Genomic DNA, 288,358 nt, shown 5'->3' on the forward strand with positions numbered 1-288,358 from the left:
TTGAAAATGAAACTTAAAGTCTATTTTCATAATGGGTTTTGGAACCCCTGCCAGTGCCACCATATGAATAGTCCTGGGCTAGTCTACTGGATAATCAGAATCAGATAGCTAAGGTACACTCATTGCTCCAGCTGACATACTGCAATGTAACCACTAGACCTCTGAGTGAGGTCCTCTGACACCAGCCAGTCCCAGATGACCTGCCAAATGACCAAAGACACATGAGCAAACCCAAATGAGATCGGACTCTAGCCCGAACCAGAAAGAGACCCACCCAATATTACTATCAAGTCATACAACGGCTAAGCCACTCATTGGTTTGGGGTGGTTCTAAACCAAAAGATCTGTGATACTCTATATAGCATGAAGTATATAACTAAATGATAGCCTATGATTGTCCTTTTATATTTTGTGTGGAAATTCTGAAACTCCAATGCTGAAAATTTAAATACCATTTCATGAGATAAAAGTACATAGATAAAATTTGAAGCTCAATCACTTTAAATCTGCAGGATTTGCCTTTTTTCTACTGTGCCCCCAACACTCATACCCAAACTCTATCTGAACATTCTCTAGTTTAATACAAATTTGACATGAGACCCCAGTATAATTAAGTTAATGGCTTTGCAGTCAACTTGTATAGTAACTATATTTAAATATTAGCATCTTTGCTTTAGGCGTCTTGTTCTCAGGACCATGCCCTTGGATAATACTGAGAAATATGCTGAGTTTCAGTATGAAACTAAGAAGAAACTGAGTATGCAACTCTTCCCTGAATGATGAATAAAGGAGTTCATTAGCAACTTTGATAGTTGCAAACATGTTTTTATCAAGTCCTGGTTTGAAAGCTGTATTGGTTGGGGCTGTTTGAATATTCAAATACAACAAATTTTATTGTTCACAGGAGTTTGCATTTGAAATAGGTAAACGTGATTTGCTTCTTCTGTGGATTTGGTACAACTTTGCTTACAAATGGTAGGATGTTATTTAATGTCCCAGCATTCCTCATGAAAAAGACCATCAAAATGGAACAGTCATCTGAAACACAATCTGTAAGGCGTGTGTTCAGACACAGGCATACTTCCTTTTATTACGCTTCCCTTTATTGTGCTTCACAGGTGTTGCATTTTTTACAAATGGAAGGAAAGACCCTCCACCAGCAAAAACATTATGACTCACTTTATTGAGGTGGTCTGGAACTGAACAAACCTGCAATATCCCTGAGGGATGCCTGTACTGTCTCCCAGGACTAATCACCTGGTAATTGGAATCCCAAACTCCTCACCTATTCCAGCCAACTACAAGTTCAGTACCTTCCCAAACAGGATACTGAGGCACCAAGAAATACCACCACCACCAATCCTATCATTCTCCCCTTCTTGGCTCTTTCCAACCTAGCCAAGCTACTTTGGAGATCCTTGGACGAGTGCCATAAAGCTTGGCTAATGCACACCTTGCCTGCGATCAAAGTTATTTTAAGAAGATTTGCTATGTGGAAAAACATCCAGAGGAATAAGGTTGAAGCATTTGAAATCTCACTTAGCTCCAAGTTGTAATCTACCTCATTAAAAAACAAAACAAAACAAAAAAACCCTCAAAAGCTAAAGGGAAATACCTTTGCCAAAATCAGTCTTATGAAATAATGCATTTTGGTACATGCTGAGGAATCACCAACAAGAACTGCAAAACAAACCCCTTTAAACATCTGCACCTATTTAAAGCCATTATTTTTTGCACTGGCTTGAGTGTAACTCACTCTAACGTTACTTTTATTGCTCAAAATTAAGGGCAGCGGCATCCGTTTTGTTTACGTGTAGCACCATGATTATCATTAAAGGAATATATTCGATTCTTTTACATTTACATTCCTAGGAGCAAGGCAAACTCAAACCAGAAGATGCTTTTTATGCACAAATGTAAGCATACAGGCTCACACCAGAAAACGAAACCTGAATCTTCTGTAACCATTGAAAATGCTAATTATGACTATTATACACCCTTATGTGAAATACTGGCTCGAGGGGTGATAGAGTTTTAACGTGTTCTTTGTGGAAGGAACGGGTTCTGAATATTGGTGGTTTTTCCTCCCTGACTGCCTTCTGAGAGAGGTACATCATCTAGTTAGTAACTAGAAAAATTAGATGCCCTTAATCAATTCTATCGTTTTAAATTGTTCCAAGACCTTTAAGATAAGAATGCCGTGGTTACCTCAGCAATAGGGGTGAGAGGTGGGTGGGAGGACAGATCACTGCAAAAGGACACAAGAGAGCTTTCTGCAGTGGCAGAAAAAAATTGTGTATCTTAATTGGGATGGTTACAAGGCTATGTGCATTTGTTAAAACTCATCAAACTGTGCAGTTAATATCTGTACATTTTATTTTAAAAAGACAAGAAAATAGTAATAAGGATGGGAAGCCAAATCAAGTAGGGCCTTATAGGCTGTGGGAAGGATTTGGATTTGACTGGGTGTGAGATCCACATTCATTGGAGGTTTGCTAGCGAGGGAGTAAAATGATCTCACTTACATTTTAAGAGGTGGACTCCGTCTGGGATATGGTTGATGTGCTGTAGCAGGACAGAACTTGAAGCTGGGAGACCATCGGGGCAATCCAATAGTTGAAGCATGACTCAGTGTTGGCTTGGCAGAGGTGGGCGCAGTGGAGGCAGCGAGCAGTGGGGGTACTCCTACCCCGGGCTTTGTGCAATGGCTGCCCAGATTATCCTCTCCACCGCACATGAAGGGTTTATGCCCCAGCTGCGGGGAAGGTTTGCTACCAGCATTTAGCCATCAGCCATCTTTGGGAATTATGTCTTCTAATGAGAGTCACCTGTTCCTTCCCTGGGGCAGCCTGAATACAATGATAGGTTGATGTAGGGCTACAAAAGCCTGGTTCTCTGGACTCCACGCAGGATACTCTAAAGCACCCTGCAGCCTTAGAGCTCCCTGCAGGGTTGGCTGAGGCCTTGAGACTGCACCACAACTTCCTCTCCACCAATCCTCCTTCTGTTCCTCCCCCCACACAGGTGTCCATCCGAAAAGCACTCCCTAAGAAATGCTAATCTCTGTCTTGGAATCTGCTTCCTGGAGAACCTAATCTGTGATGCTTTGCAATAGAATTGATTCCTTTTTTCATCTGTTTAAGATTGGAAGTTGTATTTCAGGAATCTCATCCTCTCATCTCCTGATAGATGGTGAGTCGTGATGGTCTGGAAGTATCAGGCAATGAGTCTCTCCCAGCCACTGTCCTTAACTGGCCATGGCACATCACAGAGTCTCTTCTCTGGTTTTCAGTTCCATCTTCTGTAAAATAAGGAGAAACTTAATCAAATGTGATATTGCAGAAGAAAATATTTACAACTCTATGATAAAGTTTGGTTAAAAGTAACTGAAAACCAGTATATCATTTTGATGATACTCAAGATCTTATCTTCCTTTGATTCACTCCCTGGTTATTAGCCGTTTCTCAATGTTCATGTATGTCTCTGAAACATACACAGGAGACATGAAAGAAGATTAGACTAAACCTCGTGAATTCTGCAAACTGTTTGCAAATCTGACAAGACTTAATTGGACAAGATTGTTTCGAATAATTACTGAACTCAATTTCTTCTTTTTTTGGGGGGCAGGGGGTGGTGGGGGATGAATATTCAATCCCTACCCAAGTGATTCTTAAGTATCTCCAAGTCACTGCCTGACTTGATTGAGCTATCCTAAGTCTTGATCTTCTCCCATGCTATTTGTTTAAGACAAGCATGTTTCAGCCTCAAGATCTTTACACACTGTCCCTCTGCCTGAAACACTCTTAAATGGTAGCACATTTCACTCCCACTCATGTTTTTGGTCTCAGCTGAAAAGTTATGTCTTCAAGGAATTTTTTCCTAACCACCAATAATGCCTGCTATCTACCTGCTTGGAACATTCCCACAGGCTCATTCCACACTGGGGGAGATTTCTAGGAACTACATGTAACTCCACATATGAGTGACAGTGACATTGAACTTAACTATTTTTAAAAATCAGAAAGTTATTTGAAAAATCACTTTAATTACTATTAGCAGCATATTACCTGTAACATACTTCAAAACAATTAACATATACCAGTCAGCTGCTATACCAAACAAAATTTTGTATCTTTGCTTTAAAGAACTCCATAGAGTATAGATTGCACCATATGCATTTTGATTTTGTAAGTTTAACTATCCTTTGAAGGGTTTTTTCATCTTGGGGGGCAGGGAAGGAAGTAATAATCACTTGTTCAGCCACTCTTGATGTACTAGCAAAGGAAGAAATACTTACATGCATTTCTACAACATCTTTCTATGGTAGATTTAGGATATCTGGGTGCAAATTCCTTGACACTCTCCTTGAGAAGTAGAGCCTATGTCCTCTTCATTTGAATCTGGGCAGGCTTTGTGACTTCTTTGACCAATAGAATATGACAGAAAGGGCACTGGCAATTTTCAGTCTTAGGCCTTAAGAAATAGTTTCTTCTTCCTGTTTCTGGGAGCCCTGAGCTGCCAAGTGGGGAGTTCAAATACCCTGAGCCTTCCGTACTGGAGCAGATATGTTTAGATGCTCCAGGTGACTTTCCTAGCTAAGCCCAGCCTTCCAGACCTTTTCTCTAAAGAGGCAGACATGAGAATGAAGCCATCTTAGACCCACTAGACCGGCCCATCCCCAGCTGAACAGCACCATTGATAGCATGTGAAACAAGAGAGTCATCCAGCTGAGTCCAACCCAAATTCCTGACACACACACACACACACACACACACACACAATTGTGAGAGATAATAAAGGAGTTGTGGCTTCACTAAGGTTGTGGTAGTTTGCTTCACAGTGAAGGACCACCAGAACATCCACATGGTATATTTTCTTCTGTGTTTTATTTTGCATTTTCTCACACTGCCAGTGTATCTTCTTGCAATGCTCCCATACCACCAAACAACACAAATGTCTTTTCTTTGTTCCCCAAATGCTCTCCTTTTCAAAGAGTTAACAAGAAGTTTAATTGACAATGAGACTATCCACCGTTTGTTGGTAAAGTATAAAGTGTTAACGAACAAACGAACAACTTGCTTCTAAAGGAAGATTTACAGTAAATACCATGTTTTAAAGGAGCATTCACTTTGAATGTAACTTCCTCCACCTCACTCTTTCTTTCTCCCTAATATTGAAGTAAATCTCATCTTAAAGTTTCATAGTGTCCATTATATACAACAATCGTGATTTTTTTGTGTCACATATTTGCAATAGTTGACATGTAGCATGGAGTAGAATGCTCAACTGGTCCCTCTCTGATTCACACACCGTTCCTGACCCTCTATCGTTATTTGTTTATGCTCCCATTTTGCTGTGATAATCAAGGGCTTCTCAAAATGTAGCTTGCAATCTATATGCACCAAAATCACCTATACAGCTTGCCAAAAATGCACATTTCCTTGGCTCCATTAACCTCACGGATTAGTTTTGCGGGGAGTGGGCTCAGTAATCTACATTTAAAACAAGCATTTTGCTGTCTTTTACTTTTAGCCCCTCCCCATTATGGCATTTCAGTTATGATCCTTTTAACATTGTTTAATAGTTTTAATCTGTTGTGGATTCTAATTTATGTCTTCTCTCCCTTCATTTCCTGGGTTCCTTTCTGTGTTCTGTCATGTTAGGTCCTCTTAGCTTATTGTTTGACTAACTAACAAAAGGGCTCTCAATATAATTCTTATACTTACAGGTTTCTTTTTTGTTTCTTTTTAGACATTATTACGTAGAAGGGACAAACTTCCTCTTCTGATCTCTATTTAACTAAACATTTTCATTATACTTAGATTACCACATTATTCTTGATTCCAATTGTTTTATTCAACTGGAAAAAGTGCTGCCTGACACTATTTTGTCCTTCCTCTGAATATTTTGATACTATTTGTATTATCCATCTTTCAGAACACACCTGTGTCTTTTTCACACAATCTGGTAAATATTATAATATTTAAGCATCACAAGGGCATTGATGCGTAACTGAACCCTCGACTGGCCAATCAAGGCTCACAAGGAGTGGGTTTCAGGAAACCAAGATGATGTGTCCTCAGCCACCTGAAAAAATATGCAGAGACTCAGGTTACATCTGGAATTCATTCGGTGTTTTCTCCGTCCATTCCCGATCAGTTTCTCACTACCCTCCCCATGAAAATTAGGCGATCTGGGTGAGTTCATTCTCATGCTCTGGTTCAGTTTCTCAAGGAGCATGTATTGATCACTGCCATAGTTCAAAGCAGGGCCTTGAGTGGTGAGGTGGGAGTGGGGGTCTTTCAAAGCAGAAGAAAAAGAAGGGAGGAGCCCACTTGGCAGCTGGGATTCTTGAACTCCCAGGTAATGCAGAGAATGCACTGATTTATGAAGTGTACTGCACTAAGCTACAGTAAAACTGTATGGTACAATTTAGGGCATACTGTATTTCTCCAAACACAGTGATTTCATTTCGACCTTAACAGTTATTCTGCAGTCTATAAAATATTTACATTGCCTTTCTAAATGTATACATTATTTATTGTACAGTCTGTAAAATATTTATGTGATTTTCTCTAAAGATACTGTATATGGTGTATTATTTTTATTCACTTTTTTCCTCCTTCCTAGAGACAAGCATACAGTGAACTGGGTCATTTTTGGGAAATCAAGACAAAGTGGCAGTAAAGCAGGAGACACAATGGAATAGAGAGAAGAGACTGCATCTTTGTTCTTGAAGGTCTTTCTCTCACCTGCTTATATGCTATAGACCTATGTTGGCTGAGAGAACAAGTGACCAAGAGGAGCAGATGACAGTCAGCTATCAGATGCTTTGGGTTCAATAAGAAACGCTGAAACAGAAATTCAATATTCATCCAAATTTCAAAAAAAGAAAGGAAAGACAACATACACACACACACACACACACACACACACTCCTAAGACATAAAACATAAATCATTCATCTGGCTTGATTGCCTGGAGTACTGTATAGACTTTATATTCCCTACTTGATCAAACGATTGCTATCTTCTCACCACACTTGGTTTAGTTCCACAGACATTTTCCATAAAATGAAGCTGAAAATGTGAATGGGAAAACTGAGGCATTGATTGAGAAAATTTGGGCTGATAAATACCATCACCATCCCCAATTTATGATTGAATTGAACCAAACATCAAATTTCTCAAATAATTGTTAAACTCGTCACATCATTTGGAATAGTTTTACATAGAGGATATGTCTATGGGTTGCTAAATATCTAGCTAAAAAGTTAGAAAAAATGCAGTCAACCACTAAAATGTTTTGTATTCATGATAGTAATTTGTTTTGAAGTTCCCACTTGGTTCCCATTCACTGGAATGCAGAGTATCATTAGTTCCCCATATTATAGAGAAACTGGATTCCTTTTCTAGAAACTCAGAATGGAGGGGGATGGTGTAGAGCTCATTAAAAACCATTTAACACGAAGCTAAATAAATGTCAGCATACTTTGAAAGAGGCCTATTAGTTAATGTATACAAGAAGTTATCAGCACTTGTGATAAGCCAAAGAAACCAAACAGTGAAACCCATTAGATGGTACTTGTAAGACAGTTGAGCTTTAAGAAATGATTTAGATAAATTAGATTGGGATTGACAGAAAAAAAAAAAATAGCTCTTACAGGGAAGAATTTTTATGTAGAGCCCTTTACCTGGAGCCAAAAATCCTGAGTTTTGTCTGACCCTAAATGATTAACATGTCTACAATGAACTGGCGACTGCGCGGGGACAGAGAGGACACAACTACATTACAAAGTTCTAGTGTTTTTTCTTTTTGTCTCTTTGTGGAATGAAGGCTATAATAGACAAGATCCCCACAGACACACAAATAATATTATTGCATCCAAAGACTGTAATTCAAAACCTCCCTACACAGTGTAATCTGATGGCATTATAGTGAAAAAGCAATTCTGGTACATAGTTCTGATAATCTGGCTAGATATAATAATATTATTTAGAACCTTTAGAGTAATATTAGTCTCTTGAATGGGCCTGCAGAAAATACAAGGCTGTAATCTCTGGCAAGAATATTCTATGGTGACAACTGAGAGGAGAACCATATGATATGACAGTCTGTTGGGGAGGGCAGGAGCCCATTAAAACATTTAGAAGAGGGAAATGGATAAGGAAAATTAATGAGCTTACTCCCAAATCAGTCTACAGAGGGGATTATCACTTGGTATTAAAGGAATATTTATAGAAAGGCTCAACATTTTTATGAAAGGATAACAACTGAGACTATAGTTATATGCCACACTATTTTATCATAATACATTTTAGATGCAAAATTTTAACATATATATGATTACCAGCTACCACCAATGGAAAAAAAATCAGTGATACATATGCCTATATCAAATTTTCATTCGTTTAGATATTTGTGAAGCCTCTATGATTAACTAACTGAAAACCGTGCCTTTGGGTAATTGAGTGATTTGACCCTATATAAAATGTTTGGATAAAAGCCAAATAAGTGCCAGAGAATAATTTTAAAGCTGATAATTTTGGTTTTAGTATACTTAATCTCAAGTTATTCTTTCTGCTAATAATTAGATAGCAGAACCTGTTTTGTCTAGTAATGCTACTTTTAGTGCATAGCAGCAAAAACATGTCATTGGCATAGAGCAGAATCCTAATCATTTTGCTCCTCAATAGCAGGAAGTATTCACTTAGCTCATCCAAAAGTCAAATAAAATTATCAAGATAAGAGTTAAAGGAAAGGGAACCAAACTAAAAGTATTCAATTTTTATCTCTTTTTCTTTGTTTGATTTTTAAAGAGGACTTTCAGCTAAGTTCTCGTAGCATAATAGTAGCTAAACATTTTATGAATTCTAACCATTTGTCAAACACTATTCTACATTATCTACAGTATACATTTATTTAATCTCCCCCAAAATCCTATGAGGTAGGTACTGTTGTGAACCCCATTTTACAGATATGAAAACTGAGACATAAAGCTGATACCTTGCCCAATGACATATATTAAATAAATGGGAGAGTCATCTTGGTTTAACCCAAATGCCCTAATGACATAGGCCTTAGATGGTCCTAGATCAAAACTTTTCTTTACCAAAAATAAATATTTATTCTATTTTATTTATTTCTGAATAAATACTTATTCAGAAATACTTACTAATTTTGATGTTTTAGTAGCTTATAAAGGAAAATAATCACATTATATGAATACTGAAATAATTAGAAGAGCATAAGGGAGCAAAAGAAAGTACGTGTATAGTTGGGGTGAGGGTGGTGTTTGGTGATAGCGGTAAGAAAGACATACAAAAACATGTAAAGAAAGAAACTGCTTCCTCCTAGTGAGTTAGGATTACACATAAAACATATTATCTTCAGAAGATAGCTCCAAGTACAGGGAAAAGGACACAAGTTAAGGAACGGTGGAGCGGTGAATTATGCCCTATTGGTTCTAAGTCTTGACAACTGGCACGGTGCCTTTTCTCCTGTGAGGAGCCCACTGAAACATTCACAGTGACATTGCTTTGATATGTATGGATCAACCCTTAGCCTCTTGGCATTTGCTATTGGGTCCTGTTTGTTAGGAGAACAGTTTGTGAGTGGCTATTACAGACACCACATTATGAAGTAGATAAGACAATAGGACCAATTTTTCTCTGGTTCAAAATAGAGATTGTTTTGTGGACTTTTGGAGACGTTATTAAATTTATTGTAAGGATAGCTGAGTTTAAATTTTGGGCTTTCCATTGATTACATATCTGATTTTCTGGAAGATCCCCAAACATTTCTCCAGTTTTCTTTCTAGATTGCTTTTAAAAATTATAATGAAGGCTTAGTTTTCATTATCGTTCCATAATTTTAGTTTTAGTGTGAGCATGGCAAATCAGTAGTTGCCATTTGCCTCTATTTAGTAGATGTTAAAAAGGTAGGTCATCATCTTTTTCTCTCATTCACGAATGCTATGATTACCTTACAATGACTGCACAGGTCAAGTTCCCAAACATCTGCTTTACATACCCTAAAAATTTGTAGGATATCAAAAAGGAGAAAATAAATACCATACAACAAAGCTATGGTTCATTAAATATGTCATATTACTTCAAAATCTAATACTTTATAGTATATTTAGACAAAATGTGTACATATTTAAAATCATCAAAAGTCCAAAATTACCCTATTCCAAGGACAGTGGATTTTAGATCAGTTACTACAATAATTTGAAGGCCAGCTCACCTACTACTGGTACTTCAAATTAAGGCTGGTTTGACTTCAAGGAACCTTTTAGTTCTGTACCAAGTCAAAAAGAGATTCTACGGTATGGCAAGTTTCCAAGCACAGGAATTAAAGAATAGCTGGCTCTTCTGTAAACTGGAAGTAGGTGGATGTCAGAAACAGAATCAGTTCTCCTAAGGATCACCAATGCCTTTACTGCATCTTTCAGGATCTCTGTGTTTTATTTCAGCTCTAGTTATCTTGATACGATCTGTCTAATCTTTCACTAGACTGGCTTCCATGGCTTACATCTGGTCCAACATGGTGACTCCAAGTGTATTGGATATTATAGACCTAATATTCCCATTTGTCAGCTACAGCCCTGATTCTTAACTGAGAAGCATATCTACTCCAGATGAAGTGTGAGTATTTAAATCTTTAGTTAGAAGAGGAGGGGCATGAACAGTTTAAATATCCTTCTTTCATATTTTACTATGAATGCTATATATTTTGAAAAGTTAATGAACAATCAGTGTTTCATTGTATAAATTATGAAAATAAAAGCTCCACCAAATTTTCCTAGGGAATGAGAAAAGATGTTACAATTTAGAGGCACACTTGGCTGCCGCGTCTGTTTCTGTGTCTTTTAGTTCAAACTCAAGAGACAGTGTGAATTGCCATGACTGATTCTAGCCAGCCAAGGAGGCAGGTTTTCCACCTCTGATCTAGTCCATTGTGGCTGGAAAAACAAATAACAGGGAACAAACTTGACCTATCCCTTCAGTGGAGGACATGGGTGACATAATCCCCTGAGAAGAGCATTATGGATGTTTAGTTCCCCCACCTCTCAATCTGTTAACTATACAGCTGCAATGATCAAGCTTCAAAAAGAGGCAAGTCTTGGATTCCAATTTGAAGGGATATAACTTAAATAAATCAAGTATTGAGAAGGGTGTATTATGGATAGGAGATATTTCAAAAGCAATAGTATCCCAAATACAGTTTCTGCAATATATTAATATTTTGAAGATAATGGATATGCTAATGGATCTGTATCAGACCAACTCTTGAGGTAGGGCCCAAAGCAGTTTCATAACCAAAATCACAAACATATTTGCTCTCAGAACCACACTCTCTGCTGCCAATGAACATTTCTGTTGGGAAAGGATTCTTGGTTAAAAGCTGCCAAGTTTACTAAATATGTTTACCAGTAGGAAGGAGTAGCTAGAACCTGCTAGAAAGGAAGAAGGTATTGGTCCACCCATGCTCTCAGCAGATTTTCTTCCAAACATGGTTTTCCAACTTGAAGTAGAGAACAGATTTTCACCTATCTCTAAAAGGTTGGGGTTCATGTCTTTAAAGTCCACCTTTCCCCAACCAAAAAAAAAGTGTTTAGATAGGCCTTTCCTTCTTTCCTTTTCCAAGGAAGTAACTTTTCCTTGGAACCAAGGAAGGCAATTGGAACCAAAAAGAGGAAGTGTGTGTATGACTGGAGTGGGGGAGGACAGGATAGGCAAGAAGGCAGGAGGTGATGGAGGACACTAAAGGCTAGCTTTTCTTTAGAATTTTATCTCCCAGGGCCATTCCATGTGACCTCTTTCTAACATATCTTAGATAGGAGGTAAAGAAAGATGGCATGAGGGGCTCCCACATTCAAGGGAGAGAAAGAGGGAATTATTAACCAGTAAAGCAGGATGCTTCAGAAAACCACTGAGTTCCTCTTGTAGGGAAAGAGATTGCTCTGTAGATTTTTTTTTTTAAGGCTGACATCCTCATGCAATATTTACATGCTATATTACAATAGGTGACCCAAATAGGATTATGCGGAGCCTTTTAATGGTCCTCATTCATTTCTCCTATTAAGTGGAGAAATGGACGGTCTTTGTCACATATGAATTTGAGAGGGGGCTGGATTTTTCTCAGCCTAGGCCTGCTGAGACAGCTCCTGGTATGCCTATTTTGACTTCTCTCTCTGTCCTGTCTTCCTGGCCCAGTTGTCAGTTTATTTTGCCTTCAGGCTGAACAGGGCCTCTCCCTTCCTGTTAGTGCTTTGTCACTGCTCAGTCAGCAAGTTATCAGCCTTCCTCTCTGCAGCAATTTCTCCTCTTCCCACCTAGCTTTCAAAAACACATCCAGGGTTGTCCAGGAGTGTCCCATCTGTCCTCTGGGACTTGAGGAAGAGTTCTCTAACTGTCATGTAGGCTGTCCGGCACCAGGCTTTCCCAGGCCTCTGTGAGGGAGAAGAGTTGATTCTCAGGGCCTTTACAGACCAGAAGTCATTGGCTTTGTGAAAGCTGTTACTTTGTTTTAAGAACCGGCATGAGTCTGTTATTGTTGGGTAGTCCAGAAGCTAATCACTCAGAGGGAGTTTGATCCTGTCTGGTCTCAGAGAGAACACTGCAGAGGCTTCGTTTCCTTGCTGCCTGCCTACCAACACAGGCCTATCTCTGGCCTGGGCCTTCTCACCGTTCCCTGGCTCACCCTCCCTGGAGCCTGAGCAAAACCTTCACGCCACCGACTCACAGAGGTGGAAAGGCAAGGGGACTTGCAAAATTTTGAAAGAAATGTAACAGACTCTCACAAATCACAATAGTATTATGGCTTTAGGTCAGTTTGTTTTCTGTTTCTCTGTATTCATGAACGTCTTGCTATCCATGATTTTTTTTTTTCATTCCTCTATTGTGAAATACAACATGCATTTAGAAAAAGTACATAAAACATATTGGTCAGGTTAATGAAATATTATAAAGCAAACAGCTATTTACCTACCACTGTATTATTTAAAATGCTACTTTTTTTTTCAGGCCAAAAAAAAAAAAAAAGTCCTTTAAAACTTGGTCCCCTTTGACTTATGGAAAATAGTTAGGACTATATATGAAAATAATGATTTGGTTTTTAATAGCTCAGTGATACAATAATTATTTTATGTACATATATCTTGCTAAGCAATAGGCTCAATTATTTATCTTCATAGTTATTGGAGACAAAATCTTTATTCTAGGTTACCTCCCCTTATTAAACTGCTGTATTCAAGGACTTTCTCCTTCTTCTGCAAGGCTTACAAGATAAACAAATTGATCAGTATATTAGGGTAGGCAAAACACAGTTCTTTGTACTTACAAAGTGAAACAACTGCAAAATGTCTTCGTGAGTCTAAATATCCTATATGAATTACCTTTGGAGAATTCAAAGTTTAAAATTATTCTTCCCATTCCCATAAATAACTCTACAGAGCTAACGTAGCCTTTTCACATCAATATTTAATATGTGCTTACTACGTATATACTAGGCATTGTTCTAGATGTTTGAGCTATAAGAGTGAAGAAACAAAGATCCTTGCTTTTTTGGGGCTTACATGATAGCAGTGAAGAAAGAGGCTACAACAATAAACATAATATATAAATAACTTATACAGTATGATAGAAGGTGATGAGTGCTATTGAAAAAAGAAAACAGAGCAGGGTCAGAGAATTGGGAGAACAGGGTGGGGTGGGTAGGCAGAGTGCTGTGTGAAGTAGGGTTGTCAGGATAAGTCTTTTTGAAAAGGTAAGATGTGATCAAAGGCTTGAAAAAGGTGGGGGAGTTAGCCATACAGATATCTGGGGGAAGAACATTCCAGACGGGTGGAGGAAACAGCTTTTGCAAAGGCCATCAGATGGTAGCGTGCCAAGTGTATCTGAGAAAGAGCAAGCAGGCGAGGGCTGAGCAGCTGCAGCAGGGGAAGTCGGGAATGGAGGAGCTGGAGGTAAGGTTGGAGATCTGGGGACCACTTCATATAGGGTGTGGGGCACAGTGAGGACTTCGGCTTTTACTCTAATAAAATCGTGAGCCCTTGTAAGATTTTCAGGAAAAAAAAAAAAGAGGAAGAAAAGGGGGCATGATCTGATTCACTTTTTAAATGAGTGTGCCAGTTATTAAGCTATTGTCTGTCCACTGCAAACTCATCCTTCTTGTACTTGCCTTCGTGACGCTGGGGCCAGGACTCTGCAAACCACGTTTCTGCTTTGCCAGCTGCACACTTTTCGACTCTGCTAATAGGCAGTCATAGAGGGGGCTGCCAAAGTAGAGGGGGAGAAAGGATTCGCTCCTTCCTGTTTGCTTCCTGTCTGCTTCCCGTTCCTAGCAATGCCTCTTCGATCCAGCTGTAACACTAGCCCCTTCCCTTAGCAGCAGTTTGCAGCTTCCAAGCATTCACAGAACTAGCCTCATCACACTCCCTCAGAAGCACCAACACCTTCCAGTCAGAGCCTCTCCTTAGAGGCCTCAACTACTTAAGTATTAATATTTGCAACCTTTTCCCTCTATTGACCAGCCATGGTTACTGCTTCCTGTGCTTTCTACCTCCATTATACCGCTTTTTGCCTTTTCAGTTACTCAGTTAACAACTTAATATTCAGTTAACAATCATTATATTACATTCTATCTGTTAACATAACTGGTATGAGCCCAGGTTACATCAACCAAGGTGAGGAAAGTTGTAGGAGCAGATTTGGGGGGAAAATACCAAAACTCCAGCTTTGGACATGTAACTTGGACAAATAGAGATGTCAAGTTGGCAGATAGATGTTAGCACAGAGCTAATTTTCATTCTTTTCTATATGGGCCTTGGGCCATGATCACACCTTTTGCTACACTAAAAATATTCACTGAATGTTTTATGTTCTTGAATTTAAATTATTTTCAGGAATTTTAATCATTCAAGAACATGGATGTTGGAATTAGATAGAACTAGGTTTGAATCCTGGCTCTTTGGTTGATCTGTGACATTGCAAAAGATATATAACCATTCTAAGCCTCAATTTCATCAACTATAAAAATAGGAGTAATATTACCAAAGTTTAACAGTGATTGAAAAGTGGAAATTAAAAAAATATATATACCATGGTGAGAACATAGTAACCTTTAAGCGTAAAATGTCCTCCTCAGTTATCTATAAAATGGGAGTAATATATATTTTATAGCCTTCTTTTGAGTATTACACCAGAACAAGACTTGTAAATCACTGAACACAGAGTCCTCTATACAACAGGCACTCGAGAAATCTGAGTTTCCCTCTTAGCATACTATTTCATTGAACCCTCATAACATCTCTCATATTTGCAAATTTAACAGCATTTTTCAAAATCTGTTCTATAAAGCATTAATTCCAGGGGGTTAATAAAGTCATAAACATATCTTTAAGAGTAACCAGCATGGTCAACTATGTAGATTTTGATCAACACGAAACTGTATTTTTATCCCTTATCCACTCTCTACACTTAATGTACTGGGGGTGACCTTTTTTTTCCCTCTGGATTGGGCACTTTGACAGGCTGGTAACTTGTCTCCTCACTCTTAGCAATAGGCAGGCCGTACCACAGCCATTTGAAGTCATTAAGTATATCTTGATTCAGATGCAGCAGCTCCTCAAATAATGTCGTTTTAGTCAACATTATTTTGTTATAATATTGATGAGGAAAAAAAATTTTGATACCAGCCTGCAACCACTGTGCACAGTTTGCACGTTCTCCCCATGTTTCCGTGGGTTTTCTCTAGGTATTCCGGTTTCCTCCCACATCCCAAAGATGTGCACGTGAGGCGAACAGACGTGACTAATTGTCCCAGTCTGCGAGAGTGTAGGTGGAGTGCGCCTGGAGACAGAAGGGCACCTGTCCAGGGTGGGTTCTCATCTTGTGCCCTGCGGTGCGGTGCCAGGAGAGACTCCAGCCACGCACTCCCCTGAACTGGAGGAAGTGGGTTGGAAAAAACTATCTTACTTGTTTTTATTAATCTTTCTTAACTGTATGTATAGCTCACATCTACTTCAATGTAGAAGTTTGGTGATGTTTTTGTGACCAGAAATATGCTGTAGGAACTTAACTCTTGTATATGTCAATTAACCTATGGTAAAATTGGTTTTGTTATACTTTCACTTAAAGTCACAGTTTCCAAGAACCTATTGACAACATTAAATTACTGTATGTCCAGGCCCAAAGAGGTGACAGCCGGGTGAATACCATGGCTGGTCTGTAGCTGTAGGTGACTCTGTACTCTATGGATCTTTTTGGATCATCTGAAGGGTCTCAGAGAATGACAGCATATTTTCCAAGGGACTACTCTGCTGTCCACAATTAAGTCAGGGAAACAAATTTATTGTCTATGATCAAACCCAATTAATTACCTCCTCTTTACTAGTCTAGATCCCTGGAACCCAGAGATGATGGTACCTTGCTACCAAGGAGCATTGTAATAGGTATCAGAGAAGAAGTAATTTGCTTCTAGGTAGTGATGTTTCTGAGAGAATATAGTATTCGGATTAAGGACATAGACTCTGTACCCCAACCCTAGTTCTACTTCTTGCTGGTTGTGATTTTAAACAAGTTACTTAACCTCTCCGAGTCTATTTTTCAACTCTAAAATGGACACTGATAGAGTTGTGTGAGGATTAGGGAGCTGACACATGTAAAACACTCAAATTGGAGGCCAATACATTACAGACACTTGGTGTTGGCTGTTCATATTGGAGAATTTATGATTCGGTTAGAAGAAAATAAAAAATAACCCAACGGTTAGTGTTATGCTGCATGTTATTGCTAAGATGTGAAACAAGGCTTGAAAAACTAGTAGTATGTGTCCCAGAAGTCAAGAGGGTATTACAAAAGAGGAAAGAATGGATCTGAGCCTTAGATGATGGAGAGGAAATTTGTGCTACTTCTGCTTTTATTCTTTTGTTGTTGTTTTGGGAATGAAGGCAAGGAGAGTCAGAGATTACAGTAGTAGAAAAGGGGAAATATTGAAATAGAGACAGTAAATTTATGTTTCTATTTTTCTGGAGGTCCATGTTATTACCTTCTGATTGGAAAACTGGCTTCAGTCTATTGCTGGGTGGATGGGATGTTTTCTTCTCATTACAGCACTTTAACTATAGATCTTTCGTTCATCATCCTAATTTAAATTTTTTCAGTGTTTTACAAAGAAGGTAGGCATAACTCCCCTTTCTTTAGTTGGCTTTTATCTCACTAGCATTATTATATAATGTAGCTTTTGAAATAATTTCAATTTGGATCAAGTTAATATTTCCTTAGAGCTATTAATCTCCAAGACCGTAACTGCAATACCAATTGGCATATAGTTTAGGGGCCATCATAGAATGCAAAAGAAAGTATCAGATATTTAACCTACAGTATCCCTAAAAGATGACTGTAATTACTTCTTTCTTAGAAAAAAGAGATGACTAGGAACTTGGATGAGACATTTTTCAGGGCAGATGATCAATGAGATAAACAAAAATCACTCATTGGAGAGGAACATTACTTATCACTCATACTTTGAAAAATGAGAGGAAGCATTCCAGTTCTGCGGATTTACTTCTCCTGTAATTCACTGCATTTTAAAATGAGCAGCTTGGCAACATAGAAATTTAGACTCATATTTCTATCTATAAATCACCAGTTGGTCCCTTATGTTGACAGTTTCTGTACAAAATCAGAGGACTTCAAAGTGTTCCAGCAACAAAATGTAAGAAATTGTAGAACACATAAATTTCAAGTGTTTTCTACCTACGTCAGCAACATCATTTTAGCAAAATACCGACAGGATATTCAAGTTCCAAGATGGAAAATAAAAGAAAATAAGGTAAATAACAAAACAGAATTCAAAATAAGGGGCAATCCCCCAAAAAAATAAATAAATAAATCTGTTGAAGAACAAAATAAGGGGCAATCGTGGAAAACCAAACAAATTATTGGGAGATGCCATTCTGGCTTCATAAGCTGCTTGTTAGTTTCCTAATGAAGACAAGTTAAGTTGGAATATAAAGGAGAAGTACTAAGTTGAAAGAAAAGTACTGTTTTGAGCAAATGTTATATCTTTGATTTGTCAACTACTACTAAGCAATTACAAAATGGGCCAAACACCTTGTGAATCATTAGGATAAAACACAATATACAGGAACTTAGCTCCTGCCTTCAAGGAGCTTATACTGTAGTCATTTTGTGATTAGAAACGCAAAAACAACTGTTTAAAAGTGTAAGATTCAATAAAGCTGTAGATCATGTAATAGGAGACTATGGGACCACCAGCCTAACCATCTCCAGTATCTAAGAAGAAATATTCTTCCCACCATTTTCCTAACAAATTTAACAAGAGTATCTGTTAAGCTCTTGGTGACCCTTAAAATGAGCAAGCCAACTTTTTCATGAATAGCCTATTCACACACAGAGATCTGGACCTTTATATTGACTTTTACCATTTCTAATTATTTTTTACAAGTGATACAAAAGTGGGGGGTGAAAAAGAAAAAAAAAACCTTTTAAAATCAACTCCTTAAAAATGACATAGTTTCACTTCTCCTTTTCATTTAGTTTAAGTGCCTTGGCTATTGCCTTTATATTGTACTTATTTGTAACGATCAGTTAAATTGATGAATGGCAGAAATAGTAAGTTTAATAGATTGTGCTGAATATTTTGCTCTTGAGCTAATGTTCTAAATTAGTTAGGTTTAAATGATTATGTCTTCCTTTACAACTGCCTCAAATTCTAAAAATGTTGTACCTAAATTAAGGACATTGAAAGGAAATGTACCAGGAGGAACGGGCTGAGTGTTATGGAAGTAATATCTTAATGCATTGTTATTGCTTTATTGATTGGAATCGATCTTGCTTCTTGTTCATTTACATAGGTGCTCCATTGTGACAGCAATTGTGAAAACTGCAAACTATTTCTACTCACAGAGTTCTGTATTTTAACAGCAATCTCAAATCTTGCTACAAAATGTTTTATACCAAATATGAATTGTTTTTGAAGGAGCTGGTAATAATTTCTTTGGCTTCCCTGTAGTCTTTCTGGCTTACTGAATTTAAATGCTTATGGTTGGAAGTGTATACAGTAAGTTCTCACTTAACATCACTGACAGGTTCTTGGAAACTGTGACTTTAAGCGAAATGAAATATAATGAAACCAATTTTACCAGAGGCTAATTGACATAAACAAGAGTTAAGTTCCTGCAGTATATTTCTGGTCACAAAAGTATCACCAAGCTTCTACATAAAGACTCACAACACTTTTAATATTCAACATTGAAGTAAATGTGATCTATACATACAGTTAAGAAAGATTAATAAAAACAAGTCAGATAGTTTTTTCTAACCTGCTTCTTCCAGTTCAGGGGAGTGCGTGGCTGGAGTCTCTCATGGCACCTCAGGGCACAAGGTGAGAACCCACCCTGGACAGGACACCCTTCTATCTCCAGGCGCACACCACCTACACTCTCGCAGACTGGGACAATTAGTCATATCACCTGCACATCTTTAGGTTGTGGGAGGAAATCGGAATACCTGGAGAAAACCCACGGAGATATGGGGAGAACATGCCAACTCTACACAAACAGTGCCCAGGTTCTCATGAAGTTGTAATGAAATGACATTGAATGAAATTACATTATTTATTGGAGGAGGTGCTGTATGCATACATACCTTAAATATATATAGTCTGTGGTGCAAATGACTAGGGATTTCTGTTGAGAACAATTGAACAAACCTGTCATTTAAAAGATCACGATAATGACAACGTACATTAAAAACTATGTAGCGGGCTTCAGAACACAGGCAAGAGGGCATCTAATGAAGGAAAGAACATTTCTAGGCATTACACTCAGTTAAAATAGCAAGAAAGGAAAGGTGGAAACTGTGGTTTGTGGGCAAAATTAACAATAGTATTTCCACATTGTTCTCCTTCTGAATCCATGCTTTTCTTTCAGAAAAACACCAGGGCTTTATTTATCTGTTGGCTCTGTCTGTGGTTTGCAGAGGTGTCATTGTTCTTAGGCACATCCTGTTTTCCCTTAGATGGCCACTTAGGTTCAGTGGAAGTAACCAGAGGGTCAGCTTTGTTGTCGTTTATGATGCAGAAAAACACTGTGTTGTTCAGGAAAACTGAAACCCAACTTGAAACTGTTCCTTTTAGTTCTCGATGTGGAAAATAAACTTTATTTCCCAATAACAAGAATTACTGTAAAAACTCATGGACACTCGACTGGTGGATGGCATTTTCAAATCTAGAAGGAGGCAGAATTATTTGTGGTCTGTAGCAGTCCTTTCTCTCTCTTTTTAAAGTACATATCAGTTTACTCTTTCCCTGTAATGGTGACCTGCCTAAAATACATTGTGCCAAGGAGAGTTGTCTTATTTCTGCCAGACGGTTAGACTTTCTTCCTGCCTCCTCACTCAGCTGAGGGGTCCTGTGCCAGGAACCCCTGTGGAGAATTGCTGCTAGCTCTCAGAAGACCTCAGAAAAAGTGTGTGAGCATCCCTGAGCTGAGTCTCTTTACTCTACAGCGCATCCTTGCTTCCTCTCACCACTCTAGAAAATGATCTTAGACATTACAGCATGAGTGCTGGTATGTTAAATCATAGGGTAGAAGACAGGTGATTATCCTCATGGTTCAAACCAGACCCACCCAGTTACAGCCTTTCCAGTCTGTTGGCATCCTCTCCCGGGTGTATCTAAACCTCTCAGTGCTGCCTCAGGTCTATGACTTCTTGTCTACCACAAGGAAACTCCCACCCAATGCACAGCCTTGGCCTGGCGCCCCCTCTAGCTTGCTCTCACCCTAGCACATTTCCCCAAATCAGAGTTAAGTATTCAGTGGGCGTTGCCACTCCAAGGTCCAATTGAAGAGCTAAAGTGGCTACTAACCCTACACACACACACCCCAAAAACTAAAGGGTAGCTCTCCACAAGTGAGAGTTTTAGATGTGTCTTTTATTCTTTTCAATGTCTAACAAGCACGTTTGGGTCAAACTCATATTGCTCAAGGGCCAACATTAATTTACAGATTTTGAAATCTAAATCCTTAAATGAATTTTCTTTTACTTGTCCTATAATCTGCAAGTTCTCATATTATTATATCCAATTCTTTTTTTTATTCCTTGCAACCCAAGTCTCCTGTGAATACAAAATAAAGAACAAAGTAAACTCCAAACACCCCTCAATGGCTCCTCCTCTGGCTACCTGAAGACTCAGCCAAAGTTTGGAAATTACTTCCCTAGTTTCTGATTGGGTGGATAGGATTACACGTGTTCCTTTTTTTCAGTTATATTTGCAAAGAAAACTGATGGTGAATTTGGACAGTTTATGACAGATTAGTTCCTGTTTGCTTCATGAAGTATGGACAGAGTATCAAGTTTAAATGAGAAGACTTGCATAAAAATCCAGCTTAACTGTTTACTTGCTATTTGATTTCACATAGTTTTGTTAAGTCCTTAGTAATGCCGTTTCTTTTTATATAAAATGTGACTGATAGTGCTCATCCCAGGGATAGATTAAGATGAAATGAAATAATTTAAATGAGAACAGTTAGCATAACTCCCGGGACGTGATTAGAGTTCAATAAATGTTGAATAGTAAATCTATATCTGGTTTTGCTGCATAAGGATAGAAGATTGTTAACAACCTTATTAATATACAACCAGACTTTAAATGAAATTGTTAATGATTTGCAATATTGACTATATTTTCACTGTCTCCCTAATTTTGTAATGCCATGTTGAATTAGAGCCTTTAGTCTTCCATGCAATTATTTTTCTTTGGAATTTCACTAACAATACTAATTGATGGATACTAATCAATTATAGCTCATAGGCAGATATTAGGTTATGATCATTTCTCTTGAACTTTTATGTAGGAACTATTCTGGGAACACATTATTCATTTTCTTCATTTGTTATTTATAATGACAGGAATCGTCCTCATTTATTGAGCCAATAAATAATCGTGGCTATGTGGCTGGAAGATTAAGTGCCTCATATATATTATCTCATTTAATCCCCACTTCAACTCTATGATGTTGAGAAGATTAACATCTTTTCACAGGCTGGGAATCTGATGCTAAGAGAAATTAAATAGCTTGCCCAAATTTTAGCAGCTAGTAAGTGGGAGTGCTGTATGTGAAGCCAGTTCTGATTCCTATGCTTGAGCTTGCAATAACTATACTCACTAAACATATCTTAGGCTATCTTGATAATTTCCTCTGACAATATTATCTTCACATAACAAGGGATTCTGCTTTATCACAACCCAGCCCTGTTAACTCCCTCATTTATCCTCACCCATGCAGGGCATTCCCAAGTGGTAATCAGCTTTGCTTCTGTACTTTCCTAAAGGGAGACCTCCTTACCCAGTGCTTCCAATCTCTGTACCTGAGTCTTTTACTCCATTTTAAGTCCTGCATTACAGTGTCAGAATTCCCCTCTGTTTATAGAAGCCTGGGGACCTCTTGGTTATTTCGCTTGACCATGTCCTCAATGAGTGGATTATATTATCACATAAAGATCCCTAAGCCAGTCTGGTCACAATTCCTCCAGCTATAATGTAATTTAAACTTGAAAGACACAACTGAAAAAAATGGAACATTTATCCCATTGGTGATAGGACAGTCCTTTATAAACATTTAGGCAAATTAGTGAAAAGACAAATAGATTCAACGATATAAAAACTTAAGCTTTCGGGTATAATAATAGCAACAACAAAATAATCATAAACAGAATACTTAGGCAACTTTGAATATACAAGGTTTAACAACTTAATGAGAAAAACACAAGTGGAGATGAAAAAGTAATCAAAGAACACGAAGAGGCAATGAACCAAAAACTGGACACTACATATATGAAAAATGTTTAACTCTATTAGAAATTATGCAAATAAAAATATTTCACTGCTTATAATAAAAGTGTATATAAATTTATAAATCCCATGTATATCTTTGAGGGCAGAGACATATGGGCACTCACCCTGCTGGTGAGAATGACTTTGGTACACCTTTTCTGAATGCCATTTTGCATATAGGTTTCTAAATCCCTACATATGTTCTTGCCACTTGGTAATTCTACTTCTAAAAAACTATCCTAAGAAAAGAATCAGCACAAAGATTCGTGTAAAAAATATAAATTGCAGACCTTATTATAATAACAAAGGTTTGAAAATAATGTGCGCAGATGAAAAAGTTATAAAAGAAATTATGTACGTATATATATAAAAGGAATGTTCTGCAGAAATTTAAAACCCATTTAGTGATGTAGGATCGTATTCACTTTGAGTTGCTAAGTGAGAAAAGATGTCACAGAGTCGTATGTGCACTATGATGCTAATTGAAGGAAATCATAAATACGTCTATGAAGATGCACAAAAAAGAAACAAAAAAATACTCCAAAATATTAATAACAAGGAATATTTAGTGGATATTGGGATTTCGTATTTTGTTTTGGTGATACTATTTTTCATCAGCAGCCATATACGACTTTGAAAAAGATGAATATATTTTTAAAATATACGCTATGGAAATGACTAGTATATAAAGTACTTTAGATTATTTTCCTTACTTGCTATCCAGATATTTCATTACATTTCTAGTCATAACTCTATTCTTTTGTATCCAGAATATGCTCCTAAATATGTATTTTTCATTCAGAACTCAGAAAAAATAAAAGGCAGTCAGTACCCTTTTTCTTTATACATAAGCTGCAGAATCTATTTTTAATGGTTCTGTTTTAAATCCCTGTTGTTAGAAGCATTTATTTAACCTCCTAACTCTGCTCTACTAAGATATTTTTGTTTACATCGGGCTAGACCTTGACCTTCACAACCTCACACTCAGGGGAAATTTGTTGTTGTTGTGCTTTTAAAAAGATTTGTTTGAAATTGGTTTGGCTGATTCTTTTAGGTTTGGAAATAGCCAAAAGCAATTCTACTTTGGACTGTTTGGGGAGACTTTATTTTTCCCTCCTCGGGTTTAAGAAGACTTCGTTATGAAAGTGAAATTATACAGACAGTGAATAAAGAATGTGTCACAACTTCCTCCCCCCGAGCTTGAGTGGTAAAAATTATCTGTTGCCATTGCTTGCAATTTGTCAATTCTCTCCTGTTGCCTTGAGGGCATAGTGGCACAGAGTGGAGCTTCAGACAGCGTCTTCATTGTCCTCCAGACAATCTGATAGGACGAGGCTTAGTACCTAGTTTTAGGCAACCAGCTGGTAGTCTCTGATAAAGACACACTTAAATACTTCTAGAGGATTTGGGAGGCAATGTAAAAACCTTTACTCCATTTTCTAGAGAACACCAGGAGTAGGTACCGATCTTTGTTAGTCATTCCATGGAAAGTGAGAACATTGTAGATAGAGGAAGAGTGTTTAGATATGTGTGGGGAAAAGTGGAAGAAGGAAGAATGAGTCCAAATAATTTCCATTTGCCTCTATATCCCCCTTCAACCCTCAGACTCTGAGAATATATTCTGAAGGTTTCCACTACATCTACAGATTTCTCATGTATCACAGACCACACACTCGGCCACAAGAGAATAACAGAGGCCACAATGGCCACTCCGATCCCCACTCACTGTGGTGGGATCTCTTTACCAATTATTACTAAGAACGTTTCATATGTACTCAGGAATACAGTCCTCTCACTGACCACATGGTGCTAATATAATTATATATTAGTATATAACTATATATATATTAGTTATATATAATTACATATATGTGTACATATACATATATATGTATATAGATATATATGTTCATATGTGTATGTGTGTGTGTGTGTGTGTGTGTGTGTTTTCCCCGCTCTCTTTAATTCTGGCTCCTGTGGCAATCTTTGAATAAGCCTTTGATGACTTGAAGCCATACTGAATGCCAGTGTCAGTTCAGTGATTACTGCACCACTGAGCTATTTGCCATCACGTTAAATGCTCAAGCTTTGGACTTAGACAACCAAGGCTCCTCAGTTTACTAGGTGGGTAACCTTAGATAAATACTCTCTTTGGCAGAGATTGCTAGCTGCCTCCCGCATCAATAGAATTCTTCACTAACAGTTCAGAGCAATGTACCCAGCGAAAACATGACATTCACCAAGTTCCTGGGCAGCTGAGTGAGGCCAGGCAACAATTTGGGGCATGTTAGAAGTGATGTTTTGGATTTTTGGGGAAGGCTAACTAAGGGGACAGAGATGAATGACCTTGATTTCCTTGCCTCTAACTGGAAAGGCAAAGGTGAGGCTGGAGCTCCAGTGGCAATCTTGCATCATGAACTGACTTTAGGATTGGAAATCACCTATGAAAGATTGCAGAGTAGAAAGAAACCATGGGGCGCCATGATGTGCCCTGACCTGCATAGTTTTAGGCGTCTTTTAGATGGGAGAGAAATACACTTCACATTTTTATAAGCTACTGTCATTTTGGTCTTTCCTGTTATACACAGTCAAACTGAATTCTAACTAATATGTCAATTTATTTATATAGAAAAGGGGGATAATAGCAGTACCTAAATCATACGGTTATTGCAAGAATATAGCGAAATAATACGGGTAAAATTTTATGTGCTCAATAAAAAGTTAGATACTATCACTAAATGAAAGCTTATTTTCTACTTAACATTAAGTAAGATATTATAACCTGGTATTGTAAAAGCTTGGATTCCATGAGTCCAGTCTTGAAATGGAATTGTATGTGAAAAACATGGTCTGTTCACAAAAAGAATTAAAGCTAATTAAATTTTTCCAATTATTCTTTCTTTTTTTGAATAAAAGCAATTTCAATTTTAATTGATGTTACTAAAAACATCAAAGGGGATCCAATGTGAAACCCAGAGACACTGTATTTTAAATGGAGAAGATTCTTGTTCTTTGTTGTTTCTTTTGGAAAAATAAAATCAAACTTACAAAAATTTGCCAGAATAGTACAGAACACTTCTGTATCCTTTTTACCCCAAATTGTTAATATGCTATTAACAACTCCCAAAATGTTAATATGCTATTGTGTTGCCACAGTCACTTATATACCCATTATCATTAGTTTTTTTCTTAAACTTTTTAAAAGAAAAGTGTAAAATGATACCCCATGACCCTAAAACACTCTAGAGCATGCTTGCCAAGCCAGGATGCACTGCTAAATAACCAGCACACAACTCCAAATCAGGAAACTACCTACATTGATACAACACTACCATCAATTCATGGATCCATTCAAATTTCAGCAAATGACCCAATAATATCTTATTTTCCTTTCTGTTTCAGGCTCTTATCCGGAAATACTTGCATATTTAGTTATCATGTATCTTCAGATAACTGCAGTCTGAAACAACTCTTCAGTCTTTCCCTGTTCGTTTTTTTGTTTGTTTTGTTTTTGTTTTTTAATGCCCCTGACAATTTTAAAGAATACAGATCTTTGATTTTATATCTTGACCCTCAACCTGGGTTTATCTGATATTCCCTCATGACCAGACTCAGATTACGCCTTCTTGACAGGAAGTCATGGAAGTGATGCTGTGCTCTCCTAGTATATCAAAACAGGAAACATAACATATCAACATATCCATCACTGGAGGTAGTAATGCTGATCACCTGATTATACTGGTGTCTGTCAACTTTCTCCAACTTAAAGTAACAAAATTTCCCCTTATAAATTGATTAATATGTTATAGGGAGGTATCATGAGATTACAACAATAATGTACACCTCATCAAATCTCTACCCATCAGCTTTAGCATACTGTAAAGACTCCTGTCTGAATCAACTACCTCTGTGAAGTGTGCCAAGAGGTAATTCTCTGTTTATATCATTCCTTTTACTTTTATTCACTGGTATTTTGCACCAAGGAAGAGCATTCTCTTTTCCCCCATTGATTTATTTATGTATTTACATCTTTTAGATCCTTAGTTAGGCACCCATATCCTTCTGATACGGGCCCATCATTCATTAAACATTCCCTTACTTTTTGGAAAAACATGTTCTAGGCTCATTTATTTTCTCTTTTATTTGAGTCCATAGATTTCCTTTTTCTTTTCCAGATTCATTTCATACTTTTCTTGTCCCAATCCTGGAAATTACAATTTCTTAAAGAAGCCCTAGTTTGTTAGTGGAGGTAGATATTTAGAAACTAGAATCTAGGTGCTTAGTGCTCCCATTGCTACTGTGGTGACATTTCTTCCAGACCCTCTCAGTGAATTGAGCTAGGAAATAGATGTGTACATATGTACATAGAAATGGAAATATATATACATATATATTATATAAATACCCCCTCATATTCATTCTTAACTATGTCCATATCTATCTGTGTGTACATTTTTCATAAATAAGCATATGTTTGTGTATGTGTATATAAATAAATATAAATGTAAATATAAATACAAATACAAATATAAATATACATATATACTGGGGGTGCCTAAAAGATATACACAATGGGACACTTTGGTCAACGTTGCTAAAGCAGTAGTTGGCCGTAATCATAAGTGTCTGGATGCTGATGGTAACCACTTTGAGCACCTCTTGTAGTTGCAGTCAAACGTGACTTGCATTCATCTTTTGTTATCAGTATATATTGAGTATTACAATTTTAATAGTTTTCCTTTCTTAAAATGTGTATACATGTTTTGCAACCTCTGTATGTATATCTCTATATATCTCTATATCTACATCATTTATATCTATATCTATATCATATTGATACCTCCAATTCCAGTTCAATACCTCAGGCTTCTCTCTTTTTTTTTTCACCTTTCCCTAAGTATCTTCTTAGGCAGTAAGAAAATTGGTTCCTATTATCCTCAATATATTGAATCGCTTGCTTAGTTTATTTACTTAATCTCAATGTAACCAGTCCTCCAACCACAATAGTCACTTCCTCAACCTGACATCTCTGCTCCTCCCTGCCACAGCCTGTACACTTGGCTTACTGACCTGTGCCTCAGAGAAGGAAAAAGAAGAAAAATGGAGAGAGAAACGACCGCAACACATTTTAATCTTAATTTTCTCATTCCGTTTGCTCACAGTATTTCTCACACCCTCCACCTTCCTAAAGGAGTGACATCCCAATCTGAAGCACACTATCATTTATTAATACAGATTTTCTTGCACGCTTTGCAAAGTTATGGTCATCCAAGATAGTTGTACTTTAGAAAAACATAAAGAAAAGCCAACAAAGTCCTGAATCCTTCTATATACCCATCCCCAACCTCCATAATCCCCCAACATTTTGCATTTAAAGTCAAATATAACAGCTGTAAACAACAGAACAAGACTTCATTTTACATTAAAATATATAGAAAATAATTTAGTGCTAGAAAAACTTGACCTTGCCTGCAAAGCTCTTCAACTTCCATGGGAGTTAAGCGTATGATGGTAAATGCAGGCTTTTGCATTCACTCTTCAGACAAAGTCACAGGGTGTGTGTGTGTGTGTGTGTGTGTGTGTGTGTGTGTGTGTGTGTGTTTGCTGTATTTCTGCTATCTGCATATTCTACTGTTTGAAAATTTCACAAAAATGCTGAAAAAGCATATTGTCAAGAAAAGACTGTGACATTGTGTTTTCTAAACTAGAATGGATAGACCTTTTTCTTGAGAATAAAAAAGCCCACTCTTTCATTGTGCAAATTCTCATCAAAAACTTTGATGTACAACATGCTTTAATTCTAACAATTGCTGACCTGTAATATTTCTTTTTTTTACTGGGCACAGAACTTGACTACATTTCCCAGCCGCCCTTGTAGTTACACAAGGCCAAAGGAGTGTTGGGGAAGAGTGATGTACACCAACCACCTCCAAGCCCAGCCCATAAAAGCCTTGGTGCAATGCTCCCTGTTCTCTGTCTTTCCTCAAATGCTGGCCAGATGCATAGCAACCAGTGGAGTACACTCAAGCCTTAAGGCAGAGCCACTAGATGAAAGAACCTGGTTCCTACTTGGAGCAGAGCCCCTACCTCCTACAGCCCAACCTGTATAGGACTGGAAAGTGAGCGAGCAATGGACCTTGGTGGCTGAGATTTGGTCTTATTTGTTATAATACTTAGCCTACTCTGATTAATCAAATCTCCAAAACAAACTGCCATATGGGTTCCTACTAGGAACAAATCACAATCAACATTCACTGATGGAGTGATTTCCTGAGCGGGAGTGTACAGCAGACCTCGGGTGACTAAGCAAAACATTATTTTACTTCATGAGGGAAGATTCCTTCAATTTCAGCAATTAATGTTGCAATATATTTTAAGGCTCTCAAGTTTTGTAATCACAGTTCCAAACAAGGCACTCAGACATGCCCAACTTTAGTGGCTCTTCTGGAGATTGTGATTTGAGACTCCAGTGGAAAATGCAAAGTGAAAACAGTGGTGGTGCCTTATGTGAGCCAGTATGTTAATTCATGGAGCTATGTTAGGTCTGGTCAAGTACAAATAACAATTAATGTTACTGTAAAATTTATCTTTGAGTGGCATATGGGTTAGTATTCTTCCCTGCATGTCTGGTTTATTTGCAAGAGTGACTAAATAACAGGGAGGAATGAACTCAATATCACCGAGGCGCTTCCTTTACTCAGGAAGAGCTTCTAGCCGTGAAAGGTGGATTTATTTGCATTTGTACTACTGTCCAAGAAATGAGGAAAATGACCAAGACATCAGCTCTCTGGATGCATGAGTCCTTTGTGCTGCTCTGCGCTGTTGGGATGCGCCTAGTTGCGTTTTAATCCCAGGTCCCTTTGCTTCTTGGAATAGGCCCTGGGGCATTCTCTGTGGAGGGCTCTTGATACTGGAAATTCCTTCTTTTGGTTGATCAAAGCTGGTGCGGCCTGACCCCACCCCAGGAAGTGGTGGCAGGCACATCTGTTCAGTCTGGCTTCCTGCCAACAGGGGATTTACTCTCCAGTGAGTGGGGGGAGAAGGACTTTTATGTCGGGAGGGGATTTATTGTTGGCTGATGGGGTGTGGCGAGAATGAAGGGTGGGAACCACTTCAGCTCCCTGGCTGGATTGTCTGACTTTTTGTGTAGCAGGGTTTAATCTTTGTATGTGGGTTCCAAGACTTTTGTGAAGGGTAAGTGCTGAATCGTTGAACTTTAATGATAAACTGAGAAACTTGGGGGGAGTAAAGTATAGATTTGCAAAAGCAAGAAGATGAAAGTAAAGGTTTGCTGACTACACACAGTAAGACACTATTTAGAACCAAACAACTGAAGATATAATTCTGACAGTCCTCACTGGTGAGCTAGCATAGCCCCCCTGATCAAGGGGAAGAAGGGAAATAGAGGCTGTGCCACTCTGTGTTCTAAAATTCTGGCATTCACTTAAGGGAAGTCACTGGATCGCTTTATATCTCAGTGTCTTCATAGCAATAATTGTAATAAAACTAAAATTACACATTGAATTCTTTATACCATTTCCTATTTTGTGAAATTGTTATATGAGTTCTGACAATTAAGCTCGCCAACTCATCCTAGAAAAAGTGCTACGTACTCATTGCTGAATATCACTACAGTGGTCACCTTCGAAATACTCCCCTTGGGAAGCTATGTACTTATGCCAGTGCCTAGTCCACCCTTCAAAGCAATTTTGGAACTCTTTTTCTGGAATGGCCATCAGAGCTGTTATCGTATTGCCCTTGATGTCCTGAATGTCATCAAAATGTCTTCCTCTCAATATTTCCTTTATCATTGGGTAAAGAAAGAAGTCATTGGGGGCCAGATCAGGTGAGTAGGGAGGGTTTTCCAATACAGTTATTTGTTTACTGGCTAAAAACTCCCTCACAGACAGTGCCGTGTGAGCTGGTGCATTGTCGTGATGCAAGAGCCATGAATTGTTGGTGAAAAGTTCAGGTCGTTTTCGTCTAACTTTTTCACACAGCATATTCAGCACTTCCAAATAGTAAACTTGGTTAACTGTTTGTCCAGTTGGTACAAATTCATAGTGAATAATCCCTCTGATATCAAAAAAGGTGAGCAACATTGTTTCATCAAGTTTGCGATCTTCATTGAATATTTAGAAAGGAGGAGTACAGCATTATGTGGTACTGGTCCAGGAATAGTCAATGCCTGGAGTACTCAAGTTATCTGATAAAATACCAGAGTATGGCCCGAGCACAATACTGTATCAAAGATTCAGTATGTGAATAGGAAAAGAAATGTCATTTGCACTTTAGAAAAACCTTTACCTCTCTTGCCTCCATATTACTTTCTAAGACCACCAGGGCCAGAGATTTTTCCTAGATGTGAATGTCATAGATTTTATCTAGCAAATACTTGTAGAGTAGCTTCTATGCCCACTTCTGGGCCATATGATGAGATCTATGAAAAAGAAATATAAATTGTAATACCTACTCTCCATATAGCAGGAACTCCTGTTTAAAGCTTCAATCTAAGAATCCAGGCATAGCCACAAACCATCTGCAAATCAGAAAAAGATCCTCTCTTAGGCAGACAGAGTCACGATTGTGTATTTGGTGAGTGTTGTGTGGACTCAGCCCTCAGTCGTCCTTCAGTCTTTGCCCTGCATGTCTTTGTGTGCTTTGGATGCCATCATATCTCATGGAGCTGAAGGATACATCTGTTAGGAATCTTAGTTGCATGAGGAACCAAAAAAACCTTGTGGTAAATAAATCATCCTAAAGAAAGAGCAACTGAAAGCAGACAACAGTATTACAAGAACAACACATCACAGTAGAATCGTCTGGGAGATTCCTAAGGCAGCATGGTGTCTGTCCCTAGACTGTTGGCTACTCTGTGAGTAGCCAACTGAAAGAGCTGTTTCAACAACAACAACAAAAGTTTGGTTGGGAGAACATTGGGAGAACAAAGGAGATGTCTCTGGGTCTTCCAATTAGAATATAGAACAGAGCTAGGTGACGGTGTGGTGTGATGGGTGGTGTTAGCACCTCAGCAAGTTTGATCCAATAGCCCAAGAAGTTTCAGTACAGATCAGCTACAGAAGACAGAGGCTTGAAATGACCTCAGAGTGGCTGAGTGACAACTTCTCTGGCATTAGATCAGTGAGACAGAATGGGAAACATCAACTCTATACATTGGCATACATGCACTCCTTGGAGAATTCCAGAAATACCTAGGAGAGGGGACTGAAGTCCTGAAATTAAGCATTGAGGAAGAGTCATAGTAATATTATTTGTTGCTGTTATTGTGACTTATTTTTATCCCAATCCAGAATAGTAACATATGAATATGAAAGTATAAAGGAAGGATGCATACCACTCTAGGATAACTTTTCCTTACCTCAGGGTGTGGAGTACAAGATGGTAAATGATCACAAAATGCAAGTAACCCTATTTGTACACACAATTGTGTTGGGTTTCGTTTGTTAGGGATGATATAGAATACAGGTTGGTGACTAACTTCTAATAATTAATAATTGGGAGTTCCTGGATAATACTCTTAAATTTCTATTTTAGTAAAGAGATGGAGAGAAGGGGAGGACAGGAAAAGGGAAGAGAGGACTGAGGAGGGGAAAAGAAGCAACCAGCGTGTACAATATGAGTGGGAGTGGAAGGAGTGTGAAGGGGAATATATCCTAAATCAGGGACTAGGACTTCTGGGTTCTCCATCTTGTTTTGTTCCAGTTAGCAAAGTGGGCGTGGGAAAATCATTTATTTAATCTGAGCTTTGATTTTCTCTGTAAAATGAATGAGCTGAACTGATTGACGTTTAGATTTCCTCCTTGAGTCAGATGCTCACATTTGTCTTTAAATATAACAATTGTTGAAAATGGAAGTTTGCCTACACACCCTGTGAACTTTGTGGTTTATTCTAGAATGGTAGAACTGCAACACAATTACAATGTAAAAGAGTTAGCTTTCTGATGACAGCTTTTTGGTCAGTGACTGATTCAAGTTGAGGCTCTACAAATTCACATAAAGCAATATTTCTGCACCACTGAGCATACGTGTTTTATGTCTCCCACCTTTTTCTTTCCTCTCTTTCTTCCTACATATCAAGTTTCTATTTCCTTCTTGGTCAATGTATAAATGTGTAGGTCTTCTCCTAACCCTGTCACATTGTCTGGGCATTTAGTCTGTGTGTGCACAACCTGCCAAAATAAGCTTGGTCATTTACCTCTGTTTATTTTCCCTTTCCAGACATCAGGTATTGTCTGCATTCCAGAGACCACACAAAAGTATTATCTCCCCAATCAAGGCTGCAGTGTCTCTGACTGTTGCTATGTTTTTTGTTTGGTGGACTTGGAGTCAGACCAACAAGAGGCACCCATCAAACAGCAGCCAGTGGCATTTGATTTCTCTAAGAGTTTTCAAATTCTCTGCAACAGCAATTCAGATGACATTTTAAATAAACAATCTTATGAAAAAGGGGGAGAGGCAAGAGGAAGGGACAAGAGGAAGGAAGAGGAGACACGAGAGAAGAGACCAAACTACAAGGGAAGGAATCCAAAGAAGACTTGACACCTAACCACATTTCTTTCCATCACATAAACTAGTGTTGACTTTTGAGAACATATCAACCCCCTTTTTGATTAAACTCCAATTTCAACATTAAAAAAGTTAATTTTAGGTTGATTCTAGTCTCTGACATTTTGGCTATAGTTCACAATACATCAGGTGACTTAAGGAATTTTAGGCTTTTTCAGAATCACCTTCTGAAAACAAGGTCGTTAATTTATCTCCCTGACTGAAGAATCATTTGTTCCTTGACCCCCGTAGACCTTTATAATTTTTAATGAAACTGATTATTTTTGTCTGTTTCCAATGCTTTCCCACAGTAGCTAATCCATTTGCATATAGTTGGAAACAGTCTTAAGTGTCGCTATTCATTAAAATTCTAAAACTACTATTCCAGTAGCTAGAATTTCGCTTCAATTCTTTACAGAAACTATGTTGACTTATGATTCCACATACTTCTTAAACTAGATCCATGCCAAGTAAGCACCTGAAATATTCTACAAATACTCTCATGCTCTCTGTATGAATGAATGAGGGGACTTCTTTTATTCTCATGTGAAAGTTGTTGCAGGAAAAAATAGAAAAAGATTATGTGGTTTGAGGATCGATGGACCAATGTTTATACTGATGACAGGAGGAGGAAAATGGGATCAAATTAAGGCAAAAAAGCTTGACTTACAGTATTGAAAATATTAGTGATAGGGAGATAATACAATACTGTGTCCAGGTGATACTTATGTGGAATTTGCTTTCCCAGACATCTTTTGTGTTATGATAAGAGATACACATAAAACATATAATATATATGTTATATATACTATACATAATATAATATTATATATATGTGTGTGTGTATATATATATATATACGTATACCTCATGTAATCCTTTAATATTTTAGAGAATCATCTTTGGACAAAAATTTAGGAAATATGCATATAAAATGTTGATTCTTGTTCCTCAAGAGTAATCCAGTTAACCCTACTGGTAGAATGAGGTTGAAAAATTAATAGGTGAATATACAAAAATGAGTAAATGAATCCATTATAATGCATTATGTCAAAAACCTATCTCTGTTACCATCATTTTAAAATAAACATGACATTGAACGGGTTCTGTGACATGAAGTTGAAAACAGAATGTTATAGAGTCGTCATTATTTCTTCTCTGGGAAGGATTGTGACTGATAAGATAACTATTGCCTAAACTAAATTAGTATGTGGAATTGGCACAGATAAATTCTCTGCTCTATGTACTAATTACTGTAATTTGATCATTATAATGATTATAATTTCATATTCACTTTATATGAGATAGTCTCTTAACACTGCCTGTCACATCATAGTAAATTTGCTTGTGAGATTCTTTTGGGGGAAACTATTATATCTTATCAACAATGTCTTTAGTAGCTTAATTATGATATGTCTTCAGGATTTTTATAACACCTCTTGCAAAGCCTGTTTTCTAAATGAGAATGTTATGTTTTTAAGAACTGTGTCAAGATATTGTTTTAAACAGTCAGTTGCATTTCAAATACTTATATGAGAAAAAATTACTGAAAACAACCTAAAATTCCACCAAAGAGGTACTTTTAAACTAATAATGTCATATCCCTGAAACAGAATATCAGATATTTACATAAAGAACGAGGAAACTCTAAATGTACAGATTCAGAAAGATCTCCACGGTAAATTATAGAATGAAAACAGCAAGGTGCTATAATATAATACATATTGAATAGATTTTTTTTTTTGTATAAAATAGGGGATATATAAAAATCTCTATATTTTCTTGCATTTTCATAAAGGAAAACTCTGGTAGGATAAACAAGAAAAGTAATACAAGTGGTTTCCTGAGAGTGAAGAGAGGGGTTTGTATGGTAACTTACTGAGTGAAAGATGGGGTTAAAGACAGACTTCCATTGTATTTCTTTCCTTGGAATCTTTATTGATAACTCCTGGTGCCATGAAAAGTCTTTAATATTTACATGGCCTGCTACATCAAGCTTTATTTTGGATTTTGAGTCACACATATAAAAGTCTTTAGCTTTTGTCATTTTATTATCTCTCTTTATTTTTTTACAATTAAGCATTTCATCCACTTTATAGTACATTTTATGAGAAAGATGGTTATCCAGTTGTCTCAACACTGTTTATTGGACTATAATTTCCCTATTATTTGGAGATGCTTTTTTTTTCACATATTATATTCGCTCAATATTTTTGAACTTTGCATTCCATTCCATTGGTTTGTGTGTGTGCGTGTGTGTGTATTACTATATATATATATATATATATATATATATATATATATATATATATATATACATATACATATATATACTTTAAAATTGATAGTCCTAGTCCGCTCTTATTTTTCTCTTTCAGAGGTTTCCTGGTTTTTTAAAAAATATATTTTTAAGGTAAACCTTTAATAGAATCAGAATGTCTAAAAAAATTTTCGAAAATTAGAATATTGATATTTTAATTGTAATTGTGCTAAATTTATCAATTAACTTAGAGAGAATTGATACCCTTATGATATTGAGTCTTCCTGTCTTCCTATTTGTTCTGATATGTCTATTTACTCAAGTCTTCTCTTTGGTATTTCAGTCATATAATTACAGTTTTCTTCCCATAGGTTTAGAACATTTCTTATTAACTTTATTTCTATGTATTTTAAACTTTTTGTTGCTTTTTAAAATTGACTCATTTTTCACATAGTCAAACTGGTGATGGTTGTATATGTGAAACCTATCAGTTTTATAATTATTATTGTTGTTGTTCTTGTTATTATTATTATTATTTTGTATCTTTCTACCTTACTAAATTTTCTTATTGCTTGTTGTAGTTTTCCAGTGCATTCTCTTGGATTTTTCAGGTGTTTAATCATATTACTGTAAATAGAGATCATTCTACCTTCTTTCTATTTTCATGTCGTGAATTTCTTTTTCTCATTTAATTACAATGGTTAGTTAAATGTCCTCTTAGAAATTCTGCAAAGACTCACCAGTGGAATAAAGATCATAGCAACATAGTCTGAGTGAAAATCTTAACCAATACATAAAATGCATTATGGTGATTAACTGTTTTGGCTATATCAACATGAGTTGTTAGAGATTTTTCTTGATGTATTATTTCTAAGAAATAAAAAATGATTTCACTTGTTAAGACCATCTTCTGTATATTAAGTTGGAACATTCCTTGAGGGCCAATTTACAAATAGTTATGATTCATCTGACATAAAGTAAGGGAAATGCATATACAAAATAGAGATTTTAGCAATTCACTGGTTAATCTCTTTTTCCCCCAAGCCAGATTTATTGGAAATGATTGAAGCAAATGTGTAGTATACATACCATTCCCCACCCCCCCCATATGTTTAAGTTCAAATCTCGTATTTGAACATATCAATGGTGAGTTTAAGAATAATCTTCTTTATCTATGGTGTGTTGCATAATAATGTCTGTATTTATAGCCATAGCTAAAACTTTATGAGCCAATTCAGGGATGAATTTGGTCTCAATATGAAACAAATATATATATATATATATATATTATATATATATATATATATATAATATTATATATATTTGATATATATATATATATATCAATATATATATTATATATATATATATATATATATATATATATATATATATATATATATATATATATATAATATATATATATGTATATCTGAGAACTAAATGGAATGAATACTAACCAAACTAACTGTTGTTGCTAAGTTTGGAGATACTTCATTCAAAAATAAAAAAGGTTAGTGAATACTTTTGAAAATGCTAGGCTGGAATTATCAATTGAAAGACTAGATTTCCACAATCAAAATTTGTTGTAAGACTGGTTATCAGAATCAAAATTTATAAATGTTCTTACTGACAAACCTTTAGCATATTTCATAGATAAGGGAATTCATTATGGAAGGAAACGCATATCCAAGCAAAGATGAGCAAAGTTAAGCAGGATACTGTATATAACATTGATACAGACAAGTTAGGACACATCGCCCCCACCCCACCCCCATTGCACACAAACATCTCAAGAGAACCTTCTTACTAATCAGCAGTCACTTGATTTACAAATCCAGTGTCCTCTCAGCTTCCAGGCACCACAAAGGCCCATGCTCTGGTTTGAGGAGTCCTTAGCTTCTAAAAAAGTTTGATTTGCTTTGAACCTCTTGAAGCTCATATCTGGACAAAAATAAAGGTCAGTAAATCTTCCAGAAAACAAGGAAGAAAGCTCAGGATAAAACTTCCCAGTTGTGAGTTCTAACAAGCTACTCCAATCCACTGTGTAGTGTAGCTTGAGGAAAGAGAAGTTGTTATTTGGGAAAACAGATGAAAGTTGTCTTCTTAGTCTAACTCTCATATTGAGTCAAACTACTACTAACTTACAGGTCTACTGGAAACAGGCAGGACAGAGCATCCATTCAATCATGAAAACCCACCAACAAATGTCATTACAGCTTACTAGGATGGGGGCTTCCTACTCATGATGTCTACCAACTTGGTGACTCTAAGATCATCTCTCAATATCAGAGAGTTTACATTTTGACCTAGACTTCTAATGATAAATAGAGGGTGATTTCTACTAGGTGAAAATCTTATTTATCTATTCTAGGCTAAGGTAAAAAAAATCCTGACTAAGAGCCAAAAGACACATGAACTGGATTGTATGTACTAAGAAGAATTTGTAAATCAAGTGACTGCTGATTTATAAGGAGGTTCTCTTGGTGTGTGTGTGTTTTCTATCAATGCTATACAGTACCAGGGCTTGAAATTATCAAATACATAGTCATTACCTATTGAAAACACTAAATATTGGCTTGGAGGCATTGGCTGAACTTTACCATAGTTCTCTTCATAATTAGATTTTTTTAAACTTAGCGCCACATGCTGATACTTTTAGCATGATGCAGCAGGGTCTAGTTAAGTTATGCTATATGCTTTTCAATTAAACTGTAACTTTCACATGTGCATTTTGTTGTGCTCACCCGACATTAAATAAATGGATAACACCTGAATAAATTCACAATCCCAGAGTACACCCATTCTTGGAACTAATTTACCAGCGAGAGGTTTTTCATTTTAGTTTAATCATGAGTTTTACTGAATTGAAGTAAAGTAGTAGTTACTTAAGTACAACCTCTAAAAACAGGTAATAGTAAAACCCATACTAGTATTTATGACTATTTGACCCATTCCTCAACCCATTTAAATATGGAAAGATATGTAATAAGTTTGAGTCTAGTTTATACACTTGGACTATTCATATATACAGTAGAGCTCTTTCATAAAGCTTCTTATCAGAGAAATGTCTTAGAAAGGAAATAGAAAATTATGGGCATGGAGCTAGTACATGTGATTTTTAGCCCCGCATTATTACATTTGTATCTCCTCATTTGTATTAAAAGACACAGCTACAGACAATAAAACTGCACATGTGTGTAAGTTGTCAAGGATACATATATCCTCAGCAATTCTTGGAACACTAAGAACTCTGTGTCCTCTCCCTACCGTTGATGTCATTTTTCTAGAAGTTTTTTCGTGGTAAACCTGAGTAACAATGACAATAAATGTGAAGTTCTTCATTTTTGAAAGCTTCCACACTAGATTTTAATTAAGTACCTGTTATGGGGCTAATTAAATATTGAATATTGGTTAAGGATGATTACCCACTGCCGATAAAATTAAATATTACACATGATGTAGATGCTGATTGTCATGCGGGGTGGCCTGCAGGGCCTCTGGTCCCGCTCCCCACATAAGAACGCAGGATATGGTGAGGCCAAAAAGGAACACCCATGGAACCATAGGTAGGGGAGTCATACCACTATAGTCTCAATGGAGGCTGGAATCACCCGATGTGCGACCTGTTGTCCCCTTTTCTGCCAACCGACCGACTCCTTGCTAGGCCCCATTTTCTGCTAGCATAGCCACAGCAGTTATATTAGTGGCTAATGGCTCACTGGTTATAGCTGACAGCCAACTAGCCACAGCTGATGGCCATATTTACTACCTGAGCCAGCACCTTTCCATGTGAGGCCGAGAGCCTGGAAACTGCTCTCTGGGACTCTATCCCCACACTGATAAATTGGATGAAGAAACTGAAGAATTCTGTGAAAAATCTAGATCTTCAAACTGTAGTCTGTAGCCTTTGTGGGATTTTCTTAAAAACGAAAATTTCTAGCCCTGTGATTTAGAATCTATAGGCCTCAGAATTTTAATTTTTAATAATTTCTTTGATGATACTCCTACACAATAAAGTTTGACATTCTTTAACCATTACATCTTGGAGTCTTAAAAGAATACTTCTAATTACATAGATGTTTGTTTTCATTCATACCATTAGAAAGAAAGTCTACAGAGAAGATCATTTTCCATAACAGATTCTGAATTTTTATTCATATGATCAAAATAATACAAACCTAGTACATAAGTCTTAAGTTATGCCTGTAGGATTCTTAAAAACACAACAGAAAATGGAAATATTTCCAATGGCAAATATCTGATTTTTGAGGAAGATCTGGGATTTTTGACCTTTAAAAAACATTTATCAGTAAGTTTGGTGATAAGTGAAGAAAGAACGTTTTTGTGTCAACTAATGGAGAGGTCAGGAAGAAAAAGACAACAGTATAGAGTAAAACTTTTAAAAATCTTGACCATGAGCAGCAGGAGACTGTGTGGAAGCTGTAGATGGAAGATTTTTAGAATTAGGTGCAATATAAAACGATATCACAACACTACTTAAATGTAAAAAGCAAAGGCAAGGACCCAAAAAGAATATCTGAGATGGAAGAAACGCTCCCAGCCTGAGGGAGGCAACTTACCACACCTAGAATTTTATTTGTGTCTAGAAGGAACTGATACACTGCAATGCATTCCAGGAGAGAAAGCAGGGATTATTTAAAAAATTAAAAGAAATCTGGATGCTTTGATTTTTGACCTGAGTTTGGGTGAGGGTTTAGGATACAGGCAGGGAATCATAACAGTAATATCAGCTCTAAACTGACAGCTATGCTCAAATGCTAAAAGAATATCATTAAAAAGGGGGGGGGGTGGACTTTAGACAAGGTGTGATCAAAAAATACAGTGAATGCTGCTGCCGAGTGCCATCCAACAGAAAGGCAGGAATCTTCAATACAGGAAGTGGCACGTCATATCTTAGCAACAGTGTGTGACAAGTTTCAACTTGTCCTGTGCAGTCAATCAGGTGTGAGCTACGGTTGAGAAAAGGTGTGTTTTAAAGTGTGCCATAAATCATCCTCCATCACAATGCTCCATGTCACACATCGCTTCTTGTATATGGCAATTTCTGTCAAATAAAAACATTACAGTGTGTCTTCATCCACTTTATTCATCGGATCTGGCACCATGTGACTTCTGGCTCTTCCCCAAAGTCAAAATGACCATGAAAGGTACATGTTTTTAACTGATTCAGGACATCGAGGCAGCCACAATAGCACAACTAAAGACATTCACGAAAGAGGACTTCCAGAACTATTTCAGACAGTGGCAAGAATGGTGGGATAAGTATGTTCAAAGTGAGGGGGAGTATTCTGGAGGGAGATTAATGGCAATGTGTCTTTTACTGCAATACATTTTTTAAATTTAAACATTCACTGTATTTTGTGATCACACTTCATATTTTCCAAATCTGAGAATCCAGAACAGATGTATCTTGTGGCTGTGATTATGAAACTAGTTCCTTATCTTTTCTTTGTCTCAGATTTCCTCATTTGCAAGTTGGAAATAATAAGAGTGCTGCCTTGTAGAAACGATTGGGGGATTCAGTGAATTAATGCATGTAAAGCATGCAGGAGAGAGCCCGCCACATGCTAAATACTCAATAAATGTCAGCTTTAATTATCGCCATCATTATTATAAAACTAAAAAGTTATGAAATAGAGAGTGGTTTGGCTTTTTCTGATTTCCGTCTTAGCTGATGTAATCAGATTGTGTTTATTGTCTCAACTGAGCAATGATGCCATAGAGTTTATCCTGCTCACTGCCAGACAGAACTCCAATTGCAGCCTAAAGTCATTTCTAGGTTTTGCTAAATTCCAAAGGAAATGAAATCTGCAATGACTCCGTTATGCAAATACATAGCAATGTTGAAGGAACACAGGGATGAATTTCTAGAGACCTAGTTTTCAGTCCTGCCTCTATTTAGCCATGTAAACAAGTAGTATTCTCCCAAGCTTGACCATCCCACAACGCAGGAGAACATGTGTCCTTTTTATAGATGACCTGAACCCCTAGGACATCTTTCATGGATTGATGACATAGCCATAGATTTCCAAGAAACAGAGATTGCCATCAATCTTTGGGCTCAAAATACTCTACTGGACCCTAAGTTATCTATTATACTGCCCATTTACTCTGACTTCTGGCTAATGCCCTGCTTCTAGTTATGAAGAATTTTTGGCACTCATGCTGATATCAGAGTAAAGGGCTAGGAACCCTATGTAATGGGTGACTATAGCTTAATGGAAATGTCTGAACTTTTAAAAACATTTTTGGTCCCCGATAATGATGGCTAAACCTTACTCCTCAAATGCTTTAGCTAATAAAGAAAAAGAACTAAACTTTTAAATGAACATTTAAAGTTCACTTAACATGTCACGTCCAAAGGCCAATTTTAATCTAAAAAAAATAGTTTTAAATAAAGGATTCCATTAAATAGAATAAACATATAATAAATCATCAAGTATTTATTGAATTCCTACCATGAGGTCAGCTGTGTGCTAAGTATTATGGAAACTATAATAAGAGGTCTAAGACAGAGGAATTTACCACATAGCTACGAGGATAATAGATACATGGAAAAGTCAGAGACAATTCAGTACTGAGATGAGTTACAATTAGCTCTGGGTACCACCACCAGCACAGCATCTCCACCTGCCTGTCCTCCCTGAAACTCCCATTCACCTTGTCCTATTTTCTTCTTTTCCTAACATTTATAACATATTAAAAAATTACTTACATTCTACTCTTATCATGTATATTATTTTCCCTTACAAGACTGTAAACTCCACAACAATGGGATTTTTGTCTCTTATGTATCGATGATGGATCTCATGTCCCTACAAGAACACATGGAAGCTCAGAAGTGCTCAAGAACTCTGTCTTGAGTGAGAGGATTACTCATCGAAGAGACCAATACCAAGTGTAAACCTGTATTTCACAGTCCCTCTGTGTTCCTAATACCCAGAAAGAGGTGAGCAGAACATTTTTTATAACTGACAAGTTTATGTGAACTATATGTTTTCTATGCTCTACAATTCTCAGGAATTTGTCTTTTTTTCCTTTTGGCACCTAAAAATTAGGCTGACCTAAAGATGTAAAATAATGAGAATAAGTTATAGATTATCATTGAACATCCATTCCAAAAGGAAATAAAATATGTAATGACTCCATTATGCAAATAATAGTAACACTGAGGGAACACGGGAATGAATTTTTGGAGGTTTAGTTCTGAGTCCTGCCTCCAGTTAGCCATGTAAACTAATAGTATCTCTGAACCTCAGAGTTCCAATCTTTCATTTTTAATATAAAATTATATCTAAATGATACCTAATGATATCGACTTTGACATCTCCAACTCCATTTTGCCCATCCCCGTAACCCCCATTCTGTTAATAGTTCAAGTTTAATAAATTACAAAATACATAGAAATAAACAAAAAGGAGAATAGTGCCTATTTGCTGTTGTTATCATTATAATCAAGATGATAAATATAAATCAATTCTAATCTGGCTCCACTTTCCCTTTGCAAACAAAGAAACAAACAAAAACCTTGAAAGGAAATTTAAAAGGCCCTAGAATTGCAAAAATAGTGCCATTACATTTATCCTCTAGACCTACTAGTATTTGGCAACTTCAGACTCTTATTCAGAGTGTATTTAGTTTACACATAATTCTGTTTTTTCCAATCCAAAGAAATTAGAAGCAGCAAATTTTAAAATGTTACTGCTGGAGCACATGTATTATCAGAATAAATAAGTTAAAGCTGTCAGTTAAGAGTTAAAACCTTTGTTTTCATTCAGAGATGAGCAATCGTAAACACCTTTTATTAGTATCCTTACATTACAGTAAATTTAAAAATGATTTTCTGACAATGATCCTGACTTCTCAAGAGTAGATTAAGTTATATCATTCACCTTTAAGAAGGCAGGACATAGGTATCACCAGAAGAATTTCCATTAAAAATAGCTGTTAAAAATCGCTGCCAGGTAAACACTTTTGTTGGAGGTATCTGGAAAGATGCACTCATATCAAACTTTTATTCCCGAGTGACATTAGATAATGAGACATCACTGCACTTTCCATCCTTGGATTCCCTGGTAATTATGAATAAAGATATTTGTGGCATTCTTGTAACAACACATTGTCTATTTATATTCAGTACATATTGGGTAGTGTGGGGACCTGCTCTGTAAAGCATAGGTCCAGACCCTGATAATTTAGGAGTAGATGGACAAGTCAGATTTAGAGGGAATAGTCTAGAGCATGGGCTTTGGAGGAGGTAAGCTCTGGATTACAAACTCATGCTGACTAGATGTGTGACTTCAGGCAAGTTACTTAATATCTTTGTTACTCAGATTCCTCTTCTATACAGTGGTGATCATAATACCTATTTCCACAGATTTTTGTGAGGATTAAATAAAATGTGTATGTGAAGGACCTAAATTTAGAGCCTGAAATATAGATGCTAGACAAATATTTGCTGGTGAAAAAATAAACTGGGTTATCTTGGGCAAGTTATTCATGAACTTCTGTTGCTTCATCTGTGAAATGGGAAAAATAGGGCTTAACTTCATAGAGCTGTTAAAAATAAATGAGACTACACACATAATGTACTTATGTACACTGGACATCATGTATCCCCAGAATCTAGTAAAAACCTAATAAATTGTATTCATTAGCAATATTATGTTTTAATAATTAGAAAGTAAATGCCGAGGTACATGGTACAATATGAATTCAGAAAAAGAGCACACCAGTGCGGGTGGGAGTCAAAAGGTAAGGCTGCATCTAGAAAGTACAACCCTGAATTATAGTTACATAACTCTGAAAAGGCCTGATAGAATCAGCTTCTATCTAATCTCCTAGCCCATTTTTACCAGGAGCCTTATATCCAATCGAAATATATACAGGGTGCTGGGAATCAGTGCCTTGAAAAAATCTAAAAGGAGACACACACACATAGAGAAGGGCTGATGTGAGATCTACCAGTGGTCTCTGTGTTCCCTTGGCCAAGGGCAGCAAAGCATGAAAGTACTCTTGTGAACACTTTCCCTGCAAAGGCATTCTTCTGTTTCTTCAGTATTCATCTGCTTCAGTTATATAGTTCACGCCTGGTTCCTTGGTTTTGTTGGGGTTTTCTTGTTGTTGTTGTTTTCCCAACTGAATATATAAATACATCTTTAATTAGGAGCCAGAAATATGGGATTACTTTTTCCCCAAATTTAAAATACCTTTATTTATTTATTTTTTTCCTGAAGATGTATGTAAGTGACACATGCCCATGGTAATTAATCAATCAACAGAGAAAATTTGAGGAATAAGTAAAGATCTTCAGAAGTTTCTTCCATGAATCGAATTCTTTTTTTATCTTGTATTTTCTTTTTTTTTTTTCAATTAAAGTGTATTGGGGTGACAATTGTTAGTAAAGTTACATAGATTTCAGGTGTACAATTCTGTAAGACATCATCTATATATATCACATTGTGTGTTCACCACCCAGAGTCAGTATATTTGGTCCCCTTTACCCTCATCTTCCCAGAATTTCTTAAAGAGAAGTAGCAGAGGCCCTAACTTTATGCAAAACTAGTGACAATTAACTTCAATCCCCTAAAACAGTCAATATAATCTATCTAAAATACAAGTCTAGTCATGTCATTCCCTGTTTAAACTCTCTCTCTCTCTCTCTCTCTCTATCTATATATCTATATATATATATAGAGAGAGAGAGAGAGAGAGAGCGCGCGCGCGCACGCGCGCGCACACACACACACACACACACACACACACACACATATATATATATATATATATATATATATATATATATATACATATATCATACTTTTGTGAGATTATCCTTAACCTGAGCACAGTATATGAGGCTCTTCATGATTTGATTCTCGCTCAAATGATTATTTCCCACCATTCTTCCTCCACAATAAACTCTACATTCTGGCCACAGAAAATTACTTTACATTTCCCAAATTTACATATCAGCTTTAAAGCCTTTTTTACTTAACTTTTCATACTGGAGAACTAGGCTAACAAGAGCTCCTCTTACTATAAACACACATAAATGCTGTATAAAATATAACTAAAAGCATTTTTAATGGATACTGAACTTTAAAAATAAAGACAAAATTCCAAAGTTCCAGAACCTAAGAAGAATTTGAAGTCAGAATTGTAAATGTGCTGAAGCCTTGGTGGCTCAAGGAGATAGTGGACATGGAGACAGGCCCTAGCAATCACGTAATGAGGGGTAATAATCCACAAAGGAACGGCTTTGAAGGATAAAGGAAGAAAAGTGGAGTAAAAAATGCTTGCTTAAAGTAATGTAAGGAAGAAGAAATAAAAGAAAATACATAGGCCCAGTGAAAAGCAAATAACAAGATGGTAAATTTAAAGCAAACTGTAATTCTATTAAATGTAAAGGAGCTAAACAGACCAACTAAAAAGATAAAGATTATAAGATTATTAAAGATTCTTAAAGAGAAAAAATATATGTCATATTTAAAATAAGTATTCTTTTAAATATAAGGTCATAGAATGAAGGCTAGAAAAGATATATATCATACCAGCACTAACCAAAATAAAGTTGATGTGATTACATTAAAATCAGATGAAGTTCCACTTTTTATTATTTTGTTAAGCTATAAAACACATACAGTAAAATTCACTTTTTTTTTTTCTGTACTAGTCTATGGGTTTTGACAAATACATACAGATCTCCAACCCCTACCAGAATCAAGATAGCTAACAGTTCCATCACTCCCCTCCCCTCCCAAATATGCCACTGAACTACCCTTTTGCAGTCAACTGTTTTCCAGTACCCCATGGAAATCACTGATCTGTTTTATGTCCATATAATTTTGCCTTTTCTACAATGAACTATAAATGGAATAATACAGGATGTAGACTTTGAGTCTGACTCCTTTCAGTTACCATAAAGCATTTAAGATCCATCCATACTCTTGTGTGTATTGCTTGTTCATGTCTTTTTATTCTAGTAGTATTCTGCTATATAGATGTGCCAGAGTTTGTTTAACCAGTCCCTAGCTCAAACATTTGGATTGTTTCCAGTTTTGTACAATTACAAATAAAGCCACTATAAACATTCTCATACAAGCTTTTGTGTGAACATAAAGTTTCATTTCACTAGAGTAAATAGCTAGGAGTGGGGTTGCAAGGTTGTATGATAAGTGTATTTTGAACTTTATAAGAAACTGCCAAATTATTTTCTAAAGTGTCTGGAATATGTTGCATTCCCACCAGTAATTTATTAAAGTTTCAGTTGCTTTGCCTCCAAGTCAGCAGTTGTTACAGCAAGTACTTTTTAAAATGCTATCCATTCAAGTAGGTGAGTAGTAATATTGCACTGTAGTTCTAATTTGCATTTTCCTAAGTACAAACTTCCACAATCTTTTCATGCACTTATTTTTCATCCATATATCTTTTTTGGTCAAATGTCTGCTCAAATATTTTGCCCATTGTTTGATTGAGGTTTTTGTTGTTGTTGTTGTCGTTGAGTGTTATAGGTTCTTTATATACCCTAGATATAAGTCCTTTATCAGATATGTGATTTGCAAATATTAAATATTTTCTCCCTGGCTGAGGCTTCACTTTCTATTCTCTTAAAGTATTCATTTTTTTTCTTTTATCAACCATGCTCTTGTTGTGTTTAAGAAATCATTGCCAGCTCCAAATGTCAAAGATTATTTTCTTATTTTTTTCTAGATATTTTATTAGATGTAGATATTACACAAAGGCCTATGATTTTTTTGTATGGTGTGAAGTATGGTCCAAGGTATGTATATATATATATTTTGCATATGAGTATTTAACTGTTTCGGTACCTTTATTTGAAAATAATTTGCTTTATTGAATTATGTTTCTCCCATTTGGTGAAAATCAGTTTTCCATATCTTTGTATATCTATTTCTGGGCTCCGTTGCTCTCTATAACTATCTTTCTTTAATACAATACTATCTTGACTTCTGTAAACTTATAGTAAGTCTTGAAATCACATAGAGTGACTTTAAGTTTGATGTAAAATAAAGGGAGTCCTATAACTGGTTTATGAATTGAAAGAATTCATACTGAAAAAATGGTCACTTTTTTCCACGTTGGCTTTATAGATATTAAAATGCCAGTAATAGTTTCCTTCTATTAATTTTTTATTTTCTGAATCATGATGAATTGCTTCTGAAATGTTTATATAAAATTAAAAGGGCAAAAATAGTCTAGACAACTGAGGAAGAAAAAACTGTTATGGGCTTGCCCTTGCATTTATCAAAATTATTATAAAGCTACAGTAATTAATACACTGTATCACTCACACAGGGATAGGCAAGTAGACCAATGAAACAGAGTAGGTAGAAATCCTCAGAAATGGATCCAACCCTAAACAGAACTTAATATGACAGATGACATTGCAGATAACTGGGGAAAAGATGAACTTTTTATTAAAAAATTAGGATGGTCGGCTATTATATGGAAAAATCAATTTGCACTTCTTTTCACACCATATACAAAAATCAACTGGAGATTAATTGAAGATTTTAATGTAAATGCAAAATAATAAATCTGCTATTATATCTTTATAAACTTGGGTAGGGATTTTTTAAAAAAAATAAGTCTGAAAAAATGTATAAAGCAAAAAAAAAAAATGATAGTTTTGATGAAATCAAGATTATGAACTGTTCACCAAATGACAATATAGGGAGACTTAAAATGCAAACCACGAACTTGGGTAAGATATTTGCATCACATATAATTGACAAAACACAATGTCCAGAATACGTAACTATAACCCAGCCCTCAGGAGAATAGTGAGCAAACCACTGTACATGAATTTCACAGAAAACACGATGTCCAATAAGCATATGAAAAGTTACTCAACCTTAGGGAAAAATAAATTAAAACCACAGTGCTTTACAGTAGTAGGACCACACTTAAAAACACTGGTGTGGCTGGTTAATCATGGTTAAAGATGTGGCTCAGTGGGAATTCTCATGCTTTACATCCTGAGCATCCGTACAATCATTTTGCAAAATAGTGTGGCATTTTCTAGTAAAATTGAAGGTCCATATACTTGAGACCCAACAATTCAGTCCTAGGTATATACCCTAATGAATTACTGCAAATGTGCATCAGAACACATAATTCAAAAACTATTATTTGTAATAGCAGAAATCTGGCAACAACATGAATGTTCCTCAACAGTAGATTGTATTATATAAATAAATTACAATGCACAATACATTCACACAATGTCATACAAAAGTGAAAGTGAATGAACGATAGCCCTGCTAGCAACAGGCTTAAATCTCAAAATCATAATTATGAGCAAAAGAAAAAGAAAACGTTACTAAAGAATACTGTTAATGTGATTCCATTTATATAAAGCTTTGGAACTAGCAGAACTACACAATGTATCGTCTAGTACATACATATGATACATACATAAAAGAAATTAAGTCAACAGTTATCACAAATGTTATGATAGTACTTATTTTATTGGGTAGTGAAGATAATATGATTGGAGAAGAGGATTCAGGAGCTTTAAAAAATGGTGATTGTTCTATTCTTTAACCCAGCGGGTATTTACATGGGTGCTTATTATTACTCCTTTAAAAACTAAACATTTGTGTGCATCTGTATATCTTTAGCTATGTTTATTTTACAATAAAACAATTAGAAAGAAAAAGAGTGCAACCAAAATTTAACATCCACATGATGCAGAAAAAAAAAAAAATCTACTGAAGATATCATACTGAATGGAGAAAAATTTGTGGTATTCTTTTTAAGTAAATCAGATAATTATGCCCATCATAATTACTTGTATTCAGCATTGTTCAAAGGTCCTAGCCAATCAAAAAAGAGAAAAATCAAAACAAACAAATATGCACAGGATTAAAAAGAAATAATAAAAACAAAGTATCATCATATGAATGTGATATGATTATTTTCATAGAAAATTCAAAATAATATACTGACACACTATTAGAACTAATTAAAAATTCTGCATGGTTCTTGGATATAATATCAATATAAAAGATAAATAATATTTAATATACCATTAATAATTTAAAATAAATCATTTTAAATGTAGTTATATACTCCTATCAAAAGAACAGTGAATATAATAAAACACAGTTCTGTATGGAAAATTTTAAATTTTGTGGGAGGATCTAAAATAACACAAAAATAAATAGATACACTATTTTCATGAATAGAAAGACATGCATGTTAAAAATAAATTTAGTTTTCTTATTCTGACAGTGTTTTCATAGGACATAATGTTCATATGAAAAAGTAAAGGACCGAAAGGACCCAAGACAACTTTGAAGACTGAGAAGGGGACATTTTTTTGAATAGATTTAGAGATTTAGTATAACTTGCCCCTCATCTAGTGTCATCTATTTTAAGATTCTGTTGACACGTCTTCTACTCTGTGGATCCTTCCCAGTCTGCAGCAGTTTTTTCCCATGTAATTCCATTGTGTTCTGTACTTATCTCTGTCATAGTATGTATCATAGTGTTTATCATAACTGCACTGAGATTTGAGTTTCTTCCTTACCTCCTTTACTTGACTATAATCTGACTATGTAGTTCATCATTGGACACCCAGAGTGCTACACAGTACCTGGTTCATAGGAAGCAGTTAACCAATGTCAGCTCCTTGCTCTCTTGCATTGCCATTATTATTTCTGGGTAAGGTGAGCTTATTACTTCATTAAGGTCTCATCTTGTCTCAGGCTGTGGCAGAGGACTTTCAGGTTTGGTCATTATTCTTACTTCACTACCTGGGGCTCAGCTTTAAAGTCATTTCTGAAAGTAGCTACTTACTACTACCGCCATCTTTTTCTCTAAAATAGAGTTGAGTCATGCAAAAGCATGCATTACAGTATGTCTTCACCTTAAAAGGAATTTAGGTTATATACTTTCACCCCTCCTGTTACAGATGAGGAAAGGGACCGAGGGTGCTCAGACAGATGATTCATTTAAAAATGCTTCCGATTATATTTTATCTATTGCACAATATTTCTACTTCCTGATGTACGAAATTAAATGAATTGAAATCTTATAGGATGATTTATAATTCTGACAGTGAAAAGAGCCAGGAAATTGATAATGCAGAGGAGTTTGCAGAAGCTAAAAGGATAATCAAGTATAACATGTGATATCTATATATATATATTCTCTCCATCCTGTTTTAAAATTTACACTTACCTCATTCAAAGTTATTGGGCTATAGATGAACATACTTATGGGATGCGGCAAGAAAAGTTCAGCTCATACACTTAAAGCTTAAATAAAAATATTCTAAATTTGTATGCAAGAACTAAGGCACTTGTTTATGTTTAGTAAAGAGTTATGTAACCTTTTAACTTTAATTTCAGTTACCTCTCTCATTAATGAAATAATTCTGAATACCATTATTTACTTCCTTTTGGAATTTTACCAGGTGAAAGTATAATTCAAATTCTATGTATCTTGGCTAGCAGAAAACCTTGGCATTGGCTTTGCAATTTATACATCCTGTTTGTATTCTCAAATTGTAGATTTCTTATTTGCTTATACAATAGCTCCTTCCACACCTACACCCCTCCTTGTTTTTCTTATGTAATTACAGCTCGCCTATTAAAAATTCAATTAATGTCACAGCCAATCTATTTCATTTTTTACAGTAATATAATCAACTATTAATTTGAACAGAAAAAGGAAGAGCTATTTAGTTTTTTTCAGACCTATATAATAAATGAAAGCATTTCAGATATAAGGTAATTTTGGGATCTTTATATCTGAGCAATCAACTTCAATGAAAAGAGAAAGCATACAAGTTTTAACAAACACAGCCTCAATAAGATGAGAAGGCCTTGCTATTGGAAATTAGGGTATAGATCTTCAAAGTATATGGTCAAAGAAATTTTGGGTGGGGTAAAAATGCAATACTGAATACTATCATACTTGATCAAACTAAGTGAGGACTAATTATGGATTGATGTGAGTAGTTACAATTTGGAGAAAATTTGAATGATACAACAGGAACTGATCTTTCTCCTCCTAAAAAATAGGAGATGAGAAAGCTTCCCACCTGAATGGAGCTAATGGGCAGATCACCATTGGAGAAATGTTCAAATATTTTATTCTGTGAGAAGACTCAGACTTCTGCTTCTTACTGCTTTATAAGAGAATGTGGAAATTTAGAGGTTTATTTAGCTTTTAAGAAAGAATCTGCATTACATCAAAAAGACGATTTAATGAGAATATGTATATCTGCCATACAAATTATTATAATTAGCTGAGGGTGATATGCAACTAAAAATATAAGAACTAGAAAACAAAGGTATACTTCCTTATATAAAATACTGTGGTTTCACTACTCTTCAGTTTTTTTTAAAAGTCTGCTCAGGGTATATGATAAATATGAGTATATAAATAATTCATTTTAATCTATTTTCCTTGTCTCTCCTCAATAGGCAGAAAGTCTTCCTGTAACTTATCAACATAACACCAAACACATAAAAAAAAAAAGCCTTTTTAAAAAAGTCAGATCTTGTTCCAAATTGAATATATACTTGAATTTTTCCATTTCCATCCTCATTTTTGGTATTGGTCATGTAAAGTCAGGGGGTAAAGTGGAAAAAGAACTGTTAGAAACATGCTCTTTCCAAACATTAAACTTCTGTAAAATAAAAGGATTTAAAAAGTGAAACCAAAACAAAAGAGGCATATTCAACAAAGAATGTGATACAGTCTTGACACAGCAGAATGAATGCCTTTGGTTGGAAGATTACAAGAGATAGATTATTTCTCCTCTCTTTCCTTTTCCTAGAATTTCAACAACAGATTAATATTTTGGGGTGATGTTCAAAATGTACAAAATTAAAAGACTGATGATATGAGTCCCATCACCTACAATTTCATTTCATAAGCCTTAGCCTGAATCAATGATTTTGAAAATGTACTTTTGCTGACCTATTAGTTTTTGCTCATCAGTTCACTTTATATATATAGGAAATGTATGAATAGTGTATTTTTATTATTAATAGTAAATTTTACATTTCTTTCAGAGGTTAATCTTATTCATGTTTTAGACTTCTTGGTGCTTAAGGGTTTTAAATTATATGCTAAATCCAATAAAATATACATAATTTCAGATCTTTTTATGTTCTGAATAAAGGGACATAGCATTTCCTACCAGCTTGTCCCAAGGGCATGGTGGCATGCCTCTGCTGTACTTGGGAAACAGATCAACAAACCAGAGAAAAAGAGCATAAACGTGGTCTACAAAGCTGACAGTTGTGCTCTTTTGTTTATTATTTATTTCTCACCATTCTCCTCCGCGCTTCCTTCAAGGCTCCTTAAACTTTTTCTAATTGCCTTACATGTTATGCTACCTACATCAGTCTGAAGAAGTCACCATAAAATTGTTTAATAACAACAACAACAACAACAACAACAACAAAACCCAAAACAAACAAAAAACAAGACAAAACAAAACAACTACTTTATCCTGTTCATATTGGCTTTTAAAGGTTTTTCTGATCCCATAAAAAAAAAAAGTTGAGCTAATTCCAATTGTAAAGAGCAGAGTCTGGTTTAGAGTTTTAAACAAATCATTTCAGTATAAATGGAGCACTAATAATGGGGTTATGCATGAGCCCGACTGTACCTTCTTATATTTTCCTTATTTTTCAGTTCTAGCTACAGAAGTAATACACAGTCTTAAAGAGAAGATTCTCTCTAAGGGCTGAGACCTTTGGTCTAGGACATAAGAACAGATAAGTTTCTATTTAGAGTAATTAGAATAAGTAGCTAATTAAAGGCTTCTTGGCACCTAAGTACAGAGAACAGGCTGAAATGGCTCTGCTGTACTCAAGCTTGAAGTACTGCCAATATTAACAGTCCAGAAGCTTTTGGATGCTAGGAAGGTGGTCCTATTGGGTTCTATTTAGGTCTGGGAAATAAAACTACCTTGCTAAATAAATTAAGCAAGAATAAATTGCCACACTTCATTTATCTTGAGCCAATGTAGTATGTATCTAAGTATTTGAATTTCTTCCTCTAAATTGTACTTTTCTTAAATAATATTAAACAAGTTGGTAATTCAGTAGTACTTTTTATGTATACATGATACTTATACCCCTGATGAATAAGACCCATCTCCTCAGCCCTAAATTCTTCAAGACCTTTGACCTTTGATTTGCCTTCTAGGGAACTTAGGTAGGCTTTGCTACAGACTAGTCAGTGGGCTATTTGGAGTGGCTGATGACCTACACACGGTATGATCAAGTTAGCAGAGCCACAGAATGGTTCCAAGCAAAAGTCTCAGTGGGGAATTTTTTATTTGACTCTGTTATTCTGAAGCCAAACACTGTGTGCAAAGGGAAAGAGTCAATCCACAAGTGTTAGGTCCTGCCTCTTTGTGGCTGATGTCCCTATTGTGATTATTTGCTGATTATTTGCACTCACTTCTGCAGACCCTGTGGCTGCCTGGTGCCACTCCCAATTACTCTGACCCTTGCTCCAGTGCCATTTCATGTCGAGCCGGGAGCTACTTCTGCTGAGGTGGGCTGGTTAGAGAGCAAGGAAAAGGAGAAGGAGAAAAGAATCTGTTCCTTCTCTTTCTCTGTCGACCACTATATTTGACTCTCCTTTAATATTTCCAGTTAACAGGGAAAGTTGAGGTTTCTCACAAAGGATGGCAAGTCTCCTGATTGTCTATAATGTTTCTTGGAGAAACCCAGCATGAAAGGGAAATGGCCCTGAGAGATGACACGTGAGGAGAAGATTTAGCTCCTGCACCCTGGAGAAACAGACCTCCCTCACTCCTGGAAAAAAGGGGAAATGGTGACTCTTCCTCAGTCCTCTGGCGCACAGTACTGTAGGGAAATCCACCCCTGAGCAGGAATCTTTCATTTTGGTGTGGAGCAGTCATGTCCCACTTAGTGAAGGAGGTATATACCTCTTCAGGCACTGTACCAGAGAGGTTTCTAATGATTGGATGTCTAACATTGATTGTATTTATTGAATGACCATCAAGTTAGTGATGGTACCACTTAAAAGACCAGACTAAAAGCTGACAGTAATATAAACAACAACATGGCAGGAGGCATTATTACCTCTTGGGACCAAAGACATCATGCGATTAGCATCAACTGTAGGGACTGGAGGGATTGCCAAGGCAACAGTGCAACAACAGTACCATTATTTTGATGAGGAGAGACTCGTTGTTAATCAGGTTTAATGGATGCAGTAAAGAGAAATTGTGAGTACTGGATAGCCGCAGTCCAACGTGATCTGCTGCCCTTTTCAAACTTCCACCAAATTCCATTCCACCAAGAGAATGGAAGATATTAAGAAGAACTGGGGTTCCAGTACTTGTTCTAAGAGGAATTTATCTGCAGAAATTCTTGGTTTGCCTTACCTTTGTTTTGTAACCCACACATACTCCAACATACCAGTGACCTAATTCTCTTAGAGGGATGCAGATTATCGTGTATATGTGAAAGGACTCTCAAGTCTGAAAGGTCTGAGTTCAAATCAAAAACTTTTGCTAACTTTCTCAAGCCTTTGTTTTGTCATTCATTAAATTATAATGATAAATGATCATAATAATAGTACCAACCTGCCAGAAATGTTGTTAAAATTACATAGGAGTCTCAACATAGCAGATGTTAGTGAATGAATCAAATTGACAGATCTGTTGTGTGTTATCAAACTCACATTATTTTGTGTGTATCTTTCTTCGGTACCTACTGGTTGCAAGTAAAAAAGAAAAAAGACTGAGGTAGTGATAATTTATTGATTATCTGTGCTAGGCACTGTTGGAGGCACAGAGGTATAGTAGGAAATAAAACCTAGTCCCTAATCACTGTTCAGAGTTCTCATTTACTAACAATTGTCACCCCAATAAACTCTAATAAAAAAAAAAAGAGGGCCACCACCAATATGACTTTTCATGTGATTCTTACAAACCCATGATCAGCAAAAGTATAACAGAATGGAAATAAATTTGGCACAAATAGAAAATGACTTATGTAAAACCAAATTAGAATTATATTTACCAAGTAATAAAATAAATTTACATTAACACAGCAATTCCAAGTATTATGTTAAGCATTAAAAACAACAACAACAACAAAATAGGAACGCATGTGTAAGGAGTAACAGTAGAAGCTGTAACCCAAAATTTGTCTTTTTTTCTATCAAGTGTGAACCAGGTGTTAAAAATCTACTGACAACTAGAGAGCAGTTTCAATTTGATTGAAGATACAATTGAAGATATTAAGCAAGAGGTAGAGAGATGAATCTTCTGCTGGGTGAATACACTCTAACATTATTTGTACATAGTGATATAAATGAAAGAGTATGGACTTTGGAACCAAGACATACCTGAGTTTGTATGTATATGACTTTGAAGAAATTTAAAGTCTCTGAAACTCAGTTACATAATTTGAAAAATGGGATAATAATAACTAACAAAAAAACTGCCAAGAGTATTAAATACGTATAGACTCATATAGTGCAAAGTACCTGGTAGAGTCAATAAATATTAGCTTTCCTTCTCCCTCTCACTTTCTCTTACTGCTCTCCTATTCAATCACCCCACTTTGGCAATACCCCAGAGAAGATGGAACAGCTGTTTCCTTACTAAATAGGAACTAAGGCAAAATCCCACTAGGATCTGATCAAAGTAACACTTCCTCTCACATATGATGATATTCATACTTTAGGATAATTGTTAGAATCTATTTGTTGAGAAATACCATTTCCACATAGGCTGATTAGACTTGCTCCAGCTCAGGGGGGGAAAAACGTCCTCTTTGTATTTAGCATGCTAATCTGTGCAAACACAAAAGTGAGCATTTTAAAAAAAACACATATTTCTCTCTTTCCTTAAATTAGCTTGACTGTGTAAAAAGAAATTGTTTTCAAGTTTAATACAAATAGCACAGGTTTATAAATTGTTCAAGGGACTTTTAGTCCTAAAATGTATTATGGTGTTGAGTATGCTTTCTCCTAACTGACAAGTATAAAAGTTGAAGTGTGTAGTATTTGGTATTGGGACAGTTATTTCTTTAAGAGTGCAGATAGAATTATAAGGAAGAGTGGTAGGTGTGTGTGTGTTGGGGGGAGGGAGGGAGGGAGGGAGGGAGGGAGGGAGGGAGAGAGAGAGAGAGGGAGAGAGAGAGAGAGAGAGAGAGAGAGAGAGAGAGAGAGAGAGAGAGAGAGAGAGAGAGAGAGAGAGAGAGAAACAGGAATAGTCTCTTTTTCTCTTCCCACCAGGTGTGGACCTTTCATTTTTTTATTTCTCCTTATTTCTTAGATAAGCACATCTATTTCTGTATTTGTACTACAATGTTAACCAATTTCTAGCTGTAACACAAACTGAATTCCGTCATCTCTGACTATTTCCAAGCCACATTTTTACCTCAAACTCAACGTGCCTAAAGTAGAACCCCCTGTGTTTTGTCTCAAACTAACTCTCCCTGACATTACAAATTCAGAGACAGAATTGAAAGGAAAGTTCAATTAATGTAGCCCAACCTCACACAAACTGCAATGTAAAGCCACCCACAGCAATCTTAGAATTGGTCATCTATTTACATTTCCAAAGCTGAGGAGCTCATTATTTCGACAAGTAAATGATTACATTAAAAAAAAAAAAAAAAAAGACAAGTCATTACCTCACAAGAACACAAGGCAACTCTACTCGCATGTATGGCTCTAAGTGGTTAAGGGAATAGTGTGGATGGAGATCACTGCTTGGACTCAGATCTCAGTTCTGCTCCCTACTTACTAGATGTGAGCTTAGACTTCTCACCTAACTTCCTTGTGCTTTGATTTGCTTATTTATAAAATTAGGTTCATAACATTGCCCATCTGGTAGGACTTTTGTGAGGAAGAAATAAATTAATACAGGAACAAAGCATAACAAGTATAATTCAAGTCCCTAATCCTAATTCTCTGTTGCTGAAGGCTAACCTCCATCCTAATTTTGGTATTCACCATTCCTATGCATCACTTAATAATTTTCTTATTAAAAAAACTATCCATAAGCAATGCAGAGTATTGGGTTACGTGTTTCTTAACTTCACATAAATGGCATCACATGGTATGTGTTCTTTTGAAACTTGCTCTTACTGTTCAGCATATAGATGTGAGACTTATCAATGTGAATAATGCTAGCTCTAGGTCACTCATTAACACAGCCATGTATACATGCAGAGGGTGCCCCAAAAATGTATACACACTTTGAGAAAGGAAAAAGCTGTAGTAAAATTGTAATACTCGATATATACCAATAACTAAAGACATATACAAGTCACTTGTGTACCATATATATCCCAGCTTATATATATATATATATATATATATATATATGCTGGGATGCTAAAAAGTTGTATACAAGTGGACACTTTGGTCAACATTGCTCAAGCAGTAGTTTGCCGTAATTAGAAGTATCTGGACCACTTTGAGCACCTCTTATATCTGCAGAAGTCAAACGTGACTTGTATTCATCTTTTGTTATCGGTATATATTGAATATTACAATTTTAATAGTTTTTTCCTTTCTTAAAATGTGTATACATTTTTTGGCACTGTGTGTGTGTGTGTGTGTGTGTGTGTGTGTGTACATAAACATATATATCACACATATACATACACGCGTATATACCATACTTCATTTATTCATTTTCTGTTGCAAGACACTTAGGTCTATTTTCAACTTTTTTTTGGCAATACAAACACTGCTGGGCTATTCAATCAGTAGATGGCAAAGAATTTACTTACCTCCTATACGGATCCTAAATTTGCTTCCATTCGATGGATGTCCACACATTGTTTTTAGTTCTTCCCTGTAAATACATATAGGATTCTCATATATCTTGTATAGTCAGGTCTTGCAAATGAGCTCATATTATACTATGTAAAAAACTCTCACTTATTGACCCCTCTTTTATTTATACTGTCTGAATTGTATAAGTAATGCATGCTTGTCATAAAAACCATCCTAACAATATAAAAGGGCGTAAATGCAGTAAGTGGAAATCACCATCCTCCACTTGCTAGTTACTGCCTATTAGAGTTTGATGAGCATTTTTCCAATGCCCATAGCCATACACTAAAACATATGTGTTCACATGGTCTTCCTTCTGTGTCTGTCTGTGTTCTAATCTTTTCTCATAAAGACAGCAGTTATATTGGATTAGGGCTTCATTTTAATCTAATTATCACATTAAAGAACCAAGAAGGCCATATTCTGATGTTATAGTGGTTAGGACTTCAACATGTGGACTTTCAGGATTATTGTCGAGCTCTAATACTATGTATACAAACTTTAAATTAACACTTTCCCATTAATCAATCTTTTGTAAACATTGTATTCTACATGGAAATTAACTCAAGAATCCCACTTATACAGTGGGCCATGCAGCAGGCTGAGTCAAATTTGTAATAGCTTGGAGTCAATAGAGCTCATTTCTGCAGTGAATTTCCCCAACCTCTTAGTACTATATTTTCCTGCATTTAAAGAGCAGATGTGAAATAGGGAATGAAAACCCAGTGATTGTAAAGATAAAGTTACAAAACTTAAGTTACTTCTACACTAGTAGCTAGGAAAATTCTTAATCAGAAGGATAAGAATGTGTATCTAAAATTATTTGACCTAAGATAGTTGAAAGCTGCTTGAATCAGTCCTAAAGACATGAACAGTATTGTAATATTTGGAATTTTATGTGTTATTCCATGATACTTTATGTGAGAGAAAACTTTTTGAAATTAAATTTAATCACATGTGTTCTTTGATCAGCTATTCACAAAAATAGATTGACAAATTTGCCTACTCTACATATCGAACATGTGAAGATCTATTTTGACAAAGCCATCAATGAATTTTCACAATTTAGAGCTTGAGAAAAAAGACTGTAATATTATTATTCACTCCTATAACAGACTAATAGATAGGTATAAATTTTCATATTTTTTCCTAAAAATTTTGTCAATGTTATAAAAGATTAAATCATTACTTTTTCTAATTTTCTACTGAAATATTTATCTTATTTTTATTATTGCGTTTTTCTTTCTATAAGTATGTTCTGACCATTATTTTAATTCATTTCACAATTATTACATAAAATAATTTTGTTATATGATGAGGATGATATTTAAAAGGTGATTCATTCTTCATGTCAAATATCCTAGTTATATCATTGCACCTGGTTCATCTTACCCACTTTTCTACTTAGATTTCTGGCCATGAAAGTTATTAAACCCATTTCTCCACAGAATTATTAGAACCAGAATTCCAGGTCCTAATGATAGAGAATACTATAGTATATTATGATTATTGTACATTTTTGTCAAATAAAAATATTATAATGAATGCTGTGGTACTAGAAAAATCAAATAAACCAGCATCACATTTATGCTCAGTAACCAAACACTTACTATATCTATTACACTGTGTTAGAAGGGGAAATCCAAAGAAATGTAAACACATTTTATTTTTTATTTATTTGTTTTTTATTCTCCAGGGCCTTCTAATCCAGTGAGGAGATAGAATATGAGCAAGTAAGAAAATGGGGTACAGTGGAGAGACCATCTGATACAGCGTTCAAGGATGCGGGTAGAGACTGGGGATCTATCAACTTCTAGCTTTATGACCAAGGGGGAATCACTTACTTTCTCTGTAAAAAGTGGAAAATATTATCTTATAGGCATTGTGTATCTGGCACATGGTAGGCATCCAATGACTGGTACTTAAATATGAACAAGACATGACAAATTAATCATGAAGGTGATGATTAAAAAATTGATGCAACAGTAAATAATATGGTACTGATTAATTTCCTGATGGAAGACACATATGGTATACGAGTTCAGAAAAGGAAAGAACATTTGCAACTGAGAGATTTTAACAGGTTTAGGCTCAATACCAGATTCAAAACATACACTGGGGAGGTGGATAGGAATGGGGCTTGGAGTCATCAAAAAGAAGCCTTGATATAAAAAACCTCTTTGCATGAATGGTCTTAACTCTCTATGAGTTCCTCTTGGCTTAGAACAATATATTTTCAATGTTGAATGAAAAGAGCTGGGCACAAAAGATCATATGCTGCATGCTTCCTTTATTTAAAGTACACAGAAGGCAAAACTTATCTACTATGGTGTTATAGGTGGGGCTAGAGTTTACTCTTGTGGGAGAGGTACAGAACAGGAAGGGCAGAAGGGATGTTCCCGGGACAACTAATGTTCTGTTTCTTAATGAGTGTACTGGTTACATGGATGTCTTCAGTTTCTTGAAATTCACTAACTTATATTCTTATTTGTGCATTTATATATATTAATTTGGGCATTTATATATATACATTAAGTTGTATTCTCATGTGTGCATATTATATATTATATATAATAATATAATTATATATATAATATATAATATGCACACATGAGAATACAACTTAATGTATATATATAAATGCCCAAATTAATATATATATAAATTAATATATATGATATATATATATATATATATATCACCTGTAATTAGAACTCAAAATAACTATTGCTGACATTTTAGAGGAGATTTGTCACACATAGTTCATATATATATATATATATATATATATGCACAAATGAGATTACAATTTAATATATATATTTTTAATATTATGTATATATATTATACCAAGGGTGTCAAATATATGTATCCAAGCGGACACTTTGGGCAACGTTGTTCAAACAGTAGTTCGCCGTAATGAGAAGTGTCTGGATGCTGATGGTAACCACTTTGAGCACCTCTTGTGATTGCAGAAGTCAAACATGACTTGTATTCATCTTTTGTTATCAGTATATATTGAGTATTACAATTTTAATAGTTTTTTCTTTCTTAAACTGCATATGCATTTTTTGGCACCCTTTGTATATATAATATATATATATATATATATATCTGATATATATGATATATATCTCTATATGTCTATATATGATATATAGATATATAGAGATATATCATGTTTCCCCGAAAATTAGACCTAGCTGGACAATCAGCTCTAATGAATCTTTTGGAGCAAAAATTAATATAAGACCCGGTCTTATTTTACTATATTTTACTATAAGATCGGGTGTTATATAATAAAATATAAAACCAGGTCTTATATTAATTTTTATCTTATATATATATCATATATATAATATTTATATATGATATTCTTCAATAAAAAGGTTACATTATATAAATTTTCACTGTGAAAAAAATTTTTAAATATAGAGAAAAATTGAGAAAAAAAATCACCTGTAATTAGAACTCAAAATAACTACTGCTAACATTTTAGAGTAGATTCGTCACATATAATTTAGATCATCCTGTATATACTATTTTACAGACTTTTTTTTGTTTTTTACTAATCAAACATATGACAAGAAGTTTTGCATGTCAGAGAATATTTTTCTGAAACACAATTTATGTTTATACCATAATTTTCTTAGCCAATCTCTTACATTTTGATAATTAGCATATTGCTATTTTTTAAATATTACCACAATGAACTCTTTTGTACGTGAATATGTTACATCTTTCAATATTTGAGCAAGATAAATTTCCATACATGAAAAAGTTTAAAGTTTTTGATATATATTTTTCCAATTTCCCTTCAAGATTTAAACTCACTTCACTTAGCTCCTCAACAATATTGAGAATATATTTTTTCCATCTGCCATTTTGTAGTTGAGCATGCTGTTTCTTTCAAACGTTGGTTTTTTTAGTCCTGAGCTTGAACCTTGCTTTATGTTATTAGCTGTTTCTTTTTTTTTTTTTTTTTTTAATTTATTGGGGTGAAAATTGTTAGTAAAATTACATAGATTTCAGGTGTATAATTCTGTATTACATCATCTATAAATCCCATTGTGTGTTCACCACCCAGAGTCAGTTCTCCTTCCATCACCATATATTTGATCTCCCTTACCCTCGTCTCCCACCCTCCACCCCCATTACCTTTTTTGCAAAGCCTCTTCTTAGCCTTGGCCAATTGTTTTATTTGTTTGTTGTTTCCTATTAGAGCATTTCACTTCTCTCAGACTTCTCAGTTTTGCAGTCTCCTATTGTGCCAACTCCATATTTCATTCAGACTAAAACCAAGACTCTACTTGCTTTATGAACTAAGTTTTTTTTTCATCCACTGAGTTTTTTGTCATGTGACCCCATTTATATTTCTGATTTAAGTTGTTAAACTTTCTTCTGGGTTTTAAGAGCTTACAATAACCAAACCTACCGTGGACAAGACAGCAGCACTTGGTGGTAGAAACAATGGAGATTGAATATAAACTCTCCCCAAGTGTAAGGTCATGGAACAAATCTAATTCCCAGTTCCATTCCCCAAGAGTCACTATACTTATCCATCTTAAATTATAATTAAAATTGTTGACCCCAAAGTTGTGGCATCATAGTTTTAATAGGTTGAACTCTTTCTAGTTTGTGCAGAGCATCTGGCTTATAGGTGACCTTTGCTATTTCTATTTTTTCTAAAAGCCTATTAAAACAAATAAACATACTCTAGATTTCCCTCACTTGATTCACTAATGTCCATTAGGGAGAAAAAAAAAAAAAGGTGTATTTTCAAACAAGCACAGATTGCCTCCAGTTTTCTCTTGTCAGGGTTTGCTTTCCTTCTATCACAGTTGTTAGAAGTCTGCATATGATCTGTATTTTTGTCCTAGCTCCCTGATAGATGACTTTCAGATTCTGGAGTGTTAGGAGGATGCTCACTGAGGATGTCCATGCTGGAAACGGCTCAGATGGGCAGAGCAGTGGAGGGGGCAGATGTCTTTCTGTTTCATTCTCAGTTTTTAGTGTGCCCTGTGGCAAGCCTTGGTTCTTTTCCTTTGTTGGTCCTGAACCTTTACCTTTATTCCTTTTTTTTCTTTTGCTTACCCCTATTGTTTTTTTTTCCTGCTGTCACTTGTGGTGGGCTTGGGGGACAATGTTGCAGGAACATAGAGCTTTTGAGGGAAATGTAAATTGCAGGCAGCACTGAGTCCCGTCTGTTTTCTCATCAGAAAGCAGCATTTTAGAGAGCTCAACTGGCGACAGGGCTCTGTGAAGACGTGCCGAGTTCAGGAATATTCCCTGTTCCCAGGCCCTGGCTGTGTAGAAGTGGGACTTTCTGAAGAGGGGGCGGTCTAAGAGGGTGGGGAGGAAAGGGGTACTTTCAGAAGCAGATGCTCCTGGCTTCGGAAGGAAAGCTGCTCTAATCAGAGTTCAGCAGTCTCACAGACAATCCACAGCTTTGGAGAGAGACAAACAAAACACAGTCCCCTAGTCCAATGCATAAATGTAAGAGGCTTGCTTGCCTTAAGTGTGTGTGTGCAGGACTCTAGTGGGCTAAAAATGTTACGCAGAGTTAAAGTGAGGCATTGTTTAGGTTTTAATGAAGGCAACCAATTTTTAACAACAGAAGTTCTGTTGCTGAATATCCCCTCCCCCTACCCCAACATTCAGTTCCTCTGCCCCTGCACCTGCTTTCATTTTTGGCTTCTTGGCACTGATGTTCACAGAGACATCAGCTGGCAGTGGCAAACTGCTAAAAGCTCCCCTGCAATGCAGCTCTGCAAATGCCAGCCATTTATCCACTGGTGCATGCCAGCTTAACGTAAGGTCTCCCTTTCTCCCTCCAACCCCAATCCCCTTAGCCCCCCAGTTTTACTTCCAAATGACAGTAAATGATCCAAGCCAAGCAGCGGTCTGGCCCTTTGAGTATCCATTAAGTGTGGCCTCATCTATTTGCTGCATCTATTTGCTGCGATTATAATATTTTGATCCAAAGAGTATTGCAGAAATTTTAGAGGACAATACTATATCTTCTATTCAATAAAGAGCTATTGGCCCACAGGCTCATTTCTCTCTCCTCAGCAGATGGTGGGATAGTTTTCTTGAGGTCTCTTTGACTAGAAACAACCTTTTTGTTTTTTGTTGCTTATTGAGAGCCAGTTGCCCCAAATTCATTGAATAAAGACATCCACTTTTCAGTCTAAGCTAAGCCCCAAGAGATAAATACTGACTTAGAGTTGGTGGCTGATGGACAAGCTGGAAAGGCAAAGGGACTGTTGGAAGTTAAGTATTCAGTAAAGGCTTTGCAGTTTCAAAAACGATGGCTTTAAGTTCTCCATTCAGCACAGCAATTCAGGCTGTATACTGAGAAAGTGTGAGAAATCTGTGAGAAATTCGACATATATTTATTTTTCTTGGAAATTAGAGAATATCTTCACAGTGTACACTCTGAAGGGCTTTTGTTTTGTTTTGTTGTGTTTTTAATGATCTAAACCATCTGGGGAGTTGATAAAGAATGTGATTTTCACAAGCTGAGCTAGCAAAGCCTATTGCTAAATCCCAAACCTTTATCCAGCCTACAGATAAACCCAGGGTGGGAGAGCTTCCCTTCCAGCTCTAAAATACTAGGATCCCACGTATGCCAAATGCTTCAGTCTCTGGGTGGTAAGATAAATAGAGAACTGACTAAAGGAGCCTGGCCCAAGCACTCAGAAATGTATGGAACATGTTTTTTTATTTTTTTTAAAGATTGGTGGAGGTCATAGATTTCCAGAATCTCTCTCCGAAAACCAAGTACTATCATATTTTATTTAATGCCTCCGTGGTCTTTTGGATTCAGGAACAAGAATTAACACTTGCAAGTATTTCATAACAATCTATTTCTCAAATCTGGAGTCCAAACCTATTTTACAAGACAGAGCACTTAGAAAGCACTACAGTGGTCTTTCTATTGTGGTGGCCATCTTGCAATAATTACAATCTTATACTAGAAGGTGTGTGTTCTTGAGGTGTTTGACAAATGACCAGTTAGTCTTGTCAGGGTTTGCATTCAGCATCTGGTCTAGCAATGAGGATAAGATAGAGAATTAGGAAACATTCTTCCCCGGAATAGGCTATACACTGAATGTATCATCATCTTCAACTCACCATCTTCGACTCAACCCTCTCTTTCCCCTGAATTCAATTTGTTCTTTTCTGGTTATCCAATACAGAGGAATACAAGATAAAACTGGACAGTTATCCCTTTATATTCAAACACATACATGCTATAAATCATAATTTGCTTGTGGTGTTCACACGCAATCGTACCCAGAAGTCAGACAATATTTCCAAGGCTTGGTCATCAATTAGTATTCTCTATGAAACCTACATGATAATCAGTCAATCAATATTTAACACCTATCACATGCTGCTCCTACTTTATTCAAAAAGAGGCAAATGATGTCAGAAACATCATTTTAATACTTCTGTTTAAGATGTTTTTAGAATTAAGAATCCAGTTAAATGTTCAGGTGTATCACTCTTCTACTGAATGGTGCTCCTTCCCAGAAGACTGAGGAAAAGTGACACTGAACAAACCCAGGCGGCTGAAGCTGCAGGTCACTGCTGCAAGCAGTTCACAGGAAATAAGCATTGGGTAGTAAAAATTTAAGTGATGAGGACGACTTTTAGTCATAATGCTTACTCCAGAAGTTGTTTTCTTCTTTCACAAAGCCATAGAGCTATATTACCATTGCACTCCTCACTCTAGCTAGGATGTGCTTTCAATCCTAGAAGAAGCAGTATTATTGGGGAGTAGACCATAGGAGAGAAAATCAGAACCCGTACACCTAAGACCTCCCTCAAACAATTCCTTCTAAGTCCTTGAGCTCCTCTGAAATTTGGCTTCCTCATCTGCAAATTGGGAATGACATTATATTTGCCCTTGCCAACTGACAGACTTGTTGTAAGAAACAAATTAAACAATCTTTATAAACACTATACAAATGTTCATTGTTGTAACTATTATTTGTGTCAGAATGCTTTGTGAAGCACACAGGGCCTAATGGCTATTGGTTGTAATAATGATTCTTTTGTCTATGAACTATTCTTTTGTCTACGCCTTCCCAAATCTGGCCTTCCTCCTCTCTTCCCTAATTCAGAAAATGGCACCATCCAAAAACAGTTGCATGAGCTTTGACACCTCCCAGTTCCTTACTCTTATATTCGAATTTGTTGATTTTAACTTCTTCCAGTCAAAGGAATTTAGAGCAGTGCATTGTATTCAGTTCTGATATGTCAATTGTTCCTAGCTCAATTTTGTAGAATAAATCAATGAATTTAATTTACACATATTTTATAGATGTTATCTACATTAAAAAAAAAAAAATCCAAACCTGTACAGAAGTTTATAAGTGTTTGAGTCCAACAGAGGATATGCCAGGAAGCAAGAGCTCAACATACTGAGAAAAATGCTTCTGAGAATAACAGTTTGCAGTTTCCTTTTATGTGTTCGAGATTAAGGAGGAAACATGAGGAAGGTTACATGAAGGTGTAAGAAAGCAAGAAGGGGATCGGATTATAGGATCCTTAGCATTATATGATCTCGTGCACACTTTAGAAGGAAGGGTCTGAAAGGGTGGTCACCTGTATTAGAAGGAGGGGTCTGAAAGAGGGTATTTCAAAGGTGTGTTAACCCAGAAGCACAAACACAATGGACAGGGCTTGCTTAAGGCAAAGTTAAGCCTTTTACTAAAGAGGTTATATGCCTGGAGTGTGAATACCCACCATTACCTGCCCAGGTAGGAATTTATGATTAGATCACCCTATGAGGTTACTTTCCATAACCCGCCCCCCTTTTTTTTATCCATAGTGTTTACTTTTACTCCACCTTATTCTAAAAAGTGGATTTAAGGAAGGTTATATGATACGTTAATACAAAAAAGAATAGCATATGTCAGAAGTAGGTGGGAAATACAAATGAAGACTAATGGTAGGTAACTAAATTGGAACCATGAGCAAGGCTAACACGAAAGCGTTTGCTGTTGAGTCCTTACTATGTGTGATTCAAATACAACTGGAAAGACACAAAATATAGTATTCATGCAATGAAAGCGAAAGTATTGTCTAAGAGAAACACATATTCTGCATATAATTACAGAGAGAAACTTGGGGAGATCTCTTCTAAAAAAAGATACCATGAAATGTAATGAATAAACATTACTAATGAAACTTCTACAGACGATATGCAGCAATTTCACAGGGCTGTTGGTTTAAGCATTGTGCTTACTTGGTATTAGAGATACTAACACACCTAAAACAGGCTTGCTATCAATGAATCACTGAAAGAGATAAATCTACAGTACACAAATCAGTGCCATTCACTAAGATAAATTCAATAATTGAAGGAGTGTGGATGGTGCAGTGGGGCACAGAGGAGGAAGTAATCAATCAATCCTACTCAGTAGACCAAAGAAGGCTTCTTGGAAGAGATAGCATCTGCTCTCCTGTGTTTATTCAACAAGTGCTTATCAATTGCCAACTATGTGGAATGCATAATGATAGGTGCTAAGATTACAATGCTGTGGAGAACAATGTCTTTGTCTTTATAAGGAGATAAGGCCTTGAGCAGCATTTCGGTGAGAAAGATTCTCACTTGCTTGGTGAGTCATTGACCCCTAACCCCCAAGCCCCATAACTGTGAAACTGTAATAGCAGACAGATCCCTTGCTTTCCCCTGCCTTTTGAAAAGGAACATGGAACAATATCAGGAACTGCATGAGAAGCCCTAGCCACTGTGCAAAGCTGCCAGAGGCCTTGGGAAAGGAAGTAGATAAGAAATACACTTCTAGGAATGCATGGGGAAGCCTTAACTTTGGACAGAGGGAGTAGTGACCTAACTAGGACAAAACAAAGACCTAGGTGTTTAGCATCTAGGAAGGCCAGTAAATATTACTGAACTCTAATTGAAATAACATGCTGGGAACTAGACCCGAAAGTCTTCTTTTTACAGGGAAGGAAAGAATATGCAACCTGGTTTTCTTATTTCTGAATCACTGAGATGAGCCAAATTAATCCTAATGTCAAAGGTAGATATCTTGATTTTTTTTTTTTTTTCCAGGGATCAAACTTGTGAGGTACTTCCCACTGGTAGCCGAATGTTAGGCTGAAAGAGTCAACATTAGTAGGAAGGAATCCTTTCTTTCTGCCTAAATACATAATGCTCTGATACATTTCCTTGAATATTACCATGTATAATTATTTGCTATACTCCCCAGACAGCATTCTTCAGAGGATAATAGTATGTGCTATTTTCAAGTCACTGCTTGGTTTGAGAAGGAAGCATAGAAATAATCCATAGAAACACCATTGGTATGATACTTAAAAGAATTAGGGAGATAAGATACACTCCTAAAACAAGAAACAATATATTAAAACATGACAGAGCATGTAAGTGTGAAATGTGCATTATAGACAACTCACAGACAAAACGAAAGGAAGACATTACTAGAGCAGGAAGGATCAGGGAATATTTTATAAAAATTGGGATCTGAAGAATGGAAAGAATTTAGATAGAAAGAACACCAGGCAGGAACACTCAAGGTCAGAAGAGGAAAGATTATAAAGGTATGGAAATATTATGTAAAAAATGAACATATTCAAATCAGGGAACCAGAAAAATAACTATTAACATAACTTCCAGAAGAGATCTCTTTGTTTCTCTCTACACACACACTGTAAAGAGTGTTCTTGGGAAGTGTGAAACACTTGAGAAAGTAAATGGAAATGGATTCAGAAGGAGAAATATTCATCCTTATAAAGAAACATGAGCCTGCACACATTCCTTCAAAGGCATAAATATTACAAAATGAGAACTCTTATAAACAGACCTCCAGGGGAAGAAAAATAACATTGCCAAAATGTCAGCGCTGGTGGCTTAATTCTAGGTAGATAGAATATAAAACAGTGATTATCAGGAAGTCTAACGTAACAAACCACATTACTATGTTAAATCCAAAACTGATCCGTCGTGCTGTATATCTGACCAAATCAATATTTTTGTTATAGATAATATCTAGTTGTACGTCAATTATATCCCATTAAAACTAAAATAAAAATCTAGTACTTGTTTTCTGATGTTTGCTTTAAACAAAAAGTAGAGTATGTTCTCTGTAACAAACTGGCATTTCTATCTATGCTACTCTCAGATGGAAATTCTACAATTTTTTTTAAATGTAAAATTTTATGTGTGTGTGTGTATATACATACATACACACACATATGTATGTGTATATATATGTATACATATATATGTATACTTATATGAGGTCAGACGATTAAGTTCACGAACTCATCTTAGAAAAAGCGCTACTTACCTCATTGCTAAATATCATTACAGTCACCTTCGAAGTACTCCCCATGGGAAACTGTGCACCAATGCCAGTGCCTAGTCCACCCTTCAAACAATTTTGGAATAGCCATCAGAACTGTCATCATATTACCCTTGATGTCCTGAATGTCATCAAAATGTCTTCCTTTCAATATTTCCTTTATCGTTGGGTAAAGAAAGAAGTCATTGGGGGCCAGATCAGGTGAGTAGGGAGGGTGTTCCAATACAGTTATTTGTTTACTGGCTATAAACTCCCTCACAGAGAGTGCTGTGTGAGCTGGTGCATTGTCATGATGCAAGAGCCATGAATTGTTGGTGAAAAGTTCAGGTCATCTAACTTTTTCACGCAGCCTTTACAGCACTTCCAAATAGTAAACTTGGTTAATTGTCCAGTTGATACAAATTCATAATGAATAATCTCCCTGATATCAAAAAAAGGTTAGCAACATTGTTGTAACAAGTTTGTGAACTTAATTGCCACACCTCGTATGTATATGTATGTATATATTTATTTATACATAATCTTCAGAGAATTTAAATAACTTGCCCAAGGTCACAGTCAAGTCTATGGCTCAGGTCCCTGTACTATAAATTATAAGAAGTTCCCACCTAACCTTGTGGTATGCACCAGACACAAAGGGAGTTTTTCTATGTAGAGACCAGAACTAGCCCTGACCTAGTGAATCAGGGTCACCACCATTGGCCTAGGTATGTAGACATTAAAAACCTATTTGGTGACTATGATGCAAATCCCTGGCTAAGATGCTACCTTCTGAAACTAAATAATAACAATTAATAATAATAACAACAGACTAGAGCCCAGTTTTGTCACTGAAATGTAGCAAGATAAGAGGGAGAAATATTAATCGTTGTACTTTTTTTACTTTATTCCCTCACTTCCCAACCTTCCTTTAATCAGCCAGAACTGTTTACAATGCCTGAAGGAGAACCTGGATTGTAGTAACAGGAATGTGGAAGAAAAGACACAATTCGTGTTCATTTTTTGGTTTCCAAAGAGGCTCTAGAGAATCATAAGGAAAGGCCTGGAGCATTGATTGGAAAGAATCAGAAAAAGAAAAGAGGAACTGCTGCCCTTCTCAAGGTGTTCACAGGCAAGGGGTGGAAGTGAGACAGATATCTGAACAGCTCCTGCTGATGTGGAGCAGAATGAAAGAAAACACAGAGAAATGCTGGTAACATGCTGTCAGCAAATAGAGGAAAAGAAAGTTAACTCTGCCTGGTGATATGTGAGAGAAGACTTGAAGTTAGACTCGGAGTTTAACATTAATGATGGATATGGTTTCCTGTAGATGGAGAGTGTGGGAAAAAGCATTTGGGGTGTTTTAGTTAGGCAGTATTAGATTAGATGTAGACAGATTTATTAGGCTGAGCAAAGCAGATTCAAGAGAAAATGACTATATATCTAGTACTCTTTAATTCAATTCTCTACCACATTGAAAAATATAAGTGATGTATAACATTATCACAGTGATTATTGATTATCTCTGTCCTCATTAACTTAGCAACCTCATAGCTTGTCAATGATTAGCAGATCACTTTCACCAGGAAGTTTCTCTAGATAAGATGTCTTTGGTGACTCCTCATCTTCTCTCTGACACTCTCCTCTTCTTTCCCCTGACCCACCATCCCTGATTTGACATACTCAAGCTGCTAGGTTCTCAGACCTCCTTTCTGTTTCCAGTGATTCAGTAACTAAGTTGAAAATACACACGCCTGTGGAAGTGTTCGGTACATCGTAACTATGGAAGAATAGAGATAATGCTCCAATCTTTGTGGTCCAACCTAGCAGTGACTCATTAGTAACTAATGAGGAAAATTTCAGACATGGTAGAACAACTGAGGAATAGATTATAAAAGTTAATAGAGACTTTAAAGATAATCTAATGTTCTATTTTTATAAACTATTGATATTGAGGCCCAAAGATGTTAGATAATTTGTCCAAATCTGGATGCTCCAAAGGATCAGAAATGAAACTTGGATCTAAATCTAACTTCAACAATCTTCCTTTGATATTAGATTAGGGAGGGTTCAGTAGACACACTTAGTTAGGACTTTGTAGTTTTCCACCCCTCCTATCCACTTACTTTAGGGTCAACCCTTAATCTAAATTGGTGCCACATTTTGCCTAATTTAATTCTCCAAAGCAATTAAAGACCCAAATTCCATATACTACCCATATACCGTTTTTCCCCAAAAATAAGACCTAGCCAGACAGTCAGCTCTAATGCATCATTTGGAAAAAAAAATTAATATAAGACCCAGTATTATATTTTATATTACATTGTATTATATTATATATATTATATTATATTATATTATATTATATTATATTATATTATATTATATTATATTATATTATATTATATTAAAGACCCAGTCTTATATTATAGTAAAATAAGACCAGGTCTTATATTAATTTTTGCTCCAAAAGACGCATTGGAGCTGATTGTCCAGCTAGGTCTTATTTTCAGGGAAACACTGTACTAAGTGTTGAACAACAATAATTTATCTTCCTTGGCTTCATAACACTGTACTAGGGAATGACTTAGGAACTGGGCAGGCTTACATTTAATGAGACTAGTTTATAATCAGCTATAAGGGTCTTATCCAATGTCACACTGAAAATCATTGACAAAATGAAGAATTATTCCCTTTCCATTTTAATGCATTTAAAAGGAGCATGGATGTGCCAAACAACTAAGTAATAAAAATTTATAGATGATCTATTTTTAGAAAGCACAGCTATAGAGTCAGGAATCAAACATAATGAATGACTTGGAAGAACTGATTTAAAATTTAAATAAAGTGTCCCAAATTACAGATGAATATATTTATAGGTAGATCACCGTAAATACTATCAATACAAAAAGCTGTATCGGAAAAAAGAAGAATGAAGAGAAGCTAATCTTTCCTTGATTTGCAGTCTGATGTTGCATAAAAGGATATATCATGCAGTTTGGAACCGGGACAAGAAAAGTCAGTGTTGGGAGTTAAGACTAGATTTTCAGAAAAATGTAGAGAAAAAAAGAGGTAATTCAAAACAAGTGCAATAGTGTGATTGTATCATTTGGGGACAAATGTACCCAAAAGACAACATGAACACTATGATCAAAGGTTTGGTTATATAAAGACTAAAGTAATAAATAATTATCAGTCATGATAAACAGAAAGGAGAAAGTACAGTGAAACAAATCTAAAAAGTATATATTTGAATATATTTAGAAGAATTTTTTCACCAATTACTATGAATGAGAAATATAGAATAGTTGACAGTTGAAAATGTTTCCAAACATGAATTAGAATCTTGAAATTTCTAGTTTAAAGAAAACATATGACGATTGTATCTTTACATTTATTTATCAAAAAATGAGTTAACAGACCAGTCAGTGGCTACAAATTTCTCTTAATTCAGGAATGTTGCTTGGTCAACTTAAATTGAGCCTGTTCCATAGTTTTTGCTGTCAAAGAATATAAGCAATAGGAAATGCTTAATATATTTTTTTTCTGATAACTCATAGTTGAAGATTACTAATCCAACAAAAACTAATCTGCAATAGAATCTTTTGATAATACTTATGAGGAACTAACACTTTATTAGTCCAATTTTAATAACTTGCCTTGTCAATACTGCCCTCAGACTCTGACAAGAGTAGCCCCTGTTCAGGGCGCTATGTTGGGAACACCCAAATTTGGTCTTCCTCAGGCCACACCCCTTCACCAAACCAGTGGTCTGAGGGTCGTTCTCATCTGTAGCCTATGCCTCCCATTCTAGACCATGCTCCAGGTACCCAAGGCTCCAGAATTTCCCTCCCAAAATTCCCTGAGTCCATTTCCAGTCCTATTTTGGCCTCTTCTTCCGGTCCTTCTTTGAGGAGGATGGAATATGTTATCAGTACTTGGCCTTAGGCCTGAGGGAGGCTAAGGAACAGCCGGCTGCAGTGTGTATGTGGAGGAGAGAGGTAGAAAGAGTTTATGAGCACAACTAGAGTGTCTCTGGTGCACTAGGTCCCCCATGGGGCAAGAAGGGTTCTTGAATAGACTGGACGCCATGGTCTCACTCTGAATGGCACCATGTTCCTTATAGAACTCTAAGGAATCTAAAACTTGTAAATGTGAACCAGGCCTTCCAGATCATTATAAAGATTTTTTTTCAAGGTTCAAATATAGAACTACTTAATTTAAAAGTTATTAGCTCAAGTTACATAACTGAACTATTTAGACATACGGTTTGTAGTCTAGCCCCAGGCCTGCAAATTTCTGGGGGGGAAAGGGGGCCTTTGCTTGCCCTGTCCCAGGCTATTTGAGATCCCTGCAAGCAGAGACTATACCCTATTTTTCCCGTGCTTTTTCAATCATACCTGACAGGATGTTTTATACATGTCTGGGGATTAAAATTGAACTGAAAAATGAAAATGCAGGGATACACGATCTGAAGGTAGGAGAGGTGAGACAAATATTCTCAGCAGTTAGACTTTTCATCAACCTGCCCCATTTCTGAGTTTCCACCACAGACAGGAATATGTAGGAACTTCACACCAGACTCAGAACCTGTAGCCTCTGATGAACAGTCACCACGGCTGTATGTAGCGTGTTTTACGATCTCGCAGACAGTGTAGCATACATTGCCCAGATCCCTGTGAAACTTCACTTAGCATGTGGTTTGAATGACAAGGACAAGGCAGTTAGAGTTCCCTTTGGCTGTTTTTTTGTTTGGTTTTGGGGTTTTTTTTGTCCCACCAAGGAAATCAACAGAGGCTACAGAACCTTTAACTTCCTATTCTTTGACATTGCGTATTTCAGGAAAATTTTATTTGTTCCTTTTACTGAGGTTTTAAAGGACCGTTGATAATATCCTTTCAGTGCACAGTTTTTACACCTTAGTAAGGAAAACGGACTTTTTTCCAATGGATCCTGAGTGACCCGTTGAATCTTTTTTTTTTCTTCTTAACAGAAATTACAATTATTTAAATTTAGTTCTTATTTTTAATAGAGCCACACTTAATTCTCATCACCTGATAGGGTATCTGTAATATGAACATCAGATTATTTTGTATGCATTACATAACTTTAAAAGAGTGTGTTTCTTCATCCTGAATTCACCTTGGAAAACAATTGTATTGTTTCTGTTACTAGCTATGTAAGTCGCCACATCTCAGCAAATGGTGAACTTGGACTAGGGTCATTAACGCAGAAACAATTATTCACAAATTAATGAACCAGGAAATTATTTACATTTTTTTGTTGTCAGTTATAATCCCATGTTTATGAAACTGAGATTTCTTTGTCTCTTATGGCAGTTCTGATTGACTGTCGGAGATGATGATTTTAAAATTCCTTTGCAAATAATTACATTCCTACAAGATTTGCTTAAGGTAAGAAATCACTACTCTAAAGACTTCCAATTAACAAATTTTCCTTGACATCCTGTTTGCCAACTATAAGTTTGAACAAATTTTGTAAGCGCTCTGCGCCTCAGTTTCCATGTCTGTAAATGGATCCAGTAGCCTCACCTATTTTACAGGGTTACTGTAGGCACTGGAGATGTTATTTCATGTGCCTGGCATGCCGTTGGTAAACAGTAAGTGTGGTCTCCTTGGCCTTCTCCTCTGTACTTCTCCCCAGCAATATATTACCCATCACAATAGGCATTACTCTGAGTTGGATTTTAGCCCTAAAGTTGAAGAATCAAACTTCAGTTACGAAAAGCCATTTCTTATTTCTGAATTGATACCTCACAACTGGTTTGACTATTCAGTATTATTAAAGGACTGACAGAGAAGTGGTTTTTCTTTTGGCATACTATTTCTCATTTTTTCTGCTTTTGTCAAAAAGAAGAAACATTTCCTTTCTTTACAAGAGATGGTAACAGCAATTAGAGGCAGTTATAGTCCCGATCCTCTGTAGCCGTCAAATCCCACTGTGTGGCAGAACTGGATGGAAAATGACCTGGATATTGCAACCACTATGCACTTGACCAAAGCAATCCCTCCTATCAGAATGACTCACCAGGTTTTGGCCCCCGGGTTAACCAGGCAGAAAACAGGGAAAGAAACACTAGCTCTGCAACTCTGTATTTTCTCTTATAATCCATTTCTGTAAATTGTAATATTTAAATGAAATTCCCTGCACACACAAAATTTAAAATTTTCCCAACAAAGCGCTAAAATTGTACCATGATGGTCACTTCCCAAATCAGTCTTGAATGCCAAGTCTCTTGAAGGCCCACAATATTTCCATGAGTAAGATTGTATTGATATCTGACTTTATCAATGACACCAGAAATTTCTGCCAAAAGACTTTCCCATTATAAGTTCATTTGGAAAATGGCTTCTTGGAATAGGTCCCATTTCTTTTGTGAAAATTCCTCATCACATTAACATGAAATTATAGGCATTATCTAGGTCTAATCTTAATCTAATTCCAAAATATTTTATTTTGTATTGATCACAAATAAAAGATGAGAGCATAATGTTGTTTCTAGTTTTTATGGGTAATATGCTGGTTAACTCAGTTTAATATTATATTTAATACTAATTGAATAGAAAAGTAAGAGTGATCTTTTGTATTTTTCTGCTTCTATATAAACTGTTGGGAGTAGGGAGGGGAAGCTTCTATCCTATACCTTTGTGTACATTTACTATTGTTAGAAATTGAACCCCATCTTTTCTCCTATTAATCCTCTTCTTAAAGGAGTAATTTGTCCACGGTGACCTCAGATAAAGTAGTCCTAGGTGTTTCTGACGCAACAATGGAATATATTTAAGTTGGCCATCTTAATGAAGGACCATAATAAGTAATACAACTCAACGTCCCTGGCTTTACCAGGTTGGGAATAATCGCAATACAGTTGACCCTTGAACAATGTGGGGGTTGAGGGTGCCAACACCCCCTCCCACACAGTTGAAAATATGCGTATAACTTTTGACTCCCCCAAAACTTAACTACAAAGTCTACTATTGACCGAAAGCCTTAACAATAATATAAACAATTGATTAACACATATTTCGTATGTTGATTTATTACATACTGTATTCTTATAATCAAGCTAGACAAAATATTAAGAAAATCATAAGGAAGAGAAAACACACTTACAGTATACACTGGGGGAAAAAAAAAAACCACATAGAAGTAGACCTGGCAATTCAAACCTGTGTTGTTGAAGGGTCAACTGTAATCTGAATCCCTAACTGGCTGACAAGCCTAGATTTTCCTTAAATTTCTTACCCCTGGTATTTCCGGCATGCTCCTTGAGAAATTCAAATTCATTCTTCCATCCATTCTTATTGCTTCTTGCCCTCATATTTTGCGGGAATGCCCTGGGACATGACTATTCTGCTTGGGATTCAGCCTTCCCAATCTTCATTTATTTCCCAATAATAGACAATGAAATTTCTCTGAACAAACCCTACCCCTTATGGACAAGGGTAACCTTCCTTCAGGGCAAATTTTCAGAACTCCATAATCAGGTATCAGTGTAATTCCCAAAGAATGGGCTTTGCAGTCTTGAATAAACTACACAGGGGCCTCAACATTATAATCCACATTGGAATTCATACACTGGCATGAGGTGAACATATGTCCCCACTTCCTTCTGCTGTCTTGTATACGATGCTACAGTAAGAATAACATATTCAACTTCTAAAAATAAATTTCAGAGACAGTAATAATCAAAATCCATATTTAGGAAAGAAATCACTTTCATAATGAAATTTAGAATTGTACAGTCAACCCCTTACTTGAATCCTCCAGCACGAGTCACACTGCGAGATGTTTGAACTTTTGAAGACCATCTCCCTTTTGAAAGAGAACTGGCAAGGAATTCTGGCTGTCACATCTACATATGGTGCCCAGTTGACAAAATATGTTTAAATGCACCGCTTGCCTCTCTGTGATAAAAGGCATTTTGGCACAAGATTCTATAGAAAATTGGGCACCAAAACGGCCTTTGAAATTCATGACCATCAAGAAATACAAATTCTACTCTTTCTAATGTAATCTGCTCAGCCATTTATTTGCCAATGGATCAAGCTTTATAAGACTAGACAAACATACCGCAACAGTTCGAATATGTACTGTCTTTTTTTATTCAGTGGTCTTACTTGATTTTTTTAACAGAATCAAAAAATTCTACTTCTGTGAGCAGGTTGGATACTTTCTTCAGATGAATTAGTTTATTGCTTATTTATCCTTAGTTACTAGATATCACTGTAAGATTAGGAACTGAAAAGAATGGCATTGGAATAGTGAAATTTTCTGAGAGTTTTAGGGTGCATTCTAACATATTCAGCAAGTTACCCCTAGAAGAGGATAAATCTAATGCAGGATTGGCAAACTATGGTGCACAGACCAAATGGGTCTAAATAAAGTTTTATTGGAACATAGTCATGCCATTTATTTACAGGTAGTCTGTGGCTGTTTTCATGCTACAATAGCAAAGTTGCTGCTACAGAGACTGTATAGACCACAAAGCTTAAAATATTTAGACATTTACAGAGAAAGTTGGCCAACGCCTGATCTAGTGCACAGCTACATTTTTATACAAATATTTTATAAACTCTCTATTAAAGGAGGAGACAAATATGTACTTCTGTGATAAGAAGCTAAATTCCGAAATTTGACCATCTTAGTAAATTCATTCAGATACAGTCAATAAGAGGGTATGTAAAGACTTCAGTGCTGTTTATGTGCTGATGGGACAGTCAAATATCTCATCTCAGTCTCCTGTGACACAGTTACCCCAAGGAACTGCTCTTGGTTTCAGTCCTGAAAATAGAATACATAAGGCCCACCGTCTGCTAATCACATTGCCAGGAAAAGAGAAAAAAGAATTTTAAACGAATGTTTTTCTCTAATCATCTTCCCCTTTAAGTGGACTGTTGGAGAGATATTAAAATAGCTGAAGCAGCCTGGAGAATCAGCTTAAAAAACAAACCCAGCATGCTCTAAGTTCAAAAGGTCTATTGCATATTCACTATCAATCTCTCTATACATATTTTACTTGACCCTCTGTAAATATTGTCATTGTAAAGTGCTCTGGACAGGCTAATGCATTGTGATGTTTTGTTAATGGAAACAGAGACAATAATGCAGAAGGCAATCACAAGACCAAGAGGAGGAGGCAGATGAAGGCAGGGCAGACTGAAGGCAGAGCCCAGGGTGTCTGAGGGAGGTGAGGCCAGGACACTGCATGGGTCTGACTTCTTCATTAGCAAAACCTGGAGTAATGCCAGAGCATTCCAAAGGACTAAACGCGATTTTCGGGGCTCATCAGTTTTCTTCTCCCCTTCCCCCTCTTCTCTCTCTCTCTCTCTCTTTCTCTCTCTCTCTCTCTCTCTCTCTCTCTCTCTCTCTCTCTCTCTCTCTCTCTCTCTCAAATAGAAAGTACATAATGTTTTCTTTCCACATTTTAATGCACTTCTTTCCATTAGAAAGTCTGCGAAATGGCAGATTTCTTTTAGTTCTGGATATAATCACGGAGTAATTTAGCATTTAGCCATGTATTCTGTTACTCTAGTGAGAGTGGTAGCCGTAAAGCTCTCTCTGTTTTCATGATTTTGTTCCATGATGCAATTGGCTCTAGGAAGTGGGTGTCTATCTCCCTAGTTCCTGTCATACCTAACAGTCCACCAGAGCTACTGCAGTAAATTCTGGGGGGACCATCTGTGTATCTTGAGGATTCCGGTCCTGTTTTATTAAAGAGCAACACGGTCATTGCTTGAACTGCTATTGTATTTTCTTCTTTTGCTCCCTCCCTTTTTTCCTTACCCTCCTCCAGCTCCCTCTCTCTCTCCCTTACTCTTTTTGTCGTTGTTGTGTTTCCCACAGCAAAAACTGCCCCCCAGGATGGCCTAAGTCCACGTTGGCGGCTCTGTTTGTGGTGCAGGTGTGCGGAAGCCCTACTCCGTGTTGTCGCCACAGCAACCCGCCACTCTAATCTGCTGAATATGAAAAGAAGAAACTAAAAGAGAAAAGCCATCCACCCCCTTCTGCTCCATCCATGAGTCCAAAAGAAGGATATGGGCTCCAAGCATTCCTGATAATCCCCCAGCCATCGCCCAGGCAACAGTCACAGGGAGCTGATGCGGCCTGTGGTGAGAGCAGTAGCTTCCGCAGTTCCTACCTCCTCCTTCTCCCGCCCCTTCTCCCGCCCTGGGTCTCCTAAGGGCTCCTCACAAACCACGTCGCACTTCTGGCTTCCCACCCACACCGTCCAGCTAGTGGGTCACTGACTCCCAGACAGGAATATGTTTCACCACATTCTTCTTCTAATGGTGCTGAACAACACGTGTGTGTGTTTGTGCATGTCCGTGTTTGCGTGTGTACATGTGTGAATTTCTGCGTGTATTTATGTGTGTGTGTATGTGTGTGTGTGTGTGTAGATTTTTCATACCCAGTCATCTTGTAGAGGAGCTCTGTTTATGTGCTAGGCAGATCAGATGGACAGAGAATTTTTCTTCACAAAGCAAGTAGTATGAAACAGCAGTCCCTTGCAACCTGCATTAATTCAGCTGTTCCTGGGCTTGCAGAGTTTTCGGGCCGGTTGCACTCTAGTTCCATATCCAGCAGTGAAAGCTCTCATTTGTCTTACCACCATCATGTTGATGCAGCTGGGTTTGACACTGCTTACCTCAGCAACTTTTTTTTTTTCTTTTTTTTTTTTTTTTTTTGGTTGAAAGACAGAAGGCTTCCTTGTGATCCCAGCCTTTTCCTATCAAATGACACTCAGCCATGGTTTGGGTGACTTATTTACTGGCACCATACCAGGAAAAACAAAAATGAACGTTCACAACTAATAAATCCTTGAGCTTAGATAGCTACAGCAACAGTGGTGGAATTACATCAAAATGTTCACTCTGATACCATAGAGCTCCCTGGCAGTGTGGAACCTAATAAGTCAGGGATAGGAAAAGGGGGTAAAACAAGACAGGAACAGAAAAATGTTGTATACTCTGAGTCTTAGACACACAAAAACCTTGAGATTGGATCACTGATGTGATTTCCTGGTTGAGGATTCTGTTTGGGGGGAGGGGGATGCAATGTATTTGAGTGCGTTGGATTAGGAGATGTCTAAACTTGCCACCTTTTTTTTTTCTTGAAAATGAAGCCACACCCATCTTCATCATGATGAAGGCGGCCAGCCTAGATTGACTGGACAGCAAAATCACAACTTTCTCAGCTGCACTGAGAGAAGCTATTTTTATAGAGGACATAAGGTCAAGAATGTTTAGCAAACAAAATTGTATGTCATCCACTCCTAGATAATTCTCCAAGGACCTTCCTCCTCCCAGGCCCTTATTGAAAGCAAGGGCATCTCTTTAAGGCTAGTGTGACAATGTTTTTGTTTGTTTTGGAATTGATCTTCTGGACAGAGGCACACTTTTTTTCATTAGTATAAATCCAGAAAAATCCAACTACAAAGCCATTGACTTTAGCTAAGGTTTCCTCATTTTGTCCCCCTATGACCACCTCTAATTCAATAAGCAACTATTCTTTCTGTGATGATTAACTCTGTTGATTCAATTTTTGTAGGCTAATGTTGGAGGCTTTTTATCCAGGGTCCAGTCTTTGGGTAGAAATAGGAATAAAAACTGGGGGAAATTTTCACAATCACCCAGATGTTTAGTCTACATATTGCTAAGTATTTGACTATTTGGAAAGTTAACTATGATTGATTTTACCCTTCCTTTTTAATTGTAGTTTTATTTGTATGACCCTCAGAGAAACAGTGATGGAGGACACTTACTTGATGACGAATTAAACTACACCCACCCAGCCCTTCTCTTTATTTGTTATAATGCAGAAAAAGAGATACTACTTTTTGTTTTGGTTTGGTTTTTGCATTGTGATACAACTGGGCTCTGATGCCATCTGAGTACCTGGAAAATGCCTGTGGGAAGTAGGTAACATGATCTACTTGCTTTCCAAAGCCCCTGATAAAAAAGCATCTTATAAAATCCTGCTCTGTGCAATTATTACCTTTGCAGGTTGTTCCATTGCGACTCTTTAAAAAATGTCTGGGCTAAAACCAGATAAAGGAAATATACAAAGGCTAATCCTGCTATCTTAAAGTGTTTAGAATTCTCACTGTCTACCAATGAAGTAGCTGTTTCAAATTCTTCCATTAGTTCCCAGGAAAGTAATGTAATCTCTCTGTTATTGAATCTAGCTATACTGTTCTCTCTGGCATAGAGATATTGTCCATAGTCACTGTCTCCTAGGAGAATCAAGAATTGTCTGAAGGCTATTTTGAAATCCTTAGGAAAAAAGGCATTATATGTGCAAACCAACTTTAAGTTCTGTTTAATTCTTATTAGGTTGGTGCAAAAGTAATTGCAGTTTTTGCAATTTTTTTTTTTAACCTTTTAAACTGCAATTACTTTTGCACCAACCTAATAGAACCCTTATTTTGATTAGTTTTTATCTATTATACCAATATTTTGGAGCTACCTGAATGTGCCAGACATTAAGCTCTTTGGGATTCAAAAAGTTTTTCGTTTAGAGGGGGAGACAGGAGCATAATAAATAATGGCCAACTTTTATTGAGTGATTCCTATGTGCCAGGTACTGCATCAGACATTTTATATGTATTAACATATTCTGTAATAGCCTTAAAAAAATTCCATGAGGTAGGTAGAGTTATTTGTCTCATCACTGAGAAATCAAGGCACAGAGAGATTAAATTACTTGCCCCAAATCACGTGATACCTTGTTTTTAAAGCAGTGTTCGGAAAATATATGACTGCTTCATGTTTATAACCCACTGAATTCAGTACCTTCCATACACAGTTAATAAGCAGAAGCATACCAGATGGAAAAAGGGAAAGAGAGCATATTAGTCAGGGGGATTTAAAACCCCAAAATTAAGTTCTGACATCATCCCAACCTCTCACATTTTCTAAGAGCTCTTGCTTAGGTGTTGGAAAATATCTTGTGATAAAAAAACTTTGAGGTTGTCTCTATGGAGTGCCACTCACACATACTTTAACTTAGTTTCAGGAGAACATTTTATGTTGTTTGAAACTTAAATACGTTAATATTTCTAAAGTGCTTAGGAGAACACATGATATACTGTGTTCCCCTGAAAATAAGATCTAGATGGACCATCAGCTCTAATGTGTCTTTTGGCGCAAAAATTAATATAAAACCCAGTCTTATTTTACTATAAGACCGGGTATAATATAATATAATACTGGGTCTTAAATTAATTTTTGCTCCAAAAGACTCATTAGAGCTGATGGTCCGGCAAGGTCTTTTTTTCCGGGAAACACGGTATTTGTGTATATATATATGTATATATATATATATATATATATATATATATATATATATATATATATATATATATATATACACACACATATATATACACACACACACAGAGAGGATGCCAAAAAAACGTGTACACTTTTTAAGAAAGGAAAAAACTGTATTAAAATTGTAATACAATGAATGAGCTAGCATTCATTTGATTAACGCCATCTTTTGAGCGAACATCATACTACATATTGCTACCATAATTCAACTTCAGAAAGTACTATATAGATAACATCTCTTAAAATGTATACATTTTTTGGCATCCCTGGTATATCTATATATATAAATATGTAGTAAATTAATGTTAAACAGATGAAATAAATGATCTTAGTTGGAGATTACATGACAACTGAAAAAAAAATTCAAAGAGTTGTAAAGTTGGTGGCACTATAAAGAACTGAGAGAAGAAAACTACCCAGTGTGAATCAGGAAAGACAATGTGTGATACTGGTGACAAGAGAGTTTTCTCTCAAGTCAGTAAAAGCTTCATCAACAATACATGGGTGACAACAACTAGACTGGTGGTCAAAGGAACCATTAACTATTAAAGCAGGGCTGTGACACAATCAGATCTATGTTTCATTTAGGAAGGTGATTTCTGTAACAGTGCAAAGGATAAAAAAAAAAATAGGTTAGACAGTTGTGGCAAAAGGGCCAATTTAGATACCATTACAAAATCTAGGTGAGGTTGATGCTGAGGAGGCAATGGGATTGGAGATGGGAAAATGTGGAAAGATATTTAGGAAACAGAATTCACAGAACAACATTTCTTATTGGATGATGAAATATGGTCCCTGACAATGTAAAAAAAAATATGGTTCATGATCATGTGAGGAAAACAGATGAGTCCTTGGTTTGGGCATGGATGATTAGTCTATGATGACATGTACTATGAAGAAGGCAAGGTTGGTTTTATATATGTTGAGTTTAAGTCCCTAACATCTGAGGGCGCAGGCAAGGGGCACTTAAAGGCACAGTCTAGTTCCTGAAGAGATAGTTTTTGGAGTAATAGATATAGGCTTGAGTATTTTAAAAGATGGGAACAAAGGGGAGCACCAAGGGAAAACAGAGATGGAGAGAAAAGATATGGGGCCAAGGACACAACTTGGGAAACTCAGGGGAGAAAACGAATGGGGCTAGTTTAAAAAAGATTGCAGACCTTCTCCGCCATCCCCACCTCTGTCCCATCTAGCAACCATCAGTTTTTTCTTGGTGAAGGGAAAGTGCAAATTGGTAGTCACAATATAGTCATGGGGATACGAAATACCGTATGGGGAATATAATCAACAATGTTGTAAAGATCATGTAAGGTGCCAGATGGGCACTGGACTTATCAGAGGGATCACTTCATAGACTGTGTAGCTGCCTGACCAACATGCTATACATCTGAAACTGAAGTAGAACAATATTGAATGTCAACCTATATGTAGGTATAAATATATAGGTAATTAAATATATAGGTATGTATAGACACGGGACATGGAGTACAGCATAGGGAAGAGAGTCAATGGAATTGTAACAGCTGTATACGATGTCAGAGGGGTAGTAGATTGAGGAGGGGGTTATCACTTTGTGAGGGGTGTAAATGTCTAACTACTGCATTACTTTGTACACCTGAAACTAATAAAATAAATATGTATTTTTTTTTAAAAAGATTGCATACAATGAAAGAAGGTTGGTCGATTTTCTATAAAAACACAATGAAAATCCTTTTTTTCCACTCAGAACTACTGTTGCTCCATAATTTCTTCCTGTAGCTTCCAATCCATCATCAGAGCTAATCTCCCTTTTGAAACCATCAACCAATTCATGATAATGTTGGTCTTGAAACTTTACAAGCTTAAAGACATGTTGGCACTGTCAAGCTTTTGAAACATAACTCAGTACCTCAACTCTGCAGAGGTCACTAAGAACATTCTAGTGCCTGGAAGCTGTGGGTGCTATCAATCACCGATGAAAAATGCCATCTCTTGCAAAGGCTTGCTCAGCAGAGGGGCTGAGCACAGTCTTGATGAGGAGAGAAAATGAATCCTAATTACTACCTTTGTTTTCTCAAAGTTGGTTTCAAGAAACACAGAAAGACTACCTTCCGTTTACTTACCTCTCCCTTTTCTACTCTTACAGAAAGGTATTTAGGCAATTCATTTGTAGAATCACTGCAGGGTGCAGTATACTTCACTCAACAGTGATTATCATTAACAAGTGTATTATTCAACCTCCCAAGGCACAATATTTAAAAATTAAAAATTAAAACCACATAAAAATGCAACCTCTATGTGATTCATTTATAATGGGTCAAAATTGAAAAAAAAAGTGCTAATTGGAATATGATACTCAATAAAATCTTAATGAAATAAAATGCCCTATCAGAGTTTATTTTTTCTTTTTCCTCACTAATAGAAGCAACAACATGTTCTGTGTTAAGGCCAACACTTTAGTGCAAATATTAAGTGACCCATCTTAGTTTTGTAAATATAAGGCAAGCAGGCTGTTACCTCTTGGAAAAAGATGTATGTGACCCCTTTTTTTTTTTTTTTTTTTTGACTTATTAAGTCCTTCTTTCTGGTATACCGACTGCTTGGGAAGGAAACAGTTTGAATAAGGAGGGAGATCCAGCAAACTCCCAGTCTCAGTTCCTTTAGATTGAGATTATAAAGATTTATGAAGCCGACTGGGGGCGTGGGGGGGGGGGCGGAGGGAGGTATTACTCAGGACACTGAAATCAAGTTGCCTCAAGGTAGTAGTTCTCAACTGAGGCTGATTTTGTCTCCTAGGAGACACTTGGCAGTGTCTGGAGACATTCTGCTTGTCACAATGGGGGGTAGTGTACTGGCATCTGGTGGGTAGAGGGCAGGGATGCTGAACATCCTACAATGCTCAAGACAGTCTCTGAAACAAAGAATTATCTGGCTCCAAACATCAAGGGTGCTGAGGTTGGAAACCCTGCCTTATTGGTAGGGAGACACAGCAACAATGACCTACTCTTTATATTGTCAGGAGAAAGAAAGGAGAATGCTGGCTTTGGTCCATGAGTGGCATTCTCTGAAGCCAGTTTTCTCCCAGTTCTTTGTGGCTGACAAGTACCCTAAAAAGCAGCACTTTTGGGGATGGAGACATATGGTGACTAAAGGCTGTCACAGTTATATGTAAGTATGTTGCTAAGTATACACCAGAAGGATAATACTTACTCCTTCCTCTGCTCTGCACGCAACCTTTGAAGAGAACTTTGAAAAGTCACCATGAGACTCAAATCTTCTATTTTGTAATCACCTTGTCCCCTATGAAAGTTACTGGGTGACAGAACTGGTAATTTTAGATTTTAGATAGTTGCTGGAGATTCTCCTTCACTGAAAATAATACTAGAAAGTAGGGCTCATCCAACATCAAATAATAGGAGTCAAAACCTTGCACAAGAAACTTAAAGGGGCCACTTTGCTTCAGGCACTGCCCATGAAGCCACTTCTGTTTAGCAACCAGTTCTCCTCTGTTGCACTGAGCTCACCGAAAGAAGCTTGAATCAGCCTGGCGTCTCACTCCCTCTCTCCAACTACCTCACCCCCAACACTTGCCACCCACCTCTATGAACATATAGAAGGGAGAGGGTGAGGTCTATCATTGGTGTGCATATGCGGACCCATACATTGTATCTTATAACCTGACAGAGACATGTTATTTTTTCCCAGTGCTATGAAGAAGTCTAGGACAATTACGTTGGCCATGATTTATCCTCTACCTTCACATGCACAAAACGCAGAATACGAGTTTTTAAGATATTAGAGCCAAAAGTAACTCACATTGAGCCTCTCAGAGTGGTGTGTATACCTCTGGTGGGACAAAAACAGATTTTAGGTGGTACATAGATATTACTTTAATAACGTTAAATCCATAGTAGAGGAGTTAATACATTTGAATTCTGTTTCAATCCTTCTGATTATGATTGAGTCTCATCATACTGAGTGGCAATAGAAAAGCTATAAGCAAAATCTCTGGCGTCTGGTTTGAATTCTGACTCTGCAACTTATTAACTGACTCGGTGACTCAATTTTGACCAAAGTAGAATAAGTGGAAGACTTCTGGGGAATTCTTGGAGAGATTTTTCCAACTTTGAAGCTCACACTTTAAGCCTCTCTATTACATTGCTATACTGACCAAATAAACTCTGTGAGATCTGGGGGCCTCCATCTTGTGCCTTCACTGAGTGTCTGTGTGTAGGCAACCCCAGCAGTATTGTTATCACAGGCACATCACACGTATTTGCTGAATGAATAAAAGAATCATAGGTATAATTGACCAATGATCTTTTTTTCATTTTAATGATGAGTTTACAGGGTACAGATTTGCCCCCCAGACTTAATGTTAAATCACAGGATAGACTCACACATCTTCCCACTAAAGTTTTGGTTTTTAATAGATTCTTTTGAGGTCTGACTGACATAATAGAAATTGCACATGTTTAAAGCGTACAATTGGATCAGCTTTGACATATGTGTACACCTGTGAAACCATCACCACAATCAACATAATGGATGTACCCATAATTCTAAAAGCTGTCTTGTTCTGCTCAGGAATATCTCCCTACCTCCCTACCTCTCCTCCTCAAGAACCACTCAACTGCTTTCTGTCACTGCAGAAGCATTTGCATTTTACAGAGTTTTACAGAAGTGGAATCAAAGACTAGGTCCTCTTTTTATCTGGCTTCATTCACTCTTCCTAATTATTCAAAGATCTATTTGTATTGTTGCACATATTGTAGTTCATTCCTTTTTGTAACTGAGTAACATTTAATTGTACAGGTGTACCATAATTTGTTTATCCATATTTACCTTTGAGTTTTCCCAGTTTGGGCTGTTTTAAATAAAGCGACTGAGAATATTCATGTACTCATCTTTGTATGAAAGGATACGTTCTTTTCTCTTGGGTGAATACTTGGTAGAGTAATAGCTGGATAATATGGTAGGTGTATGTTGACCTTCTTAGAAAGTACCAAAATGTTAATCAATGTGGCTGTCCCATTTTCATTCCCACCAGCAGTGTCTGCGCGTTCCAGTTGTTCCACATCCTTTGACAGCACTTGATATAGTTAGACATTTTAATTTAAGACATTCGAATAAGCACATAATGGTATTTCATTTTGGTTTTAATTTGAATTTTCATAATGACTAATGATGTTGAGCATCTTTTCATGTGCTTATTTAACATCTGCATATCCTCGCTGGTGAAGAGCCCCTTCAAATCATTTTGCCCTATCTTTATTGGGCTGTTTGTTTTTATTATTGAGTTTAGATTCATTTATATATTCTGTATACAAGTCCTTCACCAGGTACATGCTTTGCAAATATGTTCTCCCAGTCTTTGGTTTGTCTTTTTATTATTTTAATGTGCTTATGAAGAGAAGTTTTTCATCATGATGAAGTCCAGTTTATTACAGTTTTCTTTGATGGATCATACTTTTGTATCACATCTAAGGAATCTTTGTCAAACTCGCAGTCAGAAAGATTTTTTTCTCCTATGTTTTCTGTTAGGAGATTTATAGTTTTCGGTTTAAAATACAGGTGTATCATCCATTTAATTTTTTTATATGATGTGAGATGTGGATCGAAGTCTTTTTGTTTGGGCTTATGTATATCCAGCTATTCCAGCATCATTTGTTGAAAAGACTGTTCTTTCCCCAAGGTATAGCCTTTGAACCTTTGTAAATAAGTAACTAACCAAACAACTAACTAACTAAATCAATTAATTAATAAATAAAGCAGTTGTCTCTTTCCATATATATATGGTTTTACCTTTGAACTCAATTCTGTCTATCATTCTTAACACAAATACCACACTGTCTTTATTACTGTAAGTCCACAATAAGTCTTAAAATTAAGTAGTGTAAATCCTCCCACTTTTTTTTTTTTATAATCAGATTGTCAATTTCTAAGGAAAGAAAACAAACAACCAAAAAAACTGCTTGTTGCTGTTTTGATTGGGATTGTGTAGAACCTATAGATCAATTTGAAGTTATGAGGAAACTGATGACTTGCCCAGGGTCACTGTGTGGCATACAGTAAATGCTCAATAAACAATCCTATTACTCCTTGTCTTGAATCCTTCAAAGGCAAACTCCACTGACTAAAGAACAAAACTCCAAAGCCTTAATGGTTCATCTAATACACATTATCACCTGGATAACACTTGCCTTTCCAGACTTACTTAGCATCACTCCATCCATTGAACCCTACTTCCTGTTTATGCCAATATATTATCTATTCCCCAAACATTCCATGCAATTTTTAATCTGTTCCTTTTTTATATACTCTCAGCTTCCTAGAAAGAGTGTTTTTCTCCTTCTTGTAATCCAATTCATCCTTCCAGATCCACCTCAAATCTCGCCTGCCCTGTGAAACTGTTGTAATACGGCACAGTAGTACAGTTCACTGTTTCTCTAAACTATTTGCATATAAATTGCGTTTCAATTAGATATTTGCATACTGTTACCTCCCTTCACACATTTCCCAGTAGAAAATATGAAAGTTTTCAGAGTAGGGCCAAGTATATTTTCACTCTTTGTGCCTAATATAGGACCTACTATGTAGTATAAACCTAATGAACATATACCGAATAATATATAAAACTTCATTTCACATATGGTACAATTGAAATCTATCTTTAAGCATTCATGCTTGCTATCTGCATTGGCATTGGCTTTTTTTTATAAAATAAATAATATTTCTATTTTAGTAATATGCATGATTTTTGTTTTTATTTTTGCAACTAAAGTTTGAGCTTGAGGAGTAGTGCTTTGAAGCATTAAAAACTCCTAATTTATGCCCAGTAGAAAAACAAAAACAAGACAGAGCTGAAAAAGCATCTGGCTCAAAGCCAAAAGGGAATCCCTCTTTTTTGCTCTGTTGGCTGCAGCAAACATGGGGGTACAGACAGGAGGCAGTTCAGCAGTAATGCGCCCCAAGGCATTGCCAAAGAAGCCCTGAACAAGAGAATGGGCTTCTTGTTACAGCAACGCTGAGCGATGTGAGTGAAACTGAAAGGAGGCACTCAAATAATTCCCTGTGCAACCTCAAAGGGCCACCACAATTCCCCTGTGTTTTAAGAGGACCCCCACATCCAGGAAAAAAGATTCCAGCTTGTGGAAACAACCCCAAGCAAGGGGCCTGAGTCTCCCCATGGGAGGGCCCAGCAGGAAATGCCTCTTTGCTTGCAGTGGAGTTCAACACTTCAAGTTCCCAGAGATATGTGTTTGTGGTTTACATAAAGGTAGGGAAATTCTACCTTGGATCCACACCTTAAATAATTAGCTTTCCCAACGGCAAATTTTGCAATTAGACCATATGTTTACAGTCAAGTATATGACTTACATATTTGACAAGAGAAATTTTCCATAATTCGGGTCTAGAAAAATTATCCTTAATCCAGATGTGAGAGAAAATAAATTGAGAACATAAAATATTTTAAGTTTAGTCCCATGATAGGCCAAACTCAATATTATGGTGAGCCAGGGCCCCTCTTTGGAGCAAAGAACTTTCCTGCATGAAGTAAATAACTTCTTCCTAAGCGTGAAATGTTACTCTCCAGGGGGTATTTTAGTTGCCTGGAGTTTCTATACCATTGAGATTGTTTAGTAAATTTGAGTTGAATCTTGTTTCTTTTTCCATCTCCCAGGCTCTAGTTGAATACTTAGCCAATTCTCTCTCTCTCTCTCTCTCTCTCTCTCTCTCTCTCTCTCTCTCTCTATATATATATATATATATATATATATACACACACACATATATATGACAGTTACTATATATATATATATATATATATATATATATATATATATATATATATATATATGACAGTTCCTGTTCAATTTGATTCTTTACAAATTATGCAAATTATTTTATTGAAAGAAACAAACAAAAAGTAATGTTTTAAGAGATAGTCAAAAGTTGGAGGAAAAACACCCCAAAACAGGAATCACTGCAAGTTTTTTTTAACACAGGAAGTTTGGGTTCCACCTGCTGTGTCTCAATGGGAAAAAGGCACTGCCTGAAGGGTGAAAATAGTCTGTGCTAGAAATCGTGCACTGGAGAGAATATTCACCAGCCTCCAAAGAAATCATTATCCATTCATTTGCTTATATTGTTTTGCTAAGGGATATACAAAGTGAGTTAAAAGTTTGCAACCAGAAACTTCATATGAATGTGACAAATAAATCACAAAATTAATTATTTATGTCAAATTAAAATACAGATTTTTATATATTTAGTGTGTTAATGGAATGGAAGGAAACTAAAAATTTGGCCGTATAGTTGTTTAATCATGATCCTCAAATGTAAGTAACATGGTAGACCTAAGAAAATAGCATTCTTTTTTATTGTTTGCAATAATAAAACTTATTCAAACTGATATGTTTTCATATTTGTAATAGTTTTCAGGAAGCTAAGATTCCAATTTGCAGATAACCTAAATTTGATGTTTATTCAGAGCATATTAGTCACACTAGTTTATTCAATTTTTTTTTTCCTCCGTCTGTCAGATATTGGGAAATGTGTCAAACTTGAACTAGGATTGTCGATTTATCAACCATTCTGTAATTTTGCCAATTTTGCTTTATATATTTTGAGGTTACATTATCAGATGCATACAAGTCAGAATCATTACATTTTCCTAATGAGTTAATAACAGCTGATTCTTACAAAGAACTTACTCTGTGATACACATAATCTAAATATATTACATAATTAACTTTTGTAGTCCTTATAATACCTCTTAGAGGGAGATTTTATTATCTCCATTTTATAGTTAAGGAAAATTTTAAGTTTGGAGAGCTTAAATAACTTACCCAAGATCACACATATGTACATGGCAACGTCAGGATCTGCAACTAGATATCCTGTTTCCCTGAAAATAAGACAGAGCCGGACCATCAGCTTTAATGCATTTTTTGGAGCAAAAATTAATATAAGACCTGGAATTATATTATATTATATTATATTATATTATATTATATTATATTATATTATAAGACTCTGTCTTATATTATAGTATATTATATAAGACCGGGTCTATATTAATTTTTGCTCCAAAAGACGCATTAGAGCTGATGGTCCAGCAAAGTCTTATTTTTGGGGAAACATGGTATTTGGCTCTTCAAATTGTGCTTTTAACCAATAATATACTGTCTTTCTATCTTCCGGTACTATGTATTGGACCTCTTTATCACTAAGAAAACTTTACCATAGTTTATTGTCTGATATATTATAGTCATGTAAAAGAAATCCAGAATTTGGCAGCCCATGGCTGGTAGGGGGATTACATAGGCATCCAGACCAAATTTGTTTTATCTTTCTGTGCCACAGCTTGCAACCTCAAGGAAAACTCATGGTCTAGGAGAGCTGCTGAAACTCCAGCTAATACAAATATACGGCATCTCAGAAGAAGGAAGAAAGGCAGAAAGGCAAAAAATGCTTATCTATCTAAAACCGTGTTTTCTACTATGGTAACCACCAAGCTACATGTGGTTATTGAGCATTTGAAATGTGTCTAGTCTGACCTGAGATGTGCTGAATGTGAAAAATTCACAACAGAATTTGAAGACTTCATACCCCTCATCCCCCAAAAAGCATGTATATTATCTCATCGATAATTCTTTATACTGCTTTTGTATTGAAATTATAATATTTTGGGATATACTGCATTAGATAAAGTATATTATTAAAATTAGTTCATTTGTATCTTCTTACATTTTTAATGAGCTATTAGAAAAATTTTAATTGCTCTCATTTTAGCTTTCTTTGTATTTCTATTGAATGAAATGATTTAAAGAACTTCCCTGGGATTCCCACCCAACAACTTTTGCTTACATTTTACTGACAAGAATTTGGTCCCATGGATAACTAGTAAGGGATCCCGACTGAAGAATATAGTCTTCTGACTAAACCTATTGCTGCTTCCAATTACTAAAGGAGCACTGGAGAATGGAAACTTGGGGAGACAACTGGCAGCCTCTCCCACCTTTTAAGAAATTGCCTCCTTTTTAAGAAACCACACCATTTTTTGTTTCCAGACTGACTATACCATTGTGTGTTCCCACATCCTCTCAGCACTTGGTACTGCCTGTCTTTGATTTTAGGCATTCTAAAAGGTATGTAGTGGTATCTCACTGTGGTTTTAAGTTTGATTTCCATAATGACTAATGATGTTGGAAACTCAACTCAACTCAACTTTTTATATGCTTATTTGACCTCTGCATCACTTCTTTGGAAAAGTGTATTCTCAAATCTTTGCTCATTTAAGCAAGTCGTTCCTTATTATTTAGTTGTAATAATTCTTTATATAGTCTGGATATAGGTCTTCATAAGGTAAGTGCTTTGTATATATTATCTCTCCCAGTCTGTGACTCATCTTCTTAACAGTGTTTTGTATTTTTGATAAAGGTTAATATATCAATATTTTTATTTAATAGTTTAGTCTTTTTGTGTCCTTTCTAAGAAATCTTTGCCTAACTCTAAATCACAAAGTTTTTTACCAATGTTTTTTTAATTTGACATTTTTGTTGTTATTTTAGCACTTATATTTAGGTCTATTTTTTTTAGTTAAGTTTCTATATGATGTAAGGTAAGATATCACAGACCAGTAGTTCACTTCATCCCCCTGAGTTTAAAATATTATGGAAGATTTCTTCTGGGCCCAGATGCCGCATAGTGAGAAAGGAAAAGATGGGAAGAAAGGCTGAACAACTGAGCTCATCTTACTCAAAGCTGTAACATGCAATGTTACACTCTAGGCTACATACTAGGGCTCAGTTGTGAATCCAGCTGTCCACCAACAGGCTTTTTCCTTGTTGGATTGTTTATGTGATAGATATCCTTTTAAAAACTCCTAAGGAAGAATTCCTTCTTGGATATATGGTACAGACTCTTTAGAGTGGAGCACAAGAGAAAATGGCTAAGTTATTTTCTCCCATTCCCATAGATCTTGCCTCTCATGTCCAGCCCTGGTTAGAGACCCCATCCACCCCCAACAAGTACTGAGGCTGAGATTGACCTCACTCTTTAGAAAACAGAAATCATCTCAACAAAGGAATTTTTCTCTCGATAACCATATATTAATAAAACAGCTCGAACACTGCTAAAGAAGGAATTGTTTCTTCACGCTAATTATGGACTAAAACTGCTTGGAGAATAACAAGATTTGCAAGACCTAGCTCTTATCCTCAAGGAATTTATAGTCTAGTTAGGGTTATGAGGTGCATAAGCAAAATAAACCAATAATCCAAAGTAAGTGGTATATTATTTTATAGCACTTCAGAAACGGTAGAGATCACTGAGGAATAGGCTTAAATCCATCCTTGAGACACCAAATTGAAGAAAGGATATTCAAAGCAGGGACATAGTGTAAATAAAGTTAAAAGCAGTGGAACATGAAATATTTTAAAGGACAGTTCATAGTGAGTTTGGTTAAAGAAGTAGGTAGATATAAAATTAGAATAGCAAAGGAAAGTGAGAGTTTGAATTTCCTCCTTTAGGAAGTGGAATGCCAACACAAATTCTGAGAAGTGTGAATTCATGATGTAAAGCATGATTTTAACCTAATTAATCCAGAGGTGGAGATTGGGATGTAGTGGTAGGAAGAGCTTGAAGACAGTCATGCCTGTTCGGAGGCTGTCTGCTGTAATGATACATTTCTGAAATAAGAATTTGACTTAGGGTGTTGATAATAAAAATAAAGAAGACAGAAACGAAAGAAATTAGAAGGCAAATTGACTAAGATTCATGAGAATTGAAGTACTTGACTGGTAAAAACCTAGGAGGTAATTATTAATAGAAAAATTGTACTTACTAATTGACCCTGGTGTGGGTATCTTTGAAGTTCATTCTATTTTTATAAATACTCTGAATTTTTAGATCTATATATCCAAACATATATATATATATATATATATATATATATATATATATATATATACACACGTTTATATATATACACGTATATATACATACACGTATATAGACGTATATATATGCATGTATATATGTGTGTGTATATATATACATATGTATATGTATATACATATGTATATATATTCCAGAAACATATATGAGTTCTTTAGGTGCTAAAAGTGAAAGTGTTAAATGCCGATGCTCAAAATGAAGTAAAGCTATAGCACAGATCCATCTATCACTTCCCCACCACCCTTTTCCTTTGCTTGAACTCATCTCACTAAAATGCAGTCAAGTTCCAAAAGAATGTTTGACAACAGTAAATTTCATCCAGATTATTAATCACCAACAACAACAACAACAACAACAAAACCACCTCAAGCTATCTCACATTACTGATGATGGGTTAGTTATATGTATCTTGGCCAAATATTAAGTCTTGGAGCATGTCTCATTCGTTGACAATGTTGGATTTGCCACTAGGAGATAGATAATGAAAACGCTTTGAACTACAGCATACAGGACCTCAGGTAGAGGCTATGAATACTAGTACTTGGTGTGGAACTCCTCTACGTCCTTTCCCTCTTCTCACCACTCTTCAGTCATTAGAATGTCAGGTAAGCAGATTTTTCTCCTGGCATTTCACAGGGCAATGGTTAATTTCCTTTCAGGTGGGACATTTTTTTTTTCTTAAATTTGGGTTTGTTTTGTTTTAACTGTGTGTTTTGCTGAAAGTGCTTCTATGCTGGTGAAAATCTAGACAAAGAAAACTTTTATGCAAAATAAACAAAATAGAATGTACTGAGCCAGGGTTTCTTTGCAGGATATGTTCCTTAGGCTATTTCTGAGAGGTTATTTATGGACGGCTGTTTATCCCCTGGAGCCTTACTTCATCTTTTGGTAAAGTGAAATGACTCTGTGTTTAGTATATTGGTCTGCCACCCCTGGGAATGGCTGGATGTCAAATATTTACCCCTGCGGGATGGAACAGAAATCAGAGATGCACAGAGAAAACAGAAATCAAATCCATTGTCCTTGGGAATTAGTAGAATTTCAAAGTAAACGACTTTTAAAGACAAACCATTTGAAATAAGATGATAGTACAGTGTAACTTTCTTTATTGAATTGGTTGGGGGGAGAAACCCTCTGAAATATAAAGTTACTTGCAGCAGAGGGCATTTTCATCTTAGGACTTTTTCAGTGACCACACCCATCCCATTCCCTCACCTGGCTCGGTACCAGGCCCAGAGGGAAAGGTTTTAAATTTTTATTTTTTAAATTGAAAACGGATGCTGCACCTTGTTTTTCATGCCTGCATTTTTCATCAGGAAAAAAAGAAAAAGGACACCTAGCCAAGTACTAGTTTTGTACCTCTGCAACCTCATAAAACCTAGGAATCAAAACTTGGCGCTCAGCTTTATAGATAATCACATTGGAAACATTGAAAAACTCCCAAAGAAGTTTACTGTCTTCCCAAGACTTCTTATTTCAAATCATGTGCCTGCCTCCTGCATCAACCCCCATGCAGAATTTTCCTTTGGCATTATACTTCCTGTATTGTCAGAAACAAAGCGATATTTAAAAGGTTAAGTCAAATAAACTCAGCTACAAAAAGGGCTTATAAAATAATCATACTCGTGAACAGCAAGGAAAGAAGACAGCCTGTAAAACCATAAAGGGAATACTTCATGGATGGCCGCGCTTTAAATAAAGTTCACATGAGCTATGTAACATTAGATGCTTTTAAAATTCAGAGGACAAAGTACAGACATGTTTGTGCATTTCTCTTTCATTTGACAAGTCTTTTTGAGTTGGGTCTGGACTACATGCTCTCTGCTGCTTGCACACATGGAGTCGGGAAGTTAGCTTCGGTGTTTTCCACTTTCAAACTTGTGCACTGACAAGAGGCAAGAATCATTCTATCTCCCTCCTGAAAAGCAAAGTGACACCAAATTCTAGCTTGATCTGTCCAGTCTCAGAACTAGCATTCATGTGAAATATTTGCCTAAGCAACTTACTAGCATCTTGGGAAACCGGTAACCACGGGCTGCCCTGCCCTCTCTGAGAGCAACAGCATTTGGAAGGCAGCTGGGCACACGAAATTTAAAAGTAAATGTTTGGCAGCTCTGGAGGTCCTTAAGCTTGGCAAGCGAGTATAATCAACAAAGGGTCATTACTTTCAATTGTATTTAAAAATATAAGTCCCTGCAAACTTAAGAACTGTGTGCTCTCAGAGGCCCTTGTGCTGTCTGCCCCTTTGCACCAATGGGGGACACAGCTTACACAGGCAGGCTCTGTTTTAATTAGTGCAGCAAGCAGCCCTCCTCACCACCCTCTCCTGTCAGTGCTCCTTAGTTTACAATTGTCGGTAACCCCCTCAGCTAAAAATTGTTACTTAGAAAAATTCCACAGAAACCAAAAGGAAAGGGCCAGGCAGAGGGTGTGCTTTTAAAGAGCTTTTCCAGACTGACTCGGCAGAGCTGTCTGCAGGGAATGAGATGCCGAGCTATTATTACTTGAATGGCTTTCAGCTCCAGGGATATCCCCCAAGGTTAACAAGATCATTCAGTTAAAAATAACACTGAATTTTTTACCCTATCCCTTACCCCAAATTGGGGGTGGGGGACTCACATTGAAATAACTTGAGGGATCTGGTTGAAAGTGAAAAACGCCAGGAGATTCAAAATTCACAGAGGTTACAGCTCTATGTTCTAGCTCTGTTTGGGAGAGTGAAAAAAACAAAGTCTCAATGGAATGAATTAAGGATGAAGTGCCAACTTTCACCTCTTACCATTATGGAGATTCTGTGCCTTTTGAGGCAGCCTCTTGGGGGTATTGGTGAGGTGGATAATGAGTAATGGTGTTTAAAGGAATAAACAAGTCAAGGTGGGGTTGGGAAGTGCAACATATGAAATGATAGCCTCTGACAAACGTTGATTTAGACTTAGCAAAGAAAAGCGTTTGGTTCTCATGCACTTGGCAAAAACTTTGTCACCTGATTGTGTTAGGGGTTTTCTGTGCTCTATCCTTTTCATTTTCAGGGGTGCACACACACACACACACACACACACACACACACACACACACACATTCTATTTTTTATTTCCATTGAAACCTTCTTCTGTGAATTAAAAAGGATACTCAAACAGAATGTCAATTTGGCACAGCTGTGAAGATGTCCTTAGAGGCTGTGCATAGCCAATGGTTGAGTGTAAATCACTATCGTTCCCTAATTTTGAGGAGGAAAGAGGCTGGCTCTGGATCTATGTCCATGGTTTCCTCCAAGGTGTATAATTATTTCATCTAAGTACGTTGCAAACTAGAATTTTAAACTAAAGTGTTTTCAAGTTGAAACTTATGAAATGTTTACAGTGTCAAAAAACTTTGATTCCATTATATTTGTGCATATTTTTACAATCAAATACAAAATATAAAAGATATTTAAGAAGAAATATTATATGCTATATTATTATTGTCAACTATATTATTATGCAATGTCAAATAAGCTTAATTGTTTTCATTTTGAAAACTAGTATAATTTTCAGGCAATTATAAAGGTACTTTATCTCCACATAAATAAAAAAAGAAAATTTATATGTCTTGTTTGTCTCATTCTGACTCCAGTTTGTTATATAAACACCTCAAACTGACATTTTAAACTAATTTCATGCTGAAACTAATATGTCCTTATTCCCAACACTGATCTAATATTCATGGAACTAAAGGGAAAAAAGCCCATTTCTCATGTATTTGCTAGTGGAAATTAAGAAACCGTCCCATTTCCATCAGTGGGCAAGCCAGCTTCTCCTCACAGCACGCTTGGTGACTGCAACCACATTTGGTAAAATGTAATTAGCAGAGTTTCCAAAAGTGGACAGATATCTACAAGAAACAAGCTCCTACACTAAGGCCATATCATAAACAGAGCTTCGTGCCTGACTCTCTAGGTCCCTTACTGATGGATTTAACTTTGAGATTTTATACAACCTTGTCCTTCCTAATCAAATATGATGGCATCAACCAACAACAGCAGTACTTCCACCTTAGGTAGTTTGTGTAATTTTGGTGGATTTCATAAAGCCATCCATAGTGTTTTGCTCTCCAGTCTCCTACCGTGTTTCCCTGGAAATAAGACCTGCCCGGACAATCAACTCTAATGCGTCTTTTGGAGCAAAAATTAATATAAGATCTGGTCTTATTTTACATTATAAGACTGGGTTTTATGTAACATAATATAAGACCAGGTTTTATATTAATTTTTGCTTCAAAAGACACATTAGAGTTGATTGTCCGGCTAGGTCTTATTTTCAGGGAAACAGGGTAACAGCACTTTTTAAATGGTGGCCAGGTGGCTGACATTAGAGATTCAGTCTGTGGCCAGAGAAGAGATATCGACAGGCCTGCACATTAACAAGACCTCTGATATCCGTCTACGCTGAGGCCATAAATTTAAGAACTAGCCAAGTTTATTGATACTAAATGTACTGTGATCTTGCCATTTGGAGAGACGGTCCCATTCCGAACTCCTGGAAGTTAGTAATGCCGATACTAAATGTGCAGGCTTAGGAGGGAGGAAGGAGGTGGGCTTTAACCTCTGGCACCGCCAGAGCTGTAGGACCCAGCTAGGGCTAGATACATATTACTCCTTTAAGCCTCATTTTGTCATCAATAAATCAAGGATAAGATTTACCATATAAGGTAGGATTACATAAAATAGTGAAAAGGTATTTATCGGGGGACTGACAAAAGTACTCAGTAAACAATAGCTATAATGATTATTATTATTGTTCTTAGAACTATTTTGTTTTGCAGATTCTTTCTATCGTTTTCCTCTCTCCAATTTTCAGCAGTATTCAGCCTTTTAAATTCCCTACCTTAGGAATTTTGGAAGGTTTGAAGGCAGAAGCAACCGGGAGACACTGGTTCTTCCTGCTTTTTATAAAGTCTGAACCCATTCAAGAACTCACTGAAGTGTCCTGATGAAGAACGCGGGAGGGAGATTTCTTTTTAGAAGTTGTAAGTCACCAAAGGAGAGTCTGTGTGTCCGGCTCCTTAAGTGTCTCTAACCATGGAAGGAGAAACAGTTGGGAAGGGAGATCCTGGCTGTGGCTAAATTCACACTCAGACTAGGCCTTTTTTTTTTCTCCTCAATTTATGACAGAATAATAAACCTTGATTTAAAAACCTGCACATTGTTTAAATACCATTATAAGGATAACAGAGCAGAATGGGATGCTCGGAACTGGGTTTGAATTTTGCAAGTTCAGTGACTAACTTGGTGACCCCCACAGGTGATCACAGGGTCAGGGTGACTGAAAATGCATTGTTCTCTGGGCCTGGTAGTTAGCCGTTCTCCTAGTCATGCCACATCAGATAGCCACTTCCATTTCTTCCTTCCCAGAAGCAAAGAGCCAAGAATTCTTGGATGAAGACGCAGTAGAGCAGTGTGACCTTGAGTACGTCACTTAACCTCCTTGCTTTTTACTTGAAAATGAGGTTAACAATGCTCAGCTTTCTGAAGACACAAGGGTTGAAGGAGAAGACCACCTTAAGGGGTATTTCAGTGATACAGTCATTACAAAACTGAAATGACATTTTTGTCCATCTTGCTGTACTCAAGGTGGTAGGAGGGAATAATATTTTTCTTTCTTTTTTTTAGATTAAATTTATTGGGGTGACAGTGGTTAGTAAAATTACATAGGTTTCATTTTTCGATTCATTCATTCTACGCACAAAAGTTAAATTATTACTCTGCTGCTCTATCACTATGTTTAGCCACATAGAGAAAGTGGGGCTATAACCAAACTGAGTTTCCTTCCTCCAAGACATAGTGCAGTCAAATTCACTGAAATAAACTGAATCATTCTCAGTCTATATATCAGGCCTGTGAATAAACAGGCAATATGATTTGATCATGCTGAGAGTTAGGTTTCTAACAGAAGTACAATGGAAACACTGAGTTAAGTCATGGTTGCACTTTTTATGATCAACTTTGAAAGGCTTTTGTCTTAATAATTCTGAAAACATTTCCAAGTACTCCATTTTCTAAAACAGCCCTTTATCCATGTATCCGTCTCAAATTATCTAATCCTGTACGGCATAAAGAGTTTTCCATGGAACTCTAGTTTTGAAAAATGTTAAAAGAAACTATGTAAAGAAAAACAAACAAAAAAGCTTTTCCTCATCAAGTATATGTTGGGTAAACAAATTCAGTCAGTTCTCTATATTATAGCACATCTTGGAAACTTTAACATCTTAATATGCATCATGGCTTTTAAGAGGAGGATATGTTACATAACATTTCCCAAATTTATTTTACCAAGGAAATATTTGTTTCAAAGAGCATCTCCTAGAAACACAATGGGACAAACTGTGGAAAAAGTCTGGCTGGGAACTAAGTTTTTCTTTTTTCTTTTTTTTTTCTTAATCTAAATTCTTTGCCTCAGGACAACTACAATTCTTGGGCCCAGACATCAGCTAGACAAATATACCAGGCTGATATTGTCTATAGAAAATTTGAAGACTTAAAAGAAATAGTCAGTTTCCCCCCACCAAAAGGGAGCTGTCCAAGAATAGCTAAATCTTCACATAATTTTTAAAACATTTTTTCAAACATTGAAATGATAGGTTCTCATTGTGTAAAATTTGATGAAAAAAGAAAGTAAGATAAAAAAATAAAGATTGTCTGTCCCTTGCTGCCTAGCTATTTGGTATATATCCTTTCAGTCTTTTCTCCGTGATATGTGCAGAGACATACATCTTTTGTATATTTTGTGCATATGTATTTTCAACTGCTTTCACATTTTATTTCAGCTCATTAGAATTATCCCTTATTATTAAAAATCATTGAAATCACAGTTTACAATGGTTGCAAAATATTTCATCATATGGATATATAGTAATTTCTGTTTTCCGACCTTTAGACTGTTTCTAATTTTTCACTATTATAAATAGAGCTATTGTGAATATCCGTGCACATAAATCTCTGTCTGTATTTGTTTATTTCCTTAGGATAGATTCCTAGAAGTGGAATTATTGTGTCTAATGGCATGGATTTTTCAAGGCTCTTTATACACTAAAGCCTAATAGCTTGCCAGAATATTTATATCAATCTGAACTTCAACAGTGTATGAAAGTGGACAGTGGAATAATGACTGAGGTAGTTTAGGTATCTCCAAATGAAAATATCTAAAGGAATTCTTTACTCTGAATTTTGTGAAGATTAAGGCAAGAATTTGTCGAGAATTATTAAACTCACATGCTATATTACAAATCTATACATTTTACTATATATCATATGTATATGATATCAACTTACAATTCTACTAAAGAAACTATTAATAATCTGCAAATAATAAAGATGAATAACTAATTTTAATTCTGACATTACTTATCTTTGCTCCATGAAACTGATTTTTCCACAATCTGCTCTAAATTGGGGTTTCATAACCTGTTTTCAGGCTATAAATACTAACTTTGGGTTTTTATTTATATGTTTGCTGAAAATAGTCTTTTTTTATCATTAAGTATCAGTTTTGAACAGTCGGTACCCTCTCCTTTGCTCACCTCCCTAAAGTCCTTGCTATTTCTAGAACAAACCTTTATACTTACTATTTTCTCTTCCCAGAAATTCTTTCTCCATTTATTTGCTCATTGACTATAATTTTTAGATCTCTGTTTAGATATCACCACTGAAAGAACATATTTCCTGCCTCTCGCTTTCTTTACATTATTTTTCTAAACAGTTATTATTATTTGACTTCATATTATTTATTGTTTTTCATTTGTGTATTATTCTTTCCTCCCATCCCAACAGGAATGATAATTCCACAGGCGAGGGGGACAGGAACTATATCTGCTTCATCTCCTACTATAGCCTTAACATGCCCATAATGTCTGCCACATAGTAGCAGCTCAATAATTACTTGATGAATGAATAAATAAATTTTCCTACCTCCAACTTTCTTTGACAAAAGCTGTTTAGCTGTTGAATTTGCTAATGAAAACATCTGTATGATTGTACAGTACCTATTTCTAAGTTCACATTCTAGGTCTGTCATCTTCCTGGACCACATATTTCTTTTTTTTCCTGTGGGATCAGAGGTTTTAGTCACACACAACGCTGAAAGGAAGAGCACTTAAATACTATTTAATGAAAAGAGTCCACTTCTTGCTTAGCATCTAATCTGTAAACCGATCTGCAACTAAGCAGAAACATGAATATTACAATGCTTTCTGTTCAACAATTTTTTACATCTGTCTGAGTTCAGATATTATATTTGATATTATGAGGCTGGACAAGAAGCCAGCTCTAGAATAGATCTGTGGTGACAGGTATACTGGTGTGTGAGCGGGCAGGTGTGGACATCTGGTCAGTATGAGCAGTCTTCTTAGTGTTCTTGGTGTTTTTACCATTTTATACTTTCTTTTTCCTACCCCACCCCCATTCCTCTTCTCTCTCTCTCTCTCAATCTCAAGAAGTGACCTACTTCTATGTTGACTGAAGTTGACATTTAGCTGGCCCCTTCATTTATGATTAAAGACTGAAGAAATATGGCATGAAGTAATGATGTAGGGTTGAATTTATGAGTTCTAGTTTCATCACCGCTATCTCAGAAACGGGTAAAAATCACTCAGCTCTTCAGGGCCTTAGTTACTTCATTAGAAAATGAGAAATTGGACTAGATGGTCTCTGAGTTTCTGTAATTCAAATATTCTAAGGTTATGATTGATGGCAGAACTTCCTAAGTGTTACCATGGAATTAGGAATTCCACAAATGTCCATAGGGGTCAGAAAGGTTCCAATGGATCAGTGCAAATAAGGCAGGGAAAGTCAGAGCATCATAACTCCTTAAGAAATGCAGGTTGCACATTAGCATGTGAAGTGCTGATCATTATGTCCCCTCTACATCCTATTTACAGAGTCAAGATACTTAATATTTTATATTAGTTCTTAGAAAGGAGTAGCACTACAACTTTGATCATTTTACTTTTTTTTCCTCTTTACCTCCTCAGATAAATGACAAATTTCTTAAAATTCAGTGGTTGAAGCTCTATACTTATTTGAGAAGAAGATGCATCATGATTTGGATATGCACAAGGCAATGTTCCTATGGTTCCAGATAGCTTTCCTGACAACAACCAACATTTAATTATCTTTTTCAGTAGCAGCAGTAACAACAGCTTATTGAAGCAATACCTTTGGGGAACATCTTCAGATATCTCTCTTAAAAGGCTCTTGCTTAGAAGGAGGGTCCAAGATGGTGGTGTAGAAAGACCCTGAATTCACCTCCTCCCATGGATATACTAAATAAACACCCACATATAGAGCATTCTTTCTGATGAAAAACTGAGGGTAAATTGACCAGCTTCTGCCAACAAACAAGAGGGAATCACATAGAGAAACATAGGAGAGATAGTGATAGGGTAACCATAAGAAACCTAGCACAAAAAGGGCAACCTGCAGTAGGGAGGTATATCACTGAGGGGCCCATGCAAAGACTCACCTGCCCCGGGGCACACTGATAAAACAACAATCTAAAGGCACCTACAATATACACGGAAAAAAAAAATAAAATTGACTAACCCCAAGATACTTGCCAAATGGATTGGGGAACTGTGGGAACTCTCTGGGATCAGAGGTACTGTGTACATCATTGTTTACATTCACCCTCCACATGGATAGCCTGGATGGGCGCTCAGGACAAGTGTTCTAGCCAGTCTGAAAAGCCACACAGAGTCACCTGTGCCATATCTAGTCAAGACCCAGCCAACCAGTATGCCTGGGCACCCCCAGAGTTTTGTGCCCCAAGGGAGTAGTAGGGGAATGTAATAGCACACTAATATTAATGGATAGATCATCCAGATAGAAAAATCAATAAAAAAAATTTGGCCTTACATGATACATTATACCAGATGAACTTAATAGAGAGATACAGAACATTTCATACAAAAACTAAGGAATACACATTCTTTTCAAGGACACATGGAACATTGTTCAAGATAGATCACATGTTAGGCCACAAAACAAGCTTTGATAAATTTGAGAAGACTGGAATCATATCAAATATATTTTCTGACCACAATGGTATGAAACTAGAAATCAATTATAATAAAAATGAAACGAGAAAAAAACACACAAACATTTGAAAACTGCACGGCATGCCTCTAGACAACCAATGGGTCAATGAAGGAATCAATAAGTAAATTTAAAAATAACTGAATAAAAAGTGAAAATGAGAACACATCTTTTCAAAAATGGGATGCAGCAAAAGTAGTTTTAAGAGGGAAGTCCATAGTGATACAGGTTGACCTCAAGAAACAATAAAAATCCCAAATCAACAATCTAACTTTATACCTAAAGGAACTAGAAAAAGAACAAACAAAACTCAATGTTAGTAGAAAAAAAGAAATAAAGATTAGAGTGGAAAAAACAAAATAGAGGCTTAAAAATAGAAAAGATCAATAAAACTAAGAGCTATTTCATTAAAAAAGTACACAAAATTGATAAACCTGTAGCCAAACTCATCAAGAAGAAAAGAGAGAGGGTCCAAATATATAAAATCAGAAATGAAACAGAAGTTAGAAATCTAACCATAGAAATGTTAAAACTCCCACCAAAAGATCAAAGAGAATACTATGAACAATTATATGCCAACAAATTGGACAACCTAGAGGAAATCGATAAATTTCTAGTAACATGCAATCTTCCAAGACTGAACAAGGAAGAAAGAGAAAAATCTGAACAAATTGAATCCTAGTAAAGAACTGGAATCAATAATAATAATAAAAATAAAAACTGCCAGCAAATAAAAGTCCAGGACCAGATGGCTTCACAGGTGAACCATACCAATCATTTAAGGAATAATACATATTTTTCTCAAACTATTCCAAATAATTGAAGAGAAAGGAAGACTTCCAAACTCATTCTACAAGGCCAGAATTATCCTGAGGCCAAAATCAAAGACACACCAAGAAAACAAAACAAAACAAAATAATGACAACATTCTTGATGAACATAGTTGCAAAACTTCTCAACAAAATGTTAGCAAACCAGATTCAACAATACATTAAAAAGATCTTACACCATGATCAAATAGGATTTATCCCAGAGATGCAAGGATGGTTTAATATCCTCAAATTAATCAACATGATACACCACATTAACAAAACTAAGCATAGAAATCATATGATCATGGTGACAGATGCAAAAAAAGAATTTGACAAATTTCAGCATGCATTTATGATAAAAATTCTCAACAAAGTGGCTACAGAGGAAACATACTTTAACATAAAATAGGCCATATATGAAAAATCCACAGCTAGCATCATACTCAACAGTAAAAATCAGGAAGCTTTTCCTTTAAGATCAGAAACAAAACAAGGATGCCCAATCTCACCACTTTACTCAACATAGTACTGGAAGACCATGCTATAGCAATTAGGTAAGAAAAGGAAATGAAATGCATCCAAATTAGAAAGAAAGAAGTAAAACTGTCACTATTTGCAGATGACATGATACCATATATAGAAAACTAAAGATTCCACCAAAAAAACCTATTAGAACTAAAAAATGAATTTAGTAAAGGCGCAGGATACAAAATTAATGTCCAGAAATCTGTTGCATTTCTATACACTAATAACTATCAGAAAGAGAAATTAAGAAAACATTTGCTGCTACAATTGCATCAAAAAGAATAAAATACTCAGAAGTAAATTTAACCAAAGAGGTGAAAGACCTGTACTCTGAAAGCTATAAGACACTGATAAAAGAAACTGAAGATGACACAAATAAATAGAAGGTTATCATTGCATGCTCGTAGACTGGAAGAATTGATATAGTTAAAATGTCCCTATTCCCCCAAATAAACTACATATTCAATGTAATCCCTATCAAAATACCAATGGCATTTTTCACAGAACTAATATTCCTAAAATTTATATGGAACCAAAAAAGACCCCAAATAGCAAACACAATCTTGAGAAAGAAGAACAAAGTTGGAGGTTTCATACTACCTCATTTCAAACCATACAACAAAGCTGTAGTAAACAAAACAGTATGGTACTGGCATGAAAACAGACAGATAAATGGAACAGAATAGAGTTCCCAGAAATAAACCTATGCTAATATGGTCATTAATCTATGAAAAAGGACCCGAAAATATATAATAGGGAAATGACAGTCTCTTCAATTAATAGTGCTGGGAAAACTGGACAGATACATGCATTAAATGAAACTTGACCATATTCTTACACCATGTACAAACAAAACAAAACAAAAAACTCAAAATGGAGTAAAGGCCTAAACAAAAGACCTAACACCATAAAATTCCTAGAAGAAGAGACAGGCAGTAAACTCTTTGACATCACTCTTACCAATATATTTTTGGATATGTCTCTTCAGACAATGGCAACAAGGCAAAAATAAACATATAAGACAACATAGAAATAAAAAGCTTTTGCACAGCAAAGGAAATAATCAACAAAATGAAACGAGAAACTACTAAATGGGAGAAGATATTTCCAAATGATGTATATAAGGGGATATCCAAAATATATAAATAACTTATACAACTCAACATCAAATACCCTAGAATTAAGCTAAAAAATGGGCAGAGCACCTCAGTAGGCATTTCTTCAAAGAAGACATACAAATGGCGAACAGACATAAAAATATGCTCAAAATCACTAATCATCAGGGAAATGCAAATCAAAACCACAATGAGATACTACTTCTCAGAATAGCTATCATCACAAAGTGAATAGACAATAAGCGTTGGCGAGGATGTGGAGAAAATGGAACCTTTGTGCACTATTGGTGGGATTGCACCTTGGTGTAGCCACTATGGAAAACAGTGTGGAGGTTCTTGAAAAAATTAAAAGAGAACTAACTTATGACCCAGCAATTCCACTTCTGGGTGTATATATGAAGAAAAAAACACACACAAAAAACCTTAATTCAAAAAGGTATATGCACCTCCCCCATGTTCATTTCAGCATATTTTACAATACAGAAACAAGCTACATGCCCATCAATAGATAAGTTGATAAAGACCATGTGATACACACATACATTCACACACACGTACACACACACACACACACACACACAGAAAGAATGGAATCTTGCCATTTGCAGCAACGTAGATAGACCTAGAGGGTACTTACTATGCAAAGTGAAAAAAGTCACACAGAGAAAGACAAATATCATATGATTTCACTTGTATGGGGAACCTTAAAAACAAAAACAAACAAAACGAAATAGAAATAGACTCCCAGATACAGAGAACAAACTGATAGTTGCCACAGGGAAGGGTGTGTGTGGGGAATATGTGAAAAAGGTGACAGGGAATAAGAAGTACAAACTTCCAGTTATAAAATAAATAAGTTGTGGTGATGTATTATTGTACAGCACAAGAAATATAATGAACAATATAATAACTTTTTATGGTGACAGACGTTACTAGACTTATTGTGGTGATCTCATAGCAAGATATATAAATTTTGAATCACTATGTTGTACACCTGAAACTAATACAATATTTTATGTCAACTATAGCTGAAAAAAAAAGAAGGTTCTTGCTAAGATGCTACCTTCCTTAAAACTTTGTTTTCATTCTGTGTCTAGAAGGAAAAACTGATTCCCTCTTTCACCTAGCATCCCTTTTTAAAAATGGAGGCTACCATTAGAGTTTTCTCTTGTTTAGAATAAACATCCTGAAGTCCTTTATTTCAGAGATAGCAAATTGTCAGCCTGGGGTCCTGTTCATGTCTGGAGACAGTTTATTCATTCCACATAGCAACTTTTGTAGTTGATTTGTTCCATTAATTGAATTGCTACATAAAAATTGGGTAGTTTTGCATTAACTCAAATTTCAATTTTCACTTGAAAAAATAAGGAATTCTGGTAGCACTACTTAAGCATTCCTACACTGCAATAATTGGGTGGTTCTTGCTTTCCTTAGAATAGGCCTAAGTTTTCTATTGTACCACAGTCGCTATCACTCTGTATTATGATGCATAACCTGAGACAGACAGCCAGGTTTGGGTTATCGTTGTGTTTATACTGATTTTATTCCCTAGTAGTAGAGAAATATTTCTTTGCTTCTATTCCATTTTAGTTATTTATATTAGTGGTACTACAATTTCTTGCATGGGAATGTCTTGCTTTAAAACTTACACAGATGAATGTGGTTTCAAAATTTCTTAATTCTGTTTTCTCTTCTGAATGAGGTTTATAGCCTCTCTTTGCTTTCAATGTAACCCATAAATGAATAGTGTTCTGGAGGTTGCTAACCAAGTTATAGTAGAACAACTATACCTATGGGGCTGCCCAGCAGCCCGGTGGCTCTGGTGGTTGGAGCACCGGGCTCATATTGCAGAAGGCCGCTGGTTTGATTCCCACATGGGCCTGTGAGCTGCGCCCTCTACAACTAAGACTGTGAACAACAGCTCTCCCTGGAGCTGGGCTGTCATGGGCTGCTGTGTGCTGATGTGGGCTTCCATGAGTGGCCAGTGGCCGTGCTAGCTGGTGGCTGGCGTCAGCGGCCAGCAGCCAACTAGAGCTGCCAGGAGCTGCTGTGAGCAACCGACCAATGACTGGTGACTGACTGCCTCAGCCGGGGGGGGAGCACAAGGTTCATAACACCAGCATGGGTCAGGGAGCTGTGTCCTACAACTAGACTGAGAAATAATGGCTTAAAAACCAGGGAGGCAGAAAAAAAAAAAGATTATTTACATGATATTAAATTGAATATGAAATAATAATACTAAGCTTGCTGGAAAAGCTGTTATTTTCAAACATGTTCCTCCTAAGTCAGGCCTCCTTACCCAGTACTTGTTTACTTGGGTTTTAGCTAAACTAAACAGCACCTTACATACACCTTGCATAAGTCACTAGGTGAGACATTCATTCTTTCAGCAGTGAGGAATGAGAGCACAGGATGCACGTGAAGAAGAACTGGGATATGGTCTGGTTTTTTCCACTTAACAGCTATGTGATTTTGGTTATACCTGTGACTTCTGGGTCTCACTTTTTACATCTTTTTTTTTTTTTTTTTTTAAGTGATTGCACTGTATTCCCATGATCCAAAATAAAATAGCTTTGTCCTACAACGCTTGTTCCAACTCTAAAAATCATTTTATTGGTTTGAAAGCATTAGTCTGTTTTCCCCCCTAATTTTTCAATACTTTAGCACATTGCAGAATCTAGCTTATCTGACACTCTTTTACAAGTTTATGCCATTTCTAAAGTCCTCCTGGTTAGAAGCCTTCCTGGTCACCTTTTGCATACACTCTTCTAGTCAGAACTTTTCAGAGAAATCCTCCTGATTTATATTCTTCTATTATCCTTTCTTACTGTGATCAGGTGTGAAAAGATACTTAGGATTTAAATTTTGATGTACTTCTACTACTACCTGCCAGTTTTATTTCTGAGATATTTTTAGGCCATAGAAGTAGCCCTTTTTGTGTGTTTATTTGTGTGTTTGTTTTGACATTTCCATTCCTAACCTCCTAATATCTAGTATGCCCATTTAATTAACCTTAGGCTTTCCCTCCCTTAATTATCGAGGTACTAAAGATTACATGTCACATTATCCCAATCTGCTAAAAAGGGGATCTAAACATTCAGATCGCTATACTTTCTCTACCCTTTGGGTTTAGAAACCTTAAGTGGAGAAAATCAGGAATTGGCCAGATGCTTTGCTTTTAGCCAAATTAAATTTCCAGTAAATACTTCTAACCTTTCCTAGATACACCAATCTTAGAAAAATGCTATTACATACTCAGTGATCGAACAATATGAGCTTTAATCATAGTTAAGAGAAAGGGTAATTAGAGTCAGAAATTGTAAGCCAAAAGTCTCAGTTTAAAGAAGAGACTCAGCAAGCAGAAAAATAGAATGCTCTCTTTATTCTCATTCATTCTAAATCCTTGTCAGAGTAATAGCAATTTGAACTTTGCCTGACTATGGGTGCAAGAGTTGGTTTCATAAAACCTTGAGATGACCACTAATCAAGAGTTTTGACCATTTCTTCTTGGGTTCCTTCCTACCCTTGCCTACCACATGCTCTTTTCTATGACAACTGAGAAGCCAAATATGGGAGCTTCCTGGAAGGTGACTGAAAGTGATGCCTGCACCTAAGCAGAAGCACAGGGAACTGAGTATCACACTGAACTCACAGGACCAGAGATCTATTTCTTTCGCTACTCAAATGACTTAGACTCGGGAATGTGGGTGGTCCTTGGAAGTGATCGTTGCAAACTTGACTCCTTTCCATCTCTCTGCCTGCAGTGGGCCCCCCTAAGGCAGGGAACAAGACTTCATCTAAGAAAGAGAGTCCTGAAGACAAAGGTCCATCCTGACATGTCACTTTTGTGAATTTTAAAACCAAAGACATGGTAGGAGAAAGCATACCTCTGACTTGCTCACTTCTTACCTTCTCATTGTTGCGTGGTATTTTGCTACCGTAACTTCCCTTATTCTTCTTCTCTAAGTTCCCAACTATGACACTAGTCTGTACTGCAAGGCTCAAGTTCCTGCTACTCATCAGCAGGATGCACATTTGGCGGCAGGTCTTCTCCTCTTTGTTCTTCATTCTCCAGGGTAACTATGCTGAACATTGCTGATTAGCAAACTTTTTCCAGTGACTCACAGACAACTGTAGCTGATGTTGTAAAGCTGCCTTATGTAATAAGCATGGCCGAGCAGACAAAGCAAATGTGTCTCTTCTCCAAACAGAACGGTGTGGTCACATGGCTTTGACCTAGTGTCACGTTAAAATCACTAACAAGACAAGGTAGTAAAACTCACATCATGTTTCGCCACACCACCTTAGGGATCTCAACAATAAAAGCAGAAGGCTCCATAAGTCCTACCTTGAATATAAAAGGGACAAGCAGCTACATTATGCAGCATATTCAATGTGACTTATGTGCTGTTCTTAGTCTTAGCATATGAAATAAATTTCCTAAAATAATTTGAATATACGTTACATGCTGAATATAAAGAAATTAACATTTTATTGCCTGTCAGCATAGCTCTATTAAATTTCAAAGCAATCTTTTCTTTCTTGAATTACAAAGCAATCTTTTCTTTCTTGTAAGCACTTACTTGAAAGATGCTACATATGGGTCTATCAGAAAAAATAATGTTTATATTACCTTGATGACACTGCTATTCAAAGTTGAACCTAATCATCCTACATTAATTTTCTCGTCAAGCATATTTTATTTTTGTCCTGAACTAATGAAAATGAGCAAATTTGTAATTTTTAAATAAAAAATGCCAAACGTTATGCTACAGTTTTGTATAATTTAAGTTTTTAAAGTTTGTTTAGAAAAATGAGTTGAATTTGAAAAACATTTTCAACATATGTACAGATTAAAACATGATTAATGTGATGACTTCTTAGATATTTTTCATCAGGTTTTAAGGCAAGACCCCTTTAGAATACAGATTTCAGAGTTTGTACCTTTAAGTTAAGATAGGACTAAATTTAATATTGGATTAACAGGTCATTTGTTGTTTAATGATGTAAAGTTCCAGTAAAAATCATGGCTCATGGAACCTTAAAATACACTTACCACAACATTTTGAAAGGTAGGAATCTTATTTTCCTTCATGGGTACTTAGAAATTATAGTTGAATGAGTTGGAGAATATAAATAGAAGTTTTTCTCCTGACTAGAGGTGTGACCCTCCATCTGGCTAAGTTCCCATTCAGGTAATTACACTAGCCTTTTCAAATTACCCTGAAGTTCTAATTAGACACAATCTTCTTTGCTTCCTGTTGTAAACTGCTGCCTTGGGTCTTGCTCTGAAATGTGTTTCAAATCCATACCCACTCCCCATATTTTTTACTATTCTTGTGACTTTACTAATTAATGCCCAGAATTACACCACACGATCCTGAGGGGACTATGGAAGTGCAATGTCTCATTGTCAACTTCACCATTGACATTTCACAATGGCTTCTGCAGTTAAACCAAATGAAGTTGAGATGGAAACAACAAACATTCCTTAAGAATTGTGGTACATACCATTAGTAATATTGCTTATTTTTCCCTGAATAATTCTCTAGCACTTACCAGACCGTCTAGAAGAAGGAGCTTTGAAACTGATGCTGAATCACTTTATCAGTGTGAATGATTATGTTATTAACAGTTCACTACATAAGGGTAATACCTGCAGCAATGAAGTATCTTAATTAGCTTGATAGAATATTTTTAAAGTTGCCTCAATAAAGCACCAAAACCAAGAGAGAATTTACTTTGAAAAGTGAGAAGGTGGAACAAAATCATGAAATGTACACATTCTCAAATTTAAAATGATTTCACTGCAATATTTTTTTCATGAGGGCTATTCAGCTATTAGCTATAGTGTCCTGGAAGCTTGTATGAAAATTCCTGGAAATGTACAAAAGCAGTATGTATGTAATCCTTTTGTTGAAGCTGTTTTAAAGTAATTATCCAATTTAAAGTAATTATACATATTTATGTATATGTCTTAAGTAATTACTTTAAAACAGCCAATATATATAATACATTTCAAAACTATTGAAAATTTTTCATCTTTTCTAATTAAAATTAAAAATTATGCAAATGGTATAATACCCTCTGACAGTCTAAGGGAATATGTTATTCCTCAAATTCTGTGTCAGAAAAGAAAAACTGAGGGAAGCTGTACTAGAATATGCTCTTATTGGAGTTATATCTCTTTGAGATCTTTAGAAATGGTTTGAATTATAGGGTTGAAATAGGTCAGAACAAGAACTTTTTCTCTAATCTCTATTTTTGGTAACTGGCTAGAGTTTGCATTGTTTGCAACTACTTTTTAATAAATTCCAAGTTTTGGACACTGAACATTTCTATATAACATTACTGACAGAATTAAATAGGCACACCACAGAAGGAGGTAATTTAGCAATTTAAACTCTTTTGCAGGGATAATGAAATGAGTATTTCTGGGGGAGAAAAAAAAAAGTTTGGTGGATTATTTCTTTTCCAGAAATCTCTGACTTGGAGAAAGACTTAAACTGCTAGAGGTTTTGATTTTTCATTCAAGTATGTGATTATTTTTTCTCATTTTCTGCTGCGGAAAAACTGATGAGCTATTCCTTAGTCTCCAAAGGTGGTCGATGTAGGATTAAAACATGACAAGATCAAAGCTGGTTGTATGACCTGAAGACAGTTGTAAATTACAGTTGCAGGTTCTGAGAGGCTGGTGTTGGGTATCACAATGTTACTACCAACTGTATTCTGGTCAAGAAGGTAAGCCCATGGAAAGTAAAAGGGGCAACATCTTCTGAGCCATGTTATGCTGTCATCAAACATGAGAAGTTTGTTTTACTTTTTTCCTCTGTCCTCAGAGCCCAGGATTCCATCGCCAGGACAAGAACTGGATGGTTACTCTGGTGATCTGGAATATGCTTTGTAAATATTTATATAATAAAATTTAGAGACTAACATTTAACTATGATGTTGACACTCTTGCATGACACTTCCAAAAGTTCCTTCACGTGGCATCAAGGCAAGTAACTATTTTTTTTAAAATAAGGACGTGATTATAATACATTAAATGCTTCCAGTGCCTACATCAAGCAAGTTTTAATTCACGATATTAAAATATCTGGGCAGTTAAGGACCCCACATACCCATGGAGAAGGCACTTACTTGTCTACTTGGAAGGCAGTGTGATGTAGTGGAAAGAAAACACAATTTAGAGTCTCATAGACCTGGATTCACATCCTAGTTCATACAATTAATAGCTCCATAAACTTGGGTAGTTACTTCTCTCGGTTAGTTTTCTCATTTTACAAACACTTACTTTGCACTGTCTTTTGAGGACTGGACATAATGGACATAATAGAAACTATATAGCAGAGTGCCTGATGTACTGTGGCAATTAAGAATAACACCACTATGGATGTTTTCTCTTAATTCAAATTGAATTATTTTACCTCCTCGCCTGAATCAATGTTATTTAGTAATTCCAGCAACACATTAATACTTCTAAATTACACATCTTAGTGACAGTACCTCACATGGTATTTTTAAAAAATAGTCTTTCGATCAATATTCCTTTTCAAGTGATATTTGTGCTTCCCCGACTTGCTGCCTCACATTCTAGCTTTCTTCCTCTGTTCTTAGTATATAATCTTTAATGATGACAATCTAATGGCCTTGCTAGATGATAAGCCTTACAAGGGTTGGAACTATGTCAGTGTTGTTCATACTTAGCATGGTGCATTTAATGAGTACTTGTTGAATGAACATGAACAAAGTCATAAGAAGTTATCATTACCTGCAGTATATTAGTCTAAGACGTAACTCATTGATATGTATATGAGTTGCATAGGTAGTTTTTGTCTATATATACATATATGTAGATAGATAAAAATTAATTTCCATGACTATAGGAAGGAGTAAATTAATTAAATAGGAAGTAGTAAATTAGCTAAATTATTTTATCTAAATATTGTTTCCAAATTTTAAATACACATAAAGTAGAGAGAATAGCATAATGACCTCTAAGTACCCACCGTCTACCTTCAGGAACCATTATCTTCTAACTGATTCTGTTTAATCTTTTCTTACTTCAAAACATGAAACACAAAACCTCTCTCGAGGGACATTCTCTCAGGCCAGGCTGTCTGGGTATTGTGAGGATTAAACAAGTTAATACATAGCTCCACTCTTAAATTACAAGATACACAGGGGTCCAATCAACTTGAACATGAATGAACAGATTCAAAGAAATCACATTCAGATGCCCAAGAAATTAAGTTTATATAAATTGATTTTAAAGATTACAATATAACTCTATTAAAATTATTAGACATAAAATAAGGAACTAAGAAAAGCAGCTTTCAGGAATCAGCCATTCAAAGATACTGAGTAAAACGAAGAAAGGCAAGAACTGGATTTGAAAGAAAAGGGCCCCATGAGTGGAACAGCAGTGATAGTGACTAAGAATTTTCAAGAATTAATGAAAAGTAATAATCCTCGTATTTAAGAAACACAGCTAGTTACACAGAATAAGTAAAATCTAATCCACACTCAGACCTATTTTATTAATATTTCTGAACACAAATGACAGAGAGGAAATTCTAAATGCAATGAGAGTAAAAAGATAATTCTCAAAGAAATGTAAATTATAGAAACAGATTTCTTAATAATTGAAGCCAAACAAATATGGAATCATTTCTTTATTGAGTTGAAAGAAAATGATTGTCAGCCTGGAATGTCCCGCTAAACCATCATTTAAGAAAGAGAATGAAATAAAGATATTCTTATACAAAGACTGGGAGAAATGCACCTAAACCCTTGCTGAAAGAACTACTCTAGCATTTAATTCAGAAAGATGAAACAAACTCAGCAAGGTGTGTCACATAAGAAGCAATAGTAATATAACAAAAAAAAAAAACCAACAAACATATGGGTAAACTTGAATAGGCAGTGACTGTGTATGGTAATTATTATAATACTTATAATGATAATTAATTTGGGGGAATAAAGATAACACTAAAATAATGAAAAAACAATAACCTAGAGGTCAGTAGGGGGGTAACTAGAAGGCAGCTATGCTACCCACTATACCACCAATGCTCCGTCAAAAGGGAGGTCATTGGTATTGAAACACTGAAAATACCATTGTGCTGAGAAGAAGTTGTTCTGTAGCTTCTCTTCACCCCACCTGATACAATCTCTACTCTTCTCTACCTACCCTCTGCCCTGGAAGCCTGACCTGAATGTGTTACATCATCAAGATCCTGAGCCCTCTCGCTTCTGGTTGGGAGCCCCGGCAGAAGATCACAGGGAAGATAAATATGGAGGTCAAGTGTGTGTGTGTGTGTGTGTGTGTGTGTGTGTGTGTGTGTGTGTGTGTGTTTCCATGCTCTCGTCCTCTGTGTTCACCTATGACTGACTATATCCTTCAATAAAGTCACTGCTGGAATCCAGAAAAGAGAGACACAACTCTCCAATCACTTCTCCCTCACTTCTTTGCTTTGAGACTAGAAATAGTGATATTCCCAGTAAACAGCCCCTCTTGAATCAAACCTCTTCACATTATCTTAAGTGGAGAGGGTCACTGTTTTCCTTTTGATCTATGAGTGATATAGAAGGCAGATGCATTGATTAAACTTATACTTTTTAAAGTTAAAAATGAAAAATTTAGGAGTAGTCACAAAAAAAATAGAAGTGAATGATCAACTTTCCAAGAAACGGGAAAATAAAGGAGATTTAAAAATAAAACTCAAGACAATTTTATTTGAGGAAATACAGGAAAAAAAGAGGGAAAAACATAATAAACTGAAAACAGAATAACATTGTAGAAAATAATTAGGCAAGAATTCTAATGCTGTTTATAGTGGTGTAGCTTATATAAGCCTCATTCTTTACAGATAAAAATTATAAATGTTGAACCCCTCCAAAAAAACCCCAAAACCAAACCAAAAGAATAAACACAATACAACACAATAAAAAATCTCAATTCTTTGAAGGCATTAGAGAACATCCAAAGAAGCCAGAAACTGTAGGAAGTCTAGTTCTTCAAAGAAAGGAAGCTTACTAAGTGATCTCCATATTATTTACCTGGTCTTTCCTCTGAGTGTGTTTCCTAGTTTTCATGGGCATGGGAGGCATCTTACTGCATTGGAAAGACAAGGGATTTGGGGCTGCCAGAGAGACTTGAAATAAGTGGGGAGAAAACTGGAAAGGAGAAATTCAAAGAAGGGAGCCCTAACATCTACACACAAATGCCCTCCAATTGTCATCTGACTCCTAGGTTTTCTCAGGGCCAAACTTTGAAAAACTGAGTGAAAAGCATCAACTGGGAAACTAAAGGTCTTTGTAGGGATCAGCAGTTAGAGAGACAGCGTTTAGAGTTCAAGTCCCAATAAGCTTAAGGAACATGGCAACTATTCCCAGCATTTTACTCTGGTTTCAGAGGGTCATGCACTAGAAGTAAGGGCAAAATTAGAATACACGAGCCATTATAAATTCTCTACAGCAAGTTCTGTAAACTATTCCTACTTTTGTAAATAAAGTTTTATTTGATCATAACTACCTAGAACCCTTGCTTTATATACTGTCTATGGCTGCTTTCATGCTACAGCAACAGAAATGAGTACTGGCAGTGCCCCCACACCCTCAAAAAGGAGTTTAATTGATTTGATATTTGACCTTTGGTTAAACACTTTGGTACAACAGCTGGGAGATCCACTGGTGCTGCATTTGCCTGCAAGAACATTAACCTTCATTGCAAGAAACTAACATCTTCAAGAGTTAATTTTTCATCCACATTGACATTACACCAAAAATCATGAGGCATGCTAAAACAATACAAATTGACTGGAAACCAAGAAAAACAATTAATAAGAGAAACAGATCTTGTTTCTGTTGGATTTAGATATTTTAAGTAGAAGTCAAGTACTTTATTTTTTTGATCAATATTATTTTGCAATATTATAGACTTAGAAAAAGTTGCAAAATAGTCCATCCAATAGTCCATCAAAATTCTCATCCACTCTTCACTCCTCTTTCCTCAATGTTACCATCTCATCTTGTATAATCATAGCATAATTTTCTAAGTCAGAAAATTAGCATTGAAGTAATATTATTAACCTCAGATCTTACTTATATGAATTTCACTAACTGTCCCACTGATTTTCTTTTTTCTGATTCAGGATCCAATAAAGGATCCCACATTACATTTACTCTTCATGTCTCCTTAATTTCCTTTAATCAGGAACAGCTTCTCAGTATTTGTCTTTCATGACCTTGACACTTTTGAAGTATATGGCCAGATATTTTGTAAAATGTTCCTCAATTTGTTTTTGTCTGATGTTTGCTCATGACTGGATTGAGGTTATACATTTTTGGCAAAAATATCACAGAAGTGATGTTGGAGCCTTTGCAGTACATCACATCAGTAGGTTCACGAGGCCTTATTACTGGTGATGCTAACTGCTTGATTAAAGGAGTGTCTGCCAGGTTTCTCCACTGAAGAGTTACTACTTTTCCCTTTGTAACTAATAAGTATCATGTAGCTAATATCCTTATTCTTATCACACTTTCATCTACCAAGTTAAGCAGCTATTTATGATTTTTATCCACAATAATTACTACTGTGTTGCTTGCCAAATGGGGATTTTCTATTCCTTCTGCATTAATTAACTGGAATTTTACTGCATGGAACAGTTATCCATCTCACCATTTATTTATTGATTCAGCTATCTGAATCAGTATGAATTCATAGATATGTACTTTATGAATTATAATCCATCACTATCATTACTTATTTTGTTGCTCAAATCATCTCATATTTGTCCATTGGCAGTTACTGATGTTCTTTTGCAATATCCCCAATTTTTTTTTTTTGAGCACATCTATACTTTCTGACACATGAGATGTCTCAAGCTCATCTGAATATAGGTAAAGGGGACATATCCAATTAAGAGAAAAAAAGATTAAAAAACAGAACAGAGTTGAAGAGAACTATAGATTATGCACAAATGATTTAATACTTATGTAATTAGAATCCCAGAAGAAGAGAATAGAAAATGCAGCAGAAGCAATATTTCAAACAATAGTGATTGAGAATTTTCCAAAACAGATGACAGAAATCCATCCACAGATTCAAAAAGTAAGGGAAAACTGGGCAGCATAAATAGAAAGAAAAATCACACTTAGTTATATTACAGACTAACTGCTGAAAAGCCAAATAAAACAAGAAAAATATGAAGCATCCAAAGAAAAAATGATATACTACCTTCAAATTAAAAACAATAATTCTAATGGCCAACTTCACAACAGAAATTATAGAAGCCATACTCAGTGAAATGACATTTTTAAGGTGCTAAAAGAAAATGTAAAAACTTCCAACCTATAATTCTATGCCTAGCCAAAAAAACCTTTAAATTGAAACCAAATTAAAATGCTTTCCCACAAATAAAATCTAATAGAATTTATTGCCAGTAGGTACACAGAGCAAGGGTAAACAAATTTTTCAGGCAGAAGAGAAATACCCCACAATGTAAACAAAACTGCAGGAAGTACCATAACTAAATATATAGGTATTATATACCGTATTTCCCCCAAAATTAGACCGAGTCTTATATTAATTTTTGCTCCAAAAGATGCATTATGGATTATGTTCAGGGGATGTCATTCTGAAAAATCATACTTGGGCTTGTTTTTCGGTTAGGTCTTATTTTTGGGGAAACACGGTAGTCACGGGATGTGGAGTACAACATATGGAAGATAGTCGATGGTATTATAACAACTACATAAGATGTCAGAGGGGTATTAGCTTGGGGGAGTGGGTTATCACTTTATGAGGGGTTTAAATGTTTAACTATTATATTGCTTTGTACACCTGAAACTCAAACAAACAAACAAAAAACCTGAAGCTAGGGAAAGGGTAGACGTGTTATTAAACTGACTTTCCCAAAAGGGGGGAAAAGAACTGCAGGAAGCAATGATGAGCAACTAAAGTGGTAAATGTGTTGGTAAATGTGAAACCATAAAGGAATATTAAATGTTTAAAACAACAATAAAAAATATGTCAAGAGGTATTTATAACATGTAGAGATGTTATATATATATGACAAAAAAAGCACAGATGGTTGTCATAAGGTAGTTGTACTGTTTCAGTAACTTTAAAAATTATTAATTCAACTCAAAAGATACTAGAAGGAAGGAAATAATAAATATAATAGCAGAAATAATTGACTAGTTATAAGAGAATATCAATGAAATCAAGTAGGTTTGTTGAAAAGTGATTAATAAATAATGTAAAAATAAGCCCTTAGTAAGATACATCTTACTACAAGGAATAGAGGAAATACAAAATTCTTAGTAACAGAAATGAATAGATACTGTAGATATTAAAAAGGATAATAAGGATAATAAGGTATTATTATCAACTGATATATGCCAATAAGTTCGACAATTTAAATGAAATAAACATACTACTGGAAAAGCACAAGTTCCGAAAAGAACACAAGTGAAAATTTAAAAAATATATATAGAATAATGCTATATCTCTTAAAGAAGTTACATCTATAATTAATAAACTCCCCAGAAAGAAAATTCCAGCCAAAATGTTTTCATTAATGAATTCTTCTAAATATTTAAGCAAGAAATAATATTAATGTTACCCAAACTCTTTCAGAAAACAGAAAAGAAAGGAACACTTCATTTTATGAAGGCTTGACAGTGATGACTGACATGGACATTAATGAAAAAGAAAATTATAGATTACTATTACTTATGAAACTATGTGGAAAAATTTCTCAATAAATTATTAGAAAACTGACCACAGTAATACATAAAGTGCATAATACATCATGGTCAATTGGGATTTACCTCTTATATAAAAGGTTGATTTAACCTTTAAGAATCAATCATGTAATTTATCACATTAAGCTAATAAAAGGAGAAAAACTTTATATATAGAAATTTTTATTTCCACAGATGCAGAAAAAAATTTTTTGATAAAATTTAGTAACTGCTCATAATAAATTTATCAACAAATTAAGAATAGGAGATACTTTCTTTAATCTCATAAAGGATTTTTATTTGAAAAAGTCTAAAAGGCTGGATGGCTCAGTTGGTTTGAGCGTGACCTCTGAACAGCAGGGTCACTGGTTCGATTCCCACAAGGGCCAGTGTGCTGCACCCTCCACGACTAGATTGAAGACAACAAGCTGCTGCTGAGCTTCCGGAGGGACAGCTGAATGGCTCAGTTGGTTAGAGCACAAGCTCTCAACCACAAGACTGACGGTTCAATTCCCGCATGGGATGGTGGGCTGCGTCCGCTGCAACTAAAGATTGAAAACGGCAACTGGACTTGGAGCTGAGCTGCGCCCTCCACAACTAAATTGAAGGACAATGACTTGGAGCTGATGGGCCCTGGAGAAACACAGTTCCCCAATATTCTCCAATAAAAAAAAAAAGTCTAGCTAACATCATACTTAATAGTGAAATATTGAATGTTTTCACCCTAAAATCAGGATCAAGGTAAGGATTTCCACCTTTTACTACTTCTATTCAACATTGTCTTAGTATAATACGGCATGAAAAAAGGACATAAAGATTGGAAAGGAAGACATAAACCTATGTTTTTAACTTTTAATGGAAAATACAAAGCAACCTATGAATTATCAGAATAAATGAACATAGCGATGTTGCTAGATACAATGTTATTATAATAAATTATATTTATATTGCTAGTAGCAAAAGTTAAATAAACCCATTTATAATAGCATTAAACATTTATATGCTTAGGAATAAGTTGAATAATCTATTTAAATTAAAATAAAATAAGCTTCTTCAATTAAAAAAAACTATAAAAAATAATAAAAGACCTAAAGAAATGGAGTAATATACCATGTTCATATTGGTAGACTCAATATTATTAAGATGTCAATGCCCCCCAAACTGAATTATAGATTTAATACAACCAAATCAGAATGTTTGCGGGTTTGAGTGTGTCTATAAATTGATGAGTTTATTCTAAAATTTATATGGAAATGCAGTGAACTTAGAATGATGGCCAAGACAATCTTAGCATAAAAACGTGAAGTTTTTGATCTTGTGCTACACTATTTCAAGATTTACTACAAAATTTACTATATTAATATGACAAAATAGTAGTCAGAATAGAGAGTTCGGAAATAGGCCCACATTTAAATGGCCCCTTGATTTATGGGAAAGGCACTAATTGAATTTATTGAGGAAAGATTGGTCTTACCATGATGTGATGCTGAAGTGTAGAAACGCATATGGAAAAAAATAAATCTTAACTCCTTCACATTATTCACAAAAGTCAATTCAAAGTAAACTGTAGACGTAAATGTAAAAACAATAACTATAAAGCTTCTGGGAGAAAACATAGGAAAACACTTTAATAAGCTTGGTTAACCAAACATTTTTTTAAACTGCCACACAGAAAAGCACTAATCATAAAAATAAAAAAATGATAAATTATCTTTTATAAATATTAAAAACTTGTATCATCAAAAGACTCCATTGAGAAAGTGAAAAGGCAAACCAGACTCGTATTAGCTAAGGACTAGTCTCCAGAATGCATGACTTCTATAAATCAATTTTTAAAAAGGCAGACAACTAAATTCTTAAAAGGAAGAGACTTGAACAGACACTTTACAAAAGAGAATATTCAAATGGCCAAGAAGCATACAAAGATGTCCCCTACCTCATTACTCCTCAGAGAGGGGCAAAAGAAAATCACAATGAGATAACACTACTATTCACCAGACTAGCTAAACTGCAAAAGCACTGGCAAGATGTGAATCAACTGGAGCTCTCCTATAGCACTTTTGAAAGTGTAAACTGGTACCAACACTTTGGAAAATTGGAAGTTCCCACTATATGTTGTTACACACTTTCCATATGTCTCAGCAACTCTTCTCTTAGGTATATTCCCAACAGAAATAAGATATAAGAAATGTCAACCAAAAGACATGAAGTTGAATGTCTATAGCAGTTTGATTCAAAATGGTTCTAAACTGGAAACAGCCTAAAAGCCCATCAAAAGATGAATGGATACATTGTGATATAGTCATACAATGAAACACAATAAAGCAAAACAAGCAAACTAACAAACACTACTAGCACATGTCACAGCATGGATAAATCTGACAGTCATTATATTGAACAAAAGGAGCCAGGCACAAAAACGTATCTGTTGTATGATTCTATTTATATGAAGTCAAGAGCAGACCAAACTGATGATCATAGAAATCAGATGAGTGGTTAGCACTAGAGGGAAGTATAGGCTTAGATAAGGCAAGAGGGAATCTTCTACGGTTCTGAAAATGTCCCAGATCTTCTGAGGAACTACATCTCATAGGAGACATATTTAGAAATCATCAAACTCTGCACTTAAAATTATATTTATGCTAGATCCCAAATGAAAAGAATCAAGATAATCACAATAAATGTACATGGGCAAATTCATCAGCAAAAATATGAGTCATTGCTATATGAACCAAAAGGAACCTATCCTATCTATAAATTGTCCATATTGAAGAAAAATAAACAGGCTGTTTCTAGTTCACACCATATAAACATTTTTCTAGTTAGGTAAAACACCGTATTTCATGTAACGTAAGTCCAATAATAATGGGAATTGAGGAAAGGAAAGGGCAGATGGATGGAAGCGGTTGAGCTTATGAATTGAAGGCCATCATGAGGTAAAGGATGCATTACAGAGATACTAGGATAGGACAATGCCATGTTGGGATGATGATTTTCAGAGGTAGAACAATTTCAGATAAGGACAATGGCCTGAATATGACCATGGAAGTAGGTTTTCTGAATTGGAGAAAAAGCCCGCGATAAATGAGAAAGCAAGAAATTGTGCCACGATATAGTATTGACTACGTCAAAAGCATGGATACTAAGTTGATTCTAATAAAGTCAGGAGCTTAAGTATTATTCAGGTGTCAAAATCTTCAATAAATCAGGCTAAGGGGACAATATCTTGAACAATTAAATAGACTGAGATGCCATTCCTTGATGAAGGGAACAGAAGAGAGAAGTGGAGGAAAGGTTTGGAGGGTAAGACTATCAGCCCAGTGTCAGGTATGCTGAGTTTGAATTTGCTATTTGGTAGCAAAACAGATCTTTCCAGTAGGCAGCTGGTCTTGTAGATTGGAAAATTGAAAGAATAAACTGGACATTACTAATTTATAGATAATAATTTAATTTAGGAAACTAGAATGAAAAAAGCCAAGTAGATTGTACAGACTATTTAAATTCTGTCAGAAAATTTATGTATCACTAATTGTACTTTTATAATACCTGAAATGGTTGATTATAATTTTATGTGGGCTTATTATTTATATATAATATTTTACACACATGCACACACACACATACACACAAACAGTTTTGTCAAACTGTTTTTTATTTCCAGACCGTGTTTTATAATTGATTTAGTTTCTACAGTGCTCAATAGAGGTCTATGGACATAATAGATAGTACAGAGGGTGCCAAAATAATGTACACACATTTTAAGAAAGAAAAAACTATTAAAATTATAATATTCAATATATACCTATAACAAAAGATGAATACAAGTCACATGTGACTTCTGCAATTACAAGAGGTGCTCAAAGTGGTTACCATCAACGTCTAGACACTTCTGATTACGGCAAACTACTGCTTGAGCAACACTGACCAAAGTGTCCACTTGTATACATTTTTTTGGCACGCCCCTCCATATATACCGTATTTCCCTTTCATTTACTGCACATGCAAATATTCTATCTATTTTTTGAATCATGCTTCTGAGGTTTTCTTAATGTAGCTAACACAGTTGGCTATGCTACATTTTGGTGATATTTAAGTATTTCTTCTCTTTTCACTCATTTAAGGAAATAGACTCTGATGCAGTTAACATTTAATTGTCTCCTAGAAATATTCTGTCTTTTCATTTCTTGCTAGGGTAATTTAAGTATATTCCGTAAGTGACTGATTACATACTGGTAGAAGAATAAGGTTAAGAAGTCAGGCTGTGTTAATAATAAAGAAGTATAACATATTGATTAGGTTTCTGTTTAGAAATATATTCTCAAACTAATTGCTTCTTTATGTAAGAGACTGAGCTCTGATCACTGACTGAGTAAATAAGAATAAGTTCGAATTTCTACATGCATGATGCGATTAATATAATCAATTTCCACACTGTATCCTAATGCCATGTACATAGAAAGAGTGATGGACTTAAAATCAGAAAAGTCTGCTTTTAAGTTTTAGTACTTCTTAGTTATATGGTTTTTGGTAAATCCCTACTTCTCTGACCTTAAGTTTTTTTTTTTCTCTCTCTCTCTTTTTTTTTACCCTGGAAAATGGAGATAAGGAAGTAAAAAGACATTAAACTATGTTGTTTAAGAAGGCTTTCTCCAAGAGTGTAAATATAATTAGAACTGTATCTTCATTCTGTGTAATCACAGGTGTATGAAAAGCTTTACTAACGTATGGATACAATTTAAGGAAGATCTTAATTCCTTTCATGGGTGCTACAAACTTGGCACAAACGGGTTAATTCACTCAATAGTTCTGTTGATTTATTTTAAAGCAAACCAAGAGAAAAATTAAATGTGAAAAATCAAGTGGTCAAATAATAATACAAGAAAAGTATGATTCACCGTGTTCTTCGAATTTGTGGTGATTAGCTTGCATTTGGTCTTTAGTCACCAAATCCCTCACAGGTCTTAGAGACTTTCACAAGTTTCAATGAAAACCCTAAAACCCTTAATAAGAAAATTTAGGTGTAAGAAAAATTTCCTCAAGAAGAGGAAGAGAGATAGGTCAGTAAACCTCTCCTCTGATTAGTGCTCAAAATAAGGTCAGTGCCATCCGTTAATGGACACTCAGTGAATGCTGCTAGTGCCACAGGTAATTGTTGGCACGGCTGCCCTGTTCTCACAAAATACTGCTCTTCCATCTGTCCTAATTATTAGTCCTATTCATTCTCCACTGTTTGGCCAAGACTTGGTCTGTTCTTAATTTGGGGTCTGCTGCATGCGAGTGCTTAGCATTGCTAATTTTGGAACGAATTACTTGAAGTGGAACCTTTTAGAGAAACTAAATACCAAATCCTGAATTTCTAGGCCAGTTGACTGAAGTTTGCTACATTATATTTTTCAAAACCAACATGTCCTTGCAGCCATGTTGGGATCTGTGTCAGAAGAACAGATGCAAAGCTATGTTTCGCACAATTTCACCAGCAGTGGGTATATATAAAAATGATCATCTTTAACATGAAATTAAGTCTTAGCAAAAGAATGCTCAAATATGATTAAAACTGAAATTCAAGCAACTCAGCCTTCTGAGGATAAATCTGCAACGGAAAATCTATGATTTTATTAGAGTTTTGTCTTCCTGTTTGGATAATGGGAAGCATGTCTTTTTTTTCCCTGGTTGATATACTCCGGATACAGTACATGTTCTGTGTTCCGGAAGTGGGTTTGGGCAGGGTGGAGGGAACCCAGCTTTCAGCCTTTTGACTGTGTGGATTTAATTAGGCTATACATTATACAGAAATTGCAGCAGTACAAATAGTTTTGCTTTTAACTACAGCAACTTTTGCTTGCTTTTAACTACAGAATGTTGTTGACCAAACACAGGACAAAAAAAAAACAAAAAAAACCCTTTCCACTTAAAACTCAATGTTATTCATTAAATTGGAAAAAAGGTGCAGATTCCTATAGATTAGCCATTGGATAAAAAGATTATTCAGGTGAAACATCCCTCTGATTGACTTTAACAAGCATCCACATTATAGTTTATAACTAACAGTTTCCAGGTTACTAAAAGATTTATGAGTTGAGACTTCAGACTCCAGAAATTTCACCTTTTGTATCCAGTTTATTCTAAGGACCATTTACTTTTTAGGCTGCAGTAGAAGTGTGGATAGGAAAGGTGTGAAATGTTAGAAAGGCAGGAACTGGGCAGAAACTCAAAGGGCTGGGATGCTATTCTCGGTTCTGCTAACCAATCATGTGAACAGAGACCACAGATAAACTTCTGAAATTTAATTTCTTACTTACAGAATTCCAACAGTAGTGGGAACTCTGCCAGTGACCAGCTGTGGGACTTTGGACAAGTCACTTGACTTTCTTGAGCTTATACTCACATTTACAAAATGGAAATTTTAATAACCCGCCTTCTAGAATTGTGAGAGGATTAAATGAGAAACTATAAAGGATCTCTCAGAAAAACCTGAAACAGCATAGCTACTATTATGAAGGAAATTAACCATAAGGATAAATAGTGTAATTAAGTTTTATTTTAATGAGGTTCATGTATTTATAGGTATTTCATATTTGTATTAAAGTGTTTTCAGATCACAGAAGCATTTACATTAAAATGCTACTTCAATATGTGTCTGTCTAATTTAATTATATCTACTGTATCAGACTTTTCTTTCTCAAAATGAAGTTGTGAGAGTGAGTTTGGCTGAAAAAATAGAAAACATTAAGACTACATGATTATGCCGTAATCACAGAGGTTTTTGCACTTTTTTTTTTTTTTTCTAGCACAGTTCTAGGTATAGCACAGAACCAGGGAATTTGTTACAAGCAGGATTTAATTAAATGATTCACTGGGCATACGCAGACCATTTTCTTCCCTTTTCCTGTTGTAAATCCAATATTAGAGAGAACATGCTCTTCAGGGGATAAACTAAAAATGTGGATGTTCTTGTTTTTAAATTAAATGTAGATGACATCTTTGCACATTAGTCACTGGAAGAGATAATTTTGGATTTTCTCCCTTACCCCTCCCATTTCTTGGCCTTAAGCATTTTATTTTCTAGGTAGTTCTTTTTTTTTTTCCTTTTTCTTTTATCAGATGTGTTTTGGCACATGAAAGGAAAGGATGCAGATAGAAAAGCATTTAATTTTCCTGAAGCTGAGAAGCTACATGTCTTTAGGGTAATTCAATTATGATTTTGTGACTCTTTCAATATGGATTATCCAACTTGATGCCTTTAGAGCCTGCAGTAGAGCCTTTGAAAGCCTTGGTAACATTTCACTGTTTTCTCACCCAGAGACCTACCTATCTCAAAAGAGAAAAATATGCTTTTCAACATCAACTGTTGAATAGCATCTTTATATGTTATATCTGCAAAGCAAAACATACACATTGTGAAAAGGACAAAACATGCACAGTGTGAAAAGAAATCATGTAGCTTACATAGGCACATGTTTTTACATATTTGTTTCTAAATGTACAAACAGGATCTGCTCTACAAAATGCTCCAGAATAGTATTTGTTTCAAATTTATGTAATCAGCCATGTTGCAAGATGGTATTCAAAAAGAAATTTAAAGATGTGTTATCCTTGTCTCATATCTAACATCCTCCCTCTTTCCCTGTGGACCAATAAATAACAGAGATGAAAAAATACTTAATGTCAAATATTACAGTTAAATATAGAAGTGTTTTTATGTTTAAAAAGCACAATCATAACTAAAAGATAAGCTCCAACCAGGAGAGAACCTTCTGTGTAAGAGTTGAGCTTAGTTGAATTTCAGGGGTTTCTGGCTCTTTTGTAGATCTTAAAATTTATGAGTCGATTTCCAGATGTTATGCTATCAAACTATAAGTTGAGTTCAGTTCATTAAAATTTAGCTATTGATCAGGACCCTCGATAGAATTCACAACATTGTCTCTCTCATATATTCATTTAAACGGTCCTTGGGCAGGCTGGGTCTTGCACTTGCAGTAATAATGGCAGGCATCACCTTTCAGTACATGATTATCTGAATCCTGAACCAGCGCTTGCAAACCAAGACATGTGTGTTTCTGGAAAACCAGGCCTTGCCAAGAGAGTGACTGGCATATCCTCCCACCAACATTCAAAACCAAGGAACGTTTAACTGTGAAATAAAGCTGGAAAAAAGAGAGGAAAGAGAAGGGAAAAAGTAAAGAAAGGGAAAAAGAAAGAGAAGGGACGGGACGGGACGGGACGGGACGGGACGGGACGGGACGGGACGGGAAGGGAAGGGAAGGGAAGGGAAGGGAAGGGAAGGGAAGGGAAGGGAAGGGAAGGGAAGGGAAGGGAAGGGAAGGGAAGGGAAGGGAAGGGAAGGGAAGGGAAGGGAAGGGAAGGGAAGGGAAGGGAAGGGAAGGGAAGGGAAGGGAAGGGAAGGGAAGGGAAGGGAAGGGAAGGGAAGGGAAGGGAAGGGAAGGGAAGGGAAGGGAAGGGAAGGGAAGGGAAGGGAAGGGAAGGGAAGGGAAGGGAAGGGAAGGGAAGGGAAGGGAAGGGAAGGGAAGGGAAGGGAAGGGAAGGGAAGGGAAGGGAAGGGAAGGGAAGGGAAGGGAAGGAAAGGGGAAAAAAAAGAAAAGAAAAAAGAAATGAAACTACCCTGAAAACGAGATAATTACTGTAATCAAATTCTATTGGTTTATTTCAAAGGATTCTAGTAATGCTTACTCTAAACATAAATGTGTCTCTTAAATATGATTTAGAGTTTTCCAAAGATAGAGATTATTCCAAAATAATAAATCCCTTCAGACTGGCTGAGGAAAACTGAATCATCTTTTATTAGGAAACTTTATTTTTTCCTGGGTTACTAAAGTTGTTACATAAGGTCTCAGTTAGCACATTGGCTGGCCCTAATCTCAGAGAGATAAGATCAAACACCCACCTTAGAGAGTAAGATAGATGGTATGTATTGATAGAACAAATTATTCCCCAGTGAATTTATAGCTATGGTGGGAATATACTGCCTTACGACCTGTGCTGACCAATGTTTTTGGCAGACTTAACCGTAGTTTAAATAGGCTTCTTACTCAAGTTTTGGAAAAGCCCTCTAGCCAGTATGACTACTAAAGAAATTGCAAAGATTTCTTCAAATCAGAGGCCACAGCAATAGGGAAGATCTTTCAGAGACTGATAAAATAAGAAGGGAAGAGACTTGTTGACAGAAATAAATATATTAAACACCCTAATACCTTTTAAATCAATTTCAATGATTTATGTGATTTTAATTCTGTTCTTGTCTGCTTTTTGACCACAACCTTTTCCACAAATCTTATTAGAAAATACTATAAGTTTTTAGAAGTTAGGGAGTTTTTTCATGCTGGATTAGCTTATAAAAATTGTTATTAGTTAAATTTGTGAGGGAATATATGTTTTATTTACTCTTCATAAACTTGTATTTGGGAAAAGAATAAAGCAAGTTTTAATTGGATTGCAGAAAGAGAAAGCAGATAAGTAAATAAGTACTTTAAATGAGAAGTTGGCAATATATAGGCACAACCCATTATGTACAATTTTTAAAATGAACATAGTATTAATATTTTTTAATGGTTGTAAAAGAGAGAAAATATAAAACCTGTCCTTTATAGACAAAATTTTTCAACACTTGTTCTAAATAAAATGATATCCAGTTGTATTTTTAAATTATTTCTCATTTATATTATCTAATTGTAAATATATGAATCACAAAACTGAGAAACAAAAAAGAAACTCAGGATAATTTTTCAAAAGTTAACAATAAAATCTTACCAGTATACATACTGTATATTTTTATCTGTGTGAAGTTCAAAAACTGGCAAAACTAAGATATGATGATAGAAATTAGATTACTAGTGACCGTCGGATGGTATTGACAAGCAAGTTGTATGAGTAAACTTCTTGAGGTGATAGAAATGTTCCATATCTTGATTGGAATAGTGGTTACTAAGGGTATACACAGACTAAAAATTACTTTGAACTCTCCAGTTGAAATGTAAAATTTACTGAATATGTTATAGCTCAATAAAAAATAAATCAATCAATAAAACACACATACATTCACACTAGTTACACACCTGAACATTTTGTTGCACAACATATAGGCCTTCAATGAAAGAACTACCAAAAAAAATGCTTCAGGAAGAAGACAACAAAATCTAAAACGAAGAAATTAAAGAATCACTATAAAACCAAAAGATAGATACAAAGGGGGATAGATATAAATTAGCATTTACTGTAAAATAAAATAAAAATAATTGTAATAAAAATGATTAATTTAGAAGTGTTTAACAAAACAAGCTGAAATAACATACAGTTCATATAAAAATTTATTGAGCTATATATTTTATATTTGTATATTTCACTGCATATACTACATTCAACTTTTAAAATGCTTCTGGAGTAACAAAGCTCCTGTTCCACCATCATTAGCCCAAATATAAGTGTCATCATTATTTTAATGGCCTACTACTCACCCCATTGGTGAGAGATAAATTCCCACCCTAGGGTCATGGAGATGGCTGAACACATAACACCTGACATTGGACACATGAAATCAGCAGCAATTTATTAGTCACATATACCCAAAGTCTAGGGAAGGAGGATACCACACATCATGCAGGACCACATAGGGCTTGCACTCTGGAGGAGAGTGAACGAGGAGGGGTGAAGGGAGGAAGACTTTGTAGGATCACATGATTAGGGTACCCCCTGGTTACCACTGGAGGGTGTGATTGACTTGTTTGAATAATTCTGTGGGCTGGCAGATACTAAAATTCAGTTATCAGGGAAAGCAGGAATTGTGCCTGGTCTTTTTGATAAAAAGGGTTCCTTGGCTAGGGGACCTCGGCTATGAGAGCAGATTGGAGAGGGGACTTGCCCTTAGGCTATTCAAGGTGCTCCTGGTTTCTCCCAGATGTTGAGGCAGCACATAACATCGGGCCTTAATTTTTAGCCTTATAGCACAATCACTGCCTTGCCTAAGAACTCAACTAAAGCATGAAGGTGATAATATCCAAGTTTCAGCAGTCTTTGAGTAGTTATGAGAGGACTATATAACTCCATAATACGTATAACTCTTATTTCTAGTAGGTCTGAATAAAATTTGAATGAAAGGAAATAGAAATTGAAAGGCATTGTCATGCTGAGTGGTAGCTATATTGTTGATAATAGGACAGTTAGAGAAAATGATATAGTCTCTAAGAATCGATGTTTGCTCTTGGGGGTGGGAGGGGGAGAGAGAGAGAGAGAGAGAGAGAGAGAGAGAGAGAGAGAGAGAGAGAGAGAGAGAGAGAGAATACATTCAATGGGTTATCTACTTCCATACCAGTGGGAAGGCCTCATGAGAACTATGCACGAAAGCTCTAAATGGATTCTCCTGCTGTAGGACCTGGAATCTTATTATCAACTACTACTCATGCTTAAAGAGCATTTTGAAGAAGGGAGAAGGAAGAATCCTGGAGCAAAATTAAATTCTGTAGGTGGAGATGTCTAAAAAAGTGAGTAGAAAAATCACATGGTGGAGGTCTAAAGAATAATATGCTCAAGGAGGGGAAGAGGTTGATCAGTGGATGAGAAAGGAAGTTTAGAAATTATATGTTCTAGAAAAATGCTTACAGCCAAGGGACACAATCCTATATATTAATATCTTACCTCTGTTTCTCCCCTATTTCCTGTATGCACACATTTCTTAAAAGTTGATCAGTGTAAAGAAAAAAAATTCTCTTAAATCTTAGAAAATGAGGTAGAAGCAGAACTTTATGACGTTCTTAACATACTCTTCTGGAAAGCATTTAGCATTTCTAATAGATTTTAAGTTTTTTTTTCTGGGAAGTTAGATTTTACTCACCCAGTTAACCATCAGTCTTTTAATGAACCAAATGACTTTTAACTTGATATTTCTTTCTTACACCTAGCTAACCATATTTTCTGTCCACCTTTCGTTTCCTATAAAATCCACCCGAAAAGAAATCTTCTCTCTTGCAGGCAAGTTTGAAATCAAACTCTGACACGTGCTCACAATCGATGGGTCTGAAAAGTTGCATTAAGAACAGAAAAGTTATCTATTTTTCACTATAAAGAACTCATGTGGTAGAATTTATTTCATGACTGCAGCCACTTTCCTATAGTGAAATAGAACTTCTAAATAGAAATGTAGTAGACAGCAATGGCAAAGCAGATAAATTTAAATTTTAAAGATAAATTGTTAAGCCTACAACTGCTGAAGACTATATTTTCACTTGGGTAATTGGTGCTTGCAGATAGGTGTAATAGCATTTAAAATCTCAACCTGTCCTTTTGTAGGGGCTACATCTCCTTGCTGACTGAAAGCTTCATAAATTCCTCAGAAAAGAAGACAAGCAAATAAGCAAATGAAGGATTCAAGAAGCCTCTTGTAGACAATTCATAGTCCACTGAAACATTTTCTTTAGGTGTACCAAATGGAGTTCCTCAGCCACAGTGGTTTTCGACTGGAAGTAACTAAGGAACTCTCCACTACCCCAACCCCAGAAGCGATATTTGGCAATGTCCAGAGACATTGTTGATTGTCAGTTGTCAAGATTGGGGAGGATGCTACTAAATATCTTACAGTGCACAGGACAGTCCCCGACAACAAAGTATTATCCAACCCCCCAATGTCAACAGTGCCAAGGCTGAGAACCCCTGAGCTAAACAAATCGATGTTAATGCTTAATGACGACAGCATCAAAGCTGTTCTGGGTGTGAAGTGGGTGAGCGTGGCCAGGAGAAGTGAATGACGAAAGAAAGAACTAACTGGTAGTTCCCAGAACTTGACCAAGAAAAGTGTTATGGAAATGATGTTATCCAAACAGAATGAATGTTAAAAAAATAATACCAAGTTGAATGGTAAAGACTCTCCTATTTTAAGGGTTAACAGGCTTCAAAGGATTAATTTGAATAGGAATTAGGGAGTGAGTATAATTATTGTTGAAGGGGAGAGAGGGAGGTGGGGGGTGAGAGGGAGAGGGAGAAGGAAAAGGAGAGGGAGGGAGAGGGGGAGGGGGGAAGAGAGAGAGAGAGAGAGAGAAAGAGAGAGAGAGAGAGAGAGAGAAGGAAAGAGAGTGAAACTCAGCAATTAATAATACCCAGCAGAGAGGCGTTAGCTGGTTTGATTCAGCTGCTGTTGCCTGGGAAAAAACGCTTTCCTCTCAGGGAGGAAACCAATGACCAAGTTCAGGATCGTGTCAAATTAAGGTTGTATTCCAATTGAGGGGCTATGAGTGGGAGCCAGGGAATCAGATTTTTGGGGAAGTTGGGGTCAGGGGTGCCAAGATAACCAGCGGAGTGCAAATGTACTGAAAGTAAAGCCAGGATAAGCAGAAAGTCACGTGGAACACAGCACAGGGACTGAGTGGTAAATTTGGCAGCTGGTTTGAGAATCCCCGGAGAAATTCTCTGTGGATAAGTCTGTGGGCACAGCCACATTATAAAGCTAGTGCTCAGGGCCCTCAATCGCACTTCTCTGGCTCATCAGACCCAGTCTAATTTTATCCCAGTAAAAACTAAAGGATCTCATTTGACATTTCCTTGGACATCCTTGTGTAATGTGTAATGAACCCAGACAGGAACAAACCTTGCAAAGGCTCAGTACTCAATGGAGGCAGCTACCTGCTCTATTCATTTTTGGACCACAGAATCTTGTCCAAAACTGATGGATCCAAATATTGAAGACATTTTCTAAAATAGTATCTTGGGAGTTATTTCACTCAGATAGTTACCAAGGCAAAAAGAGGACTGATTGAAAATGACTGAACATAGGATTTTACTCTTTAATGATTTTTCCTCCCAGAATCATCGGGTTACCCTTGAAACAAAAAAGAAAAGAGCCCAAGAAGGTTTAGTAAAATAATTTTGCCAGTAGTAAAGAGGAAAAGTAAACAAGATTATGGAAATTTTAAGTGTAATAGACCTTGACAAATAAATAATAATAATAATGAATTAAACCAGAGAAAGGGGTATTGTGTCATGCACATTATAGCCCTTTTCTTTATTTCTTCCAATCTTCACAACCTGCAAAGTCAGTGTTGCTTTATTTTACATATGAGAAAACTGACCTATAAATCACGTAGGTGGGCACGAGAGCAGTAAAATACCTGAGAGCAGTATTTCATGTATGATGGTGTTCTGCTTGCTTGTTTTTGGTCAACAAAACAACTACAGGTAGAGTTTAGGTTTTACAAAGGATAAGTCTTTTACTGGTATAGTGAGAAAAATAAACTTCCACTTTAGTACAGCAGGACACACTCACTAAATAGTCACCTACTTAGCACAGACAGTGCACACATTTCCTGACCTCACGATGAGAGACGGACTGATTCTACTCACACAGGTGTGGGAAAAGAAGGGTGTCAGGGGAGATCCTTATACAATATCCATGGGCAAAAAGCAGATCTATACAGATTTTCATTAAGCTACAGGAGTAAGAAGAAAACAAAAACTAGCAAATGGGAAATTTGAACCACACATGGAAAAGAAACCTCTGAAGACATATAGTGTCTACAGGAATCGGTACATAGAAAAAAAAAATATCCGTCAGCCTAAGCTACATTATATGAGGTAGAAAACAATCACCAAATATTAGTGGTTTGCAGCAAATAAGTGCAGTTCTTGCTCACACTACAGATCAGTTTAAAGGCTCTGCTTATCTTTGTGTCTTAGTGATCCAGTCTGATAAAACTTTTCACTTTCTGCTTCCTTTGCTGAAAATCTGGAAACCGGAGTATGGAAAACTAAACATTGACTCAAAGCTTTTACCCAGAAGTGACATGTATCACATTCACTCAAATTGCAGTTGTTAAAGCACGTTGCAGAGCCAAGCCTGAGATCAATTGACTGGAGAACAATCCTACTTTGCGCTCAAAATGAAAGAACTGATATTTGTTAAAAAATGTCTCTACTTATCACAATCAACCCTCTGGTCACAAATGTATGATTGACTTTTCTTCCTACCAGAAAATAATATGTACCCCCTTCCTAAGTCCTGTTCAATCACTACATTATACTTGTCTCCTCCCCAAGACCTATCCAATCACTACATTAGGCTAAAGTTCTATATGTAGCTGCTCTTGGTCTGGACAACTATGAACCAAAATGTCAAGTTACCTGTCCCCATAATCCTGATATGAAACTGCAGAAAGGATTATGTAATCCAAATAAACACCAATTTAGAAAGGAAAGAGGTTCTGTAGTCCCTGGTCCAGAGCAATTCTGAAATTCCACTAGGTTGTTATTGCAAGGATATTCTACTCTGGGGGTAGCGTACCTTTATTAGCACTTGATTCCATTCCATTCCCTAAAATAATTCCCAATTCTTTGACTCTCAAGACCCTTAGTGATGTCCTTCCCTTTATATCATACTTGGCCACACGTGGAGAGATTTTGAAAGTCCTTCCTTTGAGACTAATCGGCTTTCTCAGACCGCTTTCTGGATGTAGAATTTTGGGGGACCAAAGGATCTTATTTATAATTGCCACAAATAATTTAAACATAGGAATACTAAGCAATAAATGTACAAGATTAATCTACCTATCTATTTATCTGGACATATCGATAGAGATATCTATCGCTATAGAGATAAATTGGGCACATTTCTTGTATCTATCTATCTATAGATAGAGATATAGAGAAATATAGATTTTTGACCTTTATAGATACAGATATATATCTATATATGAATGAATGATATATAGAGATACGGATATATAGATATATGATAGCTATACAAAGAATGTATGACTTTAGCGAAAGACTGAAATAAATAAAAGTGACCATGTCCCCATTTCAAATTCAGATTTTTGCATGTAATTACTGAATATTGCAAATATATCAATTATATTCATTATTTTCTATGAATACAAAAATGTTTACCTTGATCTATTATGGAACTGAAAAACTTAGTATAATGTTGGAATGGAAGACATGAACATAAGACTAAGACTATCCATGGACTATTTGAAAACAAAATGACATTGAAAAGGGAAATCCAGATATCAATATATATATATAAAACATTATGTTGCATTACCCCAGAATCAATAATTAGATTTAAATAATAGAATAAATAACCCAGGAGACGAATGATGTATGAGGTGTGGCAACTAAGATGGCAAACTTGTTGCATCGAGGTTGGTAACCTTTTTTGATATCAGAGAGATTATTCATTATGAATTTCTACCAACTGGACAATTAACCAAGCTTACTATTTGGAAGTGCTGAAAGGGCTGCGTGAAAAAGTTAGACGACTTGAATTTTTGCCAACAATTCATGGCTCTTGCATCATGACAATGCACCAGCTCACACAGCACTGTCTGTGAGGGAGTTTTTAGCTAGTAAACAAACAACTGTATCGGAACACCCTCCCTACTCACCTGATCTGGCCCCCAATGATTTGTTTCTTTACCCAAAGATAAAGGAAATATTGAAAGGGAGACATTTTGATGACAATCAGGGCATCAAACATAATACAATGACAGCTCTGATGGCCATTCCAGAAAAAGTCCCAAAATTGCTGTGAAGGGTGAACTAGGCACTGGTGTCAGTGCATAGCTTCCCGAGGAGAGTACTTTGAAGATGAGTAGTGATATTCAGCAATGAGGTATGTAGCACTTTTTCTAGGATGAGTTAGTGAACTTAATTGTCCGACCTTGTATATATCAAAATTTTAATTTGTATTAAAATTGTTTTTTAGTTGTTTAATTAAGTAGAAAATTATCAACTATTCCAGCAATGTTATTGTGAATGATATCTACTCATTCAGGAAAAACCAAAAAGCAAACAAAAAAACAGAACAACTTAGACTCCCTGCTGTACAACACAGGCAAAGATAACTGTTCACAGATTAAAGAGATGAAAGAAATTAAAATCATAGAATTATTAGAGAAAATATAAGTAACTATGTTTGAAATATAAGAGTCTAAGGGAGCGCCCAATTGGTGGTTCAGTCTTTCTCACTATCAGCTTCAGCCCCTTGTCATGTATGAGAAGCCAAAACAGAACGAAACCTGCTTGGGTACCTCAGGACTCCTGGACATCTGGAAGCCATCAAGACCCGTGCCTGCGCCCATGTGAGTGTGCCAACCTCTGGGAACGTGGGTGCCTCTCACAGTGTGTGGGCACAGGAATGGGCCCAGTTTGGAGGTAATAAAATGTGACCACTGTGGGGATCCACAACACATGGTAAGGATATCCCCTTCTCCCAGGAGTCATGTGGACACCCAGCCTCGCCCTCATCTCCTGCGTCCCCTACACACTCAGATCTGTGCTGACCCCTTTGAAGTACTTATCTTGACTTATCAACAGAATGTGTACAGTGCCCATCTTCCACAACAACCTTATTTTCAGGAGTTAAAAACAAGCCTGTTTTAATGAAAGTTAATACAAATGACTGGGAGTTGCCAAATGCCTGATCCTGCAAGAAGTGTAGCACTTGATGAGTGTCAGTCTGTAGAGAGAGATGCGGTGTCGTGGCCATCTGCCCACTGTACCCTGTTGAGATGTAAATTATGCTCAGAAATGAACTATAAGTAGAACTGGTGTCTGAACTTTATACAGTATGGGGTCAGGCTCCTTTCAGGAATACTGGGTGCTACCACCGGTTTGATAGATACAAAATCTTGAAATTCACGTCTAGGGAGAATATACTGAAATGTAGATTTGGGAATTGCCAGTTGGGGGAAAATAGCATTTAAAGTGGGAAATTGAGTTTGGAAAATTGTGTATAAGTATTTTTGTATTAAAGAAATTTTAAAGGATTTTTCTTTAAAAAAATTGCTAAAGGCCTTCCAGAGGAACATTTCAAATCAGGAAGCTATAAAGAATTGACAGGTTTTAAGCCAATAAAATTATAATTTTTTTTCTGTATGAAAGGAAGACTGCATTAACTAACTGAAGAAAAAATTAGCAGGGAAAAAAATTATTTCAACACTTAGATGAAAAAGGAATAATATCAAGGCTGTATGACCTCTCCAACAAAACAGTAAGAAAAGAAAGCAATAACGCAATACAATGGAAAATGGGCTGAAGACAAAAACACTGGGGACTAAAGAAATCCAAGTAGACAGTAGATGTTTCAACTTTACTGGTAACTAGGAAAATAAAAATAAAAACAACAATTAATATCCCTTTTGTCATTTATAATGGCAAAAATAACAAAGGTTAAAAAACAATCGTGATGTGAATGCAAATAATGGGCACTCTGACATACTATTGATTTGGGTATAAATGTTTACAATTCTTTCGAAGGCAACTTAGTAATATTGAATAAATTAGCGTGAATATATCTTTTGGTAGCAAACCAGAAAAACAACTATTCATGAATACTTTACAATTCTGTATCATTATATCTGTATCTCTATATAGTTGTCCCTCTCTCTATATATGCATTAGAGTTTGGTTTCTAATATCAAAATATAATCAATTAATCCATCAACAGGTGCAGTTATAAAATATATAAATTAAAGTATATCCATAATATGCAATACTTGGCTATTTTGATGGGCAATTTTAAAAATAAATATTAGATTCTCTACTTTTTCTGTCTGGCTTATATATGTGATATATAGATTTTGTATTACAGAATTGTACACCTGAAATCTATGTAACTTTACTATTGTTACCCCAATAAACTTTAATTAAAAACAAACAAACAAACAAATATTAGAGAAACAGTCCCAAGACATATTGTCCAGTGAAAATAGAAAGTTGTAATGATATCACTTAGAAATTAAAATTTTAATTTAAAAATCCATATGTATATAAATACAGAGAAAGGGAAATAGAGGGATGCCTTCTGAATTTTTGGCAGATGATATTGTGCAAGAGGTAGTTAGAATAAGGGGAGAATCATCAAGGAGATCTTTGTAAATTTACTGTATGTACTATGAATGTTTTATAATTAAATTCAAAATAAACTGATGGGGACTTCTACTTTTGTCCAAGATGGAATTTCAGCAAATGGATTTATATTCCATCCTGAAACAACAAAAATATGAATATATGAAAGAGTGTTTTTAAGATACTGAACATCAGGCAATGAGTGATGCCAATACCTGAGAGACAGTAAACCAATGAGACAAGCACTATAATTGTCCCATACTACTGCCTTGGAGGGTTTCTAGGCCATACCAGATGAAGGTAGGTGGCGACTGGCAGATTCTTTGAGTTGAGGAGATGGACTGAGAGTCTAGGAAGACCTTGTAGCTAGTTTGCAGGACTGAGTATTGGAGAAGAAAGAGCTACACCGAGATGGAGCTCTAGACATCTAAAGAGGTGCTCCTTCAAGTACTCAGTTGAGTACTGATAACCGTAAGCATGTGAGAAAACTGTGAGATCCATCCAAAAGATTAACAGAAACAATGCCCAGTTCTAACACAGGACGGAAATAGTGCCTGTTTTTACCAACTACAGTGGAGAACATCAAGATTCATGGGGGCATTTGGTAAAATACACATAAGGGTCTTGCTTTAATAGTTGGAAATCATTAGCCCTACACTTAGCACTACTTTGGCCCCTTGTAGCAAACTATAAAAGCAAGACTCAAAAAGATAAAACCATTTTCAAGGAACTTAACTATGCCCTGGAACAAAACTGAAGAATATTTATGAGAATACAAAAGAATTTCGTACTCCAAAAGATAAAATTTACAAGATCTAGCATTCAATCAAGTACTACCAGACATTCAAAGAAGCAGGAAAATATAATCCACAATGAGGAGAAACACCAATTTATCACATCCAACATAGAACTGAAACAGATGTTAACCACTAACAAATTAAAACAGTAATTATAACTGTAGTCCATATGTTCAACACCTGAAGTAGAAACATGAAAATAGTAGAAAAAGACCCAAAGAGAAATTTTAGAGATGAAAACTACAATTTGTGATTTTGAAAATATGCTGGAAAGGATCAATGAACTTGGAGGCATACAACAGAAACTACCAAAAAAGGATCACAGAGAGTAAAAAAAGGTATATCTGTGAGCTGTGGAAGTACTTCACGCAGTTAATAAATATGGTATTGGTGTCTCTGAAGAGGGGAGGGATAGTGACAGAAAATTATTTGAATAAATAATAACCAAACTTTTCCAAATATGATAAAAATGATAAATTCATAGATCCAGGAAGATCCACAAATCCGAAGCACAAGAAACATAAGCTATATCAAGGTACATCATATTACATTGCTCAAAGCCAGTGGTAGAAATAAAATCTTAATAGCAACCAGAGGTGGTGGGGTGGGGGTGGGGGGGCGCTTATATATCAGGAACACAGGCAAGAATGATGTTCCTTTTCAGGAACAATGTAAATGAGATGACAGCAGAGCAACATCTATTAAGTAATGAAAAAAATGTCAACCTAGAATTCCACATTCAGCAAAAGGATCTTTCAAAATAAAGATTACATAAAGATTTTTTTTTTTACTTGATCACCAGAAGACTCACACTACAAAATAATATCCAAGGAAGCAGTTTAAGCAGAAGGAATATAACACCAGATGGAAATTTGTGCCTATAAAAAGAAGAGCAGTGGAAATGTTAACTACATGGGAAATCTATACTTTTTTTCTTGTTATGTCAATCTCTTTAAAAGATAACGCATTATTTAAATAAAAACAATAATTTAGTGAAGAGCTTATAAAGCTTATAAAAAATAATATGTAAAGGTAAATGCCTGACAACAATATAGAAAGCTCAGGAGGGAAGAAATGAAGATTTAATTTAAGCCTCTTGTATAACATGGGAAGTGGTACAATATCATTTGAAGGATAGTGTAATAAACTAAAGATGTATATTGTAATCCACTAAAATGACAGTTATAACCCTGTTTCCCTGAAAATAAAACCTAGCCAGACAATCGGCTCTAATGTATCTTTTGAGGCAAAAATTAATATAAGACCCGTCTTACATATTATATATTATATTATGTTATATAATATTATATTATATTATATATATTATATTATGTTACATATATTATATTATGTTATATATATTATATTATGTTATATATATTATATTATATTATATTATATTATATTATATTATATTATATTATATTATATTATATTATATTATATTCTAAAGACCCGGTCTTATAGTAAAATAAGACCGAGTCTTATATTAATTTTTGCTCCAAAAAACACATTAGAGCTGATTGTTTAGCTAGGTATTATTTTCCGGGAAACACAGAACTAATAAGCTACAAAAAAGATATAATAGATTTATAAAAATATGCATACATTTTAAAAAGTCAGAAAATTAGGAAAACTGGAACAAAGAACAAATAGGATATATGCAAAACAAATAACAAGATTATATACTTAACTTTAACAATATTAATAGTAACACTAAATGTAACTAATTTAAATAACCAAATGAAAAGGATGAAGTTATCGGTTTGAACAAAAAAGAGAACCAATTGTATCCTTCCTATTTCAAAGTGGAGACAAAAATAGGTTAAAAGTAAAAAGATAGAAAAAATTTCTACCATGCTAATACTAATTAAATTCAAGGTGGAGTAGCTATGTTAATATCAGGCCAACCAGAATTCAGAACCAAAAAATACTGCCAGGGGTATAGAAGGTAATTTCATAATGACAAATGGCACAATTCTTCAAGAGGATATAATAATGTTTATTCACCTAATAACAAAGCTTCATTATATATGAAGCCAAAAGTGATAGGATTGCATGGAGAAATAGGCAAATCTACAATAACAGTCATATATTTCAATATCCCTCTTTCCATAATTGGGAGAATATTTAAATAGAAATTTAGTAAGGACACTGAAGTTTTGAACAATGCTATCAACCAACTTGACATTTATAGAACACCATACTCAATAACAGCAGAATGTTAATTCCTTTAAAGTGCACATAAAATGTTTACCAACACTATAAACCATAGTTTGTGCCATAAAACAATTGTCAATAAATTTAAAATGATTCAAGTCATAGAAACACAAATGGAATTAAATTAGAACTACTAAACAGAAAGACATCTAAAAAAAATCCCCAAATATTTATAAACTAAAAATAAATGTATATATTACTTATATAATTAAAAATAATTTAAAATATTTAAAAAAAATAAAAATACTAGAGCATCAACATTGCTCAAACATGTGAGATGTAAAGAACAGAATGAACATTACAAAAAAATCAGCTGATAAAGAAAAATAAAGTTTCCAGTTCTCAAAGAATACAGAGAAAAACAAAAATGAGTAGAGGTAATGATAGCCAATGTAGCATGTGAATGATTAAGAGCTAAGTTCCAAGTAAAAATAGTAAGTATTTCTGGATAAACAAACAAACAAAAAAGATACAGGTCTAGATATATGTTTTAATATTAAGAGAAAACAATTTCCTGAGTGGAAAAAATTCAGGGGTAGCAAAATTAGAAGAAATCTTTGTCCAAACAATTTGCCAGCCTGCTTTAATGATGGCATCAAAAGCCATGGAATTTATCTATTAAAATCACCTCAAATGAAGTAATGAAGGTGTAAAATGATAGCATCATGGCAAATAACAGGAGATAGAATTTACAGTTTCCGATCACTTCCCCCATGTATAAGAGAAACTTAGCTATTGGGAAAGTTGTTTACTACCTCTCAAAATGGAGCAGATCTTAGCATCCTTAGATATGTGAAAAATAATTCATCTCTTAAGCTGTGTGCTAAAACTCATGTAATAAAATCTGAAGGTTATAATGTTGTACAATACTGTTTTGAGTAGAGCATAAAAGGGCAATAGGAAAACTACATTTGATTACTCATTGGCTTTTTTGAGGATTTCAATATCGGGCTCACTTTTAAATTAAGAGAATTAAATGATCTCGAGATTATTATGCTAAGTGAAATAAGTCAGAAAGAAAGTCAGGAACCATATGATTTCACTGGTATGTTGTATATAAAACTGAAAACAACAAAAGAAAAAGACAAACACATGAAGAAACAAAAGTCATAGACACAGACAATAGTTTAGTGGTTACCAGAGAGTAAAGGGGGAGAGGTGTGGTAGATGAGGGTAAAAGGGGTCAAATACGTGGTGATGGAAAAAGAACTGACTCTGGATGGTGAACACACAGTGTGATATATAGATGATGTATTACAGAATTGTATACTTGAAATCTATGTAACTTTCCTAACAACTGTCACCCCAATAAACTTATAAACTTTAATTTAAAAAAAAAATGTTACTCTGACCTAGAGAAGATAGTCACCTCTAAGATTTTGGAAATTACACAACAGAATTAGCAGGATGAAATACAAAGTGCAATGTACTAGATCAGTGGTTTTTCAATCAAGGGCAATTTTGTCACCCAATGGATATCTGGAGACATTTTTGGTTGTCACAACTGAAGCAGGAGTTGGAGGGTAAGATTGGGATCTAGTAAGTAAAGGCAAGGATGCTGCAAAACATTCAACAACACAAAAAGTGACTCCTCACCAAAAGAATTGTATAGCCCAAAAGGTTGATATTGTTACTACTGAGAAACACTTCACTTAGTATTATATTTGTAATAAGCATAGTCAAGAGATAATTATATTTGGAAGTTGATAATTGTAGAAAAATAGTTGCAACAAAATATGCTTTATAATTGAATATATACATTTATTATATATTAATTTATTTATTATAATTTTGTTGCTCATTTGTATGTTTAAATAGGGTCCATGCACGCTAGGTATAAAGGAGTATCACACATAGTCCAGAGAGTTAAGAGCAGAGAATAAAAGTCAACAATAAAGTATAAATGTAGAAAGCAAAAAGAACAAACACAATAATTAAGAAAAAACAACAAATATAAAACAAGTAAATTTGTTAAACAAGTATCTATTTGAGGAGACCTGTGAAATATATAAAGCAGACTCATAATTGCTTTTAAATGAAGGAAAGAAAATGGAGAGGGGGAAAAAAACAAAAAACATTAGGAATAAAAGAACAGATTCACAGATATGGAAGAAATTAAAAATTATAAGTGAATAGATATATAAAATTTTATAAAAATGATACCAGTCTGGAAAAAAATTTATAACACACAAAATAATACAATATATTTTTATGGATGCATGTGTAGATAATCAAATGTAAAACAATGTTTGTACAAGTTCAGAATAGTGGTTACCTCTAGGGAACAAGAGATGAAAAAAATGGAGTTGAGACTTTAGCTCCATGTAAAATATTTTAATTTATTTTTAAAAATAGGATCTGAGCAAATACAGTAAAATATTAACATCTGTTAAGTCTGGGTGGTCAGTATTTGGGTTTCTGTTATCTCATGTTCTGACCTTTTCAGGATATATGAAATGTTTCATAATTCAAAATAGAAAATAAATATTAAATAGCTCTTGTCATAGAATTCTGGCAAAGGTCTTTAAAACAGCTAAATAAATTAAATTTGCTGATTTTTCTCAGGCCTATTTTCCTAGTCAAATAATTCAAATGGATCAACGATGGTTTCTATTTTAAAACAAATATTCCCCCCTGATTTCACTTTGATGAGTTGTAGGAGTAAGTTAAGCATTTTTCTGGGAATACTCATCACAATAAATGTCATATATCTAAATTCTGAATCCCACTCCAGATAGTTGAGGCATTGCATTTTAATGATTATTGGACAACCAAAATGAAGGCATGAGGCAAGTTCTTCCTACGGAGAAATTACCCTTGGCGCTATCTTCCTGATTAGCAGATGGTTCTCAAACCTGACCTTGCCACCCGCAGGCATGTCACTTGATGGGAACTTCGAGTTGTCTGCCCCAGTGGTCCTGTTTGTCAACCCCAGATCTAAGCACTGAAATAATCTCTAATGTTCTCAACACCTCATACACAGTTCAACAGCTAACCTACATTTGTACCCTGCAGCCATTTCCCCTCTCCTCTTCCCAGTCCAGGTCCTTTCTGCTATTTGTGGAAACTGTCCAAACCCACTTGCTTCTCTCAATCTTGGGGAATTTTCACCAATCTCAGGAAGACCACATTTTTTTCTCTTCCCTTTTACCTTCAGACTTCATCTCCTTCCTCCTAGGAACCACTCAGTTTAACTCACACCAAATGAGCCGAGGCTCTCCCCAAAGAGAAGTTTGGGTCAGGGTCATAGTTTGAGTTCACTTTTCATTTTTATTTCTGACTTGAAAATGCTGTTAATAAGTCCTTGAGGCCAACAGCTCACAATTCAAAGCACCAAACTTAAGATCTTGTGAAATCATGGCGAACCCTTATACCAGCTTCTACAGCAGCTTGAACAACAATCTCAATCAATAATTCTACTATATTTTACATAAATATCATGGCATCCCACTCTTTTACATAGTTTCTGCCAATTGTCCACATATAAAATCAAACGCCCTTTGAGAGTCTCTATTACAGTTCCACATTTGGGTTGGGAAAAGTTCTTCTTACACTTCAGTTTCTGCAAAATACTGCATTGGGTGCCAGGATGCCAATGTACAAATGATCGACCTACAGTTTGCCAATTTACCTAGCGCATCTTGTTGCTCTTAGCATTATTTGTTCTCTTACCTCTGACCTGTCTCAGTCAGAAGACAATTGCAGAGTGGGAAACTCCCTGAGGTCTTCCTCAGGATTGACTGAGGCCAAGAGTTAATTGTGTCTCTGCTGTCTCCTTTCCCATTTTTTCCACGAATCTTTTGCACCATATCCATCTCACTGTTCTTGGCGGGCTTCCTTTCCCTAATTTATTTAAAGAACTGGATATTATGGGCTTTGCTGTTGCTTGTAGAGAAAGCTTTAAAGATTTTATTTGGGAGGGGTCTGTTTACTTTTGAGTTTGCATCTGACTGCCCATGTTTCCTGAGCTCCCTTATTGCTTCTCTTGGGCAGTCCTTTTTCTTTTCAAAAGATGCTTTCCTCCAGAATAGCCCCTTGCATATTTATTGCCAGTAATGCAAGCAGCATTTTGTTTGAATGCCTGAGCTTTAGAAACGTGGTACACATATTTCCTGGCCTTCTAATTTTTAATAGGTATTTGGTATTTCTTGAGATCCTCAGGCTTTCTGTAAGTACTTGAAAAATATACATATATGTACATTCCTTTTATTTTACCCAGATCAGTGCCTAAAGTTTTGTTCCTGGTTACTTTTTTCTAAAATTGAGTAATCTAGGGATTTTTTTTCTTTTTTCTTCTTTTCTCGCTTTCTTTTTTTTTTTTTCTTTGCTATCATTCTGAAATATTGAACTCATTTTCCTTTTTGATCACCACTGAAACCATACCACAGTACTTCCTGAACTAGCTCCTATTCATTGCTCAAACCCTACTTAGTTAGTATACCAGTTAGTTATTTCTGTGGTGCAAGCCAACCCCAAACTCAGTGGCTTCAAACACCAAGCATTTATTTCTTCTCAAGAGCCTAAGAGTCAGGTTTGAAGTTATTCTGGTCTTGGCTGGGTTTACCTATGTCTCTGTGGTCAGCTATAGGTTGAGTAGGCAGCTCTAGACTGGGCTATTTTGCATATTAGAGGTCAGCTGGCTATAAACTAGTATGGAATGACCTCAAATGGGACAACTGGACTTTCTTTACACGTTCTGTCATCCTCCAGCAGGCTAGTCCTAGTTTATTTAAGGGGTGGTGGCAGAGTTTTTAGAAAGTATTAAAGCAGGAAAGACCTCTTAATGTCTAGACTTAGAACTGGCATATCATCACTTATTCTATTGGTCATCCATGTTCTATTGGTCAGAGCAAATCATAAGGCCAGCACAGATTCTGTAAATAGGGAAAGAGATCCTAATTCTTGAAGAAGAAGCTACAAAGTCATATTATAAGAGGTATAGATACAGGGAGGGGATGAATTGGGGCTATTTTTAAACTCCAATCTGCCTGCCACAGTCGGTTTCCTTTAACTCTTAATGTAAACATCAACGTAAACGAAAAAGCATTTACTGAGAACCTGCTGTGAACAAAACACGTTATTAATCACTGCTGGATACTATTCTGGAGGAATTTAAAATCTTAGATAGAAGAAGGTAAAAAATTAAACACTATTAGTACTCTTGATTTATGAGTAGGCTGTGATATAAAATTTCTTTTTCCCGGTTGATTATTTAAAACCTGGAATGCATTTGCCCATAGAAATATAAATGGTAATTTGGAATGCAGACAAAGACATTTTTAAGCCATAATTTATGGCATATAATATACTGCTCAATTATACCATAAATATTATAGAAAATAATTACCTTTGTGAGAGGTTTATATTTAAACATGTTCCTCAATTAATGCTGAGGAAACACCAGTAAGTCTCTCACTAGCATTGTTCCCACTCCCTAATTTGGGGATAGATTCGGAAAATGATTCACTCTGAAGGTAGAAAAACTACATTTCACAACTCTATATGCTAAGCACTTTTAGATGTATTATCTATTTATTTTTTACAATAGCCCATTGAACACAGCATTAGTATGCCACTTTTTTATATTTGAGAAAATAAGGACCAATGATGATATAAACTTGCCCAACATCGCAATGCAGGAAATGATTGTTATGAGTACCCATGAAACTGCAAAGATTCTCCTTTTCTCACTTTTCCACTCTGCACTGCTAAAATAAGTAATGTCACATACAGTATCTGAAATGAAATGAAACTCCTGAGCTAAAACTGAAGATATCCACCATATGCAAATATAACCATTTCATAGATGGCTTGTAAATATGCCATTAATATGGCCATTTTGCCACCCATGTCTCTACTAGAAGATGGTATGCTCTCCCAGGTGGAATTAAAGGATCAAAGTTATCTTTCATTTGAATCAACGTAAACGGTATATATCGTTACCCATTGTGCATCAACCAGACTATCACAGCAATTGATGTAGCCATAGGAGTGTTGTCAATATGGAGGCTTCAGAAAAAGAAGAAGTTGAAGAATAAGAATCTGCCAATGGATGATCAGTTTGAAAAACACTGAGACTAATTAATGAGAGTTTTCTGGTCAATGGTGTGGCACATAGTGTTGCAGAATAGGGATAATGGATCAAAGTTTTACATGGAAAAAGTAAACATTTTTTTAAAAATTCATAAATCCCTTTTTATAAACCAATATTCTTTCTTAAATAATTGCTCAACTTCTCTAAAAAAAAAATGTTATTAAGCCTATTTTGGTTTTCAAGTTATCTTGGGAAGGAAGAGCCCTAGCTAGCTAGCTACTACTACAAATCCTAAAACGCTCTCTCCTGACCTAAATATCCAGTTTCCTGTGTGTTTTATTGGCATGTCTTAAAAAAATCCCTGTCCAATCAACTTATGGGCTGTAAAGTTTGTTTCTAAGGTCATTTATTTGAATTTGGAATTGATTTGTTTTTGTTGCAACAACATTATAAGTCAAGAGTCACAAATTTTAGTATGTACAGGAGAACAGGCAGGTTATAGAAGTAAGTGAGGCAGTGTCAAATAATGGAGGGTAACAGGAACAGTGGTAAATAAGAGAATACAAGTCTCCACGGAAAACACTCGAATTCTCATTACCAACAACAACAACATTGCTAGCCAAACAAAATAAGCCTGCAGATCAGATTTCTTGCCATCATGCCATCTTGATTATTAATGTCATGTGATTTGTAGAATAGTCCCAAAATGCTTCCTACTCTTTAGTCATTATAAGAGAACAGTGCATAGCTACATCTTTATATCCTACAATTAAAAGTTCTGGTCTTGCAATGCTAAGCTTCATACTCAAACTAACATGATCTCAACAAAATATTATCCCTTCAAAGTCTATTCCTGAGCAGTTCACCAGCCTCTTACTCTGAGACACACAAACACACACACACACACACACACACACACACACACACACTGTTAGAACTAATAAACAAATCCAATAAAGTGGCAGGACACAAGATCAACATGCAAAAATCTGTTGCATTTTTACACAATAACAATGCATAATGCAAAATGAAATTAAGAAACAAATCTCATTTGTAATAACATCAAAATGCATAAAATACATAGGAATAAACTTAACCAAAGAGGCAAAAACTTATACACCAAAAACTACAAAGCATTGTTGAAAGAAATTAAAGAAGATACAGATAAATGGAAATATACCCCGTGTTCATGGATTGGAAGACTTAATATTGTTAGAATGTTCATGCTTCTCAAAGTGATCTACAGATTCAGTGTAATCCCCATAAAAATCCCAGTGCTTTTTTTTCACTTTTTTTATTTTTATTTTACAGAAACAGAAAAACAATCCACATATTCATATAGAACTACAGAGGATACCAAATAGCCACAAACTATCTTGTGAAAGAAAGACAAAACTGGATGCCTCACACTTCTGGTTTTAAAACACATTAGAAAGCTACAGTAATCAAAATGGTATAGTACTAGCATAAAGACCAATGGAACTATATAGAGAGCCCCAAAACAAGTCCACGCTTATACTTCAATGTGCCAAATGGCATTTATACAAGGATGGCAAGAATACACAGTAGAGAAAGGATAGTCACTTTAACAAATGATGCTGGTAAAACTGGATATCCACATGCAAAATAATGAAATTGGACTCATTATACCACATACAAAAATCAACTCAAAATGGATAAAAGACTTTAACATAAGACTTAAAACTGTAAACCTCTTGGAAGAAAACATAAGGGAAAAACTTCATGACATTGGTCTTGGAAATGATTTCTTGGCTATGACACCAAAAGCAGAAGTAATCAAAGCACAAATAAACAGTGGGACTATCAAACTAAAATACTTAAGCACGGCAAAGGAATCAAAGAGTGAAAAGCAGCAAAGTGAAATCGGCAGTGAAAGGCAATCTACAAAATGGGAGAAAATACTTACAAACCAAATATATGATAAAAGGTTAATATGCAAAATATCAAAGGAACTCCTACAAGTCAATAGCAAAATACAAACATCCTAATTTTAAAAATGGACAAAGAACTGAATAGACATTTCTCCAGTGAAGACATATAAATGGATAACAGGTAATGAAAATGTACTCAGCCTCACTACTCATCAGGGAAACACAAACCAAAATTACAATGAAATATCACCTCACACCTGTTGGATGGTCATTATCAAACAAAATGAAAATAATAAGTGCTGAGAAGGATGTGAATAAATTGGAACTCTGTGCATTCTTGGTAGGGATGTAAAAAGGTGCAGTTACTGGGAAGAACAGAATGGAGATTCTTCATAAAAATTACGATATGTTCCAACAATCCCACTTGTGGGTATTTATCCATAAGAGTTGAAATCAGGACCTCAAAAAGTTATCTGCACTCCTGTGTTTACTGAAGCATTGTTCACTACAGCCAAAAGGTGAAAACAACTTAAATGTCCATTGATGGATGAGTAGATAAAGAAAATTCTGTATGCGCATGTAATGAAATATTATTTAGCCACAAAAAGGAAAGACATCCTGTCATTTGGCTTAATAGAAATGAGGCCATTAATGTTAAGTGAAATAAGCCAGCCACAGAAAGACACATACGGCGTGATTCTACTTACAAGAGATTTAAAGTAGTCAAATTCTTAGATGCAGAAAGTAGGATGTTGGTGGCCAGGAGTTGGAGGGGAGGAGACAATGGGGAAATTGCTGTTCAATAGGTATAATGTTTCAGTCATGCAAGATGAGAAAGTTCTAGAGATCTGCTATACAACATTGTGCTTGTAGTTAATGATAGTTAACGATACTGTAGTCTACCCTTAAAACTGTGTTAAGAGGGAAGGTCTCATGTTATATGTTTATTAACACAATAAAATAAAAAAGAATGTGTAAGGAAGTCTGTGGTAATGATAGTACCCATGTTAACAGGAAAGGAACTGTACAGAGACAAAACTTGACATAATCCAGAAGCACAGATTTCCCACCCCCTCAGGAATCTTAGTTTACCTGTTCACATAGAACTCTATAAATGATTTTATTATTAAAATTTTTGTCGAAAAAATATCATTATTAATGTGAGTCTGACATTACTGCCTCCTAGTTTTTCCTTTTCCTCTGGAAACACAGATTTAAAACACGGTGTTTGAATTCACAAATGTTTTTGGGACTTAGAACTTCCTGCTCTATCATTTACCAATTGTACGGCCCAAGTGAAATTCCTTTGTTTCTCTATGCCTCAGTTTTCTCATATGTAAAATAATTACCCATATTTTATGGGGAAACTGTGGTGAGACTAATCCACATAAATGTATTAGAAAATTGTATGGTCCATAATAAGCACTCAATAAATGATACTAACATTTATACTTCTCAAAAGCTACAGCAAGATTAAATCAGCTTGCTTTGACCTAGTCTGAAGCACTGCTAGAAGGCAGACTATACGCTAAGCGAGCAGCATTGCACGAGTTGTCCCTCCTGTACATTTATCAGGTAAGTATTTAAGGTTTCATAGACTTCTGGAACTACAATGTGTATGTCTCATACAGATTTTTAAAAGTCTCCTTCCCCAAATTGTATGCTAAATCTATGTAGATATAAAACATAACTAAAAATGTGGGTCAGAGTTATTCAATTTTATTTATTAAATACATTCCTTTCTTGTTTATTTGCTTTTTCTTAGAACTAACAGTATGTCTAATCTAGACACGGACCAGGTATTAGAAACAGTTTCTAGATATTGTGTTTGAAAAATTATTAGCAGATCTGAAACTGCACTGACAATTTAAATTTTACAAATAATTTTCTGGATTTCACAAAATATTAAAATTATATTTAGAAGTGGCTCTATAGCCACTTGGAAGAAGTGTGAAGAAACGAGCAGAGGTGGTTAGTAAATATCTTTCATTACATGATTGGACTCTGAGTATATTTTAATAGGCTGTGGGAGTACCAGTTAAAAGACTAATTGTTAGCATGAGAGAAGAAATGGAGACAAGTTTAAAAACAAAATGATGAGAAACACTGATTAGTTTCTCTCTCTCTCTCTCTCTCTCTCTCTCTCTCTCAGCAGCAAATCTCATTCAGGTATTTAATTCTTGAAGAAGTTTTCAGAGAATGCACTTATTAAAATTTCTCAGTAAATATCCTTTTACCTATATTTAGTATAAAAGTAGTCACTGTTCTTAGCATAATTATTCCATTCTGCTCCGTATAATTTCAGTGTTCTTGGTCTGAACAGCGACAAACTAATTCTTTCTGCCCAGATTTTCAAAGATTTGCAACTCAGTTGATGACATTTTCCCAATGGCCACATGCACCTTAGCACCCACTGTTCAGAATATAGACTCTTCAGGAGTGGAGTACAAACAAGGCTTAGATCACAAGAACATCTCCAGGCCTCAGCTTGTGGGTAAAAAAATGGAGTCAAATTAACCTCTAGATCTCTAGAACTGAGTATCACAGGCTCATTTTTAACCCCAGAACCTCAGTCACCCTCTGAAGTGGTATCTGTTAGTTTCCTAGGGCTGCTATAATAAAGTACCACACAGTGGGGTGCGTGGAGCATTTACTATCTTCTATTTTTGGAGGAAGAACTCCAAAATCAACAGGGCCGTGCGCCTGAAGACACTAGGAAAGGACCTGTTCCAGGGATGTCTCCTAGCTTCTGGTAGTCTCAGGCATCCCTTGGCTTATAGATGACCATCTTCTCTCTGTCTCTCTTTATATCGTCTTCCCTTCATATCTTTCTCTGTGTCCGAATTTCTGCTTATTAAGATATACATCACATTGGATAAAAGCCCATGCTAATTACATCATTTTAATTTGGGTACTTTTGTAAAAATCCTATTTTCCAATAAGGTCACATTCTGAGGTACTGAGGATTAAGACTTCGGTATATCTTTTGCAGAGGGACACAATTCAACTCATAACATGTGCTTTCTTATCTTAGCATCAGTGGGACTCCCAAGACAACATTGGACATGAGAAACCTCGGGTTACCACCCAGATGCTATTCTTTACATATTCTGGGCCATAGAGCTTAACACACTGCTTAGGTGGCAGCTCTACTCAAATATAATTAGTTGAATGACTACTGTGAGCTAGCACTGGGAGTACATTAGAAAACAAAAGAAATGGTTGTTGTGAACAAATAAATAATAGTATAATTAGAAATGATGCTACCTATTTTAAAGACGATTGGCAAGGTAGAGGGAAAGAGAATAATAAATGGGAAGGGGACTCACCTGCCTAGGGTAGTCATGGAAAGCCACTCTGAGAAAGTGACTTTTCAACTTAGGACCTCAAGGATGAATAAAAGTCAAAAGATGGAAAACAGATAATTTTGTATTTCAGACAGAGGGAATAGTATCTGCAAACGTCCTGAGGCAGGAAAAAGCTGAGCCTAGTTTAAGATCTGGATGGCAACTGAGATGTCTAGACTTTGCTATACTCATTTTATAGATCGACAGAGTAATGTTCCCTTATTTACCCAACAAAGAAAGGCATAATTGGGATTGGATCTGCTCTTCCCTCACCAGTGTGGCTTTCCCTGTGCTGATTACTTCTTCCTGCTGGCCCTATCTGCCATGCCCTCTTTCCCTACTCCTTCTACACACTCTAGTAAGAGAGGAAAGACAACTGAGTCTGCACTTGGCTTAACACCCTCTGCTGAAGCCACACCTTCACCATGACCATAGGAAGGCTCCTTACTGAGATCTGTAAGGACTGTCACACTGTGGTCTCTGCTCCCAGTTCAGGCCTACTGTCTGCTCCTCCTGCCATCCACCTTGAGCATCTCCAGCACTTTTTGTGGTCCTTTCTATCACTATGTTGTCTCTCACCTCTATTCTGTGCTCATGTTATTGCTTGGTCTCAGTAAGTTTTGGTGAAGTTATAAATTCTTTAACATATAGTGTAAGGGTTTCCTCCTCCATGATGTTTCTCCAGAACTTTTTGACAAAACTTCATGGCCCCTTTTGACACTCCTTTGTGTAAATCCCTATCGTTGACCTTAGTAAGGAGACTGCCTACAACTTCCCACAGGGAAACTATGTCTCTTTGCCTCTGGATGACGGTATCTCTACACAACTGTCCCTCTAAGACTTTCCCAAAGATGTTGGAGTGTGTCTTCCTGAATTGCCACAGTAACCTCCAGGTGTCTTCAGTTAGAATGTTCCAGGATTACAGTTCCTAATTCCATTTGCAATATTTAAAACAGGTGTTGTCTGTACACGGCACATCTCTGCATCTTTCTATTTAGCTCAGAGCAGGCAATAACATGGGGAATGTATAAATAGACTCAAAGTTAAAGGCTCAGAGATCTATTAATGTTTCTGAAGTTTGTTAGAGATTTTTTTTTTCCCCCAGCACAGCACATGCACAAAATTCTCTACTTGGATAGGGGAAAAGTGTAAAGCCTTAGAACTCAATCATTCCTAAGACAGCACCCAGCAACATGTCCCATTGCTGTGATACATTCTGTGGATGTTTGGGGACAAGTGTTAGGGCATGTTTGATGAGCACAGGTATATTCCATTTGTGGTGAAATCTGCGGAGGAAAGAAAAGTGTTGAAAGAAAAAAAAAAGTATTCTACCAACTTCAATGAGGCGGCCATTCAGAAAGGCTTTTCTCAGCATTTCCATGAACTCAGCCCAGTAATGCTCCCAAGTGGAGTATACTGAGAAGTGTTTCCAAATCCAGAACTACTCTTTTCAAGCCCTTGCTTAATTTGGAATGAGATTGTGAAAGAAGCTGGTCTTAAGACTACTAATTAAACACATATGAAACCTTGCTTACCAAGGTCACAGCAACTTGGGTTCAGGGGTGGTGAAAGGCTGTGACAGCAGTCAAAGGATCTGAGAAAAAACAACCATGGCATTGACAACAGTCTTTGGCTCTGATTTTTACCTCACAGATAACAAGAATGTTCCCTTTGCCAGATAGAGCCCAGGATAGTTTACACCTTCTCTTTGGTGGATGACAGCTCTGCTACTACAGCAATTCTACCACTCTCCATTTCCTGTATTTCTAGCTGAACTGCCACTGCTGTGATTGGATGGGTCAGCACAGTTACTCTCATTGCTGCCAGCTCTCACCTGGTGACACACATAGCTGCCGACACTGATCCACTTGCTTTAATTGGGCTGCCAGCAATGCTTTGGATTTTGTTCCCACAAAAGTTATAAATTTATATTATTCTTAGACTTAAAAAGAATAGCTGTGATTACCCCATTTTATAGAATCCCTGTTCCTAGGAATCCAAGATAAATTGTCTAAGGACTAGACTGAAAGACATTTGAATAGTACTACAAACTACCTTTTTAAAAATATTTTTATTAAATTATAGCTAACATACAATATTATATTAGTTTCAGGGGTACACTTAGTTATTCAACATTTATATACCTGAAGAAGTGATCACCATGATAAGTCCAGCAACCATCTAACACCTTACTAAGCTATCACATTATTATTGACTATATTCCCTATGCTGTACATTACATCCCCATGACTTACTTGTTTTATAACTGGACCTCTTATTCCCCTTTACCTTTTCCCCCTTTTAAATTTTTTTTTCAATTACAGCTGACATTCAACATTATTTTATATTAATTTCAGGTGTATGGCATAGTGTTTAGAAATTTATATAATTTAAGAAGTGATCCCACTGACTAGTCTAGTACCCATCTGGCACTATACATAGTTATTACCATATTATCGCTATATTCCTGATACTTTAATGTACATCCTCATGAATATTTTGTAACAACCAAGTTGTACTTCTTAATCACTTCACCTTTTACACCCTGCCCCCCACAGCCCTCCCATCTATCACCTTAATAAACCTAGTACCCAATTGACATCATACATAGTTATTACAATATTCTTGACTCTATTCCTTATACTATACCCTAAATCCCCATGACTACCGTGTAACAATCCATTTGTACTTCTTAATTCCTTCCCATTTTTCACTCACCTCCAATGCCCCTCCCATCTGGCAATCCTCAAAATGTTCTCCATATTTATGAGTTTGTTTCTATTTTATTTTGTTCTTTTGATTCCACATATAACTGAAATCACATTGCATGTCTTTCTCTACCTGACATACTCCACTCAGCACAATACCTCTACATCTGTCCATGCTGCCACAGATGGCAAGAACCCATCTTTCCATGGCCAAGCAATAGTCAATTGTATATATGCACCACCTCCTCTTTATCCATTCTCCCATTGATGGACACCCAGGCTGCCTCCACATCTTGGCCATTGTAAACAATACTGCAATGAACATATGGATGCACATGTTCATTCAAAGTCATGTTTTGGGTTTCTTTAGATAAATACCTAGAAGTGGAATTACGGAGTCCTTCTTTGTCTCTTTTTATAGCCTTTGTTTCAAAGTCCATTTTTTCTTGTATAAGTATATCCACTTCAGCTTTTTTTTTCTTTTCCATTTTCATGAAATATTGTTTTCCATCCCCTTACTTTCAATCTGCATGTGTCTTTCGATCTGAAGTGAGTCTCTTGTAGGCAAGATATGTAAGGGTCTTGTTTTCTTATCCATCCAACTACCCTATATTTTGATTGGACCATTTAATCCATTTAAATTTAGAGTAATTATTGATAGACATGTAGTTATTGCTATTTTAACATTTATATTTTTTACCTTTTTATTTTTTTTCCATCTTAAGTCCTTCTAACATTCCTTATGAACTGGTTTGGTGTTGATGAAATCCTTTAGCTGTTTCTTGTCTGGGAAGCTCTTTGTTTTTCAATTCTAAATGATAGGTTGGCTCTGTAGAGTAATCGTAGTTGGAGGTCCTTGCCTTTCATCCCTTGGAGTATTATGTTCCAATCCCTTCTGGCCTGCAAAGTTCCTTTTGAGAAACCAGCTGACAGTCTTATGGGAGCTCCCTTGTAGGTAACTAAGTGCTCTTCTCTTGCTACTTTTAAGATTCCCTCTTTGTCTTTAACCTTTGGCATTTTAATTACGATATGTCTTAATGTGGGCACCTTTGGTTTCATCTTTATTTGGGACTCTGTGCTTCCTGGGCTTGCAATATATATATATATATATTTTTTTTTTTTACTGGGTTAAGGATGTTCTCTGTCATTATTTCTTCAAATATATATATATATATTTTTTTTTACTGGGTTAAGGATGTTCTCTGTCATTATTTCTTCAAATAGGTTTTCAATTCCTTGCTCTACCTCTTCACATTCTTGTACCCATGTGATGTGAATGCTGGTATGCTTAATGTTGTCCCAAAGGCTCCTTAAACTAGCTCCATACACTGCTGTTCTGATTGGGTGTTCTCCACTACCTTACCTTCTAAATCGCTGATTCAATCCTCTGCTTCATCTAATCTACAGTTGATTCCGTCTAATGTATTCTTCACTTCAGGTATATTCTTCTTTTTTAACTGGTTCTTTTTTATGGTTTCTATCTCCATTTTTATGTTTCCTATCTCCTTGCTGATGTCCTCCCTGATATCAATGAACATCCTTATAAACAGTGTTTTGAACTCTGTCTCCATTTTGTTTAGTTCTATTTCTGGAGTTTTCTTATGTTCTTTTGTTTGGGACATGCTTCTTTGTCTCCCCATTTTGGATGCCTCCCTATGTTTCTTCCTAGTATTAGGTATGGCTGCTATGTCTCCCGGTCTTAGTAGAGTGGTCTTATATAGTAGGCATCCTTTGGGGCCTCGTGGCACAGTCTCACTGGTCACCTGAGCTGGATTCTCCAGGTGTGTTCCTTGTGTGGGTTGTTTGTGTCCTTCTGTTGCAGTTGAGCCTTGGTTTGTATATGTACATCAGTGGGAGGGATTGACCCTCAGGCTGACTAATTGTAAGAACTAGCCATGATTACATTGGAGGAGCTATTGTGCAGGGCCTGACCCTATAGAGCAGGACCCTTCAGCAGGGCTATCATGCCAACCCATTCTGCCCTTTGTTTGTGTTGTCCTTGAAGGTGTCTGGGTGATACTCTGGGTTAGTCCGAAGCTGGCTACCTGGCATGCCAGTACCAGGACTCTTCGGAGGGGCCCCACTACAGACCAAGTTTAGCTACAGACTGTGCCCCGGCCAGGGATACCTGGAATGATTGACAAAGCAATCCACAGATGGCTGCCATTCACACTGGGCTTGGAGGCACCCTGAGAGGCCAAGCTGCAAACCAAGGCTGGCTGCCACTTGCACTGGGTTTGGTTCTGCTCAGGAAGAGATATAGGTCATGCCAAAGCCAGATACTACTTATCTGGGTTTTCTGAACTTTTGAGAGATTATAGGAAAGTTTGAAGCATGAACCAAGATAGGCCCTTTGTATGGAAAAGCCATGGGAAGTTACTTGGGTGTGCCCACAAGTTGATTGGGGTGGGGATCTCAGGGAGTCACCAGAGCACGGTGAACAAACAGTGTTAGCCAGGTTGATGGAGGCTCAGATATGTCAGCCACCTGCATCTGCATGCCAGGAAAGGGGTAGGCTCAACAGAGAAATAATGTATTTTGCCAACAATTCTGTCTGGGAAAAAGCTGCCCCTCCAGATCCTCACCCTGCAGCCAGACAACTCAGTTCCTCCCTGTGTATCCCTAGCACCTTTTGAGCTGCTGCCCCAGTGCTGGAGCTCAGAGCATATGAGTCTGTCAGCGAGTAAGTCTCTGCATGGGCCTTTTAAGAGGATTGGGTGACTCCAGCCACCCCCCCACCCCATCTCACTCAGCCACAATCTCCACTGGTTTTCACAACCAGAAATTATGGGGACTTCTCTCCCCAACACTGGAATCCTGGGCTGGAGAGCCTGGTGTAGGGCTGCAACCCCTCACTCTTACAGGGGGCCCTCCACAGCCAAGACATCCCTCCCGATTTTTAATGGTCACACACAGGTATAGGACCAGCCTGTTCTGTGTCTCTGCTTCTCCTACCAGTCTTGAGATGCCTTCTTCTATATGTCCTTAGTTGTAGGGATTTGGTTCAGCTAGATTTCAGGCAATTCTCAATAATGGTTGTTCTGTAGTTTAGTTGTAATTTTGATGTGGTCATTCATGTGAAGAGGCAAACACAGCATTTACTTACTGTGCTATCTTGACCAGAAATCTCCTGACTGTCTTCTATAAAAACATCCCTCCCCGTCCAGAGTCAACCCATGTCCAGGAGTTAAAACCAGACATCTTTTTTTTTTTCTACCTCCCAGTAAGCTGCCTAACCAGTTGTTACACTTTCTGAGAAATGGGTATTCTCTGTTTTTAAAAGAAGTTTTAATAATGAGTCCAGAGAATATCACTTAAAAATTTTTCTTTAAAATTTCTTGTTTATGCTTATTCTCACTTCTGAAATCCTAACTGTACTTAATATCTTTATATGAAGCATAAATACCAACATATATGATAAAGTAATTGGTAATAAAAATTTTCAAAAAAGTTTTTAAACTTTTAAAATCTGGAAATAGTTTCCAACTTGGAGAACAGTTACAAGAATAAGAATAGTATAAAGAATACCTATATAACTTTAATCTTGATTCACCTATTATTGTATTTTACTTCACTTGCTTCATTAATTGCTAGCAAGATAGATAGATAGATAGATAGATAGATAGATAGATAGATAGATGATAGATAGATAGATAGATAATTTATTTTTCTTGAATCATTTGTGGTTAAGTTACATACAGCTTCTCCCTTTATTTACTACTTTAATGTGAAACTTTGTATGAATAATTATAATATAGTTACCAACCTCAATTAATTTAACACTGATGCATCTAATAAATCTTAGATCTAATCTGTCCTCTGTAGTTCAATTTTTAAATTGATCCAGTTATATCTTCTATAGTACTTTCACCCTCTTCAATATAGGATCTGGTCTAGATACACATATTGTATTTAGTTGTCATGTGTTCTTTAGTCTCCCTTAATCTGTACTATTTCTCCAGTTTTTTGTTGTCTTTTATGACCCTGGGATTTTTAAAGAATATAATCCCTTTCCTTTTTTTAAATAAAAGTTTCTTTTTACTTTGGGTTTGTCTGATGTTTTCTCATGACTAGAGTCAGGTTACATATTCTCAGCTAGACTACAACATATCCTATCTGGAAATACACAATACATTCCACCTCTCATTGGTGATATTAATTTTGATCACCCAAAGAATTGCCTTAGTCCTTCATTATATATATATTTTTTTTTTTTTTTTTTTTTTTTTTTTCTCTTGAAACTCATGCAAAATTTGTGGGGAAATGATTTAAGATGATGCAAATACTCAACTCCTCATCAAAATTTAGTAGTCATTAATGTTTACAAAATTCTAATTTTCCATCTCTAGCACACCTGCCACAATGACCAGTTGGCTCTCAACAACCTACTATAAGTAGGTCCTGTCTTTCCAGCTTATTTATTTATTACTGGTATGAGCTCAGGACTTTCTACTTTTTTTTTAAAGATTTTATTGGGGAAGGGGAACAGGACTTTATTGGAGAACAGTGTGTACTTCCAGGACTTTTTTCCAAGTCATCAAGTTGTTGTCCTTTCAATCGTAGTTGTGGAGGGTTCTGTTCAGCTTCAAGTTGTTGTCCTTCCAGTCTTAGTTGTGGAGGGTGCAGCTCAGCTCCAGGTCCAGTTGCCGTTGCTAGTTGCAGGGGGCACAGCCCACCATCCCTTGCGGGAGATGAAACCGGCAACCTTGTGGTTGAGAGGACGCGCTCCAACCAACTGACCCATCCGGGAGCTCAGCGGCAGCTCAGCTCAAGGTGCCGTGTTCAATTTTAGTTGCAGGAGGCGCTGCCCACCATCCCTTGCGGGAGTCGAGGGATTGAACTGACAACCTTGTGGTTGAGAGCCCACTGGCCCATGTGGGAATCGAACCAGTAGCCTTTGGAGTTGGAGCACGGACTCTAACCGCCTTAGCCACTGGGCCGGCCTAGGACTTTCTACTTTTTAATGATTTATAATTTGTTACAGTACTAAATAAAGTAGGTGATCAAGTTGCCCCAGATTTGGCCAGAAGGAGCATATTCATTTTGTTCTCTATCCCTTTGTGTGCCCCCTTTGCATGAGCTCTTCCCTACTTTCTGGAATAACAAGACAACCTAAGCTCATTTTATACCTACCCTGCCCCAGCCTTGCAATCAGCCAGTTCTCTAAGAAGTTGAGTTCTTTTTAGTGGATAATAGGATTAGAGTGCACTAAATTTGCACAAGTTCTGTGCACTAGGTTTGCTCAACTGGAGCGTCTTTGTTTCTTGGCACTTTCAGAAGACAAAGCTAGGAAATATATGTATGTATATACACAAATGTATACACCAAGCTAAAAATATATTAAACATTTGTACATACATATAAACACATTCATATGAATGTGTATATATTCATGCATTTACAGGTAACCCCTATATAACACGGTTGTTAAGTTCCTTAAAAATGTCATGTTATGCAAATTCGTGTTATATGAAACAAAGAACTAGGACAAAAAACGGGGTTAGTTTCCAAAAATTTTAAAAAATACTATTATATTTTTATAATTAAGAGAAATGTCTTCATTAAAACAAGTTTCACCAAAAGTATAACATATTAATATGTATTAAATAATGTTTTCTTCGTCATCACTACTAAGCACCATTAACCGAGGGTGTTTTCTTTTTGACAAGACATCTTCATCCTCTGAACTTAATACTCCATGAACAAAATGGATTTGAAATTCTAATAAATTTAAAAATTCTGCAGTCAAATCTGATATGACATCCATGCTCGAATGAAAAATTTCAAAGGCGGTATCTTTTGCTCTTAAAAGCCCTTATTACGCTCCGTGTTGTTTGGGGGTTTCTCTAATTCTAAAACTGTGTGTGAGTGAAACCCGTGTTCTAGGATGCCGTGTTGTACGAGGGTTTTCCCCAATTCTCGAACCATGTTATAGAAGTGCTGTGTTGTACGGGGGTTACCTGTACAAATATAGTATATATTCACATTTTAGAAATTCTGAGTTCACATTATCGTAGCACCTCTAATTTCAATCCACCACCACAAGGTATTTCATTTTTATGCTTCTCCCTCAGTGAGAAAACTGGCTCCCAACATCATTAACACATTTATTTTTTTTGCTCATTCATTTGTTACTTTATTCACCAAAATTTGTTTTAATTAGAAAAAAGGTGATACAGCTTTTCTCCAGTGTTGCTCCACTCCTCCCTGATACTTTCCTTTCGTATTTCCATAGTCACAGGAGGCACAAAAAGCCTTCAATTCTATCAAGTTCCATAACCTATACTCTCCTCCTTAATACTATTATTTTACAATCTTGGATTTGGAATATTTATTGTGTTACCAGGAAACTGGGAATGAGGTGATCACCTTCTCTCCTATGCCACATTTGAACGTAATTTTGAAAAGTAGGGGTTTGGAGTACGTTTGGAAATAATGGGTTATAGAGAAGGCATCCTGTACCCATCTAAAGTCCCAGAGATCCTGAGATGTGCAAAACCATTTATATTTTATAACAACTTAAAATTTTTTAACTTACCCTTTGATTTTCCTCTACCTAAATATTTTTTGCTTAAATTCTAAATTGCCGAAGAATGTAGCTAATACAGAAACAGGGTTGGAATAATTTAAATACAAGTCATTAGGCTTTTGCATATAACAAAGGAAGTTACCATGCAAAAACATTTCCTGAAGCATGATTCTTGGAAGACTAATTATCGGGAAGTATTGTCAGTCCTTAAAAATAGGATCCATAGTCAAGTAAATTTGGAAAATCTGTAGTCAAATACACTACTTTTTTCTCCAAGAAATCATAGGGCCTTTATATTAATAACGTACATTGAAAATTGCCAGGAGGAAAAAGAATTCACCAGATCTCTGTACCGTATTTTCAAATTAATAATTTGTCTCTGGGTGATATCATGGAGTATTAATAGTCAAAAAAACACAGTTTGGCAAATGCTGCTGGAAAGATCTGGGAAAATCTTTTTATTAAATTTTCCTGTTGGGAAACTAGGTTATATTGCTGGTTAAGCTAGCCCATGTTTAAGAGTTTAGGGGGTTAGGGTGACATGGACTTGTAGTCTGGAGTAGCAGAAACATACAGAGACAAGAGGTAGATCTTGTCCAAGAAATGGCCAAATTTGAAAGCCAGAGAAGCCAAATATGCCATCAATTCCAAAGAATGGGGACATGAAGCTAAAGGATGAAGAGCTAGTAAAAGTAAAAACAGAACGAGAAAGCACAAAGGTGAAAATTAAATGAAGAAGTCACAGGTTTCGATCATAAATAAGGAAAGACATACAAAATCCCTTTAGTAATTAGGTCACAGCACTTGGTACATGAATGGTTTGGCCTGAATGAAAGAAACATGGTCAAGGAAACTATTTCTTTATTATCTAACAAACCAGACACAGTTTTACTAACACCGGATATTGTTTTCTAGTCACTTAAATTCAGGGTGGAATATAAAACCCTGCCCATTGCTGCTTTTGCTGAAAGAAGAAGCCACTCTAGAATATTAGGAGCAGCTGCAGTTAGTCACTGGCAAAAAATCACATCTTCTTAAAGTTCCAGAACACACAGGTCTGAGCTCTAGCAATTAGGACCAGAAATAGCCAAAATTACATAAGCGCAGACTTGAAAAACCAGAACTTTAAGCAACTGCAGTTCGGAGAATACTATAACTTACTGCTTCTGCTTGAAGGCCATGCATGACAAGGGGAAGGACCCTGGACCTGAGAAAAGACATTTCCCTTTTCTCTTCTTCGCTAAGCCATGCACCAGTCCCCCAGTAAGAGGAACTGGGGTTAACAAGAGAACCACTCTCTAGTCAGATGAGTTTATGCTTCATTACTTAACAAAGAATACAGAGATCATTTCAGAGTAAGCCCAGTTGTTGACAAGGAATCCTTCCATTTTATAAGATCAAAAAAAATGACCACGCTAGGTGACTTCAAGTAAATATTAAGCATTATCAACAGCCGCAAAGATTCTAATAACCAGAATAGAGAAGCCAGTGAGCCATTTCCCTTATAGAGAGAAGCCTGAACAAAGTGTCTTCCTCTCTACACATCCTGAATGCTTCATAGGCTTTTCTGAGAGAGCCCCTTGCTGTATCAGTTAGCAAAACCTGACCTACCTCTGGAAATGTCTCTCCTTGTGATAATGAAGCACACCGGGGCATCAGCAACCAAAGTCGTTCAGGGAGCAGACAAGGCTTAAGGCTTCTAGAAGTTATTAGTCAACTGTGTTCAACCCAATGCTCTTCCTCCAAAAATCTAAAGAGATTTCTAAAGAAGTGGATTACCATTTTAAAGATTAAATGTTAAAGTATTAGATTGTTGCAAAAGTAACTGTGGTTTAAAAGGTTAAAAAAAAAAAAAAAAACTCAAAAACTGCAATTACTTTTGCACCAACCTAATAGCAAAATCAGTAACAACAAGAAGGAATCGTTTCAACTAATCTCCATATTTTTAATGTCAGGTGAAATAGTACAGTCGAATCAGACAGCTGACTTCCATTCTGGTCTCTGCCATTTGGTAGTTACGTGACCATGGGGATTTTGCTTACCTTCTCTGAGCCTTAGTTCCTCGTCCATCACCATCCTTCTCCTTCTCCCTTACTGTGTTCTTGCCACATAGGCCATCTTTTAGTGACTTAAACCCAAATGTTCTTTCCCACATTGTGACCTTCGCATGTGCTGTTCCTTCTACCAGGAACACTCTTTTGTAGCATGTGACATGGCTGGCCTCTTCTCATCTTTCAGGTCTTTGCTCTTCAAAGAGGCCTTCTCCGACCACTGATCCTAGATTGTGTCCCCTTATTGTTCTGTCACAGTACACTTTGTATTGTTTTAATAGAACTTATCACAGTTTGTAGAAATATATTTATTTTGCTGATTGACTGCTTTATACTTTAACTTCCGTGCTCCTCACTTAGTGTCCATGAAGACAGGGACTCCATATTGTTCACCATCACACACCTGCCACCTTGAATAGTACCTGGCACACATGGGTGTTTAACACAGATTTGCTGAGAATGATAACTTATTTCCCAGACTTGCTTTGAGAATAAAATGAATGAAACCTATCTAAAGAGTGTAACTCACTTCTTGGTCCCTTCTTTACTCTCCCTAAGTGCGGCACACCTAGAATTAAAACGTAGGTGACACTGAATTTCTAGGAATAAAATTTAAGCATAGCAACCGAAAGATTACCATTGATGTTTGAAGATTGCTAAAAGAATAAGAATATTTGCAAGTATGTGAGGTCTGACAATTAAGTTCACGAACTTGTAGCAACGATGTTGCTAACCTTTTTTGATATCAGAGGGATTATTCATTATGAATTTGTACCAGTTAACCAAGTTTACTATTTGGAAGTGCTGAAAAGGCTGCATGAAAAAGTTAGACGACCTAAACTTTTTGCCAACAATTTATGATGCTTGCATCACGACAAGGCACCAGCTCACACGGCACTGTCTGTGAGGGAGTTTTTAGCCAGTAAACAAATAACTGTATTGGAACACCCTCCCTACTCACCTGATCTGGCCCCCAATGACTTCTTTCTTTACCTGAAGATAAAGGAAATATTGAAAGGAAGACATTTTGATGACATTCAGGACATCGAGGGTAATACAATAACAGCTCTGATGGTCATTCCAGATAAAGAGTTTCAGAATTTCTTTGAAGGGTGTACTAGGCACAGGAATCAATGCATAGCTTCCCAAGGGGAGTACGTCAAAGGTTATAGTGATATTCAGCAATGAGGTATATAGTACTTTTTCTAGGATGAGTTCGTGAACGTTGTCAGACCTCATATAATAATACCACACAACATTGGTATTATTACCTTTTCCCATCTGCCTTTTTATTTTGTAAAGTGGATTGGTAACTGAAAGCAAGGAATACAAGATATATTGTGCTAAGAAATATTCACCATGTTATTTGACAAGCTATGAATTGGAGCCAGACTTCTGAATCTCAGGCCAGAGCAAATTATTGTTTTTTATCCCAATGAAAATATACAAATCACTTTGCAAAGATTGAGCTATATTTCACCAGAGCTAAAACATATAAATCCCACCTCTTTGCCTCCTTTCATGAAGGTTGTTACTAAAGGTTCTCCTGTGCTCTCACTACCAACAGAAGTTCTGCCTTTAGAGAAAAGAAATCCAAATTTTGATAATCAAATGGGACACAAACCTATCATTAACTCTGTCAGCTACAAGAATGGCAGGATGAATTATGAAATAGTACTTGCTTTCTTGGTCACTTTCCACAATTAAAGGGAAGTCATTTTATTTTAAGGACAAAGAAATTAGTGAAAATAAACTAATAACATTTGTTAATCATGTGCTCTTGATAGCCACAGAGAAATAAATATAGAACATAGAATCAGAGATTGTTTTTTCTGTTGCAAGTGAGTAGCACCCAAAGGGATTATTGTATAATTCCTCAATTTACAATTGAAGAAACTGAGGCCTGAAGAAATTAGGTGAATGTCTTGGTAGAAGTGAGTACCACTCAGCATCCAAGTCACCAAGTCCACGGGTCTTCTACTTCCACAATTTCTTTTCCTCCCTTTGGCCTAGTTTTCCATTAGAATAACTGTTCCCAAACTTCTTGCCATTCAGTTTTTGATTGGGGACCACATTCTTTACCAGATGGCCCAGAGATTAGAGACCAAAATAAATTGAAATAATTCTTGAAAAATTTGTATTGTTTATTTCCATTATTGCTAATAATATGTGCTTATTTCTTTCCCTCATTCACATGGAGTGGAAATATTCACTCCAACATAAATTCTCAATCAAGACTATTCTCCTCTCTGTCTAGGAATAAGCAGTCTTTAGACACAAAGAGGGAAAGAGTCCTCTCATCCTCCTTTATAGATTTCTCTTTGCCAAAGCATTAAAGTTAGAAAAGAATGAGCTGGTGAGGCCTGGGGCTTTGAACTAAACACTTTGTATGCAGTACATGTGCTTTTCACCATATATATAGAGAGATCCTTCCATGCAAGGTCAAGAAGCCTAGAGTAAACCACAAAGAATTCTGGGGTGAGAGGGTATGTAATTGTGACAGAGTTTATTAACCCTAGTTGGCAGTATTCTGTGCGGGCACCCCGTTCTTTCCATTTATTTAGAAAGCAGAAGAGGGAGCAGAAGTAATGTGTTCTCTAAGAAAGTATTGTCCAGTGAGGTCATGAAAATTTTGTAGTCTGATTTCCAGAACTAGGAAACTAAGGTTCCCTCAAATTGAAGCAGTCAGAGATATGAAAAGGCTTCAGTTAATCAGTTAATATATATGCATTTAGGGCCTACAATGTGGCAGGCCCTGTGGCAGAGACTGGAGACCAGGCACAAAGAGGTCAGATAACTTTGATTTCTACCTGGGAGCTGCAGAAGGTGCTTTGGACTGGCCTTCGAGCCATAAATAACAACCTTTTTTTATCTATGATGCCCAGGAAACCATGTTAGGTTTTGTAGAGGATACAAATACATAGATTCCTTATCCTCAAACAATATTCAACATGAGTTGGGAGCCAAGAGAGAGAAACATAAAAAGGTGACTAAAAAGGTGACTGAATAATGAAAGTAAGTGGTGCCTTCTGGGATTCTGGAATGTTCTATGTCTTAATCTAGATGGGGGTTACATGGGTGTATACATATGTAAAAATTCATCAAGCTATGTACTTAAGATTTGTGTACTATTGAAGATTTAAAAAAACAATGTAAGGCGTTATGTGTTTTACCTTTATATATACATACATGTATACATATATGTGTGTGTGTGTGTGTGTTTGTGTGTGTGTGTGTGTGTGTGTGTGTATATATATATATATATATATATATATATATACACACACATATATTCTCATCAAATTCCAAAAATGATTTGAACCTTTTTATAACGTAATACACAATTACCAGATTACAAAATAAATAAGAGAGAAAACTGGAGAAAAGAAAAATAAAGACAGGAAATAAAAATAAGAAGCCAGAGTTTATGCTATTACCCCGAAATACATGCCATTAAGTCTTACTTATTGCTTGTGGTGGGCTGCAATTCTGGCTCTGAGCCTATGAAAAGAGGGAGACATGACTCATTATGACCACAGATACAAACAAAACAGCAACTCAGGAGAAGCCCAGCTATTCTTGGTTTTGAGGGCGGAGAAACATTTTTCCCATGGGTCCATGCGGAAAGGACACTGTGAAATGTAGGAAACCATGTCCCCAACAACGTCCATAAATTTGATAGTGCTTTTGGCTGGGTGGTTTCTTATAAAAATTTTTGTGTGTGCCAATGGTATAATGACAGAGCACAGTTCAGTAAAAGAAATTACACAGGGGCCAAAATGATATAAACGCTAGGAAGTGTCATACAAGTAGCATAGATAGTTTCAAAGCAGGGGAGCAATGATGTGGTTTGGAGAAATTCAGAAAGGCTTCATAGATAAGGGGATATTCTGTTGGGCCTTGAAAAAAGATCAGAAAACATCGGTCAAGTTGATAGGAATGAGGTCATTCCTTGTAGTAAGGGATTAATGCAAACCAAGGGGTGAAGGAAACATGTGACAGGAAAATTTAAAGAAACAAGTAGGCTAGGCTGGTATATAATGAAAGAATGGGGAAGAAGACTGAAACATAAGTCGCGGCCAGACATTGGAGGCACTAGAAGCCAGGCTAAGAGGTTTATTATTCATTTTAGAGACAAAGGATAAGACACTAAAACATTTCAGGTTTTTGAAAAGAAGAATGTTATGATAAAAGCTATTATTTAGGAAGATTAACCGGCTGTCTTTAGCTGAATAAATTAGAAAAGCAAGATGGAAAATAAGTTAGAAGTCTCTCCCCCAGGCCTCTAGACAATGCCTCTGTGATAAAATACAGACATCGCCTCATTTTACCTGTACACAAGGTTAAAGGATTGGCTGAAGATAACTGTTCCACAGGCAATAATGAAGCCACACCCATAACCAACAAGTTAGTTCCTTCTCCTGGGCCGGTTTAAATTTAGCCTGTGGTTTGAAACAACAACAAGAAGCAGCTAAGGAAACCAGGGAGGAAGCTTTGGATCTTTCTCAAAGCAACATGGAAAAGACGGGAGAGATGGAAAACAAAATATTTTGGAAGGGAGTGGAAAAGATGACCCACTCATGGTGCTTAATGCATACAAGGAAGGAATGTTTATGCTTAAAATCAGAGAGTAGGGCTGCCTCCCTGGCCTCCCCACTGGAAAAGAAAGATGTTTCACAGACCTGTATAAAGGGGGTAGCACCCTCATATGGCTCAGGATGCTATTTACCAGAGAATACTCAGAGGTTCCAACTGTCTTTTTTTAAAAAGAGAAACCCTGTCTCCTGCTGTTTCTGGATCCAAAGCCTGCGGACAGCAGTTTGAAGGCACATACCACCCAGTGCAGCTTCTTCATTCCTTTGCTCTGTTTGCAAAGCTGACATGCCTCACCAAGCATATTCACTGTTCTATACCTTGCACAAAACCCTCCAATTCCTTTTGGAAATGCCTTTGTTTCTCTATGTGTACTTGAACCTTTAGGTCAATGATCATGAGCCTGACACTCAGCACCTGAGGAAAGTTTAAACAAATATAAGGACATAAGATCCTTGCTTCTTCCCTGAACCGGTTGAATAATAATGTGTATATTGTTGGAGGGAGGGAGGGAGGGAGGGAGGGAGGGAGGGAGGGAGGGAGAGAGAGAGAGAGAGAGAGAGAATAAAAGCTGGGACCCATCCTCTTAGACTTAAAATTCCATCCCCTCCTAGTCATCCTGAGCCCAAGTTCTCTCAATGCCATGCCATAATAACCATGGGCATGGCTTGGTTTATCTAGTTCTCCATCTATTAAAAGACTGTGTAGGTCAAATACTTCTGGAGCCAAGGAAAGAACACTTGACTGAGAGCCAAAAACCTGAATTCTAATTCCAACTCTACCACTTAACTATTATAGTAACATTAGGCAAACATTTACTTTTCTTTGATTTTGCAGTTTTTTCAACTGTAAAATGGACATTACAGTCATTTTCCTCTCCATCTTACAGGTTGGCATTGAGAGTCAAATGGAGATGGTTAAGGACATGAAGGACTTTGTAACCATAAAGCCCTGTACACACAAACTGGAGAGTTTCTTAGCCTAGTGGAGCTTTGCAGGGGAGAAGAAGTTTTAGAAATCTCTTGTTAGAGGGAAGCTTTCATGTTAGGATAATTTCTACTGGTCTTGGATCTTTGTTGACAACAGGAGATCCTTCAAATTATAGCCTGTGTGTGACATTGCTCCCACCTCATCCTCCAATTATTATGCTACTCTGCCTCTGTGGGAGTGGCAGCTTGTGGCAATGAACGAGCTGGAATCTTTACTGAGAAAGCCATCCCTCTGAACTTTGCATCCTGTGTATGGTAAATGATGAAAAAGGCCCCTTTCTCTTATATTTTGCTTTGGCTCTTTTCCATCCTACCAGCCACATAGATATAGCGACTGGAAGAGAGCCTGGAGATTACCTAGGTAACCCTCACTTTTGAAAGATGAGCAATGGGCAGCTCTGAGTCTAAGGAACTCACTCCAAGTTACATAGCTAGCCAATTGGGCTAATATAGTTCTCAAATTCACAGATGGCTAGGTCTAAACTTAGCTGAACTTAGGAGACTCCAGATAGCTCTGAGATAGTTATTCACCTTCCCATGACTTTGTTTACTCATTTAAAAATAGAAATGCGAAATGATCCTACCTTAACAGGCTCTAGGGAGTGTTGGCAAGAAAAGAACATACTTTGTCAATTTACGTCTCTTTATAAATGGTTTTAGTTATTATTAATTAATTAAAATAAAAAAGCTTGAATTAAGGCCTAAGTTTTAGGATAGTTTAACATGAATATAATTAGCTTAATTACTTGCATTATATATACATATATAGCATAATAAAATTTAACAAAATATATTACATATATCATACACTCATAATATAAAATATAATAATTTAGCTATGTATGACATATTGATGTTTCAATAATATATGTTCAACAGATAACTTACATATACACACATACTTTGATATATGTTATATAAATTTGAAATATCTACAATATGCCAAAAGCCTGAAGACTAATATTAATACTTTAGTAACAAATTCAAAATACGCTGAATACAATTTATTAATTTTTTAAATTGAATATTTTAGAGAACCTATATGTTCAGATCAAAAGTGATCAAGAAGTACAGAAAGTTCCCACATAGCCACTGTCCTCACACACCCACAACCTCCTCCACTATGGAAATCCTGCGCGACAGTCGTACACTCGTTACACCTGATGAACTACATTGACACATCATTTTTACCTGGAGTCCATAGTTTATATTGTTCATTTTTGGTGTTGGGCATTCTATGGATATGGACAAATATAGAATGATATGTATCTACCATTGTAGTGTCATACAGAATAGTTTCATTGCCTAAAAAATCCTTTGGGCTCCACCTATGCAGCCCTCCTTGCCCCCGGCCCCTAGCATTCACTGATCTTTTTACTGTCTCCATAGCTTTGCCTTCTCAAGAATATCATATGGTTGGAAGCATATAGAATGCATCCTTCTGAGATTGTCTTTTATAACTTAGTAATATGCATTTAAGCTTCTTCCATGTCTTCTTATGGCTTCATACCTCATTTTTTTAGTGCTGAGTAATATCTCATTGTCTGCATGTACCACAGTTTATCCACTAACATACTGACAGACATCTTAGTTGCTTCTAAGTTTTGGCAATTATGAATAAAGCTGCTATCATAAATATTGTGTGCAGATTTTAGTATGGACAAAATTTTCAGTTCACTTGGGTAAAAACCAAGAGGCGTGATTGCTCGATCATGCAGCAAATATATGTTTAGTTTTGTAAAAAGCACTGCCAAACTGTCTAAGTGTCTATACCATTTTGCATTCCCCATAACAATAAGTGAACATTCCTGTTACTCCACATACTCATCAGCATTTGGTGATGTCAGTGTTTGCAATTTGGTCATTCTAATAGGTGTGCAGTAGTATCTTGTTTTAATTTGTGGTACCCTAACGATATATAATGTTAAGGATTTTTCCACACGCTATTTGTTACTGTACATCTTCTTTGGTGATATGTCTGTTCAGGTCTTTTGCCCAGTTTTACTAAGACTTAATTTTTTTAGAACAGAATTATGAGCACAGCTAAATCAAGAGGAAGGTACAGAGATTTCCCACACACTCCCTGCTTATATACAGGCACAGCCTCTCCTATTATCAACATCCCCTACTGGTGGCACATTTCTTACAACTATAATAATAAGCTTATATTGACAAATCATAATTATTCAAAGCCCATAGTCCATTATGGTTCACTCTTCATGTTATACATGCTATTCGTTTGAACAAATGTATGACATGAACCCATCATTATATAGGTTGGTGCAAAAGTAATTATGGTTTAAAAGGTTAAAAATAATTGCAAAAACCACAATTACTTTTGCGCCAACCTAATAGTATCATACAGAGTATTTTCACTGCCCTAAAAATCCTCTGTGCTTCACCTATCCATCCCACCCACCCCTTTCCCAACCTCTGACAACCACTGATCTTTGTACTGTTTCTGTAATTTTACCTTTTCCAGAATGTCACGTAGTTGAAATATTTTGCCCATTTTTAAATAAAGTTGTTTGGTTTTTATATTGCTGAGTTTTCAGAGTTATTTGTGTATTTTGGACAATAGTTCTTTATCAGATGTGTCTTTCGCAAATATTTTCTCCCTGTCAGTGGCTTTCCTTCTCATTCTCTTGACATTGTCTTTCAAAGAACAGAAGTTTTTAATTTTAATTCAGTTCAGCTTATCAATTATTTTATGGATGGAAACTTTCTTGGTGTATTTACCATAGCTCGTAATGACTTTTCATATTGTCATTTTGCATTATCTAGGTTTTCTCCTGTGTTATCGTCCAGGCATCTTAGTTTTGCATTTTAAACTGATTTACTATGATTCATTTTGAGTTAACTTATGTGGATTCTATTTTTTTTTTTTGCATATAAATGTCCAGTTGTTTTTAGTACCAGTGATTGAAAAGATTATTTTTTCTCCATTGTACTGCCTTTGCTAGTTTATCAAAGATCAGTAAACTATATTTATGTAAGTCTATTTTTGGGCTCACTATTTTGTTTCATTGATCTATTTGTCTATTCTTTCACCAATACCATACTGTCTTGATTAGTGTAGATATACAGTACAGTCATGTGCTGCCTAATGATATTTTAGTTAAAGACAGACCACATACATGACTGCAGTATCACATAGCCTAGGTGTGTGGTAGGATATACCCTAGGCTTGTGTAAGGATACTCTATGAAGTTTGCACAAGGACAAAATTGCTTAACAATGCATTTCTCAGATTGTCTCCTCAAGGTAAGTGGCACGTGACTGTATATCTTGAAGTCAGGTAGTGTCAGCCTTCTGACTTTGTTTTTTCTCCTTCAATAATGAGTTGGCTATTCTGGGTCTTCTACCTCTCCATATAAATTTTAAAATCAGTTTGTCAATACTCACAATATAACTTGCTGGGATTTTGATTGAGATTGCATTGCATATGGGTCAAGTTGGAGAACTGATATCTTGACAATATTGAATCTTCCCATCTATGAACATGGAATATCTCTCCATATATTTAGTTCTTCTTTGATTTCATTAATCAGTTTTGTTGTTTTCCTTATACAGATTTTGTACATATTTTGTTAGATTTATAGCTAAGTATTTCATTTTTTGAGTACTAATATAAATGGTAATGTGTTTTTAATTTCAAATTTCATTTGTTCATTACCGATATATAAGAAAGTGAGTGACTTTTGCATATTAACTTTATATTCTGCAACCTTGTTATAATTGCTTATTAGTTCCAGGAGGGGTTTTTTGTTTGTTTGTTTTTTCTGTTGATTCTTTCAGATTTTCTACACAGATGATCAAGTTATCTCCAAACAAAGATAATTTTATTTCTACCTTCCCAATCTATATACCTTTTCTTTGCTTGTCTTGTCATATTACATTATCTAAAACTTTCAGAACAATGTTGAAAAACAATGGTGAGAAAGGACATCCCTGCCTTGTTCTTGATATTAGTGGAAAAAGTTGGAGGTTCTCACCATTAAGTATGATGTTAACTATAGGTTTTTTGTAGATATTCTTTATCAAGTTGATGAAGTTCCCATTTAGTCCAAGTTTTCGGAGAGTTTTATCATGAAAGAATGTTGAATTTTTTCAAATGCTTTTTCTTCATCTATTGATATGATCATGTCGTTTTCAGCCTGTTGATGTGATGGATTACATTAATTGATCTTCAAATATGAAACTATACTGCATACCTGGGATAAATCCCACTTGGTCATGGTGTTTAATTCATTTTACAAATTGTTGGATTTGAGGATTTTTGCTAATATTTTGTTGAGGATATTTTGCATCTATGTTCATGAGAGACATTGGTCTATAATTTTCTTTTAATGTGTTTGTCTACTTTTTGTATTGGGTAAGACCAGCTTTGTACAATGAGTTAGGATGTATTCCCTCTGCTTCTATCTTCTAGAAGAGATTGGAGAGAATTGGTACAATTTCTTCCTTAAATATTTGGTAGAATTCACCAGTGAAACCATCTGGACCTGGAGTTTTCTGTTTGGGGAAGTTATTAACTATGGATTCCATTTCTTTACTAGCTATAGGCCAATTCAGATAGTTAATATCTTCTTGTATGAGTTTTGATAGATTGTGCCTTTTAAAAAATTGGTCCACTTCATCTAGTTTATCACTTTGTGGACATAGATTTGTTCATAGTATTCCTTTGCCTTTTGATGTCCATGGGATCTGTAGTGATGTCCCATTTTTTATTTGTGCTACTAGTAATTTGTCTTCTCTTCCCCCGCCCCCTTAATCTGGCTAGGTTTTTATCAATTTTATTGATCTTTTCACAGAACCACCTTTTGATTTCATTGATTTTCTCTACTGATTTCCTGTTTTCAGTTTCATTAATTTTTGCTTTAGTTTTATTTTATTAATTTTATTCTGCTTATTTTATATCTAATTTGCTTTCTTTTTACTAGTTTATTAAAGTGGAAGCCTAGATTATTGACTTTTGAACTTTCTTCTTTTCTAGTATATACATTAAATGCTGTAAATTTCCCTTTAAGCCCTCCTTTTGTACATTCCACAAATTTTATTAAGTTGTATTTTCATTTTCATTTAGTTCAAAATATTTTAAAATTTCTCTTGAGATATCTTCTTTGACCCACATGTTATTTAGAAGTACATTGTTTAATTTCCAAGAATTTGGGGATTTTCCAGCTATCTTTCTGTTATTTATTTATAGTTTAATTCCATGATTGTCTGAGAATAGACACTGTATAATTTCTATTTGAAATTTGTCAAGATGTGTTTTATGGTCTAGAATGTGGTCTTTCTTGGTGAATGATCCATGGAGCTTGAGAATATGTAATCTGCTCTTTCTGAATGAAGTCTATAGACGTCCATTATATCAATTTGATTAATGGTGCCGTTGAGTTCAACTCTGCCCTTACTGATTTTCTGCCTGTTGGATCTATCAGTTTCTGGTAGAGGCATGTGAAAACTTCTAACCATAATAGTGGATTCATCTGCTTTTTCTTGCAGTTCTATCAGTTTTGCCTCATGTATTTTGACAGTCTGTTGTTAGGCACATACACATTAAAGATTGTTATGTCTTGTTGGAGTATTGACCCTTTATCATCATGTACTGTCTCTCTTTATCCCCGACAATGTTCTTGCTCTGAAGTCTGCTCTGTCTGAAATTAATACAGTGACTACTGCTTTCTTTTGATTAGTATTAGCATGATATATTTCTCTTTATGCCTTTATGGTCAATCTATATGTGTCTTTATGTTTATTAAAGTGTGTTTCTTGTGGATAACCTATAGCTGGGTCTTTGTTTTTTATCTACTCTGGCAATCTCTGTCTTCTAATGGCTGTATTTAGGTATTGAAGTTTAAAATAGTTATTGATATTGCTGGATTAATGTCTACTATATTTGTTAATGTTTTCTATTTGTTGCCCTTGTTTTTTATTCCTATTTTTGTCTTCTATACTTTCTCCACTGTTTGCGATTTTAATTGAGCATTTTATGTGATTTCATTTTCTGTTTCTTAGCATGTTGATTATACTTTTTTTTTTTTTACTTTAAGTTGTTGCCCCAGAGTTTACAGTATGTATTTACAACTAATCCAAGTTCACTTTCAAATAACACTATACGACTCCACAGGTAGTGTCACTATTAAAATTTTACCATATTTTACAGTGGAGTTTTCTCTCTCTCTCTCTTTCTCTGTCTCTGTCTCTCTCTCTCTGTCTCTCTGTCTCTCTCTATATATATATAAAACATATATATTACATGTATATATTACATATGTAATTACATATCACACACACATACATACATATATATATATATATATATATATATATATATACTTTTTTTAAATTTTCTATCTTATCCCTCAAATGATTTAAGGTAGCTTATAACTTTTCAGATAATGCTATAACACATTGTGCAGAAACTGCACAAAAAGGATACTTTTCAAAAGCTTCATAAAACATATGGATTATACCAATGCACACTCAAAGCCAATCTGCACTCTTATCTATCATTGTAGGTGATTCTCCCCTATTGCAAGTCCTGCAAGGAACAGCTGTCACCCAGATGTTCTCATCTCTCATTGGGCCTCAAATGGCTGTGGATTTGCACAGAAAATAACAAGTGCTTCTCTGTGGTCATCATCCCTCAGCAAATACTGAGAAAGAACTAAGCTGCCTTTGATGTCTTTCTGTCCCCCATGCCTCTTTCCTCTCTCCTGATCCCCCACCCTTATTCCTCTCTATCAATGAGTCCATGCTATAACAGGGTCATTCTTGTGCTCATTAGGTTGTTAAATGATCCCTGCCAAAATGGTAAGTAAACTATGAAGTATGGTGTTGATCAGAAAGAGCATGGATTTGAGCCCAACTCTGCCATTATTATTTGGCAAATCACTAAACTTCTTTGCTTCCCAATGTTTTCATTTATAATAAGGTTCATGATAGGACCTCATAAAATAATTAAAATGCTTAAATGTTAAGATCAAGTTAATATCCATGACTCAGCAGACCCAAGTTTGGATCTCAGTTCCACCTTGAGCTCATAACTCAGGCTCTCTGAACATCAATTTCTTCTTCAGCAGAGTGGAGAAAACAATACTTATTTCACAATAGTGTTGTTATGATAAGACAGCAATACAAAATGCCTCACTCATAGCTAATCCTGAAGGAATATTAGCTCCTGTCCCCTTTCCTGGTAATTATAGATTTTCAATAATAATGCCATAAGATATGAGTCTCATAGAAATCACTGCATTTTAGATGAGAATTCCAGTGGATTACAGCTTTTAGGCTCAACAGAATCAACTATAAGGGTAAAATGGCAGTTAGTGAAGACTGAATTTTATGGTAGAGAACTATGCTCCTATTATCACAACCTACAAATCAATATTTCATTAAATCTAAAGTGTTGTCCTGCTTTCCACATATTCCCAGGCATCTTGATCATCTACATTTCCATGTATGAAAATGCCCATGATTTCACACATCTAGAAATGGCTGTACAAATATTCCTCACCCATCATGAACTACTCAGCATATCCACTCAGGTCTTTGCCAATCTGTCTATTGATTCTTATGTCTCTAGCACTAATCACAGTTCCCAGCATAAAATATTGTTCTATTAATATTTACTGAATTAATAATACACCTGATAAGCCCTAAACCTGGTTAAGCACAATGCCTGATTTAATCCTTACAACACTATAAAACATGTATGACCATTCCTAAATAACATATCAGTACACCAAGGCTCAGAGTGTTGTTGACTATTCAAATTCCTGTCAGAGGTGGCAGAGACGGGAATTTAAGTCAGGCTTGTTTGTATAGGTGATATGGAGATAAAGGTTTAACAACCAGCTGTCTGAGAAACAAAAGCCTGATTTGTAGCATATGCCAATTTCCATAGTGTAAACATTTCCACCACTGTCAATTTTAAGGTACCAAAGTAATATCAACAGGTTCACAAAATTTAACAATTGGCTCTTGCAAACAGCTACAAGTTGGCTCCACCACTAGTTTCACTGCAAGTTTAGGGTGTTTTCAACTAAGCTAAGGCTGTTAGTAAGGCTGTTCATACTGTCTTGTTGGCTGAGGATCCCACTAATAGCTAGAATACAATCACCCCCTGTAACCTTTGCCTGTTGACGACCTCTGTATTCCAGACTATTTTGCAGCTGGTCATATTACTGACAAATCCACTTATCAGGAATGTTCTTCCTTCCCCAAAGACCAGCCATCCACTTCTGCTTTTAGACATGAATTAGGCAGAACGGAAAATTTTAAAGTAACAGACCCTAAATACTCCATTTTTCTGACTTCCCTCCTCAAAAAAAGCAAAAAAAATAAAAATATAAAAAGAAAAGAAAAGCAATACCTTATTGGAAATGTATCAGGGAGAACTTCTGTACAGTTGTTTTGTGACAGGAATGGCAGTTGATAAGTTGTGTTCGTGTCGAAATAACAATGTTATTACGTGAAGCTGCTTATCATTAGTGTATTCAGGCGGAAAAAATGTTTAGAAAAACTCACCGAGTCCTCAAAGTTTTCTCGGGATTGTCTAGGATGACATGGACTGCTAGCAGACTCTACACAGGATGATTAGAGGGGAAGCTTTTGGCACTCTTAAAAACTCTCACGTTATTTTCTCCCTTGGGAAGCTGCTCAAGAACATGTTGTATTGGGAGTGCAAAGCCGCCAGGTCACTGGAATCATTTCTTTGTGACTTGGGGATTTCTCAGAGCCAGAAATGTTATCCAAGCTTCATCCCTGTGACTGAGGAAAATTGTATCAGCTGCTCACAGGATACCAGATCTCAATACAACATCTATTTAAGCAATGCCCTGGATGGCAGATGTTGGAGCCTGGTTACTGGACGCATGTGCAACTCCATGTACTGAAACCTGGTTTATTCTCTCTAGCTTACTAGTAAAAGTTTGAAAAAAAAATTAGGGAAAAGATCGTGTTAGAGTAACATGACTGTCAGGAAGAAAAGTGGTGCTGTTTATGTGCACTTATGGAAATACTAGTTGGGTACATATGGTTTTGAGTGCATATGGGTAAAGTCACACATGACTCGGATGAAAGAAGACAAGCAATGGGTGAAGTGGAGTCTTCAGCTTAAGGTCAAGAGACGGTAGTCTTTTCCCAGCTCTATTATACTATCTAACTCTGTGGCCTGGAATCCTTACTTAGCTTTCTTTCCTTTTTAAAAATTTTCTTATCCTTAATTCTCTTAAGTAGAAACACAGGGCTTTGAAATCTATGGAGTAACTTCCTTTTTTTTCATTTCTAGATTCCAGGAGATGAAATTAAATAATGCTTTTATTTTCAAAAGTGGCTTGAATAAGACATATTTCACAGGAAACAAATAAAAAATATCGAAATAACTGCATTTTTGAAGAAACGTTATTAATTTAGGACTTAAGGAAAACCCCTATGATTTTTTTTTCCTTAACCAAAGCTTTATCCACATACATATGGATAAAGGTGAAAAAAATAAAATAAAACGCCAATCACCCAGATGGCTCTAAGTGTTTGATATCTGTCATCATACAGGCCAAACACCTGGATGATTGCATTCATTTTCACTATTTAGCCAGATGTTTAGAAATCATGGAAGTATGGCTTAGATAAAAAGTAGATGTTTTTATCCCAAAAGGCAGAATAGGGTGCAGTCAAAGGTAGAAGTAGAAGATGGGCAATTTCTCAGTGCCTTCTCCTTGTCAGACACTTTCCCTCACATTTTATTTATATTTAATCTTCATAAGGACAGTATGAGGCATTATTCCCAACTCACAGATAAGGAAACTGAATCGTAGGAACTTAAATTATTTGCCAATGTCACATATCTGAGAAGTAGTAAAGATGTGATCTGAATTTATTGTGGGGGAGAACTATTAGAAATGAATATATTCAGTTATAGGTAATAAAATTAAGGTCTGAGGAAGACAGAGTTGCTGCATAAATAATACAAGCATCCAAGTAGAACTAGAAGCAGACATAATGATTGTTATTATTGTTCATCTTAAGGACTTCTCAATCCAAGCTTGTAATAAGTGTCTCTGGAAGGAGTAAAAAAGAAAAAAATCCCAGGAGAACTGGTCCACTTTTGCACAGTTCTCTTCATTGCACCACACTGTCTTTGGCTCTAACCAGACTGTAAAATTAAACACAATTGCCTTATTAATTGTTTTACCTCCCTGGAGTTAGGAATTTTGGAAGATTCTGTACAAAGAATGTAACTTATTATATAAATGTATGCAAAATAGCATGCAAATATATGAGTAGTGGTTTTCTAGGGAGAAGATTCTGAAGACTGGGTTTTATAAATCCTTGTAAATAACCTGGGAGGTAAACTTCCCTCTATACAGAGCCAAAGCAAGTTGGCCCATCCCAAGGTTCTCAAGAATGTCTTGATCTTGGGAAAACAATGAATCACATTTTTCTCCTTTAAATGCCAAAGAATATAAATTCCTGAGCCCACAAGGAAAGAAAATCCAATGCACTACCTATAAGACTCTGCTCTTTTGTAAGGTAGATCTGATGAATCACAGTCAATGATCTGATCAGACACTGGAAAACACAGGAAGATACTGCAAAGAGCAGAACTGGTTAACCTTTTAGAGAATTGTTCATGGGCAAAGATATTCCACATTTTCCAAGATAGTAAGCAGGAGAGGAGACTGATCCTTGTGAGGTTACCCTACTTGGCTCTCACATTGAAAAAAAGATCATTTCTTGGGTCTTGAAGATTATCATGCAAACTCAGGAGGGCATATTTGGTCACAAGTTTACAATACTCCAGTTGCTGACCTACAGGTTAGGACACTGGGAAGAACATTCATTTTCTAAATAAATATAGGGATGAGAATTTACAGGGTAAGGAAATGGGGGTGAAGGAGGGCAGATGAGTGTATAAATGTTAGTTCCAGAATATGAGTGAATGGGTGGGAGATAATGCACCCTTTGGAAATAGCAAATGTTGAAACTTTTCAGAGAAGGAAATAAATCATAAAAGAATTTGGAATGCTCTTTATAGCTGAAGTGGAAGAAAATTAAATATCTTCAATAAGATTCTGGAGAGAAATTTTATGTAACTTTATTATTTAAATATTAGGAAAAAATGATCAAATCAGCCAAAATTCAACAGGGAATAATCTCTTTGGAAAATAGCACATACATATCGACAAATATTTAGGAGAAAATGAAAGACTATGGAGACAAATTATGTGTCTCTACAGTGGGACGCTTTCTGACCTACCCCCACCCAGAGGCAGATGCTGAAAATGTTCAACACTTAAACAGAGCCCTGCCCTGAGCCAATTCAATACAAACTGAGAATTGTTTTAGAGGGGTCATCCTCCCTAATTGACGGTGTCCAGAAGTTTTCTTGCTGCCCTCATAGGGGTGTCTGATATGATTGCCTGGGGTTGTCCTAAGCTAATAATAAAAATGGCTAAAATGCACAGAGGATTCTGCTTGTGCAGTTATCTTTCTAAATACTTTACATACGTGATCTTATTTAAATCTCAAACAACCCTCTAAGATAGATATTGCTGTCACACTTAAGGATGAGTAAGGGAAGTTTCAGTAAAAGGTTAAGTAACTTGCTCCAGGACACTCAGCTAGTAAGCGACAGAGCGAGTGAACAAAAGCTCATGCTAGTCACCACTACATAGGACTGCGATAAAGTTTCATATGCCATCCCACCTAGTACAGGCTCACATTTACTCAGTTATAAACTACACTAATTTCCCCAGAGTGTTTGATCCTCCAAGTTGACCAGGGTCTCCTCCCCACAGGGTTTATACATTTGTCACTGTACATACCAAGAACAAAAAGGTTACACAAATCAGCCAAAACCATGGACCTATCATCTACCTGACCATACATATCTTGCTCCAACCTCAAGATTGGTCCTCTGAGATGCAGAGCCAACAGGATCATGCCAGAGTACCCTTTATCCCTTGGCACTGTCATTTAGAATTTTGTCATCTTGCATCAAGCCCAACCATATAAGGGTATGTCTTCTTCCTCCTATAAGCCCTACCACTTCTTGATAATTAATTCCCCATTCCCCAATGAACACAATTTATGGCCAAGTAGGTCTCAAGCTGAGAACGCAAAGTTTCTGTCATGTATAAACCCACTATTCATATGACAGCTAAAATAGCAAAGTGCTTATTTAATTCCTCAATCCAGGACACGACACACTTGCATCAACTTATGGAAACACTTAGCCATTAGGGTGGTCTTGTTTCTTTCTAGATCAAGCCCCTCAAGCCCCACATTTCTCTCTCTGTGTGAAGTCTCCAGGTTTCGGAGACAAACCATTAGAAGCAAAGAAAATAAAATACTTTAAAAAATAGCAATTCAGATACAGAAGTAGATCAACCCCTACTTCAAAAAACCTAAATCTAAAAATAAAAAATTAAACTGACATTAAGGGAGACTAGCCAGCAGAATGCACAAAAAGGTCATAAGAGAGCTGGGTGATAAATGCAATTCGAACTCCTCTAATCCTTTGACTGTTTACACATGAACCCATTAGCCTTGCTGATTATCTATCTATACCATTTTTTTTTTCCAAAAACTTCATTAAAAACCATGTTTATACAGAAAACCACACAGGTCAGAAATTTACCAATGAATTTTTACAAAGTGAACACCACTGTATAACTAGTATCCAGACCAAGAAACAGACAATTCCAGTACCAAAGAAACCCCTCATAGCACTAGCCAGTCACTTACCCACTCATGCTCTGCCCAAGGATAACTACTTTCTTGTGACTTCATTATTTTTTCAATTGTTTATTTTTTTTAGTTACAGTTGACATTCAATATTATTTTATGTTAGTTTCAGATTTATAGTATAGCATATAGACATTCATATAATTTATGCAGTGACACCCCCCTCCCCAGTAGTCTAATACACCTCTGGCACTATAAGAAATATGGAATGCTTCATGAATTTGCATGCAGTCTTTGCGCAGGAACCATGCTAATCTTCTCTGTATTGTTCCAGTTTTAGTATATCTGCTGCCAAAGTGAACACTCTCCTGTGACTTCTTAAATGGAGATTTGTTTTGCATGTCCTTAAACTTTACATATATAGAATCATGCATTCTGTACTATTTTGTATGGCAGTCTTTTTTTTTACTCAACATTATATTTCTCAGTCATCCATGCTGTTATAATGTATTGTACTTCTATTCATTATTTTCTGTATAGTATTCCATATGAATATACCATGATTTATGTATTCTATTGTAGATTGATATTTGAGTTGAGTTTTAATTATTACACATGCACTCAATGCCCAATTAATGTGCATGACATTAAAAAAAATAAATGTATTTATTTACTTTTAAATTATAGTTGGCATATAGTATTATACTAGTTTCGGGTGTACAACATGATATGACATTTACATACCTTATGAAATGCTCATCATGATAAGTCTAGCAACATTCCGTCACATTACAAATTTATTACAATATTATTGGCTATATTCCTATGCTGTACATTACATCTCCATAACTTATTTTATAGCTGGAAGTTTGTACTTTTGTACTTCTTAATCCCTTCACCTTTTTCATCTATCCCTCTACTGCCTTCCCCTCTGGCAACGATTAATTTGCTCTCAGTCTTTATGAGTCTCTTTCTGTCTTGTTTTCTTTGCCCATTTCTTTTGTTTTTTAGATTCCATATATGAGTGACATCATACAGTATTTGTCTTTCTCTGTTTGACTAACTTTACTTAGCATAAAACCCTCTAGATCCATCAAGGTTGTTGCAAATGAAAAGATTTTGTTCTGTTTTATCACTGAGTAAAATTCCATGTACGTACACCACAATTTCTTTATCCATTCAGCTACCGATGGATATCTTGGCTACTGTAGGTATAAGCATACCTCATTTTATTGTGCTTCACTTTATTGTGCTTCACAGATAATTGAGTTTTTCACAAATCGAAGGTTTGTGGCAAACTTATGTCCAGCAAGTCTATTGGTACCACTTTTCCAACAGGCTCAGATTATGGTTAGCATTTGTAGCAATAAAGTATTTTTAAATTAAGGCATGCACATTGTCTTTTTCAACATAAAGCTATTGCATACTTAATAGACTATGCTATAGTGTAAACATGACTTTTATATGCACTGAAAAACTAAAATATTCATGTGACTCACTTTATTGTAATATTTGCTTTATTGTGTGGTCTGGAAATGCATCAGTGATATCGCCAAGGTATGACTGTAATGCTGCAATTAACATAGGGGTGCATGTATCTTCTCAAATTAGTGTTTTTGTTTTCCTCAGATAAATACACAGAAGTGGAACAGCTGGATCATATGGTAGTTCTATTTTTAATTTTTGAGACATTGCCACACTGTTTTTCATCATGGCTGCCCCAGTTTACAATCCCACAAACAGTGCGCAGAGGTTCCCTTTTCTCCACATCCTCGCCAACACTTATTCTTCATTGTCTTTTTTATAATAGCCATTCTGACAGTTGTGAGGTGATATCTCATTGTGGTTTTGATTTGTATTTCCCTGATGATTGATGATGCTGAGCATCTTTTTGTGTGTCTTTTGGCCATCGGTATGTCTTTGGAAAATGTCTATTCAGATCCTCTGCCAAATTATTAGTCAGATTATTTTGTTGTTATTTTTTTTGATGTTGACTTGTATGAGAGCTTTACACATTTTTTAATATTAACCCCATATGAGATACATCATTTGCAAATATCTTTTCCCATTCAATGGGTTGCCTTTTCATTTTGTTGATGGGCTTTTCTTGCCTTTGCCCAAGGAGACATATCTAAAAAAATATTGCTGAGACCAATTTCAAAGATTTTGTCATATGTGTTTTCTTATAGGTTTTTTTTTTTGTTTGAGATTTTGAGTCTTACATTTGAGTATTTAATCCACTTTGAATTTATTTTGGTATATGTTGTAAGCAAGTGGTTTAGTTTCAATTTTTTTTTTTTTTGCATGTATCTGTCCAGTTTTCCCAACATCATTTCTTGAAGAGACTGTCATTTCTCCATTGTATATTCTTGCCTCCTTTGTCATAGATTAATTGACCATATAAGTTTGGGGTTATTTTGGGCTTCTATTCTGTTCCGTTGATCTATGTGTCTGTTTTTGTTCCCATACCATGCTGTTTTGATTACCATGCCTTGTAGTATAGTTTGATATGACGTAAAGTGGTACCTCCAAATTTGTTCTTTTTTCTCAAGATTGCTTTGGCTATACAGGGTTTTCTGTGGTTCCATATGCATTTTAGGATTAGTTGTTCTAGTTTTGTGAAAAAAGCCATTGGTATTTTGATAAGGATTGGATTGAATCTGTAGATTGCTTTGGGTAATACGGACATTTTAATGATATTAATTCGTCCAATTCATTAGCATATTATGCCCTTCCATTTATTTGTGTCATCTTCAATTTCTTTTATGTTTTATATTTTTCAGAGTACAGGTCTTTTACCTTATTTATTAAATTTATTATTAGTTATTTGATTCTTTTTCATACACCTGTAAATGGGATTGCTTTCTTAATTTCTATTTCTGATAGTTTGTTATTGGTGTATAATAATGCAATGGATTTCTGAATACTAATTTTATATCCTGCTACTTTACTGAATTCATTAGTTCTAAAAGTTTTGTGTGTGTGTGTGTGTGTGTGTGTGTGTGTGTGTGTGTGTGTAATCTTTAGGGTTTTCTATTTATAGTACCATGTCAACTACAAGTAGTGACAGTTTTACTTCTTTGGTTCTAATTTGGATGCCTTTTATTTCTTTTTATTGTCTGATTGCTGTGATTAGGACTTAAATACTATGTTGAATAAAAGAAGTGAGAGCAGAAATCCTTGTCTTGTTCGTGATCTTAAAAAAAGAAAAAGTTTCAGCTTTTCACCATTGAGTATGTTAGCTGTGGTTTTGTCATACATGGCTTTTATTATGTTGTGGTATGTTCCCACTATACTCACTTTGTTGAGAGTCTTTATCATAAATGGGTGTTGAATTTTGTCCAATTTTTTTAATGCATTTATTGAGGTGATCATATGTTTATCATATCAATTAATTTGTAGAAATTAAGCCATCCTTACATCCCTGGAATAAATCCCACTTGATCATGATGTACAATCCTTTAAATGTATTGTTGAATTTGGTTTGCTAATATTTTTTTGACAATTTTTGCATGTATCTTCATCAGAGATATTGACTTGCAATTTTTTTTTTTTTTTGTAGTATATTTGTTTGGTTTTAGTATCAGGTTAATAATCCGTTTAATACGAATATATAAAACACCATAATTACTTGATAATTATTTATCCTTTATGATAAAGAATTTTAAAACGTGAAGCATTTCCATTAATACTTTTAGCCAGGCTGGCTGAAGAAAAACAGAAGAAACAGATTCTTTGACCCTGTGTTTTTCTCCCACTCTGAGGGCTGACTCCTTGTTCTGAACATTGTACTGTTTTCTACTATAGTCCCATTCCAGATTTTCATTTGGACAGGAAAATCTAACACAAAACTAGAGCCTCTCTCCTGACAGAGAAGTGTTTCTGTTCTCTTCAATTACTGTCTTCCAATATGTAATAATAATTGGATGAAGTTTCTTCCATTGATAAATATGTTGCTCAGCTATACAATAAAAAATGGTTACTAGATTTTTTTCCTATTGGATACGTTGATAGTATAAAGGGGTCAAGTCAGCCATAGAAATCTTTAAAACTTTGATTTAGCTTGTGATTTATTTGATAAGGTCACAATGCCGGATGGTTGCAGATTGTCATCCCGAGGTGGCTTTCCACATTTTCTCTCTCCATCCCCACAGCTTATGAATCATTTAATTATTCTCCTATTAGTCCAATTCCTTGGAATCCTTCTTAATACAGCTCTTTGGGTAGCTCCTAATAATTTGTCAAATTAGGTACACCAAATGAAAATCTTTGCCAGGAACTCTAAACCCAAATGATAAAATAGTCCTGGCACTGAAAATAATTCAGTGTAGACATAAGTTAATATGTGCATTCTTCTTATGTTTTCAGATCTAGTTGAGAATGGGAAATAATAGAAAATGGTGGTAGAAATGTGGAGCTATTAAAAATAAAGGAGATAGTCTAGGTAGGGAGGAAACAGCTGGGGACCTGTTAGTGATCAGAGTAAGTAAATAGCCATAGTGCGTTAAAGAGGTTATTAAAATCTACATTCTAAGCAGCAGCTGAGTATACATTGGAAGAGATAAGATTAGATACTTCGGAAATGACCTAGGATAATCATAGATAAGAGAAAATAATTTAAAACAGTATTTAGAAAACCGGAATTAAAATAGTTAAACGATTTAGAGGATTATATTAGGTTGGTGCAAATATAATTGTGGTTTAAAAAATTAAAAACGATTGCAAAAACAGCAATTACTTTTGCACCAACCTAATATTTAGGGATTATTTATTTATTCCTTTAGCAACTTTATAAATTATGGTATTTCAAAATTATAAGTGGAAAATACCTAATTAGGTTTAATTTATAAATTAAAAATTGTGCTTTCAAGGAATAAGATATATAGACCAGTTCAGTGAATTTAGGTAACAATAAAACATTAGAGAAGAAATTTTCTACAAGAATTGTCTTTAAAAACAGCATTCAAAATAATTTATGTATATACTCCAATGCAGGGAGGTAGAAAATAGCAGTCCACTCCTTAAGTGTGGGTTGTGCTTAGTGGCTTTCTTCCAAAGAGGACAGTAAAAGGGGTGGGAGTGGAGGCATGGTGAGTATCTTTGCAGTGAAGGAACCTGACAAACATGACCTCCATCAGGTGATGAAGGTCAACATCAATAGTGATACGTCATATGGACAGTATATACTCTTGATATGATGTGATGAGAATAGCATTTTACCTCAGTGGTTTTCCTCTCCGAAATCCATAACCTAATTCTAATCATGAGAAAAACATCACACACATCACAACTGAGGCACATTCTACAAAATACCTGATCAGAACTCCTCAGAACTGTGAATTCAAGATCATCAGAAACCAAGAAAACCCGAGAAACTCTCATAGACAAAAGAAGCCTAAGGTGACACCATAACTAAATACAACGTAATATTCTCGATAGGATCCTGGGGCAGGGAAAGGTCATTAGGTAAAAACTAAGAAAATCTAAATGAAGAATTTAGTTCAAAATTATGTATCAATATCAGTTCATTAATAGAAAATATACCATAGTATTGTCAGATGTTGATAATAGGTGAAACTGGGTACAGTGCATATGGAAACTTTCTGTCCTATCTTCGCAATGTTTATGTAAATCTAAAACAACTTTAAAACGACTGTGTATTTTAAAGAAAAAAATAAACAAACAGCAAGTCCCCTTTTTGATGATGTAAACATCACAGCTGTATACAGGGATTCGCAGTATGACGCCCTGGAACAACTTAACACAGAATCGTGTGGGCTTTCTTCTCTGAAAGTCTTTAAAGATAAGTTGTGCCATCTTCTCTCTCAGAATTGTTTAGGTCTACTGTTGTCTTAGGACACGCAGATTGGAATCAATAAGCTCTGTTCCCTTCTGGCTGTATTTTCATGATTCTATAGTTTATTTAATGACATTGGATATAAGTTACCTCTGAGTAAACATAATTTCTACTCTTATTAACATTCTCACAGAGGCCTAATTTCTTTCAGACTTGAATCCTATGTTTGCGTGATAGTAGTATAAAAAAAGCATTATTTTCATTGAGATATACCAAATGCTTTACTTCCTCCAGCAGTACAAGGGAGACACGCTTGTCTGGCATGGTTTCTTTCCAAATAATTTTTATAATGACTGCTTCTCAGCACTTAGTTATTTCCCAGGTGTTGGCAAATTAGTACTAAGGCTTACACAAAGTTCTCGTGACTCCTCTCTAAAATACACAGATACATCAATATGATGAACAAATCCTAAATGTTAACTTTTATGTAAATATTCCCCTCCCATAATTATGTGAGGCCTGGTGCTTATCTACATTTATCTCTAATGTAACATTCTTTTGTTTAAGTCTCTAAACAAGATTAGAAAAGTGGTAGGGAAATAAGATATCTCTTTTGGAGCCGTAAATAAAAGACTGAAACTAGGCTATAAAAACACCAAGATAGAGTTTTTTTTAGTATGTAGGACTTAATATATTATCTCATTCATTGTAACCTCTACACTTATTTCTTTGTACACTACCCATCGATCAAAAACTGTATGTACATATTTTTTTAAAAAAAAACAATATCATAATTAGCCTGCATCATCTAAGTTTCATTCAAGCTAAAGCTCTCACAGTATTTTAAGGCAAGCTGCTCTCAGGGAAGGTCATGTTTCATAGCTTCATTATAGTTAGAACACGCCTTGAATGCTTAATAAACTTCAGATAATAAGATCAGTATACTTTGCAGAAGGAGCAAGTAGATGAACCATGTAAAGATTTGGCTAAATGAGGGAGACTGGAGGTCCCCATATTTCTTCCTCTGTTTTCTGTAACCATTGTTGAATTTCCTTTCTTAGTGGACTGGCCAGGCTATGTTGTAAGACTGTAAATGAATCCCTTACTTGCCCTTGAACTTGCTAAGCTCTCCAACTTCTACTACTTTGTCTGGCAGGCAGTTTCACATCCAAATGACTTTCTGCAAGAAATAGGACCTCCTGATCAAGCAACACTGCCCTGTTATCTACTATTAGGCAAGCTTACTTCTGAAGACAGTGACTTGAGGCTTCTCTTGCTATTTCTCTTTTGATAAAGTTTTCAGCCTATAATAAGTAAAACGGGAGAGGCGAAGGAGAGGAGAAAGAGTTAAGTGGGGAAAAGAGAGAGAAAGAGAGGAGGAATGTTATAAAGATGGGTCAGTACCTAATTATAATTCAGGACACCAGCAATTTAATAAAAACAACTCCTCCAGAATGCAGCCATAAGGAAAGAGTTTCCACAATCTGTTCATCTGCATAATTAGTGATTGAGGACCTGGGAACAGTTGGAACATTGCTGAGGAAGGCCCAGGTCACATTATTGATAACATAAATAACAAAGATACAGATTTCCCCAAACTACAAACATCAGAATGTAACTAACAACAACCTAATGGGAGCACAGAAAACAAACAGAAAGCAGATAAACTCTGGAGCCGGGCAGGCAGAAGCCTGGAGTCAAGCACATCATTCATCAATCTAAATACCCTCGGGTTTCTTAGAGTCACCTAAAAGTAAGAAAACGGGAAATCCTCATTGGTGGTACTATCTGCAAGGATGTGTTACTACAGCTGTGAGTATGCACATTCCATGAGTCAGACATATAGTCGTTATGCTTTTACACAGGGGAACATAATTCATTTTGAAAAAAATTTGCATTGCTAAACTTAGTTATTTAATGGCACATTGGAGACCTAGAAAGTGAGTGCTGGAGGCACAGTCTGCATTTCAGAACTCAGCTAAATTCTATATAAGAGACTGATAAGGAGATTTAAAACCTTTAAAAATGAGTTAATTACTCATATCCATTATAAACGAATGTGCATTCTTATTACCAATTTGTGAAGAGCTGTAAGAAACGTGAGAGAAGGAGACATATCTGTCTTTTTACCGTCTGCATATCCAGCTCCCACCATAGGGCTGAGAAGACGGCACAACGAGAAGATATTTCTATAAGGCTGACTAGAGACAAATAAAGCAAAAATAAAGGAAGTTAAGAATCCCTTAACATTCTACCACCCAAATATTGTCATTGTTTTGGTGAGCATGAACTTTTATGCAGATGGAGATACAATACGTAAATAATTATTTTCAAACTAAGCATCAGCTACACAAACATTGTAGATACACAAATTGTGCAAGATCCGAGTTCCATATAAACCAGTTTAAGGTGTGTGTACACATAAACTATCAATGCTGGCAAATTTGAACCCTTCATGTCTTCAGATAGTGTGAGAGCTTCTTCACTGTGTGAACAAAGGACTGTATTTGAGCCCAAAGAATATGGGTGACAGCATAAGGGACAAGGAAAGAGTTTTCATTGCACATACCTTCGTCATGCACGACTGTCCCTAGGGTAAATATGTGAATAGTTTCAACTTCTAACAATAGAAGGGAAAACAGTCATAGTTTTTTAAAAGTGTATGTGTCTTATGCTTTAAGGCTTTAAAAACCACACACATACCTGTGGTTTTGAAATATCCTTAAGACCTCAGAAGGGACAATCCTGTCTGACTGCATGAATGAGATAAAAAGAAAGCCTGTCTTTTCAGTGGGAAATTAACCTGTTATGTAGAGTTCTAATAATTGTAAACTTGATCATGGAATTGAAGGTCTCTAAAGCGTATACCTACCATTATTCAAAAATTAGAAAGCAATAGGGGAACTTGTACTTTTTAAATAAAGTATCACAGCATTAGCACAATATGTATTACGAAATACATAGATTTTGTTAGTTTATTCAGCAAATATTTACTGAGTGCTACTACGTACCATATATTCCTCTAAGACCTGAAGTTATCAGTGAACAAGGCAGAAAAAATTTCCCTGCCCTCATCAAACTAAAGTCCATATGAATAAGTAAGCACACATCCTGCATTCCCAAAGAAACTTTTTGTATCTCCAATATGGCTTCCATGATTTGAAAATTATGTTGTCCCTACATTTAACTGACAACTGGTTCAGCACAATTGGAAGAAACCATTGAATGAACTCTTGTAGGGGGTGGGAAGTGAAATGTAGGAAGCCTCAAAGGCATAGAGCATCTAAAGTGAGCTTTTGTATAACCATAGAGAGTAAGATAAGGTTAGAAGTCATGTATACCCATAAATTATATCTGTTACAAAAGAATTTGAATCTAATGGACTATGGTCAGTATACCTTAGAAAACTCTAGGCTGTTTTTGCACTATTTTATTGGGTCATAGAAGATGACTTCGAGCACTGGTTTTAAGACTTTTGGAATTCACAGATAAAATTAAAACACAATGATAACAAAGGGACCTGGCACAGGGGTGTCAACTTTTAATGACCAATACAGACATTAAAAGTATTTTTAAAAATCAGAATAAATTAGAATCATTTCTAAGAAAGTACAGTTGGGATTTATTAACTGTTGTATTGGGAAAGGCTAAATTATGCTTTGGTAACAAATACTCTTCCCCTCCCCCCAATCTCAGCAGCTTAAACCAACATGCTGTATGTTCTTCACGGGTAGGCAGGAGTGGTCATCCCTTAGCAGTCAAGACTGAAGAAGCATTTGTTTAAAAAGTAAACTACTGTGTCAGAGAAAAAGGAGAGCTCTGGACAATCTTGCATCAACAATTAATGTTCCAGAAAAACACGCATCACTTCTCTCACAATTCATTCACCAGAACTCATCACATCACATGACCTAATTCATCCACAAAAAGGCCAAGAAGTACAAACTTACCATGTGCCAGGTGAGACGGAAATATCTGACAAGCAGCTTCTGTTTGATGAGCAACACTGATGAGTGCCATAGCATCACATGACAGTGTTCTTATTTTCTCAGTATGGACCAGTGAAAACTTGGTCTCATTCTTATGCAGATCAAAGTCAGCCTTTGAGAGAGAGAAAGAGAGGGAGGGGGAGGAAGAGAGAGAGAGAGAGAGAGAGAGAGAGAGAGAGAGAGAGAGAGAGAGAGAGAAAGAGAGAGAGAGAGAGAAGGTGGGGAGGGGGGAAGAAAGATAAATATTTATAGGACAAATAAAATTCTCTCTGGAAACTGAAACATTCTTGGGGGTACGTGCAAATTATCTCTAGATGCCACACAATGAAGAGGTAGCTAGTGAGGTTTGGCTTCTGTGACCAAAGGTGAACACCTCTGAGACCCCAGGTGCCAGGAGCGAGAGCACACAGGAAGGGGCAGTGCCTCAGTAGCATAGGTTCTTGCTCTTTCACTGAAAGACAATTTGCTTTAGCTGTCAACAACATCATGCTGTGTAACTTATTCTTAATCCACCCTCAAGGATGATTATTTCAATGTTAGCTTTGCACCCAAACATCTGAACAGGTCTGAGATGGCCCAGCAAAATCCAGCAATGTCATATTGACCCAAAAGGTTGCATAAGAAATGTAAAGAAGCTCAGTTTCCTGTGCAGTGTGCTCATTCGGTCACGGTTGTTTTATTCTGTGTTGTTGCTTTTCTTGTTGTTAATACATATGGCAAAACCAACCCCCAAAATTAAGTTACATCTCTTTGCTCAGCCATCCTATTGAGCTATGGGGCAGGGAAGTCTTACGCTGTTTTATGGAAATTCTGATTTTCAAAGTAATAAACAAATCTCACAGGAACCAGAAAGGAACTATTGGACCCATGCCACACACTCTGTGTGGGCTCAAGAAACTGTATTTGATGATGGCAAATTTCCTTTTCAAAAACACCCTCAAACAAAGCTTAAGTTCCAGAAATGTTTTCTGAGCCAGACTTGCAGCAAATTTTCCTTGGAGGGCCTAATGTAAGATGAAGAACAAATGGAATTAAGGTAGACTTGGTACCCAAATGAGGGAATAAGGGAGTGCAAACAAATGGGGACTGTGACTAGATTTAAGCCTTTGATACTATAATTCTGATAATGTAAATGATATAAATATAAATGTAAATAATAGTCAATTTAGTGGTGGGAAAAGGCCAGTGCTGCCATATAATAAAACATATATTTAGTAAGATAAATTAAATTTTAACATTCATGATAAAATTGTCAGAATGACATGAAATGAAATGTAAATCTGTTTCCTCACTTAGGCCCACAAGTCCTAAGTTGTTTTTCCTAAATGTAAAGTTAACAGTCTCTAATGAATTCTTCAGAAAAACTGTAATGTCTCTATTAGTGTGTATATTTATATATATTTTTCATCTACCCAGATGGGATCTACTTTATATAATCTTTTTCATTTTAATTTTTCAGGCAGTTATTTTAGCATCTTAAAGACACAACCCAGGTACATTTCTCTTCCCTGCTGGAACTTCAGAATATCAATCGCTTTTCCCTTTGACTTCACTGAGATTCTGTTCATGTAGATACGCAAATATTTTGTATAATACTTTACACTGGGGGAAAAAAAATCAATACCTCTTGAAATATTTCAGGATTAAATATTTGCTACAAATGGGTGAGGCTATCATCTGCTCCTGAAATAAATTACTAAAGCACTAAATAAGTAAAGTACCAATAAATGCATTTTGAACAATAAATTAGGCTTTGTGATTGGTCCAAAAGGATATATGTCAGATAACCAGTTCTTATAGAGCAGAAATCCCAAAGCATGTTTATACTGTTCAAAACTTCCTAGGATACCTGGGAAAAAAAAAAATTAAAAAAAGAAATTAACTGAAAACTTGGAAACCAGAAGACGCCATCTCATCAGATTTTCCTGAACGTTGATAAAATTTAGAAAAAGTAATATTGTGAAAACAGCACCTATGCAGCTGTCCTTCCAGCAGACCCAACAATCTCAGCATGACAACTATTGAGTCCACATAAGTGCACAGGGGACATTGTAGAGTAGTAAATTTAACTCAGCTGTTGGCAGATAAATATACTTATTGCTGAGGCATATTATGAGAATACATAGAGCCAGAGAGGAATGATTACAATGAGGCTTAAAGAAATGAGAAATAGCTATTTATTGAGCACCTACTTGTCAGACACCACTCAGCTCCTTAATTCACTTTCTCATTTAATAAATGTCTCTAGAAAGTACTCTTCCTTCCAAGATAGACGATGATGATGATAGATAGATAGATAGACAAATAGATGATAGAAAGATGATAGATAGATCACTACCTCCAAGAAAATAAAAGAAGTCATTTATCCAAGGCACACAGTCAGCAATGGTTTGGGCAGAGATTCAAATATTACAAAGACAGTCCTCTTCCCACTGTACCACAAGCCCTCTTCAAAAATTATCTGTTCACTAAAATATGTGCCAGGCCCAGATGGTTTACAGCTGAAATCTATCTAACTTTCAGTGAATAGATAATCCTTATGCTATTCAAAATATTTCTGACCATAGCAAAAGATGGAAAGTTTCCCAATTCAATTTACTAAGCTACCATAACCTTGCTTCCCAGACCTGATAGAGAGTAAAAAGAAAACTATAAAAAAATTTCACTCATGAATATGAATGCAATACAGTAAATAAATTATATGTAAAAATCACCCAATTAAATCCAGGTGCATATCAGAATAGCAGATATGACCAAGCAGAGTATATTGCAGGAATTCAGGGATAGTTCAATATTAGAAAATATAGCAACATAACTCCTTAAATTGATAGGATAAATTTTAAAAAATATAATATTAATACATTAATTAATTAAGAGGTGTTAAGAAACACCTCTTAAAAATAGCTGTCATTTCTAACTTAGAAATAAAAACTCCAGGTGAAAAAAAAGAAAAAAGGACATAATAGAACTGTTTATTTAACACCAATAGAAAACAACATATTGAAAAGGAAACTAGTGATCACAATTTAAACAATTCTGTTTCAGGGATTCTAAGGTAATAAAATAATAAAATAATAAAATAAATGGTATTAAAGTGGAAAGAAAGAGACACAAGTGTTATATGCATATAATATGAGTGCCTACCTGGTAACTCAAAAGACTGAAAAAAGCTGATAACATTAAGAAGAGATTTGATAATGTGAAAGGATAGAAAATGAATAAATTGAAGGGCATATTGTGTCCAAGAATCCCAAAATACACTTTATAAGTCATTTCCTTTCATATTAATGTACAAATTTAATGAATTCCAATTAAAATCCATTAGGTTATTTTTCTCAGAACAAGGCAAAATTATTTAAAGGTTCATTTAGAAAATAAATGTATGATGATTACCAAGAGTTTTGTGAAAATAAGAATAATGAGGGAAATCTTTCTAGACCAGAAACTAAAATTTTTTAGAATGTAGGATTCCAGAGCAAAGACTTTCTGTCTGTGTTGTTAGCCAGGACCCACACAATGCAAGAAGCACAGTGTACACTCAATAACTACCATTTTACTACATAAATGAATTAGTTAATGTGATCAAAAGAGCAAGATTTTGGCCCATGAATAAGCAGGTAAATCAATATGAGGGAAGAGAGAATTAAGAAGCTGATTTAAGAGTGCATTGCCTTACATGATAAAGTCAGTTTTCAATTTGGTGAGGGAAAGACTCAGTGTTTAACCAATGGCTTTTTTTTTTTCCTTCTAGAAAAAAATAAAGTTGACTCTCTACATCACTGGGAAACAAAACACAAATGCCCAATAAATTAAGGATTGAAAATTTAAATATAAATCTGTTAGACCTTCATTACCTACAACTTTACTTATATTAGACATCTTTGATTCTCACCTGCCTGCATCTCCCAGTCTCCAGCTTTTACAGGCCCAGTGGGACTTCCTCGTCCAGATTAAGTTTGGCTCCTTCCACCCTCTATTCACCACCCAACACCTGCTATTTCTTTCCGGTGTATGTGACTATTCTCCAGATCCCTACTCCAGTGGAATGAAATGTTTCAGAAGAAATTTTCTTTCCAGATGTGTCTTCAAGGCTGTATTATTTGTTTCTTAATTTGGTAAGTAGAATTTGACAGAATAATAAGTGGAAACAAATTAGGGAGATTATAACATTAAGCTTCTATTGTACAATTGTCTTCTGAACTCATCTGTGCCAGGCAAATGATTATTACAGGAGGCACACAAAACACACACACACACACACACACACACACACACACACACATTCACAATCAAAACCAAACTACCCACTTATGAAATGTTAAAAACAACACAGTTTGGTAAGCTTTAAAAAGAACAGGGAGTTGATTAATCATGAAGAAGAGAAAATATGGTTAAATGGAATTGTCACCCACTGCTGAAAACAAAAAATCAAAATATCAATATCAAAATCTCTGTAGTCTTGCAGAAATATTCTAGTGATTTTAGATACAACCACTGAGAATTGACCCTTTCTTTTTTACCTTCTCTGGGACTAGGAAGTGTGAAACTAACCCAGAGTCTGAAATAAATGAACTTTTGGTTCATTTATTACTTCCTGGAACAAAGGTACTTGCAAAGCTGTGAGAGATATCTTAACCTTACGACCAAGTGAATATTTAACAACTCTCCACTCCCTCTCTCCACAATGAAATGGCTTATATTTTGAGAACCTCATGTACATAGAATGAGGAAATTAGATGTCAGAGTTACTTAACCAGACCATGGGCTATGCTCACCTTTCCTGAGAGGTAACTTAATATAACAGATAGAATGTGGACTTGGATGTCATAGATTCCTGAGTTCAAATATTTGCTTCACCACTTCTTGGGAAAATCCTTGAACTACTCAGACCTTCAGTTTTCTCATCTATAAACAGGCATACTAAATAACCATCTCACTAGTAAGGAAAGTGCCTAGGACAAAATTGCTCATTCCTGCTCCCTTTGTATCCCTTTGAAACAAAATTTTTGATTGGGGTGGGGGCAAGGACATTTTCAACAATTCTATCTCTAATAGACAGAAAATGCATATCCAATTTCCTATTAGATAAGGCTCATTCAAAAATAAATATCCAAGACATTTTTAAGCACCAATTTCATCAAAAGACATGTATTCCAACAACAGCATATTGATTTTATTCTACATAGGCTCTCTGCAGAGTCAAACATTTGTTTTAGGGTGGGACAAGATTTTTGGCATCAGTTTAGTAAAATGTTGGGTTCTTAGTTTGCATAACTGTTGCGCCTGTAATGAGCAGACACAAAGCCTTGGCTCATTTTGCTGCCCTCCCCTTACTTCAGAGCACCCACGTGCAGCCTAGGGGAGACTTTGTAAGGCCCTCCCAACACCCAGAGATCCAGGTTGCAAACTGTAAAAGAATCCCCAGTAAAGTTGTTCTCCAGTTTTCAGCAGCCTGAGAATTAAAGAGTGTTCAATGTCACCATCATGAAAAAAGTTCAGCTATTGCAGTTCTTCCCTGACAAAATCAGCACAGACATTCTGGTGAGCTACATGGAGATCAGCAGAAATGACTCCTATATGTTAACATATATAGACTGTTTATGATGCTTACACACCTAGTTTTCTTTTTTAAAACAAGCACACACTTTGTTTGGTATGGGAAAAAAAAATTTAGATGAAACTGTCCATTTAGTGAAACCCTAGTGTGAGATGATGCCATTTGGCCTTTTATTTAGCAAAGGGTTAAATAGTGTTTTCTTCATTAGTAATATTAAATAGAGTTAGTGGGAATGGTTACATGTCATAGTTATTGTTGTATTTTGTAATAATATCCAAGGAGTATAATAATATTACTAATAGCTTATTTTCACATATATCACATCATCTTTCCTGATTCATTCTCCCACTAGACATTTCTTGTATAGAATTTGCGTTTCAAACACTGTGGTAGGTGCTAGGGATAAAGGGCTAAAATAAAGCTCCTACATTCAAGGGAATAAAAGATGAGTTAATAGGCCCTTTTAGTACAGTTTGGCAAGTACTACAACAGCAGTCAGAACAAGGTGCTGTGGGGGTACCCAGATGGACACTTAAACCAGAGTTGAGAGGGAAGGAGGCCAATTCTTTCTATTCATTCTTCAATGACAAAGTGAATGAAGAAGTCAATTATTTCTTGAAGATGAATTTTATGCTTGGAACCACAAGAATGAGTGAGAAGAAGCATTCTATGAGGTAGGTATATGTTTTTTAATTTCCAAAAATAGAGCAATACATCAGATTAGTAAGATGAGATAATAGCTGATTAGCTTTCTGAATATTGAGCGTGGACAAGGCATTATGTTATGCACTGTTTATAGAATATCTCACACATTTCTTTACAACAAACCTATGAGGTAAGTTTCATTGTCCCTATTTATACACAAAAAAACCGAGACGTAGATTTTATGACTTGCCCCACAGAGTCAGAAAGAGTGAGGCTGGGAGTCAAACTCTGCCTGTGCTTTGATCCACTAAGCTGTGTCCAAATACTATTTCCAAATAGTCATTTAGCTTGAGTAGGCTTAGCTTTTGGAGACTCTATCCAAAACTTTCATCCTATTCCATCTTATTTTAGTATTTCTTTCATTTTACCTCCCTTTGAATTCCAAGGTAATCAAAGGCATCAATAAAAAGACAAGTTATGTAATACTTTACCTATATTTAGGTCAAACATAGTTTGACCTAAAATGATTAATTTTTCATTGTCATCAAGGACAGAGGAGGAACCATCTTGTTATAACCCAAAGCCAGAGGTATAAAACTGGGCTTTCTGAAGCGTATGCCCAGGTTTCATTCATTCCTGCCTTTCTCCCTCCCCGCAGCACAGGGAGAGGGCATGGAATCCCGGTGTAGTTGCGGGGGATATCCCCATATCCCATACACATGTTCACACACTCCATTCTGGAGCTCTTGATATTCATTCTGTGATAAAAACATTATATTTTAGAACAAATTTGGTATAATCAGCCTGGTAGATCAGATTCTGGGCTTTGGAATAGAAGAAACTGGGGATTGAATCTGTCCTGTCACTTACTCACTGTATGTCCATGGTGATTTACAAAACCTCTCTGAATCTTGTTTCTCTTGCCAGCAAAGTACAGCTAAAAAGCTTCACCCATAGGTTCTGGGAGGGTGTTAAATGAGAACATCCTGGCACATAGAGAGTACTGGGTGAGATAAGAGTCATAATTGTTAGGTTCACAATTCTAAACCTTTGGTGAAGTAACAATCAAGGCATTTTTCAAGTACACATTTTAAAAATGAATATCTTTGTGCCTTCTCTGTAATATTCTTGTTTGTATTGGCTATTTGCAAATAAAAAAATTTTAAGGTCTTTTCTTAACTTCCATGTGCTACTCACAAAGGACTCTCAATGTGTGATGTTAGCATTGGAATCTAAACTCAGACTCCTAGAAGTTAGGGCTAAATGAGTTAAGGGCACAGAAAAGCTCAAAAAACAGTTGTGTAACGAAGGAACAGCTATTCCTTCTTATCCGCCTCACTCGGGGGATGAATTGCTCCTTCTCTTCCTCTTCACTCCCCACATCCTAAACAGATTTCCTGAAAGACCTTCTGGTTAAGTTCTCATCCCCTTGGCAAGGCAACTTGTCTGCTGAGCCAGTCAGCTGTCTCATTGAGATTCACTGCCAGGTGGACAGCTTTGGAGGCAAGGAGGTGGCGTTCCGCCCAGTTAAGCAGCTTTCGAGCCTCAAGCCATAAAGATGAGCTCCTGGCCCTCCTTCCTCCAGGAGGATACGGCAGACATATTGCTGCCCTTGGAAGGCTGGCTTTCCTGTGGTGCCAATTATTGAGCTGTGCAGAGCACCTTACTTACTGCTCTCTACTCAGAGCACTTGAGACACAGACTTTGTCCAGTGTCTGTGTCAGCTTTTCTCTGTTAAAGGTGCTGTTTGGGTAATTAGCTTATGGTTGAAACAAGCAGTGAGGTAGAGAGACATGTGGTTTTCTGAGTCAAGTCTGATCTTTCTATTCACTGGAAAAAAAAAATCTGCACTACAAGACATTTAGGAAATAACAGCCCCTATGTTTTTGAATGAAACCTCCTCTGTTGAATAGGCTCTGCATAACTTTTAAGCTAAATAAGTCAAATAACTATTACACAAGAGTCACAAGTCTGTGCTTTATAGCCTCTTTTATAGATGGGAACACTGAGAACAATAGAGGGCCCCTCAAAGAACAGGACACTTTAAAAGTGAAACAGAATCTTTGAAGTGTGTTTTTTTCTAATCATATATGTTCATTTAAAAATACAGATAAAACAAAAATCACCCAATAAACCACCAATCAGAGAGAACCAGAGAGGAGGGGACTGTTTGGATGACCTGTTCGCTCACAAAGACTGGGCAGCTGGAGAATTTTCAAGCAGGACTTGTTTGCAGTGGGCTGGTCTTTCTCACCATCTCACTGTCTTTCACAAAGGGGAGGAGGAGATGCCTCTCACCGTATGTAAGTGACAAAGCTTTTCAAAGAAACATGAGGCCTTGCTGTGCTTATGCAGAAGTTTGGTAAGTGACGGGTACCAATATCTGACATCTATGTGGAAAATCTAAAAGGCAGAGATGATTCATCCAGCTGTTCAGTTAGTGAAGCAAAAAGAATTGTTGCCACACTGGAGTCAGCTGCATGGCCAGACTGTGTCAAGCTGAAATACGCATGAATATTTACCATGGGACACTCAGAGGGCTAAGCCAAACTTGAAACACTTTAAATCCTGCCCAAAAGGACAACCTAAAAAAGGGGTGGGATCCTTATGGAGACTATGTCTGCAGAGGACCAAGGGAAAAGCCAGGGGTATAGCAGCTGGAGGAAAACGGGCTGGCTACATCATGGATATACAGTCCAAAGTGGGCTCTGGAAAGAAACAAAATACACAAGTGCCCAACAGTGAGTGAGTCTATCCCTCCCAGAAATGATGAGGCCATCTTATAAAATCAACAGTCAAATAAGAATGTTGTCTGTCATTTTCCAACCTGTCCTCTGTACCTCTTGTTCACTTTCCTCAGGGTTAGCTAGATAGGTAAGAAAGGGTGGAAGCCAGAAGTGAGGAAAGAGGAAAGGAAGGCTATACCTCACACTGTTGGTTGTAAGCCGCTCTACTATAGTCGTTTTCAGTTGTCTAGCTGAATGAGGGATGGAGAATTCATATGTTTAAGATTCAAGTATTGATTAATATATTCAATTGGATCTTCTTGTTTTGGAATCAACACTGTGTATTACAACCTAAATCATTGTAAGGCTTTGTCCTAATAGTGACCAAAGATATCATGGCACTCCAGGGGCAAGGAAAGAATTTGACTAAATATTAAAAGGATATTTAGAGACATAAAATATAGTCATACAGTTTCTGTCTCAACGCTGCAGCTATAGCTCAAAAAGCGACAAATGACAACATGTAAATGAATGGGTGTGGCTATGTTCTCATCAAACTTTATTTACAAACATAGGCATTGGACTAATTTGGCCTATGAGCTGTAGTTTGCAAACCCGTTATGCATCAACATTTTTAACGGCCACACAGAGTTCTGTTCTGCAATTTTAATCAAATCTTATTTCAGCATTCAACTGTAGTTGGACATTTAGGTTGTTTTTCAATTCTTCTATTAAAGATGATGCTTGGATGCACATCTTTGTACATAAAACTTTATGCCCATCTTAATTAGTTATACAGTCTGTTCCTAAAGTGCAATTCTAGGGTCAGACTTCATTTTAAAGACTTGTAAACGGTACTGCCAAATTACCCTCAGAAAGGTTGTACCCGTTTTCACACTCACTAGTGGGATGTGAGAATGCCCATATCCCTACAACGGAGACGGAAACTGGGGAACCTTTTGCACACATACCCCACAAATTTAAAAATCAGGAAATGGAAGCTGGGGAAGATTATGTGCCTAAAATGGTTTATAAGTTGCAGTCCTTGGTCCAAAAGACAGGGAGGCCACTTCTCTGTATAACATGATGCTACTGAGAACAGATTATTATTCACCTCTGAATTCTTTGGCTACTGTCTGGCATCCACGGGCTGCCACGATAACAAGCAGAGTGAACCAGTGAACCAAACCGAGAGTGGGCACACACGGTAAATGCTAACCCTACTCTCACCTTGTCGCACAGTGTGACCCTGGGCAAGGTCCTCAACCTCAGCTGTGTGAAGGCTTCTCCACAGAAAAACGTGACAGTACCCTCCAGGAAGGAAGCCGAGACTAAATGATTACATTCCTCCCTACAAATATCAGATGTCCGTGTAAAGACCCCATAGTAGAGAAGGGGGGGCACAAACTCTTCCTTTAGAGATGAATAGCTCCTACTTAATCTGAAAGCATCAATACAATGGAACCTACATGATGCAGACAGTCAACACGGCTTAATCTGGCCGTGAATCCAGAAAACGGTCCCCATATTTTGCCAGCCAATCTATATCATGGGCCATTGTTCTTGCCCTCTTAAGGTCCTAGGAAAACACTCAATGGAGGCATATACAAAAGCTGCCAGAAACAGTCACACCCTGCCCCCAGAATTATCTAAACCATCTTCCCTTGTGCTGCTGGCTGCTTCCTGCCCTTCTTTTGTTTTCAGACAGTCATTTGGCTCTTCATCAGGCTTCTCAAAGGCCACTCTGGCCCCTCTTGTTCTAAAATAATTTCGACACAACTTTATAGCTTAACACCGCTTTCCTAATTTTGATAGTCTCATTTAGGTCCCACCCCCTGCAACTATTCTCCCAACTCCAAGGACACTGGGGTGAGGTTATCCTCACCCACCTCCCCATGAAGGTACCATGATTGTGTGCATGATCAGACAGTCAGCTCCAAATATTAAACCACACCTCAGGGACTATCACCTTGAAAACCATTTTAGAATTTTTTTTTTTTGTCTGGAATAAATCCAAACAAGTTAGCCAATCTACAGTTACCCCATATAGTTATTCTCTAGTTCACATCCTAATTCTTTCTGGTATGGACTACTTCTACACAATACACACATACACACACACACACACACTTATAAATTTATATATTTGATATAGCACATTTATCTTCCTAAAGCATGTGCTAGCTATTACTTCATTCTCTTCCTCTAAAACCCTCAGTGGCTCCCCATCACTTACAGTTACAAAGCACATTCCATCTCCTGGAGCACAACGTTTAAAATGCTCTAAGCATATAACTCCGAAAATATGACCCCAACATTCACATACATACCCACATAATAGTCACAAATGGCCTATAAGCACATGAAAACTTGTTCAGCATGAGTGATGAGGGAAATGCAAATTAAAACCACTAGATATAACTACATAGTTAACAGGATGGCTAAAATGAAAAGGACTGACAACAATGTGACCTCAGGCTGCTGTTCTATCCCTCTCACCTGATACTTCTCTTCTTGAATTCTAAGCTCTGACTAAACCCGACTAAGCTTCTGAAGAGCCCTCACCCTTCTGCTTCTCTATTTTGCTCATGTCCATCTGAAATTCCCTAGTGGTAAGCTTAAGGGTCCCTGCCATCCTCATGATGTCTACATCTTAACACCCAGGACCTGTTAATTATGTGACTAATGAGAGTTAAGGTATCAGATAGAGTTAAGATTGCTAATCTGCTGACCTTAAAATAGGAAAATTAAAGTTAGATTACCAGGCAGACTCAATGTAACCACAGAGGCCCTGAAATGTGGAAGAGACAGAAGAGGAGGTCACGGTGATATGATGTGATAAGAACTCCAACCACACTATGGCTGTGTTAAAGATGGAGGAAAAGGTCCACAAATCAAGATAAGGGGCAGCCTGTAGAAGCTGGAAAGGGCAAGAAATCGATTCTTCCCTAGAGATTCCAAAAAGAAATGCAGCCCTGCTGACACCTTGGTTTTAGCCTGTGAGACATCTGCATGACTTCTGACATTCAGAACTATTAGAAAATATATTTCTGTCATTTTAAGCTACAAAATATGTGGTAATTCAGGACAGCAGCAATAGGAAATGAATACAGCCTTCCTCATAAGTTGCTGCCTGCCCATTGAAACACTTTTAAGGAAGGTCAATTCAACCAGAATTGACCCCTCCGTTCTCTGAACCTCCATGGTGATTATTTATCTCTATCTCATGGCACATAATATATTTACCTTTTAGTCCTTTTCCCTCCCATTTAATCAATCACTTTATATTGTCCATTTTTACTAGACATTTTGATGGTACCTGCTCTCCCACAGCCCTCTGTCAAAGTACTTGTGCTCGGTATCATTTGACTACTTCTCTTCCCCCAACCAGCTAGAGGTGAATGGATTAGGGGAGGACATCTCACCCAAAGAGAGCCAATCCATTGGCTAGCTGGGGCTTGGGCTGACCCAGTATGAAACGATGACGTGAACTAATCTGTTAGCTCTCCCTCTGGAAATGTGACAGATCTGTTGGAGAGGTTCATTGGAGCAGACAGGTCTTACAGAATTAGGGTTAGGACAACCATTCTGTATACTGAGGCTGAGTTAGTGAGGAACTGGCCAGAGAAGGGAGGAAACTGATGTAGAAATGAAGGGAGGCAGGAACACCATGAGATGGAGGGAGAGGGAGAGAGGAAGGGAGGGGAAATGTAAGTCTTTACTGTTTCCCAGTTTTGTGAGGAATAAAGCATTTTCTCTCTTTCCCTCTCCCTCTCTCTTCATATGAGCAAACATATCAAATATTACCAGTCCTCTCTCAGTAGCCCCATTGTTCTCTCCCATTCTTTCGTAGGGGCTAAACATGGCCCCTCCAGCTCCAGCTTTTCACCCTAATCATCTCTTGCCTGAGCTTTTTCAACATTATCCCAATGCATTTTTATGGCCTTTCCCTCTTCCAATTAATTTGTACCTATTCTCCACACTTCTACCAGTCTGTTTTTCTAAGATGTGTATCAGAATATCTCACATTCCTGCCTAAAACCTCTCAGTGGCTGCTCACTGTCTTCAGGTTTAAGTCCAATCAATCTCCTTTCAGATCCTAATGGGGCACACTTATATCTGACCTCAACCTTGCCTGTCTCCTCATTCATGTTGTTCATCCTCATCCTTACATACTCTGTGCCCTTCACCCCCAAAACATACCATGTTTCCCCCAAAATAAGACCTAGCTGATCAATCAGCTCTAATGCGTCTTTTGGAGCAAAAGTTAATATAAGATCCGGACTATATTATGTTATATTATATTATATTATATTATATTATATTATATTATATTATATTATAGACCCAGTCTTACATTATAATAAAATATAAGTCTATATCATAGTAAAATAAGACCAGGTCTTATATTAATTTTTGCTCCAAAAGACGTATTAGAGCTGATTGTCCAGCTAAATCTTATTTTCGGGGAAACATGGTACTATTCTAGTTTTTAGCCAAAATTGAATCCAGGCTGTGTATCAAAACTGCCTATGGAGTATTTTTAAAATATATAATGTTCAGGGAAGCAAAAGTGTATGGGAATTCTCTGTACTACCTGTTCAATGTAAACCCAACATTGTTCTGTAAAATAAAGTGTATGAGGTCTGACAAGTTCGCGAACTTGTTCCAACGATGTTGCTAACCTTTTTTGATATCAGGGAGATTATTCATTAGGAATTTGTACCAACTGGACAAACTGTTAACCAAGTTGACTACTTGGAAGTGCTGAAAAGGCTGCATAAAAAAGTTAGACAACCTGAACTTTCTGCTAACAATTCATGGCTCTTGCATCACGATGATGCACCAGCTCACACGGCACTGTCTGTGAGGGAGTTTTTATCTAGTAAACAAATCACTGTATTGGAACACCCTCCCTACTCATCTGATCTGTCCCCCAGTGACTTCTTTCTTCACCCAAACATTAAGGAAATATTGAAAGGAAGACAGTTTGATGACATTCAGGACATCAAGGGTAATATGATGACAGCTCTGATAGCCATTCCAGAAAAAGAGTTCACAATTGCTTTGAAGGGTGGACTAGGTGCTGGCATTGGTGCATAGCTTCCCAAGGGAGTAATTCGAAGGTGACCATAGTGATATTCAGCAATGCAGTATGTAGCACTTTTTCTAGGATGAGTTTGTGAACTTAATTGTCCTACCTCATGTTAAATATAGCTAGGTGCCACCATGGATATTTGGAGTGGGATGGCAGTTGAGTCTGTTGCACATACAGATATAAGATCACTGCTTGCCCATATTGACCACTTACTACTCCAAGACACAGAACATTTCTACACTTTCACATTGTGGCTCAGACTGCTATTTCTGGAGAGTAATTTTTCTGATCTCAAGGCCTAGTTCATATGTCATTCCATTGTGAAACCCTCTTCAAATTTCCAGATAGAACAGATTTTGCTCTTTCCACATTGTCCTCATATTTCTTTAGACATATCTCCACCATGGCATTTATCAGAGTGAAATGGTTCTCCTCTACACATCTGTCTCTTCTGCTAGAATATATAACTTGTATTTTCCTCATATTTGGATCTTCCACTGTTCAGGTTCAATGCGAGACATATTGTGAACCTTGTAATGGTCAACAGAGGAATATATAGCTAGTATTTATTGAGCATGTATTATGTGTTGGCCCTGTTTTAAGAGCTATACAGGTACTTACTATGTCAACACAAGTTGAAATGGGCAGTTTATTTGTAATTTTGCACAAGAGGTAAGTAAATTGTTTGCCACACAAATGGTTTCAAACCAGAGCGGGCTGGACCCAATGACCACTATTTTTTGTAGCCTCCCATACACTAAAGGAACACTAAAGCTTCAGAGTCTCTGGTGTGAGAAAATCTTTATTCACTCCTAAGTATGTTGTCTATTTTGACTTATGTACCATAGTATTCAAAACTTTCACCCATTGTTATATCTGTATGAGAGGTTGGTTTCATCAAAGAATGTAATAAATAACATACTAACGTATACCAATAAGTACAGAATAGCTCTGGAAACCAGACAACTGAAGTTCAAAGCCTACCTACCGTGTTTCCACAAAAATAAAACTTACCCTGAAAATAAGCCCCAGTTAAGATTGTCAGCCAGACAGATGCATTTAGAACGTTATGACGATGCTCCAGAAGAAGATGACATGACTGCATTTGAATAAATGTAGATTGTTGTACATGAAAAAATAAGACATCCTCTGAAAATATGCCCTAATGCATCTTTTGGAACAAAAATTAATATAATTAACATAAATCTTATTTTCAGGGAAGTACAGTATAAGACCTGGTCGTATTTTGGGGGAAACACGGTAGTTCTATTATTTACAATATAACCTAGAGCATTTAACCTCTATTTGCCTCGGTTCTTCTCCATAAAGCAGGGATATTAATAGAACCTACTTGCTATGGTATGAATGTTTGCATTCCCCCAAAATTCCCATGATGGAATCCTAAGGCCCAATGTGATAGTCTTTGGAGGTAGGGCATTTGGGAGGCGATTAGGTCACAAGAGTGGAGCCCTCATGAACGGGATTAGTGCTCTTATAGCAGAGATCCTACACAGCACCTTAGGCCCTTTTACTGAAAACTGAGCAAGACAGCACTGGCTATGAACAAGGAAGAGGGCCTTCCCCAGAGCAGGACCTTGATCTTGGACTTTCCAGCCTCCAGGACAGTGAAAAGTAACTTTCTGCTGTTTATACGCTGCCCAGTCTGTGGTATTCACTATTACGAAGATTAAATATGTAAAGCAGCCTATGTGCCTAGCACATCAAAAGTGCTATGTAAGTAATAGCTGTGTGTCTGTCTGCTTTAGGCAACTAAATCGACTGGAGGCTAATTTCAACCGTAACAAGGAAAGCCTATATCATTCTTGTTTTTTTTTTGTTTGTTTTTTTTTCAGTAGTAAAGATTTAATTTAGTTGTATGTAAATAACTCAATTAGAAATGCTCTTTAATATGTACATTTCATTCATTCTTAAAGACGTCTTAGAGTCTTTACTGTCGTGAATTCTTTAGGTTATATAACTTACATGAATAGCATATTATGCGTACCACATAATTTCTGATAATTTTTGACCATTTTTGTTTAACTGAAAATTCACAGCACAAATACTGTAACTTTCTGGTCTGTCTCCTCGGAGTCACCTTTGTAGGTGTTCTTTGGCCACAATGACGAGTTTATGGCACGTTTACATAATTGCTGTTACTTATGGTTCTTTTGCAGTTCGCACTGGAGCCAACAGGCGACAGACCTATCATAATGGCAACTGCATCCAAATCCCTTCCAGAAGATAGGACAGGTCACTGCCATAGCCACTCTACAGTGGCTCCTGTGCTTCTGCTTCTTGGCAAGGATCACAGCAGAACTTTATCAGAAAATTCTTACTTGTCACCTGAGTTCACACCAAAAATGCAAGACCGAGGACCCACCACAAAGACCAGGAGATGAAAAGAGCCCCAAGAGACCGGTCAGGAGTATAGAACCCTCTTTTAAATTCCAAGAGAGATGACTTAATTCAACACAGAACAAGAACCAAAAGTTTCCAGACATCTCAGAAGGCCCATAAAATGCTAATCCAGTCTACAGATGTTTATTGAACATCTATACTGACCACCAAGCTCGCTCCAAGCCCTGACCTCTTACCCCAAAACTTCACTACCGGCTAATGCAATTTAAATAACTGGACATTCTTGACAGTCATCCCATATTCACATCTCCCAGAAATATTTTTTTTTTGGGGGGGTGGGGGAAGTCCCTAGAGTGATTCTTCAAAAAAAACAATGAATTAGTTCCCAAAAGTTAAAAATGTAGAAATGCCAAATAAAACCTGTATTTCTGGTGTCTCTTTAAAAATCAGGAGATCTGGCCACCCTGAGCCCACCATTCTGCATGGTAACAATTGCCATCTGCTGGGTAGAAGCTGCCCCTATACATAGGGCAGCTGTGTGCAAATCCATTCTGGGTCGCTCCCCACTCCATCTTCTATCGTGTATTTGAGTTACAACATCTGGGATTTCATACACAACCATTTATGTAACACCAAGTACCCAGTGATCATTCAATTTGCATCTGAATCTTAAGGAAGGAGTTTACTATCATGTCAAGTTAAACAGTGAATCAGTACCTGACAAAAGAGGTTCAGATCTTGAACTCTGTAATGGACGTCTTATACACCTATGATATGTATGTGTTCACCTTTGTCCTCATTCTATGAACAGGGAAGCAACTTAATATAGTGGAGAAAGAATAAGCTTTGGGGTCAGCCAAAGTGGATTAAAAAGCTGGCGCTTCGTCTCTTAGCAGTATAACTAGAGAACTCTCTCTGAGTCTGTTTTCTCTTTTTACAATGAAGATAATTAAATCGGCCTCACAGGGACATTGCAAGGTTTACGTTAATACTTTTGCGCTTTGCTCATGCTGCTGCTTCAGCCTGGAAATTTCTCAGCAGCCCACCCTTTGTCAAGCTGACAAACTTCTCTGTGGATCAAGACCCAGAGAAACACACCATTTACTCTCCAAAGTCTTTCAACCCTCACTGCGGCATGTCCTCCACCACACTGCCCCAGGGAAAAAGGAATGCTTATACTTCTGGTTTCCTATATTTATCTCTGTAACAGCATGTTTAACATATCTATTTTTTGCACATATCTTTCCCACAACAACAGAATGCATTCTTTGTGTTCACAGAACCTAGTATACAGCCTATTCTGTATGAGAGCATGGGTTTAGATAATAGTAATTGAATAAAAAGTGGATGTATATCCTTCTTTCTTATTGTTTGGCTGACACTCAATCTTAATAATAATAAATTTTATTAGCTCAATTGCCTTGAATAGATGCATACGCACTTGTGCTTATCCAAGCCATCTGTTAAAAATATCTGAAATTAGAAGTCATTTTCTACCCAAGAAGTTTTATTAAGATAGCCAAAAATATGAAAACACTTATTTATAAAGATATATATACCTCTGTGTTCACTGCAGTATTATTTACAATAGCCAAGACATGGAAACAACCTAACTGTCCATAGACATATGATTGAGTAAAGATGTGGTATATATAGCCAAAAATGAATACTACTCTGCCATAAACAAAGATGAGATAATGCCATTTATGATGCCGTGGATGGATAAGTCAGGTGGAAAAGGACAAAAACTGTATGATTTCATTTCTATGTAGAATATAAAAAAGGTAACAAATAAACAAATAAAAACAAACTCATAGATACAGGTAAGAGAATGATGGTTACCAGAGGGGAACAAGGGTGGGAAGAGGGCAAAGTAGTTAAAGGGGGTCAAATATATGATAATGGAAGGAAACTAAGGGTGGTGAGCACACAATAAGTACATGGAGGTCCAGTTATAATCTTGTACAACTGAAAATTACATAATGTTATTGACCAATGTCACCTCAATAAACTTAGTCAAAAGAGATGGAAAGAACAGTTCTAGTAATAAATGCCAGGGGTGTGTTTAATCTCCATGCTCCCCAAAATAAGCTGACCTGGACAATTAGAGGGAAATATGATAAGCCCTCTGTTTCTCCCAGGTTTCATACGTAGTTTGATCCAAATTATTTTCAGATTTTAGACTTTCATCAAAATCCACATTGTAAGCTCCCTGAGGGCAAGGCTATTTACCTATTTTGTTTATTAATGTATATTAATCCTTATAGCAAAATCTGGCACATTAGATATATTCAACATTTATCGAATAAACATGAATATGTCTGGAATGCGCTGGAATATTAAGCACTTGGTAGGATGCAACATCACTCTATGTGCCAATTTGAGAGTCACTTCTTAAACATTAATCTCACTTATTTTCCTAACTCCCCTGGGAAGTTAGTATCATGATATTATCATTTGACTCCAAAGTTTTTGCCCTCTCCACTCCACCACCAATACCTGATCTTGAGATCTGTATTTAATAAAAAAAAAAAAAAAAAAAAAAAAAAGCAGACATGGAATAAAAATACTCTTAGCATATTAAAGTCAAAGGAGGGTCATGGATCATTTTCCTTTCTTCCCTCAAATCATAAAATTGTCACGGGCACAGGTTACATTCACAAGTGGAGGGTTAACTTCCCAATCTGATAGGCATTTTTGATTCTAGTCCTAATCTGGCTCCATGACAAGTTGAATAAATTATGTTTTAACATTTACAGTCTTCTAAGCCATGTCAGGCCTTATCTGTCTGCATATATGGTTGTACATTTTGAATTTAATTTTCATTTATTCTAAATGCCCCTCACTGGAGTCAGACATCTTTGAAAGCAGGTGTCCTGGTTTACCTAGAACAGTCCTTGTTTTCATTTCTTATTGTGATGCAGCAGTTACAGGGTTCCCTTTTATTCAATCTACAGGAATCTCAATAAAAGGATTGGTGACCAACCTGATGGGACAGCACTTAGGCCACGGAGCACTGAGCCAACTGCTTTATTGTAGGTTATTATTTGCAAGTGCTATAACAACAAAAAAAGAAAACAAAAACTTTCTCAACAATTTTACATATAAACAGATTTTGGTGGTGCAGAAAATAATGTATAAGTCCAGGAGAAAGCTGATCCACAGGGCATGCAAAAAGTTTCATGGTTAAGCCCCACCCCCCAGTTCCTATGGGTATCCTTTCCAGCATGGTGGCTCAGGGAATACTTCCTCCATGGCAGGCCATTGTTCCAGCAAGCAAGGTGAAAGCTGCAAACCAGTTGGCCTTTGTTTGGGGTCACCTCAGAAGTTGCCTAGTGTCGCTATCCTCTATGGGTAGAAGCAGTCACAAGTCTAACAGGAAGAAAGTTGGAAAAGATAGATCATACTCCCCAATGTGAGGAGAACTAAGGAGTGGGTAGCCATGTTTTAAATCACTACACTCATGTATACTCTGGTAATATTTTTTAACTTTTTATTTTTAGGAACTAGGCTACTGTGAGAAAAGAAAAAAGACAAGCACCTTGGTAGAAATTCTTAACATTTAACTACATTGTAGTTAATAATCTTATATAGCATATGACCATATTCAGATATATAGAATTAATTTTTAATTAGGTTCCTCAAGATGGCACCCTAGGAAAGTCACATGGTTGGAACCAGACAAGCTACATATGTTTTGTTTGGACTTTTTTAATGGCCAAGGTAGACAGTTGGCTATAATTGATTAGACATTTTTCCACACTAGTTTAATGTATTTATAATGTAACACAGCAGTTTCACTTATAGAAAAAAAAACATTAAAAAGTAATCAAGGACTTAAATATTTCTTATAAATATTTTCATCATAGAGTTATTCATATAATCATTTAAAAATTAGAAAACTCTACATGTATCACAAAGCATGTAAAATTTATTTCACAGAATACTTCAAAAAGTCATGTGGTTGGGGCCGGCCCGGTGGCTCAGGCGGTTAGAGCTCCGTGCTCCTAACTCCGAAGGCTGCCGGTTCGATTCCCACATGGGCCAGTGGGCTCTCAACCACAAGGTTGCCAGTTCAATTCCTCGAGTCCCGCAAGGGATGGTGGGCTCTGCCCCCTGCAACTAAGATTGAACACGGCACCTTGAGCTGAGCTGCCTCCCGGATGGCTCAGTTGATGGTTGGAGCGCAGGCTCTCAACCACAAGGTTGCCAGTTCAATTCCTCGACTCCCGTAAGGGATGGTGGGCAGCGCCCCCTGCAACTAAAATTGAACATGGCACCTTGAGCTGAGCTGCCGCTGAGCTCCTGGATGGCTCAGTTGGTTGGAGCCTGTCCTCTCAACCACAAGGTTGCCGGTTCGACTCCCGCAAGGGATGGTGGGCTGTGCCCCCTGCAACTAGCAACGGCAACTGTACCTGGAGCTGAGCTGCGCCCTCCACAACTAAGACTGAAAGAACAACAACTTGAAGCTGAACAGAACCCTCCACAACTAAGACTGAAAGGACAACAATTTGACCATTGTTCCCCAATAAAGTCCTGTTCCCCTTCCCCCAATAAAAAAAAAAAAAAAAAAAAAAAAAAAAAAAAAAGTCAATTGACATAAATGTAAGGGTTTTAAAAAAAAAAAAAAAAAAGTCATGTGGTAAAGAATATTTAGTAACATGAGAAAATATTCATAATGTTTTGTTAAGGCTTGAAAGTTAAAGACAGAGATATAAACTAATCCCAATTGTATAAAACCTAAGTCTGCCTATATATAAATAAAAACTTATACCCAAAACATTGACAGAGTTAATATCTTCGGTATGGAGTTTTGCATAATTTTATTTTTTGTGTGTGTGTTTTTGTGTATTTTCAAAATTTTCTAAATGATTATGTAGTTATATATTGCTTTTTCATTTCTATAAAATGAGTAAGAAATTGCATCAGTTTGTAATCAATTCATAAATACATAAAGAAATAAATGAAATTCTTCTATAATCTCTTCACCCTGGATAATCACATTACTTTTTAAATTTTGTTGTTCTATAATTTGGGTTATCCATTTTTTATAAAAATCATATATGCTGTATAAAAAGTTTTGTTATTTGACTTTTTGCCTTTACAACTGGGAGATGTTAACCAAATTATTTTTTGCCCTTTATGCTCCACAATTTGTTTAGATAACCAAAGATCCTTTCTCTGTGCCCAGAAAGATAAACATGTGGTCTTTATAGCACCAGAAGTAATTTGTAACAATGAAACCACATAAAATAGATAGCATCTTCTGGGACTACTCTGTTCCTTTCTGGTTACAGGGCTGTAAGAGTCAAACACTTTACCGTGATATCTCCTCATCACAATTGCAATTCCCTTCCAGGTCTATGACTCTTGATGTCACATCCACCTGCGAAAACATTTGTCTCTTTCCCACCCAATTGGAGAAACCAGGAATTTACTAGGGCAGTTTTAGGCCTAGGTGTACCTTGCAGCAATCTCTGTTCCATAGCAGCTTAGTACCTAGTTTGTCATCTTCCAGATCAATCATCAGGGGACTAGGGCACAGATTTCCTCTATTCTCAGATATACCAACTATTTTGGGTTTTTGTCACATTTCCCTGGAACTAATTCTGTGGGTGATGGGGAAAACTTAGGGATTTTATTTTCATTGTTCTCCTCTACACTTCTTGGTCCAATACCCCAGTATATATTTTTTAAATCTACCCTGGGAGGGTGGGGTGAAAAAGTAACCGTAACTAGCTCAGCAAGGATTTTCCTAAAAATGCCCATGTCAAACCTAGACAATAAGCTTTATGAGACTTAAAAGTGAAAAAAAAACAAAAAAAACCAAACTGTGCTGTTCCTCACAGCACAAGGATGAACAGAGACTAGAGAATGAGCCTAACACCACCATTACAGATACCAAAATGTCTTATGAAAAATATGGACAGTTAAATTGAATAGAAGGAAATGAGTGGGAAAAGACAATTCTGAATTGACTGTATTTACCCCAAACTGCTAACTTTACCCTAGTTGGACAGTGGAATGAGTCTCAAATGGGAATGACAGTATCAAAAAAATAAAATTCTATTTTTTTGCATATAATACAGACTGATATATTCACCTCTGTTCCATATCCTATTGTGAACATATTTCTATATAAAAAATACACATCTACACAACACGACCTCAGTCAGTCTTAGTGTGGTATTATGTCCAGAACAATGCTTTAAAAGGCATTGGAGAGTAATTTAACTTTACATCCAAAATATCTGTGCAGATTATAAAATAATAGTATTTGTAAAAATTAAAACATGAAATGCGTTAAAATGTGTTATATATAATTATTAATTTCTGAGTAGAGAAGTTCTTTCTAAATACACAAAATCTATGTCACGAAAGAATGATATCTGACTACATGAAATTAAAACAGTTCTTTATGGAAAAAAGTACTCCACAAACAAAGACAAAAATAAATGATAATCAGGGAGATACCTTTGCGAATCCTATCACAGTAAAGGGCTAATTTTCATAAAATGTAAAAGCTACTGCAAATAAGTAAAAAAAGACCAACAACCCAATAGATAAACAAAAAGCATAAACAAACACCTTATGGAAAAGGAAATGCAAATATTTCTTAAACATATAAAAATACACAAACCTATCCAAAATTTTTCAATGCAAATTGAAGGTATAATAAAATATTTTTCATCTTTCAGATGAGTGAAAATTAAAATGTTTGCTAACACAGTGTGTTGAATGAGGTGTGAGGAATCAGGCTCTGTTATATGTTACAGGTGGGACTATAATATAGTGTAAACTTTACAGAGAACACTTGCAATATTTACTAAAATTTAAAATCCATATGCTTTTGGATGTGGGAGTTATACTATACATATATACAGTCTTATAAATAATTAGTAATTACACATATAGAAAATTGCCATTGCAGTGTTGTTTATAACAGAAAAAGAATGGAAACGGCCTACATGTTAATTTACAAAGCCCTAGTTAAGCACATGAAAGAACAACCATACAACGCAATTATTGAAATGAATAAAGCAGCTCCAGCTGAACAGAAATGGAATGATTCCAGAGATGTGTCTTTAAGTTAAAGAAGCAAGGTAAAACAGTGCACACTGCTGTGTACAACAGCAGAAAATATGCAATATATACCTTCATGTGCACAAAACACTCCTGAAAGGAAACACAAGAAACAAATAGCAAGTAGCTGCCTGTGGAGGGTAACAGAGTGGCTTAGGAATACTGAGACTTCCTTTTCATTATATTACTTTTTGGACCTTTTGGATTTTATACCAAAAGCGTGTATTTTCTCTTAAAAAAATAAAAAAGAGAAGAAAAAGAAAGGAAAGGAGAAAAAAAGAAAAAGAGGGGAGGGAGAAATAATATAAATACAAAAAGACAATTCTTTGCATATCACACAGCAAAACCACCCACCACTGTCTTGAACCAGTTGTTTCACTAAGGTTCTCAGCTGTATTTTACAACAATTTGAAAAAAAAGTCAAAATCATAGTCCACAGGCCATACAAAAATGGATCTGACCCACGGGCTGTAGTTTGCCAGTTTCTGGTGTAGAATTTACCACTTGATAACCCATTTTACAGCATGTTAGAAAAAGTCTTCCTTGAGGAGAAACTTTTACTTTCCAGCAGAATCTTTTTGGATCTTTAAAACTCATATGATATTACAATCACCTTGGGCACCACTGACTGTCATAGTAACCAATGGATAAATTAATGTTACTGCACATTAATTGCTTCAATATTGATTCAAATCACAGTTAAGAGTATTACTTAAAGGATTTAGAGAGTATCCATTCCTGTTTTCTCTCAAAGTTATTTGTAGTTGAGCCAGACCATTAGAGCTGTGTTTGGGACAAATATATATTGATTATTTCTCCCTGACAATTTGGATATAGACATCTACACACTTCTGACTTCACAGAATTCCTTTAGAATAGTTGTGCTTTTGTAAGATTCCATTAAGTCTCTATTGAGAGATCAAGAAACTCCCATTCATCTATCAATCTGTTACTCAGTGAATATTGTTGAGGATATTGTTGATAATGGCACACTATATCTTTTGTATGAGGAAGACCCTTGTCTCAGTACAAAAAATAGTTAGGCTTCTCTTATTCTTAGCATGTTTTTTGTGTCCAGACTTGGCAAGTCTCTTTCTCACCTTCTTATTCTTTCTCTTTGGTGAACTCTTTGTACATATTTTAATTTGTTTTATCCTGCTGTGTTTTATGTAGCTTTATAAGCTATATCTTCTCGCCTCCTCCTCTTCTTTCTACTTCTTCACCTTTTAACAAGGGCATTTTAATTTTAAAAAATTAATAGTAATATCAGTAAAAATTTTAAATTAAAAAAAATTAAAAATGAGGGATTGCAGGCAGTCATGTAGTAAGTCCAGATTTGACATGGGGTTGGGGAGAATGGTACCCTTTTTTTTATTTCTCATATGATTATTTTTGAGTCTCTTTCCTCAATATAATACAGCAGAACCATTCAAAATGAAACCCCAAATTTATTTCGCTCTTTTTGTTTCTTTGATCTAATGGCTCTACTTACAATGCTCTGGGAGCCCAGAGATGGATCCTGCCAATGGTCTCTGGACCCTCACCCTGGAAGTTCTCTATGCCTCTAGGTCTGAGTAGAGAAAGGAACATGGTGCAGAGAGCCTGCCCTGGGGTTTGATCTGCCAGGTTGTCAGGAGTGACAGCAAAGAGCCAGGCGGCTTGATGAATCCAACGAGCAGAAAAATCTGTCAAAACACCCAGAACATTCATTGCAGGGATCATGGAAACATTGCCTATTTGTTTGGAGCGCGTTTAATTATTTTTAAACATATGCAGTCTGTAGTTCAGTGAACATGTCAGGGATAATAGAGGAAGCAAAGCAAATGAGGGGAGCAGCACTGCTCCTGGAGTGACTCCCCTCCACAGCTGGCTGATGGGGAGAAGCAGTTGATTCCCTCCAAAGTGTGGCTCCCTGTCTGTCACCTAATGAAACGCAGTAGGGGGATTAATGTCATTAGCTTGAGGCCAGCATGCTGCGTAGTAAACAGATATACATCCTCACTCTTTTGGGGGAGTGTTTTTCTCAGCTCCTGCCCACTGGCCTGCAAAGGTCACTCCCAGCCTTGTATTAGTTAAATGGGATGAAATTAGGTTGTTTGAGAGAATCTTGTGGTCTGTTTAGTGAGAGCAGTGCTGGGGATGCAGGCACCTAACTCGGCTCTTCCACCTCCCCTCACTCATCCTAATTGGGGCTTAGATTTCTTCTTCTGGGGAAAGCTGAGGTAACCAGAGGAGATAAAAGCCCTATGAGTAAATGCTTTACAGAAGAAAAAAAAAAAGTTTTATTGTGATAACCAAATTGACTAAGGAGTGTCGGGGGGGAAAAGTGGGGGATTGCTGTTTGGATATCATGACCATCTCTCTTCACTTATGAACCAAGCACTTTCCCCCACATATTATTATAACACATGCAAACTTGAGAGCTGAGAAATATGTGTTCACTTTCTCCTACTCTACAGGAATGTGCACAGAAACAATTACAAGTGAAGAAAACTTAGATATCTTGTACGTGTAGAAAACTCAGAAATCCTGACTTTAACAGTGGGAAATATTTGGAGATGGGGAAAAGCAAGGAGAAGACAGTGAGGAGGAAGAATACACCTCCTGAGGATGGCTATGACCAAATTTGTGACACACAAACAGAAGCCGTCTACTAAATGGAAGAATACCCAACACTGTCTAGATAAAAGCAGGGAGCATCTCGGAAAGAACGGAAGCAAAATTGAAAACTAACAAGCAAGGAAGAGAACACATTTTGAAGGAAATGTGGCAAGAAAAATTTAGAGTTGACTCAATATTACACAAATTTAAAAAAGTAAGGACAAACTTAAATGCTGCCTTGTGAGAATTTACCTCAATTATTTTCTTATTAAAGCAGAATATTCTATTTTATATTAAGTGCTTTGAACTGTTCTCTGATGTTTGTGTGCAGCACAGTATTTTCTAGCAATACATATTACTATCAAAGAAACAATACAAACGAAAAATAAAGGAAAAGGAAATTCAGGATCATTCATATTTGTTATATCACAAACTCAATTCTAGACACACCCTTCGCACCACCACCACTTCCAGAGTCACTGGGAGCCATATTTCTTAAAGGGCATCAGGGCAGAGTTCATTTTCTCTCACAATAGCAGGGCTACAAGGGAGAAAAGAAGGGATGAGCAGGCAGAGCATGCCATGACATATATACCAGAAAGAATCAAGGTCAAATTTAGCGTTTTTGTTTTCTTTTTAGATTTACCTAAATCTCCAGGTCTCGCCAGCTTCTGGGGAGGAAAGGGATGTAAGAACTCAACAGCAGTATTCAGATTGATGCTTTCACTGATCAATGCAGAGACTCAGACCCCTCAGACCCCTGGCCCTGTCCTGCAACTACTCAAGGAGTCTGCTCTGGTGCCTCTGGCTGCTCTGGAGCACCAGCCTCCTGGGGAGAATCCTCCATCCTCTGCAGGCCCCACAGTATCCTAAGGTGCATGGGTGTCCCAATGCAGAGCGATTGCTGCCCAGCTATGCCCTGGTTCTCACAAAGACACATCCTCCCGCACTCTTTACCAGACCACAGTTGACATTGTCCAGTACACAAATGAGATCACTACTATCTTTGATGGGCAGACTTAGGCCCAGGGTCAGGTTGGGGCAGCTGGTCCTAACTAATCTCTTTTGCTTGTCTCTTCTGCTTCCAGGTTTCAGTGTACCACATTCCTCTTGGGTTCCTTTTTGTTTTAGCAGAGCCCTCATGCCGATGGACCCTTGGGATAAAGGTGAGGCTGTGGGAGATGAGGTGGGATTCTACTGTTCGTGGATGAGCCAAGACGTTTCTCTGTGGAGTTTGATTACCAAAACTTATAAGAAAATATTTACCTCTTGGATAACTCGATATATTGAAGTAAAAGTCATGTGTGAACACGAATGGACGCTAATGAAAGTAGGTATTGCCTATGCTTTTTTAGAAATGCAATGGCATCAATGAGAAAAGGAATATCCTCTATGCATAATTACAGGGAAAACCTGGATCACTAGCTTCAATATACCTGATTAGCTACTGAGCTTTCTTGCCTCTAAGAGGCTCCCTCTTACCTGGTCAAATCTAGCACTTCTTACATATGAAAAAGTTTTCTAGCTGCAAAACACTGGAGCTAGAGTATTTCTATTTGTGGTGTCTGAAGACTATAGAAACTATTAGAACAAAGCTAGAGTGATTTATATGTCATTAGAGGTTTTTTTTTAAGGTTTTTTTAAGAGTTTCTAAATGTATTCAGTATGGGGCACATTAGATATACCATTTGAATAACAAAAAACACTCATAGCAACTTTTCTTAGTTACAAATTTGATCCAGAGAGTAAGCGGGGGTATATTCCCATCCCACTCAGAGGACACCTTGCGGTCACATTCCCTCCCAGACCACAGTGTCACACAGCGTTCAGTATGAGGAAAGAAGAAAGTAGTGGTTTGTGGGACTCTGGCTGTGTTTCAGAGTAGGCAATGGGAGCCTGTGTTCTTTATCTTGGACCTTAAATTTTAGAGTGCATCAGTATGACCTGAAAAACGTATATAAAAAATAATAGTAATAAAATACAAATAAAAAATAAAAAAAACTTGTAAAAATATGTAAATGTTCAAATTCTACCTCCAGAGAGTCTTATCCTATAAGTCTGTGCGGAGGCTTATAGTACTCTGCATTTTAATAAGTACCCCCCCACACCCCCACACACACCTGGGTAATTAGGCAATATAAAAGCTTATATTTTGAAACACTGATCAGAGGCTATAATTTGGTAACACTCTAAATGCTATTGAATTTTGGGGAGCAGTTTTTTAGGAAGGTGTGAGCACTCCACTTAGGATATATCAGGAGGCCAGTCTCCGTTTGCTAAATGCATATGGCATTACTTTAGAACTATTGTTATCTTGATGATATTGTTTAATATACATTGCAGATGGATTATTTACTCTATCCCCTCTAGCAATCTGTCTATAGCTGGAACCAAGTGACCACAAAATATTGCAGAGAATTTGGAAGTTACGCTATTTAACTCCTCATATTGGGGCCCCAGGACTAGAATGAAATGTGTGGGGCTCATGTGGCCATATGTGTGTGATTACCTTCATGCATGAAACTCGTAGACAAGGGGCCTTGAGCTAAAAAGGTCATCTTTCTTTTAGAAAGCAACTTAGTGGGTGGTATTTGTAAGTAGCTTAACACAAAACACATAACAGAACTCTCTCTATATATGTATATATACATATACACACGTACACACACATAAAATGTGAGTTATACTGTTTGGTACTTAATGGTTTGAATCCATCCCAAAGGCCAACCACGGGGGGGGGGGGGGGGGGGGAGTCTTGCCATTTCAAGGCCTGCATAAGGTGACAGACCTCCTTTATGAAATGTAAACTTCACTTTCTCTGCCCAGCTGGCCAATTGTTCCAATCCAGTAAATTGCAGATTTGGCAAACACATTTAGGGAAGAGGAGGAGATGGGTAATACCAAGCTGTGCTGATAAGAAGGCCAGGACTTAGCCTTTGAATTTGTGCACAATGGAATAAATACCTTTTATCCATTCACCTCACTAAGCAAGCAACGCCATGAAAATCATTTTCCAATTAGTCAGCAGGTTTCAGTGTCACTACCTTTGAGATCAGATTTGCTACCATTCAAAAATGCATCAGAGACAGTGTAGGTAGAGTTAAGCATCATTCCTGGCATCTGAGGTCTGGGAGGAGGTGGAATTAGATTAGCGGCAGCAAAATGGGAGAGTTTACATTACCAGAGGGGCTCTACCTGGCTCCAGGCTTAACAGGGAACAACGCTTTCAGCATATGGCATGACAATGGATTAGTGATCAAGTACGATTAATCCTAATAGATCGTCTTTTGAACCTCAGTGGCTTGTTAGGTGAGAAAAAAATTGTCTGTCCCCAACGTGTCAGGTGAAACTCTCATTTGAGGTAAGACTACCATGTGGAGATGGGTCTCCATCTGGTGGCTTCCTTTTGTGAAATTCTACCAGAAGGTGTTTTAATGAGGCTTTTATAGCAGGCACCACCTGCCACTAATCTTCCCCTCTAAAAAGGTGTAATTGAGGGTTGGTTTTACAGTATGGCTCATCTCCTAACCTTGGGAATTCATCAAGAAATGCAAATCTGGGTGGGAGGGTATAATCACGAAATGCCATTTTGGCTTTTGGTTTAGACTGAAGTGGTTATAGAAATTTGTGGTTCGCTAATTACAACCAGCTATATAGTAGCTTCCCCTTTCAGTGAGATTAATACGTGTGTCATCTCGGAATTAAATAACCAAGTTGATGGTGACCATATGTCTTCATTCAATTCTTTGCACATGTAAAGAGTTGCAAGGCTGCTAGTGATTCACACAATTTAAAGGTTTCATTTACACTATTAATGTTTAACTGGTTCAGATTTACTGCACATTAGTCCTCCGAGTAGATACTTCAGGTTTAAGTTTCATTGTTTTAATAAAATATGAAGAAATTACAAAATCACTGAGATGTCTTTTATCTATGAGACTTCAGGAATAGAGTTATTTTCCTCTATCTCTTAATTTAGACACGGATTTTTGTCACACTGCTCTCCCAACAGATTGGTTATGGATTACACCAAAATTTCTACCCAGGACTTCATTTGAAATAAAAGATGCAGCGGAAGGTGGAGTACAATAGAGTAACTTTGATTTTTTTAATTCAACAACCATAAATTGAGCCCTTGCTCTCTACATACCAGGTATGTCGCTATAGATTAGGAAAAAAATAATAGTAACAACAACAACAATATTACACAGAACCTGCCTCCCAAGATGGTGGAATCATTTCATTTTTCACTCCTATTCTAGTCAGAATATTTTGAAAGTCCTTTTCCATTGCTAGTAGCACTTCAGAATATTATGTTGAGAAACATCTTACCTATACATAAATCAAGTCAACAAAATAGTGCATGCACTTACACAAATTTCAATATTTCGGTTTTATATATACTCTATTTTATATATACTCTATTTTAGTCTATATATACTCTATTTTAGAAGTCAGAGATGCATAGCCCCTGATTATTTGCCTTTCAATTACTAGTTTAATTATAAAATAAAGCTAGCAAGGTAGATGACCCAAAATGTCCCATAACCCAAAACTGGCTTACAGTTTGGGTTTGGAATGGCATTTCTAGATGTGAAACATGATTTTAAAGCAGGAATTATAAAATGGAGCCCTGGAAGCTGAATCTGACCTGTGCTTTTTATATTTAGGGTTTCATTGTTGCTATTTTTGTTTTTATTTGTTGGTCTGCACAAGATTTGTGATTTTGAATACAAATTTTCATCCATATGGACATGACATGTTCTCTCCTATTTGCCAAGGGGGCCTGTCATGCGGGGGACCCTGCTCGCTGCGCCATTTGTCGTGCGGGACGGCCTGCGGGGTCTCTGCTCCCGCTCCCCATACAAGAACGCAGGATATGGCGAGGCCAAAAAGGAACACCCACGGAGCCATAGGTAGGGGAGTCATACCACTATATTCTCTCTGGCGGCACTATACTCTCACTGGAGGCTGGATCCACACTGTCCGCAAACCGCCATCCACGCTTGCCAGCCCAGCCGCCATCTCCTTGCTAGCCCTCATCCTTCTCCTCTGTCTTCTCCTAGCATAGCCACAGCAGTTATATTAGTGGCCAATGGCTCACTGGTTACAGCTGACGGCCAACTAGCCACAGCTGATGGCCATCCCATCACAGTTGATGGCCATTTACTACCTGAGCCAGCACCTGTCTATGTGAGGCCGAGAGCCTGGAAACTACTTTCTGGGGCTCTGTCCCCACAGGGCCATTATTCCCTCCTCTCACATCCAATCGAATTGACAAAAGTCAATGCCAACTCTAAAACAATGAGGTTGATTTTCACATGAGTTGGTGAACAGTGGTCCCATTCCGTTAGAATATTACATGGTCAACCCCTGAACATGTCTCCACGCATGTGTAAAGCCTTGTCAGATCGACCAATGAGGGAGAAGGCAGGTGCCCACTCAGTTATTAGCAGGATCTCAGGAGCCAGTTCTGCCCCTCAGTAGAGATGAATGCTTTACAGTCATTTTGCTCCCACAACCTTAATGCCCTTGGTGCCCAGGTATGAATTGGTAATTCAAGGAGGAGGATAAGTGAGAGAAAAAAGACAAGAATACATCATTTATCCTATTTTCCACTGAGGGATAGGTTTTATGAACAGAGTTTAAAAGCCTGTAACTGTAACTTCAATTTTCATGATGCTTTTCTCCAGCAAGTTCAGTTCTCACAGACATGAATCATTAGAATAATACTGCCAGAGAAAAAGAGTACATGAATTGTTTTCCCCATTCACAGACAGGAGAGTGAGGTCAATTATTATTATTTTTTCCTTTAGCCTTAGACCAATTAGAGAAATTGGTCTATCCTTTCTCTAAAATAATCCACCAGTGTTGGTTTAATGCAGGGAATATAATAGTTGGCTAAAGGCTAAACAGCCAGCTGACACATGCTATGACTTCTGTTACAGGTCTTGTCCATGCATTACATTAAAATGTACTCAACTTCTCCCTGCCTCAGCTTCTGGGCTTATTTTACTCACTCCACTAAACCCATAATCAGGTCCAGCCCAGGGAACTATCATGAAGCAAGAAAATGATTGGGGTTTCCTCCTTCAGTGCTGCCCTTCTGTTTCCGTTATTGCCCCATGATGCCCCCAGATGTGACACTCCTGTGAGGCTTGTCTTCCTCAAACAACCACTCGTCCCCCACTCCTGTTCATCCTGCTCTCTCCAATCCAAACTCTCTGGGCCATGGCACTTCCTGCTTGATAGCCACCTACTTTCATTAAGTGGCTTGCTGTGAAACGGCTTTTTGGGCTCTGTGATTTGGGACTCTTAAGCATAATGTCTTACCTAAAGGCATGGTTCTTTGGATACAAATTAATAGAAGTACTGTGGGCTGGATGGGAAATAATAGAAGACATGGAAAAGCTGATGGTACCCCGAAATCACATCATGCTTTGCCCCTACTTAAGGCAAGGTCAGAGTAAAATATTTGCTTCCTTGTAGACACAGTCATGTTTAAAGGAATTATGAAAAGTGAACTTAGTTTCAACATGTCCTATGCTAAAAGATCTTTGTGAGAATGAGACTGTTACCCAAGTGTGTTTCCTATTACTTTTAGGATTTGGACGTAGTCAGAATGGAGGTGTGTTGGCTAAAACTTTATGTGACCCCATGTCTCTAGATATAAGCAAGTGAATAATCACTTCTTTGTCTCAGCTAGAAGTCAAAGAAATTTATTTAAAACCTTGTCTTCCTCTCACAACATCCTTCCACATAGTGGCACTGGGTGGTAGTTTGTGTATAATTTGCACACTTGGGTATTTTCAGTTCACTAACAATTGCCCTCCCTCACAAATTATGTCTTTGTTTCATTCTTCAACATTCAGCTTTCCACCTCCCCAATTCTCCCCAAGAGCCTTACAGTGTGCCATCCTTCCCCTGGAGAACCCACATGAATACCAAAATGAGGTTGGCTCACCTTGATATATTATTGTTGTCTGGCATTTTCCCCTATATCTTCCTCAGTATGTCACATATGTTTGTAACTGAGGCCAAGAAAGTTTTAAGAGAAGAGAGGAAAGAAGGGGAAGGTGGTAGAAGGGGAAAAGAGAATCAAAAAGGGGGTTAAAATCCTTATTTCTGTCTTAGGTAAATCATTTAAATAATATTCCACTTCTCCAGAATGAGACAAAGGGTAGGCAACCAAACATTAGGTGAGTTTCTATGCATGTATGAGAAACGCTCACCTAAGACTGAATGCAGTCTCGCATCTGCCCCCAAAACAAGCTGGTGGCATCTGGCAGAGGTCTACAAAAGTGCTTATCAGACGTGTGTGAGAAGATTCCTGAACCAGCACTAGGAATTTTGATTCAGTAGACCTAGGTTGAATTCCAGGAACCTCAGTTTCTAACAGCCACCCGCAGTGATGCTGACACTGTTCTAGAGAAGGAATAATTTAAAGTTGTGGGCCATTTCATCAAAATCTCCATTACTCTCCTTTGCCCTTGGATAATCCAGCGTGAGGAGTTTCAGAGATGGATGTGTCTACAGAAAGAGAATGCTGCACAGAGAAATAGTCGATTTATTGAAGATTTTTTTTCCTTCAATTTAAAGAAGAGCAATCTTGGACTAGTTATGCTCCATAAATAAAGCACTTACATATTAACACAAAAAGGAAAGATTCCAACCCCCGAAACAGTTGCTGTCCACTCACCAAAGGAACTGAAATGATTATAGGCAACCCAGGCCAGATATGTAATGTGGGTGTTAAGATTCTGTTTACAAAACCAATGTGGGAAGGCATGGAATTTCTAGGCTGAGAGCCACTTGTGTATACTGTTCCTCAATTTGCATTCTAGAGAAACCCAAAGTTTGTTTGCTGCAGGTGCAAATTTCCCAGTGCAGCAAAACTTGTCCATTCTGTGGTGGCCAAGCTGCTGTGCTGTCCTGCCTGACCGGCAACTCCCTCTTTTTCCACTCTAGCCACTTCCTTGAAAAACATTTGATTCAGATAAACCATAACCATTTAGAGCATTATTAATGTTTCCCATGCCCCCTGACAACACTGAGAAGTCTGAAACTATCAATCAGTTGTTAATATCCTCAAATATTCGTGATATAAGAAATGTGTAGCAAAAGCCAGTTTTTGTTTCTAGAACACATTTTTTTTAGTCCAGTTAGGATGGGAGTGATGTTTGTGGCCATTGGATTGTCTTATGCACTGAGAAATTCAAATTAGCTAAAGCAAAAGTATTGAAATATAAAGTGAAATAATAGCATCTGAATCTTTAGCTAACAGAATTACTGATTCAGTCATTTTTGGCTGGGTCAACCAATACTTGAAATTTAAGTTTTTCATCCAACATTTATTTCCATCAAGTGAGAAAATGTTGCAGACATACATGAACTACTAGTATATAACACAAACTGCTATTCTCTTTAATCTTTCAATCTACATACAATTAAGTTCACGAACTCATCCTAGAAAAAGTGCTACACACCTCATCGTGGAATATCATTATGGTCACCTTTGAAGCACTCCACTTGGGAAGCTATGCACTGACGCCAGCACCTAGGCCACCCTTCAAAACAATTTTGGAACTCTTTTTCTGGAATGGCCATCAGAGCTGTCATCGTATTACCCTTAATGTCCTGAATGTTATCAAAATGTCTTCCTTTCAATATTTCCTTTATCTTCAGGTAAAGAAAAAAGTCATTAGGGGCCAGATCAGGTGAGTAGGGAGGGTGTTCAAATACAAGTATTTGTCTACTGGCTAAAAACTCCCTCACAGACAGTGCCGTGTGAGCTGGTGCATTGTCATGATACAAGAGCCATGAATTGTTGACAAAAAGTTCAGGTCGTTTTCATATAACTTTTTCATGCAGCCTTTACAGCACTTCCAAATAGTAAACTTGCTTAACTGTTTGTCCAGTTGGCACAAATTCATAATGAATAATCACTCTGATATCAAAAAAGGTTAGCAACATTGTTGCAACAAGTTTGCAGACTTAATTGTCAGAACTCATATGTGTTCATTCCAGAGCTCATCTTTTGTTCCGAAAGCTTGCTTGCAAATTTGATGCAATGTTAACTTTCAGCAACCCAGCTTGCTGCTTACTTAGGAGAAAAAAGTTTTCCTCCGTTACTTTCATCAACAGGACTTTCTATTCCTACAATGTTTGACTTCATCCCTGATTGATCTTGAACTGGCACGAATTGAAAGGCTCTCCCCAAACGAGAAGTGCCATGAAAATAGGCACCTTTCATCTTTTCATCTTTGGAGGCAAAGGAGCCCTGTGCCATATAGTGGGGTGGCAGTCCTTTGATCAGAATTTCTTTGTTCCAACCCAGAAACTCAGTAACACTACCAGGCATAGGAGCAATACAAGAGGGCAGCCAGTATCCCAATGGAACCAACGCTAAGCAATGATTGGGAATTTCCATCAGAGCATCTTAACCCACTAGCATGAGTTGTCACCAGGAGCTCCACTCGGCCCATTAAAATGACTTCAGGTCACCTCCACTGAGTCTGCCCACTCACTCCAAAACAATTATCCTAATCCCCTTAGCAGACCCAATCCCTTAACACTTATGAAGTGCCCTCCTATGCAGGGTGCTGACATTTTCCAACAACACTAGCCTCTTTGAAATGCCAATCAAAAGTCCTTCTTGTTAAAATACATGACCCTCTCTGCAAGTATAAACAGACCTTCATACATCATCACCACCACCATCATTAAAAAGCACTTACAGAACACCCACCTGTGTGTGATGCTGTGCTGCTGGGCCCAGAACATTCAAGTGCTCGAAGTGCTGACCTCAGGAAGGAGTGGTTACAAACCTGCCACTTCAAGGTCCTTCGGCTGCTTATTTAATGCAGACTGTGCCCAGGGGCATGGGCCTGTAGCAGACCATTTCTGGCGGCTGGGTAATTGCCCCAAGAGGATTAATTAGCTGCTCGACAGAACAGACCTTGGAACAGTAGTGTGTAAGTGGCAAAACTCACCATTAAAATTTTACCAAAAGGCTACTTCCCAAACTGTAGTGACCACTCCCTAGTACTTGACAACTTGGTTGTTCAGGGGCTGATTCAGGAGAACCTTTTCTAATTTTTGTCCTTCTCTTACATGCTGTCACCCTTTGGACTCTTCACTGCTAAGGACAGAAGGGTGCATAGAGTGAACGACAGCCCAATATTATGCTGCTGGCTAGCACATCCAGGGCAGAGGATGTACTCCACCACTTAGTATAGGGGAACGTGGAGAAGTCACAGGCTCTCAGCTTCGTTTTCCTCCAGTGTAAAATGGGAACCATACCATCTACCAAGGGGAGTTTTGAAGGGTAAGTATAAATAAGACGTGGTGAAAACACAATGCGTGGGACTCAGTGGTTTGAGGCTCACCTTGCTTAAAGCTTACACCAGACTACTTACTAAGGCTGCCTTTATAGAAATTAACAATCATGGAATGCGTGATAGAGCTTAGTGAGGAAGGAGCTCCAGCTAGAGAAAATAACATGAGAAAAGAGCAGACATTTAAGGTAGAGAAAATCACGCAGGGGAGAAAAAGTAAGTTAAGGGTTTGGAGCAGAGGTGCTTCATGGGAAAGTAAGGAGACGAGAGGGTGAAAACATGAGAGTGAGAGAGAGCAACAGATGATCTCTTCCATCATCTTTTCGTTCATTCATTTCCTTGGCCATGTTCACACATCAAGCATTCATTATTGTAAATGCTGTGCCTGACAAGTTTACATGGGTCTTCATGGAGAACGAAGTGTGGTAACCTGGAAAGAACAACGATTGTGGAGAGTGAGCATGACTCCTGGCTCTCACCGCTATGATGCCAGGTTTCTCTTTAGCACTATTTTAATTCATGTTTAGCTGTATGGTTCTTCAGGGCCCAAGGGAGATACATGTTTCACGTCACTTTAAAACTAGGTGTAATGTAAGGAGACATTGGGATGCTTCAAATCTAGCTCCAACCAAACATGCTTTGATAAAGATTTATATGACTTAATTTCCTTCTCCCCATTGCAACACTTTTCCTATAATATTAGTTTAATTACTACCCTCTATGTAAATCATGTACACCATGACAAGTAATAAAGGCACTAACGTGAAACATGACAAGAATATCTGAATGTGCCATCTTCTTTCCCAAGTCAAAGACGTTTGTTTGAAGTGTGTCTTCTCAACTGCCTTAACTTCTCTATGTGAGTCTTGGTTTCTTGTGGAATAGAAGCCCCATCGAGGAGTGCTGGAAATACCTGCAGATGGAATTGGGTGCAGATGTCTGTAACACAGTACTGTGACTAGCTTAGGTCCCCTTGTGCCCTCCCCTGTGCTCAGCAATGACAGATAACAGAAATGGCAAAATTGAAAGCGAGTGTAGTTTACCACTGTGTGGTTCTATTCATAGGGTATAATATATGCAGGCTCTGGCAACCAATACTTTACCTAAAGACGAAATGTGAAGGAAATATAGATCCATGTGGGCTGGACACATCTGTTGATTTCAGACACACCCTTATGGAAGTGGGTGAGAGATCAGCGTAGCTCACCCAGTTTGGATTGAACATCCACATTATTAAGTGTGCCCCATCGGAGCTAACCCACAGAACTCCAGGTTCTCTGTTGGCAAATGGGGACAATAGTGCCCATCACAGAAGGGGTCAGAAAAATTGAATGAGAAAAAGTATGTAAATATTCAAGAATCATTCTACCTAAGGCAGCTGGTTTTCGTTCCCTAGCCTAACACCCTGTTTTAAATTTTTAGCATCGGTGTCCCTACAACCTGAAAATGTCCTATGCATTTACATGTCCAGTTTCATATTGTTTTCTTTACTAACTAGAATATAAGATCCAAGAGAACAGAGACGGTACCTGTCATGCTGAATATCATATAGCAAGACTTGCCTGTTCATATTAGGTACTCAATGTTTGTTGATTGCATAGTAGTTGATCACCAAATAATAGATATACAGATAAATGCACATATGTATATAAATCGATAGCTAATTTACTCAATAATACATGTCTATATATATTCATAATAAAAACATTTTATATCATAATCCTCACTGTACATACACAAAGAAATGAATTTAGAAAGGGTAAGTAATTTGCCCAATTGCCATAGCACGAGAGAGTGGCAGTCTTGGCAATTGAAAACACCAACCCACACCCAGTTTATTTCTCCCACAACAGGTCAGCTAACTACCCACTAATTTCCTCATTTTCTCAAGAGATGGCTGCCACTCTTCCTTACCAGTTTAGACCTGTCTTAACGTCTTTATTTAATAGCTTGTAATTTCACCCATCTTGCCCAGTGTTTCCACAGCTCCCTTTCCAGGCCACAATAGCCAATCCATATGCCCAACCCAAGGTGACTGTGCGTGCTTCTCTAGCTCTAATTCCGTTATCCAGCCTTCTGGACGCTATAATTTCTAGGAACTGGTTACTCATCATTCTTCGAGTCCCTAATTTAATTCACTTTAAAAACCAGATGCGCTTAGCCCTTACCCCCACAGGGTTAAAGCCTCAAAATGGAACCCCCAGGTTTTCTTACACTGCATGACAAAGAGTACACCACCCGCTGATGGCCTCCACACTGCAGCTACGCCGCTGAAGGGTGACTGTACATGGGGAAACACTTCCAAATCGAGCTGCTGAAATGGGGCCTCACAAGTCTTTGACAGTGTTAATTACTGAATCCTCCTGGCCTGCCAGCCGGGCTTCTCCACGGAAGGCCCTGCCATGTGGAACTTGCTCCCAGTGGCACTCCCTCTGAGCCCACATTTGGCAGCAAGCAAGCAACATTTTAAAAGATGTTTTTATTTGCTTTAGCATTTGGTTCATTTCCCCCCTTCACTCTCACACTTTGAGACTGAAATATGTTTTCTGCAGTTGTGGCAGAATTCCACCAGGTTCCTAAATCCTGTGTTTAATAAGATGGCTACAGAAGGAAGCCCAGAACTGAAAGTATTGACCTGCGTTTTCTATTCCGGGTCCTGTGTACACAGATATACCACGTGAGATGGCACAGGTAAGGGCGTGGGACAGCTCCTTTACATCCAGTCTCTGACAAACTTTAGTTCTAGAGTCCAGGGACACAGTATATGCTCGACATTCATACCTAACAGTTAACTTGCTTTTAATAGTTCATACAAAAGGGAGCCTTCGTTGGGGCAAGAGTGTTTTTGTGAAAGATTTCCTAAAAGAAAAGATTCCACATCACTTTTATGCCTGATTTAACTTGATCCTTCATGAACAGGAATGTAGCCAGCTATGCTATGAAACATTGCGAATCACAATCACAAGGTCTATAATATGCCATTCATTAAGATGACTCTTTTGGCTTCCACCGTGGGTGTCCTCTTGCTCCACCATAAGACCTAAGGGAATAAAAAAGAGCCAAGCCACAAAAATAGCTGCAATAGAAAGCTCTGTGGTCATAGGGCCAATGCCAACACCAAAGGCATGTACCAACCAAAATGCAGATGTTCAATTTGGCAATGTGACATGGCATGTGGGCCTTTCAGAGTCAGTGAACCAAACAGGATGACGAGGGTTTTCATCTTCTAGAACTGGTGCCCATAATTCTAATTGCTAGATTTAATTCTCTTTCTCCAGAAGATGATCTGTAACCAGTTACTATGGACTCATGCAGAGAAAACACTTTATTCTTTCTCTTCCTTTTGGTGCCATAAAGTTTTCAGATGGAGCGAAGAGGGCGCAAATGGAGCCCAGTGTTTTCTGCTGCTTCATCTGAAATGCAACTGCTGGGGGATATGCCCAAACCAGCAAAGAGAAAGAAAGTCAGTTTTCTTGAGAGTGATTTAAGTTTCCCATTAAAAAAGAATCCTAGCAAGTCTATTACTTCTACCCTTTGTATTTTCTACCACTTGACTTCCCTGCGAAGTTTATTACCATGGGTTGAATTGTGTCCACCCAAAATTCCTATGTTGAAGTCCTAACATCCAGGACCTCTGAATGTGCCCTTATTTGGAAACAGGTTTGTTGCAGGTGTAATTCGTTCAATTAAGATGAGGTCATACTGGAGTTGAATGGGTCCCTAATACAATATGATTGATATCCTCTTAAAAAGGGGAAATTTGGACATAGAGACACTCGCACAGGGAGAACATCATGTGAACATGAAGGAAGAGGTCAAGGTGATACAATAAAAGCCAAGGAACACCTAAGGCTGCCTGCAAACCAGCAGAAGCTACAGGAGAGGCCTGGAACAGATTCTCCCATCGCAGCCCTCAGAAGGACCCAACCCGGCCAACACCTTGATCTCAGACCTCTAGCCTCCAGAAGTATAAGACAATCAATTTTCATTGTTTAAACCATTCAATTTGTGGTGCTTTGTGATGGCAGTCCTAGAAAACTAATCAATTCAGCAGCTGGTTTGTTTTATTTGTTTGGCATACGTGTCTTCCTGAAAACTAAAATCTGTGAGCAGAATTTTCTTCACCAATTTTCCAGATAAATTTTAAACAAAGAGATCTGCCTGAAAAGTTGGAAACAAATGTTAGAAATGAGGAAATCCTATTACATTTACTTTCCAGGTCAGTACACTTTTCATAAGTTTATCTCTAAGCACTGTATTTACAACACATTTGCTAATGTCCTTCTGAGGAAAGAGAAAACGGAGACGTTGAAGAGCAGATTCCCTGGGCCTGAGACTCTCTGGTGGAGCTGTGCATGCACACTGGGGCTTGGTCTCTGAGACAGTACCTGCAAGGAGACGGAGGGAGCAAGACCTAGCGGAGGAGCACATGAACTGTAGTGTGGTTGCAACAGAAGAATTAGATGGTGAGTACCAAATGTAGGCCAAGATCAGTTGCAATGGTGAGAACTGTGGTTTGTTCCACTAATTTCCTGTAAATTTTCTCAGAAAGAAAAACCAACCAGAATTCTGAGGGAGCTATTCCCAGATGGGACAGAATGTCCATACAAGGAATATGCACCCAAGCAGTGCAAGGAATGGACTGTAGTGGCTGGTACAGTTCATTCAATCCCTTTTTCAGGACCAAGCCTCTCATTTCCTCAGATATCTGGAGTGATGGCTCCTAGTTGAGTCCCTTCCTTAGCACTGCCCTCAGTGGAAGAGAGTTACCTCACCTTAGGACACACCCCATCTAAGGGGAGAGCCCATATCTGAGGAGCCCAATGTAACCAGGTAGCAGTCTAACTCAAAATTTAATGCTACTCTTGCTGTGTCTTTTGATAGAAACACTCTCTCTCTCTCTGAGGTTCAGGACTTTTAGACCCACAATGCCCCCACTTACAAAGACAGAAACCATAAATTCTCCAAGTGGATCTATGGGAATAACCCAGGCCAATCCTGACATCACTTTCACTTCTTGGACCCAGGTATTCTATCTGTTAGTATATAATACCAAATAACAAACATTGATTTAGAATGTATATTGTATCCCGGAGGCTGGAGCACCCTCCTTGCTCTATCTCCTTCAAAATGGCACCTCAGCAGCTCTTTGAAAATACTGTTCCTTTAAAAATGATAGTACTAACTTCTGGGCAGTGCAGTCAATATTATGATGAATAGATCCACGGTCACGGTGTTCCCTCCTTTGCTGTAGGTCTCTTTGTCTAGTGTGGTCTCATACACTATCTGGTATTGATGGGCCAAATGCCACTCAAATACGTTGCACACTAAAGCCCATCCTTGGAGTAGGGAAACAATCCTATATTCACAATATAGTGACTCCAACCAAGGTAAATTGCAGCTCCTTTTAAGATGGAATCAACAGGCCATGAAGTGGCTAGTTGACCTCCTTAGAGATGTTGCCACATTGGGGGATCAGTATTGGTCTCTGACACTAGCAGCCTGGATATTCAGCTGTAGCAGTGGATACACCAGCAGAATAAACATTCTTTTCAAGCACACATGGAACATTTTCTAGGATAGACCACATGTTGGGCCTGAAAACAAGTCCCGGAGACTGGAGCACCCTCAGTAAATTCAAGAAGACTGAAATCATGCCAAGCGTCATCTCTGATCACAATGGTATGAAACTAGAAAACAATTACAAGAAGAAAAGTGAAAAACACACAAACACACGGAGGGTAAATAACATGCTACTAAACAATGAATGGGTTAACAAAGAGATCAAGGAAGAAATCAAAAGATACCCTGAGACAAATGAATATGAAAACACAATGGCCCAAAATCTATGGGACACAACTTGGTATTGGCATAAAAACAGGCACATACCGTGTTTCCCCAAAAATAAGACCTAGCTGGACCATCAGCTCTAATGTGTCTTTTGGAGCAAAAATTAACATAAAACCCAGTATTATACTATATTATATTTTATTATATTAAAGACCTAGTCTTATAGTAAAATAAGACTGGGTCTTATATTAATTTTTGCTCCAAAAGATGCATTAGAGCTGATGGTCTGGCTAGGTCTTATTTTCGGGAAAACACGGTAGATCAATGGAGCAGAATAGAGAACCCAGAAATAAACCCATACCTATATAGTCAATTAATTGACGACAAAGAAGGCAAGAATAAACAATGGGTAGAGGCTGTCTCTTCATAAATAGTGTTGATAAAACTGGACAGATACATGGAAAAAAGTTAAACTGGAACACTTTCTTACATCATATACAAGAGAAAACTCAGAATGGATTACAGGCTTAAATGCAAAACCCAAAACATAAAACTCCTAGAAGAAAACACAGGCAGTAAACTCTTTGATATTGCTCTTAGTAATATTTTTTTTTTTTTAGATATGTCTCCTTGGGCAAGGGGAACAAAAGAAAAAATAAACAAACCGGACTACATCAAACTGAAAAGTTTTTGCAATGGAAACCATCAACAAAACGGAAGGACAACATATCAAATGGGAGAAGATATTCACCAATGATACATCCAATAAGGGAATAATAACCAAAATGTATAAGGAACTCATACAACTAAATACCCCTCAAAAAGATCCAATTAAAACATGGGCAGAGGACATCCATAGGCATTTCCCCAAAGAGGACATACAGATGGTCAATAGACATATGAAAATATGTTCAGTGTCACTAATCATCAGAGAAACGCAAATTAAAATCACAATGAATACCACATCATACCCATAAGAATGGTTATCATCAATACATAAAAACAAAAACAAGTGTTGGCGAGGATATGGATAAAAGGGAAGCCTCATGCACTGTTGAGATTACAAATTAGTGCAGCCACTATGGAAAACATTAAGGTGGTTCCTCAAGCAATCCCACCCAGTTCCAGGTATTTACCCAAAGAAATTCAAAACACGGATTTTAAAAGCTATATGCATCCCTATGTTCACTGCAGCATTATTTACAATAGCCAAGATATGGAAACAACCGAAGTGTCTTTTGAGAGATAAAGGCGTGGTGCAGATATGCAATGGAACATTACTGGCCGCCCCAGGAATGAAATCTTACCACATGTGACATCATGGATGGACTGAGAGGGTATTATGCTAAGTGAAATAAGACAGAGAAAGAAACACCGTATGATTTCACCTATATATGGAATCTTAAAAAATCAAAGCAAATGAACAGACAAAATGAAACAAACTTAAAGATAAAGAACTGATGGTTGCCAGATGGGAGGGGAATTGGGAGGCTGGGTGAAAAAGATGAAGAGATTAAGAAGTACAAATTGGTAATTACAAAATAGTCAAAGAGAAGTAAATTACTACATAGGGAATATAGTCAATAATTCTGTAATAACTATGTATGTGCTAGGTGGGTACTAAGCTTACCTACTTATGTTGTACACCTGAAACTAACATAATATTGAATATCAACTGTCATTGAAAAATTTTAAAAATTAAAATAACCACACACTGGGTGGCTTAAACAACAACAAAGACATTTATTCTGGAGTCTGGAAGTCCAAGATCAGAGTGCCAATAGGTTCTCTTCCTGGCTTGCAGATGGTTGCTTTGCTGATGCGTCCTCACGTGGTGAAGAAAAAGAGATCTCATTCTCTCTTTCTTGTTATAAGGCCACCAGTCCTATTGGATTAGGCCCCACCCATGTGACGTCATTTAACCTCACTTATCTCCTAAAGCCCTATCTTCAAATATAGTCACTTTAGGGTTTTAATTTCAACACATGAGTTTTGGGGGGACACAAAGTCCACAACATCCACCTACCACCTGGGATGGGATCCTGTTCCAAAATTCTATTTTGGGACCTGCTTCCTCAGACTATTATTGGCACTAGCTGCTGGTTTCCCCAGGAAACAGACCCTGAAAAGCTGAGATTTTCATCCAGGTGATTTATTAGGGAATATTCTTGGGAGCAACACCTGCAGGAGAGTAAAAGAAACACGACTGAAACTGTCATGCAGCTGCAGTACAGTCATCAGTGGATCCCACTGAGAGCTTTGGGATGGTCATTCAGAGACGCCCCAGACTGAGGCAAGGGGAATGAGCTTTGGTGCCTTTCATAATCAATCTTTTAAGGATGTGGGCTACACCCTTAGAAGAGGGGGTAACCTTGAGTGAGGCAGCTTTCTTCAGCCAAAGGCAATTCCCAGAGAGGGACCTAGCAGTCAGCCTCAGCAGCCATTATTCGCAGAAACTGGGATAACGAGTATGCTAGTTCTGGAAGAGAACTAGATGGCACAGTGTATTATAGCCTCCACTACCCATGGAAAACAAAAACCATTGTTCAAAGATTACAAAATATGGTGGGATTTAAAAAATAGAGTAGGAAGGAGGGAGTTAATTTTGCTTAATTACATTACTGAATTCTAAACTGCTTTTTGAAAATACTTTGGTTTGTGTGTTTATATTACACTCTAAGATATATGTAGATACCACAAAATAAATGTAAAACACTTAAAAATGCTATAAATCACATTAATTTATATATAACTTAAATATGATAGAGATGGTCTTAAAATTAATTTCTAAAAATAGATGAAAACATTTGGAGCATTTTGTTTTACTTAATCCTTTGATTTGCCTTTTTTTTTTTTTTTATAAAGAAGCTTTGCATGTTAATTGCTTTTAAACCAGTTCCATCTTTTTGGTGAATACAACCTCAAAAATTAAAAAGTATACCAGTTGTTTTTAAGTTTTATTATGTATGAATTTATTTATAAACATTGTATGATTTAGCACTCATTTCTAATTTGTATCATTCAAAATAATGAAATTTACTAAGGTGTGAATTATTGATGAAAAAGAGACTTTTGCCTTGATAACTTAAAAAGTATTGTGAATGTTCAAATAATGCTTCAGAAATTATTCTTAGAAACTATAAAACATTTCTCCTATTTGAGTGTGACAACTTGAAAGTATTGTAATTAATTCCAATGTTTAGAAAAACCTCAGCCTTAAGAATAACTTTATACTTGTGTATAAATGTTTATACTTGAGAAATGTTCATGTATCATTATTTAAGCACCTTTAAGTACATAAACATATCTATTCAGAATTTACTATAGCTCAGTACAAGAGATAGAAAATGCACAATTATAATGCAGAAAATGAATATAACAAATAAATATCAATCTTTTCTTTGGACATTTTCATTCTTTAAAATGGGCCATATTTAGAAATGTCATTCTAAAATATACATCAAAAGTTCCCAAAAGATTTTATATTATTTAAAACTTTATTTGCAGAGATATACACTTGCCAATTGAGAGAAGTACTTCAACTCTTTTTGGTTGTGGCAAATACAAGATGCTCTTTGAGTTAGGGCACTCTGCTGCTCAAATACAAGGAGTGTGAGAATTACACACTGTCATAAATATAGCTTACTGCTGACTCATATAAAATGACTGGGACCTTTACCAATAGCTTTAATTATACATATTAATCATTCCAAAATAGATCTTGGGGGAGAGCACTTTTGATCTTCCTATAAGAAATTCCTATTATATAATAGTACTTCAGTGATAACACATTCAAAGAGAATAATATAATCAATACATAACAAAAATTGTGCTGGCAATTCAAGCTCCAGTGCCAACATTTGCCATATTTGACCAAAACTAATTTGACAATACACATTTAAGTATGTTGCATATTTTCCCCTAAAGCTTTTTCCATTTGTTATTCCATAGTCTCACATTGTCCACATGAAGTTAGAAGGACATGTTCTGTCTCTAGACTCTATCTGTTTATAGTTCAGACTTTTCTTTATTACTCACACGCCCATATTTATACTTGTAGCCCATATTTCTTTTCTGAGCTCATGATCTACACATTCAACTGCTCACTGAGTATAATCTAGGTTTTTCCTTTTCTCTTATCCTCCAAATCAGATAAAGTTTAACATCCATCAACTCCCTTAGGAATAGCTTTAAAATCTCTTCTCTAGTCTCTGTCTTCACTGCTTCTGCCTTAGCTTAGTCCCTCAACATCTCTTGTTTGGATTATTACAATGGTCTCCCAATTATTCTGTCTGCCTAAAGTTTTATTTCCTACTTATCTATTCTGCCCATTATTTCTAAAATGGAAACCTAATCAGGTTATTCTTTTGGTTAAAGACTTAAATGGACTCCACTGTCTACAAGAAAAAGTATAAGGTCCTGGACATGGCAGAGAAGACTCACCATCGCTGGCCCCTGGCTTCTCCTCCAATGCAGAACATCTGACCTCTTTCCTATACAGCACAGTCATATGAACTACATATCATTTTTCAGATTCACACGTTGTTCAGGCTGCTGGGCCTATTTCTTTTGCCAGTAATTTCCATCTCTCTCTCATCAAATTGGCAAAGTCCTTATAATTTTGATTTCCTTTCTTAAATTTTCTTATAAAGTTTGCTCTAACTTCCACTATAAGTGGGTTACCATATAAGTTTTTTGTCTGAACTGGGATACCCGGTTCATGAAATGAAAGAGAGTGAGACTAATACAAAACTCAAATGGATATTGAAGTCATAAACCATGGCTGTCCTGGGAAAGCAGGAATGTATGATCCCTCACCCGTAAGTAGAGCTGATTATTCCCTTTTCTTTGTGCTTCTTACCTTATGCCAACCAATATCCTAGTACACACTTATTACACTGTCTTGAAATTATTTATTATTATGTCTCTCTCAACTACTAGGCCCTGGAGAATTAAACACTATGCTTTATTTATCTTTGTACATAAGACAATTAACAAAGCAAATCTGATCAGGTCCTCAAAATATGACAGGTGATAGAGGTCTATTACGGGATTACACAAATAAAGGAACCAAGTTTACTGAAGCTGGTATGCCAAAGCCATACACCTTACTAAATTTTAGATCCCCATTAAACCAGTCTGATGGTAGAAGTTCCATATGCTCACCTCAGGATCATTCTTAGCACCACATTGTGGAGACAGTACGAGCAGCCATGATCAGGAAGGTGTAGACATTTTTGACAAACAACGTAAAGGACTGGGTAGTGTCCAGAAACCACAGATCAAATGGAAGCCAGATGCAGGTGAATTGAGAGTTGAGGACTTCCCAGTAGGAAAGCAAGATTCAGGTAAAATAAAGGGTCAAAAATCAGGAGTCAAAACAACCAATGGTGGCACTCATGACAAAGAATCCCAATACTTGGGCCGATTTAAACTTGGCTAGGTTTGCAGGTGGATCTTGGCGTATGGGCCCAGTGATGTCCGAGTCCATGAAATATGTAGACTTAGCTGGTATCAATTGCATCAACCAATTTTAATTATATATCTCTCACAGGTTCATACTTTATAAGATCCATACATACACATGCAAGCATATCTGCAAATTTTAGTATCAATATGCCCGTGTGTTTATCAAATTATATGCTATACATAAGCAACAAACAATTTTCATTTCACTCATTCTATTAATTCTACGGAATTTAGGCTTTCTTCAATATGCAATTTAAAAATTAGCTAATTTCTAGAAATTAGCAAAGCCAAGAACATTGTATTTTCTTTTCAATGAAATAAAAGTTTCTCAATAAGGGGCAGAATATTATTTTGATGACTCCAAGTTGTATTGCTTAACTTGAATATCCCCTCCTCAGAGACCTTCTCAAACATTCACTTAAATTATTCCAGCTAGGCACAAAATATGCCCAATATAAAAATATGTTCTAGTCTATAACACTTATATTTTATTTGTAATTAGACATAATTTAACTCTATTTCCCCATCAATCAGCAGGGAGGCAGAAAATCTGAAAAAAAGCTAGCACCCATATGCATTTGATAATACTGATTCTCTTCAGTAAATTATTTCCATTGTATTATTTCCATTTAAAGATTTTTTTTTTCCCCAGTGAGTCACTCTCCAAGAAATGTTAATAATGTTTCCCTTGGTGTTTTGCCTCTTTGAAGATTGGTCTGGCCATTTTTTCTCCACCACCGTTGTTTTCTTTGTTATCAGTGAAGCCACCATCTGCTTGAAAAGGAGAGTCCTTTAATGGGACTTGAAATCTAACAGTATTGCCTTAGGCAAAAGTCTGAAGTTAGAACTTGGCGCACAACCATCTTTGCTTTCAGCACCGATGCAACTACCTCCCTTGGGTAGTTGCATTCTCTTGGGTTCTCCGTTTATAGACCTCCCTGGTAGTGCTGCTTTTCCAGACAGCATCTATCCTCTTCTGTCACAATCTCTCCCGTGTCCCATTCCATTTCAGGCAACTGTCTTCTGTAAATCAACGTGAACGAATCCATGCTAAAATGCTGCTAACTTACCCCCAAATTGACACAACTTTCCAACCAAAGAAAAGGGATGAATCTCCATGATGCAATTTTTAGCCAGGAAATAATACATTTGGTAACTCAACAATTCTGTTGGCCCCATCCCCACAAAAGATATCACATTGGTGACTGCCAATCCTGCCTGTGCATAACTTGGGATAGTGTCAGTATTTGGTCTTAATTTTTATGAGTTGTTGTGCTTTGTGAAACTATTCCAAAAAAAAAAACGCTGCCAGCTCTTTGTTAATAAAACACACTTAAATAGGCATGAGGTGGTTAAAAACCTAACTTCAGAGAGGCAACTTGGGAACCATTGAAAATAGGTAACAACAACCACAGAGAAAAGCTGTTAGATTTATAGAGGAGAGCTTTCTCTGCCTAGAAGATATATTGCTTTTACCCTAACCCAGGTTGGTCTATGAAAACCCTCCCCTGGCAGGTGCAGCAGGCATTTTGTAAATGACATTGTATAGAAAGCATTTTTGTAGAGGGCACTGTGCAGTGCACAATAGCAAAATGTACTTCCGTATTTCCGTGAAGTTGTGAATTAGCAGATTGCACTGATGTTAGCCATAGCAATAGAACTAAGTCAATGAGAAACTCTGAATGAGGCAAAAAAGACGCTGTACTTTAAGAAATTGCAAGCACAAATACTGCTAACTTTTTTGAATACAATGAAATAAACCGACATGAAAGGACATAGCAGAGCAGAGTGGAGAATGAATCAGATCAACAAACACTGCTGGATTAGCTGGACAAAAGAAAAGTCATATTATAATAGATTATAATTTCCTATAGGGGAGAGAGTGGAAATTACAGGTTGACCCACACTCTATATTTGGCATGTATTTGTGTGTGTATAATATTTATGCTTATGTTAACTCGTAGTATATGTTTAAAAATTTACTTCCATATACTTATTTCCATAATCCTTTTCTTCTTTTATTATTAGAATTACAGGTGAAAAATTTTATTGAAGTAATTAAAGGAGAATCCCGAATTGAATTGGAACTAAAATGTCAACCAGATTCTCTTGTAACATCTGTACTTAACATATTTTAGTGGCTACCAGTATCACAGAATAAAATCCAAACTTATTCAACAGCCTACAGCATCTGGCTCTTGCATCCTCCCTAGCCTGAAGTCAGTCACTCCTCACCTTGATCATAATACTCCAACCATCCTTATCTTTCTTGAGTGCCCTGAACACCCGAAGCTCGTTCTTGCTTTAGGGTCCTGCCACATGCTATCCACTCTGGCAGCTGAGAATTCTGTTCTGTATGCTCTTATCATGGCTCACTCCTTCTAATTTATATCTCAATTTAAATATAACCTCCTCAGAGAGACCTTGCCAACTCTCTCCCTATTTAAACTGATTTAATCTTCATTCTCCTACCGTCACTATTACCTAGCATGGTGTCTGGGTTTCATTAACTGCCTCTCTTATCCAGGGTGGGTTCCACAGAGATACTCTCAAGGCAAACCTTAAGTGTTAATTCTTTATTTGGAAGGCCCATCCCAGGACAGCAAGACTGAGAGAAAAAGAAATGAAATATGGAAGGAGGAAAATCAAATATAAGATCACAGTCAGAGCTCTCCATTATCAAGCTCGCTTCAGGTTTGCAAGACACACAGCCAGTTGCTCAGTCATGAAGGATGTGCCAGATGAATTAAACACAATCACTGTGCCTCGGAATTGGAGGAAGGAAGGAAAAGAAATGTATATCCTGTCTCTTTTCTGTCATTGATCAAGGTTCTCCGATGTACAGTTAACCACCCACCCTCTTGCATCACCGCCCCTGCACAGTCACCAGGGAAGCTGGACTGCATGCCCTACGTTGTGGTGCTTCATCTGAGTTACAGTGGGGTAGGAGGAAGTAGAGTCTGTACAGATCTGGTTAGGTCAAGCCGGGGTTCCAGATCTATGTGGCTGCCATTGTAAACGTCATAATAGAAGTGGTGCCAGTGCTCAGCACTCACTGGGGGAGACTGAGAAAGTGGGTGTTACCGAGAGATGAGTAACTGCAGCTGCAGCCATGAAAATACCAGTTCCATTGTAGCCAGAGTTCTCCATGACCAAGAGCCCTGGGGCCTAGGAGGTAGCTGAGGCCAAGGAAATTGGAGGAGGTGCATAAATCTGATCTGATATGGTACTCAGTCTGTGTTTGTTGAATGAATCGTGAAAGAATGGATACATTTCATGCTGGTAGTAGGCCACCTTAGTAAACAGACCATTTAGACCCTGAATAGTTTCAACATCCCTTGTTTGGAAAGAAACCATTCCTGAATACTATCTTTTTAAACATGCCAAATTACTTACTATCATCAGACTTATAATAGAACAAAATATTTTCCATACATCCATACCAGTTCTGCCCTGTATTTCCATCTCAATATACCTAAACCCTCACCCTCCTATCAGTATACCTAGTTGTCTACCCAATCTGAATCAGTCATGGCATCTCTGCTTTGGCATCTGCATATTTCAACAGATCAATCAGCATCTACTTAGTGGGTGTCTAGTGTGAACAGGCGGCATAGAAGGAGCAAACAACTAGGAGTTAGGGAAGCTGAATTTTAATCTTATCTTGGCTCCAATTCCGTAGAAGATGGTCTTAGGGAAGGCCTGGCCACTGGGCATCCTAGCATGGGATCAGTGGTAAAGGAAAGAAATCTGAGAATGTGTGGCATTGAGTACTATTATGGCTGATGCTTAAAGAGGAGCCAGCAGCTCAAATCAGAAAGTCCAAATGGCATGAAAATTTAGGACTCAAATTGAGTTGCCATTGATATTTAAATGGAGTTCATATAGTGAGTGGAGAACTACATAATTGAAGCTTAAGACAGGGAGGACAGTTTTGCAGTTGACGTGGTTGTCATTTGGTTTGATTTGGAAAAAGAATTAAGCCCTGAAGCTTGGAATATATGAAGCTGATTCCAGGTGCCTAAAAGAAGAGCCCAGAAGAAAGAAGCTAAAATGTATTGAGCATCTGCTATGTACTAGGCTGACTACATACAAATATTCCAATAGAATTGATCCTCACCAAAACTTGTTGTGCAAGTTTAATCAACATTTCTGTTTTAGACACAAGTAAATTGAGGCTCAGTAAGGTTATACAACTTCCCTAATTGAAGGCAGTCAGTTCTGTCTGACTCCAAAGTTTACAGTCCCCTGTCATATCAAGCTAATATATAGAGAGGCAAGTCCTAGAGAGGCAAACTTTTAGACTCCTAACCCAGCAGTATTGAGACCAGGGCAGGGCTTCTGTCCCAACAGGGTTTAGGGGCTGGACTCACACTAGCAACCTCACTACACATCCTTGGACAAAGCATTCTACCCTCAGTTCTCCAATTCCTGTGTATAAAAGAAATAAAGTCTCTTTCCAGTTATGCTTAGAATTTATCTGTTTGCCGCATTTACTGCTTCTGTTGTATGAACTAAAGAACAAACAAAATGGAAAACATTATGAGGTCCCTACCCTCAAGAAATTGCAAACTTCTTGGAGAAAAGAAGAATATCCATAAAATTGTTCTCAGCAACACCAGATAGGATGTAATGACTGTGTGTGTGTGTGTGTGCGTGTGTGTGTGTGTGTGTGTGTGTGTGTGTGTGTGTGTGTGAAATGATGGAAAAAGTTTCATCATTTTGGAAGGGGGAGGGGAAAGCAAGAATGAGGTCCTGGTGTAGGATGAGGGATGTGGAGAGTTTGCATAATGGGAGGGGCAGGTAGGATCTGAGGAAGTGCTTTCTTTGTGCAGGATCAGTGGGATAGCATCCATACTCTAGTCAGCACAGATCAGACATTCGGTTATAAGAATTCCTCCTCCCAGCAAAAATAAATAAATAAATAAATAAATAAATAAATACACACAAGAATATAAACTATAACTTTACCCCAAAATCTCTGCAATCACTTTTCATTTGACTTCCTGTCCTATTTGTTGGATTAAAAGAAATGTTACCTACTCTTCCGCATCTCATGAGTTTGTGCCCGATGCCTTAATAAAAATATAAAGTCTACTTACTTTCCATCCCCTACAATGTCCAATGAGGAGGAAGGAAAAAATACTAGAATACTAAAAATAAAAAAATTAAACTTTGGGATTTTCTTTGAAGTTAAGGAATCATTTATTTAGGATTCCATTTTCTATTCTGTTTAATTGAAATACAGCAATGGAAACCAAAAACTGTGTCAAGAAGATGGCACACATGTGTAGACACAAATAGCATAGTTTGAAATGGACTAATAGATAATAGCATTCATGGTTGAGCAGACTATGCTTAAAATTACATACAGACTTCCTGCATGAGATAGTTTCTCATTCAATCAGAACTTTCCTATGCATTATCATTTTTGGAGTCTGAGCACTTTATGCTTAATCTTATCCAAACGGTAAAGTTTTTAGAAGTTGAACATAATGTCATTAGTTGCTTTTCAGTTATGCATGGATAATGAAAAAAAATCGCATTTCTACTTTCACAACAATTAAAGATAACTTTTTATGTATGGATAACTCAAACCCAGCCAAATTATAAAGCTGAAACTTTCCATGTGTTTAATCCTCAAAGAAAGTAGATCCCGGGGATAATTTTAACCCTTTTCCATAAAGATAACAAAATTATAAATGTAGCCAAAAGGCCCCAGACCGCATGAGCCTATATGAACAAATGTTTCAACATTAACAACTGAGTCTAACATTTTTCTGTTTTGAAAATATTTACACACAAAATCTTTCAGATATGTTGTAAAGAATAGGAAAAAACAACCCATCACCTAAATATAATGAGTATTAAAACTGTACCAAACTGGCTTCAGAAATGTTTCAAAGGAAAAATGTATAGAGCAGAGGCACAGTACAGCCCTTGCCAAGTTCCCCGCGCTCAGAGGTCATCTTCACTGAGGTTAACTCTCATCCTGAAGCAATTTGTATTCCTCTCCATTCGTGCTTTTAGAAAATGGGGCTTAGCATATATATACTTATGAGCATCCATGAAAATAGATTCCAGTGTTTCATGTATTTTAAACATATATGTAAGTGGCGGCATATTGTACTTATCCTTTTGCAATCTGCTTTTTTCACTCAACATTTTGTTTTTGAGAATTATCCATGTTGATGCAGATAGAAAGTTAAACATTATTTCAGAGAGTGAAAACATCCCAGCTCACTGAAGACATCTTGCAAAGTCCACACGGCATTTTGTGGATGTCTCCAGAAACTGCTTCACCATCGGGTGCCTCGGCTGCCCTTCCGTCAGCTGCCGACTCAAGATTTTCTGACATCCAGGCTGGTAAAACTGGGGCTTGTATGATCCAGCTTTCCACACCGCTGCCACTCTCAGGGCTAGCTGAGCAACCGGTGTGTCCCCACACTCTGCTTCCAAGGCACAGACTTTCACCAACGTCTTCAGACACCAGCGCTCCTGACAGGACAGCCGATGAACCAATAGTTTGCTATAAAATGAGAAAGGGCTCCCACACTTTAACTATTAAGAAGCCTGTAATTGGGTATTTCTTTTAGATGTTTCACCATTTGAGCAAGTTCCTTTAGTGTACAGATGGAGCTGTCGACATTCCTAGCCTCACCTCAGCAGGTACACCGCCTCCTGACTGAGTAGGACTGGATTGCAAGACTAAATTAACTTGTCAAGATGGTCCCTCATTCTTCTCCAGCCCTCCAGCTGTGTTTCTGAGTGAATCTTCTTTCCCTCAAGCACCCCCCATTTCCTCTTAAAATAAATGTTTTGCAGCTTCCCATTTTCATCCTGGATGAAGAGTTTGATTCCGATGTTTTATTTTTACTCTCGTCTTTGATTCCCATGTATATTTGTGGATGCAAGGAGGTGCTTAGGGAGGTGAGATGGCGAGGGGAAGAATACCACTCAGTTCCATTCATCAGAAAAAAAAAAAATGAATCTCAGCTCCGGTTAACTAGGACCCCAAATACATCAGAACATGCTTGAGATTGAGAGATCCATTATGTCTGGGATAGGTAAGCAAGGGGAGGCCTTACAAAAATGTGGCCCATGATGACTTCATCTTTTATACCACAATTTCTCTTCATGGAAAAGGTATATGAGATCAGAGTGGCATGCAGAAACACTGAGAGTCAATATTTTTAAATTGTTACTGAAAAAGTTCTGAAGACAGCAGATTAAACTCACTCAAGCCCCATGCCATTTCTTTCACAGGCTGTCTTATTTCTTGGTTGAATATGTATTTATTAACATATGAGGACTATTTCAGAGTTCATACTTAAAGGTGTTTTAGATTCATCAGCCACATTTTTCATGCATACAAGTATCTCTACTCATTAATACCATAAACATTTATACAATGCTTATTACATGCAAAGCTCTAAGTCAGGCACTCATTACAGCATTAATCTTGGTCCATCTTAGATTGCAATCACCTACTAATACATTACTCTCCTAGAAGTTTGGGCTTTCTGAAGGCAGGGGTTACATCTTACTCATCTGTATATGCATCTTAGATTCAAATGACAGTTCTATCATTCACTGAGTTGGTTTTGGTGAGTTGCTTAATGTCTTAGAAACCTTAGCTAAGTGAAATTCATATAGCGATGTTTACTGCAGAAATTCAGAGTGAGGATTAAATTTAATGTATGTAGAGAAACAAATCTGGTACCTAATGAATATCAGTTTGTTTTTTAGGTACAGAGCACATTAATTAATGTTTTCAAGGAGAGTGGAGGGATAATCAATATTTTTAGAATGGAATTATACAATAAAATGCAAAGAACCTGGTAATAACACACAGAAATATATACAAAGCTTAGAGAATGCTTTTAAAGCATCATGGCAGCTCCCAGTCAATTTCCTCACTCTTACAACTATGCCTGCTTATTTCTGAAGGAAGATGCGCTGAGAACCTCAAACTTTGTACTTGCTAATCTGTACATTGTAAATACTTAGGACAAAATTGACTCAGTGTCTGCATGGGGCAGCACAAACCAGCATGGGGGGCTGTGGCTGCCTTTAATGTGGAATCCTAAGTGAGCCCCCCAGCAGGACACCTGAGTTCCCATCACCTGACCTTGTCAATCACTTTGCCTTTCCCTCCAATTCTATTTCAGATGAGACCCCCAAGGAACGATGGGAAATCACGCCATCCTCAAAGGCTGGGGAAGTTCCGCCTAATCTGAAACACAAATTGGCTTAATAGCTTCTTGTTCTAAAAATAATTTTAGGGCTTTGATAGTTTGTCTCTAAAGATGCATTTTACAATGTGATGGTTATATATGTAATTAGCTTACCATACAAGAGTCTTATTTTTAACAGAGTAGATTTAATTTATCCTGAAATCAGGAATGTCTAGACAACAAAAAGCCCTAAAGCAACAGAGAAAACGGAGCATTGCAATGTGCAGAACCAGCATTATTCTAGTTGAGCTCAGGCTGTGACAATCATCTGTCCAGTCCTTTTGTTCATGACCTTTTAAGACTCTCCTGAGTGGCATGACTTTTCACAACATACATACAATAACTATCAAAGTAATAAACCAATAGGGATCATGGCCAGGTAGGCAAGTGACATTGGGTGCAGAATAGCCCATTTTGCTTTGTCACTTCCTTTCACAGGGTCACTAAAGGCCATACTGCTTTTTCTCCACCATTTTTCCTATACCTCATGTTTTTTGGTCTTTTACGTGTTCATTTTCCCACATACCACCTTATTTTACTTAAAAACAGAAAGCCACCATTTATTAAATACTCCCAATTTGCCAGGTACTTCGTGAGGGCTTCAAGTATGTCATCATATTTGCCTCATATATCAACTCTCTGAATTAGGCATAATCATCCCCATTTTACAGATGTAGTAACTGAGACATAGAAAAGGAAATGAGCTGGCCAGTTTTTCAGCAAGAAAGTGGCATAAAGATTTCACACCCTCATCTGCCTGACTCCAGAAACTGTATTCTCAATTAGTACTCTCTATAGCTCCCCACTCCTGATCTTTTGTCTTCGAACTTTCAGAAGTTAAAAATGGTATTCCTCGCCGCTCCCTGGGCATATGACTGTCTATATTTTAACTTTCCTTAGGAATTTTATAATGTGAGGTTGATAGAGGGAAGTTTGCCAGACTCAAGTTTCCTCAAACAATATGTTATTATCTCATGTTGCATAAAATGAACCACATTTAAAGGCAATGGATCCAGAATAGATGGAATATTAAGTCTTTAGATCTTCACCATAGAAGGGGACATACAGAGCCCAGGAATTGCTTTTTAAGCTCATCTCCCATTGAGCTGATTGATGAAGCATAAGCAGGTAAGCTCAGACCTCCAAGCGCCCAATGTGTGCCAAAAGTTTAGTCTTGAGAAATAATATTCAGAAATAATTTCCTGACGGGTACATGATCCATCATGTTATCCCTAGACTAAGCCAGGACACTAGAAAATTGAATAATGTTGAGCCCTTTTAGATTTTTTCCTAAATTTAATTTTATGATCGCCGTCTGACTAGTGAATACTATCAACAGGGCCACCAAGTGTGGCAGCAGGGTACAATTCCAGGGGACTCCTTCACATAGACAATGGTGTGAGCAGTGTGTCCCGGAGTTGATCGACAGATGGCCCTGACTTTTGAACAGCTCTATGAATTTACTCGGAAGATGTTGTGAACTCGCTGCTTATTCCTTCACTCTGTACCTGTGCTAAAAGAATTCAAAAAAGAAAATTCTCAGATTTCCATGCCTGGAGCATCATGCCTTTCCTGAATAATTGGCATCCTTTCGATTCACAGTGAAACATTCCTTTGATATTTTTGTATAGCTTTCCATTATTTGAGAGAAAGATCCATGCTCACCTTTAATAATTTCAAGACTTCATAGCACACCTTTTTGTATACTGGCATTCCCTTTATTCTTTTATTCGAATAACTTCATTTTCACATTTTAGGAAAGTTACAGAACTGCATACATTTTTTAGCCTGCTCAAATCCTTAAGGAATAAGATAAAAAATAAAATAATCCATATATATATATATATATATATATATATATATATATATATATATATATATATAGTATTCAATATATGTGGTTTTTCTTTTTAATTTGAAAGCAGTATGTACTGAGAGTAGATCTTAAAATGTCTTATGAGAAGAAAAAAATGTGTAACTATATATGCTGATGGATGTTAACTAGACTTAATGGGGGTGATCATTTTACAATATATACAAATACCAAATCATTAGGTTGTACACTTGAAACTAATATAATGTCAGATGTTCATTATATTTCAATTAAAAAGTTTTTAAAAATACATGAATAAAATCAATAGATATAATTTTATTATATTCGAAAGGCAATACACGATCATAATGGAGGCATTAGATAGTGCAGGTTATCTAAGGAGCATCCAAAGAAAAAACAGACAATCAAAGATTATCAAAAAGAAGCAAATAGAATATATCTATAGTCCCAAACCCAGGTATATACTAATTTGTAGCCTGTTTATTTCAATGTATCGATATTATGAAGCACATTTTCCACGTTCTTTGGGTGTGTATATAATAACACTTACTGATTATTTTTTAATGTGGATATTGTATTCTATTGCATGTATACATCAAAATGTAATTCAACGGTCCATGAATTTGGGGCCTTCAAAACATTTCACAATTTTCACTGTTATATAGTGTTATATTGAACAGCCTTGTAGATGAATACTTTAAAACATCCTCAGTCGTTTCCTTATAATAAACACTTAATGCGTAAAGTATTAAGACAATTACAGTTCTAATGTTAATGAAGGTTAACTCAGCCAAGGTAAGGTGTCTCTCTTTCCTACATCCTATCTCTAATTATTCTCTTAACCAGTATTTCTCAAACTTCTTTTTATTGAAGACAAAACACATTGGCACTCCTAATGCTTCTAAGTTATGTCTTTAATTATACAGCTTCTTACATAGTTACAACTATGAAATCAGGAATGAATCCATATGCCATTCTTGTCAATGAGTTCTGGCTATGGTCTCTGAAAGGTGGAGTCCATCTCTTTATAGTTTACAAAGTAAATACAAGTAAACGCTGTATTGACTTTAGTGAGGTTTATAAAGGTAGCAGCCTGTCCAGGACTATGATGATTTCTCATACAAAGGCTACTTCTTAAAAAAAAAAAGAAATTGTTGTTAATAAAAAAACTTTTAATTGATTGCCTCCTAGAGCTTTGCTTTCTTTAAGACTCCCTGGGGCTGGGAGCCCCCAGATTCTCCTTTGAGCTGAGCTGAGCACTATGTTTTCAAAATGCCCACCCAAAGCTGCTACCCATTCCTCAACTAAAGATCCAAAATCAATATCAGAAGTTCAAACTACACCTCTGATGTTGGAGAGGCTGTTGGTATTGTTAAATCACGACAGAAAGTAATTGGGTGCTCTTCTGTGTACAAGTTAAGTTAGCCTTGGGGAAATGTTCATAGAGAGATCGCTGTCCTGTCATGGTAAATAATGATTTTTGTGGGTGCTGTGCTGGTTTGTAAAGTGGTTACTTGGATTTAATCTCTTTCTCATGGGTAAATATGAAATCTCAAGTCTACATCTATTGTACGGTAACTTAGGCAGAGATCAACAGAAGTTTTCTAGAAGAAAAAATATTGACCTGGCCCCTCTTTTGCCTCTTAGCATTCTTCTTCACCTGTCCCCTGCCCAAGCATGGTGGGGCTGCACCCTCCCCACCATGAAAGGGGAGCTTCCTCTGCGGGCCTGTCTTGTATATTGTCTCCATATGCCACTGGGAAACCTCTTCTTGAAGTCAAGTGATAAAGTTGCACTTCTGTTTCTAATGGCACACATCCAGCCTGGAGCGAGACGGGCAGCTTTGTGAGAGTGCTTCTCAATGGAGTCACCAAGTACAGTAGTGCAGCTGGAAAGTGTTTTCTCACTGTCGTGCCCCAAGACTGCGGTTAGTCTCAAATTCCTGTGAATGTGACTAAAAAATGTTTGTGTTTTAGCCACAATCACTAACAAATTATGCTCAGCTATTCAACGCACAGACCAAAAGAGAGCCTGACCCCATTATCAAAACTCAAACCCAGATGGCGAGGAGTCCCACTGTAATGAGGGCCTCTCAGTCATTTCAAAGAAATTTCTTGTCAATCATGCCACATCGCATATGGGGTCTCCTTTAAAAGGCATCAGAGTTTGGAAGATTCAGAGGCCTTCCAGAGCAAAGCGATGCCTTCCTCCTAAAATTAGTTACTCCTTTTTAGAGTCTTAAGAACAATTCCTCCTTCTCTCCTCCTTTTCCTCCCTCTCCTCACCAAGAAAAATGACTCTAGTTTGTCCATCTAAGCTGAGGACTGTAGCAGAGTCAAATCTCAAAATGGAGCAGCCAGAAAGTCTGAAATACATTCTTGGCTCACTACACAGGGGGAAATAAAATGATCTCAGAGAAGAAGAATATCAAAAGGTCTACACTTCTGAGTTGAAAATAAATTTACCAAAACTATAATTCCAGGATCCGATTCTCACTCTGGTTACAATGAAGAGTTAAAAATAGAACTACACCATTGTCTGGAAATTGACAAAGATTCAGAGAGCAACCCTTACGATTCCATCTTTCTAGGTGAGATGCAGAACTCTGCCCTCTGCCCAAAAGAGTTTGTCCGTGTACACATGTCTTGACTCTGTTTGCTACTATAATACTACATCTGGTTTCTTCTTTACTTTCACTAAATCGAAGCATGCCCATCTCACTCCATGCCTCTCCTCCACTAACCACACACATGCACGCTTCTTTGAATATGAAGTGTCACCCCTGATGTTCTCTCTGGCATCCCTTGCAGGCTGTCATGCTTGGCTGTGGATTCCCTCCCCCGGAGAAGCAGCCACAGCTGTGTGTCCTGTGAAAGGACTGAACTGCTTGCTGTGCACGAAGCAGAAGAAAACCAGCATAAATCGCAATCCTAATTGCCCATATGGGAGATTTTCAAGAAGGGAGTGAGTAAAATGGAAGAGCAGGGCAAGTTGTGAGCAGAAGGCTGAGACCAGAGTGCTGAGGGAAAATCAGCCACCCTATCAGGAAGTCCTGAAAATTGTTGTTTCTGTTATTGCTGCTAGATATTCAAGAAGGATTGTCGAGTAAAACAAAAGTCTGATGGTGTGAAGACTGAACTCCATTTTCTGTGTGAGTTTGAGTAAAGAGAAAGATAAACAGAACCTTTCACCGATAGGCATATTTTAGAGTTCAAGTGTGACATGACGGGTCCAAAATAGATTCCACATGATTGGAGCAGATCCAGAATCCCAGTCCCTGAATAGCAATCAGTGTTGGAAGCTAAGAGCCGGCATCCACTATCATCACATAAAACATGGAAGAAACAGCAAATCCTACACAGCTGCTAGTGAATAAGGACAATCCATACGTGGAGTTTTATGTTATGGGCACATTTTCTTAAATTACTCAGCTTAGTTTAAATTGAGGGTCTCTTTGACTTTTTACATGTCTTTAATGAATACCCAGAACATTACGACTACTTTTTTTTTTTCTCCTGAATTTTCCTTTCAAAGAGGGAGACTTATGTTCTTTGCAATACTCAATGTAGGCAGAACTAATGACCCAAGGGCTTCACGCTGGTTTATTTTCATGGAAAGCTCCTCATAATTTGAAACCACACAGGGTTACGAGCGTCTCAGAAGATACAAGCCAAAAAATCCAGGATCTTACGACTTCATCATGAGGGATGTTGATAGTTAGTAGGGGGTTCCTCTTCAGGACCAGGATGGGTTGTTCTACTGTGGCATAAGTGAGCCTCTCTGACAATCTGCAGAGAGCAGTAGGAGAGGAGAGAAGCAAGAGAAGCAGGGAGGAGGAAAAGAATGGGGGCCATAAAAATAGTGGGCCACAGGAGAGACTGAGTCCATGTGACCCAGGGATTCTCTCTTCCATTTATAGACAATTATAGCCTTTAAAACAGTCACCAGAAAGTCTTCATGATCAGGTCCTCCTCATTTGGCTAATGTTTAGCACATTTAAGAAAGCTTTAATTTTTTTCAAAGTGACAATGGTTAGTAAAATTACATAGGTTTCAAGTGTACAATTCTGCAATATATCAGCCATATATCACATTGTGTGTTCACCACCCAGAGTCAATTCTTCTTCCATCACCATATATTTGACCCCATTTACCCTCATCTACCACGTCCTCCCCCTTACTCTCTGGTAATCACTAAACTATTGTCCGTGTCTATGAATTTTTGTTTCTATATTTGTTAATCTTGTTTCTTTGTTGTCTTTAGTTTTATATCCCACATATCATGAAATCATATAGTTCTTGACTTTTTCTGTCTGGCTTATTTCGATTAGCATAATAATCTCAAGATCCATCCATGTTATCACAAATGGCACTATTTCATCTTTTCTTATGGAAGAGCAGTATTCCATTGTGTATATTCCCACAACTTCTTTATCCATTCATCTATTAAAGGACATTTTGGTTGTTTCCATGTCTTGGCCACTGCAAATAAACTTGGAGACATTGCAATAAATATTGGAGCACATATATCTTTATGGATGTTTTCAGATTTTGGGGGGTATATCCCAGGAGAGGTATTGCTGGGTCATGTGGTAATTTTATTTTTAATTTTTGAGGAACCTCCACACTGCCTTCCATAATGGCTGTACCAATCTGCATTCCCACCAAGAGTGTATGAGGGTTCATTTCTCTCCACAGCCTCTCCAACACTTGTTATCATTTGTTTTGTAGATGACAGCCATTCTGACTGGGGTGAGGTGATATCTCATTGTGGTTTTTATTTGCATTTCTCTGATGATTAGGGATGTTGAGCATCTTTTCGTATGTCTATTGGTCATCTGTATGTCCTCTTTGGAGAAAATTACAGACCAATATCTCTGATGAATACAGATGCAAAAATCCTAAACAAAACCTATCAAATTGAATACAATAATGCATTAAAAAGATTACACATCACAATCAGGTGGGGTTCATCCCAGGGGCACTAGGATCGTTCAATATATACAAATCGATCAATGTGATACACCACATAAACAAAAGATAAAAATTATATGATTATATCAGTAGGTGCAGAAAAAGCATTTGACAAGATACAACACCCATTTATGATCAAAACACTTAATAAAATGGGTATGGAAGGAAAATACCTTAACATAATAAAGGTCATATATCACAAACCCTCAGCTAATATCATAATTAACAGTGAAAGACTGAAGCCCTTCACTCTACATTCAGGCACAAAACAGGTCTGTCCACTATCAACTCTACTTTTCAACATAGTGTTGGAAGTCCTAGCCAGAGCAATCAGGCAAGAGAAAGGAATAAAAGGCATCCGAATTGGAAATGAAGAAGTTAAATTGTCACTTTTTGCAGATGACATGATGCTATATATAGAAAACCCTAAAGACTCCACCAAAAGACAATTAGAAACAATAAACAAATACAGTAAAGTTGCCAGCTACAAAATCAATGTACAAAAATTCATTGCATTCCTGTATACTAACAATGAAATCTCAGAAAAATAAATTAAAACAAACAAACAAACAAAATTCCTTTTGCAATTGCAACAAAAAGAATAAAATACCTAGGAATAAACTTAACCAATGATGAGAAGGATCTATACACTAAAAACTATAACACATTTTTAAAAGAAATTGAAAAAGACACAAAGAAATGGAAAGACATTCCGTGTTCATGGATTAGAAGAATCAACATAGTTAAAAATGACCATATCACTCAAAGCAATATATAGATTTAATGCAATCCCTATCAAAATCCCAATGGCATTTTTTAAAGAAATAGAACAAAAAAAGAAAATCATCAGATTCGTATGGAACCACAAAAGACCCTGAATGGCCAAAGCAATCCTAAGAAAAAAGAACAATGCTGGAGGTATCACACTCCCTGACTTTAGCTTGTACTACAGGGCAACAATAATCAAAACAGCATGGTATTGGCAGAAAAACACACACACAGACCAATGGAATAAAATTGAAAACCCAGAAATAAACCCAAATATATATGGGCAGATAATTTTCGACAAAGAAGCCAAAAACATACAATGGAGTAAAGAAAGGGTCTTCAATAAATGATACTGAGAGAATTGGAAAATCACATGCAAAAGAATGAAACTAGACTGCTATCTGTCACCATGCACCAAAATTAGCTCAAAATAGATCAAAGACCTAAACATAAAACCTGAAGCAACAAAGTACGTAGAAGAAAGCATAGGCACTAAAGTTATAAACCTTGGGTTCAAAGAGGATTTTATGAATTTGACCTCAAAGGCAAGGGAAGTAAAAGCTAAAATAAATGAAAGGGAATACAACAAACTAAAAAGCTTCTGCACAGCAAAAGAAACCATTGAAAAAACAAAGAAGCAACCAACTGAATGGGAGATTTTTGCAAACAACGTCTCCAATAAGGGACTAATATCTAAAATATATAAGGAACTCATACAACTCAACAACAAAAAGACAAACAATCCAATTATAAAATAGGCAGAGGACCTGAATAGACATTTCTCTGAAGAGGACATACATATGGCCAAGAGACATATGAAAAGATGCTCAACATCGCTAACCATCAGAGAAAGGCAAATAAAAACCACAATGAGATATCATCTCACACTGGTTGGAATGGCTATCAGACACTTTTTAATTTGAGAAGGTCAGCTGTAGGTTATTCTTCAGCTCAAAACCTAGTCTAAATATGTCTCTGTGAGAGATCAGCAACCATGAATGTTCCCTCTGCCATTTTTGGGAAACACAGATCATGAAAGTAAGTAAGGTAATAACAAATGGAGAACTGAGCACTTACGAAGGAACAGGTGATGCAACGTATGTTATAACTGCACTCAAACTGGCCATGAAGTCAGCCTCATGCCTCACACCAAAATGACAGAAATGAGACAAGTGGATTTTTCCCTCTGTGTTGAAATTCCCTTCATTACTTGGATGTCCTCGTGCATATTTGAAGTTCTGTGACTTTTACTTTGGTACATCATGGACTGTCTGTGTTTACAGATATTTCTCTTTGGTTATATTAATAGGAATTGTCCTTCAGTAACTGAGGAGTAGCTCAATCCATTGAACAGCAGTTCAGCATTCCTAAGGCTATCCTTCCAGAATATGGTGGAAAATGTAGGGGGAAAAAATGACAAATTTGTTTTTTGTCTCATGACATGGTATGACCAATGCAAATCTTAACGATACAAAGAAATAGTACTTCCAAAAAATTTCTGGTCACTATGGAGTTTTTTTTTTTGCCCCTCTATTCTTTGGAATGTATGCAAACACTATAGTATATTTGTTTAAATTCAGGCCTGTGATGGCCCGCTAGAGTTTAATTACTAAGGTTACAAACAAATAGTACTTTTGTGTATTGCAAAACTATTGATTCATGGTTTTCACAAATACCATGAAATTAGATAATCATAAAGCTTACAGCTTACAGCAACCTTTAAGGCTCTTGTAGTCTGGTCCCATGCCTTCGGAGAAATAGGTATTTTTATTTATAACTGATGAACTACCAGAACTTTAAAAGGGCAAACTGTCTTGCCCAATTTCATCCAGCTAATGAAAAGTATTCTAGGAATTGGAACTCTTGGCCTTCTCTTCCCAGTACAATTCTTTGTGTAGAATGAAAATCCAACCAGCCTTAAATTTATAAAGATAAAACGTAGACCAGTGGTCTTCAAGGACTGGGGGTATGGAGAATGGGAAGTGATTGCTTAATTTGGACATTGTTTGCTTTTGTGGTGATAAAAATAAAAAAAGTTCTGGAACTATGTAGTGGTAGTGGTGATAGTTATACAATATTGTGAATGTACTAAATGCCACTGAATTACACACTTTAAATGGTGAATTTTATGTTATATAAATTTTACCTAAAAAGAAAAATCAAGAATAAGGTATTGCTATTAACTGTTCACCTTGCTGTATCCTCTATTTCCTGTGAAGTTCTGTCCTGTGAGGTCACCTAATTAGACCTTGAATACCCAGTGTCATGCCTAAAAATTCTATGGAACCCTCCCCACAAAACAATTCCAAACAGCCTTTGAATCATTTCAGGTAGTAAAAACCTTTTTAGTGAATGAGTTTATAACTTTCCTTCAGATTTTTGTCTAACTTGCTTTACTCCATTATTGAGTCAGATAAGGTTAGCTAAGATTTGAAAGGAGCTAGTTAACCTCCTACAGGGTAAAAAACATATTTTAGTCAATGGTGTGCCCCAGTGAAACCTAGTATATTGGTGTGCCATAGTAGAGCCTCATTAAACATTTGTCAAGGGGGTGAGGGATGAATCTTTTGGGAATCTCCAGGAACTGGGAAGGGATGTTCCCACACAAGAACACAATGTCCAGCCTGTCTATAAGGCTAATAACACAGCACATTGGAAGATCCTAGCCCTATTGATTCATCAAGACCAGGCTCAAGTACAACTCCCAAACATCGCACTACCCCAAGGCAGCTTAACAGTTATCGCTCAAACAGAAAAATGAGGTGACAAAACTTGGCTCTGTTTATTAATACTCTTTCAGACAGGAGAACAAGAAATGAGTGCATGTTTTAATGTAGACCTACGTCTATCTGCCTTAATCGTCTCAAGAAACCCTGTGTCTAAATGGAAAGCTATTAATTGAAAAGAAAACATTTAGTAATTTCAATGAAAAAAGATACGGTAAATTTGATCCACTATGTATATGGAAAGCAAAATGTTTTAGATTCATCTAAACATGGCATACAATTTAAATTTTCATTAGGATACTCTTTGACTAGAAAATGTCAGGATTGAGTAATTGGTTCTTCTTTTCCTATAAACATAATATTACCGCACATTTATTTAGTGTGTTTTTGGTTGGGGGAAAAAAGTCATTACAACAACAACAAAAACTGAGTTGTTCAAAAAGCAGTATAACTTTTCAAAAGCCAATGTGGCAAAAAGTCATTAAGATTCATTTTGTGAGGTAACTGCATTATGAATAAACAACAATTAAACCCACTTTCATATCAGATGATGCCATAAGATTAAACAAAGAATTTTCATCTTTTTAATTCATTTTCTTACTTGGACTTGGACTGTCTCTGCTTTATAAGAACCAATCCTGAATAGAGTAAGAGTTGTGAGATGCCCATATCATTGAGTCTTATATAAAATTTCGTCTAAAATGTCTACTGAAACCTGGGGTGAGGGAAATTGCAAAATAGTGCTAATGCATTTTTATGTGATCTATTTTATTTTTGTTGACCAAGGTTTCTAGTGCTTAAGGTTTTTCTTTACTCTCATTGTTCAGAATTTATAAATGTGTTGTCTTCACACCTGAGATGCCCAAGTAACAAACCTATATCAACAGGGCACTGGAAATGTTGGTCATCACACTAATAGTGGGGGCAAGTCCTTTAACAAAAGGGTGAGAACTACATTGGTCCACATAGTTTTATTTTTCTCAAGAATGCTGATATGACTAAATTCAAAGGAAAACAAGTATAGACAGTAAAACTGTTTTAGAGAATTCCACTGTTTCTCTCAGGGATGATTCTTATAGTTTCTTTCTGATAGAAAGAGAACCAGGAGAAAGAACATACAGTGTATCTTCCTTCTCAATGTGTATTGCAACTCGGTGTCCTGTGGGGCAATGGTTGTGGGCAAAGAGAAAAGTACTGCATTCCATCTTATTTCAGTGTTCTCCAAAATACAAAACTGAGAAAAGCACTTTGGGGCAGGTAATCTGTATAACTGGTGACCCTGAGAATTAGGGGTGAGGGAGTAGGAAAAGTCAGATGGGAAGGAAGAAAGACCCGATAAAGGGTGTGTTATTGATCTGGTTACCACTGAAGACAACTAGGACTCAATCCTATCGGGGATCCTTTGAGGAACCATATGGAACATACTTCAGATTTATCCTCCAAAGGCCTGAGGCTGGGAATTTTATCCTCCATCTCCATGTCTCATTGGATGAGGGAACAGTAACCTCACCACACTTCCAGTCTGTGCCACTCTTGGGCTGAATGACCTCTAGCAGTCTGAGAGTTTTGTTCTTGTGAAATCAAGATCACTGCTCATGGGGAAGCTCCCATCCATGATACTAGCCCTACAACAACCTATCACTTACCACTCAACCAGAGAAACTGATTGGCAGAACGTCAAAAGAGGAGTGAACAGGACCAGCAGAGACTGAGGTAAGGCACTACCATTGTGCATAAACATTTCTACCACAGCTGCACCCAAAATCCAGGTTGGTTTGAGATAATTTAGCACAGGACAAAAAAAATGTGTATATATATATATATATATATATATATATATATATATATATATATATATATACATTTTTAATTTAAATGTTCACCGTATTTTTTATCGTACCATACCACACACATGTAAGTGCACAGTGGAAAGTTCACGAACTTAATTGTCCAACCTTTGTGTGTGTGTATGTGTGTGTATAGACAGATAGACATAGATATATAGATATATATGTATATATATTTATCTGTCTATATGGATACACACACATACATATATAGTTCAGCTTCCTACATATGAGGTGTGATCACAAAATATAGTGAATGGTTAAATTTAAAAAATTATTACAATAAGAGACACATTGCCATTAATTTCCCCTCAAAATACCCCCTCACTCCCCACCCTTGTTTCGAACACACTTATCCCACCATTCTTGTCACTTTCTGAAGCAGTTCTGGAAATCCTCTTTCATGAGTGTCTTTACTTCATCCTCCATTATGACAAAGCTCTGTGTCACACACTGCTTCTGGTATAGCAATTTCTTTCAAATAAAAACATTTTGTTGTGTCTTCATCCACCTTATTCACTGGATCTGGCACCGTGCAGCTTCTGGCTCTTACCCAAAGTCAAAATGATTCAGGACATTGAGGCAGCCATGAAAGTGTAAGTAAAAATACTCATGAAAGAGGACTTCCAGAACTGCTTCAGATAGTGGCAAGAATGATGGGATAAGTGTGTTCAAAGAGAAGGGGAGTGTTTTGAGAGGGGTTAATGGTAATGTCTTTTACTATAATAATTTCTTTTAATTTGAACATTCACCGTATTTTTTTTATCACACCTCGTAATTGTCTCTCTGCATAGAAAATCCAAGAAGAGCCCACTGAGAACTATAAGAACTAATAAGAAAGCTCAACAAAGTGGTCATATACAAAATAAATTATAATAAAAGCACTAATAGATTCCTTATCATTGAAAGGGTAGAAAAATACAATGGGAAAAAAAATATGTACAAAAGCAAAACCAATATAAAAAACTTACACATAAGATTCAAGAAATGTGTAAGACATATTATACCTTCAACAGACGTGAAAGAAGATTTAATTTATATTTGAGCTAGCTCTTTCCAAAGTTTATTGTTCTTTGATTCAATATATCAACAGGATTTGGGGGAATTTGACACAATGACTTTTAAAGTTTTCTAAAAAGATAGAAAAGCAAAAATTTAAGAGACATTAATGAGAATGAGGGAGGGTATAAAAATTACCCTAATATATTTTAAATGTAATGAAACTAATTTCAATATAATGAAAATAAATATATTTAAACTAACAAATAGAATAAAAACCGGGAAAAGGAGCCAAATGTGAAATATAACGTGAATTCTAACAGCAAAATTAGCAAAACAATTTTATGTTGTTATAGTGAGAATAATACACCTTCGAAGGAAAAGTAAACCATATAGAGCTCTAGGAAGTAAAAAGAAAACATTCCTAACAGAAACCTCATCTTCCACCCCTTCTGCCTGCTAGTGACAAACACTTCCATACTCCAGGGGTAGTCACCAGCAAATGCTCCAAATCAGATGTTTTCCACACATTTTATACATACATAATATTATATATTAATGTGTATATATTTCTTTATATTAATGGAATCATAATAGTATATATATTGTCTGTCACTTGCTTTTTTAAATCAATGATGAATAGTAGACACTTTTACATGGGGATTCAAAGATTTACCTCATTTTTCAAAGTAACAGTTCAGTTTTCAACTAAATGTTTATATCACAATTCATTTACTTATCCCCCATTGATGAATATTTATGCAGTTTCCAGAGTATTATTATTGGAATCTATACTGCAACCATCTATATTTTAAAGAATAATTATGGAGCATCGTTTCAGAGCAAATTCTTAGAAATGAGAATTATTGGGCCAAATTATGTGTGCATTTAAATTTTCATAGACGTTGTTCAACAGTATCACAGAAGGTTTATACCAATTTATATTTTCACCACTAAAGTATGATTCCTTTTTCTCCTAGGAATAAATCACTGATATATTTTGTTATTGTTAATCTAGTCAGTGAGAATTGATCTCTGTTATTTTAATTCCTAATTATTTAAAGTTAGGTTGAATATCTTATGTTTATTAACATCCACGTTGCCACAAATAAAGTTTATTAACATGTTTTCTGTGAATTATTATTCACATTCCTAATTTTCTCTTGGATTGCTTTTATTGATTTGTAATATTTTCTATATTAAGAAAATTAGCCATTATGCTATATGCATTGTAATTTTTTTGTGCCTTTGTCATGGTGGTGTTATTACTGTATTAGAAGTCTTACCTTTAGATAATGAAATATAATTGTTAGAAAGCTTTCCTAATAAAAAATTAGATTTTAAATATTACTCAAAATTTCTCCAATTTTTTCATAATTTTATTATTATACATAACTCTTTAATCCATTTTGGATTTTTAAATAAAATGTAAAGTAGAGATTCAAATTCCCTCTATCCAACATTGTTCAATATGCTGGAAGCTGTTAAATTATTTACTAGTGACCAAAAATATAAAGGGAGTTCTGGACAAGAGGGCGATGGGGGTAAATGCTGTGCTTGCCTCCTCTTATGACTACATCCAAATTGTAACTAAAGTGTAGAAAAATCAACCTGGAGAACCATCTGAAGACTAGCTGAACAGAAGTCCTAAAACTAAGGATCTAAATAAGAAGCCCTGCAAAGACTGGCACAAAAAACAAAATGAACAAACAAAACAGAAACAGACTCATAGATGCAGAGAACAAACTGATGGTTGCTGATGGGAGGTCAGGTGCGGGGGTGAAAAAGTTGAAAAGATTAAGAAATACAAACTGGTAGTTACAAAATAGGCAAAGAGAAGTATTAAATAGGAAATATGGTCAATAATATGTAATAACCATGCATGGTACCAAGTGGGTAATAGACTTATCAGGCAAACGCTTTGTAAGTTATATAAATGTCTAACCACTATGCCATACAACTGAAACTAATATATTTTTAATGTTAACTATAACTGAAAAAAATTAAAATTAAAGGGTGGCTGGTTAGCTCAGTTGGTTAGAGCGTGGTGCTAATAACATCATGGTTGCTGGTTCGATCCCCGCATGGGCCACTGTGAGCTGCACCCTCCTTAAAATAAATAAATAATAAAAGTAATAGTGTCACATTACATTTTCCAAAAAGTTAAAATTAAAATTTTATATATATATATATATATATATATATATATATATATATATATATATATATATATAAAATTATTTTGTGCCTTTATCATGTTGGTGTTATTATTGTATTAGAAGTCTTAACTTTAGATAATGAAATATAATTGTTCAGAAAGCTATACAGAGGAGCCAAAAAATGTATATACATTTTAAGAAAGGAATACTATATTAAAATTGCAATACTCAATATATATCAATAATAAAAGATGAATACAAGTCACGTTTTATTTCCGCAATTACAAGAGGTGTTCAAAGTGGTTACCATCAGCGTCCACACTTCTGATTACAGTGAACTACTGCTTTAACAACATTGACCAAAGTGTCCACTCGCATATATTTTTTTTTGGCACCCCCAGCATATATATTTCTTCTTCTGTGTATTTACAGTCTAGTTGGGCAAGACTTCCAATAATCACATATTCCCATCAAAATTGTGATACATGCTAGAAATGAAAGCTATACAGTGCTATATGATTGGAGTGAAGGAAGAGTTCATGAGGTGAAGATATTTGAGCAGAAATGATAAAGAATAAGCTGTAGTTGGAAGTTTGTACCTTTTGATAACCTTCACCCAATTCTTCCATCCCCTACCTCTGGCAATCACAAAGCTGATCTGTTACTCTAAGTTTCTCGTTTGGTTTTGTTTTAGATTCTGCACGTATGCGAGATCATATAGTATCTGTCTTTCTCTGTTGACTTTTTCCACTTAGCATAATGCCCTCAAAGTGCATCCATGTTGTCACAAATGGCAGGATTTCTTTCTGTTTTTATGGCTGAATCATATTCCATTGTGTGTCTATATCACCTTTTCTTTATCCATTCATTTGTCAATAGACACTCAGGTTTTTTCCATGTCTAGACTATTGTAAATAATGCTGCAATGATATGCTGATACAGATATCTCTTTGGGATAGTGATTGCATTTCCTTCAGATGCGTACCCAGAAGTGGAATTGCTAGACCATATGATAGTTCTAATTTCAATTTTTTGAGGAGCCTCCATACTGTTTTTCATATTGGCTGTACCAAATTTACATTGCCACCAATAGTGCATAAGGGTTCCCTTTTCTTTACATCCTCACTAGCATTTGTAATCTCTTGCTTTTTGATGCTAGCCATTCTAACAGGCATGAAGTGATATTTCATTGTGATTTTGATTTGCATTTCCCTGATGATTAGAGATGTTGAGCACCTTTTCACGTACCTATTGGCTGTTTGAATACCTTCTTTGGAAAAAGTGTCTATTCAGATCATCTGCTCATTTTTCTTATTGAATTATTTGCAGTTTTGTTTTATTTTTACTATTGGATTATATGAGTGCCTTACATATTTTGGATATTAACCTCTTATCAAATATGTGCTTTGCACATATTTTTTCCCATTCCTTAGATTCCCTTTTCATTTTATTGAACATTTCATTTGCTGTGCAGAAGTTTTTTAGTTTGATGTAGTCCGCTTGTTTATTTTCTTATTTTGTTGCTTGTGCTTTAGGTATTAAAACCAAATAAATCATTACCAAGACTGATATCAAGGAATTTTTCCCTATGCTTTCTTCAAGGAGTTTTATAGTTTCTGATCTTACTTAAAAATCTTAAATCTTCAATCTATGTCACATTAATTTTTGTGAGTGGTGTAAGATAGGGGACTTGTTTCATTTTTGTGAATGTCCAATTTCCCAAGTACAATTTATTGAAGAAACTATCTTTTCTCCAGTGAGTATTCTTGGCTCCCTTGTCAAATATTAGTTGACCATACGAAAGGTTGGAAAATTAAATTCGCGAACTTTCCACCATGCACTTACAAGGTGGAAAGTTGGTGAACTTAATTGTCTGACCTTTCTCATATGCATGGGTTTATTTCTAGGCCCTTGATTCTATTCCATTAGTCTACATGTCTATTTTTATGCTTACGTACTGTTCTATTACATAAGTTCTGGGCATATAATAATGTACAACATGATGAGTACAGTTAATAATACTGTATTACATATTTGAAAGAATAAGATGTTAAAAGTTATCAACACAAGAAAAAAATTGTAACTATGTGAGGTGATAGATGTTAACTAAACTTGTTGTGGTAATAATTTTGCAATATATACATATATCAAATCATTATGTTGTATACTTTAAACATATAAATTGTTATATGTCTATTGTATCTCAATAAAACTGGGAAAAATAACTGAAATGTCCTTTAAAAAATTAACTGAAGAGATAAAGTTGGGTGGGGTCGGGAGCCTTCCAGATAGAAAACATAAGTGAGGCTTTTTGGGGGAGAGTATGGCATATCTAGGTAACTGCAAGAACAAAGAGACTAGAATGAAAGATCTAGGGAAACAGAGAATGGGGCTAAAAATGTCAGCAAAGATCAGATCGGGAAGAGTTTTATAGGTTATGACAATAATGTCGATTTCTATTAGAAAAGCAAGAAGTGGCCTTTAAGAGATTTTTAAGTTGGAGGATGACACAATTATCTTTATATTTTGCAAACATTATTCTTACAAAGAAAAGTGAATATGAGATGGTTATTAGGTTTTTATATTAGTCCTATGACATATATTTATGTATAATAGTTTTCATACTAAAGAAAAATTAGAAACAACCTTAGAAGTATGTCTTCATAAATTATGATATATTCATTATATAATCAGAGAAAATGTGTTAAAAGAATTGTAATGACATGGGAAAGGCTTATATTAAATTCAGGAAACCAAACTATATATACGCTATGACCATTTTATAAGCTATGACTGTAATAATATACATCAACATATTTACTCTGATTTTATTCTGGGTAAAAAGTGAAAAGTGTTTTATTCTTGTTTCTGTTTTTTAATTTTATGAACTCTTAATTTTAGTGTATTATTTATATGGTAAAATTTTTCATAAAGATTATTACATACTATAATCACACCTTCATCACCAAAGAAAATACATTCTAGAGAAATTCTTTATTGAAAAAAAAATTTTTTCAGAAGTGAAGAGGTATTTAAAAAAAACTTCCCTGGGAATAGCCAAGTGCTTTTCTCTGTCTTCTAAACACACAAAAATATACTACAGTCCTGTATGTGCACATATATGTACATATGCACACAAACACACACACATCTGTGCAGTTACCTTGTGGAAACTTCCTCTATCTCTCTCTTTTCCTACCCTCCAGACTAAGTGGCTGATATTCTCACTCATTTTTGCCCACCTGGCACAATGCCATGCCTTCCCAAACAAGCCTCCACTCAGTGACAGAGAAGATGGAGTCCCAAGCTATCTTCCTGCCCAACTATCAGATCACTCCTTGCCAAAGGGCTGAACCTTCATCTCAACCAATTTTACCACTGCCTACCTGAATAAAAAGAAAAAAAAAACAAAAACAGGCAAAAGCTATCTTTATTGAACGCCTATTGAATGCCAAGCACTTTAGATGAATTATTTTACATCTTCATAGTAATCTTGCAAGTTAGATATTGCATTGTTTACCTTACACTAAGTTGCTAACATAAGAAAACACTAAAATGAGCAACTTCAAGAACAATGCTATTTTTCTCTAACAAAACAGTCTAATCAGTGTTTCATCAGGCAGCACCTCTCCAAGTATCCGTTCAGTAACAAGTCTCCTTCCCTCTTATTCCTCAAAATCCTGTATTGGATTGTTCTTGTATGTATACTGAAGCTGTACCACCATGGCTAGGTTGCAGCCAGCAGCATGAAGAGTATGGATGAAGCAGGACTAGACAAGAACTAGCACACATCCTCCCTACACATTCTGTTCATGAGAACTAACTCACAAGGAAGCTCCTCCCTGCAAAGGAGGCTGGGTAATGTAGTTCAGCTGTGAGCTCAGGAAGAAGGGAAGGACAGAGGTGTATGGAAATATAACAGCATCTGAAATAGAGATTATAATTGCCCTTTTAAGGATGAGGAAAGCACAACTCAACTCACAGAAGTTTGGGAACTCTGTCAAAGTCACACAAGGAGAAAGTAGCTGGACTACAATTCACTCATCCAACTCAAATTCACCTACCCAACTCCAAATTTTTTTCACTATACCACTGCATTGCCATGTGCTAACATTCCTGTTTTCATATCCTTTCAGCTCTTGAGAATCCATGATCTAAAGTAAAGGAACAGAATCGGCAGATTAGTCTATTTCTCTTGGACTATTCTGCACCATGGGTTGTCAAATTATGGCCTGTTGGTCCAGTTCAGCCCACTATCTACTTTGTAAGTAAAGTTTTATTGGAACACAGGCAAACTCACTCTTCTACATATTGTCTATGGCTACTTTTGTACTATGATGGCAGAGTTGTGTAGTTGTGACAGGACTACAATGCTGAAAATATATCATTTGGCCCCTTACAGAAAAATTTTGCTAACTCCTGCTCTAGACTGTCTTTGTTCATCAAAAATACGTTTTCCAGTCACAAAAAATTTGTTAACCAAGTACACTGTAAAATTTTGTAAGATGAATAGGAAATTTTGAGATCTCCACCTGCTCAAAAAGAGCCTAACTTGCAACTTATCAAATAAAGTAAAAATTCCACAATGAGGCCTTTTAAGAAAAGAAATAAATGTTAAAATCAGCATTTCAAACAGGACCAAAGAGAGGCAATATCAGTGCCATGCTGAAAGCCAACAGAGTAACTGTAAGAATAACAGAAACACATTCTGGAGCTGTTCCCTTTATACAGTGTTGATAAAATTTGTTAATACCATATGTTAGTCGTATGGAGGGAGGCATGGTCTGACAATGAATTTTGGAATTTTACCAGCAAACTTGTAAGATTTGAAGTCGCAGATTTGCTGAACTGCTCATCTCTGTGCAGGCTGTGGCTGGAGGTTAAAGAAGGAGAAAAAGGGAAGAGGTAAAGCTGTTTTATGTGCAGCTTGAGTTGAGGGAGGATGGACAGGACATCTTGTCAATCTCAATCAGTTCTACATGTCAACATTTAAGTGGAAGAAAATGCTGCTGCTTCCTTTGTAGATATTTTTTCATGAAATTGGATTTTAACAGAACAATCTGATTGGCTGTCGAGCTACCCAGCTGTGAGATTAACAGGACCATACCACTAATTGGGACTTGTCAGGTACATCATCATTCATTATACCAATAGCCCATAAAAGAGAAGAAAAGCAAAAGGCAAATCTCTTTGTGGATCTAATTTTGTGCCCACTTTTTGTACATGATACTGAATGAGCTCATTTACTTAACTCTTTGTGTTGTGGCTCTTACATGGGGTTGTCTTAGTTCTTTAGGTCAAATCAAAGCCTGGAGGAGAATCAGTTTCCTCAATGCCTTAGTTCTGACCCAAAACCCAACTCCAATTTAATGTGTGATACAGCAAGGGAAATGATGTTTTAATGATGCAGATGCCTTGGGTAACTGGATTTCTGTCTCTCATGACGTATGCTTCTAATTCTTAGGACATTTATCTACCCAAATATCTGAAGACAGAGGATGACATTTCAAAAGTTAGGAGTTATTTCCCCCTTTGGGTCAAAAAGAATCCACTGCACTTGCTGAATTTTCAAGAGCTCACACTTCTGGCAAAGCATTTTCTTTAGCATGTTATACCAAGCGCTAAGTTGAAAGTTGGTGGTGTCTTCTCAAAGCTATGAGAAATGATAAGAAGAATCCCAATGAACTTCATCTGCAAATTCTTGCTGTAAATGTATTGCTTTAATGGAAGAATGTGTAATTCTAAGCAATGACCCCATTTCATTCTCTCTTGCTTGCTAGAGATCAATTTTTGTCCTTGGTCTTTCCCCCTCTGCTTTGTTGGAAAACTCCAGGGCATGAGTTATTGTAGCATAACTCATGCCTAGATACTGTAGGGGTACTTGGCCTTCAGGTTTGTGCCTAGCTATGCCGAAGGCATGAGTTATTACACAATAATTCATGTCATGTCACGTCTTATTGCTTAATTAACTTTCCTATCAGACTAACACATTTTTGCATGAGCAAATGTGGTGCCCTCATATGACTTAAAAGCGTTCCTTCATTTTATACCAGTGAGTCAGGAATACTGTGGAAAATTTATTAAAGGTGAGTTGAATCTCAGGACTGGAATAAAACCCATCATCTTTTATGTAAATAAAGTGTCAAAACTGCCCTCTAGATTAGAGGAAACAGAAAAAGTCAGGAGTGCTAGCTAGCCTTTTGTGTCACAGTGAAAAAAAGGAGTTATTTTCTGGCATTTGTACAAAGAAATAGTGGAATCGTTTTCTGTTTTTTTTGTTTTTTGTGTTTTTTTTTTACCCCTGTCCAATCACATAACTGTTCCAATTTCAAAACATCTGCTATCCCGTTGGTTTCTTTTTTTCAAACTGGTTTTAGGTCCGCAGGTGTGATCGTGAAGGATAAAACAGCTGTGGTTTGCCTTAGAAAATGAAAAATAATATATGTAAAACTGGCACATGATATCAGCTGCTGCGAAGTAACAACCGTCATAGTATTTATTATAAAGCTTTACAAATTCACCAATTGGGAATCTGTAGTTGAGGGACTAGCACATTTTCCCAGCTCAATATCCGAAGCTTATGCTCTGTCCATGGACAGGGAGCAAACTTTTCTCATGTTGAACCTACTCTGTTTATAAGATAAATAATTAGTCCCCTGCAACAAAGAGAAGTACATCTTCAATTCTTTGGAAAATGTAGATGTGATAACAATTGCGGCACATAAGGCAGGTTTATCTCACTTATTAGTGACCAGCAGGAAGAAGCTGAGAGCTGAGGTGAACCAGCTGGTCGGTCATATGAGGTCATGCCAACCTCAAGGGTCCCTACTTTACAATCTGTGAGGAATGTTGTAAATGAGGAACAAAGTCCCCATTAGTCACTAAGATGGCCTTCAACATTGAGGAGAGAAAAACATCAAGATTTCTTCATTACAATATATCATTCATAGTCAGACTGGTTTAGTGGGAGGAGCAGCGAAATTGGAATTAGAGTTGGATCTGAACCCTAAAACAACCATTTGCTGGCTACATGACTGCAGGCAAATTATTTAATGTATCCAACCCTCAGTTTCCTCCACCATTATATAGGGCAAGTAATTACCATCTTAGGGAGGTAAAGGTGACATTGAAGAGATAGGTAGGAAGTATATGGCAAGATAAGATATAATTATCATAATTATCTCAGATCCCCAATCAAGGAGCAAGAACAATGGTTCCTTACACATTTGATTTATGGGTTTATGCAGAAAGAAAAAGTGGCCTAAGATAAATGTTTCTTATGAACATTGATAATTGTGTGCAAATGTCCTTGCTCTATGAACAAACACTGATGATGAACTAGGCAGAATGTGTTGGAGAGGAGGAAAGTCCTCATTACATTTCCCAACAATCTAACACATTGATAAGGTAGAGATATGACAGGGCAGGCTAGTGAAGGAGACCACATTCCTAGGTTTGGTGCTAAGAAGAGATGCAAGTTTCACCTTGAAGAAGAAGCCAGGGAGTACAGTTATACAGAGGGTTATGCTTCAGTCCTTAGAAGAACAGATGTCCCGCGGAGGAAGTCAAGGAATAGAAATGCTGATATCAGAAGACCAAAGAAGTCGCGCCTTAGAGATTGGGAACATGGAAAAAGGTCTTCTTATGTCTCAGGCAAATCAGAAAAAAAGGCCCTTGCTTCTGAAATACTTCTTTCAGAAAGTAGTAAGTTTAATTAACCACCTAGTAGTCATTCATACTTTAGAAGGAATTGTTACATTTAAATGCTGTCCTCTAAAAACCACATTTAGAGAAGGTTTTTGATAGGAGCCACTAAAGGAAAGCAGCACTTTTTCAATCCAAATATTAAATTTTAAGCTGTCACTCACTCCCTGCCCAAGGAGGGAAGCACATGGTGGGAGACTAGGATTTCCAGCTGCTGGGGGCAGATGCATTCAGTTTATGGATTTATCCATAGTGAATATGGAGATTGAAGTCAAGCTGAGAAGGCAGCTGTTGCTGAGGAGATGGCCAAAAGGAATGAAATCAAAGACGTGTCCAATTATGGTGGCTAAATAAAAGAGAGGGAGCAAGTCAGCTAGAGTATAGGATAGGATGAAGGAAAGAGTATGAAGGGTCTCAAAACTTGGGAGATGTGCGCTAAAGACAAATAAGTGAACCCAGCAGTTGGTTTTTAATTACTAAGCCTGGGTCTTTCTGCAGCCATAGGCCCTTCTGCAGTTATAACATTGCTACAGTGTTTCCTCAAACAAACAAACAAAAAAAACCTAACCGGAAAATAAACCCTCGCATGATTTTTCAGGATGACATCCCCTGAATATAAGCCCTAATGCGTCTTTTGGAGCAAACCTTAGTATAAGACCTGGTCTTATTTTGGGGGGAAATACAGTATTGGTGGTAACTGGTCACCTGGGACACTGCAAGGGGAAGATTGTTAGGTATAGAGCAGTTCAATGGAGGCCTGTCCGACAAAAGATCATATAGGAAAGGGAGGAAATTATACACTGCACAGCTAGGAAGGGGGTGTGAAAGTAGTGGAAAGCAATGATTAATTAATCTTTTTAAAATAATCTCTGTGAACCTTTGCATTAAAGACAGAGATCTTGGCACTTGGAACTGCAGTTAGTATTTAAATAGCAAACTGGATTTTGCTGTAGCCTTACTTAAAGGCTCCCAAACATCAAGTGTTTCTAAAAAGAATGGAGTCCATGGTCCCACTTGTCCTGGAATAAGTAATCCTGAGCAAGAAGACTACAGTGGCTGTAGAATAGTCTCCCATTAACTGAGTGATCTTGCTTCTCTATGAGAGTAAGAGCATTAGCTTCATAGGCAAGGTGAGTCTATGGGGGCATTAGCGGCATTTACCTGACTATGCTAATTCAGCTTTTCCTGCTGGTCAGAAATCTTTAAAATTATTCCCAGCAGCAACTGTCTCGATGTGCACAAGAAACGTGTCTGCATGAAGAAATGTGTACTGTCACACGCTTGATCACATGCTGGCCCTCGACTACAAAAACACTCAACAAACTGCCAAAGCTGTCTGACCAAAGTCCTACCAAGGAGATGGGAGAGCCAATCAGCTCCTACCATTACACGCGGGCTTTGGAGCAAGGCCCACACTCCGGACGGCCTGGAGGCGCCCTCCAGACCACAGCAGCTGCTCCTTCTGAAGCTAAGCTCTACAATCTTATTTTCCTTGCATCAGCAGCACACAGCTGCCTTCAGTCATCTCACTGGGAAGGGAGCAGAGCTTCCCACCTTCTTCTTGAAGTGGCATCAGCTGTGCCCCTTCTCCTATGGCTCCACCTACATTCCACAGCTACACTCGATAGCTGCTCACTCAGCCACCTCTAACCCTGTCTTGGCAGACAGTCCTGGCCAAGCTTCTGACCACAGCTGTTCCACCTAGATTGTAGCTGGTGGGTAAGAGGATGACCTAGAACAGCTGCATGATTCAGGATAGGCTGGACAGAGAGGAAAGGGTGTAGAATTCCGGGATTTGATGGAGATGTATTTGCATGTGCCTGTGCTGCTGTTTGCAGGTATAGATGGGTTAGCAGGGGGTGGTCCTGTGAGGGCAGGTGTGTGCATACCTGATAGAAAAAGGGTATTCGTGTGGGAGGGGGCGGAAATTATATGTAAGTTGGTATATCTAGGCTGGGTAATGCATGGACATTATTAGATCTGGCTCTCGAAAATTTGGCAAACCAAATTAAATTTAGGTGTGTCAAGACGATCTTCCAAATATATTTAGAGTGCTATACATCTACACTAGTCTCATTGGTTAGAGTGTTTAGACATGTGAAGTGAGCTGTTTAAAGAACATCCAAGCCTTTATTCATATAAATCAGGGCTTTTTAGTTTAGCCAAAATCTTCAAGTGTTGCTCCGAGGTTCCTGAGCCCTCTTTGAAGCCCTCTGTCTGAGGCCACCCTTGAAGATCAAGTTTATCCAGAAGCTCTGCTCTGTCAGAGCCCAGATGCTCAGATTCCTGATGGCATTGGCCACATGGCTGTATGATGCAGCGTGTACAACATGCCAAGTGACATCCATATGGACTTTGTTCCCCTTCCAGTATTTGGCCCTGATCTCCTCGTTTTACCCACCTTAACCACTGCACAACCGAAACGGGTGATCCCCCAGCTGACTGCACCCTGGAACCTGGCACGGAGCTGATGTCTGAGGGACACCCATACTTCATCTTCTTTCAGACTCCATGTCCCCACTTGCTGATTGGGTTTTAGATCCAAGAACATGGTTTTAGTTTACCCTCCAGATATTGACAAGCAGAGAGGACCCTATCCATCAGACAGTCCTAATTGGTGAATTGTGTTTCTTATATTCGTGTTTTGCTTTGGTGGATATTTTACTAAGCCATTGCAATAGGAGCATTTTTTATAAACTGCAAAAATGAACAACCCTGAGAGACATGTGCCTCTTCTTCCATAGACCAAATGAACTAGGTCATTTATGGCTCCCCCCCATAATCTGACTCCACCTTACCTATCACTTCAGTCTAACTGAACTGTTGAACATTTACTATGTTCAAGGCACCTTGCTAGGCTTGTGGTGGTAATGTGAGGACCAATGTACAGATTCACTTTATAATTTCTTACAATCTCTCAGTATAATAAAGCAGAAAAATGTAAGTAAAAGCATGCTGCCAGTGGCATAGAGGGGATTAATTCCTATTGAAGGAATGGGTAGGATATTATGGAGAAGATGACATGTGAAGTTGACCTAAAGAACAAACAGTTTTTTCAACCAAAATTAAAGCCAGTATATTGCAGGCAGATGACCTGGCATGAGCAACACCATGGAGATGTGATAAGTCAAGATAACAGGACAAGACCTGTTTGATTAATGCCCATATTATTTAGTGAGCTCATGGTAGGAGTTGAGACTGCAAAGATACACTGGGTCAGATTTTTAAAAGACCTTGGAGACCAGTCTGAAGGCATTTGTTTTGACCTTGGGGAGTCAATGAAGTTGAAAATATGAGGAAGGATGTATGGGAGAGACAAGACATTGTATCATGGCTACCAATGAAGAGATTAGCACCATAAAGTTGTGATATGCACTGAGACCCCTTCGTACTGCAGTTACCAACTGGAGACAACTTGCAGCTGAAAAACCATCATGCTAGACATCTATGACTAGGATTTATTAACAAGGAGGTCTTTCAGAAGAATCAGTAAAATAACCCCCATTAAGTGGGTAGAGAGGGGAAGATGAGTTATCATTTTGGGAGAGCCAAGATTGTAAATCAGTATTTACCCTCTTCATCTTCCCGTGTGTGTGTGTGTGTGTGTGTGTGTGTGTGTGTGTGTGTGGGAGGGGGGTACACAGAGGCATTTGTGCTTAATTCTCCCTGCCCAACCAAGCCAGGTGTCCCCTAAAGAATCACTCATGAAATTTGAAAGCATTATCAGGAAGGGAAGACTGTTATGAAACTTTGCTGTGCCTGGATGCCGCCAACCACTTTGGATGTTACATCCTAGAACAGAATGAGGTAGTGAGTCAGACGATATTAAGGTTGCTTCCCACCCTCTCCCAGTTTCACGCAGACTGAGGCAGACACAGCAAGGATTCCAAGTTTCCCATGGGTTTAACTGAAGTCACCATTGAGGAGTAGGCATCACCTAGCTACCCACACTGATGAATGATAGGCTGGTGTAAGGATACAGAGAGCCATCCAGCAAGAGTGAGGGGGGGAAGCTGCACTAGCCCTGTAAGAGTGCTGGGTGGGCATCTAAGACCACCTAAGATGCCACATTATGTAGCCAGAGACCGGTTACCAACATCCAGGGACTAGACCAGGTAAAGTATCAGCTGACTGAGAGGCAAGGGTCGCCAGCTTGCCACTTTCAGTATGCTGGCAATCACATGAGTGAATTCCTTTCATTCACCTTTACCTTCCTGACACACCCTGCCCTCAACAGCAGAATAGATTCCTGGGCTAGGAAGGAAAGAGATAAAGAACTGATCACAGCACACTCCTCTGCATTCAGTTTCCAGTAGCATTGTAATGAATGTGTACTTATTAAAGATAAGGTGCTTTCAATCAAAGTGAGTCTGAGATTTCAATAATTGGACTGCAAAAATCAACAAACTAAGCTGATGATTCTTAGAAGGGGGTGATATGAATAAGGTTTTCTGCTACCTATAAGGATGGGGGCTCAACTTAGTATAGTAGCAATTTAGATTTAAAAACTATATATCTAGTTACACATATTGGGAAGTTGAGGTACCCCAGTAAAAATAGTTAAAATTGTAAGGGGTGAGGACCTCACTTAGGAGACCAGCAATGAGAAAAGGTGAGCAATAAAAATATTATTTCATAGATATAACTGAAGAGTTTGACTCATGATTAAATATAAAGAAAACAGAGTAAGATTCTAATTGACTGATTCTTAATCATTTTGTGTGTATGTTGGGATAGGAGGTGGTCAAGAAACCTGTTGAAAAACCCATAAAAAGTCCCAGGAAAATGCACATATTCACTCATACTCAAAAAGTTGCATACAATTTCATACAAGTTCATTAATTCCATGAAGTCCATGCATTGACCCCTTAGGGAAATAAGAGTTTCTAGCCTAGGCAATTGGGAGGATAGTGATACCGTTAAACAAAGCAGGATGAGAGTAAAGTGAGTGGTTCATAGAAAACCTAAATCTGTATCCCCACCTCCAAAAAATTATCTTCTAACTTCCAGATCTATGTATTCAACATCTCCATTTGAATATCCCTAGGATTCTGAAACTCAGTATGTCCAAACACGAATAATCATATTTTCCCCAATCTTGATCTTCTTTTCATATCCCCTAACTTGATTAAAACACCATCACCCCCATGATGTGCTAAAGCTACTTTTTTCAGTATTATCCTTGACTCTCCTTATTTTCTTCTCTCAATACAAATAAAACACCAATTTATGTTATGCTTCACTCCACTTCTCTCGGGTCCCACCATCATTTACCAGGAGTATAATAACTCACCTTCTTAATGTGTCCATCTGTCTTCTTGTTTGGTCTTTTCCAATATATTCAAACTACTCCAGCTAAAGCAATGTATCAGAAATAATAATATAATCATGTCCTTTTAATACATAAGTCAATCAATGGCTATCGGGACCCTTAAGATGAAGTCTGTATTTCTTTGCTTAATGACACAGTAGTTCCTGATCTGGCCTCTGTTTTTTTTTTACCATTCTGTGTGTTTATCCTCGCACACATCAGTCACCCTGCACTACTCATCTTGCCTCAAAGCTCCGTGCCTTCTTTCATCTCTAGAAATGTTTCCCTTGCATCATCCTTCACATGGCTAAATTCCAACCATACTTTAAGTCTCAAATTATATGTCACTTCCTCAGGAAGCCTTTTCTTGACCTTCCCAAGAGTAGATTACATGCCTCTCCTTTGTTCTTTCATAATACCCTACACTCACCCTTAAAGCACCCTAACAACGCTGTATTATAATTGCCCATTTACCAATCTATATCTATCTGGAGACTGTCATTTCCTTGAGAGCAAGGATGGGTATTGTGTTCATTATCACATCCCTAAGATATACTGGAACAAAGTAGGTGCTCCAAAAGTATTTGGAGAATGAATAAGGAATGAGTAGTAAATGGAAATTGGGAAGTGGGATGGGATTATGAAGAGGACACAACTCGGGAAATTGTCTTTATCCTGGCAAACACTGGTATCCTCCTGACTATCTCCACACCTTTGTTCTCACCACTTCTTCCACTTGGTATGACCTCTTCTGTCTGTCTCTCCCACACACTCACATTCCTCCAAGAAGACTTGCCTAACTCTTACACGCCCACATTGATGTTTTACGTCTCTAAACTCCTTTGGAACTTATAACCTATAAAGTACATTTAGCATGTGATTACATACTGTCTTGTAATTTCTCTAATTGTTTCATTTGAATAAATTTTGTCTCTGCATTGCGATAACAAGATTTATTTCATTTCTAAGATGAAAGGTACTTTTTTTCATCAAACCTACCACAGACCAGGGTACTTAGTGACATGCTGAGAAGAGCTGGCACTTAATAATCCATGTTGATGAATTAATATCATTAACAATCATCAATTTCTTTCTGTTCAGCAAAAAGCCTTATGAAATTTTCCTAGTCATTTTATTTCCAAAGCAGGAGAGATCCAGGAAGCCTGGCCCAGCTTGGGAAATAGATCTGCTGGTGATAGCTACGCTACTTGCAATGTAAGCATCAAACCTGGAAGCGCCATTCATTTAGCAAACACTTATTAGAGTAAATTATGTGCTAAGCCCTCTCTTATCCCACTATTACCTCCGGACACCTACCTACCTGTCATAACTGTTTACAATAAAGGTGATTCAGGTTCCCGTGAGGCACAGCCTGAGACAGGGATTCTTGTGTTAGTGTTCTCAGGAAAGAAGAATGAAGGCATCAGGATAAGGCAGGGGAACAATGCTAAACATGTATATGGTCCCAGTTGGAGTTCCACTTCAGCCTAGTCCCACAGGGAGCTCTGAAGCATGCATTTTACTTCTGAATTGGCCTATCTTGAGACAATGGCTGACTTTTCTACTCCCTTAGTCACTGATTGTGACTGTAGGTGGGTAACGGGGTACATTGTAAGTTGCAGAGGCTCCCATTTAGCCAAGGGTGATTCTACAGAAAAGGGACAGCTGTAAGTTAACAATGAACATTTTTGGAGGCCAGAGTATGCAGGCATTGGTCTGGTAAAGAGGGTCTGGATGAAGCACCAAGAGCATCCATAACAGACAAGGACACAAGTATCATTAAGATTATGCTCTATTTGGTAAATCTGGGAAAGAATCAAGAACAATGGTTAACAAGAAACAGAGTAATGGCCTGGTTCAAACGATAGATAACTGGGGGCTGGCTGCAAGGCACAGTAAGAGATATAGTTAGAAAGGTCACACATTGCTAGGAAACTAGTCTTCCTAAACAGTTCTGTTTAGAGAACAATTATAGAATTGCAGATAAAACAATTTTTCTATTCTGTTTTTAATCAAAAAAGAAAAGTGTGGATATTTGGGGAGATGATTTAAGATGAGATCAATGCCAAGCAAACTAAAACTATTCCAGATTCATAAATGACCTAACTTTATTCTTTATTTTCACTAATGCTAGCCCAGTTGCCCTCATCCTTCCATGAGAATCTACATGGAGCAGTGGGAACATGTGAGGCAAGAGTTCCTTTTAGTTTAAAGCCTGATAATTTTGTCTGTCACAGACTTCAAGTTATCAGGCCAACATAAGTTACAGTCATTTTTTTTTTTTTTAAACCATCTTTGAACTTTTGCTTTGGAGTTCCTTGAAAATAAGCTATCTATCTCTGATACAGAAAAATCTTGAACTCAAAACAGATACTCCATTAGGCAGGGAAGAATTTACTGGCTGCTACGTCTACTTTGCTTTAGTCTCTACTCTCGGTGCTCAGAATACACTTTGACAGAAGGAAAACATGATTTGCATGGCCATTCATGTTTGCCCTTGGCAGGTGGTGGCTTTCTTCTTCAGTGGAAATGATTGGCTGTGTGGTAGCACCTTTCACAATTCTGGCTGACAAGTCTTCCACTTACCCGTCCCCGTGTGCACACTGGCATAACATAGCCATCTATCCATTTCAGGGTGTGGCAGGATTATGTTTTATGGGACCAGGTTTCTGCTAAGCTTCCTCAGGTCCCTGCATGCCAGCCAAACACTGTGTAGGCTCAGAAAGAAACTTTCCAAAGTACAAAGAAATAGATGGCAGTCACTGCCCCCTAAATTACAACAACAACAACAACAAAAAGCATGCCATTTAAAATGTTTCTAGCAGCTTACGGATAATATAGAACAATTAGCAAGCGGTTGGCATCTTAATGGCACAGGATACAGAGGGAACTCTAAGAGTGAATGTCACCATTTGCTGGTTTATTTTTTTATTTTTTTTTCTTAAGCTGCTCTCTAAAGCAGAAGTCTTTGTCTTAGAGCTCTACGTGAAACATCTAACAAAGAACCACATGCATTTCCATCCACCTACTTGGCAACGCAAAAGGAAAATACAGGGATTAAATAAATGCCAGGGTCCCTTGATAAGCAGAGACATGTCTTATTTATCTCTGTAAATTCAATGCCTGTGTAGCCTACAGCCTGGTGTAAAGTAGGTACTCAATAAATGCTTGATAATTGAAACAATTAATTCTTTTGACAGGTCCATTTCCTAATTTTCCATGGACCTAATGAATTATTTCAGCTCTATTCTAGATCTATAAAAACTGGGGGAAATGCCCAGTTTAATTAAATGTTATAAATGTCTGTATGATTATTTATGTCAACCTTTCTAATCGTTGATGTTTTCTTCAAATATTGGAAACAAGAATGTCTCTCATTTTCAGAGTTGTAGATGAGAGCTTAATATTAGTCCCCTAGCTGGACTACCATTTAGGATCTGGTTTACTCAGAGACATTGGATGCCACCAGATTTCCGAGACTTGTAAGCACTGATATACTTTAATCAAGGAAGTGGTAGTTTGTTCAATCTGATCTGTCTTCATCTATGCCAAGACTACTTTTTACATAAAGAACATAAAGGAAAATAGTTATGCAAAAGCCCTTGGGAAGAAAGAAAATATTATGTAGATAACTTTCATAATAACATTCAAAGTTATCTTAAAGGGAAAGGTTGTCACTTCAATCGGATAGGGTGACCTCACCATTTTGAAGCTGAAGATATTCTTTAATTTTTGCTGCTGTTTTGCCAGTGATAATGGCTGTTAGTACACACAAGAGGGGAACCGCCCATGATTTGCTAATAAATCAATCAAGAAATAAATTTAAAAGACTTTCAGCTAAATTCATAATTAATAACGAATACAAAATAAAAATGACAATGGCAAAAAATACCCTTAGCATAATTCAAAACCTGGCCTGAAAAAAAAATTAGACTTTATAGGAAAAAAAGAAATAAAATGTAAAACTGAAATTGTACATTATAAATGTGTATTTGACTAAAAGTGAAATAATAGAAGATTCATTTATTTGGCTCAAGTGGTTTTGTTTTTGAATTGGTAATGCATGAATATGCAAATATATAATCTGAGAATGAAAAAATGTATAAAAGAAAAAAACTAATCTCATTCACTCCCTTGCCCCCAGAAACATACTTTTTCTTACTGGAAATAGCAAGGTTCTTGTATACTTTCCAAAGATATAATTCTAATACGTGCCCAGAAATCTAATTACTATGTCAAAGCGTATGTTTAAATTAAATTTCGATGAATTTGGATAAATTGCCCAAAAAAGTTGGACCCACTGACATTTCCATGAGAATGTTGATTCTTAATACACTTGCAAATGTTTTCACTTTTGCTAGGTTTATAGATTAAAAAATGATATTTTATTATAGTTTTAGTATGTATTTCTCTCATTATAAGTGAAGTTGGTCATTTTTTTCATATGTTTAACAGCCAGATAAATTTCCTTTTATGTGAGTTGGCTACCTACCTAATTATCTCAGCATCATCTATCAGTTATTCCACAATTTTAAGTGCTCCCTTTTTTACATATGTATTCAGGTTTAATGTATTTGGGTTTATAGATTTCCTTACTGCTTTTTTTTAATTATTGTATATTTATAAAGGTTTCAATATCAGATAAGTTGGTACCCTCTCATTACTTGTCATTTGCAGCATTTTCTAGCTATTGTTGTTCATTTTTTACAGAAACTTTAGAATAAAATTGTTTAGTTCTTTTGAAACCTTTTTATTATTTCTATAGGGACAAAGTTTTCTTCATAAACCAGGAAATGGTTTTTTGAAAAGATAAACAAAATTGACAAACCATTAGCCAGACTCATCAAGAAAAAGAGAGAGAGGACCCAAATTAATAAAATCAGAAATGAAAAATAAGTGACAACAGATACCACAGAAATACAAAAAAAAAAAAAAAAAAAGAAGAAGAAAGTTAAGAAAATACTATAAGCAATTATGTGCCAACAAATTAAAGAATCTGGAAGAAATGGGTGAATTCCTAGGGCATACAATCTTGCAAGGCTGAATCAAGAAGAAACAGAAAATCTGAATAGACCAATTACTACCAATGAAATTGAATCAATAATCAATAACCAACGAATAAAAGCCCTGGACCAGTTGGCTTCACTGGTGAATTTTAGCAAATATTTGAAAAACAATTATCACATATTCTGCTCAAACTATTCCAAAACATCCAGAAAGAAGGAAGGCTCCTAACCTCATTTTACAAGGCCACTATCATCCTGATCCCCAAATCAGACAAAGACATTACAGAAACAGAAAACTACAGGCTGATATCCCTAATGAACATAGATGCAAAAATACTCAACAAAATGTTAGCAAACTGAATTGAGCAATAAATTAAAAAGATCATACACCACGATCAAGTGAGACTCATTCCTGGTATGCAAGTTTGGTTCAATACCCACAAATCAATTAATGTGATACACCACATTAACAAAATGAAAGATAAAAATCATATGGTCATATCAACAGATATAGAAAAAGCATTTGACAAAATCCAGCATCCATTTATGATAAAAACTCTTAGCAAAGTGGGACTAGAAGGATCATATCTCAACATAATAAAGGCCATACTCATATATGATAAACTCAAAGCTAACATCATACTCAATGGGGAAAGGTTAAAAACAAGACAAGGATGACCACCTTCCCCATTTTTATTCAACATACTGGTACTGGAAGTTCTATCCACAGAAGTCAGACAAGAAATAAAAGGCATCCAAATTGGAAAGGAGGAAGTAAAATTGCCATTCTATGCAGATAACATGATAGTATATATAAGAGCCACAAAGATTCCATTAAAAAACATTTAGAACTGATGAATGCATTTAGTAAAGTATCAGGATACAAAATTAATATTTGGAAATCAGTTACATTTGTATACACCAATAACAAACTATCAGAAGGAGAAATTAAGAAAGCAATCCCATTTACAATTGCTTCAAAAACAATAAAATACTTAGGAATACATTTAACCAAGGAAGCATAAGACCTGTTCTCAGAAAATTATAAGATGTTGAAGAAAGAAATTAAAGATACAAATAAATGGAAACATATGCCATGCTCATGGATAGGAAGAATATAGTTGAAATTTCCATACTATCTAAGGCAATATATAGATTCAACTCAATCCCCATCAAATCACCAATGACGTTTTTCACAGACCTAGAACAAATAATCCTAAAATTTATATGGAACAATAAAAGATCCCGGAGAGCCACAGAAATCTTGAGAAATAAGAACAAAGTGGGAGGTATCGTGCTACCTGACATCAAATCATACTACAAGGCCATAGTAATCAATACAGCACGGTATTGGCATAAAAACAGACACATAGATCAATGGAATAGAATAGAGAACCCAAAAGTAAATCCATGTCTATATGGTCATTTAATCTATGATAATGGAAGCAAGAATTTACATTGCAGTCAAGTCAGTCTATTTAACAAATGGTGCTGGGAAAACTGGACAGAAACATGCAAAAAAAATGAAACTGGACCACCTTCTTAAGTCATATACAAGAATTCATAATGGATTAAAGACTTAAATGCAAGACCAAAAACCATAAAACTCCTAGAAAAAAATTCACAGACATTACCCTTAGTAATATTTTTAGTAGTATATCCCCTTGGGCAAGGGAAGCAAAAGAAAAAATAAACATTTGGGATTACATCAAACTGAAAAGACTTTTCACAGCAAAGGAAACCATCAATATAACAAAAAGGCATCCTACTGAATGGGAGAAGATATTTGCCCATGATACACCTGATAAAGGGTTAATGCCGTGTCCAGTGCAACACAGGCAATGAGAGAACGAGAAGGTGCGGCTAAGGGTTAAGAAAAAAACAAATCAAGAAAGTTATGAAATAGGGGGCCAACGGTCTCCCAGTCTCAAAGGACTGAGAGCCCTGAATCGGGCCGCCTTCTGGCTTTTATTGATGAACAAACAAGGAAGTAGCATTGTTTTCTCCACGGTCTGTGAGTCTCATACATCATACCAGAAAACTGATTCAAATCAATCACCCTTGCCTGCAAATAGCCATAATCAAAAGTCCCATGATGTCTTAACAATTATGATATGTGCCTCCCCAGGAACAAATCCTTTATGCTAAAGCTTATTGTTAAGAATGGAAGTAGAACTGATGTTATTACATTGTTGGCTCACTTCCCAAGCAGGTTGTGGGAAGGAATATAGCCACATAGGCAGAAGCTCTCCTTAGCCGGGGGAAAGTGGGGGCTGTGCCCACCTCTATCTACCCCGTGAGTTCTCCTGGTGGTCACCATGCGGTTCCGCCTGGCTTGGGTTGTTCCTCCCATGAGGAATCTTACCTGTCATTGGCTGACCAACCATCTTTTGGGGGCCAAACAGAGAGACATGAAGTGTAAGCACAAAGGTGAAGCAAAGTCCCTGAAAGGAACAGTCTCACAGGCTCTTCTTTCTTTAGGGATAGGCACGAGGGGACAGACGGGTAGGCTGCTGTGTGACAACAGGTTAATATCCAAAATTTATAAGAAAAGACTCATATAACTCAACACCAAAAAAACAAACAACCCCACTGAAAAATGGGCAGACTACATGAAGAGACATTTCTTTAAAGAGAACATACAGATGGCCAACAGACATATGAAAAGATGCTCAACGTCATTAACCATCAGAGAAATGCAAATAAAAACCACAATGAGATACCATCTCACACCTGTCAGAATGGTTATCATCAATAAATCAACAAACAACAAGTGCTGGTGAGGATGTGGAGAAAAGGGAACCCTCGTGCACTGTTAGTGGGATTGCAGATTGGTGCAGCCACTGTGGAAAACAGTATGCACGCACCTCAAAAAACTGAAAGTGGAACTACCTTATAACCCAGCAATTCTAACCCTGGGTCTCTATCCAAAGAAATACAAAACACTAATTCGAAAAATTATATGTACCCTTGTTTATTGCAGAGCTACTCACAACAGCCAAGATATGGAACTGACCAAAATGCTCATTGATAGGTGACTCGATAAAGAAACTGTGGTACATGTATACAATGGAGTATTACTTGGCCATAAAAAGGAATGAAATCTTACCATTTGCAAGAACATGGATGGATCTAGAGAATATTAAGTGAAATAAGTCAGACTGAGAAAGACAAATTCCATATGATCTCACTTATTTGTGGAATCTAAAGAACAGAATAAATAAGCAAACAAAACAGAAATAGATTCAGAGATATAGGGAAAGAAACTGATGATTGCTAGACGGGAGGGGGGTGAAGATAGGGTAGAAGGTGAAGGGATTAGAAAGTGCAAATTAGTAGTCACAATATAGTCACTGGGATATGAAATACAGCATGGGAAATATAATCAATAATGTTCTAAAGACTATGTAGGGTGCCAGAGGGGCACTGAACTTACCAGGGGGATCATTTCATATACTCTGCAGATGCCTGACCAACCACTCACTGCACTATACACCTGGAGCTGAGGTAGAATAATAATGAATGTCAACTATCATTTATATATATACATATATATATATACACACATATGTATGTGTATGTATATATATACATACATACATACATACATACATACATGTGTATGTGTGTGTATATATATATATATATATGGAGAGAGGGAGAGACAGAAATGTATACACATTTTAAAAAAGGAAAACTGTATTAAAATTGTAATACTGAATATATACCAATAACAAAAGATGACTACAAGTCACGTTTGACTTCTGCAATTACAAGAGGTGCTCAAAGTGGTTACCATCAGTGTCCAGACATTTCTGATTATGGTGAACTACTGCTTGAGCAATGTTGACCAAAGTGTCCACTTTTATACATTGTGGGGGGCACCCCTGGTATGTGTATGTGTGTGTGTGTGTGTGTATGTACATATATATATATATATATATATATATATATATATATATATATGTATAGATATATATAGATATACATCTATCTATCTATCTATCTATACATACATACATACATACATACATACATACATACATATATATGTATATATATATTTTTTTTTTTTAACCCCCCACGAGATGTGGAGTACAGCATAGGGAATATAGTCAATGGTATTGTAACAGCTATATACCATGTCAGAGGGGTAGTAGATTGGGGGGGTTATCACCTTTGAGGGGTGTAAATATCTATTATGTTGCTTTGTACACTTCAAACTAATAAATAAAAAGTTGCAGTAAAATAAAAAAATTTTTTCATAAAATTTAAACCTGCAATATTAAATTAGGTAAAAATAAGTTCAAAAAAAAAGAAAAAAACACCAAAATTCATAATGACTAAAGCTATCCTGATAAAATTTGACGTCTGCCCCATTCTTGTAAAACTTACTGGGACATTATCTCAATGAAAGTATTTTTATTAAAACAAATATAAAAGATAAAATTTGGAAATTATTTAATGGCACTTTAAAAAAAATGAAAAAGACATTTGATTAGATAAATGGAGGTTATTCAAGTCTCCTTAAAATAAATAGTAAAATTATCCTTGGAGTAAAAAAGATACGGAAAAATAATTTTTTTACCATTTCAAAATAATACGGTTATAATCTCTTCCCATATGTCGAGAAATACATTTTGGTGGAAGTTCTGATACTAAACTAGAATACTATCCTGTTAGCAATTATTTTGAGAGTTTAGATTTCCCTTGGTGATGTATAATACATTTCTAAAAAATCTTAATTTGGGTCAATATAATAAAAAATCTATCAATACAATAACCATTGACTTTTTACTTGTGTTTTCTTAATTAAAATCTTCTGTAAAATAATTAAGTTATCTTAGTGGTGATTTCCCAGCTGGTTGCCACATTATAAAGGAAAGAATTCTCAAGTTAAGAGTCAGAAGACTTGGGTCTGAATTCTGATTTGATATTTTACCAGATATATATGTTTAAAATTTTCATAATTACTTTTTTTTTAACCTGAATAAGGAGTGTGTGGAGAATTATATAATATCATGATATGAAACCCTACTAAATAACAAAAAAAATATATAGCTGCTCAATATATGTTTATGGAATAAATCAATGAATGAGTAAATAAAAGAGTGAATAAAACCTTTGATTTATCATCAGCAAGGCATGAATGAATTTCTTGCACTGGCCCTGACCCATTCTCC

General features: G+C 36.6%; 1 long non-coding RNA gene and 1 other non-coding gene across 2 annotated transcripts; both read right to left on the bottom strand.

Annotated features, from left to right (window-relative positions):
- Positions 1–2,459: 2,459 nt before the first annotated feature.
- Positions 2,460–194,049, bottom strand: LOC141571117 (uncharacterized). The gene is made up of 3 exons (XR_012495713.2): positions 193,906–194,049; positions 58,501–58,565; positions 2,460–3,301 (listed from the first exon to the last, which is right to left on the bottom strand). It is a non-coding gene; the product is annotated as an uncharacterized LOC141571117 (long non-coding RNA).
- LOC141571384 (U6 spliceosomal RNA) lies at positions 184,416–184,522 on the bottom strand. The gene has a single exon (XR_012496134.1). It is a non-coding gene; the product is annotated as a U6 spliceosomal RNA (small nuclear RNA).
- Positions 194,050–288,358: the final 94,309 nt, after the last annotated feature.

This window comes from Rhinolophus sinicus, chromosome 16 (genome assembly GCF_057876585.1).
Source record: "Rhinolophus sinicus isolate RSI-liver-muscle chromosome 16, RSI-T2T, whole genome shotgun sequence".
NCBI classification, from domain to species: Eukaryota; Metazoa; Chordata; class Mammalia; order Chiroptera; family Rhinolophidae; genus Rhinolophus; species Rhinolophus sinicus.